General features: G+C 45.3%; 6 protein-coding genes, 1 long non-coding RNA gene and 1 other non-coding gene across 14 annotated transcripts; 2 read left to right on the forward strand and 6 right to left on the reverse strand.

The window, feature by feature from the left end:
* Window positions 1-4,175: 4,175 nt before the first annotated feature.
* cadm3 (cell adhesion molecule 3) lies at window positions 4,176-100,114 on the reverse strand. 2 transcript variants are annotated; one of them, XM_030114799.1, is made up of 13 exons: window positions 99,787-100,114; window positions 98,135-98,292; window positions 51,895-52,044; window positions 37,227-37,379; window positions 31,519-31,656; window positions 19,559-19,729; window positions 18,843-18,933; window positions 11,989-12,161; window positions 11,189-11,564; window positions 11,091-11,152; window positions 10,645-10,665; window positions 7,765-7,890; window positions 4,176-4,802 (listed from the first exon to the last, which is right to left on the reverse strand). In XM_030114799.1, exons 2-13 carry the CDS (start codon window positions 98,223-98,225, stop codon window positions 4,684-4,686), a joined length of 1,671 nt encoding a protein of 556 aa, XP_029970659.1. In that variant the 5' UTR covers window positions 98,226-98,292; window positions 99,787-100,114; the 3' UTR covers window positions 4,176-4,683. The 2 variants fall into 2 exon arrangements, with proteins under 2 accessions (XP_029970659.1, XP_029970660.1); XM_030114800.1 differs by lacking the exons at window positions 10,645-10,665; window positions 11,091-11,152; window positions 11,189-11,564 and having other exon boundaries at window positions 99,787-100,110.
* Window positions 82,657-83,992, forward strand: LOC115405276 (uncharacterized). Its single transcript, XR_003933427.1, has 3 exons — window positions 82,657-82,708; window positions 83,646-83,782; window positions 83,906-83,992. It is a non-coding gene; the product is annotated as an uncharacterized LOC115405276 (long non-coding RNA).
* Window positions 84,002-89,050, forward strand: LOC115405274 (uncharacterized). Its single transcript, XM_030114801.1, has 7 exons — window positions 84,002-84,319; window positions 84,416-84,611; window positions 86,309-86,374; window positions 86,478-86,716; window positions 86,833-86,980; window positions 87,276-87,385; window positions 88,082-89,050. Exons 1-7 carry the CDS (start codon window positions 84,008-84,010, stop codon window positions 88,391-88,393), a joined length of 1,383 nt encoding a protein of 460 aa, XP_029970661.1. The 5' UTR covers window positions 84,002-84,007; the 3' UTR covers window positions 88,394-89,050.
* A 1,905-nt stretch (window positions 100,115-102,019) lies between the features above and the next one.
* trnar-ucu (transfer RNA arginine (anticodon UCU)) lies at window positions 102,020-102,093 on the reverse strand. The gene has a single exon. It is a non-coding gene; the product is annotated as a tRNA-Arg (tRNA).
* A 1,600-nt stretch (window positions 102,094-103,693) lies between these two features.
* sdhc (succinate dehydrogenase complex, subunit C, integral membrane protein) lies at window positions 103,694-108,058 on the reverse strand. Its single transcript, XM_030114745.1, has 6 exons — window positions 108,018-108,058; window positions 106,831-106,890; window positions 106,422-106,523; window positions 105,263-105,324; window positions 104,142-104,305; window positions 103,694-103,955 (listed from the first exon to the last, which is right to left on the reverse strand). Exons 1-6 carry the CDS (start codon window positions 108,032-108,034, stop codon window positions 103,851-103,853), a joined length of 510 nt encoding a protein of 169 aa, XP_029970605.1. The 5' UTR covers window positions 108,035-108,058; the 3' UTR covers window positions 103,694-103,850.
* Window positions 108,059-111,953: 3,895 nt separating this feature from the next.
* On the reverse strand, window positions 111,954-151,162 carry atp1a2a (ATPase Na+/K+ transporting subunit alpha 2a). Its single transcript, XM_030115646.1, has 24 exons — window positions 151,047-151,162; window positions 150,074-150,148; window positions 147,624-147,683; window positions 146,586-146,789; window positions 143,881-143,994; window positions 143,141-143,275; window positions 141,141-141,258; window positions 139,326-139,594; window positions 137,309-137,507; window positions 136,134-136,243; window positions 133,329-133,463; window positions 130,381-130,460; window positions 129,176-129,285; window positions 127,565-127,740; window positions 123,561-123,697; window positions 121,965-122,115; window positions 121,126-121,294; window positions 119,529-119,683; window positions 116,499-116,622; window positions 114,849-114,994; window positions 114,634-114,764; window positions 114,452-114,553; window positions 114,114-114,205; window positions 111,954-112,319 (listed from the first exon to the last, which is right to left on the reverse strand). Exons 1-24 carry the CDS (start codon window positions 151,056-151,058, stop codon window positions 112,291-112,293), a joined length of 3,033 nt encoding a protein of 1,010 aa, XP_029971506.1. The 5' UTR covers window positions 151,059-151,162; the 3' UTR covers window positions 111,954-112,290.
* Window positions 151,163-161,683: 10,521 nt separating this feature from the next.
* Window positions 161,684-176,630, reverse strand: mpz (myelin protein zero). 4 transcript variants are annotated; one of them, XM_030115648.1, is made up of 7 exons: window positions 176,387-176,630; window positions 174,951-175,117; window positions 170,639-170,852; window positions 169,640-169,769; window positions 169,121-169,163; window positions 164,355-164,384; window positions 161,684-163,273 (listed from the first exon to the last, which is right to left on the reverse strand). In XM_030115648.1, exons 1-7 carry the CDS (start codon window positions 176,430-176,432, stop codon window positions 163,262-163,264), a joined length of 642 nt encoding a protein of 213 aa, XP_029971508.1. In that variant the 5' UTR covers window positions 176,433-176,630; the 3' UTR covers window positions 161,684-163,261. The 4 variants fall into 4 exon arrangements, with proteins under 4 accessions (XP_029971508.1, XP_029971510.1, XP_029971507.1 ...); XM_030115650.1 differs by lacking the exon at window positions 164,355-164,384; XM_030115647.1 differs by lacking the exon at window positions 161,684-163,273 and having other exon boundaries at window positions 163,997-164,384.
* Window positions 176,631-185,390: 8,760 nt separating this feature from the next.
* lig1 (ligase I, DNA, ATP-dependent) lies at window positions 185,391-238,548 on the reverse strand. Of its 3 annotated transcripts, none has more exons than XM_030115680.1 (27): window positions 238,392-238,548; window positions 237,959-238,021; window positions 236,070-236,274; window positions 233,429-233,597; window positions 231,881-232,006; window positions 230,471-230,764; window positions 230,130-230,262; window positions 227,833-227,919; window positions 224,978-225,034; window positions 224,194-224,252; window positions 221,983-222,096; window positions 221,713-221,879; window positions 221,211-221,287; window positions 220,905-220,996; window positions 218,431-218,530; window positions 218,127-218,212; window positions 217,242-217,357; window positions 213,943-214,038; window positions 210,355-210,465; window positions 206,921-206,992; window positions 205,002-205,146; window positions 204,484-204,566; window positions 204,151-204,303; window positions 199,711-199,764; window positions 192,109-192,252; window positions 190,274-190,366; window positions 185,391-185,578 (listed from the first exon to the last, which is right to left on the reverse strand). In XM_030115680.1, exons 1-27 carry the CDS (start codon window positions 238,406-238,408, stop codon window positions 185,504-185,506), a joined length of 2,988 nt encoding a protein of 995 aa, XP_029971540.1. In that variant the 5' UTR covers window positions 238,409-238,548; the 3' UTR covers window positions 185,391-185,503. The 3 variants fall into 3 exon arrangements, with proteins under 3 accessions (XP_029971540.1, XP_029971538.1, XP_029971541.1); XM_030115678.1 differs by having other exon boundaries at window positions 233,429-233,600; XM_030115681.1 differs by lacking the exon at window positions 231,881-232,006 and having other exon boundaries at window positions 233,429-233,600.
* Between the last annotated feature and the right edge of the window lie 14,013 nt (window positions 238,549-252,561).

A 252,561-nucleotide genomic window follows, 5' to 3' on the forward strand; every position in this document is an offset into this window, starting at 1 on the left:
GCCGGTTTTGGTCCACGGCCTTATGTTGGACACCCCTGCATTAGGGGTCAGGGTTAGGGTTAGGGTTAGAACGAAAACAGGAATTTCCCCAAGGAAATTAAATAAAGCATGTTTAGTCTGTCATTTACTGAAAAGTTATTGTCACCTATGCAGTCAGAATCAGAATAATATTTACTAAAAATAAATATATTTTGTGTTTTATTATAAATTGATAATAGCAAACAAAGTCCAATACACAGAATTTCACACAGCTCTAAATAAATAAATAAAAAAAAAGAAAGATTCAGATTCAGGCTGAGATGTTTCCGAACAGGAAGAACGAGCAACAAGCCGGGTGAAATTAACCCAAATGCATGTTTATTGAAGTCAACAGCTGAAGTGGCATTAATGCCCAAAGAAAACAAAACGGAAGGAAACAAAACGGAACAGAAGAAGCCCGAAACGAAACAGATACCTCATGAACGTAACAGCCAACAGACGCGAGACCGAGTCTCGCCTCGAAGACATCATCAGCCATGGTAGCCTACAAATGAACAAACATGACAACACTATTCCCATGTGATATGGAGATTTATTCCAAAGGAAGACTTTTCATCCGAAATCAGAACACTAAAAACAAAGACATCGTTTTAGTCACCCAAATCAGAACATTGAGAACGCAACACATGTAAAAGTGTCTCCGGAGTTTGTTTGGGTCAATCGATACACACCTCACACTCCTGCACAAACACACATACACACACACACACACACACACGCGCGCGCGCGCGCACACACACACACACGCGCGCGCATATGTACAGAAAGACCAGAGCCTCAGACATCACACCTGCTGTGCATATTCAACAATGTGTGTGAATGTGTGTGTTCTTGAAGTGTGTGTGCAAAGTGTGTTTGGATGCGGTTGTAAGAGTATCCAGTAAAGGCAACACTATATACACGACATTAAATAAAAATGGCCGTTTGGAAAAAAAAAAAAAAGAAAGAAAGTAAAAACTACATTTCTAACCTTCAAGTTTTGGAAAATCCTAAATTTAAGAAGAAGAAAAAAAAAACAACTGATCTGAAAGTAACAAAGTTAAAACTATGCACACCTTTTACAGAACATAACTTAAACAGATGAGCGGCAGCGAGTGTGCGACTGCCTGCAGACGAGTGGGTGAGTGGAGCGATGGGGCTCCGACTGACTGCAGAGGGGAGAAGAAACGCTGTTGTTTGCTGGCATCTGGTGACAGCGGCTCATTACTGCACTGATGCAATGAAATACAATTGGAGCGACTGAACGCCGCTACCTTCCCGGCGTGGTTTAAACGTAGCGGCGGTGGAGGGAGAGGAGCAGAATGAGTCCTGCTTGGCCTTGTTGCATCAGTGCCGAGGAGGTACAGATGGATTTAACTGGGACACGGAGCATGTCTGCAGATCAGAGAGCAGCGGGGAGGTCGGCCGGGCGGCCTCGTGTCTCAGGAGGGCTGTCTGCACTTCTTCTCATCTCCGGCACTATCTACAGTTTCCAACCATTCCTCATGCAAGCTACATGCTAGCACATTAACTAAGACGAAGGACAGGACGATAAGTTACAGGCAAATACAGGTCCATTAGTTTTTAAAAGACACTACACTTTGTTGAGTATGAGGCAGGTTTTTTTTTTTTTCCCCCTTTCTCCATTCACAGAGCAGAATTAGACGGGAGTTAAATACAAATTAATGGCGACATCTTCAAAGTGGACAGTTGGCTCGGCGAGACGGAGCCGGACCGGATCTCTGATCTGCAGACCTGATGGCCGTGAGAAGCGATGCACAGCGATCTCTCCACCCAAACAGTTCTGAATGTTTAGAAATAGTAATCCTGGTTTGTTTCAAATCATCCAGCACATACATCCAAACAGAGTTCAAGAGCTGCTTCGGCATCAGTTTTTCCACCCCAAAATTCCACCCAAGAACTCAAAAAAGAAAAGAAAGACGGAACAAACAAAACGACAGCTGACCTTGCTTCAGGTCACATTACCTTTGTAGTTTAGCTAGCTTATAGAGAGTCTAGCCGGGCTACTTGCTTTCAAAGTGTCCAGCTAGGTAGCAGTTAATGACAGCATGGGGGGAAAAAGCACAGTCCCTGAACATTCCCGAAAAAATAAAGGAAGGAAAAAGGTATACAAAAACTATCACAGACGTAACTGTCTACGGGTCGACTGACAACAGCAAATGGGTTCCTTTACAGAAACACTCCCAGAACCTGCTGCGGGGAGCCACCGGCGCACGTCGGCAAATCTAGAGGCGCTACGTCTACCACACGTCTACGCGGACTTCGCAATGAGAGACCTTCAAGGAGAATCGGACATCGATCGGAGATGGAGCGGGGGAGACAAGGGGGAAGGAGCGATGAGGAGAGGAGAGACGGGGTGAAGGTGGATCAGGACGCAGACGGGATGATTGATTAAAGAATGAAAAGAAATGGACGAGCGGAGCGGAGGGAGAAAAAAAAAAAAAGAAAAAAGAAGAGAGGACATTTCAGTCTCTAAATGACTTTCTTCAGCCTCAGTGCGGCCCGGACTGGAGCTCGGCATCCTGCCCACAGACCAAACCTTGGCACGTGTGCAGTCTGGAGCCCAGAACCTCTTAGTTAGATTGCAATCAATTCCCCTGACCGGGCCAAGTGGAGCTTCCCACTGCCAAGACCGAGTCCCAACCCCGACGAAACGCCGCCCGCTTATGGGAACCTTTCCGCTAAGCCGGACGACGATTCCTGCTCGCAAACAACGCTCATCGGGAGAAAGAAACAACAGCGTGACGCGTGTCGGCAGCCCTGTTCGGACCCGCCGCGCCGGAAAGCGCGCCGCTCTCTCAGAGGAAGTGGCGATCGCACTGCTCAATGACTTTCAGCGCCAGGCGGCCTCGCCGAGGCGAGCGGCTCGCCGTGGGGGAGGGAGAGTCGGTGGAGGTGAGCGGGAAGGTTCCGCGGGGCCAAGTGGGAAGTACACCACGTCGGTTCAACAGCGGCACTCCAGATTAACTCCTCCAAACACTCAGGACGCCTTCCCAAGCCGTGTTCCACCCAGGTTTTTTTTTTTTTTTTTTTGCTACAGATCAGTGTTTGGGAGCACAGGGGTCAAGACGAAACCAGGGCGGGGAGAAAACGGCGGCGCTGACAGCGGCACACAGAGAGAGAGAGAGATTGAAGGAGAAAAAAAAAAAAGGTAAAAATGAACAGCATTGAAACCCTACACCTCGATGCAAATTAGATCCATAGACACTGTAAACCGTTAACACTGACAGTAACACACCGAGACACTGAGGAGACACAACCTCTCATAAGTTCCCAAAAACCAAAGAAAAAAAAAAAAAACAGGAAGAAAAAAAAGAACAAAAGAACCTGAAGGAAAACATTCTTCATACAAATATTTGCAGATAAGGTTAGTTTTCATCGCAACATCATTGTTATTTTTCATCTTTTTTTTTCTTCCCCAGTTATTGATATTTTAGTCTCTGCATTTTCACGCATGTAATAAAAACAGGCAGGCGTTGTTTTTTTTTTTGTTTTTTTTAGTATTTTTTTTGAGTATATAAGTTACTGTAGTGCAGTAACGGACCGTATGGGATACAGGAGAGCTGTAGACTGAAAGAGGAGAGGCATAGAGGAAGGACAGACAGAAGGTAGAAACAGGACAGAGAGAGAGAGAGAGAGAGAGAGAGAGGAAGTGTGTATTTACAGCACACCAAACATGTTCTGTCAAGTAAAAAGAATGCTATATAATTCTATATATATATTTATATATATTTATATATGTATACTGGAGCCCCTCGGCTTGGTAGCGCGAGGCGGGAATGCTATTTTTGCATGAGCGTTGCATGTTTTATGGCGATGCTGAATTCGTGGAAACTTTGATGTCAGGGTTGTTCAAGGACGGGGGGGGGGGGGTAAAGAAAAAAGAGGGTTTGATGGCATAAAAAGATTAAACCGTGAGAGATGGAGATTACGTTGTTCGGTAATGATTTTCTTTCGACGGGTTTTCTCGCCGTGAGAAGTGTTTGGGGAGAGAATGAGCACGGGAAAGTGAAGAGACAGACCTGGTTCGGTTCGGATGTTGTTGGAGAGGTTTGAGAGGTGAAATGTCAGCTCTCCGTGTCAGAGCGTGACTTACAATTTTTGCAGTTTTCCCCCCCCCCCCTCCCTCCCTCCCCTCCCCTCCCGCGCTGACAGTTAGAAACAGAATACAGTGCTCGTCTAGAAAGGTGTTAATGTGTCAGGTGGGTTAGTAGGAGGCTCGCGCGTGTTAATCTGAGCATCTACGAGCGTTCGAGTCGTCGCGAGAAGAGGTTTCTGCAAGAGCTGACTCATGTACATATGCTTGTGTGGTGTGTGTGTGTGTGTGTGGGTGGGTGTGTGTGTGAGCGTTTGGGGAGTGTGTGACTTCAGTTCGTCCGTACGTCAGTGCAAATTCTCACTTCCCTGTATCAATGCAAAGAGGGTAGTACCAGTTGAAGCTTGCCCACAGTTCCTTCCCTCCCGTCCCCTCCCACCAATCCCGCCGGCCGAGTGAAGAACTGAAGCGTCGTGAAAACAAATGGAGGTTATTTCCTTCTCTCCTCCTCCCCACCCTTCCTCTCAACTCTACGTCCTCCGGGTTTCGCTCCTCCTCCTCCTCCTCCTCGTCAACGCTCCTTTCCTCCACCGCTCTGTCCTCTCTCTCTAAATGAAGTACTCCTTCTTGTCCTCTGCTCCGGAGTGGCCTCCCTCTGCGTTTATGATCGCCGTGTCGGCGTCCGGGGCGTCGTCTGAGCCCTTGGCCTCGTGGGTCAAATACGTTCCTGTGGCAGGAAGAGAGGAAACGACGCCGAGTCAGCGAGATACACAAAACAAAAACAGAGTTCAGGCAAGAAAAGTCAGACACTAAACTGAAGCGTTTTCACTTGAAATGTGGTGCAAACGGCTGTCTGTGTGATGTGTAGCCTCTGAGCGTTGGCCAGAGGATCTCCGAGGTCTAAGCCCCGACTGGAGTTTGCATGTTGTCCCTGCTTGGTTTTTACTCGCTGACGTGCGTCTGACCTCAATCAGTGACTCTGAGGAGTAAATCCAGGCGTGTGTGTGAGGCTGTGTGTCTCCGTGTTTGCCCTGTGATGGGCTGGCGGCGGCCGGTCGGCCGGACCCCGCCTCAGCCCGCAGTTTGCTCAAAGGATCGACTCCATTCCCTCTCGACCCTCAGCCGGGCGGCGTGGCGCAAAAGATAGATGGGCGGGAGAAACACGGCGCCGTAAAATGATCAGGGGCACAAAGGCTCGAGGACGCAAAGCCCTGAGAACAGTTTGTAAAAGGTGTTTTATGTGTACATTTTTTTGGACATAAAATGAAACTCAGGCATAACAACAGATTTCCTCCAGTTTGTTTGTGTCGTTTCAGCGCTTGCCGGTCAAACGACATCTCCCGGCGATACATCAACTTATTTTCTCAACAACGTTTCATTAGTTTCCTCATTAGTGACGATATTTCAATTTGACGCTAAAGGCAGCGTATCACAGTGAAAACAAACAGCCGCTGAAGGTGAGATGATATAAATATATTATACGGCTCCCCGCCATCATGTTGAGGGTCACAAAAACATCGTCTTCACTTCAAAACGGGCAGATTGTGACTGAGCACTTCCACCGCAAGCATAAATGAGTTATGACCGCAAATTTATTAGATAACACTATATAGCTAAAAAAAAATCAATATATTCTGCCTCTGCTTGTAGTTATACAATAATCATATAGTAATTACAATTGATGTCTAGTTCAAATGACCTTTCTCCTCTCGTCACCTGTGAGATCAATAATCTAATGATTTTCGGAAATTAGCTGTTTGAGAGGAATGGACTGGAGGACTTTAAACGACCCACCAGTGGACGGTGTCTGGGAGAAGGGACACATTAGATGTACGCTTATTACCGTGATTAATTTCAGACTAAAGTACAAGTTACACCATGTGATCTTTGCCACCATGATTAAAATCTAAAATAAACTGTTCGGAACCTGTTCTTTTTTTAACAATCAAGTTTATTTTCAACCTGAAATTTCAACTTCGTAACTTCATTTGTTTATTGTTATGTGATTTAATTGTTGGTCAAAGAAATCCCTGCATGATATGTGCAATACAGTGACTTTTATTTGGGATTTGGCAGCTTTGTCTTTTTGCAGTTGGGCTTGTGGAATTTTATATCTACGCATCTTTACTGTGCTGGCAAGCAGACCTGACCATCGTTATGCTGCAAAAAAAAAAACAAAAAACTCCTGTGGAAAAAGAAATATTTGAGCAGAATGTCTGTGGCCGTCAAAGTGCTTATTTACTGAAGCCAAAGATAAACTACGCTGTGCTGAGTTTGTTAATATCAGACACAACATGCAGAGAAATACAAGAAGATGCAGAGCAGGAACAACAGCACCATCTTGTTATTATTATTATTTTTTTACAAGGATAAATTAATGACCCAGTTTTCCTTGTTCCTCATGTGACCCCTGAGGAAAAATAACTCCCCAACCCTGGAGTTGAATATAATCTGCTTTTCAGACATCGTTATTTCAAGGGGCAAAGCCTTGATTGATATGCGTCTTGCCCCTCATCTGACCTGACGTTCATATATAAAATGGTAACCTGCAGTATTGTGGATAACAACAGCAGAGTGTCCCGATCATTAGATATTAGAGGAAAAACTGCCAACAGCACTAAATGCAAAGGAGGCAAAGATCACTGAGCCCAAGTCTGAGGACGACCATGAAAAAATCAGCATCTGATGCCGCAGACCGTCTCTGGGTTATCATCCTCCTCATGTATGACCACCAAATTATTCAGGGGTCGAGAATATATCTGCATAATTATGAAGCCCATGAGATCCGGCTGGAACCTCCAGGAAAGGAAAAAAAAAAAAAAAAAAAACTTGGCAAGCAGACCTTGACTTTCAGTTATTCCTGTGAATTACTTACAGAGTAATCATCATTTGAATAAATCTTTGATTATACGGCTTGGTGTCGACCATTAGGTCCAGCCACTGTCAGTTTAGCGAACGGCGGCGGCGCACAGGTGGACGAACGACACGAACCTGCAGCCGCGATGCAGCCATGCTCAGTATTTGACACCAGCTCGAAGCACCAAAGTGAGGAATTGAATCTGGCTCGGTGCGGCGATAGTGCCGGTCCCGGGCAGGCAGGCGCTTATCAGCCGCCCCGCCTGGGCGCTGAAACAGGCCCTGATTACCTTTTAAACGTCCCCTGCTGGAGCCGAGGTGTTTGAATTAGATTGGACCCTGTTTGTTCAGACACGCGAACTTTGAATGGAGGGAGAATCTGCGGTTTCACGCTGGCAAAAACACAAAACCGGCCGCGGCAGTTTATTTCCAGTCTTGGCAGGGAAGCAATCAAGTTTGACAACGTCCCCTTAAATTCATATTCAAATTTGGAAGAAAAATACGCTGTTGATACTTGGCTGACGTCAGGGAATCTAATCTCTCGGGAAGAGGCGAGAATCAAAATGTATTAAGAGGCAATGAATAAACATTCACTTATTGTCATTCATTCACTTTCTTATTATGCTTTGAGAAAGGAGGGAGTGAGACTTATGCTTAAAATTCGCATTTAAGTACGAGAGCATTTGCATTTCTGTGCGTCCCTCCATTTATATTCATGTGCATGTTTGGTAGGTGTGAGATCCGGTCTTGCTACCCATGTATACATATTTATGCTAGTGTATCTGCGTGTACGCTCATGCATGCATGCATGAGAGCGCGCATGAGCCGCTGACCTTTGTGTCTGATGAGGTATCTGCCGAGGACGATGAGGAGGCAGAGCAGGATGAAGACGATAACGGCCACCACCCCTCCGATCACGGCGTGGTCCACCCCCGAAGAGGTCGTCATGGCGGTGGGGTCTTTACGGCGGCGGGGGGAGGAGAGGAGAGAGGACACCGTGAAGGGACGGACAAAGAAGGCCGGGAGAGATCGTGTGAGGGGGACAAAGAGAGGGACGGACGAGACAAGAGTGACGCAAAAAAACAGCAGGGAAAAAATTAGGAGGTTGAAAAAGATTGAGCACGGTGAGGGAGAAAGGGGCGGATATTGGTAAAAAAAAAAAAAAAAAAAAAAAACGGGGGACGGATGATGAAAGGAAGCAGAAATAGAAAAAGAGAGAGAGAGAGCAAGAATAATGGGCAGAGTGACAGAGAGGAGACAGAAGCAGAGGGGCAGAGAGGACTTGTCAATATATAATACACAGTGGAAAACCTTCAGAAGACAAAGACAAGGATGTGGAGGAAAGAGAAAGAAAAAAAAAAAGCCAGGCGAAAGAAAGGAGGCCACTGAATGTCCCGCTATTAAAAACTGTTTGTGACTAACAGATAACAGGACGGTACAGTTTACAGAACAACTTCCAAACACTGCCCAACGCTTCGTGGAAACGCACACACACACACACACACACACACCCACACGAGCACACACACAGCGTCTCGATGCCAGGTGAAATCCCCGCTGCGCCCCTCTGCTGTGGCGAGTTCCATCTTTTCTCTATGACCGAGTGATTCTAAGTTCCTCTGTGAATTTAAATCTGGAAGCGATCCGCCTTGAAGAGCACAGCCATGGGTTACCAATAAGGGACCCTGCATAAAGCCGGCAGACCCTCAGAGGCCAAACAAAGCCTCTGAAGAATTCTTCTGACGACTTATTCTAACACTAATCTATCTGCTGAATTCAGCCGTGGTTTATTCGCTGTGTTTATTCAACATCAAGGAAACATATTTCTGAAAATATGTTGCCAATATTACAAACTTCTTCTCAGTATATCACAGCTTGTACGTGCCTAACAGATGTTCTTAACAGATTTTTTTTTGGCTGATTTAAGTAGAGGAAATATGTTTCAGTTTCTTAATGGTCAGATCCGATTCATAGCTCAGAACTGATTTTTTTTTTTTTCTACATTATAATTAAAAGATGTTTCCCATCAGACTCCAGGCGCAAAAACAAGTCTGGTATTGATCATATAAGGACAACAAAGGCAGTATGAACATCATCATCATCTTACACATCCGGATCTATTATCAAGCGTTGCACATTTGATGCAGAGTCTGTCTGGTTGCACTGTGATTTGGATGTTTTGGTGCTTTTCTTTGCCAGCACAGAGTTTTCCAGAGAAGTGGGTCCCAGAGTCGGTGTTATAAAACCGATACTCTCTGATTCACAGTTTTGATTAGCTGGAAGGAAAAAAAAAAAAAAAAAAAAAAAAAAGAAGCGTTGTGCTTGCAGGAGATTTTCGAATCTCAATCTGGCCCGGTGGTGGGGATAAAAAGTCTTTCCTATCCACTGACGTGAGACTCGCTCATTCTGGCCTTCCCATTTGCACTTTCTCCTCTTTCTCCATATTTTTCCATTTTTTTTTAGTTGCAATAGAGGTTGTTTTTTCACCCAACAGCAGAGACGTGATATTTTTATGCCCCTCTTTTTGCCTCACATCAGCTACTTGGGCCTCGGAGAAGAAACAATCTAAGCAGAAATAATGTGATACATCATTTATTTCGCCTGACTTTTCTGATGTGATCAAACGCCGGGTGTCAATTTGAGAGTCACTCAGGAAGGCACAACTCAAAACCAGCACTTCTCGTACTGGAAAAAGCTTCGAAACACTTAAAAGGAGATAATGAAGGCGTGGGGAGGAAGGAAAAAGGCGGCGAAAAGAGAGACTGGCTTCCACTTGAAGTGTTCGAGGGGGTCAAAACAATGAGGAGGGCAAGGACTCGACAAAACGGCATGTACAACCAATCAGATTACGGGAGAGAAACAGAGGCACAGCAACAGCCACCGACAACCAAAACTGAGGACAAAGCTGAAGGAGGAAGGGGTTAAACACATTACAGCCAGCTGGGACGTGTCAAAAGTCCAGTGTTGCAGGAAAAACATATCATTTGATTCAGTGACAGAAGGAAAGGACCCGATAATAGCCGGCTAGAGGCCGGCCGCATACAGGAGACAGTCGAACAGAAGAAAACACCAAGTGAGTGAGGGAGAGGGGGCTTGAAGCAAAAATCAGAGCAACCCGGGCAAAAAACACAACAGCACAAAAATCCAAATACACACACACACACACACTGGCTGGACAGTGTGGAGGTGAGAGGGACATGCTGACGAAGCGGGACTGAGAATGAGCCCATAAATCCTGCTGTCAGCATCAAAGGAAAGCAGACAAGACCCAAGAACACCTCCGAGCTTGACCCCACCCCAGTGCACTCACACACACACACACATAGACAAACACACACACACAGACACACATAAAAAAACACACAGAGGAAGCGGAACACTGTGTAAAATGACTTGTACCACTTAAGGGGTCGTGTGCGTGTCTCGGAGAGATAGATGTGAGTGCGTGGTCTGAATGTGCGCCGTGTTGTGTTTGGAGCCCGTCTGTCTGCGTATATATGGGCAACAACAAAGCATTACGTGGGCAGGAGCATAAAACATTCATCCCTCGGCTCAGGAGTTCAAAGGGGTCCCCAGACTAGTTTGAGCCCCGGCGTGACAGACAGACAAAAGACAGACGGAACTACAGGAAGCCAAGAGACGCACAGACAGGCGGACGAAACGCTGGAACGACAGCAAGTCAAAACAACAGGTGACTGGTGGAAAAGTTATACCTGGAATGCTGTCTGCCTCATCTTCTCAAGTGGATGAGTAGATGGATTGATGAATGTTTAGATGGATGGATGGATGGATGGATGGATGGCATGGATGGTGGGATGGAGGGATAGAGCGACGGTTGGTCGGCAAGATAAATGGGGCGGTGTGTTTTTGAGGTTGGGGGTTCAGGGTTGGAGGATATCAAGGAAGAAAGAGGGAAACAAGAAAAAAAACAAAACCATGAAAACAGCTGTGACACGGCCACACCAACGCCACGTCGTCCTTCATGGGCGCGTCTGTGTAAAACAAACCGGCATCTCTGACCGCTACACAATGCAACCACAGTTTGAGAATTGAAGGAAATTAAGTTTACAAAGTAGCAACTTTATTGACTTTTTCCAATCAATTGCAAAAACTTCTCGCAGTGTTGCAAGTGTGTGTGAAAGTGTACGACTGGTTTTACCTGGGAAAGTGTAAACTCCATTCAGCCGGACGGAAACTGGGGGTGTAAGGGAGGAGGCGAGGGGCGGGGAGGAGGAGGAGGAGGAGGAGGAGGAGGAGGAGGAGGGAGCAGCGGAGGAAGGGTGGATGCTTGAGGAGGATGGAGGGAGCGTTGGGGAGGAGGTGGAGGAGTCGGGAGAGACTGGCAGGTCGGGGAAGAGCGCGTTCGAGAGGGTGGTGGTGGAGGAGGTGGAGACGGCATGTGACTCGTCGGTGGTCGTAGGAGAGGAGTCAGAGGAGGAGGTGGAGATGAGATCAGGAGGGGAGGAGGTGGAGGAGGTGGAGGAGGAGGTGGAGAAGGGAGTGGAGTCAGTGCCAGAGCCAGTGACAACATCGGGGGAGGGCGATGGAGGGGTGGGAGAAGGAGCGAACGATGGAGAGGCGGTTGAATCAAGTGTCGGGGTGGTGGGGTCTGGGGAGTCGGGGTCTCTTGGATCTTAGTGGAGGGTGGAGAAAAATGAGGCATCGGAGGAGGTGGAGGGGCAACGGGCAGGCGAAGCGCGAAAAACGGCATGGATCGAACGACCGGGACACGTAAGAGCGAAGGGAAAGAAGCGCAAAAACCAGCGGAAGCGGTTTGGATAGCAAAGCGATGCCGGTGGTTATGACGGAGGTTGGATGAGAAAAAAAACAAAAAAACAAAACAAACACAAACAGGAGGAAAGAAACGAAAGAAAATCAGAAGAGAAAAAAGATGGAAGTACAAGCAAAGCCACAACAAACGACCGAGAGAAATAAAAAAAAAAACATGATGAAGAAAGTAAAAGAAGACGCCACCCCACCCCATCCCTACGTCTACATCGCTCCACCCCCTTCGTCACATGATCAAATCATTCCTCTCTTCTCGTTCCTGCCATTACCTTGCACCTGGAGAGTGTACTCCCCCTGGTTGTTTCCGATGCCGTTGTCGGCGTGGCAGATGTAGACACCATTATCTGATTTGTTGAGCATCGGGAAGTGCAGGACGGCACCGTCGGACTTGGCCAGCGAGGGGAGCTCTCCATCCTTCTTCTCCCAAATGTAGGTGATGGGGCTGGAAGAGAGAAGCAAGGCAAATGAGAATCCCAAGCTGAACTGTGCTTTTTTTTTTTTTTTTGCCACAAAAGACGAAAAAAAAAATATTGAAGAAATCAAAAGAGGAGTGAAGTGATGAGAGAAGCAGGGGAGCCGTGACAAGTGCTGCAGGACAAAGAGAAGGAGGTGAAGCTGAGGGAGAGAGGGAGAGAGAAGAAAGAGGAGACGAGGAGTAATGAATATAAAAAAGAAAAGATAAAAGAGGGAAAAGAGAACAAAGCAGTGAAAGATGTACATGAGGAAAACATTGAAAAAAAAAATACTCTGATTGAGGGGAGACAAACCGAACGATAGCAGAAAGTCAAAGTTGGTGCGGCGGACAGTAAAAGATAGAAGGATACATGAAGACTGTAAAAAAGATTAAGAGAAATTGAAGTAGGAGAAGACAACAGACGGATGATCAGCATTTCAAATCAGCCCATGTAAAAAAGAAAAAAAAAAAATCTATTCTGCATAACAGATTGTGTATGAGAGAGATAGCGAGACGCGCCTTGATAAAAGAATCAATTATGTAAATGTGCGAGTCCTTAAGCATTGTACAGTAATTACAATGACGGGGGAGTCTGAATCAGGGATGGACCGGAATGTGTTGGACTGATTAATCACTCTTGGAAATGTGGAAAAACTCCCAGCGACACCTAGACGTGCAAAACTCTCAGCCTGAGTCAGGTGGTCCTCTGTACAGAGAGTGTTAAACACGAGAAAGGTGCAGCCAAAAAAAAGAAAAAGAAAAAAAAGCTCCTTCTCCCCAATATTTTATAATGTATCCGCATGATTCTGGGATGTAAAACAACAACTTTATCTGTTGTTGCTTCTGGGCAAAAAATCTCAAACTGGCTAAAAAGCTAATGAAAAACATAATCTGCTCCCTTGACACTCTGTGGAGTAAACACTTGGAAAGACGGTGTCAAAGTTTTGAATACATTTCCATTTCAGGGATATAAATCCGAGCAAGGCTGGAGAGGAGTTTGTGTGAATAAATGGCGTGAAGTATTACAAGCAAGCATTTCCTGTCCATGTTTGGATGCATCATCTGGATACCAGCAATAAAACGTGATCCACTGTTGTTTTCCACCGCCTCCAAGTACTAGATAATGTGCAATTACCTGAACAATTAACTTCACATTTACAGGCTGTAACTTGCACCGCTGTTATTAAATGTGACACAAAAAAGTCGATTTCTGTTAAGGAGCCTCTGGTTTAAGCGCAGAGCGCGGCCTGCTCGGACAGCAGTGATATTCGCCGTGATTCACGTCTAAATCCTGTGTTTTATTCTCGCTCAGGTGGAAACCTCTCAATTAGAGCGCATGCATTAGTAAACACTATACAAAAGTCATGATGCGCTCGAAGACATTCTTTAATGCAATTATGGGTATTTTGGGGCTATCCAACTCTCTCCCAGTTGGAATCATTATCACGGCAAAGAATGAAGCTTTTGGGTGTTTCAGATAAATTATTAACACAAGATTTGCTAAAATATGCCTAACTTATAAAATCTTTTTTTAATTCCTCGCACAAATAAATATGTCAACTGACACTGGTGTTTTTCATATTAAGATCCTAAAGAACACACTAGGTGCTCTTTTATGTGACACATAACATTTTCCTGATTTATTCAACGAGTCCATAACGACTCCAACAATGCATCAGTTCAAATCTCATTAATTTCTCGACTTTAAAATCAATCCGTGGCGCTCAGACCCAAGGTCAAACAGGCTGAGAGCTGCTGTAATCACTGGCTTCATATGAACAATAGAGAAAAAAAAAAACTCTTTGTAGTTCACCTCAGTCAGTGCAAACTTTGTCAGGGTTTCTTCTTCTTTAATGCAGTGAATTTATAATTTCCAGCTTTAGATTCACCATAAAAGAGATAAACACCTGGCAATGTGATCGGCCTACTGTTACTCAACAGACATCAGACTGGTGAAGAATATGGAGCATTCCGAGGCTAAAGAGCAAGATATTTCCCTCTGGACTAAGTGGAAACCAAAACAAAGCTAAAAGGAGGAGGAATAATGCTTCCACTTCAAATGAATGATAATGCCGCTCTCTGTCAGCGGCCTGTCTTATTACGGGCTTGTCAATCATCTTTGAAGCACGCTGAACTTCACCAACCTGCATGAAAAGTTATAAACAGCAGGAATAAGTTTGATTGTTTGATGTGGAAATAAATCTGCCTCTGCCAGTTATTTCACCGCAGGTTTATGATTCGACTGCAAAAACATTCGGTCAGAGAGTGTTTAAAGAAGCACTTTAATCTACAATAAAATCTCAAAATAAAACAGCGGGGCACCGGCACAAGCCATTCAAACAAAATTAAAAGGGGAATTTTTCCATTCTGACTGATTGAGAAGACGTTTCCAGAGAGCGGAGATATGATCCTGATAGTCGGAGGACTGCGGTGAAGCTCTGTGTCACAGGCCGACAGGATCAATCAGGCTTTGGCTATAAACTCCGCGGCCTTTTCAAAGGAACTGCTGTCGTTAAGACACCAGCAGAACGTGGACCACCTTGCCTCGGAGGAATCTGCAGATTAGTGTAATCTCGTTACACATCACCAGCTATTTTCTAAACATGTCCAAGGCCTCGCACGCTTTGGGAAGCTTAGGGAAGCTTGCGTGGAAGTTATGCAAAGCGTTTTAGCTGTAAATGTGTTAAGTGAGCAGTCTTCCAGAGTTTAACCTGGTTAAAGGAGTTGAAGGGGGGGAAATGAGATGCGATTGCGAGCTCTCCCTGGCCACGCTGATCAGACAGATGAGAGCTCTAATAGAATGCGGAGCACAAATTCCTTTCTATTCTATTAGAAAGTTTTAGCCGCGAGGCGCCGAGGAAGCGCGGCGCAGAATTTGATGCACGGAGTTATTCTTTTCCAGCGCGAGGAGGATGCGACCGCAGAGGAAGGAAAAGTGTGTATCACGGAATGGAGTGTGACACTGATTGGGTTTGATTGGGGAGGGCAGGCGGAGAGGAGGGGAGGAGGCGCCGGAGTGGTGATTGGGATTTGACTGACAGCTGCAGGGGGGAGACCTGTATCTGATGTGATTGGACACTGGCTCATCCACAGGCGACGGTGCACATAGGCGAGCACGCTCCCGTCACGCACACACACACAAACACACACACACACGCCCCGGCTCTGGCTGGCTCTGGCTCTCTGTCTCTGTCTCCGTCATCCGGCGCTTGTCACCGCGTCTCTCTGTCTCCCCTCCGCCCACGCTGCTCTCCGCTTGCCTCTACCTCTCCTGTCAGTTTGTTTTCCTTCCCTCTCCTTTCCTCCCTTCTCCTTTGTGTTTATTTTTGTTTGTTTTGGCTGTGTGTGTGTGTTTCTTTCCTTTTCTTATGTACATTCTCTGACACTTAGAGGATGCATTCGTCCCCAGCAGCTTAACTCCGAGTTAAGTACATTTTTAGATCATGTGATCCAAGTGGGAGTCAAACCTTGAACTTTTGAACCGTCAAGGCCATTTCCAACTAGAACGGGCCATTTATTACCGGAGAACAAGTCTATTCCTGGAGGGGAACATACATAATTCAGCGCATGGTTTTGTCCACAGAGCCTAATTGTATCGCAAATACAAAGATTTCCGGCGTCGGCAGTCCCCAGACTTCTTTTTTATCGTGTATAATTCATCAGCTCTCATTCTATTAAGGTGCATACATACATTGACAGTCACCTCCTCCTCCTCCTCCGCCGTGCCCAAAGACTTCCACCTGCCAATCAAACTTACCAGCTCGTCCTCATCCAAGCCACTGCTGTGATGAGTTGACAGGTGGTAAGAACACAGAGAGAGAGGAGAGGCAGTGACAGAGGAGCCGAGCAGAGCAGGAGGGATGGGGGACTTTCAAGGGGAGAAGGTGTGGGGAGAGATAGGGGAGAGTTATGGGTAAGGACGGAGAGGAGAGGGAAGGAGAGAGGCGTCGTGACATGACGGAGGGGAGCAAACGAGCTGTGAGTGACACGGCGGCGGAGAGCCACTCGGTGATGGAGAGAGCCGGCGAGACGGCGGGAGAGGGCGGGGGAGAATAAGAGGAGGGGAGCGGATCGATGGAGGTTCATCTATAATGCAGAAAGGCCAGGGGAAAGAGTGTATTTGTGTGGGCAGGATTTAAGACGTGAGCTGCAGTCGGTTTCAGTGTGTATCAGAAAAAAAAAAATTGTGTACACACCGTATCTGTGAACACGCGAGAGCTTGTACAAGCAGGTGTCTTTGTTAACTGCACCCACGTGTGCTTGTACACAAGCCGTGTTCAAACAAGCCACTATTTGCAAATAAAGGTGTCAAAAACCAGTCGTTAGCGTGCGATCGCCGCGTTTTCCTCGCACGACTGTCCAGATTGGCACCGTTATTACCTGCGCAAACAGCCCGGAGGTGTGTGAGCGCGTACACATTTCCGTGGATTTGTTGTCTTCCGCGATGGCGAGCCGCGCATAAAATCTGACACCTCGATGTAGGGATGTGTTTGCTTCATTGTGAGCCAGACTAAAGTGGCTCTGAAATCTACTTAGAGCTGTCGCATTGCCAAAGTGAAAGCTTCAATTAAAGCAAGAATTGTAACACCCTCCCTGACCTGTTTAATGGAGCCCGGGCGTCCATCAATAGATGTTTACACAGCCGAGGTGTTACGTACGGGGGAGCATTTATCCAAACGTCGTCGCGGACTCTCATTCGCTCAATGTCCAGCGGTCACACCTGGTTTAAGTGCAGCTGTGCGACTGTACGCATACATGAAAACACTGCGACGCACAGTATGAACCCTACAGAGACTGCCTGTGCTCAGACGACATTTGGTCAGATTAAAAAAATGTAATATATGAAATTTATGATGTATGTTGCTTGTGGCTGTGGAATATTCTAAAGGTTCTTGTAACAAACATATAAACGAAGCAAAGCTGAAGGAGGAGTCGCGTCTGGCAGGTTTTTCAAACTTTCCCCTTTTGTGTTGTTACAAGCAGTGTGTCTCCTGCAAATATGATCTAACACAAGCCTTTTCAAAGAGCAGGAGCTAAAGGAGGAGGAGGAGGAGGAGGAGGCTCCTTAAAAGAGGTTGCACCACATTGCACCACCAAACCCTGTTTGGAGTCCTGGGGGTGTGGAGAAGGAGTGTGTGAGTGGAACGGAGGGGGTGCGCGGGCCGATCAAGTCCTTCAGGTAGCCGGGGGGCCGTGGCCCCCGGGAGGTAATAACAGATGGTCATGTTTTTCTGTTTTTCTTTTGTTTCACACATAATAAATAGAGTTCTTAAACTGTGTGTTTTAATGGAATAATTAATAGTTTTGCTTTTATCGGAGGAAGTAAAAGGAAAATATAACGCTGGGGAGACTCACAATTCATTGTGTAAACCACTAATCTACCTCATCCAAGCAGTGAACTTAAAAACAGCACTAAAAATTCAGCCTGAGTGTCTATCCATCCATTTTCTACAACATAAGGTGGCAGGAGGCTGGTGAACAGCAGGATAGAGACTGGACAGGTCGCCAGTCCATCACAGGGCAAACACCACATACGCACGCACACACACACACCTGCGGGTTATTTAGAGACAGTTTCACCGTGCCCCATCAGTGCAACGCTCTTTATCCTGTATTTATTGCTGCTGGACGGCTGAATTCATTGATTCGGATGGCTTCTCTTCAGATTTCAGTTCAGACCATCCAAACAGTCCCTGATGGCTGACCGAGCAGTTTGTGCTCGTCTTTGTGAAGCTAAGCGGCCGTAGCCCCTCTCCAAATGGACTGTGCAATATACGTCGGTCAGCAAACGTATCCGATGTTTTTAAAGGCACGACGATCAAATTAGCTCTGATTCAAATGGTCTTTACTGCCTTCGTTCTCTTGCCAGTTCAACCTTCCGCGCTGAGTTCAGGGTGTCATCAGCGTAAATAAAGTTCAGCAGCTTGATACTTTTAACTCCGTCATCAAACTGTTGGTCTGTGTCTTTTAATGCCTTGTAAAACGTATTCCCCGCACCAGCGTTAGACACTGCAAATCACAGCTGGGGTAACAAGGGCGGTGTCAGTCGCTGGAAAGAGGATCTCCACTGCTAAAAGCTATCGATTCAGTCGGCGACAATGGTGAATTACTACAGTGAGTTCCCTTCGAAAATTCGTACATGGAAGGTTGTTCGTTGGAGCATTTAACACCTCTAATTGGCAGAGAAAGCCTCGGTTCTGCTGCAAACTGTCTCCAAACGTTGGAACACATTGGTGTATTCATTTTTTTTATCACGACTTACATGCTGATGCAGTCACACCGTAACAAAAGAAATGCTTTATAGCAGCATTTCTTTGTTTAATCACTTTCTTTGTATTGTTGCTCTTGAGTCAATAAACTGGAAAGTAATATTTTAGCCTTTATAAATGCAAATGAAATCAGTGAGTGGGCATGCATAAAGCGTCTAGACCAGAGGTGGGCAGTCCTGGTCGCGGAGGGCTGCGATCACAGTCTCTGAACGCCTCCCTGCTCCGACACACCTGAATTTCCTGAATGTGTCATCATGGAGAGCTGATAATCAGCTACTCACTACAATCAGATTTGCGGGGGCGGAGATATGTCAGGACCATGACTGCGACCTCGTCTAGGCTGTGTTTAAAGAGTGTGTGTGTGTGTGTGTGTGTGTGTGTGTGTCTGTGTGAGTCTTACTCGGGATTGCCGGTGCCCAAACACCGAAGCGAAAACTTCTCCCCCTCTCGAGGCAGATCGCTCTCGGGTTGGATCTGCACATTCGGGGAGTCTGTAAGTGAAAGACACATGAGCACACACAGAGCATGGTTACATAATCCTGGATTCATAACCACACACACATGCACTCAGCGCAGACAGTCCCATTCATTCTTCTGCTCCATCTACTCCCACCTGCAGCCTGTAGGCGTCACCATTTATCTGCCTCCCACAATGACATAACCCCCCCCCCCTTACACAACGGCAGCGCTCTCCCTCCACCGTGCAGTGAGGGCCTGCCGCCCACAGGGTGGCAGCACCGACAAACACTCTGTGGCTCCATTTATAGTTTTTTTTTTTTTTTTTTTTTTTTTTTTTCATTTAAGATGATAACCTGCTCCTCTCATCCACTGTGACTCGACTCCTGGCTAAGAGCAGCAGCGGAGTCAGGTGAAAGTCCGGTGTGGTCCTTATTACAGGCCGCTAATGTGAAATTATTGGAGCAAAAGATCAAACCGAAAAGGGGGAAAATGTGCTTATACTTCCCAATAAAAGAGAAGGTCAGAGCAGAATAAAAAAAAAGGGCAGGTTGATGTTTTACTTTGCCTTTCCCTCTAACATTTGTCTGTCCTCTACCCTCCCTTTCTTATTCCCCCAGAAGCCTCGGTGATTCCCCCCTCGCTGCCTCGCTGACTCACACAACACCCGCAGAGTCTTCTCGCTCCTCTTGTCCCCCGGGGCGAGGGACGGGTGGTCCACGGCGCAGGTGATGAGGGCGTTGTCGTCGCTGCTGGTCACCTCCAGGGTGAGCTCGCTGCTCACGTTGTAAGTGAGGTTGTCTGGAACGGACTCGATGGCGTCCAGATCCCCTGAGGAGACGGAGAAGAGGAGGGCGTCTGCATTTTAACCAGGGACAAGTATTGCACAAATGAACACAAAAAGGAAACTGAAGAGAGACAAAACATGAGCTTTGACACTGCAAAACAAAAAAAAAAAACCTTTACAGTAATTACAATGCAGCGGTTTTATCTGGGAGAACTGCGCTGAACAGCAATGACCCCCATTTGTTCCCATTAAATGAAAAATGGCTTTTCTCTGCAGTTACCTTGTGCCCCTGGGTGTTTGGTCCTGTTATCTATCATTATATGCCACATGTACTGTATGTCCAACAATGCATTCCCAACCATGTTTACAGCAATTTCAAAAAGAATATCATCATTTTCCTCCCCATAAAAGGATCAACGTCTTTCTGCTGACTCACCCTGTGGTGTATATAAGAAGTGACGCACTTAACCGGTGGTGAATATAATCACTCTGCCCAGCAGAAAATTACAACACAGTTTATCTTGGTCTATCTTTAGAGGCCTGGGTTTATCTTGATCAGGTTGCTTAAGTTCAGTCATTAGCCAGCGAACAAAGAATCTCTCAAGCAGACATTTCTAAGCAATTGAGCATTTTCTTTTTGTGTATACAGAAAGAGGCTTTAAAAAAATAAGCATTCATCCATCTTTTATATCAAGCTTAGGCTCTGTATAGGAAAGGGTCCATGCTGGACATGGCACATTACCCTTTTTTTTAATTGCCCACCGGGACTGATAGACAACATACTCTACTAACTGAGCCACAGCCACCCCTCGCCGATCAAATATACCACAGAATCAAGGATTCTAGCTCCAAATGGAACGTCGAAGACACGTGACAACATTTTCATAACATCTTTTCTCTGATACTAATTGGCGTGTTCAGTCTCTTCATCGGAATTCATCTGGGAATAGTGAGTAGTTCTGCACCTCATGGACTTTCCCTGGTTGTGAGATGAGTGGACGTCCACCCTGCAGGATGCCAGGAAGAGTGACGTGAGCCTCTCAGCAGACTCGGGTTTGCTAACCAGGCCAGCTTGTGATGTTTCATGCTGAAGGACACCAAAGGAAGGAGGGAGGCTAAAGATCTAATGCTGCTAAGTCCAGATTTCTTTGGACTTGCTTGTTCGTTGTTGCTTAGGAGACGGGCTGCATTTTCTCATGATCTGATCCATTGCTGTGGACAAAGAGGCGACTATCCTCAAGAACATTTACTTTGGCTGAAATAGAAAAACTACAGCATCCTCACTGCAATCTGTTGGAGGCGCATTTTGTTATTTAGACTTATAAAACACTTGTGATTTTCGACTTGAGGCTCTATCCACAGATTTACATATAGACTCTTTTCCGTTCGCAGTTGGTCTCCGACTTCTCGTTCATTTTTTTTTTTTTTTTGTTTTGGGTAAACTGTGCAGAGGACGGGCTGAGCTGAGGGGTAACAACAGCAGCATTACAGTTATCCGGCGTACGAGAGCACAAACACAGCCGAGACTGTCATCCCCGGGATCGCACTCTTTTGTACGGAGAAATATCAAACAGGGTGGTCGGACCGTGAAAGTGGCTGGCGGATCTTGGAAGGTGGACCAGAACCTTATCACTTACTGCACGGGCTGACGGCGCACACTCTCACATGCACACACGAGCAATAAGCGCATGTAGGTCAGGCTCATGAATAACATATTCGCCGAGGAGACAGAGATAAAGCGGAGTGAAAAACACACTCTTGCGCACACACTTTCTCCGGCATTATTTTTTTTTTTTTTCATCATCTCACTATTTTTATTCAAACACACACAGATATTATAGGTGACTCTCTCTCTCTCTCTCTCTCTCTTCTCTCCCTCTCCGGAGGACTCTTCAAATACCACTGAATCTAATGACATCTCTCTCTTTATTACCATAACCAGTCCTCTGACCCTCAGAGAAAATTAGTTTACTTTCCAGGTGCATTTCAATATTCTTACGCCACTCAGAGGAGTCTTTTCGTCACTGTCGGTCTCATTCACCATCCTCTCTCCTTCTCCACATGCACAAACACAGACGGCTCACAGCCTTTATTAAAGACCACGGATCTCTCAAACCAGACTTGGGAATGAAGAAATCCGGTTTGTTTACTCACAGGCTCTTGTGTACAGTATTTTTGAAATCATGCCATTGAGTTTTAATAAGTTTTCCAGGCCCAAGGGGTCACGGAACCGACTCAACACATTCATTAAGGAAAAAATAAGAAGCATTCAGTTTAAGTGGTTCCTCCCCAGACGGCGGTGATGCACATTTGCTCATAATTCACATTTCCTCAGTTCATTATTAGATAATCAGGGCAGATTTGCATGTTAGCTGGTACAAGAGAAGCACCGAGCAAATCAGACTGGCAAGCCGTAATGGCTTGTGCTACAATGGTTTATGTACGAGCCAGTAGATAGCGCCGCTTAAATAAATTCACCCAAACCAGCAAAAAAAAACGCAGTAATATCTGCATATCAGAAGCATGAGGGTCGCCTTTTTTTTTTTTTTTTTTTAAATATTTTGAGCCGGTTGTGAGATGTTTGCTTTTGAAATTCCAAACCCACCAATATGTGGCTCGTTACTCATTCTCCAATTATAATGTTTCCTTGGGTGTTTTGAGTAATAACCAGCATGCTGTTTCTGCAAACACAAGTCACTGCTGAATTATGTTTTCGTATAATTATTTATTGCCGTGATCACCAAAAGCAATATCATATTCACTCCTATTATAGCGGGGGGGAAAAAAAAAGCGAAAATCTTTGAATTACATCACAACAAATGGACAAATAAAATCAACCTCTGTAAGAAAAAACAGCTATAATTTCACATATTCATGAATAATGACTGACATCACTCTGCAACTGGTAGTAAATATAATAATTGCCTCGCTGTTCATTCCGATAGCTGCGTGAGACTTTTTTATGAGTTGGAAGTTTTCTGGCTGTTTTGGTTCAGTGTCCCAGCTCTCAGTTCTTATTTCCAGTTGCAGCAGCCAGCTGTTTTCAGGCCTGATAAACCCATCACACGGTATCTGTCCAAAAACGAGGCATACACAAGGTTATCAGCTAACTGGCGAACATGGCAGAGCATTCACCACCTAAAAAAGCCAGATATTTCCCTCAGGACTTGGCAGGGGCAGAAAAAAAAAAAAAAAAAGAATAAAAATGAAAAGGAGAGTGAATATTGGATTTACATTCACCGAGACACAAACACAAGTGCAAATAAATGCAAATGCTGCCCCATAAACGCTAGCTGTGTACATAGGCAAATGTTTGCAAGTGTAATGCCTTCCACATATCACTTTTATAAGGTGATAATCTGTCAGTGTTGGTTGCATGATGGCTTTTTACAAATGCACACAACAAGCTGGCTGCAGAGGAGATGTCGAAGTGCTGCGCTGTATCTTTAAAAAGTGAGGCGCAAATTAATGTTGGACATAAAGCAAACAACATGCATCCTTCAGCACAAATGAAACCACAACTATATTCGCGGATTTTATGCTCTTCGTATTGCAGAGCTCACATTAAAGGAGGAAAAAGCTGATTTTTCTTGACAATATCGGTATTAAACAAACACGGTTGTTGAAAACAGACTCATATTTCACTCTTTTTCTTCAGGTTAGCATACACGGTGAAGTTTTGTAGCACTGAATGTGTTATTGCCTCAGCACTTCAGATACTATCATTAAAGACCATTCAGTCATTTATAACAGGTGTGAAAACGAACAAATAAATAAATAAATGTATCATATCATCAAACTTGTTTTCATGAAGACTGCTAAATAATAGAAATACATTTTAATATTATGATATGAATTTTCCAGCATTAGCAAAAGTGTGTTTTCTTCAATATTCCAGCTCAGCTGCACTGCAACACCCGATTAAAACTTTATGCGAGACATGTTTTTTTCCTTGAATAAAAAGGTGGGCATCCAGCACATCCTGGATGGGAAGCTACTTCACCCAAAGGTGGAGCTGATTAGGTGCAGGAGTTGCTCGAGTATTGACCCCGAGGCGTAAAATCCACCATGTGACAATCACATCAGGAGAATCAAACCTGCAGCCGCTGCGTCCGGCCAGAGACTGAACGTGTGTGCTTGTGTCTAAATTACAACTGAAACAATTAGTCAATTAATCCATAAGCTCATTGAACAAATGGGTCAAAACCATTGTTTTGGTAATCAAACAAATGATATTGCCAGTGGGATTAAATTGTTTTGTTTGTGTCCAATGGAGGCTCAACTGTGCGGTGTCATTCGGCTAATGCATCGAGAGATTGTGAAATTGTTTCAGCAAATTGATTCTCGTTTATTTATTTATTAGTGTAGATAAAGATGGAGAATTCTCAGCCTACAGGAAGAGGAGTCCACTTTATACTACAAATGACCTTGACTTAACAAAGAAGTGCACATGAGGGATGGGAATACAGACAGATGATACCAATGAAATGTGAATATAGCAGCTGTTTGGTCCAGTCTAACACCACTGGTAACAATCGGTTTTTGTCGTTTTAAAACATTCTTTAAGTTGAAATCTCGTGTTTTTCCCTGTTTCACAACCAATCTACAGGATTAACAAAAACACTGAAGCGAAGTTGTAGGTCTGAAAATAAGTATTAGCTTGTTGCTTTAACAAATATGGTTTAACCGACCAACCAATCAATCAATGGACCAACCAACCAACTACTTATCAATCAATCAACCAACCCTTAGGACAACCAGTCAATCAAAACTGAATCAATTAGCTTCCCGTCTGCCAATCCATCCATTCATCCATCTCACTATTACTACTACTACTACTACATGTTATTTCAAGTCATTTATTAATTTCATGTTTAATTCACTTCTTTAATTCAGTCAATTCATTGATCTGTGAACACCAGCACATAATTAGGCAGCTTTGCACATTAATATGCCTTCATCTGTGCTGATGTGTGCACGTGCGTGCGCACTCCTCACACTCACATGTCATTAATGTGTCTGTATGCATGTTCTTGTTTGCATTCTGTTTTTTCATCTGGATGTAATTTTTAATGAATTCTGAAGTCTTTCGAATCACTGTCGACGAGACGCAGTGCAGATAAAGCTTGATTAATAACAAAAAACCTGCTTTATTATTGATGAAAACTATGGTGACATCCTTGATGTGAAATAAGAAATGATAACAGTAAAAAAAAAAACAAGTGGTTGAATCACAGAGAAGACCGAAAGTGAACAAGTGTGCAGACTTTCGACTGATCGAGGTGCTTAACCTCAGGCGACTCCGGCTGAGCTGCTCTGTCGCCACAAGTAGAAAATTCCTGTTCTTCCAGGCATCCAAGAAGTGTCAAAATCTGTAACTGTAAGGGGGGTAAAATATCTTATGCTCAGGGGGAAAAAAAAAAAAAAAAAAAAAACCAGACTTGGTTAAAGCGAAGGTTTTAAAATGGTTTCATTTTTAATTAGATTATGAGTGGGCGAGAGAACCGGCGTCCGATTCTGGAGCTGAGAGGAGGTCATCTAATTTGGAAAGTAAGCTTATTAGTCCGGTTACTGGATTACTGAGTGCTGATATATTTTAGCTCTGCAGTGTGAGTCTCTCCTCTACAGTGGAGGACGTGACTGAGTACATTCACTCTGCTACTGTACTCTTCTGGATTATTGATTCCACAGTTTACATTCCGCAGTAATGTGCACTATATATTTCAGAGACCACGAATCACAAACAGACATAAAAATGGGTAACAAAAGCGCAGATAAAGAACAAAAGGGGGATGTATAGGCTGGTAACAGCAGCTACATTCACCATCAGCTACATTGTCTAAGTTTAAAATGAGACCAGTATATTAGACTTTATTAACAATGCTGATCTGTCATTGACATTGACAGTATTGTACTCAGTTTAAACCTAACACGGCTCGTTCATCCGCTGCAACATTAATGTATTTATTGTAGATATTTGAAATGCACATTTTTACACGCAGCTTCAGAGCTGTACCATACAGCCGCCTCGTACTCTGAGGAAACTGGTGATTCGCTACAGTCTCCTAAAATAGAAATAATTCAATTAATAGGGGAAAAAAAGTGATGAATCATCGTTATGTGCCGCCCCATTTTGTTCATTTTCACAGTGTGATTGCGGTTCAATTGATTGATTCGATTTTGATTTTCGCCTTCTTTTTTTTTTTTTTTTTCCATTAGACCGCACCCGAGTGGATCATCTTCTGCTAATGCCTTCTGTCTCCTGTCACCTCCTTCCTCGCACCAATCGCCCGCATGACCTCCTCGCCGGTCCTCGTCCCTCAGCATCCCTTTTTCCCTGCGCGGCTATCATCTCCCCGACCATCTCAATCTCAATCTCGTCTCCCCATCTCTCCCGTCAAAACTCTTTCAACGTGACGAACCGAGACACCGTGAAAATTGTTTCTTCTGATGAAGCCGATTTAAAAATCAAACCATTTTTTTCCAACCGGCGTCGGCATCCTTTACATCCTGGAGCCATATGCAGGTACGCTCAAAGCAGAAAACACAGGTGGCACATAATGCGCTAACAACAAGTCAGTCTCAGAACAGACACCCGGCAGAGTCGGTTCCTTCTTATTTCTTTTGATTCTTTCTGTACAAAGTCTCGTTGGCACGATTACATTTTTTTAATTCGAGACTTTTCCTCGCAGTGGTGTTTTGATCTGAATGCCCCCTTCGGTCCCCGTCTTCCTCCTCCATTATGTCGCTTCGTCCAGACACACGCCCATGTACCCCTCACCAACCGCTCCACTTTCTGCATTATGACAATTTGGGCCGGTTTTCAACCGGTATGGCCTTAAGTGCCACCATAAATCCCCATTATCCCCAATCCAATACATCGATGTCACTAAATGATCCATAGCCCTTTCACACAGTACAACTAATACAGTCTTCAAAGCTCTTAGCCTTTCATTCTTCTCAATTACCACTCCCTTTCCCGCACTCTCTCCTGCTCTCTGTCTTCCCTCCTCTCTCTGCTCTGTCTGTCTAAATCCTCTTTCCGGATTTCTCTCTCCATTTCGTCAGCCTTCCCTCCTTTCGCGCCCCTCTCTCCTGTTGCGCGCCTTGGTCCCCTCTTCTTTTCAAACCGGTCCCCCTCCGCTTCATCCTCTCGCCTCTCAATCTGCTCCAACTCAGCCACAAAGCCGCCTCGCTCCTTCTGCCGTGGTTTTCCTAATTCCCCCTCCTGCTCTCTTCTTCTCCTCCTGCCTCCTCCTCTCTGCATCTCCCTCTCCTCGCGGCTTCCATCACGTCTTTGCAGTCGCGCCGTCTATTTTTATGCACACACACACAGCCGTTCATTCACACACTCTCCTCTGTTCTCTGTTTTCTCAGCCCTTCACTGTCACTTTCTTGATACAAGGCAACTTTCTCCTCTCCATGCTATCTCTCTTTCCCTCAAGACACACACCACACACACACTCTCTCTCTCTCTCTCTCAGGTTTCTCAGTAGTGAGCAGAAGTCAACACACACACACACACACACACACACACACTGCTGCTGCCGCTGCATGAATGAGAGGCTGCAATAATAACACGCTGACCCGTGGTGATCTTCCACTATCCAGCCGGAGATGAGCTCTTCGTGACAGTGTGTATACGTGCATGATTATCATCTGTCCATTACCAGTGTTTGTGTGCTGAACCGAAGAGGTTTGTGCATGCCCGAGTGTGTGTGTGTGTGTGTGTGTGTGTGTGAGAGGGTGCGCCGCTCCGGCGATGAGTGATCGCTGTCGTGCAGTGTCAGGACGGCTGAGCGAGGCCTCAAACGCAACATCATTCACGCTGACTCCCACCTCTTTAAGATCGTTCCGCGGCTGTCTCCGCTTCCCTCCGCTCTCCCTCGAGTTCAACCAAAAACACAAATCGGGAACTCTGTTTCTGATGTACACGCAAAAACATCACCGATCCCGACACTTGACATATCTGTACAAACATTCGCGGTGTAGTGGTTAGCACTCTCGCCTCTGAGTACTATCTGAGTATCTCCATTTTCTCACAGTCCAAAAGTACGTGTTTGAAGTTAATTGCTGACTCATTTAACTGCCTGCGTCTGCGTGTGTGTTTGTTTCTGTGAGCTCTGTAATGGACAGTCGTCCTGCTGTGACAGGTTTCCCCAGAGAACGTTTGGGGGAAAAAAAGAAAAAGTTTAAAAAGTAAAGCTCTACTTCAAGGAAAGGCTGGGTTTCAGAGGTTTTTTTTTTTGTTTTTTTTTTTTTGGTGCTCATTCATGATTTACAGGCTTATAGTTTGGCATGCATGTGATTAATTGCAGTTTAGAAGTTAAATACTGTTCTCCAAACAAGTTAGAAAACAATACCTTTAAAGTAATAAATCCTCAAATCTTGCTGAATTGCAGTCAGAGGGGAGAAAAAAAAAAAACAAACAAGACAAATCATGGCTGAAAGCAGCACCAATCAAAGCTGCTGGTGTTAGTTGTCAAATGATCTAAAACTTTCTTTCACATTAAGCTTCAAATTGCAATAAAATCAACACATTTTACATTAAAAAAAAACCAGCCAGACTGAGTCTAGCTTTAAACATTCTCTCATCCATGGTGCAATCCAAGCTGCGAGTTTTGTGATCTGATCTATAACAGCAGATAACCTGTGACATTCACTTTCCATCACACTGTCTGGAATCTGTCATCCTTAAGTCCAATACCTTCATGGATTTGCAGTTCGCTGCGGTAGCCCTTTAAAATGTAGTTAAGCTTGGCCAACCCTAACGCAGTTATTGAAGAAAGGTGAAGACCATGAAGAAAAGCAATCATTAATTGCACGTCTGCGAGAGAATACAAACTCCGGTCCTGGAGGTGCTGCACATCCATCAACCACGCCAACACCTTTACTTTCCGACTTGCCACGTAAAGGGCACACTACTCTCTGCAGTGGCATTAAATGCGCTGCTGGCGTAAATCAAGCAGCGTGGATATTTTCATTTTCTACAGACATATATCTATATATATATATATATATATATATATATATATATATAATCCAGGGGATAAGTCTATTTCATTAGGCCAGGTAGTTCTTTGACAACTCCACAGTGTGGCTCTCCCAAAAAATCCAATCAGTGTTCAGTTCACTCCAGACAACTTTATTTCTCTCTTATGGGCAATTTCTCGCAGGTTCCAGTGCGTCAAAGCCATCTCCACAAACAGGCGTCAATCAACAGAGTTTAAAGATAAAAATATTAGAATGCTAACAGTTTGAGATGTGACAGCGTCAGGAAACATATATAATCATGCAAAGCTGTCATAAAGTAGACAATGAACGAGACACACTCAGCAGAGTCAAAGCACATCCACACACACCGAGTGGTGACGGGGTCAGACTGCATCGGGGTCGGTTTACATGACAAATGATGCTCAGATTCACTGAAAATGCAAAGCGGATCCTGAGGTGGAACTTTTGGAAAATGATCTGACTCCGTGGAAACGCAACTTTCTGGAAATGCTCCAGTTCGATGGCGAAAACATGACTACTGTGCAGGATGTAGTGGTAGTGGTCATAGTGAATAATTCCTCTGCACGTGTGTGTGTAGGAATAACAATCTGACTGTGGTCTGTCCATATGAATGTCCTCGTACTTTTCATTTTTAATGTTTATAGCATGCACTGGCACTCACTACTGCGCCAACATGAAAACTACATCCTTTTCAGTGTTTCTGTCATGTAAACATTATTTTACAAATGTTTGCTGTGTAAATGAAAAGCTTTTCTCGATGGAAAACACATAAATAAGGTGTTTTTTCTTGAAACGTCATCGTGTAAACGGGGCCTTCGTCGTATGGGCCGGGCAGCCGGGGGATCGACCTGCCAACCCAGTCCTCCAGCTGAGCCACAGTCACCCAGAAATAAGACAGAAAGAATTCAGTCACCAAAAAAAAACCCATTTAAAATGGATTTTTTTTTTTTTTTGCTCTGCTTTCAAATAGATGTTGCTTTTCTGCTTGCATTCATATGAAATCCCATACACTGTGGTGTGTGTGTGTGTGTGTGTGTGTGTGTGTGTGGGCATGTGAAGAAATTATGTCTCAAGCCATCTGTGGCTAAATATCATTGTCAGTAAGTGGAAGAGTGCAGCTTTTTGTGATTTGAGTGTAGTGACCCTTTAATGCAAAATCCAGTCCCTGTAAAAAAAAAAAAGAAAAAGAAAAGCAACAATCTCAGCACTTCTCTCCTTTCTCTCCGTCTCCTGTTTTTAGTTCAGCTGTAACAAAAGGACCAGATAATCTGTCCTCAGGCGGGCAGCTCTCCCATTCCTCCTTCTCTTTGTAGCTTTAGTCCATTCTTTTGATTCCTTTCAATCCATAATTATAGCAAACACGAACGCTGCCAAAGCGTCAGGACACAAGATGGGCATTTTTGCATTACAAAGCCCCAGTGTAGAATTTTCACATCAATAAATCCTTATCGCGTCATATCATCACATTATATTAGAATAATTACCGTAGAAAAGGCCACTCAAAAGAAGATTCGCCCGGCTAAACAATGCGGTTTATATAAAGTAGGATTTGGCGGGGCGTCAGCCGGAGAGCTCTCCTCGCAGACAGAGGGCGCTGTTCTTCAGGAGCGCCCGGATCTTCCGGCTCTCGTGGTTTTCTTGAGAGGGCAGATGGTGGAAGGAGCGAAAGGGCAACAAAAACAACACTTCCAACATGTTTGTTCTGCTCTGTAAAGCAAAACAGAAAAACCTCTGACTGATGAAGCAACAAGAAGCAGAGGGGTTTGTGGGAAACATGGTTGTAATTTGGAGAAACACTGCCACTGCCAATACCACTGGTGTGACTCAGACGCTGCCAATCGGCTCCTTGATTTTCAGTTTATCTGAAAGAAAAAAGCCAGCTAATTTGTCCTCTCATGACATCCTCTCTGTGCTCCCCTCTGGCTCTCCCTTTCTCTTCCCCGCTCATTTCTCTCGTTTATCTGTAACAAAAGACCGCTCGGCCCGACCTCATGCAAAGCTCTCTCTATCTCTGCTTCTGTGTTCGACCTCATCCCTTCATCCTCTCCTCCGCCCTGCCTTTTATTGCCGGATTCTGTCGTTATCCCCGGCTAGATCCGACCCACGCTATCGCTCGCGCTCTGTTGTGTCACTCCCAGTTACAGAGAAGTTGCAGCCCAACACACACACACACACACACACACACACGCACACACACCTACATACACACAAAGTTGTGAGAATAACCTCGCCAACAAGACGCACATGATATAGAATAAATGCAAACGCATCCACAGTTTCCAAACACATGCAGAGGCACAAATTTGCTGGATCAGGAGAGGAAGAAGTGATGAAGGAAGGAGGGCACAAGCACACTCACAGCGTGCGATCTCGCTAGCGCGTACACACACATATGCAGTCGCAGGTTTAGGTCACGCAGAGAGGCAGCAGGCAATATGGCAAGTACGCAATAGACGCAGCGTGATCTCACGCACAATCAAAACCACACAGAAACAGTCACGTGTGAGGCATATGTGCGCTCCGGTGCTGCGAGTGTAGATGCAGAAATCCCACACACCGGACAGCGAAGGATCAAACACACACACACACAAACAAACAACAAAGACGACACAGTAAAACCACATTTCTGAAGAGCATCCCTCCTTTTACATACCCACACACACACGCTCCTACACACACACACACACACACACACACACGACCACATATCAGCTTTCTTCCTCTTTTTGTGCGATGACTGCGCACACGGAGTTGTACGACCTTACAATCCAAACATCCCCCGACCCACAGACACACTCAGGACATCTGCATCTCTCACCTTCCAGCTTCTCCTCTCCTCTGTACCAGTGCAGCTTGGCGGGGGGTTTGCTGCCGGTGCTGGTGCAGGTCAGGGTGACTTTGTTCCCCTCCTGCACGGCGGTCTCAAAGCCCGAGATCTGAGGCTTCCCGGGCACACCTAGACCAGAGCCAGATATAAATATTGTGAGTGGGAGAGAAAGAGAAAGGTGGCAAAATATCTATGCTTCTGGGGCTGACCTTGTAGCTGGAAAAGGTATTTGACAAAAAAAAAAAAAAAAAAAAAAGAAGGCCATAAGGTGAGCTGGGTTGCATCAAATGCAAGGCGTGACGCGGATCACCGGCAAACCGCAATACGGCACCGTTCATTTCACAGACAGTTCAGAATTCATCTGGTCAGTTGTGAAAACTGTGACAGAAACCAGCCGGGAGAAAAAAAAAAAAAATAATGATGCAGACTGGCAATGATGTGCACCAAGGATTGTTCATAGTCGTGGTTTAAATGACCTTCCGGAAGCATCAGATCCACCGTCTCCATTATAAATGTTTGTCATGGCTGCTGCACTAGAATATCTCTCTGCTTTGCTGACATGCAAACCAATTAAGGCTGTGCGGATAATGACCGTTTGAATCTCAGAAGGAAAGGCCGAAGTGGCTCACAGTTTCTGCAATCGCGGCTGAACCTCTTGGAGATGAGGCTGCGCTGGACGGCGAGGCTCTGGTTCAGCGCTGGAGCGATGCATGCTCCCTGCTCCCTGCTTCCTGTGTTACTCTCAAATGCCAAACAATTCAGTGTGAAGATGGCACACTTTCTTTGTCTCATGCAACAATGAACCGAATATTTCTCAATAGTCGGGAATTAATTTTGATAGAACAAGGAGACTGAAAGCGCCGAGACTTACCTGCAGCCATTTTTAGATTTACTGGCATTTCACAGGTAAAATACTTGATAGAAATATTTGCAAATAATCTCAATAATGTTAATGCAATATAATGTGACAGTAAAACCTGTTGCATGGAGGTGTAGCGCTCTCATCTCAAGAACGTCTTCCAGTCAGGGCTCTTTGTATGTGTGTGTGTGTGTTTGCATGTTCTCCCCTTATGTGTGTGTGTTTTCTCCAGATTCCTCTCACACACCAGAAACGTTCATCTGATGGCCCGTTTACATGCTTTAAAGTGAAAACGCAGTTTCAATGATCTGCTTGCACAGAAGACGCTGAAAATGTAACTTTTAAGGTGGAATGTTAAAAAAACTATTCTGATGAAACGTCTCAATGGAAACGAGGAAAAATTCAACTTGTTTCCATGTTATTCCATTGGTAATGTTCATTTCGTATTGTTTGCTGCACACTTGTGTGATTTCGTTACAAAAACGACCAACAGCGCCCACTAGTGGCCCAACATTAAAAAAACCTGCATCTTAAAACATTGCTGTGTAAATGTGAAACTTTTCTGAAATGAAAACTCAAAAAAAAAACCAAGGCGTTTTCTCTTGAAAAGACGTGTAAATGGGGCCTCAGTACACTCTAAACCGCTCGGAGTGGGTGTCTTATCTGCTGGATGAACTAATGCTAAGGTTGCGTTTAATTATCATGTAAGTCATGACTAAGAAATTTCATAAGAAATTTGGACAATAACATAATAACAAACTCTCACTGTGTCTTTTTTTCCGTCTTTTTTTAATACGATTGAAAAGGTCAGACTTTTAGCAAGACTTCAGAAAATGACGGGAGCATGAAGAAATCCGAACGCAGAGACAAAAAAAAAAAAAAATATTCCCCAAAGAAAATGATAAAATCCTTCATTAACTTAACAGCAGTACTTGTGGCACACATATTAAGTGCTTCAACATTTCCAGTGAAGCCCCAAATGGCAGAACGGCTGTCTTCTGAGATGATCGTGAAATTGCAATTAATTGGACGAGCACAATAATAACGCCTTATCCCTTTAAAGTCAGGCAGCGTGAGTTCTGCATTACCTCTGACAGTCCTGGCATTTCTGCAGTTCACGCCGCTCTGGTAAATAGCATTGTGTGACTGTTCGTACTCAGCAGCTGCGGTCAGTTCAGAATGTCAAGTAAATTATACTTCACAAAAATTATTAAATACAAATCCCTGTATTCATTAAGCGAGAGCCGTGGCGGGGGGTTTTGAATAACCGGGCACGGCTGAGTTTTCAGGAGCGCTGCTTTGGGTGACGGGGAAAGGTGTGGCCTCCTCACACCAGGAACTCCTGACTCCGCTTCCTGCTGCTGAGGTGTTCCTCCACGTTCACACGCGCTCGCCTGAAATAAGACTAGTCTGCATAATTACGACACCCTCTTGGAGGGCGAGCTGAAGTGAAAATAAGACGTGGTGGGAAAAAAACGAATCCTCACGCTGCCAGATCTCTCCCGATCCGCTCTGCCTTCGCCATCATGGTTGAAGGCTCGAGGAGGACATTTTCTGAAGTTGCCGTATTCCATCTGGAGCCGCTGTGGGCGGCACTTTCTTCCGAATGTTGGCGGAGTTTACTGTCATTCTGCTTTTGAAAATAATGAACATTCGGCTTGCCATCCACCGCAAACTGCTGTCTGGTGCGCTACAGCAGGAGAACGCACAAATGACGGGGGTGCAGACGGGGAGAGGCTGAGGCAGGAATATGAAGATAGATGAATATGAATGATGAAAATCAAGGTTTGGCTCCAATTATTAAAATACTTGAAAAGTTTCGAGCATTTAGGTGGTGTGTGGGGAGATGGATAAAGAGATAAAGATGTGAAGTAACCAAGGTATACATCAAAAATATAAAAAGTTGTCAATTTTTAATGTGGCTGTATTTGATGTAGTGCACTGTGTGCGGAAGCTCTCTGGCAGTAAAATAGCATTGAATATTAATGAGGGAATAATACTGCTGGTAGTATAGGATGGGCTGAAGAAGCCCTGTCGAGACCCTTTTCTTTTTTTTTTTCTCTGCGAGAAGAATAAAAGAGAATAAAGCCGGTATAAATTATTCTCTCCTTAGCTCGGGACGGCGCTCCGGCACGCCTCACGTCTCACTCTCACTGACACACAGTCGTTTAAAACTGACCGCACTCAGCAGTTTTGCACTGATGTGCGGTGGCGTGTGCAGCGGTCAAACCCCGCCCCACAGCCCCTTCCCCACCACATGTCAAAACAAACACACACACACACACACACACACACACGGCGCCCGGCCAAAACTCCTCATCGCTGCCTGATTTTCCCATAGGGGTCCACGGGTTTTAGACATTTTACCATACATTTTTAATGGCCTGGCTCCCTCTCGGGGGTCATGAAATATTTATTGAACGCAGAATACAGTGTCACAGCCGTCAATTACAGCGAATACAAAATGCCGGAATCACAATTACTGCAAAACTGCTGGAAATGCTGAGGGATGGTTCTCAATGTTAATTTGAGTCTAAAGAAGTGAACTAGTCCTGCTTTCACCTCCTGCTCCAGCCCACGTGATCCTGCTTCCCCCGCTCATATTTTTATCACACCACTTAATGCTCTTCCATATACTTTCTAGCATTGCCAGAAAATCTGACTAAACATCGACAAAATGATTTATTCAGGGTGCTCCCCCTGCTGCTCGCTGACTAATCCGAAATTTTGAGGAGGAACGTGTTCGTCGGCCTTTTTTTTTTTTTTTAACGGCTGGAACAGCCGTGTAAACATAAGCCACCCTGCCCCACCCTGAATTATCTAAATTTTTACATCTCTTGTTTCCACTAAGTGCATTTTCCAAGAGAATTAGGCGGAAGCCCCCGTGCGGCTGCAGCTCGTCATCCAAGAATTTGTTGGCAAACTTCTACGTACCGAATGAGAAAAGCTGCGAGGAAGAGACGAGTTTTGATTAAACCTCCTCAAAAATCACAAGCTGACTTGCAGTTGTAATGTACTGCCTATCAGTGTTGGAGTGCGACACATATGAGTTTAAATTTCTCATGATCAACCCAAAGATCGGCTCAATTTCAGTGCAAATATGTTAAAAAAAAAAAAAAAGTGGAACTGGATGCTTTGAAGTGTTGGCTGCAAATCTGCCCACCATATTCACCCAGGAATATCAGACCAGCTGGCCTTTCCATGTATATATACAGCAGAGTGCATTGTGGTTATATGAATATTAGCTGGTGCAGCCCAACACATGGTTTTGTTCTCATCTTCAAGCAAAGCGGCGGAACGCTGCCAAAAGAAGCTGACGCCGAGTTACAGAAACAACTCCACTAACAAGAATCAATACTTGAAAGACTGTTGGTGGGGGCTCCGGAGCTGATTAGCCCAATATTGAATCAATAAAGGGGCCGTTTCTCCGCTGAGAGGGGAGGCCGCAATTTATTGCCTGCTGCAGGGAAGCGTCTCACATAGGTAATAACATCCATCTCGCAGAAGATGAGTGGAGCTGGTTTATCTCAACATGAGCGTTATATGAGGTCAGAGCCTTACACAAAGGTTAACGGTATGAGCAGGAATCTGGATCTAAGTGAATGAAGGCGTCACTGCAGGCTGCAGCAGCGCAGCATCACGGTCTGTTCAGTCTCACTCTCCCGCTCGTCTTTTGCATACACGTCGATGTTTGTCGGTTAATCTGTGGCCAATTTCAGATTGGAAAGAATGCAAAATCAAAATAGCATTTTCACTTTAAAGGGAAACCGGCAATTTTACACATGATGAATCAGATTATTCATCCCCAGGCGTAAAAGATCTGAAGACTAGATGCAATTGAGTTGCGTTACTGGCAATGGTTTTCAGTGCTTTAGCAGCTTTAACCATGCTACAATTTAAACCTCCGGATACGGCTGTGTTTACTGCGCTGATTGCGGGGATTCTTTCTAAATCAGCGCCTCACAAGTCTCTAAAGTTTGTGCAAGTTCGACACTAAATTGCCGGAGGAGCGGTGCTGCGCTTCAAGCTGACAGGCAACTTCCCCGAGTCAGAGTTACAATGGACATCTACAAGGTGAAACATAATTTAGCAAAGAGAGCGCTTAAACTCTGCTGGGTAGAGGACACAATACCACAGCGGCAGGCCAAAGTGGATTTCAGCTGCTTTTCCACCTAACTTTGACAATTCTGTAATTTGATGGGCATACATTTCCCGTGTTTCATCTCCAAGTGGCTGGTGGAGAAAGGCTATAATTTTTGTAAAATTGGTGTAAACAACAAGACAACAGGGCAGAAAATCAGAAAATATGCCACGGGCTTCGTATAATCCATTTAAATTTGTCACAATCCCACAGGTTCGGGAGAGAAATTAAGACAGACTGCAGCCAGGCTGATTTGTACAGACATCAATCAATCTGGAAGGAGACATGCCTGAGCCCGAGCACAAGGATCCTGCACCATTAGTCCTCAGCGAGAACAAAGCAATACTTTCAGACAAGCCTAGGTGAGACGGCAGAGTATGGGAAAAAAAAAGCCTTTGAATCGTTCTTACAGAAAGGAGTCCTCCTTCAAGGACAGACGGGAGACGGAAAGGTTAGAGCGAAGGGAGTTTTACTAAAAGTGAGAACTGAATTATTAAAATGGTGAAAGCGTTTTCCTCTGTGTGTTTGTTTACTTTTTTATTTTCACAAAAACGCAGGCACGGCAGGTTGAATCCACACTTCCTTAAGGTTTGGAAAAGTCGCGACATCTGTTCGCAGACATTCACATGCGCGTGTGTGTGAAGGCCGGCGTCGCGTGTGTGTGTGTGTGTGTGTGTGCGGCGCGTCTCTGCGGCCCACCTAGCACGGTGACGGTGGCCCGGGCGGTGCGGACCGGCATGGTGAAGATGGAGCAGGTGTACTCGCCCTCGTCGGACAGCTGCACGTCGGCGATGGTGATGGAGAGCTCGGTGGGAGTCGAGCGGTGCAGCTGGATGCGGTTGTCTCTCAGCGCTGAAGCAGAAGAAAACACACAAAACAAACATCGGCGGTCAGGAAAAAAAAAAGTGCTTTTAGGTTGCTTTCAAACTTTAATGAGTGGTTGCAAAATGAATTCCGATTTTTTTGGTTTAATGATTATGACATTAAAATGATGAATTGTCAGAAAGTTAATCATAAAGGACGAGAGAGGATGAGAAGAAAGCGTGAATGACTTGTCGGAGAGGGTGGGAAGGAAGAGGGAAGAGCCACAAAGGAAGTGAAGAAAGCTGCAGCGAGATAATAGAAGAAGAAAGGAGAGCAAAAGAAAAAAGGAAACCGGAGAAGATGCTATGATTCAGTCCTATTTTTGCTCACATGGCGTCAAATAGAACGCACTCGACTCAAAGCACTTCATTATCTGATCGAGAGAAGGAAAAAGGGAGCAAAACGAGTGACCAACGGGAGTGAAGAGAGGGAAAAGAAAGGAAGGTAAGCAATTTAACAAGGTTACACAGAAAAGAGAAAAAAGTAAAGCGAGAGAAAGGCGGGAAAAAAAAGGGAGAGTTGTGTAAAAGAAAAGTTGACATGTTGGAGAAAGCAGAAGAAGAGACAACAAAAAGAAAGGGTGGGAATACAGTGAGAAAAATAAAGGTGAGGAGAAGAGAGAAAGCAATCGTGTTAATGAGGCAACGCAAGGATGGAGAGGACAGAGTGAGAGGAAAAGAGGAGGATGATGATGATGATGATGATGATGCACAGAATCGAAATCACCAGAGAAAAGAAAGTTAAATAGAAAGAAGAAGTCGAGGAGGGAATTGAAGTGTTTAGAGGGGTGAAGAATGATGTAAGATGAGGAGGAGGAGGAGAGGTGATGAAGACGGGGTGAGAGAGAGAGAGAGAGAGAGAGATGGGTAGAAAATAGCAGAGAAGTGTGAACGAGGCGAAGCAAGACAAAGAGCAAAGAGAGGGGAGAGGAGACGCAAATTGAGAATGAGAGACGGAAGAAAGTGCATGAGAGAGAAAAAACAAAGAACAATAAAACAGAGGAAGCATAAATAGCAAAGAGAATAAGAGAGAGACCATGAGGGACGAGTGGGGGAGGAAGGAGAGGTGGGATGGGGGGGAGGAAACATAAGAGAGACCTAAATGGCTTTGTCATCAATGAGAAATCCAGCCATGAAAGAGGGAGAGAGCGCAAGCGACCGAGATAGATGATGATGATGAAATGCTACGAAATAACCACTCGTTTCCGTGATAGCATTGACCTCTGCAGTGTTTGTGCAGCGTGATTGCTGCCTGTCTTCCTGCCTCCCCGTCCGCCTGTCTATCCAGATGCCTATCTGTCTATCGCCGCGTCTCAATAAAGGATTTTCGGCTTTGTTCTCCGGCGCCATCACGCAGAGTCGGCTCTCCGCAAATAAAGGCCGAATGTATAACAACCAGGCTGCAAGAAAGCAGATACACGTAAGGGGGGGGAAAAAAAAAAACGGTGGAGCTCAAGGAGCCGTGGGATGGACCTGTTTTCATTTGCGCACTTGTTGCAAACACAAATATGCAAAATCAGTTGAGTGAAAACTTAAGTCACTCTAAACAAGCTTTGCACAGTTATAAAATATGTAGCTCGCCACGACAGAAACATTATCCGTGATGTGTTAGAAGAGCGATGAAAATGTTTCAACGCCAGTTAAAACCAACCTACTCAAAGTATGGAGGAACAAGCTCAACAGTTGGAGCTGTTTGTGAACAGGAACTGGCATTTTACACGCTTTTAAAGCAACTCCGCTCAGGAGGCGCAATGATGCTGACCTCCGCTGGTTCATGTTGATGTAGCAGGAAGGAACCACGTCTGCAGTAACGCCGTGTGCACTCCTACGTCGCTGCAGCTGCAGCATCCAATTTACACCGAGAAATCTTAAAAAAGGTGGAGTGTGTGGCATTGCCAAACAAGTGTGTGTGTGTGTAGTTTCGCGGTGTGTTACGGTCACTATCTGTTTTTCTTTCTTATTGTTTGTCTTTCTCGGTGTTGAGCCACATCTGTGTCTGTTTGTCTCATCATCTCTTTGTCGCTCTTTCTGTCTCAATATTATCTCGCGGTCTCTCCATCTGTCTGTTTTTGTGTCCGTGGTTAATGCACTTTTGCACGCACACGCACGCACGCAGACACACACACACACAGGCGCGCGCGTGCGTGCACGAACACTTCCGTTCCTCTCCGTATTTTTTTCCGTTATTTCATCCAACACTACTTTATCTTCATGCCTTATCACTACACAAGGTCACTACATTTGTCTTCATGAGGTATCCTCTGTGTGTGTGTGTGTGTGTGTGTGTGTGTGAATGCATGCTTGGATACACGCCTTTGTGTGTGTGTGTGTGTGTCACACGGTTGCGCATTCTCTCTCTCTCTCACACACACACGAACACACACCCCTTGTCCATACCCTCTGGACTTTGCGCTCAGCTATCAGTCTCCTTAATTCTCGCCCCCCCCCCCATCTCTCCTCAATCCCCCCTTCTTGTTCTCCCTCGCCTTTCTCTCTTACAACTCACCCATTTCTAATCTTTTTGGTCTCCAGGCTCTTTCCCCAACACCCTGTCCTTTACTTTCTTCTTTCTTTTTTCATTATAAACGATGTATATTGCGCGTGAGGACAGGTGTGATGGATTCTCAAAAACAGTATGATATCTAGTTACGGAGGCGCATCGATTGGGCGGCCGTGAAAATTGTACATGTGCCATGTGCTGTTTAGTCTGACGCGGGCAACATAAATAGTCTGCCAATAGGTCACTCTCTGCTGTTTGGCTTTCAGTCCTGTGGCGAAACAATGTAATGAATATGATAGCTTGGATTTAAAGTGGATAAATAGGCGAGATGTGAGTCTGTGCTTCACACGCTGGAGGAAAATATACTCCGGTAGGTAACGCTCCTGTTCGGTTTCCCATAGAACTGACATTTGACTGACATTTGGACCCCCTCCAAGTGTTGGAAAGACATGAAACTCTGGAGATCTAAGCTCAGAGCCCATAACTCTGAACATGTGCAGACATTTTTAAACTTTTCAAACCAGCGGAATGTGGTTGCACGGAAATAATACCTCCACAGCTTGTCTTAAAAAGCAAATAACAACTCGCCATATTAAAATTAAGTAATTTGTTTGCATGGCAGGACTGTGTGATAAAAGCCGAGACTGGCGTTGGTCCCACATTGGGGTAAAAATGTGGTCCAAATAATTTCCTGATAGAATTATCAGCACAAAGAATGACAGAGTCTGACAGGAATTTTATTCTCCTGCATATCTGGCCTCCTGTTTCCTTTCAAAATTCCTGCAAACACCGGTAATTAAAATTCCCTGTAATGACGCATGAAGAGGCATGTTGTTCAGAAACCTCTCGTCTTCATGATGCATGCTTGGCAGGAAAACCACAGAACAGGTACGTTGTAGAAACCTTGCAACGTATACAGCTCTTAATTCCTTTGACAGATTCTGGGTCAGTTCTGCATGAATTCACCAAATGTTGCATAATAAGGTGTGTTCCTGTTTCCAACAAAACGAGGCTTTTGCTTTAGCTCCAGATCTCTTTTTTATGCTTCTGTCTGCGTTCTTCTGCATGGCAGAGTTAACTGGGAGGTCAAGGGGCTTCGCAGCTCAAAGAGTCATCTCCTAAAAGCACACACACAAAAAAAAAAAAAAACACTCCCTGTGGTAAAGTTGAAATAATTAAGTGTTTCGGAAACAGAACGTGAGTCTGCGGAGCCTGTTCTGGCTGCGGCAGCCTCATTTTCAGTGTGAGTGGGAGCCGTTCATCTGATCATTTTCTGTTTAAAAGTCTTATTGAAAAGACTGACGAAGCTCGCCGTGACAGGCGCTCTGCTCGCTGCGCTTCACTCAGTTAGACGCAGGAGCCGAGCTTTTTCCATTTGAATTTCAACAGTCGACACGAGCAGGGGTGTTTGTATGCTGCGTGGGAAATTCGGAGGATCTGTTGAGGAAACATGACTCGATATGATGAGAAAAAATAAAAAAATGCGGTCAAATGAAAGTTGTTTGTTAAATAAAAGACAATTCTCTGAAGGTGTTGAATACATTATTTCTGTTATTGGACCGGTAAAACAGTGCCACAATAACCTTGGTGTTGCTAGATCTAAACGGCTGCACGGTGGTGAAAACCAAGGATATCCTTGGTTGGAGTTGGAGTTTGGAGCCCTTATGTGAGTAGTCAAGATGTTTTTCCCTGCATCTGACTGTAAAAGTGCCCATCAGTGTGATTGAGGGTGTCAGCCGGTACCGGTGCACACCAGCTTCACCCGTTTTCAGCACGGACTGACTGCAGCAGCTCGTAACTCTCAAAGCGCACGGCGCATGATAAGAGGCTGGTGAAACGGATGGTTTCAATCTAAAAAAACGCCATCAAAAATTAACTCCAGGAAGTGGCTCCAGCGGGGAGAGACATCGACGTGAGCCGGGGAGCAGTCGGATCTCTCCAGGAGAGCGGCGGGGAATGATCAAGGTGAGTCAAGTGGAGACAAAGGAACTTCCAGAGAGAGAAATGCTTCGGCTCACACATCCTCCTCCCTCTGCTCTGCAGCTCTGTGTGTTCAATGTGAAAACACGAGCGGTTTCCAAATACTTTCTGGACACTGTTGAGCTGTGAAGTTTGCAAAACAAGTACAAGATCTGCTTATCAACGTACAAGACTTTGTGTGTGTGTGTGTGTGTGTGTGTGTGTGTGTGTCCAGACAGCGGTTCTTGTCTGCAGCTCAAACTGGAGACTCGATACTCCCCAAAGGTTCAACTGCTGATCTGGTCACAGCAGCTATTTTCGCCCGCTCGTCTTCCTCCTCCACCTCCTCGTCTTCCTCCTCCCTCAATCTTTCTCATGCTCTTTCAACTTCAAACATTCAGGAAGAGGGGGATTCTCTCACTACACACATACACACACACACACACACACACACACTGAGTGCACATACATATATTCCTTTTTTCATCCGCCTCCTGCCTCCTCACGCCTCTCCAACCAAGTTTCCACTCTGCCAAGAACTCTCTCAAATTCAAATTTGCTTTATTGGCACGATGGGGGGAGAAATCTGTGTTGCCGAAGAGAAGTACATCAGTTACAGACCAATATATTTATATTTCTGTCTCTGTCTCCCTCCCAGACTCTCCATCTATTCATCTCTCTCTTTAGCTCAACCTGAATCTGCCTTTCAACTTTGCCTCCTGCTTCGCTCTGTCAATTTTTTTTTCTGCCATCGATTCCATCTTCGTCTGTTTACCCCTCCCACTTTCTCTCTCTTTCTCTCTCTCTCTCTCTCTCTCTCTCACACACACACACACACTCTAATTTTGTCTAACATTTTATCTATGCATTTAGCTGACACGCAGACTGCCTCTCTCATTCTCTCTCTCTGCCTCTCTTGCTCTCCCACACATGTCGCCTCCATTCTCCCATCTGCTTCTGAATATTCTCTCCAGTTCGCTAATTATCCGTCCTTTCCGACAGCTGATCTGGGTTCAGTGACCGTAGGCTTCCCTTGATCATGCCGTCCCCACTGATCTGAGAGCGTCAATTGATCCGGGATCACTCCGCCGACTATGAAACGCTTGATAAACACACACCCCTGTCTGTTTCATCCTTCTTCCTCCCTTTTCAGACTCACTTGTCTCTCTCCCTCCCCGTGCCTTACCTTCCGACGGAATTAAAAACTAAATCATTTAAGAGGCGGCGGGCGCAAATGCATGCACAAATCAATGGAAAGCGGCAAACGGGGCGAGATGAACCAAACTTTGCCCAAGGTGGTGCAAATTGAAGCAAGGAGGCAATTCGTTCCACTTGGAACTTGAGAGAGAAACCGAGAGGGATGCTTCCCAACGGTGCATCCGCTTCGAGCAACATGCCAATGAAATCCTGCCGTGTAGTATTTACAGCAGTGAGAAACGTCCATTGGGGATGTCTGGCAAATAACACTGACCGATGACACATCCGAGCAAGTCAGATTACCTGCCGGAGACACCGCGCCCGCCGCCCGCTCGGCGCGGCGCAAGAGGATTAGAAAAGAACATACCGACAGCCAAAATGCTAAAGCGCAGAGTATTTCCTCATCTTCCTTTCACCTTCAAAGAAAAATAGCGTTAAGTGTTCCATTATCATAATGGCTGTCACTATCGGGTTGCTGCTTCCAACCGCGTTTGCTTGTCTGTGAGCCGTTACTGCTCGTTTTAATTCACAGGATCTGATACACGCAATGTGAAGTGAGAACTGAGTCCCCTCACGTCTTTTTACACACTCCAGTGTTTTAACAAGATTGACTCAGAATGACGAGGGGAAGATATATGGTGGAGCTCTGGATAGGACAGGGAGTTGTTGTGTTTTGTTTTTTTTTTCTGTGTGGAGTCACCATGTTCTCCCCGTGCATCTGTCTTTTCCCTATAGCTGACTGGAATTGGCAATTAGTTGCAAAAAGATTGAATAAAATACAGTATAAAATGCAGTTTATCCTCACTTCTGCAGGAGCTCAGTATGAAGAAACGGCGGCCTTTTCGGGGAAATGCACTTTACTTGTTTTCTCGCTGAAAGTTCGAGTCGGAAGATCGATGCCGCCCTCATCTGAGTGTGGTATCAATCTTCTCATCTAATTCTGCGCGAATAAAATGAAAAGCATATTTCTCAAATGTCACAGAGTTCCTCTAAGGCTCGGACTTTGAGGTCTGCTTGTTTATGGTTGAAGTCGGGGAGCAAAAACTGCAGAAGCGAAGGTAAACCACGCGGCGCTCTAATGATGTGCCGGCAAAAACAACAGATGAAGGAGGAGAAGACCTTCGCAATCCTGACTCTGCCATTATTTATAGCGCCTCACTCCAGTGTTTCCGCACAGACTCATAAAGGTCGGAGGTGCTAAAAAGTCAATTCATTGAACTTCAAATGGAAAAAAAAAAAAGCAAAAGCTTTTCTTTGCCATATTAAAGGCAGGAGAACAATTAGACTACTAGAACACTGTAAGTGTTTTGTTTATCGATCGTCACCTTCATCTCTTTGAGGGAAAAGAAAAAAAAGGCCAATTTCAGATTTTCACTGTATTAACTTTAAAATAAGCTTGTTTTTTTTTTTTTTTTTTTTTTCTGACTGTGAATTGTACGTCTCTCCAGTCTCCACATGGTTAAATATGTGATTATTTTAAGGGCATACTGGAATCAAAGAGAGCTGATCTCTCGTGCGTTGGATTCCAATAGTCTCTCAGTCCTGTGATCATTTTCATCAACGCATTCTCCTAAGAGCCTTTCCAGACACTGGTAAAACTTCCACTGATATGTTTTGGATCAATAGCTTTTCAGAAAATGTTAAAAAATAACAATAAAAAAAGAAACGCATGTGGAGTGCCCCTCCTGAGCAGTCGCCGTCAGTTTACTTCTTTTGTGGGCCTTCATTTAGGACGGCTCGTCGCTGTAAATTTCAAAAGTGCTTTTTGTGTTTGAGATGAAATGATTCACTAGATGCAGTCGTTCCCAGTAAAGTTGAAGCCTTCCTTCTCCGTTCCCTCCCATGAGGAAGGCGCCCTCCCATCCGCCCTGGTTTGTAAATCACCAGAGAGCCATTACCTTGTTAAATTGCACTGAGGCAGACGAGAGCCTGTCTGATGTCTGCCGATACGGAAGGAAAGCACACAACAAATAAATAAAATTATAGATGAACTCAGAGCAAGTGCTTGTTTCTTTTTTTTTTTTTCGTAGTCAGAAAAATATGTTTTTGCAAAACTTCACTGTTTGAAGGGTATTTTCGATTGTCGCCGTTCATTTACTGAGAGCAGATGAGGACAACCGTCTCCCGACTTTCACAGTGTGTCATGATAACCTGTATGTCGCGCTATCAACATCTGGAAACAAGACTTCTCAAACGCTCAAGTTCTGGAGTTCATACTCAACATTTTGAACGGGTTCGCTTCAAAAGATTTTATTTCTTAATCACGAGCAACAGACCAAAACAAATATCCCTATTAATCCTCATTTTTCTGGCTGAGAGTTAATCGCTGGCTAACAAGTAAATATAGTATCCCATTTGTTCTACTTTCATATAATCCTTTGGAGATAGGGGGAAAGTAATTTTCATATTTATGCAGCCATGCCATGCAAAATACATTTTTTAAACTCGTTTTATGAAACGGTTTGACGATATTGATTTTACCTTCTGTCGGGGTGAGAAAGTGCTGCAATCCCCCGCCTCTGATTGTGTCTCAGGTTTGTCCAAACAATTGTAAATTACATTTCACACTTGTTTGCCATTGCAGAGAGACTCCAGTACAGAACATTCGAGAGGCGACACGTCTTCATATCGAGGGAACTCAGACGCCGCCAGAGCGAAACTCGCCCAACTCATCTTCACATTCCCATCAGCCGACGGCGGGGGCCGCGTCTCAGGGGTTCGGCCGGCACGGGGAAGATTGATTCACGTGTTTATGGTCGCCATGATGCGGTGATTACGCCGCCCATATGTTTGCATTACCCAGGTAGCGTTAATGTCATTTAGCCAGATACGGCATGCTCCAGCTAATAAGTCGAGCGAAGCATCAAATGTGGAAAAGTGGATTATCATTTTATTAACTGGCCAGTTAACTGAAGAGTGGACTCAAACAGGATCTATATTTGGACGTGATTACATTAACCACCGGCCTAATGAACAATCCGCTGGCAGCAGCCACACTTGTTTTGGATTTTTATCTTCTCAGCTGTACAGTAATCCTCAATTAAAACCTGAACTTCCTGATATAGCTTCACTTTTATACTATTCTCTTATATCTTCCACTCATAGTTTTGAACGATAGATTTAATTTGTGGATTTTTAATCACATTCACATGTAATGTTAGGAGTATTCATATCCGCGCTTCATTTACTGGTTTGAAATATATTTCTTTACAAAAAATACTTGATCTCTAACATCTAACCGTTAACCGTAGACCTGAAGTTGGTTCCAGTTCCCACAGTGAATGAAATATAGATAGATAGATAGATAGATAGATAGATAGATAGATAGATAGATAGATAGATAGATAGATAGATAGATAGATAGGACACTGTCGCCACCACTTTCTTTGCAGTTTGCATGTTCTCCCTGTCAACTAATCCAGCTTCATCCCTCAATCTCTTAATCAGTGACTCTATCTTGCACGGAGGTGTGTGTGTGTGTGTGTGTGTGTGTGTGTGTGTGTGTGTGTGTGTGTGCGCGCGCCCTTTACAGGCTTAACCTGGATGAAGCAGTTAGAGAAGACGGATGGATTGAAGTTATGACGAGCAGATCAAATATGTAACGTACGCCCCTGCCTGCTTGTCTTGACATCGGTGTTTTTGTTTCCTCCACTCGTCTCGACTCCCTCCCGTCTGCGTTTCTCTCGCCGTCTCCAGGTAGCGTTAATGCGGGAACCCATCTGTTTTCGTGCTTTCCTGGCTGTCTAATCTCTTCTATTAGCAGCTCCGGGTCCTTTTTTTTTTTTTTTTTTTTTCCTCCCCTCATGCATCCATCCACTCCCACACGCTGCCTCCAGGGTATCTGTGCGTCCTTTAAAGGGTCTTAAAATAAATTATCTAGAATTAAAGACTTAAAATGAATTAAAATATTCTGCATTGGCAACAGTTATCAGATCATTTATTTTTGCCATGGAGTGACAGGTTCTTTTGGTTTCGGTGTTCATGCTAGAGTATTATAGGATGGGATTAGCAGCAAAAAGCCTGCGTTTTGGTCATTGTATCTGCTTTAATAAACACAATTGGGCTTTATGTCCCTTAACAATTAATTTCCTGTTTTGTGCTCCTCTCATTAGCTCTGCTCCATTGGAACCAGACTGGTCCCCTCCGTTTTGTTCCTTTGTTTTTTCTTTTTTCTTTGTTTAAAAAAACATTATTTTATTCAGCTTGAGAAAGATTCTTCAAAAGTACATATTCCAAATTCCCATCTTAGTGTCTGTGTCTCTCTGTAGTATCGCTTATCTGAGGAAAGCAAGGTTAAATTTAACTCATATCAATGGTTTTGGCTGCCTAATTAATAATAAAAGTGAGTTTGAGCTTTCAGAGGAGCACAGAGAAATGGATGGAATTGAAGTAACCCTGTGATTATGCTGGAAACATCAGCTTTTCATATATCGCAGCATGAGCGCAGGCCTTTCACCGTTTTTCACATTGCTTGCAAAAGAGAACTTTTTCTAATAAATTAAATCCAAGGACTCTTTGCCTATTTACTTCCTTGTATTCCCTTGTATCAGTTTTACAGATTCATTACTCTTTTCACAACACAACACCTCTGTTTCAAACTCCAGACTCACAACATCAATCTTTTCTACTTTTTCCTGCATTGTTAAATGTACTGACGTTCCCCAGTGATTTTCGTTTTTCTGGTTTTTAATTTACTTTTAAAAGGCTTTACCTCTTTCGATTCACGTCCTGTTTAAAGTGACATTTCAAGTGGAAATGCGTCGTTTTTATTGCAGGAAAAATTTTGAAACCGAAACCATTTACAACAGAAGAGATGCTGAAAATGATGCAGTTTACATTACGGGCCACTAGTGGCCAGTATTTTCAAAAAGTTGCGTTTCCGAGTGGCTTTGTGAAAACCAGGCACCCAGAATGCAACAAAAGTTTAGCATCTTCACTTGAAATTGCGTAAATGGGAACTAATTTTAAAGCGATCAATCACAATCCGGCGTGCTTTCTGTCCTGTTGGCTTTTCCTCTGCCTTCGCCATCACACATCCTCCCCTCTGCAGTGTGGCTGCCGTCACCGCGAGGAGCTGTCGCTCATCATTTCCTTCCTTTTCTTCCCTCTCTCTCCAGGCTGTGGGTCCATTCCTCACTCCTCCGGCTCTGAAGCCCGGAGCCTGCTGTGTTCCGCCAGAACACCACGGCGAGAAGTTCTGATTTCTCTCAGTCCCCATCACCTTTTTGTTCTCCCACTCTCTTCAATCAACTCTTTTTTTTTTTCTTTTTTTCACTTCCACTTTTCATTCCCGCTCTAGTATATCCTTCTTTCCCTCCTTCCTCTCATCCCCCTCCGTCTTGCTGTCTCAGCTCTGAAGCACACCGTCGGTGCTTTGCTGTTCCGGCCAACTGCATCGATGACTTGCCGCTCCGTCTCGATCTATCACTTCCAAAGTGGAGCACGGAGGAATTTCTCACTAAGTCTTTTCCCACAATCATGCCTCGGTTTTTAGAGCCGGCCATCCTTTTATTGAACCTCCTTCATATGTCTGATCTTCCTTTGCCTTTCACTTCTTGGCTCAACAGTTACTGTAAATTACCAAGCAAGAATTTATCGATCTTCTCCTTGCCAACTTAAAGAAGTTGAAGACTTTTGTAAGAATTGGCAAACTTCTGAAACTTCCGAAACAATCGTTTTATCAGAGTTTATGTACCCATAAAAAGCAGATTCTCCTCTGACTCTGCAGTTCCCTCCTGTTCGGAGCGGTTTGAGAGAGTTGCCTTGCAAGTCCTTTGATTTGTCTTTACAGCTCACAGGTGTGGGGAGGATTCTCACTCAGTTTTTTTTTTTTTTTTTCCCTCTACATGAAGAAAATTCAAAATGCAGCCTTGAGCTGAAGGGACAGGACGGGATCTTCATGTTTCCTTCCTCCTCTTTCCATCGGGTGCGCTTTCAACAGCTGACACGGTCGAGGAGATTAATTCTGCGCTACCCTCAACATCTGCCGTGCACACTGGACCACTGCAACGGGGAGCTTCTCCTGCCTCTCGCCTCCACCTCCCGCCTCTCATATGTTCTTCCTGTTCCCCCACCTCCCGTTTCTCCTCTCTCTCTTCAGTACTCTTCTCAATTTCCTCTAAAGTAGAGGTCGGCCTTTAAGTGTTGCATCATTGCAGAGAGGAGCCTCGCTTTGTGTTTCCTTTCCCTCCGCTGTGGTTGAAGCTCCATGTGGAGTAAAGACTTGCTCGTCGCTCACTTCTTTCCCTGCCTCCCTCCCTCCCTCATCCCCTCTCGCCTTTTTGTGTTTTCCAAATTGTCTGTTGCAAAAAAAAAAAAAAGAAGCGTTGGCCCTCAGCGAAATGAGAACTTCTCAGCCCTGATCCATCTTCTCTCTCGCCATTCTCTCTGGATTGTTTGACTTCTGCTCTGAGAGTCGACAGCGTGTTGGTGCAGAAGGGAGTCTCACTCCTCTTTCTGTCTCCCTCCTCACCCCTTGTTCCTAATTGCCTCACTTTGCCCTCTCTCCCTCCCTCCATCTGCACCACTCTTTTCGCTCCCAAGTACCAAGTCTGTTGTGTCATGGTGGATCAGCGGCGAGTGAGACTACAGAAAGTTAGACATCAAGTTTACTTATCTGCTGCTAAAATAGAATAGAATAGAATAGAACAGGAGAAGTTGCTTTTTTTTTTATCTTTTTTTCTCCACTGAGCCGAAGAACCTGACTTCTGAAAGAGTACATTAAATTTTTTTGGGCCACATTATGTTTTGTGGCTTCAAATTACTCTTTGACGGCTACTTCGTTGCCACAAAATACTATAACGCGGTGACAAATTACTATTTGATTACTACTTCAAATTGACAAAATAATGTAATGTGGCCTCAAAATTGCTATTTCGAGGCCATAAAATAGAATTTTGGCTGCCATCTATCCATCTATCCATCTATCTATCTATCTATCTATCTATCTATCTATCTATCTGTCTGTCTCCAGTCCTCACGCTGGCTGCTGTGCACAGTCCTTTTTAGTGCTGACAGTGTTTTGAACCCTGGGTTTGAGCCAACACACTCATCCCTAATCATTAGAACTGAAAGTCTGTATTTATAATGCCAGTCCTTATTTACAAGTGTGTCTCTTTTCTGCCACTTGTGCCTCTCACCTCCTTTTTTTTTTTTTTTTTTGGCCCCCTCTTTTCAAATCCAGGGTGCATCACGGAGTGAGAAGTCACTCTTTTCAGAATATCATAAAAAGCCTGCCTGGCTCACCATCTAGTCAGGCCATCAAAAGACACACCCCGAGTTATGAAAACCTAAAAACAGATTCTCTCTCTCAAAAAAAAAAAAAAAAAGAAAAAAAGAAAAAGTGGATACAGTAAAGCTCATTAAGCTGGGCGGCTTGTTTATTTCCCCATTTATTTATTTTTTTTATTTTTTTTTTTTCCGTGCACTTCTGGAACACTTTTGGAGCTCTGCAATATAACACTAGCATGCTGAGTGCTATCTCGGTCTCCTGATGCCTTTTTTTTTCTGGCCTTCTTTTTCTCTTGAACAAAGCTTTTGACCCAAAGTGGTGCTCATTATCAAAGCCTTGTTCGACAGCACTGCACCAGCCAGCATCTCTATCTGCAAATAAAGCTCCTCAAAACAATACTCATATATTATGCTTCAGCAAAAGTACGCTGGCAGCATTACGCCTCTTAAGGCCGTTTACCTTGAGAGACGCGTTTTCAGGCAGATCAGATAGCTGGTGTAAATGCACCAGAGACACTAGAGGAATCCTGTTATTAAATTCACTTCCGCGAGTTGTTTGAGGACAATCCATCAGAATGCAGACAAAATCTGGACGCAGCTCAGAGACAAAGGCATCACTTCTTCGCTGCAGAGTGGCCTCACGGTGCCTGTTCATGATGATAACCGCGGCTAAAGTGAACATTAACATCACCGTCCACGACTTTTGACCCAGAACAGGGTGCAACAGTGATGTTGATCTGATCCCTGGAGAGATCGGCCTCCGAATCTCTCACCCATCTGTCTGAAACCCTGCTGACGTGACAACGTTTCCAAGTGAAAAGGCGAAACTTTCTGGGGCTCTACAAGCTGGACCTTTTAGAAAACGCCCTGACTGAGTCATCGTGTAAGCAGGGAAAAACACAACTTTCTGAAAAACGCTCGGGTTTCGTCTCTGTGCATCTATCTAAATGTGTTCACTGCAGGGTCTCCACATCCAACCCAAGACCCGTCAGTCTTTTCTGTAAGCGCTACATGATCTCAGTGAATGAATATGAATGAATGAAACTCTCTTGAGAAATGCATTCACATCTTTGCTGCTTAGCTAATTACTGTGACCAGTGTATGCCATTCTTATTTTGTTTCTTCTCCTTTTCAGTCTTGCCTACTTTTATAACTGCAGAAAGAAAAAAAACTGTGAAATACTCTCTCGAACACATCAAATCTTGAGCAGCCCAGGTTAATGGCTGGGTTTGTGTATTTTCTTTTACATTCTCACTGTGAACCCTTCACATCTCTTCTATGCTTCCTACTTAACGTCTTCTTTTATGACATAAATAAATCACTCTCATCCTTCCACTAATTATAAAGCAGTGTTTTTATTGCTTAAAGTTGAGGAAAAACTGTTTCATGGTTGCCGGAGAATTGTGTTTACAACAGCCAGCTCCCTCCTCTTTATGGTGCCTCTGTGGCGCAGGAATTGGCAGTATGTTTCCAGCGAAGTTCATTGAGAAAGCATTTATGCACTTTCCAAATCATATTTGGCAAAGACCACCGGCAGCTTCAGAACACAGCTTGTGGCAGATCTTCCTTTTCATGCTTTGAAAGTTTCTGTCATTTCCTGTTCCTGCCTCCCGCTTACCTCTCTTCTCTCCGAAGTACAGGGTCTGCTGCGCCGTGTTGGACCACTGCAGCGAGGAGTTGTCGCTCTCCCTCACCCGGCAGGTCAGCGTCACCGTGCCGCCCGCCGACACCACCTCATCCGAGGTTTCTGGCTGTAAGGGGTCATCGTCTGCGTAAAGGCAAAGAGATGAGAGAGGGGCGCAATTTAACAAGACGCACAGAGGCAGCCGAGACAAGTTCAAGAGAAGCCGCAGCCGTATGAAAACACGGGCAGAAACAGTCGCGCACACCAACACACAAATCAGATAAACCCACAAAATGCATTACTCGCCTCGGTCTCCTTCTTTCTCCCTATCTGCCCCCGCCCAGCTCTTTCTCTGCTTGTCAGATTATCTATATATCTCTATCTGTCTTTCTGAAAGCACAGACACACTGCGAGCGCGCGCGGACGTGCTGTCAGTGGGACAAAAAAAAAAAAAAAAAAAAAGCAGACAAATGGCTATCTGGCCGCATGTCTGCGAGGCCAATGTAAGAGCAATGAGTCAGTAGCAGGCTGGCATCCATAGACCTGAGGGACCAGCAGAGATGAAGAGACAGTGGCTTACGACGGGTCAAAGCAACAACAAGAGCACTGTCTCATACCTCTAATGGCGGCGCGGCCCTCTTTTGTCAATATCTGTGTCAGTTTTTAACGTCATGCATATGTATTGCCTGGTACAGAACAAGCTCAAACGGGACAGGCATTATGGAAATGAGCGGGTCAGAGGGAAAGAGAACGAGAATACAAATGACCCGGCATAATGAAGGGAATCGAAAAGGCTGTTGCTGGAACCGGAATACCACAAAAAATCACTGAAGAGTGAACTGTCTGGGTGTGTAACAGTATTCAAATTAGCTGAAATTATGGTATTTAACAGTGCTCCCTTGATAACGGGTGATGGTGCAGGCTAATTCGGCTCTGCATTCACTGAGGGTGTCAAACCAGTTTGTGATTCCGAACAAGAGATGTACACTAAAATATGCAGCCCCTCGTTATGATAAGTGGCAACGTGGACGCTGTGTTACTTTTTTTTTTTGCCGTGATGAGTTACCACGGCCTGGAGTGCACCCAACCGTGCGTTGTGCTCACTCTGCGCTCACTTCCAAACGTGTCAGTGCTCACTCAACCTAATCTCAAGAAAAACAAAAATATAGCATAATTGACGACAAGAGCGAGCCAAAAGAGGGAACATCTCTTAAGAAGATATGCCTCAAAGCAGTCCCCTCACCCCTGAAAATACGGCATGTATAAATAGTTTAATTGGAACCAAATTGTCAAGCGGGAGACAGGTTTATATTCGGTGTGGTGCGTTATCACATCCTTGCACCGGCGGTGGAATTGATAGGGGTTTTTTTTTTCTCTCTCTCTCTCTCTTCCTGCTGGAAGAACATCTGCTTAAGTGCGCTTCAGCGAAACTCCCATCAACACATGCGAGCAGGAGGGGGGGGGGGGGGGGGCGAGACGACGGGAGGATGCAGAGGAAGCGGCGAGCAAACTAACTGCGTGTAGCATCAAAAACTCACATTTGCAGTACATGAGCTGAGAGGATCGGGTGGGGAACTGTGGGCCTCGGATTTCTTTTTGCAATTTTAAAGCCGGACAGCCGGTTCAGAAACTAACTCAGAAAGCATCAGGAAAAAAATCTTTTCGGTTTGCCTTTGGGCTATGAGGATTCAGTGCGATAACAGCTCTTAAAGATACAGCCGGTGTTCGCCGGTCGGACTTGAAACACACGCTGAGGCTTCCACAGCCCGTCCTGTCAGGAGCTCGCTTCCCCTGATCTCTGCTGTTCTACTTCAGCTCTAACCTTGTGGTTAGTTCATCTAAGCACCGTGATGGCTCAGGGCAGAATGTGCGGTCAAGTTCACCGCGGATTAGCGTGTCCTTTAATAGCATCTTGCGCTAATTCTTGTGGCTGATCGCAAGAGCTCCTCCACTTGGCTTGAACGCGTTGGGAAAATTGGCTGTCCCAGTACATCACTCATCAAGAAAACCACAATGAGCCCCGACAAGTTAGCCAAACTTAGTCTGAGCCTTTGGCTGCCGCAGAGCGCTGGCATTTCTGACCTGGAACAATCTGTGTGAGACGCTCCGTGTCACATTTGTTCTGGTGGAACAATACCGGTGCTCAATTACAACCTCTTCAGGGAGACAAAAAATGTTTCAATAAAAGCAGCTGAAATGTAGGAAGTGCAGAGATTTATCCTTTTGTGACTAACTAAAATCCAAACACAGCTTTTATAAAACTGAATCAGAGTTGAAGAACATGCAGACTCCTCACAGGAAGGCCTCCCCACCTCTCGGGCTTGAAAAAAAAAAAGAAGCTATTTTTGCTATAACTGTTTTTCTTTTTCCACTATCATTTGGTCAGATTTGTTTAAACTTTACACTGCATGAAATATTCAAACCCACATTGATCTTTCTTTTTCATGACTTCAGGATCACATCCAGTGAGAATATTCCCCATGAATTCGCTATCGTCTCATGTATGTTTCTTCAAAATTCAGCATGAAACTCGAGGAGTCAGTCCTTGAAAACTCTTCAGTCTAAAATTGGAAACGGCTGAGATTAAATGTCTTGTGGGCTCAACTAACCTTGCTCTTGTAAGAAATAATGATCCGTCGTCGTTCCCCCGGAGACAAAGAGGATAAATTCCATAAACGTAGCAGTCCTTGTCATTTCACACATTTGTTTTTCTTTTGGTTATCTGGTCATTGCTGGGTCTTTTATTTTCATTTACGATTATTGATCTGGGACGCTGGTTTGTTAAATGTGAGCGAAGCGGGAGGGAATGGGGAAGATTGCCGATTCGATCCATGGAAGGACGGAGGGGATTTGGAGGCAGTGCTCGTAGAGTGTTCATTAACACTGCCGCGGTGTCCTCGAGCAAGGCAGCGAAGTTCCCGCTGGTCGGACTGAGGTTTGAGTTGGTAGCGCGAACTTTCCGCATCAATTACTGCGAGCTAATAAACAAAGGTTAATCTGCCTCTTATGGACCATAAGGCCTACAATGCTTTAATGATGATTAAATAGCTCTCTGCATTTTAAATGCAAAGCTCCACTAATGCATACAAATTATTCAATGTTGTACAGTATATGAGCGTGGCAACTTTGTTAGCACTATCGGTCAAATATTAATTACAGATAAGTTTGCCTTAATTAAGTTGGTGCACGGTGTGAGTAGAATTCAAGTGCACGAGGAAAATGCTGTTTACTGTTGAAGAAGTCGGGGTCACACACTGACGGTGTGGCTCACAGAGTGAGGGTTCGAGTCCGGGAGTGGAGGCCTTTCCGTGAAGAGTTTGCATGTTCTTAAAGGTTGCCTTCGGGGTAAATTAGTGGCTCTAAACTGTCAGTGTGTCTGTGTTCGCCCTGTCGTCGACTGGCGGCCTGCTCTCCCCCGACGGTCAGCCGGAATCAGTCCCAGCTGGAGAGGACGGAGGACGGATGGAGCCGGATATGAGTAGTAATTGTGGCGATGAACTTATTTGGTTGTGAAAACTACGATGGATTCTGCGGCGGACCCGACCCGCCTGCCGGTTGAAGCGGGTTCATAACAGTGTGTTGGAGTCCCGTACGACCCCATTAAGCCGCAGATACAGATGCAGCTGCTCTTCTTATCTTTGAAGCTCCTTCAGAGTTAACGGGTGAAAAAAAAAAAAAAAAAAAAAAGTTCATCCAGAGTTTAAACGGTTAAGTCGGGCTAAACACCCCAGCTGCAAAAAAAAAAAAGAAAAAAAAAAAAAAAAGAAAGACAAGGAGACCTATCTATCCTTAGCAGACGTTAAGTTAAACACTGAGGCTTGTTCTTCTTACTTCCCTCAGTGCATCCACCCCTTACTCCCCCTCCACCACCCAACCCCCTCGAGCTGTAAGCCCGAGGAAGACACGGGTATTTAAAGTAACACAATTTACACTTTCACCAGCCGGCAACAAGGTGAGAGAACACAGAGGTAGAAGGCTGACTTGGGTATCAAGTCGAGGGAGGGAAGAAGACGGAGGGGGAGAGAGAGAGAGAGAGAGAGAGGGAGTGGAAAGATGGATGGCTGGGAGCATGTGAAAAGGGTGGGTGACAAAACGAGTTGGGAGACTGCGTGTGCGAAAACCGGGAGGGAGGGAGGGAGAGAAGCCAGTGAGACAACAGAGGAAGTGTGATGATGAGCCTGAGGGGCTCTCCAATGATGAAAAAGAGAAGAGGACGGGTAGATGAAGGAATATTTACAGTTTTTTGTATTCTTATTTTGGGTAAAATACTCCAATTGTTTTGTTCAGATCCATAGATGAGTTATGAGAGCCAAACGCCAGATTCTACGAGCGCCCAATAATTTGGACAGAAATTCCGCGCGCATTGGCCAAGCCAAGCTTTCCTCCGTGTTCTGGTGGAGCAGCAATGACTAATCAATCAATCACTTGGTTATTAAACAGGAAATTATGCAGCAATTACTGCGATAAACAAACATTTGCTATGTTGAGCTTCGCAACGAAACTTATTATGTTCAAACTTTATGTACTGATGAACTTGTGCGTGTTTCGAACAGCTTCTCTGGCCTCTGGAGATAGTTTGCAAATATACAACTTTAATTTGTTTAAAAGTGGAACATAAGTACAACAAATAGCTGACCACGTTCGCATTGTGAGAGTTCTCTTTAATCAAGGTGACTTGTGGGAAAAGGGCTTTAGATGGAACTTTTGGCTTTAAGTGGGGCAGTTTTTCCACCGAGCGGACAACAAAGGTGATGTGTGGGGGCTTATCAAAGTCTCAATACATCCACTTAGTGACACTTAATCTTGTCTTTACAGTGCAGTGAGGGAGCCACAGTTTGTCCCTCTGTGGTCAAAACGGGTGAAATCAGGCATTTACTAGTGGGTGGTCATATCTGGAGAATCGGTGGAAAAGTTCTGGTTGGATAAATAAACTCCTCCTTTAAACAACAGTGTAGATAAGTGCAGTTCACACTGGGCACTCAGATATAATAGTAATCAGTGTTTTCATTCCACCCTCAATAAACGATCCCTTTATTAAAAAAACAAACGAAAAAGAAGAATCAGTTTCCTCTCCGTTCTCGCTGGTTCTCTCTCTAAGAAGAGCCGACAGTGAAGAATTCAACCCACCTTGGCTATGCTCGCCGCTCACCCTCTTTTTCCCGCTTCCTCCATCTGTCTCCCTCCATCTTTTCCCCCTCCTTCCCTCCATCTGCCCCGACGTCCTCCTTGGTTTCTTCTCGTCCTCCCTCACCTCTTCGCCCTTCTGTCGAGCCTCCTCCCCCTCCTCCTGTATTCCTGATCCAGTCGTTCACTCCTCGCCATCCCTAATTCCTTCTTTCCCTCCTTATTTTTTGTTCTCCCAGGGCGGATGCTGCTAATTAACTCAGGTTAATGAACTTTATTTACTGCTGTGCATGTGTGTGTGTGTGTGTGTGTGTGTGTCTTCATGTGCTGGGCTGACGCTGCACACGCCGCAAGTATTTGATAAGATTTGGATCCGCATACTTGTGCATGTGTGGTATGTATATATGTAGGCCAGTGGGAGTGTGTAGGTGTCGCCTTGTAAGAAGTAATTATCCACATGTCTCTGCATCCGTATGTGTGTGAGCCTCCGCAATCTTATTATCGGTGCTGGTGCGGAATTGTTTGCATGTAAGTGTACGTTCGTGCTCAAGTGTAGTTGCATTTGTTTTCTTTAAAGAAGGAATTTATCTGTTTGTGCGCAACTGTGTGGGTTGAAGTGTGTGTATCTGTGTGATTTATGGGATGGTTTTTATCTGCATGTTGTGGCGGCTGGGGAGGAGGGCGGCGGCGGCGGCGGCGGCGGCGTGCGCGTGTCCACGCTCCGCTGTAGCTAGGCAGGGCGCAGGGCCACGGTGTGTGACAGGCACGGTCATGTGTCACGGAGCTGCCGATGCCGTACGCGTCTGATGGGAAACTCAGCCAACGGTGTGCGGTTTGATATGGCTCGGTATGATACAGGCCATTAACCCAACACGGAGGCATCCGCCGGCAACGCGCTGCAAGAATGCCGACCCGCCCCGCCTCCACCCCCACCCCCCCCCCACCCTGACCCCACCCGCTGAATTGCACACAGGAGCATGCTCCAATAGCACATACACACCGCAGGACACACACATTTGTCCTGCACAAACAACACCTGCTCCAACAGCATCTCATAAATACATTGAAATGGGCTTAAAATATATATCTAATCCACTTGGACACAGAAGTCAAACATGCAAACATATGCATGCGCGCTTTCTCGCAAAGCACACAGAGGACACATTCAGCAAGATGTATACGTGCACACACACACACATGCACCGCACACACCCTGACACATACAGAGCAGCCTCCCCCACACCATCTATCTATGCCCAGCTGTCCCCCCTACTACCACCCATCCCCCTGGGTGTGTGCATGTGTGTGTGTGTGTGTATGTGTGCGTGGGAGTATGTGCTTGTGCCCTTCTGCCCACCTCTACATCTACAGGCTTCCCTCTCCCCCACTCTCTTGCTCGTTTTATCATTTTTTTTTTTTATCGTTTGTTATCCTCCCAGGATGAGAAAAGATTAACGTTCCAATCACACAAGACATTTCAAAAAATGTCCCCATTAACCAAGCAAAAACATGTGTGATGTTTCATGATTTGTTTTTGTTTGTTTGTTTGTTTTAAGTGGCAGAACCCTTCCTTTTCACTTTCAGACAAACATTTCTCCAGCTTGTCAAAGCGCGGCTGCAGCCAAAGGTTTTGTTTTCTGCTCGATTTTCCAGATTCGCGGCTCTTAATAAAGGACAGGTTGTTGCCATTCACATTCTGCTGTCCTGCCATTTGGGGCGCGCAGAACAAACCGCTTATAATCTACAGGGGTCAGCGGGTGGGCAGGGAAGTGCAGAGGTGGAGGGTGGGGTGCTGCTCGGGATTGGATTTGGGATTTACGCACCCCCCACCTGCCAACTTAGAGCAAACAAACTCTTTAGCCTGTAGTTTTTACTCCAGCCCGCCTTTTTTTTTTTTTTTTTTTTTTTTTTTTTATAAAGACGGAGGGTGTGCGAGGGATTATGGGAGCTCAAAACAAGCCCCCCCGCCCTCAATCCACACCCTCTCACGTCGAGTACCTCTCAAACGACCACCAGCACCCTGCCGCCCCGCCCCTCAACTGCTGCCTGTCAAACATAGTTAGCTCAGAGCTCAGACAATCCCCCTCCCAGTCGTCATCCTCCACAAACTGGACCCCCTCGACCCATACACACACGCACGCACGCACACACACACACACACACACACACACGCACACACAGACACCCACAGCTCAGCAGAGTGTCTGCAGCAGCAGTGAGGCGCCAAGCCGGCCGCCCCACCCTGCCACTAGAACTGCACTTTGAGAAAGAAAGCTGAGCTCGGAGGGAGAGAGAGAGAGAGAGAGAGAGAGCAAGAAGAGAGAGAGAGAGAGGGAGCGAGAGAGAGAGCTTGCAGAAAAGGCCAGCAGCATCACTGCTGACAAAAGAAAAAAGAATAATGATTTGCCAGGAAGAGGAAAAATAGAGAGAGTCAGGGAGATGCGTGAGGGAAAGATAGAAGGAAGGCACAGGCGGAAAGACAGAGGGAAAGAGAGCGAACGACGGAGAAGGGAGAGAGTGAGAGGTGAGCGAAGGACATGGCAGAAATAAGCATATATAGATAGATGGGAGCAATGAGGGGAGATGACAGGGTGACTTAGAAAAGGGGGCAAAAAAATGGAAATAGCGAAAAAAAAAAAAAGAAAGCAAGAAAAAACAATGAGAGTGGGATGGAGGGAAGTAGAGCAAAGCAGAAAGGCAGAAAGTGAGTGAAGAGACAGAGAGGGGGCAAGATGAAAAAAAAAAAAAGAAAAAGAAACCAGACAAGATGCTGACATAAGAGCTGAAGTGGAGAGAAGGAAAAACAATGAGAGCTGACTTAAGGACAGGTTCAGATGCTTTTCAATACATCCTAATAAAATGCATGGCTGTAGCCCCTTGTAATCATTCTCCCTCTTCATACTTCCCTGAAGTGGTGTTTTTCTAAGGTGTTCTAGTGTCTAAGTGATTGGAGGAACGGTCTTCCATCCCTATTTTTAAGTCGGGCTTGTTGCTGAAAAGCTTCAGGAGTCTGAGTTTGTCAGAGTTTACAGCCTCTTTATGGTGTGATGTTCTTTTTCCTGGACAGTGTTTGCTTGTTGAGCCACAACAGAAGGATACTTGTGGGTAGTCATCAAAGGGAGCAGCTGCTTCAGGGCCTGCGACACCCAAAAGCCTCACATTCACTGCATGTCCGATAGTTTGTGAAGGGCAAAGTTCTTGTCATAACTTTGCACCAGTGATGTGTGATATATGCTCAGGCAGGTGCTGCAGAGCCTTGTAACCTTGGTCCTACATGTCCGCTGCACAATCCCAACATGCTCAATATCACGGTTCAGACATTTCCTCCGTTTTGTAAAGCTGTCAGACCTTAAATGAGGAATGGACTCCTCCTTTATGCTTCTATTGACCGTACAGGCTCATTACTCAACACACTGCATGTGTGTCCAAAGAATTTCTGTAGAAACTTTATGAATTTCTTAAAAGTTTATCCACAAAATGTCAAGCTCCACTGATTTTGTGGTTCTGTCCATGACAGGATGTACTGATACGCTGGGACGATAATGATCTGCTCCATGTAGGAGCTGGATGTGTGGTTTAGTAAGCCGACCGTCACGGCGGTGCGGAGAGAGTGAGAAAATGATCGCGGTCTGTTGGTGATCGCATGACCGTGACATCGGTCATCCTGACTCACGGTGCCACAATGACAGACGTGATCTGTGAGTGAGTAGCTGCCTTTATGAAGCGCCGTTCTGCTGATTCAGCAGCCCTGATCGCAGTGATCAGAAACTAATGGTGATGGCCGCCATGTCAGGTGCGTGCATACCATCAGGAGCACCTTGAGCTCCGTGTCTCCACAAAGGAGGCTTGGTGAGGGTGAGATGGGGGACTAGATCGCCAGCCTCAGGACTGGAAAACAATCAACTCCACCAGCTGAGCAATAATCACCAGCCGACAGGTGTGCATGGAGGTGACTGGACCTGCAAAACATCTGAATTTAAGCGAGCCGCAGTTAATGTCCCCCCGTAGATCACATCTCTGCAAAATATGTAAAACGAGGTAAACAATAACCACTTTCTTCTTCTGAAGTTTCTAACACCTCGTATACATCACACCCACTCTCCTCGCCTCAATAAATATCATGCTTTCTGTGTGCAGACATTGTACAAGACATTTTAAAATGTTGCACTGGATGTCGACTGACACTGGTTTCTGTTGATGAAGTCGCTCTCTGTTTTTGCCCGCAGGCGTTGCGGCGGCATCATTCAGCAACAATAAACTGTCAGAAAGCAGACTCCATTTGAATTTGTTTGGCTCCAAATGAGAATGAATCATACAATCTTAATGAAGTTTTGAAAAGCTTTCGCGTATTGCGTGACGTCCAGATTTTGACCCTTATGTTTTCAGTAAAAGTTAAAATAAAATAATAATAAAAAAAACTTTTTCTTTGCTGCCAGAATGAAAACACAAAAGGAGGGCTTTCGTCTGAATTGATGTCAGATGGCTGATATGCTTTATTTTGCCACTGATCACATTGGAAATCGTTCCTCAGTTACTGTTGTTACATTGTAATTACGTCTATAATCATCACTGCAGTGCTCCAATACCTTCCCTGTGTCGTAATGCAGTGTAAAGTGCTTTGGTAATTCTCTTCGTTTCCGAGCAGCTGTGCCAGCTGAGCTTCTTTAAAAATGAATTGGACACAGGCTGACGGGGAGACAGGGGAGGAGAGATGTTTTTGTTTTTTGATTTTAAGGAGACATGCTTTCCCTGGCGAGGCTGTAGATACAGCTCAAATGAGCCTCGCCCCCAAGAAATCAACATTTGATATGAAAAAAGAAGGCAACTGAAGCTTTATCAGTCCACACACACACACACACACACACACACACACACACACACACACACACACACACAAGGAAGATAAAGAGGGTAAAATCTTTAATGCCTTGGCAAATGCACTGACTGCCCCTGCCAATAGGCCACTTAAAGAAATGAGGAGTCAATTACCAGAAGTCTGCCCTTTTGACTAAGATCACTGGACCTCAGAAGCAACTCCCGCTCCCTGATTTGTCCCCTCTGCGCAGACAACACCCATGTTTTTCAAAACAACAGTAACCACAAGGCCGGAAAAAAGTTTCTGATCCGTACTGGCAAACGAGTGTGCAGCACAGCCGAACAGAGTTACATCACTCCGAAATGGAAATTCACACCAAGTGATAATGTAATACACTTGTCAGCATTTCAGTCCAATTATAAATTATATTGTGATGGCATCGGTCTTCCAACGAATTCAATTCTAAAGAGACAGCAAGTAAAACCTGCCAAAAAAAGTTTCTGAAACTTTTCTTTTTCATGCCTGAAATGTCGTGTTTGCCAAAACAAATATGTTTGTGATTGGTTTAAACTAAAAAAAAAAAAAAGAATCCGTGCTTGCACAATAGACACAAGTGGCGCTCCGATGTGTGTGGGAACCCTCTGAGTAAGACCCCTTCCTGTTTCACCATGACAATTCCCCCGCGCACCAAGCATAAGGTCATGTTCTTGGACTTCACTTGTTTTCCCAGCATCATTTCTTGACCCCACTAAAGCTCTCGTGGCTGAATGGGTATAAATCCACGCTGCTGTGTTCCAAAGTCTTAGAGAAGGCCTTTCCGGAAGACCGTAGGCTCCGACAGCTGCAGATTAATGCCCCATTTTATTGGAATGATTAAACTCAGTGATTGCATAGCGATGCATACAGTGCTCATAGCATTAGCTCCTCTGCTGGTGGGACGTCGGTCTGCGGCGACGAGCCGCCTGCCAGTCCCAGAAACACTGAATGGTCTGACCGGCAGGAATCAGCCTATTTCATGTTGTGTTTTGGTACAGATACCCACTTGTTTCCTGCAACTTAGTGGCTCATCTGCTCAACAAAACCAATATCAGGCTTTGAGCTGCTTTTTCACACGTGTAAAAATATCACACACACACACACACACACACACACACACACACACACACCGAAGACAGATAATTACACAGCTCCTACCACAGCGTGAATAAATAGATATTTGATTCACACACTAGTTCTACATCATGCTTCAGAGCATTAAAATACACATGAACCTGCGCAGATAGGCGAGAAAAGTCGTGCAAAGTCACCTGCTTTAAACTGTACAGACACACAAAGGCATACTTACACTCTTATGCGCGCACACACACACGCACACCTATCCACTCGTAAAACCTTCTGATAACAGCAGGGACTTATAGGACAGGCAGAAGAAGGATAGAGCTCCTGCTGCAGGAGGAAGGGCCGAGATTAAAAAAGAGGAACAGTCCTAAAGCTTCGGCGAAAAAAGAGAGACGCTAAGGAGGATGAACGGAGAGAGGAGGGAGAGATAGAGGGGAAAGATGGAGGGAGAAAAAATGAGAGGCAGAGGGGGTGAAGCCACTGAGCCAGGGGTGACAAGGGAAGATATGCTTCAAATTAAATCATTTGGAACAAAAGAGGATTGTTGCCAAGCAACCCAGCCAGAACGGGGTTACCAGAGCAACAGAGGTGACCCGAATCTTGACCTAAGAAATGGAGTCGCCCTCGTCGTCGGTTGTGCACAAACACACACAGACACACACACACACACACACATATACACACCCACCTTCCACCTTGTCTGCTGCTTTCAAGGTCCGCCCGACAAACAGGCAGCAGGTTTCTACCGACAGACGCAGAAGACGACTGAAATGTCATCGAGTGGCGAAGCGAGGAGCTTTCAATCAGCAGCAATTTCACGAAAATGGTGAGGGACGGGGTTAGGCGGCTAATGGACGGCGTTGGCCAAAATCAACAGCTAGCGAGGCACAACACATCAACTGTCCAATGACCAAGATGAGCTTGTAGAATAAATAAATAGAGCTGTATTTTTCACAGGGTTTTGGCAGCGCTGTCAGTACACAAACAGCGTTTTCAGATGATGGATGCTTCCCAGACTCGGCTTCAGCGAGGGGAAGAGAGCGCAGAGCCTCATTTAAGGCCCAATTAGAAATACAGAACAGTTTTTCAGCCTGATACCAAAATTGGACAGATAGAAAAGTTTGACAAAGGTATCGTAATATATTTGTGTAGAAGCATTTTAAAAAAGTGTTTGGGTTGTTTAATTGTATCAGTGATGCTGCCAATTGATAGAACATTCCACACTTGTACTGAATGTCTGATAAACAGTGATTTATTGTGACATAGTTTCTACATCGCCTCGAACAGCATTGTATTTCTAAAACGCATTTTCTTGGCAGACTTGTATCTATAATATGGAAATGCTCTTTAACGATTTCAGGCATGCAGTTGAAGCTTTAAGGAATCAGCAAGCTTTAAAAATGAAAAGAGGAATATGCTAAACATCTTCATCTACACCTTGCGGTTGGGCTATTCTTCACGGTTCACACAAGTTTGTTTCAAATCGAAACCCTTCAAACACTCGACTTACAAGAACACTCCTGTCAGTACGGATAGGATCAAAAATCCATCGAAACAACTCGAGATAACAGCTACGTTACAACACTCCATGTTTTCTTCCCATCACAATTAAGAAATTATCAGAAAACCTGCGCCGATACAGTCGCACTGTACGAATCCTGATACTTCCTGATGCTACTGAAGTCAGTTTCTTTGGTATCGTGTCAACTCTCCTGTCGGGCGGCTTCCACTTGAAATGGCAAATAGACGCGCTCCCTCTACTCGTCATGTAATTGTTGCTGAGTTACATGAGACTGGATGTTCGACTGGATGTTTTTTTCTTTGTTTTGTTCCAGGCAGACCTTCCTCCTTTCTTCTTTCCTTTCCTCCCGTCTCTGACTGCTCAGCAACATGACATGAAAGGACAAAAGAATGTTTTTTGGAAGCCTGCGTGTGTGTGTGTGTGTGTGTGTGTGTGTGTGTGTGTGTGTGCGTCCTTGCTCAGAAAACACCGAAAGGCAAGGCACAAGGTACAGTTGAGAGGAGCAGAAATGTTAATGCAGTTCAAGTTAGCTCTGTGTGTGTGTGTATGTGTGTGTGTGTGTGTGTGTGTGTGTGTGTATACGGTGCAAGATCTGTATCCCCTTCACTGGTTGTGTGTGTTTCTAAGTGTACTGAAGCATTTTTTTTCTTCTAACCAGACTCTGTTTTCGCACTCCAGGGACCACTTTGGGAATGTGTTCTGTGTTGTGTATCCGTGCTGTGTGTGTCTGTGCGCGTGTGTGTGTGAGACAGTGTTTAAGTATGCAGCATGTCTACTCTTGCTCTTCCCCATCATGTCTGCAGGAATGTGTGTGTATGTCCAGTAATGACGAAGGTCCACTAACGAATGCAACCTTTCAGAAGGCCCCCACGGTTTGTCACTCCCAATCAAGACAATGGAGATCAATGTGACAACAAGGCGAGCTGAGAAAGATGAAGATGAGAAACAGGGGGAGGGGGCTCGCCGCTTCCCACAATAGCAGCCCAGAAGCAGACAGTGAAACAATGGAGGCTGGACAGTGGCGGTTTCATCTGCAAGCTTGCGAGTTGCGGGGTGCCTCAAGACATTGTTAGGGCACCTCTCACGGGCTAATTGACCAATTAAGGTCACTCCTCGTGTTCGTTACCGTCATGGCCGCCTAGGCCAGGAAATTGGCGCGGTATTGTGACCATCTGGTGACCCACTTGAAACAGTATATGAGGGCACGGCGCGGTAATATACGACACAGACGCTGTGTTGCAGAGGATGCACAGGTGGATGGAAACTGGACTCAAATCATCTTCCCCCCCCCCCCCCCCCCCCAGCTTCAAATAGCATCATAGCTAGATTTCAATTTGCTTTTCATTTTCGTATAATGAAATTATTGTGGCATTAAATGATGATTCAATTTTGCTTGAATTTCCATCAGTGACCCCTGGACTGTTATGGCTTTTTTTTGTTTTTTTTTTAAAAACGCAGCACCTTCGCATGCAGCACACACCTACACCAACTATAAATACGTGACCCACAGAGCACATTACAAGGCAGTGATATTACACTAAATATAGTAAACAGGAGGGTAAAAAAAAAAAATCATAAGACAAGGTAGCACTTATGTAACCTATAATCTTCCGTGCCTTCAAAAAAGGGCTGTTTTATTCCTTTAAAGACTCGGTGTAGCTGACATCCATTTGATACTACTTACTGTAATGTATTCCTGCAATGTATTCAAGCTGAACTCATCACTTCACAGTACTTCCATTTAAATTTTATTCTTGTCAGCGTAGAAAAGCCTCTGAAGCCTCCCTTCAAGCTTTACAGAGAACTAAAAATCATTTCCTAACCAAAAACCTCTTTTAGCGATGCCCGTATATCGGTTGACCTATTGCTCTTATTCAGTGTTAGGCTGAGGTTTGAGATATAATAGGCCATGAAATAAAAGAAAATAAATTAAAAAAAAACTCAACTGAATGGCTGAAGCAAATAATGCTGGAGAGTAAAATGACATTGTGGGAAATGCAGATTGTTTTTAGCAGCTATGGATGGGGAGTAACCGTCACTTTAGGCAGCAGCCTAACTATCCGATTTCCTGTCTGAAAAGGCAAATACAAGCTGATAAATCATCCGCTCCCTAATGCGTGCAATAAATTCATATCAAAAAGACATGCATCAAGCTAAAAAAAAAACCTGGGGGAACACCAAACATCCTCCATTATATCTTTTGTGCATGCAAGCACAGATGGCATGATGGATGTACAGTCTCCTCTGTGTGTGTGTGTGTGCGTGTGTGTGTGTATGCCCACTGTACTAATCATTGTCATTTGACAAACTCATGTTGACTAATCTGAAACCATCAAAAACTTTGAAAAACCAGCTAATATTGAAAATTTATCAAGCCTGGGTGTAATCATCTGTAAATTTCGCCATTATAAAGCTCTTAGGACCAACCTATTCATACGTCTCCTTCACCAGTTACCAAACTGATATCACCATTTGGCCTACTGGGACTCAAACCTGGCATTTTCTCCCTGTGAGGCAACAGAACTAACCACTATATCAGAATGCACCGGTTGCTCTTCTGATGAATCAGTGACTGATCCACTGGATTAGCTGTAACAGCTAATATTAGAATTTCAACAGCGTCTTAATGATTCACATTAGAATCGGTGTTCGTAATCAATTTTCCTCGAACTGCGCTGAAGGAATGGATTTCACTCTCTGAAAGGCTGGATTCAGCCGGAATCAGGTGAGTGAAAGACTGATTGATGGATGTTTAGAAAAGCTCTTCATTCATTTTAATAATGGCAGGCACTTCTCAGCAAGGCTGCATCTCTCGTCTGTGTCTCTGAAAACATCGGCTGGAGGAGAAACCATCAGGTCGCGCTGTTTAGTTTTGGCTAGCTGACGGCACTAGAATGATTCCCCTGGAAAAGTTTCCCCATTTGGGTAGAATTACTAGTTTTTTTAGCCGGGATCAGAGCAGCTTTGTCACTATGGTGAAATAACACATGGTTACAGGGTGTTTTGCAGCCATGGCTGAAAGAAGCCTGCGCTGACTGTCAAGAAACAAATGGCTGCCGCAGGGCTTTGTCCATGAATATACGAGTGCCATTTTAAGCCACTTGCTGAAACATCTGATTGTTATTTGGTTTGAAAGAAGAGACTTCAGTGCAGCTACAACAAATATACAATAAAAGCAGACTGTGTGCCAGCGCTCGCTTTATGCTATTATACTCATTTCTTTTTCTTGTATACAGGCTTGAAAAGATTGTGGGTTTTTTTTTTTTTTTTTTTTTTTACTCTGTCTCTTTTTGTGATAAAAGATATGGGAATTTTGAACCCCAAAAGAAAAGGATAGCATCCAAAAAATGCCACCACAGTGAAAGTGAAAGGAAGTGTTTCTGGCTTGGCTTTGATGGAGTATATCCATGGAGAGGGCTTGAATTTGTTTTGTTGTCCAAGTCAATTTACAAGCACTGAGATTTCTTTCACCACTCTGACACAAAAAGTAAAGGTGAAGAGGATTTTTATCACCGGGTGAAAACGTCTGCAATCGCAGGGCCCGTTCACGTGACCGCTTCGAGTGAAAATGCAAAACTTTCTTTGCGTGTTTGGGTGTGTGTTTACGCTGCAGCGGTGGACGGAAACACGGAAAACGCAGCTTTTCGAAAGCTTTGCAACTCAAACAGTACAAAAACACAACTATCTGAAAACCCTTGGGCTCTGTCTTTGCGTCGACGGCGCCTTATAAACGTGAAACTTTTCTGAAACAAAACAGCAAAAACCATGCGCTTTCATTTGAAGCGTTGTCGTGTGAGCGGGGCGTGAAACTGGTCCGCTAAAAACTGCTGACAGCGAGATTATGGATCAGCCCAGCTTCCCTTTAAAGAAGGTGTCTGTGCGAGGACAAACAAATGAAATGCCGTTCACTTCCACTGCACTGAGGACAAGAACATTTCGGTGATGGATAACCGTATAACCCCTCAGCACTGCGACTAAAACAATCTCCGTGCCTTGTGGGAGGGATTGTAATTTGGGTGAACTGACCCTTTCCTCTCACCGGGGACGATGCTCGGTAAACAGGCGGCGCTCGGGCCGGCTCGCTGTGAGTACTTCTCCAGGCTCGGCTTCTGCACGGCGGCACATTACTATGATATACTCGTGCTCTCCATTCATACACTTAGTCATGTAGCGGAGTCTTATTTAATGTCACGAGCCACATTTGCCTGAAGTAGAGCCCGACGCGCCGAGCTTCGAGAGCAGCGGACTGAAGTCATCTTTCTTTCGGCGCCGTCTCCCTGTGTTTCCGCTCTTTCTCTCTCTGCCTTATGTATCTCTCTATCTCCCCCTCTGCTGTGATCGCACCCCTCCTCCCCCATCCTCCCTCTCTCTCTCTCTCTCCCTCTATTGATGCCTCTCTACCTCTCTCTTCCCCTCTGCAGTCGGTGAATTCCCTCGGGTTCGACAGCGGGAGACTATTACACTCACAGACGGATTCGCTCTCCTCCAATTTCTCTCTGTCCTCTTCCTCCCAGCTCTCCCCCTCTTTCATCATCCCTCTCTTCCTCTCCTTCTCCTCCTTCTCCTCCCCAGCTTCTCTCCCCTGATTCATTCACACTGTCAGTGTGAATGTGTGTACTTGTGCGCGCACAGGTCTTCCAAACCTCCCTGCTCCTCCTCCCTTGTTCCTCCTCCTTCCCCTTTCCCTTTCTCTTTCTCCTTTTCTTCAGTCAATATAATTGGCATCGCAGGAGTGCTCCCTGCAGAGTATGCTAAAACTGCAAGCACAAAAACAGGGAGAGCCGAGAAGGAGGCAGGAAGGGAGAGAGCTGTGGATAAAGCCGAAAAGACATCGGGAAAGCAAGAGGGGAGGACAGGAAGGCACAGAGCCCGAAAGAGGGAAGAAGAAGATAAGAAGAAAGCAAAGAAGGGGACTTTAAAAGTGATGAGAGGGGAGGAGATATAAATATAGAGAATAGCAGGAAGTAAGATGTTTTTTTATTTTTTGAGAAAAGAGAAAGGGGGAAGAGGAAGGGATGTGGCAAAAAAAGAAAGAGACTGAGCAAAATAGGAAAGAAGAGGACAAGAGAACAGGAGGTGAGAAAGATGATACAAGAGGATGAGGAGGAAAGGAAGAGAGAGAGAAACAAGAGAGAAAGGTGACAGTAAAATGGGGAAACAACTTCATAGAAAGAACCCAAAAGCTAATCCGGAGGACAGGAGGAAGCAGAACACAACAAGAAGTCAATCTACAGGAGAAAAGACAAAGCAGGAAGCAGGGAGAGAAAATGAGGAAGAGGAACGGGTGAGAAAAGTCCTCACCACAGCAATCAGAAGCCAGAGAAGCCAGAGAAGCCAGGGCACATCTATTCAATTCCATTCAGAAACCAGCCAGCCACTCAAGGCAAATTCAGCCATATATCTCCTCCTGACTAGACACACAAGTGCCAAACCACATTACACTGCAAGACAACCATCCTGAAATAACCCAGACCTCAGTCGCAGCAGCGCTCTCTCTGGCTCGGTCTCCACAGGCCTGCTGCAGGTTTCACAAAGAATAATTCAACAGTTTTTCCTCAAGTTATATAGACAGTATTTGAAGTTAAAAGTCCGTGCCTTATCACCGTGATTCAGCCAAGGAGACCATCCACTAATGAAACCAACACTTGTTCCAGTTAATCAATGCAACGCTGATTGCAGGGGAAAGTGGCCATTCATCAAAACTCAACTGTAAGAACCGCCGCTGATGTTACTGCGGAGTGACCTGTCCACAAAGATGGAGCTGACTAAGCCGGCCTGCCACCTGCCTCCTAACCCGCAGGAATGCAGGTCAGAGGAGCGCAAAGATTACTGACAGCGCCGCATTTACGTTACCGAAGATTAAAACATCACATGACTTCAGACTAATGAGTCTCCCCCTAATGAGCTAATGAATCTCCCACTGACACTCGGGGTTGCCGAAATGAAATGTTGCCTTGTGCAGTGCAAAATGTGACACGTGTACAGCTGCAAACTAACCTTTGTTTTTGTTAATACTCGTGATTTATTTTGTTTTGCATTAATTGATCACCTGCGTGGAGAATAAACTGTCAAAAACAAAGACATCAGCGCGACGGGGCCTCACGGTCGCTGCGCTCAGTCTGAAGGAGCGGCAGAAACTCGCACAATGGGATTAAAAAAAAAAAAAAGTCATCAGCAATGCTTTTACTTCAGGCGTCCGCAGCCTTGAGGCACTTAGGCCATGCACAACAAGAAAGCGAGCATATCAGCGCTGATTCTTAAAGACTTTTTACTTCAACTGATCTATCTTCTGCTCAGAGGAGCTGCTGCAGATGAAGTATCCAGCCACCATTTATCCCACTTTATCCGATTCAAAGTCACGGGGGAAGGGGGGGGGGGCTGAAGGTGATCCCAGCTGATCGTACGAGTACGAGTCCGTGGCAGGGCAAACACAGAGAGGCAGTCACACACTCCATTAAGCAATCTGAAGTCACCAGGTAAGCAGGAAACTGGAGCCTTTGCTGAAAATCCACGCTCGAGAGAAAGACCCCCAGCCGGACTTGAACGGAGGATAATCTCCTGTGAGGTGAGAGTGCTAACCACTGCCCCACCGTGCAGCCTGAGACGGGTCAAACTCGCCACACAAGGACCGAGAAACCTCAAGTAAAGCCGTCATACTTGAGGAGTAGGCCGAGCACAGGGTACGACAACAGAGTGTCTGACGACCACGTAATGAACAATGCGACAGTGTGGTCACAGTCTCGCCTGCAGAGAATTATTACCAAAAGCTGCAGCTCACGTCGGCTTTGCAGAGCTTTACAGTGAGTTTCGGCTCTTGGTGAGCCGAGAACTTTACGATCTGCGTTACAGCGGGCGGCAGATTTCAGTTAAAAAAAAAAAAAAAAAAAGGAAAAAAAGAAAAGAAAAATGGATCCAGAAACCTTACATTACCTGCTCCCCCGAAAAAAGGGCAGACAGGTACAGAGGAGAACATTTAGCAGCTAAAGAGCCTGATATTTTCCTCATTTAGAGGCCAAACACAGAGGCAAAGGAGAGTAAACAGAGCTCACAAACTAAAATCCCTGGCTGGCGCTGATCTGTAACAGCTGGCTTTGTAAACAGAAAGAATGCCATATCAACTTAAAAGGTTGTTATAAGTTTACTCTGCCGGTGATCTCAAGTCTTAACTAACCATGTGTGCAGTTTACACAGAAACAGGCTCAGACGTTTCTCATTTCCTCCAGAAAAAGATCAACAAACAAAGAAAGGACGACAGTGAGCGTGGAAAGCTTAATCATAATGAGTAGAATAGAATAGGACAGAGGAGAATAGAGCTCTTAAGGAGATTTCTTCATGATTGGGACACAAAATGTGTTGCAACAGTGGTTCACCTCCATTCACAAAGGTCACGTCGATGTACAGTATGTGCCATTTACTGTACAAAGAAAAAAAAAAAGGCCATTAGAAAAAAAATAACACATGCACTTGAGTGTCTGTGTGACATTTACAAAGGTTATTTCTTAATATCAGCAAATATGTTGCAACCACTGGTACTTTTGTTCCAAACAATTTAAGCAATATGTCAGATATGCACTCAAATCTGACATTGTGAAATGAAGCAAGAAGCCCTCAGAGGCTGACACTCCTGTAGTAACAGTGTCATTTGTTAAAGGTAATTACTTTATTATCAAAATATGGCTCGGGGTTTACGGATCTCACAGCATAATAAATAAAACACCATAAAACCGCCAAAAGCAACTTATTTGCGATTCAAAGTGACTAATAAAAATTCTGGAATTATGAATGGTTGGGTGTAATAAAAAGGACAACATTAAATTGTTTGTTTAGGAACATGAAGTCCGGTTTTGTTTACTAAAGCAGAAACGATGAATAAAACATCGCGAAGCCTGTAGTAGAACCAACTCAGTTCACAAGCAGGACAAAGAAACTTATCACACAGTGGTGGGAAAATAAGACCTCTAATTCAGATATTTCACACATTTCCACACTTTTTAAAGCCTTAAATTTAGATTTAGTTTAAGGCTTTACAATTTTAAAGATCCGTGGATGCTCTGTATTCCAGTTTTTTTGCCCTTTGCCTCCTTCGACGATCCCCCTCTCCCTCTCTGTGTGCGTCTCTTTCTCTCCCTGCTTCCTCTATCTAATCTTGCTTTCTGAAACCACAGAGGATGGGGAAAGCAAAAAAAAAAAAAAAAAAAAAAAGAGAAAGAAGAAGACAGACTCTATTCTATTCAAATCCAAAGCCGGTAGAGAAGACTCAAATCCAACCCAATCGCATTTATAGCCGGGTTCCGCTCCAAATGGTAATTTGTCGACTGTCTATTGGCTCGGGCGCAGGGGCTCATGTGATTGACACTCTGACTACAACACAGCTGAGGGAAACATTGGGCAAAGAGGAGCCGCTGACATCTTGCTGTGATGATTTCAATTTTCCACAATTATGTTTTCTTCTCCTCGGCTGAAAATGTGAGTCATTCCAGTGAATTTTGCATGATTCTTTTTATTTCCTGAAAAACGTTGGACGACCATGAAATGACGGACAGACTTTTAAGAGATGGATTTAATCGGATTGTAACTGACTGTCACACTGTGATGAGAGTTTAAGGTTGGGACAAGCATTAAGACAGGAGGCAGGGTTGAACACCAGTTTACCAGCAGTGAAACAAGTGCAGAGTTTGGCATGGTTTTGGTTTCATGTCACTTTTTGACCTGAAGAGCTTTGAATCCCAGTATTTCTCTTCAACAAACTAAAAGTGTTCCTACATTTTCACCACGACCCAAAGACCGGAGACTATTATACCGATCACGCAATGCACGAAAACGCACAACACCAAAGCCATAAAAGTGATTGCTGGAATGTTAGTTTGATGGTCTGGAAACAAGGTCTTTTAGAAGGTTAAATCTAATCCCAAACCTGAATTTCTACCACGTGTCCAGTCTAAAGTTCCATTGATGGTTCCTTGTACTTAATGTGGTCAAAATGCCGCCTTTTGCTTTCCTCTCGCACCACAGGAGAAGTTCTACTTGAAGTTTTAGGTCGAGATTTGGTGTGGTTGGATACGATTTTGCATGGAGATTCATAATGCTTTTGATTTGAAATCCAGTCAAAATCAATTCTTGGCGATATTTTTTGGCTTCAGACCAAGGCCTGCAAAAATTAACCATTTTGTGTGTTTTAGGCTCCTTGGGGAAAATTAGCATACTAACCTGCCAGTCTTGTCAACACTCAACTTGCTGGCATTCTTTGCAAGTGCGTAATCGTGCTAATTTTAGCATTTAACTGCCCTTAATACCCCATAAGCAGAGCCTTTGGAAAGCTGCCAGCGTGGCTGCGAACTCTTTGTTTCACTCCGTCACTGAAATCAGATTTCTGTGCAAATTCACATCATGGGGTCAGCAGGTCAAAAGCCCCGGAGCTAACAACTCATTGTTAGGAAAAATTCCCTGACAAATCAAGTGAGTGATGTCCAACTTTAAAGTTAGCCCAAAAAAAAAAAAAAAGAAAAGAAAAAGATATTCTGAGATGTGACTGTGTGGGCACGCCAAACTTCAAATACCCACATCACAGCACTGTACATAAAAGACTGCTGGACTTCCTGTTGGGTTTGAGCCGCCGGCACTTACAGACGCGAGGTGGAACGTCTGAAATATCGCGGATAATCTATTTTTAGACATAAATTATTGTCATTCCGCTGAGCAACAAAGATCACGTCCCAAAAGACTGTCATCCTTGGATGGCCTTTACAACTTAAATCTTGCATAAAATCTGCTGCATTGCAAAATCTGTCTGAGGATAAATCTCTGCACTAACACTGCCATGGCTAGGGATTCCCCCTCGGGCCAACAGTGCTCAAAGATGTATTCAGTCCTGGCAGCACTTTGGGAGAAATCATCCGACAAATGGCAGGTGTTGCATCACCATTCTGTTTTGTGTTTTTAATGGATTTACTCCTCTGACAGTGAAGATGTTGGTGACTCTACTTTGAAACTGCTGTATAAATAGTCATTTTATCAGCCTGTCTAGCTGTCTGCTACTCTGAATTAATCATGTTTGTCTTAGTAGCATCCAAGTGGAGCTTTAAAGGCCCTTTTCGTCGGTGCCTTTTGGAAACAAAAAGAATATTATGCATGATGATGTTTGTCAAATAAATGAATGGGGGTTTTACTCCTCCCTACAGTGAGATGCTATTTAAACACATCAGCCTCTGTAGGTTTCTCAATCGAATATTTGTGCAATAATATTTGCATGTGCCCCCCATGTCTCCCTCTCTAAGAGGAGCTAATAAAACCATTTAATGATGGATTCATGAATACTTAATGGGTAATAAAAGGGCTATTTGTTTGGTTTGGCATGTCTATGTGTGATGAAAATCACACATATAAATGGCAGACAATAGCTCGCAGATGGATGTTCCTCCTGATTGAAACTCGTGATGCCAGACTCGATTCAGGTGAAGTTTTCGCTTTCCATTTCAAACGGCGAGACATCAGTTGATTGAAAGAAGTTCCAGTGATTCATCTCTGACAGTGAATTTCAGAGCGGGAGTTCAGGGAGGAGGAGGCAAATTGGAAGAGCGACAATCATGCAAAAAGCCCAACATCGCCATCCCCTCCCTTCTTTTGTCGCTTCCCCCTCACAATGGTAGCATGTCCCCTGTAACCGCCGCTCTGACAGAACGGCATTGTTCGGGGAATATGTGTCAGTCATTTCATGACACGCCGGCAGAGGCTAATCTGAAACTGCCAGTAAAGATGATTGGATTCTTGAAGCAGGAATTACGCCTCATCCTTAACATGTCTCCCATTTAGCTGATACCTTAAGCTCGATCCAAACACAGCGACAGAGGCGATGCCGATGACGTGACTCAGCCAGGACCACGTTTAACTCTCCCAAGAGCTGAAAAGTACCATCAGCCCCCGAGGTTTCACTGTGTAGAGCATGAAGACTCAAATAAAGACGCAACACATGATCGATTTCAACACTAATGAATTCAATGTCCTTAATTAAAAGTAATGATTTCTTTTTGGTGAGCCCGATTAATAATAATAATACATTATTCTGACATTTCCAATTAAAAGAATCAAATGTTTCATTTTCAAAAAAAAACATCTGAAAATCTGATTGACTAAAATTGATTGCTTCGGTCAAATAACACTCCAAAAACTTCAGGCTGTTTTGTTCATGATTGAAAAACACAGCAAAAAGTGAAGGTTCAACTAGATTCTCGATTGCTCCTAAAAAAAAAATAAAGTTTTAACAATTAGTTGAATCTGTGAATAGTTACAGGATAACTATCGGCAGCGCAGCTTCGTATGAGCGCCGTAATTAATAAGCCCGAGTCAGGCAGGCTGTGGACAACTGCACAGCATGAGGCTCTTATTAGGATTATATACAGCAGGACTGGATGTCAGCCGTGTCTCGGATACTACAATCAGAACTCTAACAAGAAAAACTTTGAGAGGTGTCAAAGGTCAGCCCTCAAACTTCAACACACTGTGTTTTCTCTCCCTTATTCCCCTGAGACTGTGTTAGCGATTCAGCCTGACAGCCTTTGACCTGCATGCTTCGAATTCAATCATATTCTTGTATATTAAAAAAAGAATGGTAAAGTATGTAATATTTCAAAACACTGTTAAGTAATAAACTGAAAAGTGAGCTGCTGCTGTTTTTATGTGCGTATTATTAACTAAAATGTACTGAATTATCAACATACGTGGAAGATTTTAGGTCCACGGTGAAGTCTACAGTTCTTAATGGCTGGATCCCCTTTGACATTCAGCGGCAAGGGATGGAAGGTCAGGCCAGGTTTCCATGGCGTCCACGTCCGTGCCACACAGCAGTGCGGAGAAATGTCAGCGTGTAGCCGTCTTCCCATGGGCAAGTGACCCTATGACGTCCTTTCAAACAGGATCTCGGCAAATTGTACCTGGAGGTTGATGAAACCAGGCCAGCTGTGACTGCTACAGCCCCCGAGGGGGAATAACCAGGAAATGTCAGAGAACTCTTCAAACAACAACAAAAAGATGCTCTCCCAGGCAGGCTGCCGAGCGCTGTCACAAAGTCAAGCATGACACCTCCCATGTACACGTCTCTATAGCTCCCCTCCCGCCCGCCCGCCTGTGAAGATATCAGCCCCAAAAATAGCTTCGGCGAGGCTGAACACCAAGACGTGATAAATAAATCACAATAATATTTTAATATTCATTGTAGAATGAGGAGGTGGGGGGGGGGGGGGGTGGGGGGGAAGAGAAGCGCAGAGGATAAACTCCTGCTTCTTTGGTTCACACATCAAAACAGTTTGCCTTGAGGAAGTGAATTCTCCCTTCAAGGGACTCATCAAACATACAGTCGCCCGTGTAAGAGTGTGATAGTCGTCACGCCTCGGGCTGCCCGTATGAATGAACAGCAGATAAGGGCGTGTAGCTCATTAGCTCAATTATATCATTCACTTCTGCAGTCTGTCAATGCCCGACGCAAAAAGGGATCAAATTTGTCAGTCGATATGAAGCCGTCGTCCTCATGGAGGAGGCAGAGCGAGGTGGGAGTGGTTGTACTGTAAATACACAGAGGGGGGTTTTCACTGGGGAGCAACACCGACGTGGGCCAGCCGATTGTCGCTGCAGGAGATCCGTCAATAAATCTCTTCTTTAAAAAAAAAAAAGAGAAAAAAAAAAAGCACATCCTTTAGACGAAAAAGAAGCGTCAACAACAACAAAAAAAAAACCCCACAAGGAACAATGAAAATAGCACTTGGACATGCTGCGACACTCACAGCGTGGAAAACGGGAGGTCTGGCTCGCACTCCTCAATCCTGCCCCGCTGTTTGCTTTTGATAGCAAAAGTCATAATGACATTCAAGTACTCGCCAGGCTGAGACGCTGAGAAATGAAGCGGCGACAGAAGGAGAGCGAGAGAGTCTAAAAAAAAAAAAAAAGTGTTTGCATAATAGTGTGTGAGCGGCACGTGTAAGCTCGTGTTAGTACGGATCGGCGCCGGGTCGGGGAAGACGGGAGTTGGTGGCGATCCAACTGGTGCAGCGAGTCAAAAAAAGCAAAACAATGAAACTTACACTGCAAAAACTCAAAAACTTGTCAAGTGTAATTGTCTTATTTTTAGTAAAAGTGTCTTAGGCCACTTGATTTAAGATAAAGTCACTTAAAAGTAAAATTTTAGTAAGATACAGGGACTTGTTTTAAGACAATGCATCTTAAATATCTTATTAAGTCAAACAATCTTGAAAATAGCTTGTATTGAGTTATATTTCAGAAGAAACAAGATTTATTTTACATTCCATAGATTTTTCAGGCTGCTGTATTATTTGTATAAGACAGATCATCTTGATTTAAGAAAGAAATGTTACTTGATTCAAGTGAATGCATTTTATTGTAAACTCAACAATAAAGAACATTGTCAGCATACACAAGTTTGTAACAGCTTAAAGACAGTTTCTGTTAAATCAAATAAAAATTGACATGATCATCCTGCACACAAACAATGAAGTGAAAACTTCTTTTAATGAGCAGTATTTACTGGTTTGCATTAAAGCAGTTATGTGCAATGATGTCAGTGAGATCATACTTAGTTGAGACATACTTGGTATTGTTGAAGGTCAAATCATAGTATGCCGTGTGATCAATAATTTTCTTAACATCTACAAAAACATTAGCTTGAGCAAGATGAGGAACTTCTACCTCATAAGCTAAATAATGCTCATTCCATTCAACAGTGGAAAGAGGCTGACATTCAAAACAATACAGTGATCCATTGACAACATAGATATTTTTCACAAGTCCAAACTCTGGTACATTATTGATGACATTAGAAATAACCAAAGTTTTTCCACTTATGTACTTATTTCCATGTTGCATAATCCAAGGTACAGAGACAATGTAATCTACTCCTTCAGCTCCAAAAAAGTCTTTTATCTTCCCCTCCACATAGTTAACATTTTTTACCTCAGACATAGGGCCCATTTCTAGTTCACTCGAAAATAATGGATGTTTCTCATGCACATTTAGACTACATTCATACAGCTGGTTATGCTTTACAAGGGATTTACAAATGTTCTTAAAACTGCTTTTCAAAGCCCACTGCTTGAAAAAGCAATGCTTGGACTCAAAACGCATGCACATCTGTCTCACTGTGGGGCCAAGTGCTTGGATCTGTGAGGGAAGATGCAAAAGGTAATGTTGTTTCGGTATAATAGTCATATCTGGAAAAAGTAATTTGAAATCTTTCAGATGTTGCTCTATTAGAAGCTTCAGTCTTGAGAGAGTTGAGAGGGCAATAATAGGTGAAAATAGAATTAGAACAATCTCCAGAAACTTGAGCAGCATTTTTGTGTATTCATTTTCTCCAATTGTGTTTAAAAGGAAGGGCAAGATCCTCAGTAAAACCAACATCTGCCCAGCAGACTGTTTCAGTTTATTGTCATTTGATGACAGTGTATTCATTGATATAGGGCAAGGCTTATCTCTTATGTCCAGAGGTGAATAAGGGAATCCAATAATTGCACTGTTGAGCTTATCTAAATCAACCGACCCTGAAGACACAAAATATTTTAAAACACACTTGATTTCATATGGGGCAACACCTTCGAGAATTACATGCATTATGTCTTGTGGGGTTTGATTAATGATATCAAAGTGGGGAAATTCAGTCAATTTGCTTTTTCTGTTTATTCCATATGTTGTTTTAAGACTTTCTTTGAGAAAGTCAGTGCTTGCCTTTTCAATATCTGTGCATTGCTTGATGTGAGATGCCATTGTTCTTTTAACAAAGAGTTCTTCATTAAATAGTTTCTGCATATCTTCAAAGTTGCACTCGCAATGCCGGCATTTACTGTAGGCAAACCCTACGCCTTCCTTAAATCCAGCCACTTCGTGTTGTGCAAGAGTATCACCACACACAGACATAAGTGCTCCGTAAATTTTTTTCTTTCCATTTGCACTCATAACATCAACACCATTATACAGTTCAGTCAGGTCATGATTAATCCTCTCAAGTATCTTATCAATACCACAGTGAGAAATATCTTTTGATTTTACCATTGCAAGCAGACGAATGGCAGAAAGTCTTGATCTATGTTTGGGATTGATGTTACCTAAGGTGTAATAAATCAATAGCAGCCTGTTTTTGGCTGCCCAAGACCCAAGAGGATTGCACAATTCAATTTCATCTGTATATAGAACTAATTGCAATGCCGTGGGAAATTTCAAAAACAGTGGGTGTGACTTAAAGATTTCTCCATCAATGAAATCGCCAAAAAATCCAGCCTCGCATGGTTGTGACCCTTGTTCAATTATTTGAAGAATTTGTGGATGCAGCAGGAGTTGCTCCAAACTTTTTAGCAATGGAATATAATAAAAGATTTTGTGTTTAATAGTAAGTGCTCTTTGGTCACCACTTTTAACATAGCATGCCACATTTTTGAGGGTGACTATCTCTGCTTCTACTGGTTTAAGGAGTTCTTTGATTGTCTTATTCTGCAAGTATGTTGTGGAAATTTGGTTGAAAGGGTCATCAAACTGGTCAAATATGCTCATTACTTCACTCTTCAGTTGATTCAGGTCCCCAGAATGTCTCTCGAACACACTACTCATTTGATGTTTCAGGTGCTCCAACAGTGAAGCCTGGTATTGCTGGACTCCATTCACCATCTGGTTAACAGCTCTCTGGAGGGACAAGAAAGGAAAAACAATTATGATCCGATTAATTTTTTTCAGTCTATTTGCTTCAAAATCACAGATTGGCAAAACTTTTGCTGTTAGAAATTGCTCTACTCAAAGTTCAGCAATGAGCTTTCAGAATCCAAAATCCATCAACTGATGTTGAATATCACATGCTCTCTGTGGTCAACATTCCAAAACTAAAGAAGCATCTAGAGATAAGGAGGTCGCTAATATATACAGAAATAAACAGAAACTTAATAAGATAAATGAATGAGCTAATAAGTGAAGAACACATGCCTACAAGGGATAAAAGAGCGATTTTCCCCTCCCGGTTGTTATATTTCAGTCTCTCTGTGTAAGTGTTGTATTAAATTCAACCCTCCACAAGCCAAAAGATTTATCTGCAAACGGACAAATAACTTTATTCATCTGTGTTTTCGTTACCATGAACAGTAATGTTTTTACTCAGTGAACATTTCAGAGATGTAGGCCGACTGTCTAACAATTGTAATATTCACTCATTCATTGACTGAAATATGTTATGGAGCTCTCTGCTTTCTGGAATTTTCTATAAAATTTATGCATTTTTAACTTTGGAAATTTTTCATCATAACAATGTTAGAAGAGTAGCATTTTCAATTACTGATGATATAAATAACTTCCTCAGAAATTTTTTCTGCAATCTGAGCTTGGCCTCCACTAACCAGCAAATACTACTGTTGTGTTTTTCCATCTACAGATGAATGAGCCAATTTACTGAGTATGTGATGTAAACATAATTGTTATCATCACAAACTGGGATCCAATTCAAGAAAACAGCTGAATAAAAAAGACATAATAAATAATAAAGAATAAGTTAAATTTTTTGTATTTTTTAGCCATGCTTTCTGAAAGAAACATCAGTTGGTCACCAAAGACATTGGTCAGTTGGGCATGATTGAGAACCACATTGCAGCTGAACATGGACCAGGACCAGAGATTCCTAACATGGACCAAGTACCTTGTGATTATAATGTATTAAATTTTCAAAGTAACCCTTCCAATCCAAAAAATTACAACCCAGACATTGGAGAAAAAAAAAAAAAAATTACTTGTGTTAGGCGCTGGGTTTCTCTGGCTTGAAGGAGAAATCCGGTTGCTTGTTTACACAGGTTGATGTGGTCTTGACCTTCTTGAAATCCACTCTGAAACAGATGAACATAAAGGATAATCACAATTGACAATGATGCTATAGCCTTAAGTCTTCATGCCCAGTGACATACAAAATATTTTTATTTAAGTTGGACAAGAAATTTACCGTTTGGTTGATGATGTGTGGACCTCTTTCAATCTCAGAAGAATGTTCTTGTGCTGAACTGGCCATTTCGGGGATGCTCACCCCTGTTTGGTTAATTGTTGCTGCCATTTCGGATGTTTCTGGTGAGTAATGTAGAGTCGATGCCTCTTCCTCCTCCTCCTCTCCTTCAGCTTGCAGAAGGTGGTGTGCATGGTTTCGCTTTATGTGATAATAATAGGAGTTATACACCCGGTACTCACTGGGACAGCCATCAATGCCACATACTACACGAAAGTCAGGACTGCGACTGTGCATAGTATTAATGTGGCCCAGTAGTTTTTTCAGAGTTAGTGCCACAAAAATGTAGCATATGACACAACGCCAAATCATCTCACTGCAGTAAGGTGGTCCAGAAGTGTAGATGGAAGTTGAAAAGATTCTGTTGAGGCAGAAAGAGTAAAAACAAGTAAAAATCTCAGCCATCACACTATTTCATAGCTTACTTCATTGAAACGGTTTCATGAAAAGACTACATAAAATGCACAAATTTCAACTGAATGTTATTCTTGTTACACCTAGCTGCTGATAATATTATAAATGTACAAAACACAGTAAATGCAATACTTACCAAGAATCAACTTATGCTGTCTCGGTCGGGTGGTAAAGCAGGTCTCCAAGCTGAATCCAGCACCAAATGGCCAAAGTTTTGAGAGGTTCTTTTTCTTTTCCCTCTTTTTTTTTTTTTTTTTTTTTTTGCGCCTTTCTCAGTGTATCCGCACTTTAGTGATGACGTAATTTTGTAGGCACCCTAGACTGCAGAAATAAATTTGTGGGCCAACGGATATTTATAACTGTTGAACATTTGTTTTTCATACATTCCTCACTATATGACAAAAATTTCAATATCTACGAGTCTGAATTTAATTTTCAAGATTAAATTGTGACGATCTACGAACTACAACTCCCGTCGACGGATTATGACATCATTGAGCTGAGACGCTCACCGTGTGGCTTGTCAGACCATGTGCGGACCTGGTGCGGACAGGCTGGCTAGCGCTTTGCGACATATTTTGAAGACTTGCACAATTGTAAGTACATTTATGCAATAGTCATGTGCTTGTATCAATATACCAGAGTTTTTAATACACGTTATCCTTATTAAAATTGTTTTATCATGTTTCTTGTGCAACCAGACCGACGAGGAGAGCTCAAAGCTACCTTGCTAGTTAGCTTACCAGCATGGACCAACTTGATGACATTGCGAAATCGACTTTGAAAGGTAAGTTTGCTCAAATGAACTCCAGCTATTATAAAACTTGCTTTTAATTGGTTTTTTTCAAAATGTGTGGTGTTATATAAAATGTCATGTGTATATTTTTATAGTTTATGCATATTTGAGTATGGAACTAAAATCAAAAATTCAACTAAAATATTGTGAAATTTCAGTGCATTTCATTTTTCAGTGCATAATGACAAATGCAGTACTTTTTCGTGATGATATAAACAGCAATTTCGTTGCTCAAGTTATTCGGAGTTAATTAATGACAGTGAGCATGCTTGGGCTTCAAAAAAAAAAGCCTCACCACCCCCAAAATTTACAGGACCCATTGCATCGACAAGCTGTTCAAGTTCACCCAAATTTTATATTGATATTTTTTTCACAGTGCAAGTATTTCTTACATGTGTTACATATACTGCACACATAGTAATGTTTACATTTGAACATTGGTAATATAGAAACCATCATGACCAACATGTACGCTTTAAAAAAAGAAGGGTAGGTTTTGTTGAAATGAAGGATTAAATAATATGATATGCTGGTTCTGGGGTAACGTGATAGCACAAACCTTGGGTCAGTGAAGTCAAGTTGTTTTCACACGTGTGCACACACACGCCAATATTTTTTCAGTTTATATACACTTAATATGAAAGTGCAAATATTGCTTACAGTTCAAAAAAAATATTTAAATGTGAACACTATAAAGAAAACACTGCCATCCTATGCAGATAAGGCACATATATTTTTACAAACGTTTAACTATTTTAAAAGCTAGAAATGCAGTGTCTTTGTATCTTTAAAGTGAGGTTTTTTTGCACTTCACATTACATTCTCTTACTTTCTTGTACAACTGTATCAAGTAGCTTCTTTAATTCGGGCCAGTTATGACTGCAGTACAGTAATGATTCAACTTTTATGCATTCCAAAATGTTCACAGCTGCAAACATAAGTGAGGAAGTCTTGGGCACCCTGTCTCGTGAGGACCTCCGGGATCTCTTCCCAGGCCCAGAAAATTTCTTTCGGAGAAAAGCGGTCTGGCATGCCTGTCATGCCTGTCGTGATGATTTCGATGAGGTCTGTTTGGAAATGAGACTACATAACAAATTGAACTTCTCATTGTACACAATTTTAAATTTAATTTCGTCATTTTATGCAATTATTATGCTTTGGGTTTTTTCTTTTTTCTTTTTTTAACAGGAAGTTGGCAGAGACAGTGGTACCTCTGTTACCGAATCACCTTTGCCACAAGCATCCATGCCACAAGCATCCACTCCAGTGAAAGAGTTCCCTGCAAAGTGTATGACTCCAGAAAAGACGGTCAAGTTGTCCTTTCCAGAGTATGTGTTGCACACAGACTCTGAACTTGAACAAGTCCGAAAACAATACTTTGAGTTAGCGAAAAAAGGCGAGGAGGGCAACTTTGAAATGTCCAAGGACCTGAGATGTCGACTCATCCGAAACACTATGACAAGCATGATTGCAATCCTGAGGGCAAAAGGTGATGGGGATTCAGACAGATACCCTTCGAAACCAGAAGTAACAGCGATGGCCAAGAGAATAGTCCAGTACTACCCCATGCTCCAGGACAAAGGCAGCAAGAAGACATCGTGGGTAAGTGTTGAAACGTATCCACACAATGGCCATGGTATTTACTGCTTGAAATTGTTGTAGCGGTTCAAAGGAATTAAATTAAACGTTCTGCCACAGATCACAGTGTACGCACAACTGTACAAAAGACTCCAAAATGTGAGATCCCCTCAAAAGGCGAGTCCAGGTGGAAGTCAGCCAAAGAAGCGTCGTGTTGGCCAACGAAGTGACACCGATGATTCAACTGACTCAACCATTATTTTGGATCGCTCCTCAGATGAAGGTGTCCTCCAGGATTTAGGACACAAAGAAAGAGGTGAAACCAAGATCACTCGATCTTTAGCAACGAAAGTCACTTAAAGTAACACTAAGGAACTTTCAGTTTCCGTTGATTTTGGTGGCGCCAGTGGACAAAAGCGGTAGTGTTTTGCCTAAAGGAATACTACAGTTCCCATGAGGACTAGTGCGTGACGTCGTAAAATGCTGCTCCCGGTGGCATGCTGTCAGACTGAACTCGCCTACATTTGTTTCCAGTGGCTGTGTGAAGGACGGATAGCGACGAGGTCATGAATCTAATGGTGGCTAAACAATATTATATCATAACGTGACGCATGCCGTGTGCTGGGTTCCTACCACCCTCCTCACAGTTTCTTAGTCCAAGTGAAAGCAATACTGACGCCCTCAGCCCGTGACAGAGGGGTCATTCAACCCGTTGTAAGTCGATGTATCATCACAAAAGATATTAAAATGTTTTATTAAGGTTGAAAAGTTCCTTAGTGTCGCTTTAAGTAGGTCTTAATGAGGGGTGGGCCTTCCTGGTCCTGGAAGGCTGCAGTCCTGCATGTTTTCAGTAATCATTGTCTTTAAAAAATGTTTGATGTCACAGCGATGTTCATAGGTTTTCATTGTCGTGAGTACCCAGGACCAACAGATGGTGATTTGAGTGGGTCTCTGGGAAAATCAGTGGGTCTGCAGTTTTTAAAAACTTTTTTTTTTTCTTATATTCTATTGTTGTTTGAATTGTAGTGTTAAACTCCTTTGATGGTGGTGTAGTAAGACGTGGTTATAATTGTGTATACATATTAAATTAATCACACGTTATTAATAAAACAGATGCATAGCTAAATAGTGACTGTATCGTCACAGTTCATAATTACAGAGATTTTAAACTGTGGATAAATTTTTCATGGCAAAAATGAGGTGCATCTCAGACTCGCTGGCAGTGAGTTTAATAAATCCTTTCAGATTTGAACGTGTTAGGGACGCAGGAAGCATACCTATGAACATCACTGTCATTACACTTAAAAACTTAAAGGATAAGTTCGGTTTAAACAGTTTTCACGTTGTTTATAGAAAGATGTATAACAATATACTCACCCAGAAGGGTTTTCTGATCCGAAAAGTGATCCGGGAGAAAGTTAGATCCATAGTCTGAAACTGAAAACTACAACAGTAAACTGAAGTACATTCACCAAGAGACACAGTAGGTGGCGCTGTGCACCAAAGTTGGTTCCCAAAGAAAAAGAAGCAGAACTCTGAACTGCAAACATCATCTTCTTCTTCTTTGGAGCGGGTGGCGATCAACAACTTAGGTGCACAGCGCCCCCTTCTGTGTCTCTCAGTGAATGTACTTCAGTTTAGTTCCTGATCACCGTATTCACTTCAGAGATCTGTAAAACCGCAACAGCATGTATTTTGCGACACCAGAATGTGGTGGAGGAGAGGCATGACCAGACCATGAGGAAATATTGGTGAAACTAATGAGTTTTTGGACGATTAAAGCCATTTTGGGAGCCGGCGCCACGGATGCCCCATTGGCTAACAGTATATGGAGGTCTGCAGCTCCACTATGGATCTAACTTTCTCCCAGACCACTTTTCAGATCAGAAAACCCTTCTGAATGGGTATATTGTAATGCATCTTTCTATAAACAATGTGAAAACTGTTTAAACCGAACTTATCCTTTAAAAGCCAAAGATTCATTGCTCGTGTTTCCTATTTTTGTTTGTGCAGAATTTCACAGTCCAGACACTGGAAGCCAAGCGACCACACCCACCAGGAGTTTGTCGCCGGCTGTCTGTGAGTATTGGAAATGTGTTCAAATCATCAATTGACTGTGTGGCCTTATAATTCAATCTGATTCTGTTTCAAAAAATCTTATATTTATTTTTGTGTTTTGCAGCTAATAAGCCTGCAGATGTCAGTCCTCCAAAAAGGGACAGTCCAGCAATCATGGCCAAGCACTACAAGACCCTCCAGGCTTTGTATAAGAAAAAGAAACCAAACCACGAGTCTGTCTCTCAGCTCCTGGACTTGGAATTTCCAGCCAGACGAGCATTCATTGATTCTGATGCAATTAGTGAGGAGAACAGACCTGGACAAATTCTGGAGGCATATCCTTGTTTTAAGGAAATTGGACATGTAAGTTGTATTAGCAAGGCATAAATAACATAGAAATACCAAGCAGAACTATATTTTATATTGCAATTTCAGTGGACTAATATATATTTCTGGCTGGTATATTCAATGTTTCATAGGTGATGGAAGAGCTTCGGCGCATCTTGGACAAGGACAACACCCAATACATCAACCAGGTGAAGGAAAGATGGCACGACTTCTCCCAGAACGTGCAGTTTTTTGGGATGTGGAAAAAGCTGCTGAAATCCCCAATGGGAATGGAGAAAAGTAAGCAATGCGAACTTAATGTTAAAGACCTGAGAACATGTTCATTACTGTATTTCTGTGGTATTGCCTTCTTTTATATATATACATACGTGTGTGTGTGTGTGTGTGTGTGTGTGTGTGTGTATATATATATATATATATATATATATATATATATATATATATATATATACACACACACACACACACACACACCTTCTGATGGCAATTAAGCATAGTCTTTGTTATAGCCATCACATGGAGTCTAACTCATATTTGATGTGATACCTTTTGTCTTGTCTATCTTCCCTAACAGCTGAACAGGCTGTTGGAATCCTTCGTTTGCTGCCATTGTTGTTCCCCTCTGGATCTGCTCCGGTTAAGAAACGTGGAGATCCAAGTGAAGCTCTTGTGCATGTTCTTGAGGTGAGCTGTTCTATGACTCTTGTTATTATGACTGACTAAAAGCAACGAAAAGTGCAGTAAAATGAAGGAAAGCACAGTGTGTGCGCATGTGTTTTCTCTCCACTTTCTGGTTCTTCTGGAAGACATTCTGGATGTATTGTTTATGCACCCTCACACCTGCACCTCACAAACCAGATTTTAGGCAATACATTATATATAAACTGCAGTTCTGACTCAATCAAATGTGATACCACTATTAATACAATCTAAGAACTTCAGACTAGTCCATGTTAAGTCATTCTATTTGTACATAAAACATATTTAAGCATATTTGCCTTTGTAAACCTGATTATTATGTTAAGAATTGTTATTGAAGGATATGTAATTTGTTAGCCTCGTAAACCAGCCCCGCCCACTTAGTAGCTGGATTTAGTAGATTTAGTAGCTGGGGTGGACCACCGAAAATTGGTCTGGCTTTGCAAATAACACTCAAAAAATACGTTATTTTTAAATTAAATGAAGATTGCAACTTGTGTACAAAATACAGAATCATTTTCATATTCCCACTGAATTGACATTTGGTTAGAAAATACTCCGTATTAAAGGAAGGCTTTGAACTGATGCGAGAAGAAATGCATCCTCGGTTCTGAATAACCAAGACTGTCTTGATTAAAAGTCCATAATTCTAATGAAAGGTTTATGTTTTATAACTTATAGGACAATGAAGACCCCGGCACCTACTTGACGAAGCGCCCTCTCTCCTGTCCAGTGCTGATTGTGAGTCCATGCAACTGCCTCCTGGCCGTGGGAGATGTGCCAGTGACGACGTTCCCAAAAGAGCAGGTCACCGAGGGTGCTTTACACCTCATGGCCTACTATTATGCTCTACACCTCACTTACCCCAAGTGCATAGCCACACTGCTTTCCATCATACAAACGGAGGTCCTTCATGACGCCATCCATGAGAAAGACCTCACACCAGGTTACAAAAAGAGCCTGGCTGAATGGAAAGATTTTATTGGCAAATAGAGCAGAGCACCACTGTGATGGCTAGTTATTTGTGTTTGTAAATAACGAGCCACATGTTCAGACCCTGTTTTTGTTTTTCCCATTGATCAGACAAATCACAATGTTATTTCATTCTCTGTTGTGCTGGGGGTTTTTCGTTGTTTTTTTATTACTGTGCAAAAAAAGCAAATTTTCAGTTTGATGTTCTATTCAAGTTATTAATAAAGTGTTGTTCTAAATGTGTTTTACATGGTGTTTATATGGTATAGTTATCTGAATGGGGAGTTAAGAATAATTTTTCAACTGCATTTTCAAACAACGGTATCTGAAGTATTTAAAATGAACACTTTTTAATCTTGCTTCAGGTATTATGGAAAATGCATTTTTTTCTCAACGTCAATTGGGGTAAAAGCAAATGTCTGTTTTTGAGTTAAAAACGCCTACTTTTAAGCATAGCTGGTTTATCCTAAAATACAACACTTCTGCCATAAAGTGACTAAATATAAGTATTTCCTGCTTAGTGTGATTAGACATTCAAGCTCAAAATGCTTAAATTAATCATTGTAATCTTATTTCAAAAACAAGGCAGTCTTAAATCTGGAGAAAGTGCCAGGTAATACAGCTCAAAATTAGTTTAATGTATCTCAAATGGAGAAGCTGAGACGAAAGTTATGAAATCAAAAATCTTATTCTGAGTGAAAAAATACCTCTTTTTAGCATTTGTGACTTATTCTAAGACTCCAACCTCAAAAATTCTGATAAAATATGGCTTAAAACAAGTTTTCACAGCTAATTTTAAGAGTTCATTATTCCAAATATCACATCTTATTCCAAGATATCTTACCAAGACAATTTTCACTTGTTCTATTGGCAGATTTTTTCACTTATTTCAAGGTAAAAGTGCCTTGATATAGGTTTTTTTTTCTTGTTTTGAGATGGGCATTTTTTCCAGTGTAAGTCTGTTAATAAAGTGTGTGATTAATTCGAGTCATGTCCTTTTCCCAGGGTCCCGCGCCCCCTGCGCCGCTCCTGAGGAGGGCTTTGAAGAGTCTTTTAATTACTCAGCAACTTCGCTCGCGAGGATGTGGAAAGATGCTGCTTGGACACTGTCTTCTGGGAACAACGTATACATCCATAGGCAATTTGGAAACTGCAACATATCAGATGCCGACGCTGTATACATTCAGAAGCGTTCCACCGAGTGGGGAGCGGAGATGTATGCAGCGGCCGGCCTGCTCAACGCAATTTTTCGCCTGACAGTCAACAGCTTGGCTCACTGGGGTATTTTTGTTTAAGTAAAGACTGGAGAGCCTTCAAAGCCTCATTTGAATGTATGAATGTGTATTCGTGTGTGTGTGTGTGCTCTTGTCCATAGCTGCATGCATAAATATGTACACATGCATGTTTTTCTGAAGGGGGTTCTCTCTGTGCTGAAGTGTGTGAGCAGCTGTTTCATTTATGTGTCAATACAGATGTGTGACGTGTGCATGGAAATGTATTTATTACTATTCAGGGGACCAAAACGTGCTCACTATCGGTCGTATTGTGAGGATTTGTCTTCCAGAGCAAGTCCCCATTGAGAAAATCGTGATTTATTCGATGAATCCTACTTGAAGGCTGCAGTCAGGTTAAGGCGGTTAAGCAAGCTGTACCAACAAAATGAATGCAAGTCGATGCACTGTCCCTGGAAGGCATGAAAGTGGAATGTGTGTGTGTGTGTGTGTGTGAGTCTGTGCGCGTCAGTCTGTGCGTGAGAGTCTCATCATGCAGTGAAGAGCTTACATGTTCACTGAACAAGGAGCATGTTTAAGTCTGAGTGTGAGTGAAGGCAGCTAAAAGACAGACGGACTCAACGAGGTTTGTGTGTGTGTGTGTGTGTGTGTGTGTGTAGGATTCTTAAGAGTCTGCCTAGCAGGGAGAGAGAAAACGAAGTGATAGAGAGTGAATCAAAACCAAGTGTGTGTATGAGTCCTCTGGCAAAGGTGTGCGTGTGTCAGTGTGTGTAGTAGATTCTCATGCAGGGATAAGCAGCTTAGGGAAGGAGCATATTCTTTTCTAAGTAAATCTCATTAATTTTAATTAGCTGTATATTTAGCCTGTACACCTGGATTGGATGTAATTCCGTTTGTATATATAGCAACTAGTGAGCAGAGCAGGTGAAATGACTCAGGTAGTGATTATATTGCCGTAGCCGCCCCGCATTTGCATAATGTCCTGTTTTTGATTGTGTCGCATGCCTAAGGAGGATATCAGAGGCAAATATGCATTCCCTTCATTTTCCCCATTGCATGCTCTATATAGCGTGCCGTGGTTCGTCTTTTTAAACGTTCAACCTTTTTTCTCTCCTGTGAGTTCTTTCTTCCTCCCTCGCTCCCTGTGCTGTTTCTTTTCATTTTCTCTCCGGTCTGTGCACCCCATCATTAGAGCGCGCTCGCTCTCTCCTTCTTCTTCTTCTTTTTTTTTTTCCCGATCCCCCTCCTTCGCCAACCCCCTCCTCCTCCATCTCCCTGCCCTCGTGCACTCTTACTGTATGGTTTTCTCTTGTTCACGTGCATGCCTGTGTCTCTCTCCCTCAGTCTCACTCACCCTCCCTCCTTTCCTGGGTAATCAGCTTATCCTATGTGTGTCCAAGCCTCTATGTCTGCGTTCCTCCTCTCTTTGTTTCGGATTCATTCAGCAGGGAGATTAGAGATGCCTATTTGGTGCCTTTGTCTTCGACCGGCGCGGCAGCACTGAGTTACACCGTGTGGCAATGGCCTCATCGTCAAAAGCCACATCCACTCATGAGATGCTCGTCATACCTTGATCTGAGTCAAGGGTCAGATCTGGAATAAAAGCCCCGCCTGCACCTTTCCGCTGGTCACTGTGCGACTTTGAAGCATCCACTTGTGTCGTGGTCACTGGCTGACCTTATTCAATGTTTAAACGAGGGAAATACATCCCGTGGTACCAGTGCTTAGAGGAAAAACATGGATATTTCTCCTCTGTAAGAATGCGAGGATTACAGAATGAAGCCAATCAGATTATTTCTGCCTTCATCATTAGACTGCGACTTTTTTTTTTTAGCCCCAACACAATGTGGCATCAAGTCCTCCACTTGAAGCATAAAGAGAAAAAAGCAGGAGGCATCATGAAATTACAATATTATTTGCATTGCAGATCACAATTACAGGGTGCAAGAGCAGAATTGCAAAAATAAAAGGTGAGAATCCATTTAGCATTCATTCATACAGAAACAATCAAGCAAACACACAGAAACACCGAGGAATAAAACTTTGAAATCCAGTGGAAATGAGATAACACACTATTTACTCTGCATCCTATTTAAAAAACTTAGAAGTGGGATATAACTTACACGGTGTATTAAGAAATAATTTCAGTGTGAATATATTGACTCAGTGCGAACGTGCACTGCAGTCCAAAAGTGATCAGGTCCTGTAGACCACCTATGGAGATGAGTAAACACGGTCCACGTAGCATGGATCCAGTTCCTGCAAGCAGTGCAGAAAAGTCAAAACTCACTGCAAAGTTTCCCCGCTCATCTTTCTCCGAAGACACCCACAGAAGTGTACCGCACTCCCTTCCCACCGGTTCTTCACTCCCATCCCTTTCTCCACAGCATTTACCGTAGCTGCTAACGCCAGTGAAAAAAGACACACGTCATCATTTTTTGTTGCCTTCCAGGAAAGACTCATAAAAGACGACCTTTTTCCACTTCAACGAAAAGTAAATCCAGGCTCTGTAGTATCAAGTCTAATGATCCAACACCTGTCATGGTTGTTCTTGTTGACTATGCTTCCTCCCTGACTTCCACCCCACTTTGCACTGGCTGCATGGACATTTTCATCCAATTATAATGCAGCCTCAAAGGACGATGAATATCCTAATGCCGAATGCCAGGTACTGTGTCAATGCAAAAGGCATTCTAATGATATTGACTGCATTTTAATAGCTGATGTATATGAGAGCAATGAGCATTCAGGCAGTGTAGTATAATGCGATTGTGAGGCAGAAGGAGTGCTGCCGAGTAGTGGAACCACAAATGAACTCCACCGAGCAGTGGCTGGGTTACAGTGCAAAAAAAAAAAAAACCCTTAACGATGGTTCCATCTAACAGCTTCAATCAGGAAACCACACCTCAGTATACCGTAAACCTGCAACCAGAACCATAAAAATGTATATAATGGATGGGGAACAATACTGGAGCCTGCTTAAGTGCAATAATGTACTTGCGGAATACATTTGTTTCAAACTTTAGTCTGCAACTGGGATGCCGAGTGATCGCTCTGACTGTTAATCAACCAGTCGGTGTTAAAACTAGCAAAAAGCGCCGCGGCGTGTGCCAAGAGAGGACGCAGCCTGCAGGACCCCGTCTGCCCGGCTGCTGATTCACGTTGACATTGTAATGGTGGTAAAGCGGAAGTGTCAGATGTCAGATTTATTCCCAGGGAATTATGCCCATGAGATTTTATACTACATTAAGTGCCAATTTGGAGAGCCGCTCCACAATACTTTCCCAACACTGGTTCCATATGTGACTGCTGCACTAAAGTCTCGCCATCCAGTGAATGGACAGCGATATCCTCAGCAGAAAGCGGACGAGAAAGACGTCCCCAGACAGCACACAGGTGAATTAAAATGGCTTTATGGCCGTGGGATCAGTGATAAGATCCCCCCACAGACACACTCCCCAGCATGAGCTGAAGTGATGGCATCATCAAAAAGAGGCAATAAACAAGCGCAACCTCTGCTCTTTTGTTGGTGGAGCTCCTGCGCTCTGGGGGAACCCTCAGCACTCAGACTCAATCAATAGGAGTGCTCGGCTTTACAGCCATCCTCTTGCATCTTCCAGCACCCCATTGTGGTTGGGCTTCCACACACATCACAGTGATTGGGTTCAACAAACAGATGCACCTTTCCAGGAAGGCTTTGGTCTGAGCAGCCATGCGTCAATGGCAGGACGGGTGATTTCCACCCCCGCAGCAATCAATTAAAACATCCCGTCGGAGAATTCCAGCAGAAATAAAGTGGGAAGGGTTTTGGAGGAACGGGAGTGAGGGGACTGTTCAAAGTAATAACTCGCTGAGGGCTGTGCGTAATAAAAGGTTCTCCTTTTGGTTGGAAATAAGGTGAATTAAAGCATTCCAAGGCAGGCACTGTTGCTGTTTTTGGGTTTGTCTAATCTGTGGCGTCTTTGTGGAATCATGGCTTAAAGCTCACCGCTCCTTTAATTTCTTGACCCTGAGTTGTTTTAGAGTGATAAGTTTGTTTAAGAGTACCTGAGGGGAACTTGAGTGTGTTACCACTTTGCAAAACCTCAAGAGCCCTTTCCTGTTCAATCTCTAAATGGCATTTGCTGTTATTATGACGGAAGCAGGCCAGATTGATCGCTTCTGATGTAATCTCACGCTGCCTGAGTGGGCCTGGGTGGAAGAGATCTGCCTCAGATTGATGAGGTCTAATGGAGTCTGGTTTGGGTTCCTCCAAGATCTGTTGATACTGCTGCGTCACGGCATTTCAAACCTGCCTAATTTACTCACAGATTACTTATCAACCCTTGAGAGTTTTTCCTTTTTTGGTTTAGGCATACGTAATGCTACAGCATGTCTGTACATATATGAAGATAACACGCAGACACCGAAATGTGCATAATGTATGACGCAAGTCGTCTCCGGGGCTTCTGGTGCTCATGGTTAGAGCTTTGTCGGGAGTTTAATCAATCAGCCACAGCGCCTTAATTAATCGGCATGATGAACAGGAGAAATAATTGGTTTTCTGCCAGATGTGAATCTGTTGCAAACTAATGCCAGCCAATCAAGATCCGATTTGTAATCACAAAACTGATCTGGACGACAAAACACTTTAAAGGATCAGAGAAGAATAAACACATAAGACAATGGAAGTAATATGGCTTTGGATTTAAAATTCTGATAGCAGATTCGTCTATGTATTGTACCGACTACATTTTGAGACGCTTAATTAGATCTATGGAGTGTCAGAATCATCGCCAGTCATGCTGACAGAAATCTTGGATATGAGTTCCAACGTGTCATTGTCTTGTATTAAAAGAAAAATGCACACACACACATATCACTAATTAATTGGGATGATCAGTATGAGACGAATTAATTGGTCTTCTCCCCAGATGTTTCAGGATGAATGTGTAGAAAACTAATGAGGGGTGTCTGGTTTTTCATTGAAGTGGGGAATGTCATTAGCTGTTGCCCCACATTGACAATAGTGATCAGCTCGCTCTGAAATCCGACCAGGTAACCAGAGCCTGACGCGAATGGAGGAGCCACAGAGCCGAGCAATATTCAGTGGTTGAGATTGGAAACCAGTGGTTTAGCCCTATGTCAGTGGAGCCAAATGGAAAAATAGCTTAGGCCTCTTATTAATGTCACAGTGGCTAGGCGGTAATTCCCCCAGGCTCTGTGTACCTCAGCTTGTTAATGAGTCACTACTTATCAGTCAGCCTTGTTAACAGGCAGAGGCCTCCCATCCAAACCGCCTACTGCTATTGTGAGCTAGCCGCACTGTGTATTAGCCAAATGTTCCCTCATCTTGGCACACAGGAAGTCAACAGTAAACAACAGCAGCACACACAGGAAGTGGGCTCCGAGCCAGTGAGAAAGAGCGGGTCCAGGGGGGAAGGAACCCATTTTGTGGCAGGATAAAGTGAACCGCTGGCAGAGGCACACATATACAGGGCCCTCCCGCCTGTAAATCTTACCACACTAACGATTGGTCCACTGTGCTCCCATCCTTTAATCCTTATTCATTACTGGCCTCAGCTGGATGCATCGAGATTCATTCAGCGCTTCTGACCAGCAGAAGTCGCCGAGATAAATAAACTATTAGGCATGTTTCTTGTCCCGAATGCAAACATTGGATGGGGTCTGAGATCAGGCTGCCGTGGAGTCGAGGGCCAGGTGGCTGATGGGAGGTCGCAGCACGCTGCTCTACTTGCTGTCAACCGATTACTCCAGCAGACAGACCCTCCACTCTCCACAACAGCCCTGAGGTAACTGGGTCAACAGTACAGAACCAGGGCACAGCCGGCCAATTGCATGCCTAATCTGTGCCCTTCTGAGAGGCACTTTCCATCCGCAGTGCATGGCTGCACATCCAGCTGTGGAAATGGATATGTCAAATGGCACGCAATTAGTGTCTCCCCGATTCGTTCACTTGCTCTGAGGAAGCCCGGTCACATATAAATCCAGGAAAAACAGAGTTAGTGCTGTCCTCGCCATGACTTTGACATATATTAAATGGAGATGAGAAACTTGGGAGTTCAGGTTTGGTGAGGAGTTTAAACGGTCATGACACGCCGCATGCTGATTGCCGTATAATAATCAACCCTGCACATCTTGAGGGAACCTTTTTTTATTTTTTTTCCCCCCTCTTTTTCTCTCCTTAGATGATGAAAAGTGACAAACAGCCTGGATATTTTTTTTTTTTTTTGCCTCATGGTGGACTCTGAGTGAAGCAGTAACAGGCAGCCCTGCTCTCTGATGGCTCATCTGCTCCCACATTGATTTGCTGAGCTGATCGTTTTTCCTCTCTGATACATAACATTGAATTATTTATGCTAAGTAGACACTTCTGTTCCAGGGCCTCTTAGCATGGAGATCTCCATTATGACGGCATTATCTGCGCCCACCCCACCCAGCTCCATCTTCTGCTTAACGGCTGTGCTGCTGTGTCACAACAACACCAATCAGACGGATCCGAGCAGATGCGAGCGATGGAGCGGTGCTCGGCAGATTACTCACAATTCTTTCTGGAAAGGCATGACCCTTCGCTGCATTTCTCAAATGTAAACAAGAGCCAGCAAACACAAACCATACATAAGACAGTATATCTATACAGTGTCATCCGTGGATGTTTGTGCCTGGGGGATGTTTTTGAGACCCCAGATAAGATATATTTCTTCTATTCCAGTAGAGGAAACTCCAAGTTGTTATTTGCTTTTCTATTAACTAGAACAAACAATTTCAGTGAGACTGAGAGGAAAACAATAACCATCTCTACTGAATCGGATCATGTATGTTATTAGATTTGCTAAGAAAACTGAATATACCTACATGACCAAAAGTATTGACAAAAGAATTTACGACTTAGTCCACAACATGCTCACTGAACTTTGTTAATTCAGCACTCCGTCCCCACCCCGCTTCTCTCAGTCACTCTTTGACATGTTTTCTCATCTCCTAAATGCTGTCAGACGTCCTCGGCTTAATTATTCTCCTTGACTGACATGATAATGTAAAACAACGCTTAGGTGAAACCAAAGCAAGAATTGGTCATGCATGGTCAGCCCTCCCTCCAGGAACACCTTAATCAAATGTGACGTGCGTCTGAATGCAAGCCAAAATCGTTTTTCGGACCCAAATAACGAACCACTGCCGGGGTTTACAATACAGCCGGGGTCAGCACGCTGATGAGAGATTGATATTGTGTCATCAGCGCTTCAAGCTGGTGATTGTTTGTGCTTTTCTCATCTTCAACAGCTTTCTGGCCCTTGACAAGCTCACATTTGCATTTGTTTAGCAGTGACCTCGTCCCAGCTCCTCACTGACCACTGAGGGCTCAGCTCACACACAAAAAAAAAATCTTTAAATTTCTCCAAGATAAGGAATCTCTCAAACAGCTGACGAGGATAAACAAATGCAAGGCGCAGAACGCCTGCGTGTGTTCGCATATCGGTGGACATATACATCTGCACCATGGCCATACATATGCATGCACCATGCATCCATGTGGATTCACATTTGTCAAATACTGTGGGTGTGCACAATTAAACGTGAGAGGCCTCAGAGAATATATATTGCAAATGCAAATGAGGAAACGTGCGTTAGAAGCCTTTTCGCCTGCGACTGTATGTCATCTTCTTCGCCAAACTCTCAGTGCAATTAAATCTTAAAAGTAATGAGAAATGCCAACAGGATCCTACCGATGCCAATCAATTTTCTATAGATTTAGAAGCAATCATGATGCACTATTCTGCCACTGGCAAAATTTGCCCTCTAAAGGTTACCAGCGGCAAGTCGCCTGAGTGCTATGTAATTGGAAAAGTAGGTTGGACAGTATATTCCCATGTTCACTTAGAGCTCGCAGCAGGGATGATATCATTACCAAGTGCTTCTCTCATCACATCCTTTCTCACCATCCACCTCCAGCCACGCCCAGCTCATCACACTCAGAGCTGCTGCAATAACCAGTGTCGTGTGTCTGTACTGTATGGAAGCTGATTTGTTGCAATTTGAGAAAGTACAATGCGGCCGCTTTATTTTTCCGGGCTGGGCGACCCGACGGGGGCAGGACAGGCGGATGACAAGCAGGTGGGTGTGAAAAGGTCTTGTTTCTGTGATTCTCGTCTCAGTTTGAGCAAGACGTGGAAGTGATGACGTCCGGAGGGAGGAAGGAGGACGAAAGCAGAAAAAGCTGCAAAACAAGCGTGCTACTCCAGCAAGGACCGATGTGTCGGGCCCCCGTGCCCACGTGCAAGTCACACACATTCCTGAAAAACAACAGCGCAAATTCCACTGGGGTCCGGGGAGGTGGGAGTGTCCCATGTGCTTATTCACGGCTCTCTGATTCTCTTGTCATAATACAGGAAACAACGGAAAACCCTCAAGTCAACAGATAAGGGGCACCGCTGGGGACAGAAAGAGTGTGGGGGGGGGGGGGGTCGCTGGGGGTCAGGGGCCCGGGGAGAGGCGGCGAGATAGAGAGATAAAGAGGGGGAGATGTGCTCACCATCGAAAATGTTGCTGTGAACCGCAGCTGTGAGGAGTACTGTCAATAAGCTGACGCTCCATAATGTGGAGAGGGCTGATGGGGAGGCCATGGTCGGGCACACAGATCCGCCTGTCTCACCGAATCCTCAGGAGGGCCGAGGAGCTCTGGAGCGTCACCTGCAGGGAGAGCAATGGAGAGATAAAGGAAACAGGCGGGGAAGGCCAACCGGCCACTAATTGCGTCCCCTGCCATTGGTTGTCTACCACTGAATAAACGCTTGGCCCACCCGTTACTCATGCGTTGCTCCACGGGTATTCATCGATCTGCTTGTGTCATACCACAGCGAGAGGCGATTGAGGGAGGCAGGGGTGAGGAGAGGTGGGCGGAGATGGAGCCGGGAGAAGATGGGGACGGTGTATACAGATGGTAATAGAGGAAGGAGGGGAAAGGGGGCTGGTATTACTGTGAATTTATTCATCCACTTTAACAAGCGGTGCGCGCAAGGAACTGGAGGAAAATGGGTGTTTTGGATTGGGCTCCAACTAACTCACGGCTAATTAAAAAAAAAAAAAAAAAAAGACAACGCAAAGGCGCGTTCACGCAGCTGGTCGCGAGAAACAGAGGGATAAAGGGGGCAAAAAAGCATGAAAGAGACAACAGCAGCGGAGAGATGCACCTGCCGCCCTCTGAGATTACACGGCGCGCTCCGCACAAGGCTGGATACAGACACACGTACACAACACACGCTCGATCCCTCTTCCTCTGTCACACACTCCTCTTCCTCTATTTCTTTTTTTTTTTCTTCCTCCCCTCTCTATCGGCTCAAAATAGCAGAAGCGTGCGCAGAGGTGAGTCGGTCCATCTGCGAAAGGCTCCCCCCCTTCATTGTCACCGCGGCTGTTGTGTTGCCTGCGGGACGGGCGTGCGGTTAGGGCGGGGACAGAGGGAGGGATGGAGGAGTGCTGGCGGAGGTGGAGGGCATGGCATGGGATGGGATGGGATGTGGAGACTGGGAGGGGTGTGTGTGTGCGTGTGTGTATTGTTGCTCCTGCCCTTCCTGTTGAGTGATGGCGAGAAATGAAAACAAAAACTAGAGCAAGTGCATCCATGGGAAATAACCCGGAGCGGGCCGGGCGCGATTCAACCCAAGTTCGGTGCGCTTTTTCTACTCCTCACGCGGAGAGTAATAATAGTAATGACGATGATGATGATATCGACAATTACTCCCCGAGACGCCGCGACGCACCGCGGCGATGCTCCCCCGTCACGGTGCGCTCTCGGAACAGACTCTCCCGCACTTGCGGAGCCGCTCGGAGCCGCTCGGGGCTGGCCGGACCAGGTTTGGACACTCCGCGGGGAGAGGAGGCGAGTTCCGGAGCGCGGAGCGCGGAGCGCGGGCAACCGCCGCCACAAAAAAAAAAAAAAAACGCAAATTCAGAGTCAAACACGCAGGGATTATACAGTCTCTCCCGGGCTGGCATAAGGGATTACACGCGCGCGCGCGCGCGCGGAGTGCGCACACAGACACATTCCTGGAGACGCAAAAAGCGTCAGCGGCACTGACAGGTGTCTCCAGTCCGCCCTGCACGGGCTGTAGAGCCTAACCCTGTGGAAAAGCACAAAGTGCAGCCGAGCATTGCGCACACGCACGCACGCACACACACACACACCGTTATATTCCGCCTCCGGAGTCGGGTTTGGTCTCCAGTAAGCTCTCCAGTGAGGTTCCCTCCTCTGATGCGCAGCAGCCTGCTGTCCGGATCCCTCTCCCAACGTGTTCCGATCGACTTTTTTCAAGAGGAGAAAAAAATATATATATATCCTTGTTCCTTTTGTTGACTCCTTGTTTTTCTTGCTTTTTTCCCCCTCCGCTCTCCCTCTTTCTCTCACTCTGTTTGTATCTCTATCTCTCCCCTTCTCTCTCTCTCTTTCTCTCTCTCTCTCTCTCTCTCCGAGGCTACCGTTCACTGCAGCAAAAACAGACTGTCTGAAAGACGAGAGGGAGGGGAGGGGACAGAGAGGGAGGGGTGGAGGGAGGGGGGGGGGGGGAGAGGGGGGGGGGGCATTTTAATACGATTTGGCCCGTACCACCGGGATAACAGGGCCAGAGCAGGGGCCTACTGGCTGAGAGCAACATGAAGAAGATGGAGCAGATAGAGAGAGGAGTGTGATCTTTCCACACCGAAAAATCACCATAATGGTCTTAAAATACTCCACAGTGAGCCGAGCCCATACTGACCTTATCTGGCTCTGAAGAATTCTATCAGACCATGTTTTCCTTTTTCTTTTTTCTTGCCATGATCGCTTTATCTGCTGAGGAGTCTCCTCACTGGCTTCGGTCAACACATCTCAGACAGTAGGAGGTCAGCGGGAGCTGATTGTCACGCTTCTCAGCCTCTTATCGTTGATGTTATGGAGCCATTACTCCTATCTCACAGATAGGCCCACTACTATTTCCCGTAGGCTTGATAATTTGCAGTAATGATGTTACTGAGTGCCTGGCCTCGTGGAGTTGTGGGACTTCTCTCTTTCAGTCATATTCTCGGAATACTGCTCGCCTGCACATTTAACGCTGACTTTATTGTCACTTTTTATCACTTCAAAATTTGTATAATACCCCATAATGTCTGAACATCGTAATGTTTATAGGGTATCCCGGAGGAATGGGCAGCTTTGCATATGTCTATAAACTCCATCAGAGGGGAGTCCTTGTAGTTCTGACGTTTCGTGCGTCAGGCGCTTTTGGAGATCTGAGCGAGAGAGGGGGAGAGGGAGAGAGAGAGAGAGAGAGAGAGAGAGAGAGAGAGAGGAGGGGGGGTGATCAACTTGCCAGAGAGGATTAAGGATTAGTTTTACTGGCGGATTAGGTCTGTGTGTGGGGAGGCATGATGGGGTTAAACATGGATGGCGGCGGTCGCACGACAATCCGTGGCGGTGGCGACAAAACTGGGAAAACCCCCAAGGTGGGCCTGGAGGGGCTGCAAAGCAGTAAAAGCCATGGGGAGCCAGGAGAGGTGGCGGGAGTCATGGTGTTGGAGAGATCTTCAAGCGAGCAGCTGCTTTCCACACTCACTGAATAAACACATCAACATGCGCGAGGATCCAGAGTTTGCATAATGTATGGCTTTGGAAACCACCTTGAGGGGTCCTTGAAAGGACTCCAGAAAGGCCCACACCCTGATTTCACTCAACCGGAAAGAGTACTGTCCTTACTCTCCACATTGTATTTACAGTTCATGACCGAGAATCCAAAAATCTTGAGACGGCAGTATTCCCTGGCACCATGACTCATTTATTTTCAAGGGAAACCTGAGTCTTTATCTCTCTCCGTCTCTAAAGCGAATGGGAGAGTGAAGACGCAGCATCTGGCATCATTAAACACTTGTTATGAGGAAGGAAAAGGCTTTAAATGTTTGTTTGCTGGCGCTGCGTTAGAAAAGCTTTTGCTCTGGTTCAAATGAGAGGACAGCCCCAGGTGCTGAAACCGTCCCCCTCTCCCTGTCTCCCCGGCGCCCTGATGTCCTGCGGTGTCGGTATACGAGGACTGTGCAGGACCGGAACCTAGGAGGGCACGGCCCGGGTCGTCTTAACCGAGCTTGCATTGCTGTAAAGTGCCACGCCAGAGTTTGGTTTCAGTGGTTTGAGGCTGTTTGCCCGTTTGCAATCTGCATATGAAAGCAGTGACCTTTGCACATCATCCCTGTGAAATTTCCATGCAGAAATACAGCGACTGGACCTTTGCAAAATCTCCACAACTCAGCTAGTATTCTGTCTTTCCACACCCATGGTGTACTGAACCGTCGTGCCTTTGCATAAAGCAGCCTTGCAGAACACAGAGGTTATAAAACACAATGCATGCTCGTATCTCTGATCATCCAAAAAGCCTTTTTAAACACACAGCATCATCTCTGCCGGGACTCGAACCCGGAGCCTCTGGATTAGAAGTCCAGCGCGCTATTCCATTGCGCCACAGAGACGTAGGCACATTTTTTTCCGATCAAAACCGGGTTTATGCTCCCCCCCTCCCTCCCAGTCTGCGCTGCATCCTCTCCATCCCTCAGCATCAGCACCGCAGCCCGCGGATGTTCCCGCGCCGGCCGGTAGGGGGTGCTGCCGCCGCGCACTCATTACCATCTTAATGCCTCATCCGGACGGCTGGAGCGCCTCTCTCCATCCCCGCTGCTTTCATGCTGGAGATCTCGTCAAAACGCCATAATGGCAGTGTTATTGGGAGTAAAAACTAAAAAAAATAAAAAATGAAACTTGGTACATTACAAATGCATCATCGGCGATGAGGGAAAGCGCTCCTTGGAGGGGAATAAACAACCCATGTTTTCATTAGGTTGCTTCACTTTGAGTTTTACTCAATAAAGGGGGGAAAAAACAACTCGGTGGGGTTTAGTCTGAAGAGGCTAAAGGCAAATTCTGTCTCAAAACCCCGCCGAGCTTGACCAATTTCCTTGTCTATCACAATTTAAAATTGCGGTGATTGATCTCAGGTGGAAATGTGCCTGCAGCACGGATTAGAGCGAGTGCAGGAAATCATCTACATACACAACCAGACCTGGACCCGCGCAGCCTGCACAGAGGGGCTCTGCTGACGCTACCGTAATAATTCTTTTTGAGCTGACAACCGTTAAATATATTTGTCCAGTAACAGGCTCTGAGGGGAATAATACAGGATCAAAACCATTAAATTACCTTTTGAGGTTTACCAACACTGACAGCGTAGAAACTGCGCTTTGTAACCTTCACAAGCAATGTTTGATACCGTGTGTGGGTCATAAATACATTTCCTCACCAGCAAGCCGTAATGACATCCGAGTTGACAGCCAGTTTTCCTTTGAGCCTCCTGTATAAATTGATAAAGCAGTTTTGTTCGAGGTAAACAGATTCCTCAACATCCAAGTTTAGTCAATCCGAACTGACGCGTTCAGAGAAGCAGTGTGTGACCATTCGCTGCTGCCGCTCCGATGTGTATCCTCCTCATGTGCGCGCTGATCTTACATTACATCGCTGCTTGCTTTTATTCACACTGCGGGACAGAAGCGAAGCTCCGGCGCAGGTTCAGTGGGAGGTAAGGCCCGAGGCAGCCTGCTGGTGAGGATCCTGTTCACATGCTTCATCCAGCCACCGCTGGCTCTGCTGCTGCCTCTCCACATGGCAGCCCAGCTCTTTCCCCACCCGTGTTAAAAATGCATCATGAGCACCAGCGGCCTGGAGAAGGTAAAATATGAATGACGGCCTTACGGCGGGGCTTTCTGGATCCAGAAGCGGGAACCAGCAGCGGCCCGTGCCGGTCTGACAATGGATGAACGCTTAAAGCAGGGGAAAGTGATTCATGTATCTGACGTCACGGCGTCATTAGACAAATTACATAAGGAGAGAACATGTAGGACGGGTCTAATTTTGGCTGCTGGTTGTTTGTTCACAGCAAGAACAAGTGTGTGATAATCTGGGTCACATTTGCATGCACTTTGCACTCTGCTGCATTTGATGACCCCAAAGCTTTCCAGAGTATAATTAATTCCAAGGGACCGAAAAAAAGAAAAAAAAAAAAAATCACAACATAATTTCTGGGTACAGCATAATATAATCCTTTATTTAATACTTTGATGAAATGAGGCCTGCAGTCAGCCAGAACAGAACATATACACAAAACTCCCACAGGGCATCCAGTCTCCATCCTCTCCTCTTCCTCTCCTCCTCCTCCTCGTCACTTCTCGTCCTGAGCTCAGAGCATTGCCACGGCGATGGAGGTGATGATGGAGAGGGTGATCACTAAGTAACCGGTGCGGTACACCTCTGGAATTTTGAAGCCTTTGCCGATATCCCACCACTGATGGAATAATAAAAAAACGAAACAAAAAAGGAGCAGAGAGAGTTTATGAACGTGAGCAAATGTTTCCCGTTTGAACTCAGGAAAAAGAGAAACTGCACGGGGGCAGGTTTTAACCCAGCTCAAAAAAAACAAAACTAAATAATGCTTCTTAATCTGGAGGAGAGCGACTCAAGTGATTCTCACCAAGTGGCGGACGCCGTTGTAGGTGTGGTAGGATACGGGGAAAGCGATGCCGAACTTGGCCAGCCCGATGAGATAGGGTCCGACGGACAGAGAGTGGATCAGGTCCAGGTAATGGGGGTAGCTTCCGGGCAAAACCAGCGCTGCCACAGCAAACGCCGAGATAGCTGCACATAGACAGATTTTAAGTTTTAAAGATGAAATCAGCGTGCGAGTGAATTCTGCAGAAGTTTTTCTTATAGGTTATAAATCTGAATGCATGTCTGCATGGACCGTGACGACGTTACACCCCCACCCCCAACGCCTCTCCCTGTTATGCAAGCAGCTTTTTTTTCCCCCTACTGAGTAAATTAAATGAAGGCTAAACAATGGCTCTCCATCAAACGAACTGCTCATTGGCTGCATATTACAATGCACTGGACACAATGACTAACTCCGAGCGTCTATTTTTATATAGCCTCAATGATCAAAAAGAAGAGAGGAATTCCCTGGGATCTCCATCGGGACGAACTTTTATGCACCAACATATAAACAGAAGATGTGAGATAACGTACACAGAGGAGAAACAAACAATGAATCTCATCTGAGGAAGGAAAAGAAACAACTTGGGAGTTGATTTTAGTGAACTGCCTACAAAGAAGCGAGGAATGTGGAAGATTCATCCATCAAACGCTGAATAAAACCTGCAGGTTGGTCCAGCCGCTGAACCCACCGAAGCCATTAACATGTAAACACAACCGGACTCGGCTCTCACGGCATGTTTCACCAAGGTCGGCAGCGCTGACATGCAATATCACAGCGACACGGGTTCAACCCTTTATAACACCACACCGATGACTAAAAGCCATTAGCCCTCCAGTATTACACTTCATTTTCACATGCAAGGCTTGAACTGTATTGAACAACCTCTGTTTTGTAATTCCAGTAAACGCTCTCAGCACAAATCAATAGTGATGGACTAAAATGCCCTGAGGAGATTTTCAGGCTCAATCAAAAGCTGACAGAGGCTTCCTTTTGTTGATGGAATAATGAGAGAGGGTACACACGTTTTTTGTTTTTTTTTTTGGAGAGCCACTTCTTTTTTTAAGTAATTTCAAAGTAGAGGAACCAAACAAAAGTAATACCTCCGCTGAGCCCCACTCCTGTTCCTCTGTGTGTGATGGACATCATCATGGGAACAGACCACCTGGAATTACAAAAAGGACGCATTATATTTACAGTCAGTGCAGATGAACCCGGCTGTAAAAACATTACAACAGAGATCAAACAATGAGCAGAGAATATGTGACGGAAACATCCGTATTTTCACAAAAAGCAAAGACTTGCAACACAAAGACGCTACAGTCTGCCAATAACAATGACGCCTTCTGCTACAAAACACAGTGAAATGTCAATGAAAATTCTCCCAAAGCTGCTGTGCAATGCGTGTTTTTACAAATTCTCAATGACAGCTTAGCTTTGAGGCTAATGCTAGGCAGATGAGAGTCATATCGCCATCTATTGTTGGGGAGGTCACATCATTTTCACAATACATCAAATGCACTCCAGTGAGGAATACTTCAAATATGTTTAAGATGTAAATGTAATAAGGATTTGAGTGTAACTACAACGAGCTTCATGTGGATGAGGCTGTGACTGACCAGTCGTCTCACAGCCACACTCTGCTTTTTAAATTCGAGCTGCACTGCAAACAGACCTGCAAGGCAACACTGCAAGCTGTGGGATGAATTTATTGCATTTCTGTAATAAATTAGGCTAATGCTCTCGTACAGAGTTCGTTAAAAATGGCAAATGAGTGATATTTAATTCACTAGACCACAGATGGTAGAAACAACAAATGGCTTGGAATGTCAGTGTCAGAGAATAAGTGCGAACAGAGCGGTCCCAGATGACAGAGAAATGATGCATAAAATCTAAGCCAGGCAGGCATCTCGGCGTGAATCTACAAGACACTTTTTTTTTTTTTTTACAGCAGGTTTTAGGATTCTAATAGCTGCCTGACATATCAAGGTGCTTATTGCAGTAAATCTCTGGTAATGGTGGCTTGCCCTGCTGTTTTATTAGCATGAAAACTGAAAACCCTGCAAAATCTGAGAGCTGACTAAAACAGCAATATTTTTTCAGCAGGGAAGATGTGCTGCAGTAGATTTGTGGTTTCTTGCAAACATAATGCAGAAAGTGTGAATCTCATAACATATTACATCTGTATCGAGTCGTTTCTGTTGCTCACGTTGTCCGATAAAAAAGATAAAAACTCCACACTGCTTGACCTACAATACTTACTGGTAGATGGTGATATGGGGAGACATAGGCCGGTTTAGTCTGGCATTTTTGGCCCAAAATTTGTTCATTTCATCCTTCGCTGTGGTTCCCATTGGTGCAGCACTGCAGAGGACAGAAAGGAAGATTTACACAGAATATTACACAGACCTCAGCTGAAATATGAGTAAATTCTCTCTGAGGGGAGGGCAGTGGTGAAGTCAACCCTTTAAATCTCACAGCTACCTCAAGGAAAACCTTTGATCCCCCACCTGCCGACCGCCCACCAGCCAATTGCCCCTAGTATGTGTAGCTAAGATTAACTTTGGTTACATGCACACAGAATTTCTACATGTGGATTAATAAAGCATCTTACAAAGAACAGTAGTGAACCTATACACACACACACACACACTCCGAAAACAAAACTCACTGTCTGAAGAGGCCACTGAACTGTGGTCTGGAGAGACAGACACCCTGACGGGCCAACGTTCTGAAGAGAAACGAGAGAAAGGTCTTGTTAGTTTCACACCTCAGTTTGTTATGAGGACCTTGTGTCTGCAATCAAATAGTGTTGAGGACAGTTGGAGTTATATTTAATGACAGTATAGAGCTGTATTAAAAGAAAAGTAACAATGCAAATGAAGAAAAGACATTCAATATTCCACTACAGCAACACATCCTAATTCAAAAAGGAGACATCAGATTGCAGCTGTAATGGCTGGATCATTACCTGAACATTCGAGAAAAACATACAGTGAAATATAGGAGAATGACCCATCCGATTCCTTATTAAGTGATACTTGTAAAATCTAACTTGATAACGAAGGGAAAATCTTTAATGTGGATACGTTGCACTAGAAGAAAGTTTAATCATTTCACTTATAAAAACTCAATAATCACTAATAACAGCCGATGTTATGATAATCTTAGATCACAACATTTTATTGATTTAACAAAAGAAAATCTCAGTACACACCCAGATTGCTTCCTAAATCCAACTGTGAATTATAGCATCACATTAAAATAATGGTTTGTAAGGAAAAAAATACTGCAGTAATCCGCTCAATACAGTATTTCGAGATCCTAAATTAGCCTAATTGAAGACAAAAACGTCAAATGGCAACGATCTGATTAATGAGATCTAAAGAGAAGTAACCTTTCATACAGCAAAAAAGATATGAAGCGACTGATCTTGATTCAATTTGTTCGCAAAACACATTACATGTCAATAAAAAGACAAAAGCTCGACAACCTAGGTAGATAAACAACAATTCAGAGCACTAAAACGCGCACATTAACAACCAGTAGAAACTAATCACACATGCATACATAGAGTATAACTGTAAATTCAACAGTAGATGTCGGTTACTCGTGTCGGAAAGTCTCAAAGTCCATCTTTTATCAGCTTTAAAATGCACATAGGCGCACCTAGCGTTAGCCCGCTAGCTAAGAGCGGTGTCGTAACCTATTCAAACAAAACAAAACCGAACAAAGGCTGAACTCAGGCAGCAAGTCTCCTGCTATAACTTAATCCCAAACACTCCCACATGACTTCATGAGTCCATAAAACGACATAAAACTGCATTTCCAGTGTTTACGTAGTCGTGATATACTGACCTTAAGAGCAGCGCCATGTTGGATTGGCAGTGAGCGGAAGTGACGTCAGCGGATGTTATTCCTCAGAGGCGCTTTAAGGTCACGTCGAGGTGAAAATAACTGAAGGCTGTTTTTTTGAGCTCATCTTTTACATCTTAGTTAGTGTTTTGTAGTTTAAGTTACGTTTTACATCAATAAATAAATAACATCTGAATGCAATGAAGTCAGCAAAAACTGTTGTTCCCATCAACTTTGATAAAAAAGTAACTCATTGTAATATTAGAATTGATATTCATAAAATAAGCAGTCAATATGATATTATTTAATGGATGGTGAGACCAGAGTGTATTTTTAGCCTTCAAAATACTCTGTTGTCAATCACACCATCACATGTCCTGTATCAAAACGAGTGATTGTCAGCTTTGGGAACCCCAGAACTGAGATTTTCTGTATTGTAGCCCAGACTATTGAAACCATTTTAACAAATAATTGAGGTAAATGCAGGCAGTCTTTGTGGACAAAAAGGTTACAGCACTGGTTCTTATATCCATCCATCCATGAAGCCATCTTTTTTTTTCTTTTCAATTGCTAACAAGCATTGGTCAAAACTGAAGTCACATGTTCAAACTCTCAAGGTACCTTGTCTGCATTTCCATCATGCATCTCAGCTAAACAGTGAAACTCACTAGCAAAATCCTTCATACATGTCTCAAAATAAACTCATTCAACCACAACACCAGTGAATAGTCTCACTTTGGAAGCAAACTCTGTCACTCTGAGCACACTGAACTACAAAATACCAACAAGAGAGAGAGCATTACATAAAATACATTTTAATCTTTCAAATATGAATGATTTCTTTTTAGATAAGTTGGTAGTTATTATAAAATAAGAACATTGCACATTGACATTTCTAAATATTCCAACAAGAAGGGATGAGGACTGCAGCAATTTACTTCAAGAACATTTATTTCCTCTGTGCCTTTGCATAGGTGCTTTGGAACTGACAAAAAATAAAAAGTTTACTGTAAACAAAAGAAATTGTGAGTCTCAGAATTCAGGGGGCAGAATAGAAATCAAAAACTCAAAAACAAACAACACATGTATAATGTATCATTTACACCCTGTTGTGTGCATCTAGACATGTATCCATCCACATCACATCTTACTAAGTCTTCTCTGGAGATGCTATATATGGGTGGAGCCTTTGAGTGTGTGATCCACTGATCCACCTCTGCGCCAGGAGAAACATCTCTACTCCCAGCGTTCACTGCATCCAGTCAGGAGAGCTGGTTGTGTGGAGAGTGATCATAAACCTTCCGCAGCCATACTGAAAAAACATCTTCACTGGGGTTTAAGAAGGACGAGTTATGGAGGTAAAAACAGCACAGACATCCTGAGATGCTCAATGAACCATGTAGTCACTGCAGCAGAGTGGTGGAATGACACATTCTCCCACACAACAATTGTTGTATTTCTTGCATAATTTCTTAAAATATTTTTTGGTTGTCAATATTTTCTACAGAATGTTCTATAGATTCCAATGTGGCTGAAGCAGAAATTCATCATGTTTTCATTTCCCCATCATTCTGTTTTGATTATGTTTTTTTTAACAATTTTGAACAAAGTGTTGAAAAATATGCTGTAAAAGCCTCGTGTTTTGCAGGTGGCGAACTGGTAACTGAGAAAAGCGATGGAAAGTGAGTCACAGTTTGGTCCACATGGACTTGTGTTTTGCAGGCTGTGTTAAGAGTTTTGAACATGTGACTTCAGTTTTGACCCATGCACGTTAACAATCGTTATTAGACTGACCAACCTATCTATGACTGACGGTGTGGTTGTGTGTGTTCTGCTGTACCATGTGGACTACTGGTGGGAGGGACGGGCTTTCTTTTTCATCTTGTTTCATGTTTTAAATGCTGTTAAGCACTTTGCGTCGTTTGTTTTTATAATCTGAAAATTGCAATACAAATAAAGTTTGACTGAATGATTGATTATATTTTAGGGTGTCACTGTACTGCTGTCAACTGTCAAAATGAGTCAGTTTTGAAGCAGACCACTAATTAAAATAGATCAGTGCGTAAACTGCAGTAGTTTTCATTATAGATGGTTCAGACTGGGCAGTTCAGTTCAGAAGATGTTGGAGTGGTTTGTTTTTTTTCCTTACCCAGAAGATGGTTTAATAATTAAATTTTTACAAAGATTACTTCATTTACTCTGCCAGAATGGTTAAAATCCTTTTTTTTTTAACTAAAAAAAATCCTAATAACATTTTGAGTTCGTGAAGTGTATTGAGTTCAGTTTGTGACACGGTGGCACAGGTAGCCTTCACTAAATAAAAAAAAAAATCCATCCATCCATCATGAACAATGTTTGTCAGCATAGAAACAGTTCACAAATACAATTCCCTCATATTTTAGGTTCCAGTGTAAATTATTTTGTGAATGAGAAAACATGTAAAAACCTGGTTCGAGCAAATGCAAAATGCAATACATGCAAATTACTGGTGGAGGGACATCTATTTTTAACACAGAAACAGGATGTCTCGACATTCTCCTAATACTGATTTCACAGATCCCTTTGAAATTCTTCGTCTTGTGTCGTCAGGACTGCTTCAAGTTTTCATTGTTACTGTTAACGGTCATCTGCCGTACCAAGAAATGAGCTCTTTTGAAGTACAGATATCTGTTACCACACACACACACACACACACACACACACACACACACACACACACACACACACAGAATGAATCCACACGGAGGTAAATGCAGACAGAAACCTGGTAGTAAGGTTAATGATGCCCAGGAGCAGCCCTCGGCTCGGCTCCCAATCGCCCGGTCTGGTATTAAAGTACAGAACTCACAGGGCTCAAAGTTACCAAGGCTTAGGTTGGTCGAATGAGAGCTGAAATTTCTTTCTAATTAATTTTAAGGACAGTTTTGACATTGCCTTTGACTTTAGATCTGAAGATGTTGAGGAACAAATTGCTTTCACGAAGATATTTGAGCAACAGCAAGTCAATTACATCGTGACACTTATTCGAAAAGAGGACATATAAAATGAGTAATGAGGTTTGGTCACCTTAATAACATACAAGAGAGAGGCAAAGTATGGGGAAAACATTGTAAAACTGTATGAATGTATTTTAGTTCAGAAAAAAAATCCACTGTGAACTATCCAATTACTTTCTGCAGATTTTTCTAAATTAGGGAAACAGAAGGTTCTCACATCTGAATGAGCAAAGAAAGGTCATCAAATCAATAGATCTATATTCTACAAAAACAGTATAGCTAAATGACAACCGAATAATCTCCATCAAAAACCAGTAGTTAAATCTGCATTGTCTGGATTACAGTGCTGCGTCGTGGTGAAATGGTTAATATTCATCCCTGGATTATTGAGTATATCCTTGGTTTGAGGCTCCAGTTCAGGGGTCTTTTGGTGGAGTTTACATGTTTTCAATCTGTGTACATGGGTTTTCTCGGGGTACTGAGTTCCACTCATAGTCCCAAAATAAAAAAAGAAGGTACAGAAGATGAATGCGTCTCAAATGACAGTTTATAATTTCATCGTCCGTATTGTGTATATGGCCAATATTAGTATTTAAATGGAGCTTTAACATGTGATAAACAGTCAGTGTTTTCTTTTGCTGGTTTCTTGTTCACAAAGCCAGATCAGCGTTCAGGTTGAAGCCAGTCAAAGAAACTAAATCGAAGTTAATACAACTCAAAATGCCTGGAAACTTGGAATAATTTCCAAATGATGCACAGCCTCGAATTCGCTGCATGTGGTCATAGATCTGGTTATTTCACATTGGAACTGACACAAAGTTTTTGTATTCTTTCTAGGTTTTAGCTGAAACTCTCAACAAGCACGACTAATAAGCTACAATAGCCACAAGCAATGATACTGAGCACACAATCAAAGACTGGAAATGAAATCAATAGCCAGCAGGACTTTGGGACATATTTTATTTGGTAATTTTGCACAATATGAACAACATTTTGGTATTATAGCTGGAACACACCGCAGTACGCGGCTGTGGTGTGAGTTTATGCGAGGCACAAAAGGTGTACGTTCTGCTGGAAATGTTTTCTGACGAAATGAAAAGGAGAAAAACTCAAAGCACAATCAGAAGCCTATTTTCAGCAGGACTTCTTATGATAATCAGATTTGTGAACTGATCCATGCAATATTACAGCAGACAGACACACACAGTCTTACCCTCACAAACACACAAGTCGGCTGGCACGCGGAAGGACACACAACTCAAATTGACATTCTCTGAATGTTAATAATACGTCTCCCGCTCCACCCAACCTGGAAGAGATGAGAAGAGAGGCAGAAAGAGAAAGGAGGAAAGGTGTCAGAGACCAAAGTGACAGGCGAGCACTTTTCATAATATCCTTTTGTACCTCTCTATTTGTATTCATGCCGTTGCCTTTGTCTCTGTACATTTCCAAATGAATCCCCCTTATAACTCCGAGACTCCGATCAGCAGCCCGTGACACACAGATTAACAGAAATGATTAACTGTCACGATAAATTGTATTTGCCTCCCAATGTCTTGCCCCTCATCAGCTGAAACGCTGTGGCAGCGAGCAGATTTTGAGCCGTTGTCGAGTGTCCGTATCGCGTGTTTGATCTTCAGGGCGGATCTCGAGAGTCTTCATCAGCCTGCTTTAATTTCCTTTTTAATCATTTGCAACGGGCTTCTCTTCTTGTTGGACAGGTATCTCCTGTTTCCTGCACTCAATGTTAGGATGCAAGGACCAGCCACAACATTAAAACCAATGACGGGTAAAGCGAGTTGAGCTGATTAAACCGATCAGATGAAGGAAGCTGAAAAAGTGGCTCGAGGAAAGACGAAGGATGAACCGGCACGACGAGCTTCCGTCGTGGAAGTGACGGCAGGTCCGTCTGGACGTAGATACATGACAAGCAGACTAATGTAGCATGTAGCGTGTGATTATTACTGCGACTGATTGGTGTGTGTTTAATAGTTGGAAAGAAATTTAAAAAAAAAGAAATCTGATTCCTGCATTTTAATTACTTCACTCTGAACACGGATCCATTGGATATTGGATACATTTACCATTCTGTTCTAAATGATCAGTATTTTTTCCTTCCTCCATCTCCTAAAAACATATTTTGTAAAATTGGATGTACTATATTTGAAAAGAAATGACAAAGAACTGTGATTGAAATCTGGACCACATGCAGACTAATTATCAGCCTGAATTGGATTTCAGTGGAGGTTTGATTTTCGCCATCGGATGTTTTCATGTTTATAAACTGCCCCATTTATTAAAAAGCAATTCTTCAGCAACATGCCAGGCAGAACTGCGCTTGCACGGTAGCCTGTCAAAAATCAAACCTGGACGACAAACAGTAATCAGCCAAGTGTTGTGGAGGCTGGAGGATTGTTCAGCAATTTAAGTGCCGTGCGTTTTGTTTCCTGGCTGATCGTTTTTTCCGCTGCAGAGCAGCAAGAAAAGGCCTGAAATCTCTTCTTTTGTTAAATCTCAGGTTAACAGTGATTCTGAAACGGAAAATTATTACAATTCTTCTTCCACAATGCATGTCAGAATATCAATGACGATATTAAAATGTGCCAGAACAACAAGGTGGTTGGAAAAAAAAAAAAAAAAAAAGCTTTGTGTCGTTTATGCCTGCTACAAAATGGAGCGATTTTAATGAGACAGCTGCCAAACGTGTCGAAAACGCTGCTTTGAAAGCAATGTTTTAAACATTACACAAGAATTAAAGGTTTGCAATAATTATCCGTAATTGCGACCTACGCTGTTGTGTAAAAGTGGTACCTAGTCTTTACTTCTTGATCGCAGTTCACAACATTTCAGGTTTTGTTTTGTTATTTTCGAACTCATAAAGTTGTGCGATTGGAGTTGAGGCCGAACTCTGGCACGTCGGCATCTGTCAGCCGCCCGCTGGGACGCTTCAGGTCCGATCGTCAGACCAGGCTGACAGAGGCACACAATTCCGGGGTGCCAAATCCTGCAATGCACCATCGTTTGGCAACATTTCCTCTGGCTTAATAACACTTGAACACCCTGGAAACCTTTTTAATCTGGGTTGCTCCTAATAAGCACCTACCTCCCGGGGTCCTGCGCAGAATGAATTTCCGGACCTCATCATAGACGAAGATGAGCAGACTGTACGGGAAGGCACAGAACCACCACCAGATCCTGCGAGGAAGAGGAGGAGAGAAAGAGTAAGACAAGGAGGGGATGGACTGAGCCGCAGCGAGTCGCAGGCAGAGTGCAAATTGTTAAATTCATTGCAGTCATTTTTGAATATTAAGGATAACAATGCGCTGTTTAAAGAGATCACAGACTTCATTTACAGGCAGGAGTGACAGGCTAATGGCAGTCTATTAGGTCTTTAAGAGGTTATTTTTCGGTTGAGTGGAGATATGCTTATACGGCGCGTACTTCAGGGGGTACATGCGCAATGCGACGTCCATTCCAGGGCAGTAGGAGAGGAAGGCGGCCAAGGCGGTCTCAACAAACAGGCCGAAGATCAGGATCCGGTTCCTGGCGAGCAGAAACACAAGATATTGAAGTTGTGCGTTCAGCGGCAATGCCTCCTTCATCGTGTTTAAGCTTTCACTCACTTCATGCCCTGCTGGAAGAGCGAGTTCCTCCTGGTCTTACAGATGATGAGATCGGCCCACTGGACGACCACGATGCTGGCGAAGAAGGCCGTGTGGCAGGTGAATTCGACAATCTTCCTCTGTTCGTAGGTCTGCCGGGTTCAAACACACATTGTCTGCTTTTTAGACGAGCAGAAAAAAAAACACCCCAGCATGCATCTGTCCCGGCTCCTTACCCACTGCTGCCCGTAGCTGTCCAGCACGTCGTTGACTTCACGGTCGTCCCAGCTGACGCGGATTCCCACCAGGTCTCTGGGTAGGAAGCCGTTCTCGGCCAAAATGACAAAGTAGGTGAAAAAGCCTCCCAGAGCCTGGATCATACCTGGTTTAGACAAAACACAGAGCCTTTAATAGCTTAGTTTTCATGAATTCCATTATTTTCTATGTCAAGGCTCTACTTTTCGAGCAATTTATATCTGTAATTTATCTTCAGATGTGCCTGAAAGTGCTCTGCAATTTAGAATGAATTGAGGAAATAAAGACCAAACTAATATGATTTATTTTACCCACAAACTCTAATTCTATTCTATTTTAATGTCTTCACACAATTTTGTATAACTTCAACTGCTGTGAGGTCTTTTTGCATTCAGTTAACAAACGACACACCTGTAGTTCTTCAAAATCACTTCTCCTCCAACAGATGTGTGAAGATATCTCAGAAACATAAAACCAAGTCTCGTGTTCGCTTGAGATCTCCAATCCCAAGGCTGCTTGTTAACGTTGAGATCTTAATCGTGTCTCGCAGTTCTGTAAACTGGATGCTGTTTCTAAACAATTTCACACATTAGTATGGAGAATTTGGATAAACAGCAGGGATTACACCTAAACCTCACAGACAGATGGGCTTATATATGAAGAAAGTGCATATTCTGACTGAAAATGCGTCAGTTTTCTACTCCATATTCTTGGAGCACAGCGGCGCTGATTATATCCTCTCAGTGCGGTATGTAAATAACTTTAGGCAGCCGATGGGGAATTTTAAAGTCATCTGGGATCGGCCGTGACACTGAGTTGGATAAAAGATGGATGGACGGATACACTAAACCTCTTTACTCACATAACAAGGATTGAGAAAATGGTTATAAATCACTGCTTTACGATGCTGCGGAATGGAAACTGGTTAAGGTTGATGCCGGAGCTGGTTGCGTCTGTTTTGTCTTTCTCTTCTTCTACATGTGTAGCTGTTGATTTCAGTGTCACCATGGATCACATCATCAGGTAAACATTCACTGTGCTTCAGGACTCGAGGCTGTAACGTCACCGCGGTGGTTTGCGAATGTGATTTGTGGTGTAGCGCCGGTCTCCGTGGACTTATGGGGGCTGGTGTGTGTCGCCTGCTGTTTTCAGCGTGCTCGGTTTAAATTGTGTGTCATCCAATGACACCCTGTCACATTTTGGCCTATTTTACAGCCTATCTGAATTTGGGCCAGCCGTTGCTTTTTCACTCTTCCCACATCATATGAAACCATAGATAAAGAAGCATGCATTCAAAGTGAAGCTCCAGCCACTGCAGCATGACCGGGATTAGGCGGAAAACAGATGCACACTTCACTTTCAGCCCATAGCGGGAAAAAAATAAATAAATAAAATAAAAAAATCAACTAACCTTAACAAACTTCGTGTCTGGCTGTATTGTCCTTCATTGTATGCACTTAAACATTTACAAAGGCAGTAAGAGACGCCAGATATCGTGATGGATGTCATGATTTGATGTTTTTATGTGTGGGATGTTTATTATCACTATATCTTGACTAGAGGAGGCCTGTCACAGTGATTCAGGTTTAAGAGCCGTGCTGCAGAGGGTTTATGTGGCTCGAGAGGCGAACCTATCTGTCCGTATGCCATGCTGATGAGGCGCTCATTGACCAGCTTGTCGGTTTTGGGGTTTCTCGGCTGCCGCTTCATGATGTCGCTCTCCGCCGTCTCGTACGCCAGGGAGATGGCCGGGACCTGGAGGGATGGGGAGGGAGGCACAGGACAGGAAGAGCTCGGTTTAAGTGCCCCGCAACAATAAATGTGCGGGAATTTGTCTTTGTGGCGTCGTTACAAAGCCAGGGAGACGGCGCCAGACAACGGGGGTAGACGAGACAGATCACGATTAACATAATCATTCAATCACCACGAGGAGGGAGAAAAAAGGCAGAAAAAAGGGCAAAGGAGACAAGGGGGGGAAAAAAGAAGCGATGACAGTGACAGAGGAGGAGGCGGAGAGAGGAGACAAGAGAAGAGAGAGCTGCAGTGGATTTCAAGACATTCATAAAAGAGGAGGCTAGAAAAGGTCCCTGTAATAAAGATCGTATATTGGCTGGTTTTAGCAGGTAAGCAATAGAGCAATATGTGTGACTTAGGGAAGGGAATCTGTGAGACTTAGGTGGGATTGGAGGTGGGGACTCGGCTCAGTGTGAATCTCAGCCCAGACTGTGGCGTACAAATCCAGTTTGTTTTGGTGTTATACTCCCCTGACCCACAGCAAAGGAAATGATGAGGAGGAAGAGAAGGAGCAGGGTTGTGAAAAGCAGTATGTGTGGAACAGATTTTCTTCCTTTTTTTTTTTTTTTTTTTTTTTTTCAAACACTCCTGAATGTATGTGCAGCGGCGTGCGCCGTCCAGATCTCTGTCTCGGAGCATTGGTAAGTGTGCCACATCCAGCTTTGATAAACATCTTTTGCAGCCATCTTTTTCCACATGGCAGGGCCTGCTAAAAATAATCATAGCACACTCCAAGTGCCGGTTGTCACTGCTAAATCTCAGCAGAGCCCTCAAGCCTGCAGCCTGGAGTTGAACTAAGCTGTTAACAAGCTGTTAACAGCTCCACCAGCAGACACGGGAGTTTGGTAATTTTACTTGTGTACAGTACTTATAAACACTTTTTTTTTTCAGGTACTTTTCTTTGTTAATGAATATTCAAATTTCTCTTTCATTTTAGGGTCCCTTCTCTTCAAAGATAACATGCAGCTGTTCACTCCAGCAGACATGCAGACATGTTGCTTTGAAGAGGAGGGTTTTTATATGCAAAACAAGCACTGGAATTAGGCGCTTTTAACATTCAATCAGGGTGTCTTTAAAAAGAATTCTGACCAGTAAAGTTTGCACTGCGCCTGTGATCTCAGACAGATGAGTAAATATTTGTCAGCATGAACAAATCTGGAAAACCAAAGAGGTTCGTTTTTTTGTTGTTGTTGCTGTTGTCGGATGTCGTCTGGGTATAATAAGTGGAAGTGCTTTATTAATGTGTGCAAGCAGCTTCTCTTTATCTGTAACCTGTGGGGACTAAAACTGCTCTCTGGCAGCCGCATGCGAAGCAATAGAAAACCTCTACCTTTCTGGCTGGATGTATAAGAACCGGTTTGAGATGCACACTAATGTTTGGCAGCCGGGAGGAGGGAAAATTAAAGTTAAAGTAATGAACACAATTGAAGCAGTCCTGAATATTTTCATTCTGTGATTCCTTTCTTTTGTGATGATGGATTACGCCCCTCAGGCGAGCGGCGTGCCAGCAACTCTTTTTTGTTGCTGCTAGGAAATACAAAGGCGAGACTGGCATCAGGAAATGGCAGAGCTGTGAAATGTAAATCTGTATGTGAGTGTCACCCGGTCTTTGTTCTGCTTGAATAAATGGACGTCGGCGGTGAGCCAAAAGCAAATTTCTCCCGCCGACAGAAAGAACAAATTAAACCAAACATTTGTTCCTTTTACCTTAAGGCACTCATTTCTGACACCAGCATTAACATCATTTGCGATTAATGTCACCCTTAGCTCGCTTGTAGCTGTGAACCATGCTAATGATTAGCAACCCTTCACTGAGAAGATCTGCTAAAATTAGCCTCACTAACAGCATATTTGCACAAGATGAAAACTCCACCGTGAAACTTTCTGACAGGTATGAAACATTTTGTTCTGCTTTTGAGCTGTAAGAAAATGAGAGAGATCTAAAGATGCAAATGAAAAACACAGCAGCATATGACGAATAATCTAAATTTGATTGGAACACAGTGTCAGATCGATCATTTGAAAAACCTGTCCAGCTTTTTCTGAATTTCTCTCTATTTATTGTAAAAACGTTTTGCCTAGAGGAGGCCTGTTCCGGGTATGATTGACATATTTAGTGGTCAATGCTGAGTGTGTGTTACACACGCCTGCCTGTCAAAGATTGGAGCTACTGGGTGTCAAACACATTTCAATTCAGAGGCCACACGCGGCCCCATTTCATCTTGAGTGGGTCTGACTGCGAAAAAAGAGCCACAATAACCTTTAATGTTAAAATTTGAAGTCTTTCTTTCTTGTGGCGCAGAGCGTACGTGATGAAAATCCAAACAATTACTACTGAAAATGACTACAATCCTAACAATGAAGCCCATTTAAATTATACTTTCCAGTGCAAAAGACGCTGAAATGTCCAAAAAAAACTTGCATTATGCAAGCTTAGGTCTCAGTGTCTGCCACTTTGTTTAAAATCAATGATCTCCTTGAAATTTTGTATCATTTGCTTGGTAGTTTAGCAGGCCAGACTGGAACCTCTCGAGGGCTGATTTTGGCCCGTGGGCCTTATGTTTGACACCCCTGCGCTCAAGCCTCAGCTGGGTTTGCTGTGGGGTGAGCATGTCTCCTGACAGCGGAGCTGGGAAACAGGGCGAGTCATCAGACTTCTGGCACCACGTCACTGGATTAAAGACGGAGGGAATTCGATGTGAAAGTACACCATTAGCTAAAATTGTGACAATCATTTGACACATATCAAGAACTAAACGAGCCCGCAGACATGTGATAAAAGCTGGTGGTAGTGGAACAACATTTCATGGGTTTTGAAAGCTGCTGATGAGATTTTCCACATGTCCCCCCCCCCCCCCACTGCTCACCATGTCGGTGCCCAGGTCGATGCAGAGGATGGTGACCGTTCCCAGAGGAAGAGGCACATTGCCGATGATGAAGAAGAGGAAGGGCGAGATCTCTGGGATGTTGCTGGTCAACGTGTACGCGATGGACTTCTTCAGGTTGTCGAAGATGAGGCGACCTATAATGAAAAATAAAACATGTGTGTGAATTACACATGTTGATATTTACTTATTAATAAAATGAATGTCGGTGAACCTCATTAGACGGATCATTTTCTCGGTGTATTATATAGCTTAAATCTTGTCTCAGTCTGCTTTTATATGGGCTGTCAAGGTTGAATGAATTTTACAGACTCACTGAGCTCAGGAGTGATTAAAAGTGACTGCTTCATCAGCATATCTACATTACAAATGCTTTTTTTTTTTTTTTTTTTTTTTCCGGGCCCACATTAGCCACCCTAGTTAAATTAAAGAAGAGTCTCCTGAGGCGAGTCTCAAATCTGTCACAGCGGCTCTTGAAGTCAAGTCCTTGAGGGCAAAGCTTTTTGAAATCACCAGCCTTGTGTAAGATTCTTAGACAAGACAGCATTCTTACCGATTCTTCTCAAAGCTCAAATGGAGTTTGTCGGCGTTTTGTCTGTCTACTGCCTGCCGAGAGCTTTACTTGTGCTGTTTTCTTTACAGTTTCAACAAAAATTACAACAATCTCAACATGAAGTCAATTTTTATGAAACCTTCTGGTGAAAAAATACCCTTTATAGGACAGTCACTGAGCATCCTTTACTGAATCATGGAGATTTTTACAGTATTTCAAGAGAATCTTTACAAGAAAGCCTGTGAAAGTACAAAATGAAAATATTCTGCCATTTGATCATGTAAAAATGACTAAAATTGCACTTTTTCACTCTTCATAGATGTAAAATGTGTCTAAACAGGTTCTGTTTCTCACTAGAGCATCTTAAATAGCATCACTCATTCAGCATTGCGGTCCCATCGTGCAGTGTTATTGAACAAGTCCTGAATGGATTGTCACTTGTGTAACAGAGTCAAAAAGCATCCGTTTTATATCCATAAAAGAAAAGTCTGAAGCAGAAGTGTCATGTTTCGTCACCGTTCACACAAATTCTAAAATTCCTACGCAGGTAGCATCGATTTCAACTCCTTGCACAAGCATTTCTTCATGTCTTCTGTTATTTTCATTAAGTCACCACTGTGTGAAGAAATGGGGAGAAATCACGAACTTATCAAACACCGCGTCCGATAAAGAGTTAAGATATCGGCAAGCCGGATCACGAAGGACTCAAATCATGATTAGTTGATGTCAGAAGAACTGAGATCTGATTTTTGATCCATGTCTACAAATCCTGCATGAAATCGTGCAGAGAGCTCTGCTCATGAAAAAGTAAATGTTTAAGGTATTCATACAAAAATAATCTCCCGTCTCTGGTGCTGCATGATAGAGGAGCTGTCTGGGAGAGACTTTAAATTTTTAACTTCATTGTCCCTTCGTTTCTTGGCTTCACGTTTCTTTTCTCTTTTTTTTTTTTTTTTATTGCTCCGTTCTGTCACTGTCAGCTCCCGCCACACACACACACACACACACACACACACACATTCTCACCCTCCTCCACTCCGGTGACGATGGAGGCGAAGTTGTCGTCCAGCAGGATCATGTCGGCAGCCTGCTTGGACACGTCGGACCCGGCGATCCCCATCGCCACGCCGATGTCGGCCTTCTTCAGCGCCGGGGAGTCGTTCACGCCGTCACCCGTCACGGCCACGATCGCCCCCTACGCCCACCGGAACCCCGCGCACAAAAAAAGTGTCAAGAGGAGAGAGATAAGTATCGTGATTTAAGCCGCTCTCCCTCCGCCGCCCCGCTCCTTCCCTTTCTGTCTTAATAATGTCTTTTCAAAGCAGCTCTGGGGAGATTAAATGAAAAATGGAATTGAGTTGCAATCACTCAGTCACACGGAGGGAGAGTAAAGTGAGTCGGGGTGAATTGTAGCATGACCTCAATATATAGGGACGTGTGCAAGTACACACACACGTCTAATTCCGGCATTTCGCACATAAACGCGTTTTCTTCAAGGCACATATGTGGGATTTACTACATGACTTTAACAGGAAGTTACAGGCGTTGCATTAAATTCATGTCCGCTTTTGTAAAACTGGCCCCTGAAGTGGGTGAATGCTCACATAAATGCACGTTCACACACACAAAACCCTGTATTCATCCACTGAAGCACACACACACACACACACACACACACAGAAAACTGCATTCATCCAGAAATGGCACACACTCTTTCTCATGAACACACCTGTATTCAACCACTGCAGTTCAGCTGTGCGCTCTTGAAAAAGGCCCAATCATACAAAAAATGCACACTCTGACACTGACACACACACACACACACACACACACACACACACACACACACACTTGTGACCATTGACCTGTCTCTGGCAGCCCTCCACTATGATGAGCTTCTGCTGAGGGGAAGTGCGAGCGAACACGATTTCCGTGTGGTTTCTCAGCAGGTCGTCCAGATACTCCGAGCTCATGTCTTTTAGGTCTGAACCGTGCACGACGCAAGCTTTGGCATCCCTGAAAACAACACAAAAACACAAACACACACACACACACACACACACACACACAGAAACACAGTAAGAAGTCAGCGACGGCAGCAACAATTATGCAAAGAGAGGCAATGACATTTTGTTGTTTTTCTGCAAAAGTTTGTCTTTCTGGAGCACGCACACACACACACACACACACAGAGACACACACACAATGCTATGGCGAGAACACACCTTTTCATGCTTCGTGTCTTAAAGGGACAGTTTGACATTTGGGGGGGGAAATATGTGGGAAAATAACAGAATCAGCCGAGCAGCGACTCTAAAACTGACTCATTAACTCAGTATTTTTCACAGATTCTACAATCCACTGGCTGGCCACTTCATCAGGAGTGCCTGCCCATTTTAAAGTGATCTAATTCGACAGATCCTCCTGGATTTTCGGCATTTAAGGCATGTGAAAATGTTCATTTGAGACGACCAGGAGAATAATATTCACAACATGAATAAATCAGTCGATAAATATCGACTGGAGTGGAATTAAAATGGTCAATTATGTGTCCAAATATTGCGATTACAGCGTGTTTCTAAGATTTTGGTCCTTAACATATTCGAGAGGTGCGGAATAACGAAAGAAATGAAACATCACAATCCAAGAAAGCCTGGAGAATTAATGTTAGAGGGATTACTGCCTCTGAATGTGTCTGGTGGTGTAATGAATAGGAATTGATTATTAGACTGTATAAGTGCTCCATACAAAACGATGCTCAAATTATTAAAAATTAGAACCTGATGAGAGTTTCTACTTCAGTTGAAATGTGATAGATTTTACTCAGCTGCTCTTGTTGGCCTGTCTGTAGACAGAGTTCACGACTGACAAAAGTGGGATGTAAAACTTCACTAATTCTATCAGTATGCTGAATTTCATAACAGCAATGGCTTCCAGGATGAAGTAATGAGATTACAGTGACACTTCTTCTCTGCTAATGAGTTCATGTCTGAAATCCTGATCGCTCACAAGCAAATATTAAGTTTTACTAACATTCTGAGTTCAACTCTTCTAGCCTGTGAAGTTTCTTCATTAAAGCAGCTTTCCTCCTTCGCTTGTGATTTTCAGGTGAACCGTTGCCTCCGTCCACAGGTGCTTCACTTGTTTCTCGTGACTTCAAGTCTCCACACACAACTCGGCGCTACATTTATAGAGCGGGCGTCCTCGATTGCACTTAACTCCCGGTTAAACATGTCAACTCCTCCTTCGAACACACACATACGACCTTGCACGCGTACGCACACACACACACACACACACACACACACACACACACACACACACACACATCCCGCTGACACATCGCTGCCCACACGCTCAACTGCTCACGCAATCACACAGAAGGTTATTACAGGACGCTTCAGCACACAGCTGAGGCCTTCCTCCTTGACACACACACACACACAGACACACACACACACCTGGGGTTAACTTGGCTCAGAGGGATGTTCAGTCTTTCTGCGATGTCCTCAACCGTCTCGGTGCCCTCAGAGATGATGCCCACACCTTTAGCGATGGCCTTGGCGGTGATTGGGTGGTCCCCGGTTACCATGATAACCTGACGGCACACAGAAGGCCTCATAAATAAGAAAGCTTTACAGCGGTAAACCCCCGCTGTATTTTATCCGCGTGTCATGTGTCACAACATGCTTGAGCTACAGTACGGAACAGGCTTTCATGGCCCATAAGTCATCTGAATGTGTTGTGTAGTTACAGTGGCCCAGAATGGCGCGAGAGGGGGTGAAAGGTTCAAAACCGACAGCGGGGCTGAAAAATCTCTCCTGTTGTATTTCCCATCAGCGGAATTGTGCGGGACTCAAAAAAAAAAAAAAAGGAGAGGCGAAAAGAAAGCAACATTTTTCCACTCGCCGCCTTTACTCCGGGCTCAGATGACCGATAAAGTATTTGTTATATCTGCCCGTCGGAATAGTTAGTCAGGAAAAATTCTAAAAACACTGTATTTGAAACATTTCTCATGAAGATGCAACAGTAAATAAACACCATTAGACGGAATTTCTATATGAGAAAAATCCGTTTCAGAGTGGGAAACCTAACAGAAATAAATCTTAGCGTGATTTGCAGTAGTTGTGTGTGTAATGTGTGAGCGAGTACTGACGAGTTTAACATGCTGAGTAAACTGAAACAAAAGGAGAAAAACACAACTGTGTTTGTGCAATTATGAACAGATCTTGTCATGCATTTTCATAACTTCGCAATTCTCAGAAATACTGCGCAAGCAAAACGATCTCAAACTGTTAGACGATGGGAACTAATCAAACTGATCAGTAATGTTGTCATTTCACCAGCAGTTTAGGAGAAGCGGGAGAATTTCACTTGACTAACGGAAGGTTAGAAACGAACCACGCAGCCAGCTGCAGGTCGGATTTGCTGAACTCCTTCCATAAATCCCCAATAGGCACGGTTGTTAGTTATAGAGCGGTTTGACATGTAGAGAACAAATCTTTTTAAAATCGTGGAAAAAAAAAAAAGAAAGAAGTAAGTGACAGAATTGGACTTTACTCAAAGGCTCATTTTTCATATTACAACAGACGTGACAAAAGAACATACTGCGTAATGGATATTAATACCTTTTTTCTTCAAAGTCACGGGGTAGAAACAATCTGTTCGGGGCTGGGGAACAACTGAGGCTGCGTTTGATTTTCCCGAGCGAGGAGGAATAAAGTGAAATATAGCATTAACGTCTGAGCGGTGACTTTATGAAAACATGTTTATGCACGACGACATCGAGTCCTGAATTTGATCCACCACACATACGCGACATAATAAGTTATTTTTAATATCTGGTTGTAAAACTTCATAATAAGTATAGAAACAATATGAAGCACCTTGTTGAAAATCCTCATCACTGTTATAATCCTCAGGACTGCGTCTGCCGGCTGCATGAGGGGATATTAAAGATCAAGCAGCATATGACAGCACACCGCACTGGAACTTTAACATCCAGTAAAGATAATTAAAGAAGCAGAGCTGTGTGCATTAGTTCCCCCACCCCCCCCGACCGCCTGAGCTCAGCGAGGAGAAGATACACCACATCTCCATATAGCCGATTCCCACAATGCACCTGCTCGGGACTCAATTCCTCCACATCTCACAGCTATGAGCTGAATCCACGCATCTTTACCGAGCTAATAAAATTCATGTCGTCCACTTTAGCTTCCGTTTAGATCTGACTTGAGTTTGAATATCTATGAGAAATAATGCAGGAGGCTGCTTTTTTTTCTTCTTTTTTTTTCTCCGTGTTCTCCATAAAACCGCGGGAGCCCATCTGATGTTAAATATTTTACGCTGCTCACATCATCACTATCTAATACGGAGCCCAGTTTAATTTCTCTCAAAACCCCCATAAGGAATACATCTGTGCAAACATTAGCTGTAGGTCTGTGTATCTACTCAGCAACGTGAATAAGAAGCAACACGCTCACAGATATTCCAGCGTATCATTTCATTGGAATTAGCAATGTTTCACTCTCATCCACAGAAGATAGGAAAAGCCGATAGGATTTAGTTAAAGCTTGGAAAAGAGCTTTTTTTTTTTTTATGTATTATTTTTTATTAAATTCTGCAACCATTTCTTTACTTCCAGTGGACTCAGATTTTGTTTCTAAGCCAATTGCGCCGTGTCTCTCGACGCTGCACGATCAAGGCAAGTGTGATGACTTTTGCATGTGGAATTAAATGTGCAGAATTGCTTCCTGTATTTGTCGTCGCCCTCCTGAATGAGGACGCCTCCTTCTGCTCATTATCCATTTTTATCTCTGTTGGAAGTTGCTTAACCTTCCTGCGGCCTCGCTTATTACCTTCCCGGCAAAACATTTGCTCTGTGTGCGTTTGCAATTGATTAACGCGTAATGACAATTTGCGATAAGTCTGTTGAGTTTGCGTTGCGTAACATGGGATTCTTTTACAAATTGCATTCGGAATGTAATGAGTTCTTCTATGTCTGATCAGTCAATTTAGCGTCAGTAAATTACGCCTCAAATGCATGTTTTTGGACTGTGGGAGGAAATCAGAGCACCTGCACGAGAAGCAAACACACATAAGACGTGGAATCAAACCACAGTGCAAACACTACTTTGTGGAATGCCTGAGGACACATTTAATTGTGAAGCGTTCGATGTTACTTCAGCTTCTCTGTGGCGGCTCTGAAACTACATTTGAATGACAGTTATCTTTATTTTTACTTTTTTGCTGAGCAGACATTTCTTTAAAGGAACTCTTTAAGTTGCTGTTTGACACATAAAAGAAAGGAAATTTTTGAGTATTTTTTTTAATAATAATAATAAAAAAAACAGCTTGAAACATCCTACTGTGTCACCTACTCGGCACTTTGTCTCTGCAGGTTATTAATGCTGCGTTTCTGCAGCCATCGTGGATAAATCCCAAAATAACAAGAGTCTCTCAGAGGAAAATAGTTTATTACATTTTGCTTTTCCCGCGCTGCCCGACCTGTCGGTTCTTCTGGTATTAAACTGGACTATTTAATTCACTGACCACTTTTTATTTTCATTACCATCATTTCAACACCGATAGCTCTACTTTTCTCCTCATTTCTTTATTTCAACTGACTTTTTTTTGGACTCCTCTACCATTTATAGTGACAGTAGCCGGCAGTAATAATCCTCCATACAAATATATAGAACAAGTCAAAGCTGCTCTTATTACAGCAGTCATAGTTGTATTACAATGAACTTCGATCTGTCACTGCTGATGATTAAATTGTTGAATCCATGCCGACAGAAAACAGTATAAACAACGTCTCATGCCTTAAAAAAGTGTTGTGCATCAGCTAAATTTCCTTTTAAGTTAGCTAAATTTGTATTTAAGCACACTTTGGAACTTGTACTAAAAGTCTGTATATGTATTTTTTTCCCACAAGTATGTGTTCATCAATATCACATCGCCTCCAGACATTGAAACGCTGACCAAAGCCAGGCTGAGCCGCTGCTGCTGAGTGTCTAACGGCTCTGCGAAGCCGCTGAAGCAGTGAAAACGCGCCATATAAGTCAAGTACATTCGCCACTGGAAGTCCATTTACTTCTCCTTATGTAAAGAAGCGGAGTCCCTCTGCCGCCTCTGATAGGCAGCGAGACCGAACGCAGGAGGAACACTGTACATCGCCACCATCACCATCACGTTCTGCCTCCTCAGCCGTCCTTGTTTCAGGAGTGCTCGGATTAAATATGCTCTCAGCAGCTTCCCACGTGAAAATAAACATCACTTATCGATGGGGAACCGTCTAGCGTTCGCTGGAGAAGGCTTCAGCCGCCATTTGGACTTCATTCTGTGATTTGAAAAGACATTTCACATGCAAATCTCTTCCCTTAAAAGCTCAATAAAACGAAGCCCCGGGAAGAGGGCTTTTTTCAGCAACTACAACGAATGTTGAATCTGTGGAACCAATTACCTTGATGCCAGCTGAGCGGCATTTACCCACTGCGTCAGGCACAGCGGCACGTGGCGGATCAATCATGGAGATGAGACCCAGGAAGCAGAGCTGCTCGGTGGGGAAGTTCATGTCGTCGCAGTCGAAGGTGAATCCTCGGGGGAACTGGGATGAAGACATGTTCAAGTGGCAGAAACCTGCAACAGGCCGGGGATCAGTCAGGCGATCTGTCATAACTGATTGAAATTACAGCTTGAAGTGTGGCGCTGATGCAGGAAGTGGCTCAAAAACCTGTCGCTGAAATCTTTCACTGTCCTCAAATTTCCTCGTTCCAGGAATTAAGTCAAAAGTAATCGATGAAGTATCAGCGTCAAATGTTACTATTTATCATGAAATACGACATATTGAAAAGACATATGAGAGCTCTATAGAGACATTTTGATCCAAGTTGTCATTAACCTCAAACATGTAAAAGATTTTGCCTATTTCAAATAAATATAAAACCAATACGTGGGTAATTACTACAAGAATGGCTCAAATATTCTATTACACCATTAATCATTACATTATTGGCTTCATTACATTAGAGATGGTAAAATCATTACAGTGTTGGTTTTGTTTTCTGACTATACACAGTGGCAGGCCAGGCAGGCGCAGGAAGAACATGCAAACTCCACTCAGACAGGCCCGCAGGTCTAACCTGGACTCGAACCGGGGGACATTCCCAGAGTGCAGTGAGAGTCTCACCCACTGCAGCACCCCATGCAGTCGCATCACGATCGAAAAAAAAAACCTGAATCCCCGCGGAGCGAAGCAAAACAAAACGGCTCAGTATGAATCTTTCTCTTTTTTTCCTTTCAGTTTCCTGTCACGACGCAGCCTACATATCATCATCATTACCCAAGGCATAAATGAGGCTTGATAATTTACATGATTTCAGGAGTTTCACTCCAAAACTGGCACGATTCCACAGTCTACTGTTGTGACACCTTCCTGAACAAAAATGATGATAGCTCATAATTATTACCGATGGCACTTTTTAGAAGACGGCAGGTAGGGCTGGTTTTTTTTCTTTCTTTCTTTTTCTTCCTTGGTTGTCAAATTGATGACATTTACAGCGCCGGGATGCAGAACACTTTAGAGACACTGAAAGCTGAACTTCTTGTAATGATTTTTTTTTTTTTTTTTTTTTAACCCAAAAAAGTGAGAGTGACGTTTTGCGAGCGGAAATGCTATTATGTCGCATTTTGTTACTTTTTGAAGCTGAATTTGACCCGATTTGAACTACGCATCCAGCCGCATCTGATAGTCCTTATTAGACTACGTAGCGAATCCACATTAAAACATAATGCCTTTTTTTTTTTTTCCCTCCTCCTCCTGTCTGATGGGTAATTTTAGCGTTGGCTGCTATCAGCTGCCTTTCTGAGCAAGACTATCATGCCAAAACCTTCCTTTTTTTTTTTTTTCTTTTTTAGGGACAGAGCTGCAATGAAAGCAGTTTTACGGGGACATTTGGGTAAAGCGCTGTGTTTACCAAAGAGATTGTAAAAAGTAAGAGCTGTGTCCAACTGCTCCTGCTTTTCCCCACATTCCCCCCAGTAGACTGATATCGGTTTGTTCAGCCAAACACACCCAGCACTCGCTCTCCCAGGCCGCCCAGGTCCATGTAGGCATTTTGGAAAGCTTCGCGCCAGTTTTCATCCAGCGGCTGCTCCTGGCCGTGGATCATAATGGTGCTGCACCTGCAAGGCATTTAATAATACATTAAGCTTTACTACGGCGTGCATTCGTGAAGCGCTTGTGTCACACGAGGAGGATAAAATATGAACTGAACAAGCAGGGATCTGTTGGGACACACCCATCCAAACCTGCACTCTGCCACAAAAAAAAAAACATCAGTTTGTGTTTGTTTACATTATTTCTACTACTTTAATAACACCCTCCATTAAGTTTCCGCTTCATTATTTCTGTACTCAACAGCGTGTCTGAAGAAACACTAATGAAGGGCTGTATAGGGGATTTGGATTAATAATTGGAACACGGGTGGTCAGCCGTACAAAGGCTGGATCAAGATTAAGAGCTTATCCTAAACTCTCCTTCTGTTAATCTGCACACAGATAAATATTTCCTACCTTTTCAAAACCCAAACCGTCTCTCAGTAATTCCCCTCGCTGTCAGACACATTAGCAGCAGCTATTTTTCAGGACCACAAAATTACATTTCTACACGAATAAATTGCTGCGAGAAATACTCTTTCAGGGAAAACAACAATCGGAGACAAATTTTGACCAAATAATCTAATTTGCTGAGAAAAATCCACTTGTAGCGATCGCAGTGTGATTAAATTTTATTATTTACCACATTTCACGATTATGTTGGTTATGCTTGCTTTAAAAAAAAAAAAAAAATGTAATCATGATTCAGCAAACTGTGTTTAAGTGGAGAAACAATCCCAGAATAGTTTGACAGCAGAATGACAAAGTGAATTCGTTGGGGTTTATTATCGCAAGCAGATGAATACAGTGATAATTTCCTGCAGCTGGTCGGTGAATGTGAGATTGTTGAGGCGTCACGTGGTCCAGCGGCGCGGCTCCCTGATGTGTTTTTAATAGTTCTCCACAACAAAGTTCATGCATTAAGCTTCACTCTGCTCTTTTTTTACTGTCACATTGATTTTGGTCTTTTTCGCCCACAATAGGAGAGAAATACACAGAGAATCGTCAACGTTTAATAAGAGGTCTTCTCTCTATGCAACGCAACAGTAAATGGAAAAATAAGTCAGATTTCTTGTATTTTCCTTCAGAGACACAAAATCAATCTGATATTGATTAACCAACCTGTCTAAGATTCTTTCTGGCGCTCCCTTCATGACCAGAATATGACCAGAGGGATTGTCCTCCACTTCATGGACGGACAGCTTGAACAAAGAAGAAGCGGCAGAGTTAGACTGGTGAGGACAGAAAACAACTCGCATGCAGCTTTGTTGACTGTTTCTTTCCTTTTTTTTTTTTTTTTTTTTTTTTCCTTTCAGTTTCAAAAACGGTTGAAGATAGAAATCCTCCTCATCAACACTCAACAATGTCCATGCTGGTGCCAGCTATCGTTTTTGAGAGTCGCTGTCATATTTCTCCGAGTGCTTCAAAATAAAACTCTTATCGAAGCCCGAGCTTGACTGAGCGCACAACAAAAAGTCGCATGTATCCCCGGCGCTGAATGAGCATCCATCCACGCGCTCGCATGTATTCCTGCGGCGCGACGCCTTACATCGCCCCTTCCCCCCCACACCTAAACATACACACACACACACACTCCCCCAGGTAATTTGTATCTGAGTCACAGCATATCTAATCTCAGAAAACCAGAGCAAAATTGCTTTTCTCCCCACCCTCCAACACCAGACGGGCCTATTTTAAGTCGGGGAACAGGTGCACAAAATGCATGCAGGAAGTCCTTTGTTTGCTTCAACATCACTGTTGTGTTATTCATGCGCCGGTTTGATTCTCCTGACGGATTGGGACAGATCGGGTGTGGAAAGTGGAGGAGCCACGCGTCAGCGTGCCTTAATTATTGCTGTGCCCTTGAGCAAGGTGTGAAAGCTCTGTGTGATCAGCTACTTTAGTTACTTTTATGCCCAGATGTTGTTGTTGATTTTGTGAACGTGAACTCGGGTTCATCACTTATTCATTTTGTTGGCTTGCCTAATGTTGGTTTTAAAAAAATTATAGGCCTTTGGTGTGTGAAGGGTTGAAGTTGTATGTGTTCTTATTGGTCAAATGTTTTTAAATGCGAACAGCGAACAGCTTCTGAGACTGTGGTATAGCTTTACTTTACCTAATCTGATGTTAATTTGGCAGCAGCTATGTTTTGTGCAGCTTGTCTTAACACCTTTTTTGTAAGTATTTGGTCTAATCTTTACTGCAAATGCACATACACCACTAGATAATGTACTTTATTATTTATCACCCAAAAAAATTTACTGTGTTTTTTTAACTGGATGTGATAAAATCAATGTATGATCATAGAATCAGTTTATGATTCTTTGCAAAACATGATGCTGTGTAGGATGGTAGTAAAGTAGTAACAACCTCTGGTAGAAAAAATATATATACTGTGAGCAAGAAAGCAATCAGGAGAAATTGAGGTGAGAAAACACCACCGACAAAGGATCAACGGCTGAGATAACACATCTTCCTAGTGGGAGATACTCTGGAAAAACTGAAAAAAAAAATGTAAGAAAGTGACAGTATAGAAGACTGAAAAGGACATACTGGATTATAAACAATCAGGAATACATAAACCTTAGTTTTTAGTTGGAAGTATTTCTAAAGTGGCGTCGGTTCTTTGGTTTGTATTTATATTTGTGTAAACATGTTTTCTAATAAAGATTGAAATGGGACAAAAGTAGCAACTGATTCACAGGCAAACACATTTGCACATCCCATCTTTCATGGCTCATGGGGTGTGTGTGTGTGTGTGTGTGTGTGTCTGCAAAAAGGACTGAAGAAAGGTAAAGACTGCTATAAAGTCAAGTTTTTTTCTGCAATATCATATCTGCAAATATGGTAAAGCTGTGTGGTTACAGCGATTCATTCTATCAAATATTGAAGATATGAGGCGTTGTGAGGAGATACTGGGTCACAGCGAACCAGATGGTTCATCATGGAGTCCACATAAAGGGATGAGGCGAATATCAGGACATTCCTTTGAGATTTTCTTGATTTATTGCATCGACAAAAATGGGACACACATGAAGTCACGGTGACCTTAGGCTCCCTGAATCTACATCTCTGACTCAGGAGTGAATGTGTGTGCCACACTGGAAGAAAACTCCCTCCAGATATTTCAGGGCCATCACATTAGCGAGGAGCGAAGCGGGCAGATGGGTGGGCAACCTGAAAAACCGAACGTCTGCAGCCTACGGCTGACACCTGAGCCCGGGCATAAAAATGGACTTCAATTCAGGGATGTCAAAGGATTTACAACCGGCGCATCAGACAGCAGGTCTTCTCACCGAACTCCACCTAAATCTCCTTTCACTGGAGCCACTTCTGTCATATAAACAGGAAGTCATTTCATTCAACCGCTGTTTATTAGAAACTGACACAGTTCCCAATTATTGCTTTCAACAGGGTTTGTATTTCGTATTTTTATTTTTTTGGCTGCACCTATTCAAACAAATGAGATTTGTTTGCACTAAAAAGAAGCAACGGCAACAGGACCACTTCATAATCCAGGTGTGAGCATGAATAAAACACACTGAATAGCGCTTTAATGTGTCAACTGTTTGTCTGTGACCGACTACGATGTGGGTTTGCAGCTTTCTGGGCGGTTTCCAAGGAGAAGTGTGAATAGGAGTATAAATGTAGAGCAGGTTGTCACTGTAAAAGAGCGTGCGTGTTCTGGCACTGCCTTCGCCGGATGGAGAAAGGTTAGAAAATGAATATGCAATGACTCGTTTCTCACACATTTTCATGCAAAGTCTTGAAAAATGAAAGTGTAAAACTGTATTTTCACCGGATTGACAGATCCGTGAAGAGTAAACTTGTAAATTTCTTAACTGAAGGCCTGTAAAATGCAAACAATCCCAACGTGGATACAGGCTGTAGATGAAGATAAAACTAAATGAAAGCAAAATGTTCAGAACGAAACATTGATAACATTAATTAGCAGGGTAATTTTCCAAATGGGACCATTCATTCAAAACACCCTTAAATTACAAAGATAAGTAGAAAACAATGAGAAAAGGCTTGCGTGCAGCCTTTCCTGCGCCACATGCATTCAATACCTGGTACTTGTTGGTGGAGTTGAAAGGGACTTCTGCGACTTTGGGGTTTCTGCTCCTCATGTCGCGAACGCTGCCGCAGCACAGCTCGATGCATTTCAGCAGGGCTGATTCCGACGCGTCCCCCGCTGTCTCCCTCTGGGTGAAGACACACACAGGCCCACATTAGTACAGTCACTCACACACGCATATTAAGAAATGAGTGTCGTCTGTCTCGCTGCCCGTGTTTATCGCACTGCGGCGGAGGGAAGCTTTCGGATTACGTGGCATTTAATTGATTATAGCCGTGCCAGAGACACTTGAGAGAACTTTCCTTCCTTCCATTACGGTTCTCATTAACGATGTTGGAAGTGCAGAGTCATCGACGTCAATGATGCTTGTAATATGAAGGCAACTTCTTTCAGTTTAGAGTGACAAACTATGGTTCTTAAGGCCCACTGTCCTTTTTTTTTTTCTAACTGTAATAAGAATATTGTAACCAGAGTTAGGTGATTTATCAGAGTCAAACATGTTGGAGCAGAAACATGTGCAGGACAGGCTTCCTCCAAGGTCACAATTTAACACCATTGATTTAGACCTGTTGCTTGCTGCCTGTCGGCTATAATCAATACGTGCTGTATGCGGTTATGAAGCAGTTCCCCAGGAGCTTCAAACTTCATCAGTTTGTTTTGTGAGGTAAATTAAATCCTGAGAGATCCGTGCAGGAGTCATTTGCCGAGAGTGGATGTTATTGTAGAACGTCTCAGCTAAATTTGGTGTTTAAATTGTTTCATCTGCACATTTACTGTAACCAGACAGCAAACCTGCAGACTAGCAAACATTCAGACCTCACCGAAAGCATTCCTCCTTGAGAGAAGATCCCTAACTGAGCGAGCGGAGCCCGTTGGCAAAGATAAGAGCCCACACACTAAGTCACACAAAGATCTACAAAGTCCTACTTTACATGGCTCTGAATGTTATTATCTCCTCTGTGGATGCGCAGCGTTTGATATTTGTTTTCGTGGTTTTTGGAGGTTTATCGGCTTCAGATTGTGTGACAAAGTTGCTCGTGTGGTACTTGCATCATTTAGGGTGGGAAGTCTCTTTTGATAACCTGTAAAAAAAAAACAAAAAAAAATCCACCGGCATGAAAATTCCACGGTGATCGCTCCGATTCAGCCTGCTTCAGCAGCCAATTCATTAAAACCGATGCTGAACTGATTGACCTGACGCCCAGTACACCAGCAGGAACCAAGCCAAGACATGAAATTTCTCTTTGTTTCTGTTTATTCATTCATGAACAGCCACAAAACAAGGGCGCGCGCTCGGCAAGATTTGTCCTTGTTTGTGCCTTTTCATGAATTAATAAACAGATCAAGGAAATTCCATTCCTGTGTTTTTGCGGGTGCAGATGGGGGACCTGCTCCTGGAGTGGTACCGACGCCTCGACTGCTGTGTTGGAGTGCTGTCGCCAGACGTGGTTTTTACTCAGAGCGGGGAGGAAGCACGGGCGCCTCCGGGGGCGTGGAGACAGCGGCGGCCCGGGTCTGTTCCCACCCGAGCCGGGACGCTGTAATCCCTGTCACTGAGAGGCAGACTGAGAGCTTCTCCAGGTCAGTGTAGCTCTGGCTGGAGGATGGCGGCTGGTAAAACACTGAGATATTATTGACTTTACCCACTCGGCTGCATGTGTTTGTATATCTGTGTGGGAGAGTTACAGTGTTTCCACGGATGGATCCTCTGTGTGTGTGTGTGTGTGTCCGGTGATTTGCTGACCAATAAAAAAAAAAAAAAAAAAAAGCCAAACCTTTGTTTATCTATATACACTATAAACCACATGTACCTGTGGGCCGTTACATTATGACTCCTGTCTCCTGTGAGTGGGTGGGCTGGGAACACTTTTGAAGCAGCAACAAAATGGACAATCTTCAGAATTTAACAGTCGTTTGGTCGGAGCTTTTTAAAGTTTCCAATCTGCATTGGTCAGTGTTCGTCGAAAGTCCTGTAATGTTGTGGCTGTCGTGTGTAAAAACCTTACACCACTAACCTGTGGTGATTTGTGACCTTTCAGGATTCATAAAATAGACTTTATTCATTGCTCAGCAATAAGTGAAGACTCTCACATTAGTCCCAGCTTGACTGACCGCATCTTCCAAATGTTGCTGTTAATGAATAAATGATCATCTACAACCTATTGGAGTCAATGCGCTGCCTGCACGTTGCTTTAATAATTCATTTACATGCATTTCAAACACATTCTGTAAATTTTATGAAGCTAGATCAACATTTAAATGATTGTTTTGACTGTGGTATTGCTATTTTTAAATTAGTACAAGAGATGTATACTAATGAAAGTTTAAACAACTTAGGTTTGACTTATGGGTGTTTAATATATTATATCTAGATCTAATAGCTCTGAGCTTTAACTGTTTTATACATATATTGAGAGAAATCACAACACATTGTTGTCTTGATTTAGGTGTGATTTCATATCCTGCCTTGATAGCTGGGACTGCACACTTTCACATTACTGTAATATGGCTTTAATGAACAATAAGAGAAGGCATGAATAATTCTTCCACTACAGTCTATTTTTGAGTGACAGCCCACCTGACACTGCTCTAATGTTGTTAACTTCACCCTACTGGCAAACCATGCAGATAAAATCATGTCTTATGAATAATGTGCATGTATTATTTGATCAGACTCTAATAAGCGCGCCGGTGACGCCTTCGGATCAAACTAAACGTGTTGCACCCCCACTGCTTTCGAGAGCGGAGATGAAATGCACAGGTTTGGGAGGCTGTTGTTGCAGTGTGAAGTCGATACCATCAGGATGGGATAGTCCTCCTGTCCGGCTTTGAAATCAGCTCTGTTGCACAGGCCGGCCACGCGAGACAGGGCAGCCCACGTACCGGAGCTCTTGTCAAAACCCGAACCTGAGAGAATAACACAGGGAGTCGGTGTTAGACTTTTTTTTTTATTTTTTTTTTTTTTAGCGTGGCTCATGCAGTATTTATGCTACTGTCTTAACTCTTGGTTCACAGACTAGCACTGGATATTATAACTAAATAACAGGAACCGGGTCACTTAAGTTGAGCAATCACTTTTTCCTTGACAAAAGTGGCTTTTCAATTCCCTGGTCAGGAAAATGGCATTCATTTTTAACAAGGACATCTTAAAAAAAAAAATAAAATAAAATAATGCTGTGTGGAAATGGACTGGATCAAAATTTCATCCATCCTACACAATCAAACTGAAAATGACCTTCAGTCTGCTGCTGGCACCTGCATTCATTTTTCATATGTGCCCGAACTCTCCAGAGTGGCCACTGTCACTGCTATTGTGAAAACAGAATGTAATCGTGTCAGGCAACAAGTGGAACACAGGGGCAAACTGTGGCTGGAGCTTTGACACCGCAAGGTGCAAAAAGCTGCGAAAGCAGCAACAGCTGCAGAAATATTCTGCACTCCTGAAGAAGAAAAACACTCTGCCTTCCCTCAGTGTTACGGCCTCTGTCAGCACCACTGGCTGTTCAGCGTGTGACTGCACAACCGTCTGACTCACAAGTCATTAGTATGCGCAGAGCACCTGCTCCTTTTTATGCCAGACCTTTTGGTTATTGCTAAAAGCCTTCCGGAAATTTGGCTTGATGTCTCGCTGTTTGGTGGGAGAAAAGGAATCCGATCGGTTCTGCAGCGGCAGTCTTGCCCGGGAATACTGGGAAAAGACATGTTTGTAGCTGAGATTTGTGCCGCCCACTGCACTCCGCCGCTCAATTAATCCAAAGCAGTAGAGTGAACAGCCACACTGGCTGGCGGTGTAAACATAGGACAGATGAATTTCAGCAGGTGGTCACTCCCCCCCCCCACCCCCCCCCCCCCCCACCCCCCCCTCCGCTACATTCCCACACAATCTCTCTCTCTCGCTCGCCCCATCTATCCTCCAAGCTCTTTGCTTCCACCTTTTCTCCTTCCCGCCTCCTCATTTCATCTCTGTCTTACCAGACTGGTCCTCGGTGGTGTCTGCCTCGTGGATCTGGTTGTCGAACCACATGTGGGCCACGGTCATGCGGTTCTGGGTCAGCGTGCCCGTCTTGTCGGAGCAGATGGTGGAGGTGGAGCCCAGCGTCTCTACGGCCTCCAGGTTCTTCACCAGACAGTTCTTCTTGGCCATTCGCTTGGCAGTGAGAGTCAGACACACCTGGGAGGACGGTGGGAGGTGAGGTGGGGGGGTGGGGGCGGGGGAGAAAGAGTTGGAGGAAGTGGAGGGAAGTGGAGGGCCAGGATGGATGATTGTTAGTCGGCGCTGGTGGAGAGCATGTGTACGCAGTGGTGCATTCAAGTGTTTGTGCATGTGTAACCATGCGTAGTCCAGGTGCCTGTCGAACGGCTGCCTGTGTGTGTGCGTGTCTGTGTGTGTGTGCATGTTTGCACGGCTGGTTAAAAGCAGGTGAGCAGGAACACAAAAGTGCAACATACAGACTTATTCCATATGTTTATAGAGCTGCATCGTTATGCATTGATTCAAGCTGGAATGAATCACAGAAACGCCAGCATTTCCACACACGGCTCATGGTGTGTTTAAAGTGAAAGCACCTAAAGAAACCAGCCACTGGAAGTTAATTTATTTTCTGTGACCAGTGAAATGTCGACTGATGGCATTTCAAATGCCAGCTGGCACCCACCTCGGCTCGCACTCGGTTTATTGTTGCAGAAAAACTTCACTTCACTTCAACATTTGACCAAGTCGGAGTGATAAATCACCTTGGTGCTTTTCTTAGCATCATTAGAGCTCCACCTATCATTCACTCAGGCTTTAACAGCGTCAGGAAAAACACAGGTGTAACTAATAACACCGACGATGGACCGGTTCCACGCCGCGGTGCCAGTAGCCCATCACGGTAGCCAGCCGGCACATTATCAGCACTCTGGAACTGGCACGCCGAACGCTGCTCTAATCAATATTTTTATGTCAACAATGGATCAAATGGCGTAATGCGAAAATCGCTGCTCAAGATGAAATGCCCATCGAGAATGAATCACCCGTCTCGCAACTCCAATCACTTTTACAGTTGTTAAGCCTCTTTTAGTTGATTATTCTGGGGTTTTAATCTTGAAAGTGAATGCTCATCAACATTGTTTCACAACAGCCTGAACTGATAACACAACTACAGCGAACAAAAACACAAAAGGGATCCCTTCTAAACAAAAACCGTCGACACTGATTGTGTAGCCATCTATTTATCTTCCGCTCAGCTTTGCTCAGTTTGGGCGCTGAAGCGGATCCCAGCTGACTGTGTTTAATGGAAGGGCACTGACTGGACAGGTTGTTAGTCCGTCACAGGACAAACACAGAGTGGCAGACGACCCCCACTGGAAACCCAGCAGGACTGGCTTCACTTCCAGCTCTCCATAAAGCTGAATAAAGCAGGTATAAGGTAAGCATGGCTGGATAATACTGCGATAGCTAACATGTGTTGTTTGCTCTTTTGTACGCCTGACATGAAAGCAATTACAATTAATCAAAACCATTTAACACAAAGTCAATCGAGATGTTTGCGGAGCGCTGTAGCTACAGTACAACTCCCTAATCATCTCTGTCTTCACACGGCTCACAATCTGCTGTGGTCTTTTATTTTAAATATATCATTGCCAAAGTGAAAATATACTTTGGAAAACCATACAGACCACAAAAGAAAATAATGATTAATTTTTTTTCTGACTCTTTAAATCTTTTCAATGTTTGTGTTGAACAGCCAATTTATAGCTTCTCCCCAAGGTTTTGTTCACGTTATGTCCTCAGATGCTTTAATGGCATGTCTTTCCTCCATGGGGATACAGTTTGTTCCACCAAGTCTTTGTGCAGCGGTAGCATGATAAATGCTGTGCAGGGACACAAAACCCCATTAAACAGTTTAAACTTTAAAATATAAAGGGATGAAAAATCATCCTGCGGATATATTTTAGGCACAAAATGATAAAAAAATGTAAGTCTTTTAATACACAACACAGCACTCACAGTGACAGTCGCCAACAGCCCCTCAGGCACATTGGCCACGATGATGCCGATGAGGAAGATGACGGCCTCCAGCCAGGTGTAGCCCAGGATGAGAGACAGAATGAAGAAGGTCACGCCCAGGAAGACGGCCACGCCGGTGATGATGTGGATGAAGTGCTCGATCTCGATGTTGATCGGCGTCCGGCGCACCTCCAGCTCGGACGCCAGCGTGGCGATGCGGCCCATCACCGTCCGGTCACCTGTGGCGATCACGATGCCGTGGGCCGTACCTGGAGGGGTCCACTGTTAGTCTCCGTAAACTCAACCCTCCAAAGTAATAAAGTGCAGCGATAGAATGTCAACAAACGCAGGCTGGGCGATATCGTTTCATCCTCAGACTCTTGGGATGATCGATCAATCCGGTTGTTACACCGTGCATCGATTTGTCACCACCGACAGACACGGAGGCGTCACTTTCTTTCTCTTATAGCACACAATTCCTTTTGAAAAAAATATCTCTTTGTATGCGCGGCTATGAGTTCTCCACTCACTGCCTGTTCGTTGCAGCTTTTAGCCGCACGACCTGATGCTCCCGCTGCTTTTGCTGAATTGTTTGCCTCCAAGAGCGATATGTAAAGGCAAAAACGGCAGTTAACAGAGTGGAGGACACTGCCCAAGTTTATTGCTGCATTTTGTAAACAGAAAGGAGGCTCGATGGGGAGATGATGGCTGGATTTAGAGACGTGATGAATGGAGGTGAATTATAGGTGTTGGCTTGAGATTGATGGCTGGGCGGACAGAGCAGATGTCAGCTTGAGTGAGTGAGTAACCAAAGAACTCCGCTGAATCACTTTAACCACGACTAATATAGTCCACTGACATCACTATCAGCAAGGTGTCATTTCTAATTTTATCTTCTGTTTGTATTTGGGAACATTGATGGATTTATCTGTTGAATTTTGATGGAAACTGTAGAGTATTGTGTACTATATCTCTGTCACACACACACACACACACACAAAAGAAAAGATATTGCCTTTAACCCGTTAAACCCTTTTTAACCTCTAAATTTAGTCCATCAAAGCTTCACAGCTGCGCTCTGCGGACAAAAGGTGCTCGGGGAAACAACGGGCCGCTGTGATGTTAGAAAAGCCTCGGCCAAAACTGGCACCTTAACATGAGCCCGATCAAAACTGTAAATTGGAGAGCAAATAGGAGCCGTACGACAATGACTCGGCGACACCGGTGCCGAACCTGCTCTGGAAATTTCCATGATGGGAAAATGAAAGCTGAACAATGCTCCCTTCATTTTAATCAAGAGGAGTACCAGGTGGCCCATTCAGTGCATGTCTCCCGCGCTACAACCCTCAAAAATGGCACAATTTCACCAACAACCTGGTCGAGGTTCAGGACCCTCCGGGGGAAATCAGGCTCCGATAAATAAATCATGAACCTCAACTTTGTGGTCGACACAGACAAACATCCTCATACTTTAAGCAGAGATATTTGCAGTTTCTATGTATGAGATGGAGCTGTAGGAAAATGCTCTTTTACATTCCTAGTGCTTCATTATTTGTTGACTGACAGCCACTGATCAACTATTATTCCCCGTAGCTTAATTTTGAACAAGAGCGCTCATTAATAATCCTGGTGCGTTCGGCGCTCGGTGACTTTGAACCGTGATGCAGGACCGAGAAGGGAAGGAGTGATAAGCTGTGCAGCGAAACGCATTAGCAACAGTGTGGTAAAACATGGCAGCGTTGATCTCCAGATGGCTTACAAAAAAGACGTTTAGAGGCGATAAGAGACAATCTTGGCCAGATGTGGCCTACTGACCCTCGACACAGTTGGTGGAGAAGAAACAGATGTTGCGGGTCTCCAGAGGATTGTCGTGCGTGAACTCCGGGGAGCGAGTCTGAGGCTCCGACTCTCCCGTCAGCGAGGAGTTGTCCACCTTCACAGAGGGAGAGAGATGGGAAAGGAGGACTGTTTCAGAGCACTGACAATGTCAAACCTATCTTCCAGTCCAGTGCATTTTTCCCATGTTTCCTTGCAGCAGCAGTCTTATTTCACAGTTTTAAAAAATCCACCCGGTTGATTAGAAAAATGAGGGCTGGTCAAGCTTAAAATAAAAAGAAAGGAAATGATGACAACTGGGAGAAACAGTCACCCAATTGTGACTCTAAGTGGAAAGAAAGATTAAATCAGAGGTAGATTGAAATTTCAGGGGAAGGCGGGTACAAAATGCTTGTAACAAAATGTCCTTCCCTGAGCTCATCAGTATGAAAAGAATCCCGCACGAACAACCTGCCCCCGTTGTTGCATTAAACTGCAAATCAGAGTGCAGAGCAGAAAAAAAAGAAATTTGAGTTTGAATGTGAAGGGAAACCATATCCATCTTAAACAAAACTCATGCATTTTTGCGGTCGAATGGTCTACAGTAATAATACTGGGCCAAAACAACAACTCTGTGGCTCTGAGTGCTGCTTGGGAGGATGGAGAGGGAATAGAGAAACTGGTAAAGTGGACTCTCACGTGTGTTGAGATGGCAAAGAAGCAGCCACATCGTTTAAATATTCAATGTGTGGAATGGTTGATTAGCTCAGGGTTGTCAAACACAATTTAGTTCATAAGCCACATTCTGCCATACTGAGTGGGACGAACTGGCAACACAGAGCCATGACAACCTTTAAATGTAAACTTTAAAGGGTTTTTTTTGTCATTCAGAGGATGCGCGACGAAAATTTCCATATTTCCACAAAACCAAAAGCAATACTAGTGAAAATCACTGCAATATCAACATAAAGCCGATTCTAATGATACCTTCTGATGCACAAAAAAAAACTGTCAAATGTCTAAAAAAAAAAACCTTGCCCTTCAGCTGTTGCATTATGCATGTTTTTTACAAATACAAATGTTTCTACGCTGACTTCATGGGTGTGAGGCTAATGCTAGTTTGCTCACAGTGAGGCGGCTCACTCTCATGCTGATATCTCAGCTTGGGTCTCAATTTAATGATCATGGCACCTGTTAGTTGGTGGGATATGTGAGTCAGCGAGCGAACGCCGACGTGTTAAAAGCAGCCAAAACGACTCTAGTGAGTGACAAGGGCCCATTGTGACGGCCATATGGCCGGGTCAGAGCCTGTCCAGAACTGCAGCTCCTGGTCCAGCTTGTTTCCAGTCTGCTGTGTCTATCAAACAAAAGCACTCTAAGGAAGTAAAAGTGGTGAACCGGTAACAAGCCTCATTTACTCATGTGGAAAGTGAAGACTGGTTCATGTGGTCTGATCAAGCAACTGTAGCTTTAGCGGCGCTGGAATACACTGCAACACAGCAGAGGGTCTACTGACACAAGGCAAATGGTCATAATGATATGGCTGACTGATGGCTGGCTCTGTGTGTGGCACTGCGAGTCCACTGCCACGCCGTGTGCCACTCTGATCAGAACTGAAGCATCTCGATCAATGCAACAGCAACTAACAGGAAATGTTATTTTCCAAATGAAATGTCTGTTTGACCGATCGTCTTGACATTTGGTACAAACGTTTGTGTCATGTCACCCAGTATTGAAATAACATCTGGTGCTTGCTTTGCTCTTCGTCATGCCGTGTTTGGAGCCAATAATTGGAAAGAAAGAAAGAAATGGTTGCCTTTTTCCTCTGCAAAAGTGAGTTGTAGAGTTATATATGGTGCTATATTAATGTAACTGAATTAGAAAGAAAGAAAGAAGAAAGACAGAAAGGTAAAATATGGAGGTCAAAGTCAGCCGAGCTCCAGTAATCCCGCCGAGACCCCCGGGCTCCCAGAGGCCAGGTCCAGCCCCCCCTCCTCTACCTTGCATCCGCTGGAAGAGATCACTCGAAGGTCAGCTGGGATGCGGTCTCCCCCTTTGATCTCCACCAGATCTCCCTGCACCACAAGCTCAGCATTGATATGCATCTTCTCCCCCTCCCGGATCACCATCGCTTGCTGGCATGGAGAGAAAGGAAGAGGGGTGTGTGAGAAGGGGGTGTGAGGAAGCGATGGAGGGATCAGGAACAGAGACGGGATTTCAGCGTGATGAGGAGAGAGCGTACAGTATTCAGAAGTACACACAGTGGAGTTGAAAAAAAAACCAAGATGTGCTTTGCGTGCGAGACTTCCTGCCTCAGTTTGAGGGCATTTACATCCAGAGCAGGTGTTTTGTGTGGGATTTTTATTTTTCTCCACCTTTTAATGGAACCAGAAGCTCCTTAGAGGGGGTTGATGTTGTGTGAAAGGCCGAAAAAGATTCAAAGAGAGGAAGCACGATGATAAGTACAATGAAGACAGGTAGGGGAAAGAAGCACAAGCAGGGAGTGGAAAGAGCCTAAATAGATTAAAGAATTAGGCAATCGAAGTGCTAGAGGTGGATAACGTGGGGGGAGTTTTTATGCAAACACACTCGCAATCCGTAGTTGGCTCAAACATTTATTCTTCCTTTGTGCAAGCTTATTAGGTTTCCACTCAAGTGAGTGTGTAAGCCCTACTTGAGGGATGGCTTATTGATTCAGAAAGCTCACAGAGTACACCAAACACCGAATGCATCTACTTACCTGTGGCACCATTTTCTTGAAGGAGTCCATGATTCGAGAGCTCTTGGCTTCTTGGAAGTAAGAGAAACAGCCGGTGATGATCACCACGGCCGCCAGCACCACGCCCAGATACAGCTGAAAGACAGGAGCCGAGACGCCTCTTTACCGACTCACTTCGGTTCATGTGAGGCACGTTTGAGCACCGCAAACCGGGATTTACCAACTTCAGAGTGACTTTAAAAAAAAAAAAAAGAAGTGAGGAAACAGTTAAGAGCAATAAAAATCTGTGGAAACTCTCTGCCTTACTGGAAGACATATAAAAAATAAGCTTTTTTTAAGCCTCCTAAGAACTGAATGTCTGTGTACTATTCTTGTCATCTTGGATTGGTTTGTTCAGTGTTAGTCCAAGTGAGCATCTGTCTCACAGACCCAGAAAACCAAAAAGCTGAGGCTGTGATCTCTGAGGCCACCACCAGACTCTTTAGAAACTGAAGCCCCTCTCTCTCTCTCTCTCTCTCTCTCTTTTTTTTTCCGTGCATATGGTTATGTGAGAGCAAGACGTTTTCATTCTGGTGTCTTTTCACTTTATTTTCAGCAACTGTGTTCAGCTCTGCAGAGAAAAGGCTGTTATGGCTTCAGCTGTCACAGATACAAACAAGACAGAAAACACTTTGGATAAAAAGCATCTGCCAGCTGGTGTACCGTATATCTTGGACTCCTAGAAAAGAAGATTCCTAAATCCTGAAAAGTTTGCTTTTGGAAGGTGCTGCTTTCATTTGACAGCAAAAACACAATGTGTTGCTCTTTCACACTTGAATGATTTTTTTTTGTGCTATTTTACGGCATCCGTGCAAAATCATGTGAACCAAGAAATACATTTGTATCCTCAGAAAAGCAGTTGAGAGTGTTTACAACATTTTCCTGTGTGGAGATGCGGGATTTGTCTCCACATGGTTTTTGCAGATTTAGGCTCAAGTCTTTCTCCTCTTATTCGGGGGAGGACGCTTGTCCTTGTTTAGCAGCTGCACAGAATTATGGCGGCGACATCCGTCCAGGCAGGTGACACAGTTAAACCTACCAAACAAAAACTTGTAACAAAAAAGAAAGAAGAAATACCTCAGGTCCAGATTGCGTGAAATAACTTCAAATCTGGGCACTGAAACGTCATTTTAGCGTCACGTTGAAAAATCTTCTCTTTTTTTTTTTCAGCCAATTGAAACATCTGTCATGTATGAAGTACTGTAAGCATTGGTTTTCATCCTCATCACTGCCTGTACATTTTTGCAAAGGATCCAAGTCCCCAAAGCTGCAGGCGGCCCGGGCTTTGAAGTAGCTCACCAGAGCATCCAGCTGCACACACTCAGTACAGAATGTAGAGATTAAATCACAAGGAGATTAAAGCTATCACGTGTGCGCACGTGTGTGCCGATCTACTGTACGTTACCGTATATTATTATTATGCAAGGGGGTTTAATCCTGACTGGAGTTTGAAGCCTGCTGGACGGTTATTGCATAACGCGCGGGATGGGCGGCGCTTGGCTCCATATGCTCGGCGGTGGGTCTCAGTATTTATCTGTGCTAATGCCAGAACTGCTGCTGCTGTCAGCAGGTTGCTTTTTTTTTTAATGTCACACTCGCTGATGGCAGGGAGGACTGTGTGCGTGAACTTCAAGCCGTAGATTTGTGAGGATCAAAATCAAAATCTTCCGCATCCGTAAAGTTTGCCGTACTTTGCATTTCAGCATTTTCTGCTACTCTGTGCTTCTTTTTTCCTTCATTTTATATCCCTTCAGTGGATGCCGCCGCTTTGTTGGTTTATGTGGCCAGCTGTGATGCCATTTTGGCCGGAGCTGTCTGGGAGGAGATTAAGATCTCTGGAGGGCATTCTTGTTAAGTAAAGGTCATATAACAAAGCACCTACAAAATATCCACTCACAACGACAAGAGGGCAGAAAGGAACACCCAAGTTTAAACTAGACATATTATGGAGAATCTCACTGTTGATGGTATTTGAGAATGCATTACAAAAAAAAAACAGTAATTTCTAAAGTGCCTCGAAGAAATTCATGTGGTTTATTCTGTTTAAATAGAAAAATGTTGTTCAGGATAGAGTTATATTTAACTCACACCCCGTTGCTGAATGTCTCCCCCTGCAGGGCAGGAGGCAAAAGCCTGTATGTTCTGTACGCCGACCGCTTCTCTGACTGACGTTTCATCAATTTTAGACTTTTAAGACTTCACTTCAGTCAGACAGTGTCTGTTCAAAGGCTCTTCATATAAAGTAAAAATCAGTTTATGTATGACAGTGTTTCATAGCCTCTTCCAGTTGTGTGTCTGGGTCTGACTCTGGGTCACACATGTTGACGAGCTCCATTTTCTGTTGTCCTGCAGCTGTATATTCTCCTCAGGAAACATGCTGGTTGCCACGGGGACCGCAGTGTTTCCTTGAATTGGTACGCTCAGCCAAGTAAGGAAGGCGAGCTGCTGGTAATTTGCAGCCTTAACAAACTGAAATTAGTCCAGCTGTTTTCAGGATGCTGGCGTTCTGACACAAAACATGTTATTTACATTTAAAGAGAGCATTTCATCAGACATGATGTGCACATTTATTTCTCTCTGTTTATTATGCTCTGCGTTGGAATATATCTGCTATGACTGCTCGAGTGATTAATATGCAAAGTGCGTGCTTCCACCAACACGTGTGCGCTTCCCGGGCAGTTTCTCACGTTGTCATTGGGAGGCTCGTCCTCTGTGGCCACCTGGATGCTGTAGGCCAGGAAGCAGAGGACGGCGCCGATCCAGAGCAGGATGGAGAAGCCGCCGAACAGCTGACGGCAGAACTTGACCCACTCCGGGGTGGTGGGGGGAGGAGTCAGAGCGTTGGGGCCGTCCCTGGCCAGAATCTCCACTGCTCTGGCATTGGTCAGGCCCTGGAGGGGGGCGAGAGCAATTTTTAGGAGTGAATGTTTTTCTGTCTGCACTGGAAATCTTATTACCACACAACGGCCCAATTTTCTTGGCTTAAAAAGCAATTTTGCTGCTACAGTCGCAGAACATCACGTATTCCTGCCTGGCCTATTTAGCACCACGAGTATAATAAACTGGGTGACTCGTCTCATCGGAGGTGCTCGGCTGTAAAACTGTCGGATGTTACGTTATTAAACATTTTTCCTGATTTTACGCCGAGGAGTGTCATGGTCTAATTTACAAAAAAATCCATGTAAATACCTAAAATATTATAATTTTATTACGCCGAATACAAACACAAATTGACTTTCTGTTGAGCCTCGGCCAGCGTCTGACATTTTTACAGTCTGTACTATGTCTTCTGCTCCCCAGCCTCCACTTTTCCCCTCATGTTAATCTTATAGAGATAAAAATCTGTTTTGCTTCACCTGTAATCTTGCAATGTCAAATTTAAGGGAAGCAGCAAAACGCACTTAAAGAAATTAGATATTTGAGTATTCGTGAGAAGTGATTGTAAGATTTTTTTTTTCCTTTTTTCATGAAGGTGTGGCGGCTTTGCGTGTGTGTGTGTGTGTGTGTGTGTGTGTGTGCAGGGGATTAGAGATGAAGCAGACTCGAGGTGAGCGGCGGACGCCGCTGTGGGCCAGACTTGACCAAAGTAACGCTTGGTCTCAGTCTGGGTGTCGCTTACCAGCAAAGGCAAGAAAAGAGATTACATCTCTATATGGGATAATGCAGCAAGGCTTTGTTGTGTGTTTGCGTGCATGTGCACATGCACGTGTGTGTCTCTGCCTCACCCGCATGAGGTCCACTCCGTAGCGTTTTCCCAAATCCTCCACGGCTATTTTGTGGTCATCCTGCAAGGACAAAAGGATATTTTTATGAGGAACCGAAACAGTGCATCATACGAACAGCAATAAGTATTTTATATGAAACTGCACAGATTATTCCATTGCCTTGCATTTAATAGTGCTGTGTAGCCCGCCGGTGTAATGGTTGAGCAGATCACAAGGGCAGGCCATCGGAGCCCGACAGCCGTCTATCTGACTGATAAATACTTCATTGTCTGTATCAAACATGGATTGAGGGGATTCATATGAATGATTCACCTGTTACGACAGATCAAAGAGGTCAGAGAGTGATGTCCGGCCCCACTGGAGAGGAGGAAACCGTTTTCTCCTGTAGTCAAAATAAGACTCAACAGAAACCGTCGGCTTTTGCGCCTGGAAAACACAGTGACACTCTCTACTGCGTGTTGTGGTTGTGGGAACATTTGCCATGTATCGTCAGCTTGTTTGTCTGCATCTGTCCTATTCTCTTCTCTATTACGATCCCCTGATAGGAGAAAGCCACCACCCCTGAGTCCGGATCGGCTGGAGGTTTGTTCCAGCTAAAATTGACTTTTTCATTTCCACAGATGCCAATGATTGTCCGTGTGGAATTGTTGTTGGTTTTTTTTTTTTTTTCAAATGTAAAAGCAGAGCTGACAACCTCTGGGCGGGCAGCAGCTCAGATGTAAATACATGCACAGGTAAAGAAACATTCATTTAAAGCTAGGGTTGGCGACCTTGGAAAACTAGCATGTATTCAAATGTAGCATCTCCCGGAGGCTCCGCCTAGCTCCGCCTAGCTCCGCCCAGCTCCCGCCCCATTGGAGGAGCTCCCGCTGTTACGGGGGGAACGCACTGGACGCGGAAGCGCCGCGCACGGAGTTTCTGATCGCATCCTATCTGACTGCCCGCACACAACGCGCAGGGCCGCGGCTCGCGCTCTGCAGTGCGCCCGCTCCGCTTCGTTCTATTTTTCACGCTAGCCGCGAGCGCGCTTGGCAACGCGCGCACTGAACCAGCGTCAGTGCACGCCATTGACATGTACGCGCAGGGGGCAGGTCGAACAGCGAAGGGATTTGATTGGTTTAAAAAAAGGTGTCCCGGCAAGACTATCGGTTGCTGTTTTTCCCGTTTTACTCCTGCTGTAGATAGCGGATATTTTCCAAACTACTTTAAGAACACGCTATGAATTGTTTCCCATCGGGTCATAAAGATCATTTTAACCAGTATTTAAAAAAATGTATCTCATTTAAGGTAATTTACTTGAAGGTAATTGCAATTTCCTCTGGAAAAAAAGAAGATTGAGTGCAAAGTGAAAAGCAGAATTTACTTGTGGAAACAGAAGAGTAACTGTATGTCATTTCTGGGAGGAAATCACAATGAATACATGAATTAGAAAACCGAATATCGTTTTTCTGTGGAAAGAAGGAAGGGAAAATGAAAAAAAAAACTTTAATGTATTAAAAAAACAGATTAAATCAGGAAGTTCAGCAGAGTCTCACATGACAGTTGTCTGCCCTCTTAAAACTGCATTTGAACTGAATTGAATTAAACCGAGCTGAAATGGTTAAAGCCAAGTTTGGCGCCGTTGCAGCAGAAACTCCTGGCTGTCACCCATCCCGGTGTTTGTTGTCAGTTTCTCAGGGAGAAGGGCTCCTCGTGTCATTCAGCGCTGAGGCGCGGAGGAGAAATCCATCGTTTTCCCTCCCCAACAGCAGCCTCAGATGACTTCGAGTAATTTGGCCACAATCAACGCCATGCTCCAGTGTTCACGAAAACAGTTCAGCAGTTAGCTTTTATTTATATGCCGCGACACACCGTATTGATCAGCCATTGTCTGATGGTGGTTAAATGGATTTCTGTGGAAAATCACAAATTGAAGAAGTGTATGAGGGAGGCAGATAAAAGCCTGTTTTAACACTTAATCACAAAACTTCTCCACAGCGGTGACAGTATCAAAGAGACGCTCTGCTTTAATCAGTCACGGGCCAGCTTGATAATTGACAGGAGCTTCTTCATCAGAGGTAGTTCGAGCAGGAGAACTTAGCCCGGTTTCCACGGACATCGCTTGGCTGCGTTCTGACAGCACCTCAAACAACTACAAGACAAAAAAAAAGTCTGCGCTACACTGCTGGTGGCCCACAAATTATTCAGTATGCTTCTGAGTACAAAGGAGAGCAGCCGGCTGAACAGATAAGAGAGGACAGGCTGACTTAGGACTCATCTGCAACTGACGACGCTAAAGAGGCCGGGTTGCCATTTTGTTTACGGGCCACTGTTTTCATTTACAGCCTTGTTAAATAACCTGGTGTCTTTGGCGTAACGCTGTTCAGGGATCATTTGGGAGCCGCGGCGATGGAATCAATCACTGTGCGGAGTGAGAGTGAGATGGAGCGCTGACAGCTTGTTTTTCTTACCAAGGCCACCTCCTTCTTCAGCTCATCCAAATTCCTGTCCTTCTTCTTCCTCTTCCCTCCATTCTCGGCGCCACACTAGGGGGACAAGGGAGAGATTACCCATTCATCAGGCTGTTACACTAAACCTGAAATAAGCGGGAAAAAGTCTCATGCTCGGTGGCCGCATTGTGCTCAGCCATTTACATTTATAGCTGCATATTACAAGCATCGGCGTGAGCACAATGGACTTTGTGTACACTGGTTCATTCCAGACTCCTGGCACCGTTAGCGAACCGTCGACTGAATATGGAGGAGAAAATATTTCTCCTCGTAGTGCGAGTTCCTCATTTGCGAGAGCGAGAGCGAGCGTGTGTGTCAGGAATGGTTGGAAGAATGGTGCATCATGGAAATCATCTGCCGCTGTCACTCCGCTCCTCGCTGCACGTGTGCATGTCAGTGAGGGGGGAATAGGCAGCGGGAATGAGGGGAGCGTGTGAGCCAGTGACACAGTGAAAAAGTAATCAAAAAGAGCCAAAGAGGGAGCACAGAGCCGGTAGAGTGCCTGAAATGTGTCTGGCATAGCAATTTCCCCCCACTGCGAGTGGGGAAGATTACCAGGCTGTCCTCCCATAAAGCTAAATGGAATAGGCCTGATGGAAAGAATAAAAACAAAATGACGTAATTACCCAAATAAACCGCGAGCCGGGAACAAAACTTATTGAGGAGGAAAACTATCATTGTGAGATGTAACTGTTTGAAAAAAAAAAAAGGCAGCAGCGTGACGCTGTGAGATATGTGGAATCACCGGATTCTTCCACGAGGCATGACCACGCCACATGCTCCTACTGTACTACTCCATGGCATGAATACAGAACCTCAGGCACGCTCATTCATTCCGGTGTCAAAAAAGAAAGGCTATTTACTGAATATTGACATTTATAGAGGGGTGAGATTATTAATGTCAGTGTTGGTTAGAAAGTATGAGGAAGCCTACCCCTTTTCCCATGATGGACGTCCAGACGTCGGCAGGTTACAATATGAAGGACGGCGCCGAGGGGCCCGAGCAGCACTGAGACCTCCCGCCCCCACGTGCAGGAGCCACTGGGAGCTTTTTTTGGGCCTGGCTGCCCCCACGCTCAAACATCCCATCCCCTCGCGTCTTGCTTGTTCGTAACCTGAGCCATATAACCCCCCCAACCTTCACCAGCCTTCCTCAGTCCCATGGCCAGGGCCTCTTTACCACACACTCCAACAGAGGGGTGGTGGGGGGGATTCTGTACCTGCACCTGCTTAACACCCCCTCCTGCCCCCCCAAAGCCTGCCAGCCCCTCACAACAACAGGCACAACTCCCTGGAGAACAACAGCTCATCAATCACTGCTGTCAGCACCACAAATGAAACCTTGCTCTCTACACAACGTACAGTATTTATAATCAACATGATAATGAGGAACCGATATTCGGCCCCCAAGATTTGTAATGAAAAGGCAGCAGAGTGTTGAGGCGTTCAGGGTCTGACCGAGTCACCAGCCTGAGAAAAAATATCTGCGTGCGTATTGAGATAAACTGCCGTGCTGCAGCGCTGCAATCGTTTTTCTTGTTTGTTTGTGTGAAATTAAAGTAACTTGCGGTGGCCGATACAATGCTGCAATTAGAGTCCACCATACACAGAACATAAGGCGGGTCATGACCGCCGCGCACGCCCACACAACAGATGCAGCCAGTGATTCCGTGTCAAATAAGCACCGAATGTCTTCGTACCAGTTGCCAATTTCTTGAGAGCTGATTTTATGCTTGGGCTCTTCCTACATTGCAGTGCTTTTAATCCTATATGAGCTGCACACTCCGGTGTAGGTGTAAGCTCTGCTAGTGCGCTCTTTCCAAGGTGTCTTCTCAGTGAAGGGCATCTTTTCCCCCTGAGGATATGTTCATTTTGCTCGTTGGGAGTTGCAGATACGAATAGAGAAAGTAAATTCTGGATAAGAAAAGGCTTCCTGTGAGAGAGTTTTATTCCACAAATGTCGAGATGAATGTTAATAATTGATCTGAGTTGATGTTTCTATTAACTATCCTGTCTCTAAGGGACAGAGAAAATTAAATTCTGGAATTACCGTGACTAACGCAGGACTGTCAAACATAAGGCCTGTGGGCCAGAAGACCGCCCACTGAGAGAAAACTTTCTAAGAAAACATTAATTTTATGGCAAATTCCTCAAGAGTAGAAGACAAAACTCAACACAGAGACCAGAGCTGAGAGATCGCAATAAAATTAGCTTTATGTTGAGATTCTACTTGTTTTTGATAGTAAGTGTTTGACTTTCCCAAAAAGGTTTTTGGAGAAGGAAAATTAGTAGTAACTTAACGTAACTCCAGTTGTACAAGTGTATGCATGCCTGCCTACGGGTTTCGCTATCGGTACTCCTCTTTGGTGCAGCCAATCCACTGAGACAACAGAAAACTCGACGCACCAATCCCCGCCGCGTGATGGCACAGCACCACGCCCCTCGCCGAGGGTATATCCCGAGCCAGCGGCGCTCGCATCTTCCTTCTTCTGAATAAACCAATTTAGGGAAGGAGACAGCTGGGCCAGCAGGTAGGCGGGCACGCATACACTCGTAGAACGTGGAACTACTAATTCTACTTCGTGATATGCCTAGCCCGCCTACGGGCTTCGCTATTGGTACTCACCAAGGCGGAGGCCGTAGGGATGAATGTACTCCCAGCTGGCATGCTGACAGGATTGATGCGAAAAGACGGAAGTAAACAAACCGTACATCCAGAACGGCCGCAGAACTCCCGAAGAACGAGGCAGGCATCCACGCGCTGAAGCGCCGCCCGCGATGTGCACAAGTATCGCCACAGCAACACACACACGCCGGCTGGGGCAAGCCACAGTGGCAGGCGGGGGAAAACCCCTGGTCCGCGACCCACACACAGGAAGCGGCAGCTGGGCCAGAAGGACCAACACGGTAAGCGTCAGAACTCCTGTTCCCGCTAAGCACCGCCATGGTCACAACATCCGCAAGCCGCGTTAGAGCCAGAACGGCAGGTGGGGAAAGCCCTGGTCCACGACCCCAAGCGGGACGCGGCAGCCGGGCCACAGGGACCAACACGATCAAGCGACAGAACTCGTGTTCTCGCTGAGAACCGACATGGCCACAGAGTCTGTGCATATATCCATCAGATATGAACGCACAAAAGTGGACGCAGAGGCCCAGGAGGCAGCTTGGCAGATGTCACTCACTGTGACCCCTCTGCACAGGGACGCAGAGGCAGCCTTACTCTGTGTGGAATGAGCACGAATCACTGCTGGCGGCGAGAGATTCTGTGCCTTGTAGGCAGCTGCAATAGCGCCCCCACCTAGTGGGCGAGACGCTGAGAGGTCAGCGGGGCTCCATGCCCCCTGGCTCCAAACCTCACAAACAGCTGGTCCGTAGTGCGAAAGCCAGCTGTGCGCTGCACATAGCAATGCAAAGCCCTGACTGGGCACAGCAACCGCAGCCGTGGGTCGTCCCCAGACAAGCCAGCCAGGGAGCCAAGCGTTCTGATCTGGATCACTCGCGACCGGAAGTCCGAAGTGATCACCTTGGGATGAAAGGCCGAGCGGCCAAGCGGGTGGCTGCGTGCAGAGAAGCAGCCAAAGCCGCCATGACCCGCTGTAATGGCCGATGCAAACACAGCCAGCGTGGATGCAGCGCGGCCGCTGTCCAGCAGGGCCTGGAGGAACTCCAAAACTCCACCGATCACGCAGGAGACCGGGTCCAGACTCCTCTCCGAGCACCATGCCATGAAGAGCTGCCACCGAGACCTGTAGGCCATGACAGTAGAGGGAGCCCTGGCACTCTGGATGGTGGAAACCACCGCTGGAGGGAGATCTAGTTCCACTAGTCTCATCCTTTCAGCCTCCAAGCCAGGAGCCTCCCGCCCAGGAAGAGGCAGGATCAGAGCGGCCCCTGCCTGCAGCAACACGTCGGGCCCGTCGGGGATGGGCCATGGGTCTCCGACCGCCAACTGAATCAGTTCCAGGAACCACCGGGCGTTCGGGATGTCTAGAGCCACCACAATCATGTGGAGGGTCTGCATCCTCACCCTGCGCAGCAACGGGATCAAGAGGTGGGCTGGAGGGAACGCGTACAGGATGCCCGGAGGCCAACTCCTGTGTGCGAAGGCGTCTACCCCTAGAGGGGGTCCATCTGACGACCTGAGCGAGAACCAGAGTGGGCACTGTGTGTTCTCTGCATTGGCGAAAAGGTCTGCCACTGAAAGGCCGAACCTGGACCAGAATTGGGCTGCCACCCAAGGGGACAGGCCCCACTCGCCACGGAGTGGGCCTCCCTTGGACATTCTGTCCGTGCCGACGTTGAGAACCCCGGGCACGTTTCGCGCTCTGAGAGAGGCGAGGTGCCAGTCCGCCCACTGTAGGATCTCCGCCGCTTTGCGATGAAGAGGGGAAGACCAAGTCCCCCCCCCTGCCTGTTCAGGTACGCGACCACTGTGGTGTTGTCCGTCCTGATGAGCACATGGCTGTCCTTCAGCCTGGCTTGGAAATGGAGCAGGGCCTGCTGCACCGCCGTCATTTCCAGCACATTGATATGAATGGGAGCGGAATCCCAGGCACCGCCCACCGCATGGTGGTCCAGGGTGCCTCCCCATCCTGCGAGAGACACATCCGTGAACACCTTGATGTGATGCGATATGCAGCCCAGGGGGACTCCTTGCATAAGGAGAGCAGGATCCATCCAGAAGAGGAGATCCTGGCAAGCCTGGGGTGGGATTGAGACCTTTCTGCATCCGTCCCGCTTCCCCAAGCAGCGGAGGCGTGCAAACCACCGTTGCAGCCTGTGCATGTGTAGAAGGCCCAACCGTACCACTGGGTGGGCCGCGGCCATTAAACCCAGGATGGTCCTGACCAAACAGAGCCTGACCAGAGGTGTAGTCATCGCAGACCTCAGGGCCGAGAGGAGGGAGGTTCGTCTGTCCGCGGAGAGGCGGGTCGTCATAGAGAGCGTGTTCAGCTCCAAACCCAGGGAGCCATGTGCTGAGCTGGGGTGAGCGCGCTCTTGTCCCGGTTCACCAAGAACCCCAGGAGCTTGATGTGGTGCAGGACCTAGGTCGTGTGCTCCACAGCCTTCTGATAAGAGGATGCCAGTATGAGCCAGTCCTCGATGTAGGTGAGGATCCGTAGACCACGACGACGGAGGGGCTCCAGTGCTGCCTCGACACACTTGGTGAAGGTGCGAGGGGCGAGAGAGTAGCCGAAGGGGAGCCGGTTGTATTAAAAATACCTGGTCCCCACGGCGAACCAGAGGAAGGCTCTGTGCCTTCTCAGAATGGGGATGTGAAAGTAGGGGTCCGTGAGGTCGACCAACGTCATCCAGTCCCCAGGGTGGACGCTCTCCAGGAGGTGTGTGACCGTCAGCATGCGGAACCTTCTGGTGGCTATGTGAGCGTTTAGGACCCGCAGGTCCAGAAGGGGTCTCATGTCGCCACTCTTCTTGGGAACCAAAAAGTTGGGGGAATAAAATCCCGAGTGCGCCTCTGCCGCGCTCAGCTCCCTGGCGGAGGAGCGAGGACACTTCTGCTTCGAGAGCGGCCGCCCCTGCAGGGTGGGAGGTGGCCGACAGGCGAACTGCAGGGCATAGCCACTTCTCAGCGTCCTGGACAACCAAGGAGAAATGTCCGGAAATGGAGTGTGAGCGGCTGTGCCACGGCCTGAGGGGAACGGCCCACCCGTCCTCCCGGCCTCGGGAGACGGGGGGCCCCTGGCGAAAGGGCTGTGGAGGGGGCGTCCTATGAAAAAAACGCGAGCGGCCGCTTCGGGTCCGCGGACCAGCGCTTTGTTGGGAACAAACCCAGCGGAGGCAGCACGCTCCCGCGGGCTGTCGGGCTGCTGACCTTGGTGATGATGCCGGGGCCGTGGTGCTCATCAGCAGGCCGGCACAGCTCCGCCGCTCTGACGCTTCGCTGTGCTGGCACATGCGGAAGCCGGTGGAAAATGCAGCTTGGAGCGTTTGCAAGGTACCAGCAGGACCTCGACGGCGCTCCGCTTGTGCAACACGCTCGGCGGGAGAGCCAGCGGCCCAAGCTCGCTGCTGTGTCCCACTTACACGGCCGCAGCGCGGTGAGAGCGTGGAGGGAGTGCGATGGTGCAATGCGTCCGGATGGCTCCATGCGCGCTCCGCTCCCCATATCACACAGCCAGAGAAGGGAGGGAAAGAGCCCTGCCGAGCTTGACATGCTTCAGTCATGGAAGCACGGGAAGAGGGGAGGATTGCTGCTCTTTGAGAGATGTAACAGGCCTGATGGCCTTTATTTACATGTTTGACAGCAGGTGCAGGACGAGCGGACAGGGCGCTCCGCGGCTCGGGAGCGTGAGACCGTTTTGGCTGGTCGGCAAACCGGGAGGAAGGTCGGAGGGAAGATGGCCGGGTCTGGCCAGTCGCCGGGAAACTCCAGGGGGCTGGTCGTCCCTGCGGGAGGGACTCGCGGCGGGGCTGCAGGTGCGGGGCGAGCTGCTGGGAGTCTCGTGTCCTCTTCCTCGATGTCCTCAGGGAAGAGCTGGGATTTCTCATGGTAGACCTTGTCGACAGAGGCCAGCAGGAAGATCATGTTGTTAGCTAGGGAGAACATCTGGTTGCCGCTAGCGTAACCTCGATCCAAAAAGCCCGCCATGCGCCTGTCCCTCTCTGACGGCAGCATGGGCTTTCCACCAGGCCAGGCGGAGGATCTGGGAAGAAGGCACAGCCTGATGGAGTCCTCTATGGCAGGTACTCCAGAGACCGGCAGCCAGCTGTCCACACAGCAATATTCGCGGTAGCCTTTCACCGTGCCCTTGGCGTTGAGTGGCGTACCCCAGCCCCGCTGCACGTGTGCTTGAAAAGATGGCATGGCGGGACATATCACCGCAGTCCGGGACCGAGTCTGTGACTGGGTCGGTAGCCTGAGTGCAAAGTCGAACTGGCTCTGGAGGCTGCGGCAGTAGCGCGAGGCCAGTGCACTCGGCGGCGGACGTGAAAAGCCCCGCAAGGTGCTCCACAGGCTCGCGGGGGGGCGTCTTGGCGGCTGGCTCAAGAGAAGGTGGAGACGGAGTCGTCATGCTGAGTCAACCTCCATGACGCCGAGGCGCTGCTGCTGCTGCCACTGACCTCGGCCCGGTCATACTTGGCGGGGGCGGAGGTGTCTTCGGCGGTGTCCTCACGGCCGGGAACCGGGGAGGCGGAGCCCATGAAGGCCGCTTGCTGCTGACTTTCTTCAAGCGGCAGAGTGAGGCAGGCCGGGCAGGAGGACCGCTGGCGGTGATGCTGCCAGCCGAGGCAGATGAAGTAGCGCTCGTGGTGATCCTGCTCGATGAGCGGAGCGCCGCAGGAGCGGCAGGTGAAGGGCATGACGCCCGTTGGCAAGTCTTCTTGGGCCGGCGAACCCATCCAGTCTTGATCCGAAGAATCTTGAGTGGCTTCTTGATGTCTCAAGGGCTGGGGAAGAAGAAGGGAGAGCGACCGGCGCTGACTCGGGATATACCCTTGGCGAGGGCCGTGGTGCTATGCCATCGGGCGGCATCGAGTTTTCTGTTGTCTCAGTGGATTGGCTGCGCCAAGGAGGAGTACCAATAGCGAAGCCCGTAGGCAGGCTAAGCATATCACGAAGTAGAACTTTTTTTTGGACATTTCATCGTATTTTGCACTGGAAAGTGAAAATGAGATTGTTCTGTATGTAGACCCTAAACTAAAATGTTTTTTAAACGCCTGGACTCTCATGTACTTTAAGACTCTCACTTCTATATTCATCCGCATGCTGTTAGCTCTTACCTGTCGCTGTCACCGTCGCAGACTTTCCTCAAGATGCGGTGAAATCCAAAGACACCATATCCGTAGACACCTCGCTGAGGGTGGAGAGGCATGTCTAAAGCGCCACCATCTTACCGAAGTGGAGGAGCCGCAGCAGTGCATCTACAGAGGTAAGAGGCTGTCTTTCATCTTAAAGTAGAATTATTCAATGAATTTTCCACAGATTTCCAAAAGGTTTGATTGGTTAAAAACGTCACACGCGTGGCTATGACACAGGATGCTTGGATGTTTTAAAAACAAAATCCAACACAATAGAACTGGAAAAGATGCTGCATTTTTTGTCTCTCTTATGGATGTTCTAATTAAACCAGATTGTGTAGAATCACTTTTCACTGGCAAAGTGTATATAAAGGATAACATGGAGAGAGCTGGTTGTTAATTAGTGAAATAAACCCAGACAGGACTGATTGAATCCCTCTGCTCTGCCTCCAGGTTCTTCGCAGAAAATATAGCTCACTTCACATTACTCCACATGTTACTGGTGCTTACAGCTGCTTACTGGTGAAACAACTAACTTGAGACTCTCTTTCGGCCGAAACAGATTAAATACACAAATTGCTTAGTCCTGCTGATCATGTTTTGTAACAAACCATGAAAATTTTCGATCTCAAAGCTGACATGAAATCATCACATTATTCATTCCGACACATTTTCAGCTTTCAGACATTTTATTTTCTCTGTTTTAGGTTTTTTTGTTTGAATTAAAATTGCAGCTTTTATTTTTCCCAAAGGTAGCTGATGCTGGGAAGAAGATTGGAGGAAGATCAGACTACATCTGGATGAAAGACACTGATGCTGGATGTCATGGCCAGAAAAAAATATCATCAATAAACGGGTATTTTATAGTAGTATAGTAGCAGCCAGCATAGCCAGCCAGGTGCAAGGACGCCTGATTGACATTGACGATTGGTCGACATGATGGTGAGCCAATAGATGAGATGATCCACCCGGAAAGCCACAGAAGGAAAAAATCGTCCATACCACTTTTAAGTTGCATTCTGGGAGTCTGTTTTCATGACAGACTCTGATTGCTCAAGCTCTCCTCTTTCTTTTTAACAGCGGTATTTATTTCCAGTTAGAATGACACTTAATATGCTAACTAACAGAGAGAAAATAAGTAAAGTGAAGTGAGACAACGTTGTGGGCTGTCATGCTTCTGCGGATTTATACATATTTTACAAGAGATATCTTAAGAAGTTTAGTTTCATATTCGAGAGGGGGAATTGTACGATAGTGACAGCTCACTAAAGCGTTCACAGCAGTTTGTAACAGCAGCCAGTGGATTTCTGACGCAATTGTTCAGGCAGATGAGACCAAAATATCTGAGATGCCAAAAGTCCAGTGAGTCATCTGAAAGCAGTGATCAGTCATGCAAATAATCAAGCGCAAGGATGATATTGAAATAGGATGTGACACATTCAAGGCATATTTCCTATGGAGTTCCAAATGTAGAAAATCTACACCTTTAAATGGTCCAGAGATCAGTTTAATACTAGGAGGGTTGAGGCTTTTGAAGGGGAAAAAAGACAAAAAATAAAAAAAAAATAAAAACACAAGTGTAATTTAAAAGGTTAAAAAGGGAAAATTAAGATGGATTGAAAAACTAGAAGGGCAACAAGTGCAACAAAAGGAAGACTCACTGTTGCACATGATGAAACACTTGTTACTTACCAAATGTCAACTCCACATATCATCCAGGGGATGAAATTCAGAAATTCGTAGGAATGTCCTGTTTTCTTTGCTTTCCAGACAACTAATATCATGTAGCACTATTGTAGGGGTGTCAGACACACATTAGTTGAGGGACCACAAACAGCCCAGTTTCATCATTAAAAACAATGTTATTTTGATATTTTTCCTCTGTTGTGGCACAGAGTATATGCAAAGAAAATGTTTATATTTTTATAAAACCAAAGAATTACCACAAAGATTACTAAACCAATATTTATTCAAGTTTAATGGGACCTTCTAGTGCAAAATACAATGAAATGTCAGAAGATGATTTACATTTAATAAACTAGATGATTTATTACTGAATGGTCTCGAACAAGGTGTATGATTAATTATTGAGGCAGTTTTACACCCCCAACTTTAACTTCAGTCGGAAATGAAATCTAGAAAACCCCGAGACTAGAAAAATTTAATTAGCATCAACCAATCAGAGGCGCTGCAGCTCAGCAGGTCACCACAAGCACGTGCATCAGTGAAAGTCTGAAAAGGTTTCTGAAAAGGTTATGTGTGCTCACTGATCCCCACCTGCACATTTCATTCACAACCCCCCCCAAAAAAATGAATCCTTTATAAAATTACACTTCGTTTTGTGTAAAATGTGAAAAGGTTGTAAATGGCTGCTGAGCGTTTCTTGCTCGTTCATCATCATTGCTTTTAAATCGATGGGTGGCAAAGGGCACAAAGAGGAGAAACCGTTTCAGTCTCCTCCTGCCACTGCGAAGCAGAAAAACTTCCTATTTTAATTCCAAAAACCCAAATCCTTTCTGTTTAAAAAAAAAAAAAGAAAAACGAAAGAAAGAAAAAGAAAAAACCACCGGGTGGTCATTGTGCTGCATTTAAAACCAGCAGATTACATCCACCAGAATGTTCATAATGTGTGTGTGCGCGTGTGTGTGTGTGCAAATGCCTTCAGGTAGCTAATAGGTTGGTGCTGCTCTATAATGAGTTTTATTTTATTCGGCTGCCATCAGAGTATTGAAATATTTCAAATGTGGGCTATCTCATTCTGGAAGGCCCGTCTTCTTTTGAAACGTTCATGAAAGTCTTGGCAGGCAGAGACATTCGTGACAGATTTACACAATGCTGCGGACTCGGATGTGAAAGAAAGACACTTTAGGCATTCTCAGCTGGGTTTACTTTGTCTTGTGTTGACAACAGCGGCGCTTTGGGCTTTTATTTCTTTTATTTACGTTCTCTTTACAACATATTATACACTGTCATCAAAAGTCGTTAGTGCGTTTGAATCATCTCAAGCGTTAAAACAAATGTAAAAAATAAAAATAAAAATTAAGAAGCTCCAGTCATTTCAAATTGAAGGAAGGTTACTGTGCAACTATGACTAATACAGTGCATAATACATACAAACAAAGGCGATTTCACACAGTTTTGTCTTATGTCGGGTGTCTGTGTGGCTTTGCTGCAAAAGAAGAAAACATTCTTACTAATCCAGTCGACTGGATCGTTAAACAGCGTCTAGTGAAAAAGATCTCCAGTTATAAAGACGTAGGTTTTAGCACCTCTATTCCTGTTATAAATTTTAAAGGAACATTCAAGTCTACACTATCTACCCTGCATATCAAGCTCGCAGATCGCCATCCATCTTCAGCTCAGGGTTGGAGAAGGAGCACCTTTAACAGAAAGCTCTGGGGGAAGAGTGCGCTCTATCTGTAGTGATGCATATGGATTTTTGGCTGGGCTTAACATGCCAGATAAGTCTCTTCCTCTGAAGCTTTCTCCCACAGCAAGCACCTTCCACCCTTGTGTTTTTTGTTTTTTTTTCACTCCCCGGCCACATGGAGCTGAATCTGAAACTGACCAAGCCGTTATCCAACCCCTCCGACATCGCGCGACAACTTCAGTTTTCCTTCGTCGGGAGTTAAATGCACCACAGAGAGCCACACAGCACCGTCCACAACACACAAGGTCAGAAATATAATATTCCATAGAATACAATTACATTTCTTTCCTGCCTTGATCAACATGTTGTCTGTACACGTGTAAAAAGTACATTATTGGCTTTACTTAGGGTGACATACTGCAGTTTGCTCTTCTTTTTCTGCTCTGTATGAAATCTGTTTTTTCTTTTTTTAACTAGACACACATATACAAAACAAACAGGCTTTGGATTTGCGACCAGAAGAGAGCGAGCTAGATTATAAGTTTCCGTTTGGCGTCTTCAGTGAGGACGAAAGGCGCATTTCTTCCCGTGTTTCTCATTCCTCAGCCAGCAGGCGGTAGAGGAGAGCGTTTTTTTTGCTTTCAAACCAGCAGAAATAAGACAGTAAATGGCCAGAGGAGGAGGGAAGGTGTTCTGGCAAAGGGGGACGAGGCATTTGAAGGACAAAACGAGAGGGCGTTCATCGATCACTGGCGAAGACGGACAGAGGGGAGGGAGGTGTCTGTCACCGAGTTTAAGAAAAAGGAGGAGGAAACAGAGGAAGAGGAAGGACAGAAAAGAGAGGAGCAGAGCATTGAGCTTTAGGCCTGGCAGTCAGATAAGGAGAAGCTTAAAGAGAGGAGTGGATTGTGTAGAGGCCTTTTCTGTGGGGGAATAATGCAGCGCAGAGTCACTAAACGGCAGGAAGAGGGGGAGATAAAGGAAGCCAAACACGTCAGGACAGACAGAACGAAGTGGGGGGGAGAGAAGACGCTTCCCAGGATGGGAGTCCAGACGAAGAGTGAATAACAGAGGAGCGGAGATGCAGAGACAGATATCTCCTTACCAGCACACGCTAAAATAATTAGCCCTGGGTTGGCGAGGAGAAACGTGCAAGCGGATTAAAACCGAACCGAAAATAACTCTGCGAGCACAGAAGCAGCACCTCTTCCTGGTAAGCCCCTTTTGTCAGGCTCCTGAGAGCGTCCGCCAGCCTTCGGGGGCCTTGACGTCATTCGGGGTTGTCAGTCGCTGGCCGACAAGTCAAGAGCGGACATCCTCACGACGCACTCAGGCACAACGGCGTAGTAGGCGCTGCCGCCACCGCCGCCGCCGCCACCCACTTCTTTCTCTTCCACCCCGCCTCCCCCCCCACACACTGCTGTCGGCTGAAAAATGTGCAGCTGTTACTGTAAGCCCGTGCGCTCTTATAGGGGCCAGAAATAGCCCCCTTTAGCCAGGGCAGGGACACAGCGACAACCTCCATTAGCTCAAATGTGAGAGGATTGAATCACCCCGAGCTGGAGGGCTTGAACCTCTATCTGCGCCGGCTGAGAGCAGGAATCATATTTCTCTCTCACTATCACTCTCCTCTCCCTCTCGTTCTCTCCTTTTTTTCCTCGATCTGAAGTCCAGAGTGCTCTCACAGCTCCGCTCAGTGTGTGATTGAGTCGTAAACATTAAGAGAGAAGATTCAGGGGACTCTAAACACAGAGGGATGGCTTTGGGCTTCCTCTTAAGGAAGTTATGTACGTAGTTAGGCCTTAAACAGTTTTACAGTTTGCCCAATGAGTGCATACAGGGTCCCGGATGAGGCGTTGTAAAAATTATTTGACACTTTTGCCACTGATATAGTGGGACTATTCTTACAGCCAGTGCTGTCTTGAAAGAGTGGAGATAATAGGAAATAATGGGGGCTGCATCAGGCTGGGCAGAAAAGGAGGGAGCAGACTAGAGGAGTGGAGGCAGTCATGGAGAAGTCAGACCTTTATCTACAGAAGGAAGAAAAGAGGGAAGGGAGAGGAGAGAGAGAGAGAGAGAGAGAGAGAAACAGGATAGAGCGGTTAGCATATAAATCACTTCTGTAATTTGAATGAACAAGAAAGTCAGGAAATTCACAGTGAAAGCAGGAAGAAATGGCAAAAGCAGGGGAAAGAGAAAAGGGATCAGCGTGAGAGGAGAAAGTTGACATGAAGTCTCTGGGAAAAAAAAAAAAAAACAGAAGAAAAGAAAGGAAGAGAAGTAAATTGGCTTGTCCCCACAGCTGGGGACCGGCGATGCGTATCGGACGCACTTGGAGGGAAGCTTTTGGGCGGATAGGATCACAATGAAAGGAACTCGAAAGGCAAAAAGCAGGAAGCGGCTTTTTAGATTTTGTTATCAAACTCGGTCGTCTTAGGGTCTCGCTTCAAATGGCATATCTTATGACCTGACAAAAGTACTGGGGGTGCCGGCTGGTTGTAAGAGATTATCAGCACATCTCAGATGTGAGCCCGGGGAAGCTGTGTGTACAGTCATCAGCCTGTGACAGCAGCAGATATGATTTGACTCATTTAATCACGCGCAGGTCGGCGCTGTGGTGGGCGGAGAGTCTGTTTGTGCTGTCAAGTCTCCTCAGGAGTGTTACTGCCCTCCGCTTCCCGGTAGCCCCGCCTCCACCCCCCCCCCCCTCTCTCTCTGGCCTCCTACGCCTCTCTGTTGGGTCTGTTATTTCAGGGCGAGCTGATTTGCGAGGCGGGAGAAGAGGCCGGGCGGTTTGGACTTGGCCGCCCCGCCCTCGCCGCCGGGCCCCTCCTCGCCGTCCCTGCGCGTCAGCTCCAAGTCGATGGTCATCAGCACCCGGCCCGAGCCCTCCTCCCCGCCGCCGCCGCCGCCGCCGCCCCCCGCCCTCTCTGCCTTCCTGACTACTGCTCGCTGCGGCTTCTGCTGCTCGGACGGGGCTCTGGCCACCGCCTGGAGCTGGAGCACGGGCTGGAGCAGCCGGCCGGCGAGCCCGCCCCAGCCCCGCCCCGTATCCTATTTTTTATCCTTGCGGGACTCCTGCTTCTTCTTTTCCGAGGCGGCCGCCTTCACCTTGGAGGGGTCGGCGGCAGGCACGGGGCCCTGTGGGCGAGCAGGGAGAGGGGGACGGGGGGGGAGAACAGGGGAGGAGAGTCACTTCAGGAGGAAAGGAGCGTCAGGGAGAGAGAAATGGCGAGAGCGGAGGAGGAGGAGGAGGAAGGGGAGGGGGAGGGGGAGGTGAGACAGGTGTGTTAATGAGAAGATGAGATGGGGTTAGCAGGATGGGCGGAGCCATGTGTGAAGAGGAGAGAAAAAACACATTTAGGAGGAGGAGAGGCGGAGACGGGCGAGGAGGTAGATACGAAGTACTTTTATGGGAGAGGGTAGCAAGTGAGGGGGGGCGGTGTCCAGAGCTGTAAGGGGGGGACAAAACAGGCAACCGTGCGTTAGGATGGGACACAGTGGCTCCTTACACCTGTGACAACCGAGTGACAATTCATCAGTTACACACACACACGCACGCACGCACGCACACACACTTTCCACTGACACGTCACCAAATTATGGCGCTAAATCCAAAAGATATGAATATCATATCCAGTTTCACTATGTTTGGCTCCATTTCAAGACAAATTGGTTCTCAGTGTGAAAAAAAAAAACCTCTTCCGTTTGGATACTTAGCCAGTCGTTCACAAATGTTTAATATTTTATTAGAAGCGACTGTTTTTCATTTCATTATTTAGTTTGGCACAGTCGCGGTGTTGTTACTACTTGCAGCTCGGTGAAATGATTCAATTTAAATACGACTAAAACAACGGCAATGTGTATCCAGAACAACTTAACACCACATACAAAAATCCATTTGAATTATTCATAAAGCGCATTTTTCACATTTGAAATAGAGTTGTTTTGCTGCCAAATATATTTTTTTTAACCTCCGATGTAGTGTCATACCAATAATTGTACTATTGTTATTCAAATCCATTTTTTATTCTCTGCTTTGTTTGTACTCTGTATTTTTTATGCATGTTTTAGCATGACCCTGGAAAAAAATAGAAAAAAAAATTAATAAATAAATAAAGCTGCACCTTTTGGGGATTAGTTTTCTGACTGTAGAATATCTAATTTAATGCCCGTTTTAACCATCATTTCACCTGCAAATCAACAAATCCATGCATCCTGACTTTAGGGTGACACTCAGAACAGAGGCAGCATTACATTTAAAGCAAATCCGGGCAAAGAGAGCCAACTTGAAATCCGCGAGGTAGATAACTGAGCCCTCGAATAAATATTTGAAGTGAAGGTTAAGAAAAAAAAAAATAAAATTTGTTTACAAGCTACGGGATTGTTTGACTGCGGCTGCGGTCAGGGATGTTCAGCTGAATTTGCTTTTGTACGCTGGTTAACATCAGCTTCAATAATTAATTTAACTCCGACTTATATAATCCGGCCATTCATTCCCAGTCATCCTTTACATCGTCTGTGCAACGCCGCAAAAACATCTCCGCGAAGAAATCTATAAAAAGGAAGAAGAGGAGGGAGGTAAAAAGGAAGTAAAGTGTGAGGCTTCACTTGAGCACAACAAATCCATCAGAAAGGACTGGACCAAGTGGAGATAAGGTCGAGGCAACACTTAACTTTACAACAGCTGTACTCCAGTGCATTAACCTGTGAGTTAACCTATTGAAAAGTATCACGAGTGCACGATAATGCTCTGATGGAGCCTAATGAAACTTCCCTGGTATGTAATGGTTTCCACATTGCTGTGCATGTTTAATACTCTGTTAAACCACGGGCCAGCACGTTGTTGTTGTTGTTGTTGTCGTCGCAGTCTTACAGAGAGCAGAGTGCCACATGCGAGGCTCGGAGGCTGAAATACTTCCCCGTCCTAATACATCAGGATACTCAACAGTGGAAAACCCACTGGAGGCTGCTTCTACCCGCTGAAGCTTCCACTAATAATACCCCTCTGATTGCGTTTGAAAATTTATCATCTTTAATTATGCGCCATGCAAAGGAAGCACGCGCTGCAGCCGGCACCCGGCAGAGCGGTGCAGGCCGGCCGCCATCCGTCAGCACATCCGATCATACTTACATACGATCATACATCACTGTATTGTTTCCCATCATGCATCCCATGGCAGCTTCAGGTTTGCGCAGCAAACAGGCCCCACGCTAACGAGGCGCGTGCACGGTGGAAACACAGAGCCGCCCGACTTACAGGGGCTGCTCACACTTCAAAGGAAATGTAGGTACAGTGGCAAAATAGGACGAGTTGGCGGGGAGGCAGATAGCTGGGTAAGTGGCTGCGTCCCCCGCTGCATACTAAAAAGAGGAGGTGACAGGTGAGGAGGGAGATTGAGAGGTAGATGAAGAGCGAGAGGTAGTGATTTTCTGTCCGTAACCAAAGCAGATCAGAACCCAGAATACCTGAGGAGGGAGAGAAACTGGAGAGAGAGTGAGGTGGTGAAGACGGGGGGAGGGGGGGAGGGGGGGGGGGGGGGGGGGGGTGACAGCATGAGAGAGGTGGAAAGGAAAGGAAAGGGGGAATAACAGAGGATGGATGCTTCACATGGTCAGCAAGGGAGTGAAAGGCAGGAGGGTCAGGAGCAGAAAAGGAAGTGGTGGATTGTGTGATTGAAGCAAGGAGGGGGGTGGATAAAAAGAATCTGAATGATAGAGGGAGGGAAGGAGGGAGGGAGAGAAGTGGAGTGAAGTCGAAGGTGGAGGCAATTGGGGGATGGAAAGAAGAATAGGTGGTTTGTGTGTATGAGTGTGTGCGTGTGTGTGTGTGTGTGTGTGTGTGAGTGCAGATCGATACCGAGTGCACTCAATTATCATTCCGGTACAGTGTGTCTATGCGCTCTCGTTCCTGGGAGCTTTCTTATGTGTGTGGCTGCCGGGTAAAGTCCTCTTCCACAACTCCACCTAATGGGGAGTAGCACACACCACAGGGTTCCTTTGTCTCTCTGTCTCGCTCACTCCCTCGTTCGCTTCCTCACCCGCAGCCTTCTGGAGATTTGTAGTGCAAGCCCAGCAAACAGAAAGTAACGAAGATGGTGAGGCTGATACAAAATTGTGTTGTGTCAGCAGAGCCTCCTAATAAGGGCTATTTGATCAAACAACCACTTATGAGCGCGCTATAAAATCCCCAGGGTCCTCTGTGTGCGGCGTAGCTACAAGAAAGAAATCAGCTCAGAAGGAGAATAAAAAAATAAAAAAAAAATAAAAATAAAAAATGAAGGAGTGTGAGCTCAGATGGAATAGCTGTTTTCGCCGTATATTTTTCATCCGAGCAGAGACTTGCAGGAGAGTAACTGTAAATGACAACGTTGTCAAATATTTCAGTGTCCTATTGGCGGCGAGTTATTTATTCATATATGCACTGTCACCCGCCGCAGGCACTTGAGAGCAACTGACTGCAGCTCAAGAATAACCTGACAATCATACAACAGTAGAAAGGAAAGAAGAAGACAGAAGGAGGAAGCGCGGCTCCGGGGAGATGAAAAAGAATGCGCTTCTCGGCGATAGGAGGAAGCGTCGGCCCTCGCTGCCGTCGGACCCCTAGGTCGACGCCACGGGGGCAAGGTGGCGCGCCTCGGAACTCGCCGCCCTCGTCGCCTCGTCTTGGCGCTCGCTTCCACCTGCGGCTAAACGAATCACTGTCACAACAACACCTTTGATGAGCTGCCGCGGATATTTTACCTGCGATTCGTTTCAAAGCTGCGGTTTGATTGTGGAAAACGCCTTGAACTCAAATCCCTTGACTTTCCCCTCTTTCTTTTTCTTTTCTTTTTTTCCTATTATCGGCATGCAAGGCGTACAGTCGATTACAATACACCCCCGCAACCATCCAGCCCCCACGTTACCACGGCGTAATCAAACAGAACTTGCCCCGGTGGCTTGTATTCACAAAAGAATACAAGCCACCAAAATGTCTGATTAATCCACCACTTGAGGCTATCACACTCCCATGAGGAGGAGAAGGGGGGGAAATATACCCTAAATCCTCAGCGTGCAGCAGAGTAAAACCACTGATAACAGCTCAAACCATAATAGGCCCAGTGATTTTCATTTGACTCCCAGTGAGCGAAATCAGCAGCTCCTTTCCATTTCCCCACTGCGGGGAAATCACAGTCCCATTCAGTCCAGCAATAGCATTAGCGCCGTAACCTGGCCTCCGCCATTTCACAGTCGCTGGTTTGATTTCTGCCCGGTGGCTGTTTGCTGGCACCGTACTATTTGCCCCCCCCCCACACCCCATCCCCCACCTGGAGGGAGCTGAAGGGGTGACGACCACGCCGAAGAGAGAGGGAGAGAGAGAGAGAGAGAGAGAGAGGGTTTTAAAGCACCTCGGATGCTGAGACGGCACGAGAATTTTAAGAGCTTGAACACTGTTATTAGTGTTTTCGCCGGGCTGAGTCTGAGTGACGTGTTATTTTGCTGTTGATATGTTGCTGCGAGGAGGAGTCGGCTGAGTGCGAGGGCACGCCGGAGCGGCTTGGACTGCCATTGTGGGAATGCGATTATGAAACTGTGCCGTTCTGCGCTGTCATGTTGGACGTGTGCTTTTGTGCGGCTGCTTCCGCAACCCAAAAGATGAATATTCCTTCTGACAACACGTTTTCCGAGCCCAAACACTCAAACGCTGAATGCCATTGTAATCCCTCCAAAAGGACATCGTTTTACTAATAGCGCCGGAACGTGACAGCAAGCCAATCTGTTGCATTTGGTGTTGTTGACTGGATGTGTGAGAAGGCGTACGAGGAAAGAAGGAGGAAGAAGAAGAAGAAGAGGAGGATCAAGGAGAGGGGGAGCGTAAGAAGGGGTACACTTGCCTGTCTCTGCTGTGATCCCTCTTTCTTTTTCTTGCCATGTTTGCTGGAGGGGACAAAAGAAAGACAATGTCAGGATATCGAATCCATCTCTCCCTCCAGTGGTCGCAGGGCAGCACTGCCCGGCAGCTATCATGAAGAGAACATCAAGCTAATCTACTGGCTCTGTCTCAAACACAACCCCCAGGACCGACGCGTGTCTCATAAGATTCGACAGGTATAAGCCCGATGATGGAGCCATCACGGTCATGACGGAGGGGATTATCCGCCCAGAATCCTGCTTTTTCTTGGACCTATAGTGTTTATCAATTAAATGCGAATGAGAGATCATTATCCGTCTTTTTCCAGCTGGCTCCCTTCAAATCTAAACCTCACACACCTGACCAAATCAAACCGTGGCGGCGCTGTTATGCCAGCTTGGCCACACAGGTGTCGGTGCCAGGGATGGGCTCCGGCCTCAGCTCCAGTCCCTGGCAGAGACAAGACTGGCAGAGAGCCGCCGGCCACGCGCCGGGCACTGACCTGACACTGAGGCTGAAGACCCGGCGCGCCACCAGGAACCTCATCAGGTAGTAGATGACCACAATGAGCACCAGCAGGCCCAGCACCACACCGATGATGGCTCCGGTGATCACGCCGGCCTGGATGGGCACTGCGGGCGGGGGAGGGGAAGAAGGGTCGGAAGACAGAGCAAGAAGGATAACAATTCAGAGATATTTCAGGATGAAAAGAAGTAAGAGGTTCTAAAATAGTGACAGGTGGAGGTTGGCAGCGCACGGAGGAAAAAGGAAGGAACAAAAAAGAAAGAGAGAGAGCAAAGGGGAGAGCTGTGAAAACACACTGTCAATAGGAGGGAGGAACTTGGTGGGAGAGAAAGGCGAAAACAAAGCTACAGCAAAAGAAAATAACAGACGAAAGTTAAAAAAAAAAAAAAAAAAAAAGGAAGAGGTGGAAAAGGTAAAATAAAGGTTGGAAGAAAGATGAAGGATGCACACCCAGTGGCTTTAGAGGAGGAGATGAAAAGACGGAGCGATAAGGCAGAGTAAAGGTGAGATTGGGGATGGAGTCACGGAGGGAGAAGGTTGGGGACAAAGAGGAAGACGATGGGAAAGAGGGAAGAGAAACGGGAGGGGAATACGGAGGGGAGTGAAAAGGAGTCAGAGATAGCAATCTCAAATAGAGAAAGAGATAAAATTGTAATTGATTTCATTTAACGGGAGGTGGGAGGAATTCCAAATGAGGCTGTGCGGCTGTTTTTTTTGGGGGTTTTTTTTGGTTTTTTGAGCAGAGTACTTGCTTCAGCTTGATGCAGAAAAGAAAATTAAGATTAATTTCAGACTTTGGGATGAGTATCACAACAATTCAGAACAGTTGGCGCCTGATAAGAAAGAACAATCACCAAAAGTCTGCCATATGGGCTCAGTGGAAAGCTAATGACTGCACACACATACACACACACACATACCCACACACACACTAAGACGAAGCAGGGGTTTTAATTTACGCCGGCCGCCCTCTCACCTTTCTCAAACACCAGCAGACGGACGCTGGAGGGCCGGCCCACTATGTCAGGGGGGTTCTTGGCGTCGCAGGTGAAGGTGCCGTTGTCGCTGAACTCCAGGTTCTTGAGCAGGATGGAGCCGTCACGGCGGCCCGGGTTTCCCACGAACTCCAGCCGGTCCCTGAAGGGGCCCTTGTTGTCTACGTAGGCCGCTCCGCCGGTGTAGTGGAAGATCTGCAGAGCAGACAGAGAAGAGATTGTGCCCTTAATGATCTCATTATAACAAGGACTTCAACTCTCTCTCTCTCTCAAAGAGTTGTTCTTGTTAAGTATCCGATGTCAGTACAATCTGAGCAAGAAAAATGATCACTTTTGCTCTAGATAAAAAAAAAATATGAATCTTAAATTCTGTTTTTCTTTTAATGAAGTTTCCTTAAAGTCAGAAAAAAAGCTGAGCCCAAGGAGAAATAGTTTTACTCTTTCAATTTTTATTACATTTAAGAAGTCACCTGATCAGTGTTGACTTCCCGATGTGTGAGCTGATCTGAGCAGCTTTGGGCTCAACTCCAAACAACTTTTTATTTATTTTTTTAATTATGTACATCTGGTCCTTTGGATCAGTTTTAGATCTATGCTGATGACAATGTCATGAATAAATTAAATTGTAAATTACGTATCACAGTTACACCACCTTTCCTTTGGCAACCTTGCTTTAAAGAAACAATCGCTCCAGCTGGCTTCATTAATGTTTATATGTGAAAATATTTGTCCACTTTTTCTTTTGTGTGAAATTTAAAGATCAAACTGTATTTCATTTTCATTGTTCGATTACAATAATTTGAACTGGTCCATAAACCTTCCTCAAATCTCATTTTTGGGGAAAAAATACAACATTCTCAGGCAATGAAAATGCCAAATGGCAAAATGAGATTGTATTTGTATTCTTGACAAAAAAAAAAAAAAATTTAAAAGACGCATGGCAAGAGCGGGGAACAGTGTGAGCAACTCTCTTCCCACCACAGAAACAAATATTAAGTTGCGTTTGTCACAATCTCAGCACTGGGAACATTATTTCTTGTGCAATAATGCAGCTACCTCCAGTGAAAAGAATGTATTAAACACGTTGAATTGTACTTCTTGTTTATCCAGTCTGCATGTTTGTGCAGACTTCCAGAGTCACACAGCGCTACAAAAGCCGACAATACGCCGAGAAGGAATGTCAATCCCCCTCAAGGCCAGAGGTGGAACTGGGCGTAAAAAGCGGGGCTTAGCTAGTACCGTCAAGGAGAGTCCTTCTCCCTCTGTGGCTCCGGTAAATGTTATCTTAAAAAGAACGGCAGTGCATTTGCTGGCTCCAAACTGTAGAAATGCCTCAGAAAAACAAGAATGGCTGGGTGTCGTCCAAACAGAAAATATCATTCACTCATTTTCTGAAAGTTTCAATACATCTTAAAGTGAGCCACAAGAGGAAGTGGTTGCATTTTTCTTTAGCAATCAGGCTGAGACTGTGAAAGCTTTTACTTGGTTCAGACCTGAAGGCTCCGTTTAAACAATATTAAAAGTGAAAATGAATCATTTTTTTTGTTTTCATGAGAAAAAATTCACTTTTACAAGGCAACATTTTAAAGACAATGCTCGCAGTTTGCATGCCAGACCACAAGTTGGTGCTGTTAGCTGCTGCCGTAATGAAACCATGTACATGTGCACAGAGAATAATACGCTGTTAACATTAACAATGGCGAGTATGCAGGCGATCGTATGGACGGACCGCAAAGCTGGATCGTTATCAGAAGTGGCTGTCAACTCTAAAACGACGAAATCCAGGAGAATCTGTAGTGTTGCTATTGTCCGTCTACTGAGCATGTGCAGGGCGGACGTAGTGCGTGTGCAGCAGCACGTTTCCATGGAGATGGAGCTAAAGCGTTTACAGAAAAGCTCCACCATAGGAACCATTTTCAGAAAGTTTTAGTATCTCGTTGAAATGAATCCCCAGAACCCAATGAAAGTTTTGTACTTAAACTTCAAGCTTTTAACAATTTAACGGTAATTTTGAGACTGCGTCGCGGCGTCGTGGGTAAAACTCACAGAAACAATACCATGGAGCTGCTACAGTGCCAGATCTTATCACCGTTCAAGGTAAGAACAGATAAAATTTAATTTATTAACCATTTAAGAGAGAACAACAGAGGACTTTTTGAATTATTCGCAAACTTTGAGTTTGCTGAAACGGGCAAAAAGTTTTATGGACTAACGAAACACGGCTTGTTGTTTCCCCAAGTTTTTGATTTAAACCCGCAATAACATTTCTTTCTGGGGCCATTTGGGACTTTGGAAGCAAACACTAAATGCTCAATAATGTTGACAAAAATGGGAAGCACACAGTGATACAGAGCAGCATTAGCATTCATCTGGGGTTGGGTTGTTTTTTAAAGACAGCTTCTCGTTTTAAACTGTTCCACACACTCTGCTGAGGGAGAAGTCCTGGCGCTCCATCCAAGTTTCTCAAATGCGAGATATCTATAAAACTTTAAATATCTTTCCAAAACACCAAGTGTTGTTGTTCTTCATAAATATCAGAATGGTATCAAAATAATACCCAGACCACCTGACGTGACTTCCAGAAAGATGACAGCTAATAAAAGTTCCATCAGCAGCAATCGATTTTTAAAAACATGAATGGCTTATTGAATTTTGGGAGAAGCTTCGGCGTTAATAGGAGCATCATTCACCACTCTGCAAGGTCAAGGTCAGACCTGACTTTATCCCTCCGAGAATAAAAGCTCTGTAATTGCGAGACAGCGAGTCGTTTGTGAGTCACAGAAAAAGCTTTCATATGCGACGAGCATGTGAGGAATCAGAAAAGACGTGTGAAAAGGACAAGTGCAGCGTGAAAACAGATAGATGTATAGAACTGTAAATCTGCCCAGGCAGAGAATGAAATGAGCGACAGGAGATAAGTGAAGGGAAAAAAGAGAAGCGAAATCTCGTTTCAAAGCGAGGCCGCGGCGGGAGACAGATGAAGGCGAAGGAGGTGAGCGGAGGACATAATGAGAGAGGAGGGGAACCACAAAGGAGGCCGGGCTTGAGAGGAGGAGATTAAGGGAGGTGGACAGAGGGAGGCACAGTCGGGACGGCCAGATAGAGAGATTAGAGCGATGGCAGGACGATAAGGCCAGAAGGAATGAAATTAAAGAGCAGGAGGCCGGCCAGGCAGCCGCAAGATTAGGGGAGAAAGTTTCTTTTTTGTTGATACACATGTTGGAATAAAGTATTATGAGTGTGTGAGGATATTTGAAACGTTGAAGCAGTATTGTATTTTCAGCATTTGCAGTTTTTTTTTTTTTTGTTCGTTTTTCAAGGTATCATAAGTGATAATCTTAACGTCTCAGGTTCACTCAACACAGGAGCTGGCTCATCCTCCCACATCATGACAGCTCTGTTTGAGGTTAATTGGAGCCTCTGAATCGCCCGGAGGACTGATTTAGGCTTATCTGAGGTATCTCTGTGATGCACTTATGATTTTTCTAGGATGTAACCTGATTTTTTTTTTTTTTTTTTCCCCCCAAATCATCAGCTGTGATCAGCACCGAGTTCGAGGAAGTAGCAGAGAAGGACGGCCGGACAAGCACAGCGAAACCAAATCTACTGAACTCAGAGCTGTTTGCTCGTATTTCTATCAAAAGAGCATCTGTCTTCTGATCGCATTGCTTCTGAAACCCACATCCTCCTCTTCTGACTAAAGTTTTGTTCGTCCTCGTGCCTGGTAGCTGTGGAGCTTTAGAAACCAAACACACACACACACAGGGAAAAAAAAAAGGTTTTTTTGGCAGAAGACGCAGTCATTGTTGGCAAGTCTCGATGTTTTGTTGGAGCGAAGAAAGCCTGTTTGTTTGTTTTTTTTTTCCTTCAATATTTATAAGTGAATGCAAAAAAGGTGAGCTTCAAGTAGGACCAGGCGGCAGAAGATTAACACCAAAGATACGGTCTCTTCAGCAGCGAACGGCAACAACTAGCTGCTATCTTTATCTGTCTGCTGCTTCGATCCTGACAGGTATTGTACAGAGGGGTTAACCGAGTTTTTCTTATTAAATTGAACCAGCTGCCAGCTGCAGCTGAAAACCACACTGATGAAGGGGGAGACGAAGGAGTCTGAACAGCGACGCCGTGGGCTGTCAGCGCTTTGTGGAGCTTTCAATATAATCAACAATAGCCTCATCAGGCACTGTTTGGCAGTCACTGAATTGAAATGCTTGGTTTATTTACTAGCTGTAAACCTATCGGTGTGTAGTTGTGCTTAGTGTGTGTGTGTGCTTGTGTCAGTTTGTGCATTACAGAAATGCTGTCCCGCGAGCCGTCGGGCCTGTACGTCCAGGAGAAGGTGACGTCCTCCGAGGTCCAACGCCAGGAGAAGAAAGAGCAGGACAGCCGGATGTCAGAGCCCACCAAGGCGTGACGCTCCCAGCCAGTGTAAATGACGATGGCCTGGGACGGCTCGGGCACTGGGAGGCACAAAGCAGACAGACGAGGCTCAACACACATGACAGGGCTCGAAAAAAGAAGATATGGATGACATCAACACTGACTTTCAAGTCCTTTCAATGCTTACTTAAAGAAAAAGTGTTTTAATATTTCAGATTTAGAAGACTTGTTTTGTAAATGAGCTTTCCACTTCTGAAAAAAATTAGTTCTCTGCAATCCTGAGTATATCTGAGTCCTCCTGACATTTATTCACACATGCAGACCCTCATCAATAAACTGCACATTCAGCGGTGTCAAGTCTGCTCTCCACTCCAACACGCACTCCGTAAATATTTGTGTTATCACCGCAATAATTTTGTAAGTCTCTAAAAGTCAAAAGGGAAACTCATTTTCCCCATTAATATGGATCATGTTGGCCTAATCATGTGCACTGTTTATGCTTGAATAATATTTAATGATCAATGTTAATTTGATTCTGCCTGCAAAAATCAATATTTTACTTCCCTCCAAAATGCACTCAGCATCTCAAACAAGCCCCCCCCCCCCCCCGGGAGCCGCTCCACTCCCGCTACTCAGCAGTGTCACTGCCGCATTGTTCCCGTCCGCTTGCGAACGAGCCGCCGCGAGTCACAGCTATATCAACACTGACGGCCCCGAAGCGCTCCCCGTCTGCCTCGGCGCCCGGAGAGTAAAGTTCACAGCTTCCACCGCGAGCATCCTTGAGCCATCGCCAGCCCCCACACGACTTGTCAATGAAATCGCACTCGACAGTTTTAATTAAAATTCCGAGGAAAGAATCTGAAAGTATCGGAGAGGGAAGGATGAGAGGAAGCTGTCTGCTCTGAGAGCCAAATCTCCACCGAACCCCGGTCCAGAAGTCATAATCCGAGTGCTCTTTAACGGCGAAAGCTTGGAGACACCTGCTTCCTGAGAGCAGCCCAGATGGACGTTTACAACACGCCATAAACACTGGAAATTACAGTCGACCATTTTGACTTTTAAGGTGTGATCAAGAGGGTAAATATCAAAAAATCAAATAAAATGTCCATGTCATTGTGCAGAACCAAGGTGGTGACCTTTTTTTTTTTTCTTAAATCAAATTCATTACTTTTAAGGTGAGCAATTAGGAAGAAATACAAAAACTGACATATCTTCACCTAACCTTTAACCCTACAAGAGGTACAGGATCATCTGTACATCGTTTAACACATGAAACCTTTTCTAAGCTAATCAGCAAGAAACTAAAAATGTAAAAAGTTATTTCCTCTCTCTCTTTTTTATTTTTTTACCTATTCCCAGGAGGGCGACCGACGTCAGCGCCAGGAACGTCAGCATGGTTTCTGGCTTCTTGCGGAGCTCCCAAAAGACCGATGCCAAAGACGTGACAGGAGCCTGTGGAGTGAGAGTCCCTCTCTGGAGGGAGCGCTGGATGTGGAGGGATGAGAGAGAAAGAAAGCGAGTGCAGAGGGGCGCAGGGTGCCAGGACAGAGGGCTTCAAAACGGGACAACAACAGAAAACCCACTGTCCCCTGGTTTATACCCAACCACACCCCTCGGCCCGGGCCCGGCCCGGCCCATTCCTCCCCTCCTCCACCCTCCTCTTCCAAATCAACACACATTGTCTTCCCAAGGTGGAGACAAAAATCCAGGAGTACCGACCGCCCAACTAACTGGGTAAACAATGGCTGACTGAGGGCGAACGTACGGCATCATGAAAACCGCCTGTCAGGCGAAGAAGGCGTGATCGATTGGAGACCGAGCTTTAATTAACGCGTGGCGTTGAGGCGTCGGTGAGGCGGTATGACATGACAGGGCGCCGTGACCACCTGCGGCCGCTCATATGTGAACGTCGCATGAGAAGCCCCGGCAGTCGGGGTTGTGTTTACAGTGAGACGAGCGGCGACGGGGGATTCTCCGCCGGGGTCAGCTCAGTGCTTTCCCCTCCGTCTCCACGGCTAACCTCTATCCTCTCCGTGCACTTTCACCGGCTCTGAGGCCAACGGGCCAAAACAAAGCCTCAACTCTTTGCCCTCTCTTTTTCTCTCTGTCCTCCCTCTCTCCAGATTCCTGTCTTCTGCTGACGTCTAGCGCTGGCACACAATGGGGAGAGAGGGGGACAGGGGCCGACTGGTGTTTGCCTGTCTGTCAATGGCGCTTTCTTCCTCTCCCTTTCTTTCTCCAGGCCTCCTTTTCTTCCCCCCCCCCCCCCCGACCCGCCCAGACAAAGCCGTGCATTCAAAGCGCGGCGCCCACTCCTCAGTTTTCCAGTAACGCAGACGGCGAGAGAGTGGGGAGAGACCTGCTATATATAGATGGGTTGATGCGAGGACAGGAGAAGACGCAGACGTCGGAGAGCAAGACATTGGCAGCAGACACAGACGCAAAGGGGGGAGAAAATGAGACGAGAACCAGCGGTGTGAATGTGGAATTCCAGCAAAAAGCCCTAATTTCTGGAGGCCTCATTCCATCATTTTGTCACGCGTCATAAATATGCATTCATTTAGCCGCTGGCATAGTAATAGTGAATACATGCACAAATTAATGGTCCGCGGTTCTTCTAGTGTTCCTGCAAAACACACAAGAAGCTGGATGTGCTCATTCTCGACGCGTAAACCAGATCAATCATGAGTCGACACCCGTGCCTCTCTCGGGGATGCATACGTGCAGACGATGGGTGTGAGAAGAGGAGCCACTCGACGAGGATATCCACTTCACTTTGTTTTTCCACTGAGCCCACTCATCCAACTTTTCTGGGCTAAAAGATTCAAGCGTCTTCCGCACAAGGTAGCTCTTGGCCGCGGCGGCGGCAAAACATTAAGCAACAGATCGACTTTTACTTATGTTTCAGACCAGGGCATTAATTTTTGCCACTTGCCACTCATTCATCCGAAGGCCTTCAAATACCCGACTGACGGATCAGCTGAGCAAAATGGACCATCTGCCAACTTGTTGGCGCCGTCAACTGTCTAAGCTTTGGCTTGAATGTCTAAATCGCGACATCCTTAACAATTATGGCAGATCCTGCCTCCAGGCCCCGGAGAAACAGGGGGATTCTTTATGAGTCTGGCAGGTGCAGAATGTGGCATCCGCCCAAACTCGTCAGCACCAAGTGATGGTGGCAGCGGCGGCGGCTGTGCTTGGCAGGCAGAAACTGTATCACATATAGAGCGAAGGCCCCCATTCCTTCAGCTGGCAGTGATATAGCACACTAATGTAGGAGAGGGAAAGCTTATCTGCTGCTAAATTATACAGAAAGGCGAGGTGGAGGAGAGGGGAAAGAGCTACCAGCGAGGAACAGAGAGAGGAAACTCCACGTGCGGAGCCATTTAGAAACTTCAGCGAAATTATACATGAGTCCTTGGCTGCACTTTAGCGATATTGAGGTGGACAAGGCTTCATATCAATTGGCGTTCGGAGAGATGACTGAACACTCAAAGCAGAGCTAGCTTTAGCCGCGGCGCGAATGAAACCTCCTCGACTGTCTTCCCGTGTAACTCATCAAGCCTGCCTTCACGGGTCGAGACAGTGGCCTCGGTGGCGTTCGGTGCGGGCATGTCATCCGACACCCGTACAAATTTACAAAGCATGTTTCCCTGGGATTTTATAATTTTCTTTGACGTGAGAATTATTTCCAATGGGTTGGAAAAAAAAAAAAAAAAGGAAAAAAGAAACATAGCGAGCGCACTTTCTAGAGCAGGGAAATCTGTGTCTGGAAAGCGTCCCATGCCGGAGATGTTCGGGGATCTTGTCAACTCAATCCATGTCTAATTTTTCTGCAATGTTGAGTCTGTTTGTCACAGCTGACTGCCGCCCTGATCGCAGGGCTCGCTGGCAGATGTGCAGAAGGCGAATGTCTCTTTCCGAATGCGGAGGGCTTCTAAGAACGGAGCGCGGCTTTCAGATTGGACCGCTGGAGGGTTTCTGCCCAGTCGAGGTGGGAAAAGACAAGGAGAGGAACGCCACAGAGGGTGGTTCGCAAGAAGGTCATAAGACTAATGACCGTCGACAACGATCCGATGGAGTGCACTGCAATCGGGCCCCCTTAAGCACAAGGCTCTCTGTGTGGGCCACGGCGAAGCACGTCTGGAGTGGGTGGGGGGTGGGGCAACAGCCGCCGCCGCCGCCGTCACAAACCCATCACAAAGTGGTCTCGAGATCGGCTCACTTTTTGCTGCAGGGGATGAATAATCAAGCGAAACATTTCCATAACCAAATAAGGCAAATGAGGCATGCCAAGCAATTGGCCAGAAAACTGTCAAAAGTTAAGGCCAGAAGGCAGGATTAAATATAAACACAGCACTGTTTTGCTATTGAGGATTCCTAATAGATGCAGGTTAACAGCCCACTGACTTTAAAAAAAAAAAGGTCAAGAGGAGGAAACGCCGGATGACAGAAAGTATAATTATAAAGTTTCCTTCATCAGCTCGCACATTTTAGATGTGATTTGCAACCAGGTGGAAACGTATCACAGGGGCCCACATCCGTTTCTAGGATGCTGGTGAAATCAATCAAAATGTACGATTTTCTGCACGGTGGAATAAATTCCTGGGAAAAATTAACCCAATAAAAACCTGAAGTGACAGACAGAGGATTGTCAGGTTTGTAATTGAATGTCTCTGGGTGTTATAAAGCACTTTTTGTGACAATTTTCATTTGCACGAAAGGTTTGAAGTCAAGTGAAGCTAATTTACAACCTGTTCTCATAAAGAATTGGTAAACTGTTTGGATGTAATTTAAAATATAATAGTACGTAGCTGTGGCACGGACAAACCGTGGTTAGTGCCGTTTCCTCACAGGAAGAAGGGAAAGGAAAAAAATATGTGGAATTATCTTTTTTTTTGATGGCAGGAGCAGCTTGAATAGTGAGCATATTCACCCGTTTTCTGAATTACCTCTTCTTTCAACAACGCTCTATAAGCATGTGAAAGCTGGAGACCATTTGCTGAGGGTTGAAAGGTGAAACGTCCCGCCTTTGTTTCGAGCTCTCTCCTTGTTGCAGCGCAGGTTACAGGTGTTGTCAGAGTCTGACAACATCTGGAAAACAATCATTCAGAAGATGAACACCTGCTCACCATCCACTGACACACAGAGAAGGCAGCTGAAAAAAAAAAAAAGGTTTTCATGAACAGTAAATACACACACTGTGTTTAATTTTGCATTACAGACTCGGCAGATGTGGAAAATTGTGACGTCCGCTGAGATGTTTGGATGTTACATTTCCTGCCAGAACCGCTCTGATCTGCCAGGACATGGGCTCCACGAGACCACCGGACTCAATCACACCCAGATATGGGGCATTTAGAGGTCAACTCATCGTTTCTTCCTTTGTAGGAGGGGCTGTGATCGTGCTGAAAAATGCCGTCAGGAGTTATTGTTCAACAACGCTTTGGTGTAAACTAGATATTGGGAGGTTTCCTAGCAGAAGACACCCCAAAGGATCAGTGGATCCGTCACCATAAAAGAAAACATCACCTTCTGATTCCTTCATACTGAATCCTTCAGCGGACAAGTGTCAACATGGGAGCCCTGCCCGCTCTGCTAATTCAACAAAACTGCAAAGAAATGTATATTCTGGCGCCTTCCTATCAGAACAAGCATCGACTCGCGCAGCAGTCTGATCTGCGGCAGCCTGTCGGTTTCAGCTGTCTGCATGCATCAGTGAGACTTGGATGCCCATGATCCCGTCACCGGTTCAGTGCTTTTCGTTCTTTGATATACAGTATATTGACTTCTGCAACACTGGAAACACCCCACAAGAGCTGCAGTTTGGGAGATACTCCGGCCCAGCCATCGAGCAATCACAATCTCGCCCTTGTTGAATGCTCTTTTTTTTTTTTTTTAACGTCGTCTGTTTTTGTGACCAGATTTAACTACAGCTCAGCTCTTCAGCCGCGTTTCTCTCGTCCAATGTCAGATGAGATAAAGCATTTCGCTGCGCTGGAGCACCATCACAAGTAGCATGATCCGCCGCTTAATTTGGAGCACCGGCTGGAACAATCAAACGCATCTTGTATTCGCTAATCTGAGCTAATGAAGTGCCCTGATGAGTCACGCCGCCGACACAGTCCGGCTCTGTCTCTTGTGCTGGAGACCTAATCGCATGTCAGAGTGGAGCCTGGAGGCCGAGGGGAGGGAAATCATATAAAGGGGCCCAAAAAAAGACGGGGGCCTGAGATCATCAAATCCCAAAGGTTACTGGCCAACGCTGGCCGCGCCCGCTCAAGAAAAACACTATTGATATTCCGTGGGTTTTCGGCGGGGGGACAATGGCTCCCTCTCTCCCTCTCCCTCATGGCCTGGCATGGCCGAGATGTCACAGAGAGCGCCGAACAAATGGATGGAGGGATAGAAAGGGAAGGAGGGATGGAGGAGGAGGTGGAGGAGAACAAACGCATTGTTCTTGGGGTGGAGAAAGGGGTATTGTGAGGAAGACAGATAGCTTATGTGGGAGAACGAGGTGGGGGAGAGAGAGAGAGAGAGACACACACACAGAGAGACAGAGAGAGAGAGAGAGAGAGAGAGAGAGAGAGAGAGAGAGAGAGAGAGAGAGAGAGAGAGAGAGAGAGAGAGAGAGAGAGAGAGAGAGAGAGGCACACAAAAGGACAGAGGAAGGTGAAACCTGGCATTTTTTTTCCAGATGCCCCCTCTTTTCTTTGCAGCTGGATCTCGTCCATAACCCCAGTTTTGGGGACAATTCCTCAAACTGAGGAACTGATGAGTCTTTCTCGGGGCGGAGGCGTTTTCTGCAGCTTGTCTTTCATCTGCATCAACGCCTCCAGATCACGTTTGGGGCCAGTGCTGCTTTCCTTTTTTTTTTTTTTTTCCTTTCAATCACATTCCACACTTAACTTGTGGAAAGAGCCTCCAGACTCCTCTTAACATGCAGAAAAACACTCACACAGGCGGCGAGCAGGTAGCTCTGCAGCAACCTTCCCCGCCCTCGGGCCCCGCGGGGCCCCGGCCTGAACGGGTGACTTAATGTGAACTAACAGCGCAGCTGTTTGAACACGGCCGAGGACCCCGGTAAAGATGGACGCCGCTGTGCCGCAATGCCCCGCAGGCGCCCCCGCCGTGCCAGCTGCCCCCCCCCCCTCCGTAAACATCACTGACACATATACACAGGCAGTTAACCAGACACACACACACACGCTTCTCACACAGAGATGATGGAGTTCTATTCACACACGCACCGAACGGAAAACAAACAGAGAGACGTCTCAGTGTGCAGGCACTTAAGCCAAACAGCGAGATTCAAGGAGAATCTGAGGCTTCCTCTCCACTCGCACAATGAGAGAAATTAGGCAGACGCTCGCCGCAGTCGCACATCAGAGTCGCTCGCAACAAAAGGCGGGCATCATGCGGCAAAAGCACACAATAGCCAAATTCAATTAATTACAAATTTTCTTTCCCCAATATCTCATGCTCCGCTGGCTGCTTGATTTCCATTAGGCTCCTCTCCGTTCCCGCTCGCCGTGCGAAGCAAGAGTACAGCTGACTATATATATTTGAAATTCAAATGTTAGTAACACCAGCAGGCACCTTGCTTCCATTTAAAAATAAATAACACACACACACAGACACACACACATGCAGCTGAGATGTGATGATGATATTGAGCATGAGTGGCAGATGTACCCATAGTAGTGAGCAGGAGAGGAAACGCATTTCAAACTGCAAACAGGAGGAGAAACACACCATTTGAGGGTTTTTTTTCTTTTTTTTTTTTTTTTTACGAGAAGCGAGCAAATTTAAAAAAACAAAAACTGTCAAAAATAGGAAAACGGTGCAGATAAACAGCGGACGAAACAGGCGGGCCAATCTGGATTTGGAAATTCCATGAGTGTTCAAACACAATGGTGTCCTTCTCAAACTCCCCTTCAGCAGACTCAGCCCACACACACACACACACACACACACACACACACACACACACACACACAAACCAAATAACGGGCACACCACCAGCCGTGCAGCCTGCATACTTGCATACAAAGATAGCAGAACAAACAGCCGTGCCCGCCAGCATTTAAGTACAGGAAACACAAACCGCTCTGCATGTGAGGCCGCTGACAACAGTCCGCCACATACCATGAGAGCCAGTGCAGAATTCTGCATGCGAAATATCAGGGAGGCAAGCCGGCGCTGTGAAAACTCAGAGTTTGATGTACGCCTCCCCGCAGCCTGGGGAGGAACGCCAGACGACCAACGCCTGTAATTTATTTCCTTCATCTCATTGTGTTCAGCAGCAGTTTCTGCTGATGCGACGGAGCGATGCATTAGCGATCACCTGCTCCGGCATCCCACCGCAGATTGGAAACAAGAGCCCGAGTGTCGAGTCACGCCGGCAGCTGCCGGCCGGGCCACGCGGGGGCACAGGGGTGCTTTCAGTTCAATCCCCACATCTGCAGACTGAAAGTGTCGACGCGAAGGCAGGCAGGACGGTTTCTGTGTTGTAGATTGGAGCTAAAGTGAAGGTGGAGCAGAGGATGATGGGGTTTATTTTTTTTTTAGACATTTCACGGCAGACTCGGCTGGTTTAAACGGCAGATTGCCGTCCTGCTGCAGCCGGGATTCGAGCCCGGGTTCCCCACGCTGAAGGTCGAGACTTCACCCGGGCAGGAGGGACGTTTAGTCAAAAAACAAACAAAACAAAACAGGATAAATTCCAGTTTGGACTCAGTTGTTGAGGTGAGAGAAACAGTCAGAGGATCAACAGCTTGATGAAAGTTCATCCTGTGGAGAACATGAGAGGAAGATCGAGATGTGAGGACTCGTCCTCTGAGCACCGTCAGTCCTGCCGAACTGCTACAACACAAGTTAAAGTCTTTCTTTTCCCAACAAGTCAGACTGCGGGTCTTCCATTTATCTTAGATTCATTAACACAAATTGTGTAGTGGTTACTCTGGCCTCACAACGGCAGGGTTGTCCAGGTTGCGTGCGTGTGTGTGTGTGATTCTTCAAACTGATTTCACCTGAAGTGAATCTGCGACTCCAAATTGCACCATAGGACTGACTTAATGTGTGATTATGGTATTCTGGTACCAACCACATGCAGACGAATTAGGCACCATGAGTGTCTTTCCAACAACCAAACTGAGGTTTGACGTCTTTCAAAACACTATTTCATAGTTGTTATATATGATGTTGTGAATAAATGTCATCATGTGCAACTGAACTAAAACCTGTTTGACATCCCTGGTGTAATTACTCTGTAATTAGTGTTTCCAGAGCCAGAGGTGAGAAAAAACTCTTGTAAATCATAAAGGCAGTAAAGTCAGAACTTCTTTCCTCATCTTATTTATAAGAAAACCTCTTAATAAATTGATTGAATTAGAGTCGCAGTTGTATATATTTGTGCCACTGATGCCAGATTGCTGCAGAAATCTCCAGCATGTTCTGCATCAAAGGCTTTTCAGGACCGGTGCCAGTGCCACAGCATCCCGGGACTCCACACTGATTTATGCTGCAGAGAAGCAGCAGCAGCTACTTTCTGTTGTTCAGCGCAGCTCTGTTGCCCTTGCTTGATGACGCTGCCGCGTACCTGTAGGCAGAGCGAGACGCTTAAGCAGTGAGTGTCTGTCAATGTCAACAAAATATTTTCCGCCTATTCACTTCCTCTTGGCACTAAATGAGATTCGGAGGTGCTTACAGCTCGTAGGGAGAAAAGCAGAGATGCATCATAGACACTAAGTGGCTCAATCTGTCGCGAGCAACACTCACTTCCTCTCTATTGGAACGGCGGCGTGCAGGAGCCACACAATCCTCCTTGACCGCGTCATAATCGCTCATCCTTGGCTCTAAACTGCAATCACCCCCCCCCCCCCATATCATCATCCTCCCCCCCACTTCCACACATCTGATTGATTCAGGCTGGACAGTTACTGGATTCCCATCATCTGTAAACCCTGAGTGCTTCTTTTCTGAGCCGACGTCAGCCGTTGCATTTTTGTTTTGTTTTTTTCTTTAAATGTCTAATAACATTTCGGGCGGTCTGCAATCTCCTTGGCTCGTCCTCTTATTACCGCACAGGCTGAATGCACTCGACCGCCTTCCGAGAGCCCGAGCAGAAATCAGGCCAGCCTGCAGTATCAGTATGCCGCCCGTACGCCTCGTGTTTTGCACAGTGAATCTCTGATAGGGATCTATTACCAGCAGGTAAGCTGTGAGTGCTGAGTCAATGCGGGGCGGAGGAGCCGGCGTGCGCCCGGCGCCGCCGCATGTTTACGCGGTTTCGCCTCTGAAAGGGAAATCATAGCCCGTAAAGGACCGGCGTCGATAAATCAATAACGCAAATTACAGGATGCTTAAAAATGGGGCCGGAGCCTTTATTTTCATTCACCAGAGCACAAAGAAAAAGAAGCTATTTACAATTACATTGAAATTCTCTGCAGACGACCGCGGCCGGATCAGTAGTAGTCCTCGGGGTCGGCTTTATCCCCCTGATTCTGGATCTGCTGCTGCTTCTTGTAGAGATCGGCAATCTGCAGGGGTAGATAGGAGGAGCGGGGCGGGGGGAGATCATGTGGTCAGGTCAGTAACGTCAGGAGGGGGAAAAAAAAAAGCTAAAAATAACAGTCTGATTATTCATATCTGGCGCTTTGAAGTGGGCGACTCCCAGCTGCGGGGCGGGAGGCGGAGGTCGAGCTCGTTTGAGCTCATCGGGTGAAGAGGGAGGGAGGGAGGATGGAGGAGGCGGGACAATGAGCGCTGTGTGAACGGCGGGCCCACCCAGCATCGGCGGCGTCAGTGTCAGTGCAGCAGGGCGGCGCAAACAATGAGATGTTCAAGAAAAACTCTGATGTTCTGCCTGAGAGCGACTGCGTCCAACATGTTTCTGGCTCGCGCTCGTGTTTTCTTAATTCGCTCCGACTCGGAACGGGGTTAAGCCTCATTTAAATGGCGCAGGACGTCGGGAAACGCCGACGCCGAGCCATGTGTTGCGCTAATGAGCGAGCGCGCATCCCCGGCAGACCGCCGCGGAGAGCGCCCGTCGTTTCGATGCGGCTGATGTTCCAACTGGATATCCCGCCGTAACGAGCGAGCGTCTGACTCTGACTAACAGATGGCTGCTAATTCAAGTCGGCGAGCGTTTCGCGTTGCGATGCGGTTCAGGCCTCGCCGACGCGCTGGGTTGGGCTCGAGTTTAAAAAGAAAAAAATAAGACTAAAGGAAGCACGGAAGCGGGCTCGGGCTGAAGCTCTGGGCTTCATTAAAACCGGAACGCCGTTCCGGAGACGTCTCGTGCGCCGTCGCACCGCTGCAGCCGTCCCGGCCCGGGCTCCACAGGAAGGCGTTGTTGGATGGCGGTCCAGGTTTGCGGGCCGCAGCAGTAAACAGTGAACACATTTTTTTTTTTTTTTTTTTTTTGGAAGCAGTGAGCCAAACCTGATCAGATTTGTGTCTGGCCGCCGCCGCTGTTGTTTCGCTGATAGACCGACTCTATATTCCAGTTAACGGGAAGAGAAACGCGTCCTGAGGGGCGGAGGACGGCCGGCCCTGCCAATCGCAGGCGGCTCTATGCATTGGCGAGGCGGCCGGCGGCGCTTCGCTGTGTTTAATTGCTGGTATTTATGTGAAGGTTTCAGTTCGTCGGGCAACCGCTTTTCTTGCATTTGTTGAGAGCAACTGAAAATGTCTAATTCTTCCAATTAAAATAAGCACCAAAGCACCACCCAACATACCGATTCCGTAGGAACCATTAATCCAAGCACCAGACCTGCAGGTCTTCAAGAACCAAACGGTTTTCTGTCAACTGGAAGACTGTTCTATAAATGAAGATCTCCAGGTTTTCTGGGGCTGTTGCACGTAAAAGCAATTCAATTTTTCAGCTCCGACTTTTATTGGAACATATTAAAGCCCCAAAAAAATGATGAATGGCTGATTGAGGAGAAAGTGCCGCTGATGAAGGTGCAGCCCCCGCCGTACGTCGGGACCAGGAAATGTGGCGGCCGTTTAATTATTGCAATGTGGAAAAAAAATCGGCGGCCGCTCCGCTGCAGGCGGCCGCCTTGTGTTGAATAAGTTTCGCCTCAATTTGTGGAGAGGCAGGTTTCGGTTTGTTCCTGGATTAAACTCTCGGGTGAAACTGTGGCAAATGGAAATGATGGAATCAGCAAAGCACAGACGAAGGGCCTGGTGACGACGGACCTTGATCTGGAGCGGATCGAGGACGAGTTCAGCTGATTTTATTCATGAAACTAAACATTTCTACCTGACTGAAGAGGAGAAAACAGCTCCGACGGCTTTCAATGCTTTAGGCATTTCCTCGATATCGAAATGTTTGTGTCAATATGAAACTTGTCTAAAAGAAAAATGTTAAAACTGTGCGGACAATTAAATCCTTTCTTCACCTGTTCCTGACTCGACTCGCTGGGTTTCGTAGTCAAAGCACTAAAACCTGAAAAACTCACACAGGAAACTTCAAATTGAACCGATTTTACTGCTAATAAAATTCAAGTGTTTATAACCGAGGAGCGGGTTCTAATTTAAAAGAAGTCCTCTCAGATTGTGATGTTGTGGCAGGAAAACGCGCCTTCATTCCGACTGCGAAGGCTCCCACACACACACACACGCCGAGATCCACGCTCCATTCATTCCGGCGTCTCACTGCACTAAAGATGTCTGAATGATCCCAAAGAAGGATGCGACGGGCGTCCAAATCGTTATCGCCTTGTGCCAGATCGTTGTCGGCGAGCACGGGGAAGAGATTCCTCCTGCTCCTCAGACTGCTTCACGCAGGTTTATGGGCGCTTCGTGAGCTCCGGGCCGGTAAAAATACCAACACGACACTCCCACGGGCGCATTTAGTCCGCCGCGCCGCCGCCGCCGCCGTGTGGAAGTTATGAAAGTTCTGTCGTGTTATTTTCGCATCACAGAGGCGTCCGACCTGCTGCCGTTTACATCTTTTGGTCGAGTCTTAAAGTGTGGAGGCAGAGGGGTGAAATACAGCTCCTGTGAATCAGCAGTAAAGCCGCAGTTACTGCTGCTGCTTGATGTATTTACAGTGTTAAAGCCAATACATGTCTAATTTAATATCTTTAACTTGCCGTTTTGCTGCTGGATGTTATCTCCTGTCCTGCTGTCCTCTCGAGGCTCTGCACACTTTGAGATTTCACCGGTTTAACGGCTGCTACGCCGCGCTACACGCATTTCAGGAGATTGGGTCCGACAGTGAGTCTGACGGCAGTGCGGCTCTTCGCTGAATCGGATGTGACAACCGCCGCGACGTTCTTTAATACGCAACAATAAAAAAAAAAAAAAAAAAACATTGGCCGGTAATTCATCTGCCGACTCCACCGGCGTCTTTTAGGAAACAAATGGACCTGTTGGTCCTCCTCCTCTACCTGCTGCAGCTTTTATGAAATTATGTCTAAATGAGCACTTCATTTTAGTTTTGAAGCACAACTGAATATCACAACGTACAAAACATCCCATCTGAAAAATGGACTTTATATTAGAAACAGACACTGTTTTGAGTGGAGACTCAGTTCATAACACACAGAGTTGTTTTCAGTGTTTCTGCCGTTGCTGTGTAAATGCACATGGTTTTCAAAATGTTGCGTGAATGTGAAACTTCTCTGAAATGAAAACAAAAAACAAACGTTCTGATTGGACATGGGGCGACTGTGACGTACCTACGTCTCCCAGAAGTGTTTTGGCAGCGATTTTTCTCTCTTTCTCCATTAACTTCGATGCTCCAGCTTTGAAAACATCCCTATTGTTATGCGCCAGTCCATCTGCTCTTTTCATCATACCCATTTCTTCCAAAGCTCCTGTTAAATACATCCTTTGCGTCGAGCCGCGGGGCCGCCATCTTGGACTATTGCGTCATCACGACGGCGCATGAGCAGAACGAATGAAATAAAGTTGCGCCTAGTTTACATATAACTGTGCTTCCAAGAGAGAATAAACCAGCTGGTTTATTTGGATTTAAACCTAACTCCGAACAGAGCTCTCAGGAATGTACATGATATTTATCCTGGTTATTAGGAGCAGAATTAAGCTTTATTGGGATTTAAACAGGAATAAAAAAGTCCCACGTAAACACACTGAACGTCTTGGTCAAGTTTTTCTCTTTCCAAACTGAGACGTGGAGCGGAACGACTTTGTTGTACAGTGCAGCCCGACGCTACTTCCTGGTCCCTGAGCCAGGAACGTAGTTCCTGTTATTTGGAGCGCAGTTCTGACCTGAAACAGTAGGGGTCACTGTTACTTATTACACTTGCTGAAGTGATGAATCTCTTTGGGAGTCTGAACACTTTCGGGTTTTCCACTGAACATTAATCTATTGTAAGGCCTCGACAACAATAAACGATAAATTCAGATCAAGCACTCTGTTTACGTCACAATTTCTTCTGTCGTCACATGTTGTGTGAATCACTGTAAAACAAAGTTTTCCCTGGTAGAGCGACCTGCAGGAGGCGGTTCTCAACAGCCTCGTGAAAAATGTCTCAACACCCGACAGCGATTCACCTGCGAGCGCTGATTACGACTCAGGTCAGCCTGGATCAGCCGTAAACAACGGCGTGCCGGCGGGTGAGCGCCCGGGTCAGACGGAGCCAAGCAAACATCAGTTCAGAATAAATGAATACCTGCAAACAGATCCGGGGCGTGCGCGCTGTCGAGGTCTGGGATGCATAAGAGCATTAATGCCTCTGGATCCCGGCTGGGTGAGCGCGCTGCGCTGCGTATTCAAATGCTGTGGCTGTTTGGGTGACGGCACGGCCGCCCTGCTCATCTCTACTGTACATTATCATTCAGGGCCTGCTGTCTGACGACCCCTCGGCCAAACCCCCGGAGGAGCCGCGGTTTTATAGCTCTGCCTCGACGTGCGACGGACACGGCTGCATAAAGCGGTGACTGCGCTTTACAAAAAAAAGAAAAGAAAAAAAAGGTTGTCCTTGCTATGCTGTTCACCCTTGAAATTTTACAGGACGCCGCTGTGAAGTGACCCTGATTATGATGATGCACCGGCTGGATGACAACCCATGTGAGATGGCTGAATAAACATATGATTGGATTTTTACTGGGTCACAGCCCATACTGCTTCACTGTAAGCTTGACCTGTGTGACCTGCGGGTTGTTCGGGACTCGCAGGCCGCGGCGAACACGGCTCCGGCTGCACACCGCTCGCTGCCCGCCTCACATCCTCGGGCCTCTGTGGATTTAATGCGTACCTGCGCTCCAGTCGTGGCGTCCTCGGGCTTCTTGTCGTCTCTAATTCGAAGGAAGCGTGGGAACCTCAGAGAAATGCCCTTCACCGGGTCCACCTGGAAGGGAGGCAGATAACCACGGTCACAATAAACTACAGCCCGTGGCTCGTGTGTGCATTTGCACTCGGTTATTATTTGCACCGCAGGAGAGAGGCAAATCCTTCCCGGGTCGTTCTGTCACCACTAATCTTTAGACGATAACAAAACCGCACAAGGTAAAGGTTTTACAATATTAATCCATTTCAATTCCTGCTTCAGTAACTGCAGGTTTTTCAGTAATAGTAACGTACATTCAAAAAGCGTGAGGGATGATCTTACTGTTTTATTCCTGGATTTGATAAATCTAAATCTTCTGGTGAAAAACAAAAACAAAATGTCTATGATGAACCGGTGGAGGGAAACTGCTGGCGAAGTTAGTCTGTGACGACGAACTCGTGCTAAACGGCTGAAGGACGAAGCGCCACGTGAACAAGGACACGGACTCATTCTGCTCCAGGACCGCAGAGATTCAGATGTTGACTGACAGCAGAGGAAACCAATCAATTCACCTGTGATCAGGCTTTTTTTTTCTCTCTTTTTTTTTTTACACGGAGGGGAAAATATGATCATTAGCAGGAATGTGAGTGGCAGATGTTATTTTATTGGTATATTCTTAGAAACACCATGAGAAAACAGGGAAGAGATAAAAAAAAAAACTGACATCTGACATGAGTACAGTCTGCTTTTGATCTGTACAGTATCATTACGGCATAGAGTAGCGAAAGCACAGTATTATTATCATTAGTATTATCCTATAATCTCTAAAAGCCTGCCCGATCTTCCCATAAAATAATTAATCTCTGAAGGCGTCACTTTATTCTGACGAAACACTCCATTCAAACCCATTGTTATGCAGATGATACACACATCTATTTACGTGAGAAAGCAAAAAGATACTGATCAACTTGTCAAACTCGAAGCTTTTCTTAAAGACTTAAAAGCCCGGCTGAGCTGCAATTCTCTGCTTGTGAATTCAGATAAGACGGAAGTTAAAACATTTGGCCCGAAACATCTGAGAGAAGTGATCTGAACATACAGTGACTCTGGATGGCGTTACTCTGGATCAGGACTTATCCTTCAAATTAAACATTAAACAAGCCCACAGGACAAAGAAATGCTCGACACATTATTAAAACTTTTTTTTTTTTTTTTACTATTATTTAATTTTTCATGATAACATCCAGGAGAAAAACAGGAAAAAAAGCTATTCCTAATACAAACTGGCAAATATTTCAAGCCTTTCATGTTTTTTGCTTTTTTTAAGAACATAAATAGAGAATAAACCCCTGATGAATCAAAGTGTTAAAAATACTTCCAGATTTTTATAGTGTTTGTGTTGTGAGAGGATAAAAACCTGAGGAACTATTTACCTTTTAGATGATACTCTCAGTTTTTTGAAAAGACACCTGTGTGTAACATTTAAAGGCTTCATAAATAGTAGAAGGTAGAGAGTTCAAACCGTGGCCTGCATTTCTCTCTTTGCAGAGTGTGTGTGTGTGTGTGTGTATTTTAAAATGAGCTGCGCACACTGCTGATGTCGGGCAGACTGTTTTTATTTGCACCGTGGGCCTCCGAGTCCGACAGACAGCCAAACCGCGGCTAATGAGCGAGTATCTGTCCTATTAAATCCGGCATCTTTTACAACATTTTTAATAACTCAATTAAAAGGCTCTAATTACGACTTTTCATTGAAGGCAGTGGACCGTGGCGGGCAGGATCTATCAGTGGAAACACGCCCGGGTTGAGCAGACTGAACTCACCATCCCCATGGCGGCCTTGTAGACGGGCGACAGCGAGAGGTCGGCGCACTTCACCTCCCACACCTGCACGGCGTCCAGCCACACGTCCGGCTCCGCCGACTGATCGAAGCGGTAGTACGCCCGCGGTTTGGGCAGGGTGTGCTCCTGCGGAACCAGAAAATAAATTAATTACTGCCCGAGCTCATTATTCATGAACCTTTCCAAAAAGTTGGGAGAGTCGGTCGGAGTATCAAGTGCTGATAATAACATAATTAACATTTCCAGTTGGAAAGTTTTTAGGGTTAGGATAAACTGATAACGGCATTGGCTCCATTTTGTGCTTGAATACTGGTATAACTCTCTAATAAAATCACAGGCAAAATGTCTGTCCTTTGGCAATCCAGGGGTAAATACACCTTTAGGTGAAACCTTTAATACCAGACTCTGACATTTTTCACTTTTGAGTAACATAAGACATTTCATTGATTGACCTGCACTCAATTCAACCGCCACAGAACAAGTAATCTAAGCTGATTTAATTTCTAATTAAAACAATTCCACACTGGAATAATTAACGTCAAATGATATATGCAGAGATTCTAGATAGGAATTTTGCTCCCTTGCTAAACTGTGTATTTGCCTTAACTGTTGTTGTGGAAAATATGCAGCTAATTGCTAATTTTCAGCACTTTGCGGTGCAGAGAAAATCCAAGAAATAATCCTTGGAGAAAACAGATTCGATGTGACCCCTGCTGGAAAAAAAAATAACATTCTCAAGAGTGTAGTCCTCATGCTGGTCCACGAGTTGGTACATCTGGTTGCTTTCGTAATGAAACGACACACAAGTTTCCAGAGAGACGGAGCTGACGCATTTTCAAAAAGTTGTGTTTTCAGTGGCTCTGAGCACCGCTGTCGAGTAAACAGACACCAAAACCATACAAAAGTTTCCCGCCTTCAGTTTAACATTGTTGTGTCCTGAACTCTTGATGAAAAAAAATAAATAAATAAAAAAATCCTGCCACACTCAGCAAATACACAGAAGGAGCTAGTTGTAAATTCTCCTACAATTAGTAACTGCATTTCTGAGAACTCGGCAGGGGCACGTATCCAAATGTAAATACTCATCCTGTCTTTCAAAAACGAAGCACTTTCGTAATTAAAGGCAGGGGGTTGGTAAGAAGGCGGGTATGAAAAGAACATTTCAGAATTATTCAATCAGTATGTCGGGGGGAAAAACACCTCCTGAAGTTAAAACTGAAAAGACCTTCGAGATTCCAGAGAATCGCTACCTCGATGGAAACGGGCGAGATGCCAGAAGTCGAGATCAGACGCTCTGCGGTCCCTAAAGCAGCTTTACAGTACGGAAAAGGACGGATCTGCACTGGATCCCTCTTGTTCAGGAAACCGGTACGAGGAGCCATGTGAGACCGGCCGTGTTTTCTGGGTCAAAGCTCATTTCTTCCGTGTCATCTGGACCAGAAGAGGGACCATGTGGCATGACGTCCCAGGCCCAGCATCCGACGGTACGGAGCTGCATCCAGCTCGCCGTGCTGGCAGCTCACATGTCTGGAAAGACACGGCGGCTGCTGTAAAAGCCGATGTAGACATCAGAAGACCATATGCTCCCATCCAGACAATGTCTCTCTCGGGGAATCCAGCGCATATTTAAGCGAAGAACACCACATCTTACATCCAGAACGACGGCGCGGCTTTACAAAAGACTCCACGTTAGGAATTGGACGTACAGCCCCGGAACCAAATTTCTGTGAGATGCCATCCCGAATATATTGTTCAAAGACATTTTCCCTTTGATTAGCACATCAAGAGCAGATCAGATTAATTTAGCTTCAGAACCCGAACGCGCACGACAGGCCTTTAAGATTGCCGTTACGAAACCTCTTCTTAAAAAGGCCACCCTTGATCCCGGTGTGTTGCATTACTGATATCCAACCTCCTCTTTGTTTCTGAAATCCTGGAAAAACTATAATCACAAGAGTACAATTAAAACCTGATTCCTCCCTAATTAAATGCTCCCCAACACCACGTTTTTTTCCTAATGTGTCTGTAGCTTCATGTATTTTTTATTTTTTTTCAAATCAATATTATTCACTTGATTTATTTCCTCTCTGGACTTTTTGTCTTCCAATAACGTTGCCATTATTCATTTTTAAGATTTACAGGAGACGCTGGAGAGCGCCAAGTGGCCTGCATGTGCTGGTTTTTCAATGCTGAAAGGTAAATAAAAGTCGGCTTCATGCACAAACGATCTTGTTGAGTGTTTTCAGGTTTTGGAGCTCATCAGAGCAGAGACGGCTCCAGTCGAAGTTACTAATGATCTTCTAACCGCCTCAGACAAAAGATTCGTTTCTGTTCTTGTGCCGTTGGATCTCAGTGCTGCATTTTATACTGTTAATCATAACAGACTGGAACAGATCATCGGGATCAACGGTACAGCACTCAACTGCTTTCAATCACATTTAGCCGACAGGTTCCACTTCCTTCTCTTCAGCTCAGGCTGAACATGGGAGTTCCACAGGGTTCTGTCTCCGGACCTATATTCTTCACAATATATATGCTTTTTGGGTTTTGTTTTTGTTTTTCCTCTAAAAGTACAATGGGAGGCAGAGCTTTCAGCTATCATGCTCTTCACAGGTCGAACCAGTTCCCAAATTCAGTCAGGGAGGCCGACAGTCTACTTCCAAGGTCAGGTTGAAGACCTTTCTATTTAGTAAAGCTTACAGTTCGGGCTGGTTCAGAACTCTTCAGCATTTTCAAGTGACGCTGCTATAGATTTACTCTACTGCACTGGGGATGTTACCATTACTTGAGATTTTACAGTCGCTCTCTCTCTTTCTCTCCACCTACCTGCAATATTTATAACAGTGGAAGCTTCTGGTTTGAGTCCCCATCATGTCTGCAGCAAGTGGATTTATTTCTGTTTTTTTGCTTTTCACTCTGTCTCGCCTATACTCTAACCATCTGGAACAGCAGAAAGTCTGTTTCTGCAGGATTCTTCCATTTAAACGGTAGTTTTCCCCCTTTCCGCCGTCTCCCCTGCTTGCTCAGGTAGAGTCGTTGGGTTTCTCCTGTGTAAAAGCGCCTTGAAATGACTGCTGTTATTGTCGCCATATAAATAAAATCGAACTGAATTTGGGGCATCATCAACCAAAAATGCAGTAAGAATGACTCAGGAGTGTCGAGCAGCTGAAATCCTTCAGACAAGAGGGGAAAAAAAACTCCAGTAAACGGTCTCCTCGCCTCCCAGATTTACAGACGATTACAATAAGAAAGGATGGTGTTTCCAGTCGTAAACAACCGCGTCCCAATTTCTTCCAAGACGTGTTGCTGTCAACGAAATCTAAATGAGCAATTGTTTTTTTTTTTTTTTCATACCTGAAAATGGGAAGGCGATGCTTTCTCTGGGTAAAATGAGTTTAGGGTCTTTATTTTACATTTTAAACATTGTTAATTTGGAGTAGCATTTATCAATAAAGCAGTGAAACGTGACGGAGAGGGTGAGGCAAGGTCTGAAGCTCCAGGGTGTTGAAATTCACTGAAAATAGAAGCATTTGAGAATATAAACAGAGTGTGTGTATACATGGAGGCATTAGGAGTGTGGAAGTGGGGCGATGCGTTCACGGAGAACCCGATAAAGAGACAGTGACAGAGTGTCTTTGCTCGACCTGCAGGATCCCGCCGCCGCCTTACGATCACGTCCCAACAGGCAAGCGCACAGCTTCGCCGGTCCTACACTGAAATACTTCCCTTTTTTCTGCAGCCTGTTCAAAAGCCGCATTATCATACACCTACGCGACGAAGCCAGGCACACACGGCTTTATTATCTGGAATTCACCTCTAATTGAAAAAAAATAAATAAATTCATGAATACCGGGGTTTCTGTTCAGCATGCGGAGCGAGGAAAAACTGTCGTCCCATCAGTGTGGGTGTCGCTCTTCTCTTCCCAAAATTTAGAAAAAAAAAAAAAAAAGATTGGTATCATTTGGTGGGACGATTATAGCGAACGGGCCTCTGGAACGGCGAGATGTTCACTCAGTCCGCAGAAGAGGGCCACAGTTAAGTAACGCAGGGGAAAGGAAGCGCGCCGCTGTTTTCCCCGCACACATTATCGATACTGTAGGCATTCGAGAGACACTCGAACACCGAGCGAATTACAATGAGTGGGCAGGTAGGCGTGGAGAGTCTTATGAAATGTAGCTGCCGATAGCCCTGAATTCAGTCAGGGCTCAAACTTGCGGCCTCTCTGTTTCACTTAAGAACTCACACACAACTATCGGCGGAATAAGCTGCTCATTACAAAGATCAAGTGTTGGGAGGAAAATCTAACAGTGCAGTTTTCTACGCCTCCCGGAGCATTATAATTACACTACGGCTATACCGGCCGCATATGAATGTGTGTGATTTTTCATCTATATGCAGGTCTAGGAGTTGATTCGGCTGCATTTATTCCTCCAAGATTTCCCCCTTAAAGACGCCGTTCGAAGAAACGGCAATTATAATCAGCACAGTGGAGGCTGGGAGACGTACACAGTTCGTGTCCACTGCTCAGCATTAAACGGCGATGAAAGGTGCTGAAATCTAGTGATTTACGGCTTATTTTTCGAAGTACTATGATTTTTAAAAAAAGACTAACATTAAGAATCTTTTTGCATGAATTAAATTGTTTCTGAAGGACAAAGAAATATTCTCATCCTTTAGGAATACAGGCTCATAATAATGCTCCTCCAGTTTCTTGGGAGTTAGATCAGGATTGATAAGAAAGCTCTTCCGAAACGGTTTCTGAAACCAAAACGCAAAAACGTGCTTGAAACGTTTCACAAACCGAGAGTCAGTCCAAGTTCGGTGACAAATCGACGTGGTTGGAAGACGTTTCCATCTGCTCAGTAGCAACAGGGACGCCAGAGGGGCTTTTCACAGGAAGAAACCACATCCCTGGTGCACTGAAGTGTCCTTGAGTAAGTTGCTTGTTGAGCGATGTGAATGGGTTGAGTCTGGCAGGTCATGCTCAGAGACCCGAGCAGGAAATCTTTATCAACAGTCACTGTGTTTCGATTAGACAGCAAGAAGAGCAGAAACGGAAATGACATCGAACTAACAGGAAAACTGTTATGAAAGAAAAAAACTACGATCAATTGCTCGGATCTACTGTTCTAATGAATTTATCAAGATAAACATGTCAGCAATCAACATTTTTCTCTTCTTTTGAATATTATGGAGGTTGAAAGTTTGAATGTGATGAACTGAACCTGAAAGTCACTGGCGTAAAGAAAAAAAAAGGGGTAAAAAGAAAGAAAGAAAAGAAGAAAGCAGAAATCTTCATGTTGCACTCTGGTGAAATGTGAAAGGCCAGCATCAACAATAAAAAAAAAAAAAAAAAAGAAGTTCTGCTAAATGTCTTTGTTACCCTGCTAATTGGCAGAATTGAGGTGTCGTTTCATATTTACTCAATTGGCACTCCACAAAAATCATTATCGCTGTCAACATTGCCGTCACCAGAGAAAACAGAACTCCAGCTTTCCGTTTCACCGGCTCACTTCAAAGCGCCTGAAGGACCGGAACGAACCCGCCTTTGACCCGCGGAGCACGAACCGACGCCACAAATTAGCCTGCACAGCCGCGTGTCGCCGTTTATTTTTCACACATGAAACAACGGCTGGAAGAGCAAGGTGCGTTCACACTCGTCACGTTAAAACGAGCCTCAGAGGCGAATCTGCTGCTTATCCACACCTTCATAGACACAGAGCAGGTCTCTGCGCGGCAGCGTCGTCTGGAGAAGTTTGATCAAAGTTTAGGAATCTGAAAAGTGCCGCAATCAGACCGAAACACAGGAGGCGCAGAACCTCAGCTCGGTCTGACGTGATTTATGTGGAATGGGGATGAGTTTCCTATTAGAATATCTGGACTTGCATTGTTTTTTTTAATGTGTACTTTTACATATTCCGAGCTTATGCTTTTCATGTGTGTATTTTTAGACTCGTGCTTGCAGTTTTTCATATCTAATTTTTCATGTTCATGTTTCTGTGTACAGCTGTACAACACTGAATTTCTCCACTGCGAGATAAAAACAGGTATATTTTATCTTATCTTCGGCGGCTCCGAGCGCCGTTGTCGTGTAAATGTACGCCCACAACGCCCGTGTTTTCCTTTGACAACCAGCGCCTTGGACCGCAGCACAAATGGAGCGCGGGTCGAGCGCGGCGGCGTAACCTCATTTATTTCTCCGTGCTCGTTTGTTGGAGACGCGGAGTTTGAAGCGTGGCAACCGGAGACAGACGATACCGGTCGGATCACACCTCCGGACTCCCAGCTGAATAGGTCTGAAATCCTACTCGGCTAATTATCTGATGACATTTGTCCAGCTGCTCGGGGTTTACTCCATACGTTGTTTGTCTCACGCCTTTGTCCTGCAGCTCTGGTGAAGACACAGTTGAAATGTTAGCCTTTTTCCCTCCAATTAAAGGCTGCGAATTATTCGCTGTGCTCGGATTTCCCTTTTGTTCTTTGAATGGAGGTTTGGAGAAAAAAAAAAAAAAAAAAAAAAATGGAGCGAGCGAAGGCGAGCGGGGGATCAGAGCTCCCCTCGTTACGGCGCCGCGCCGCAGCAGCTCGCCACCCAGAGGAGTGTGAACACAGCCAATCGTCTCCCTGTCGAGATTCCCATCGGCCTGCAGCAGCGCTGCCGCCACACCACTGGCTCGCCTTAATTCTCCATCCATCACTTTCATTACAAAGCACTACACTACAGACTGTACTGGTGTGTGTGTGTGTGTGTGTGAGGGGGTGAGGAAAAAAAAAAAAAAAGAAGAGAAAAGGTTACACCACCTTCTCCATCGCTGAGGTGATTCTGCAGCATGCAGCAGTTTTTATCAGCGGCTGTGTAACTTTGACGACATGAACCACTGATAAGGATATTAAGAATAGCAGTGCCGTGTTTTTTTTTCTTCTATAAAGCCTCTGTGTTTTTATTCCTTGTTAAAAAAAAACAAAAAAAAAACACAGGTCTAAATTTAGCCGATAATGTCAACAGAGTCCAGGAATGAATTCTCGCTCTCACAGCAGCGATCACTTTCAGAGAGCAGTTGTCATTTTCTTCAAACGCCGCCGCCGCTCTGGAAACAAACCTCTTCAAATGGAAATTGAAAAAGCAATTCATTACCCGGCGTCGGGACAAAACGGACAAGTCACACACGTTTAATGGCTTCCGCCCGGTGGACTCACACGTCTGAAGGCAAACAGGCGTCATTTAAAGGTTTATGTATTGAACTTCAGACTGGCTCTTTAAGACGGCATTTCAGATCTTCGCCGCACGAAGAAATGAATGCAGATGAGCTCATTTTGCTTTTCACATGCTTCCATAGCATTCGGATAGCAAAACTTCAATCTGCGCCGAACGGAAAGAATAAATAAAGGAAAGTCGCAGAAAAGCCTTCACCACGCTCATTCAGACCTCTTCAGCCTTGCAGATTGGGTAAAAATGAAATACCTCTCTCTGCGGAGCGCCGAGGTAAGGAGGGAAAAACGAGGCCATGAATGTTAAGGAACAAGTTGAAGCTGTGTTTTCTTTAACGAGCGAGCGAGAGTGACAGCAGCACGGCGCCGCTTTACCTTTAGGAACTTGTGATGCTGCTCCAGATCTTCATCCTTGAAGCCCGTCCCAATCTGGAGGAGACAAGAGGAGGTGAGGGAGACACGCGACTCAGACACACACATTCCCTGATGGTGAGACAGCAGACGTTTGGCAAGTACGGCGCAGAGCAGCCAGGTATTCGCCCCCCCCCCCCCCCTCTCCCTTTTGCACCCCCAGAGCCTTGTCTGCCTGCTTCGCCTGAAGCGTCATGTCACCTCTCAAAAGACCGAAACCCGCCGAGACGCAGCCGTCACCTAACGGGCCGACGTGCGCAGGAAGGGGGATGAGAGGGAGACTGGCGCGTCGTGCAAATACAGCGTTTTCCAGCCCACAGATGTGTTCTGCAGGCGTCCGCGGGACGCTTTGGAGAAACGCCTCAGAGGTGGCATTCGTGGAGGTTCGGCGGCGTTTCGTTTGTCATCCGTCAAAGCCGACTGCCGATTCTGAGGCCCTGTTTAACGTCGACTTGAACGTGATCGTCCGTTCCTGGAAGGACGATTCCCTGTCTGTCTGGGATCCACGTGCGCCGCACTGGGTCCAGGTAGGAAGCCGCCTTCGGCTGGGATTCGCTCCAGCGCACCCAGTCCGAGTCGGACGAAGCGGTATCGAAGATGGATGGAAGAACCGAACAAGCAACCCGCCCTGAATACTAAACGCCGGCTGATAAATCTGACCTCCGGGCGTTTTATTCTGAGTTAATGTCACCAAGCAGCGCGGCGGCCGAAATCTCTCAGCTCCGTTTATTCATCTTACTTTACAACTTTCTAACTTTGAGATTTCAAACAGAAACAGGTGAAGATCAGAGTGGATTAATCAAAATTAAAACCCCGTGTTTCTAAAGTATATTAGCGCTTGTGATTAATGTCATCTTAAAACCGGAGCGAGGAAGTACAGGGAAGGTCAACAGTCCCTCTGTTCTCCTCGCCGGTTGTTTCCACTCCACGTCGGCGATGTGCTTGCATTTTCCAGCAGGTTATTTGTGCGGGCCATTCTCTTTCCATTTCTCCAAGGTGGAGGGAAGGTCGTGCGGCTCAAGTCCTGTTTGTTTGGCGGCTCTCACTTCAGCACTTTCCTTGAATAGGATCTTTGATTTTCTCTCCTTTCTTTCCTAAACTACCCAAACAAGCTCGCCGCCGCCGCCGCTGCCGCTGCTGTGAGTCATTCCTGCTGTATCGAGCAGCAACCCCTCTAATTTCAGAGGTTTATTTGGGAGGAAAACTGTATGAACCATTCAGGGGGAAAAGAAACGGTGCAAAAAAAAGCTCACCTCAGGAGAGGCGGGAAAGGAAAATGCAAAGCAATAGTTGAGAAGTGGGTATAAACCTTCTCAAAAGTGGCAAAGAGTGTGTCATTTATAAATCAAAAGCATTTATTCTCAATAACGAGGGGTTTTTTTGAGGCCAAAATCCTGAAAGCAGGATCAAGGCAGAGGAAACGAGGCAGATTTTCCCAAAGGAAGAGAATCCTCTTCTGAAGCCTCATTTCCATGAGGCTCGCTGGGCCGGATTGGAGCCTGTTGTGGGCCGGTTTTAGACCGGGGGCCTCATGTTTAGATACAAATAAAAAACACGATAATCATGAGGACTGCTGCAGAGACGCCGTTTTCCTTTGGGTTTTCATCCTGTATGTCCAGCAGCAGCCTTGCTCCTCAATCAGCCAGACTGTTATTTTTTTTTTTTTCTCACTCAAGGACATTTCAGCGAGTTGCAGCGTTTAAACTACATGTGGGAGACGGAAATGTGGGTTAAATTCTGCTTTAATCTCCTGCAGAGACTCTCAAACCGAGGTTTCCTCAACTTTAGCATGTCAAGGACAACAAGATTATTATTTTATGGGGTTTTTTTTTCTTTCCTTTGTTTCGCCGCTGACATTGAGGAGCGGAGGGAAGATCAAACGCGGCGCGCAGGAGGGGAGACGCGGGTTCTGCGGCGACACGGCGTACATCCTTAACGGCGAGGAAGGTGTGAAGCGCTGCGGGAGTCCCAGTGTGTGTGTGTTTTTCTTTCTTTTTTTTTTTTTGGTGTCTGATGCAACATGTGCGCCATAACTTACATCAATACAAACGAAGACACGAGGATTTAGTGAACACGGCTGGAACCGTGTTTTGAAGTGCGTCGTTTAGAAAAGTGCACAGCGCTGCGGCGAGCGTGCACGGATGAGCTACGGTCCATATTGCTCTCGACTGGCTGAGGACTGAAGACGCTGCTGGTGTGTGTGTGATGGATGCTGTTTATCAGCTGGCAGACGGCAAAATAAATCTGACCGTCACAGATGTCAATATTTATTGAGAATTTGAGCCTCCTGTAAAAAATGTGTGTCGACTCAGACCTTCATTTACCCAGAAATCTGCCAACAGAGACGCGTTCTGGTCTTATTTGTCCAGAGTTATTTTCTGTGATAAAGATCACAATAATAACATCTTGGTTCTGTTAAGTATCACAATATTGTGATTCTTGTTTCTTTCCGAGTACAGTTTGTGAATATTAAAAAGACAGGATGGCTGCAGTAACCATATTTAGTGCATTTAGACTTAACTGTCATCATAATAAACAAACTTGGCCGTCTGTCCGTGCTGTCCCACTGTTAAAGTTTATAGATTATTGTTCTGTGTGTGTGTTGCTATGTTGGCGTTAATGGAAATCGTTTCAAAAATGTTGTCAAGTAAACACGTACGTCTTCTGAAACTAAAACGTAACAGTGATGCGTTTCAACCTGAAATGCTTTCGTTTGAACGCCTCCGAACGCCGAGCTGAACGAGCGAGCTGGAGCCGATAGAAGCAGGTGTGATTGGTGGAGGCGGGGCCAGGCCGAGGGGGCGGCGGCGGCGGCGGCCGAGCGGTTCAATCAGCCGCCGCCGCTTTATAGGTGATGAAAGTTCGGAAAATGCTGACGGGGGTAAAATGAAACTCGTGCGAGAAACTGAAAGGAAAAAGTGTTAAAAAGCGAAGCAAGATTGAAGCAGAGCAGGAACAGTGTGAACATATAATGTCTGTCAGGGGTTTTTTTTTTTTGTCGGATCCAGACAGACGTCTATTGAGGGAAAATATCTTTGTATTTACAAAAAAGGGAAAAGTGTGAAGAGAAAGAAGAGTCACTGCCGTTATCCAGTGGGGGGGGGGGGGGGGGGGGGGGGGGGGGGTTTCACCTTTAGTGGCTCCGCTGGAGCAGCTCGGCGGCCAGAACCCGTGACTGAACCGATGAGCTCTCAGGTGTGAGAGTGTGTGTGTGTGTGTGTGTGTAAGCGTGTGAAAAGCCAAGACGGCAGGCTCTGCAAGAAAGTGTGTTAACTCCCTGCTCGCTAAATCCTTTTTCCATGGATTAAGACATAAAAGTTGTAAAGGGTGGTGGTGGGGGGGGGGGGGGGGGGGGGGGTTGTCTAAATGGAGACGGAAGCCTTCTGCATTGTACATGGTGGTGAAGACTCACACTCATTATCTCGGAGAGACTCGCCCGTGTTCTCGTGTTTGTGGACACGCTTGACACGGATCCGGCTTCGAGTGGGAATGAGACGATTTGAAGGCGAGCGCACGAACGCGGCATCCGCACAAACACGCAAGAGGGACAACTGGAAACCCTTTGCACCCAATTAATCCTCGAGAGCACCGTAACGCAGCGATGTGAAAGACAGACTGCACCGGCGAGAAACGAAGAGCGCGCACGCACGCACACACACACAGAAACCCCTCAGGGTCTTCTAATGCATAAATATGACACACTACATCTTGTTTGCGCTGAAATCAGGCTCCATGCTTCACTTTTCAGCCTCCTCTCTACATCAAATACAAGAGGACAAAATGAAATTGAAAAAAATTAACATTTTGAGGCTGTAGGATTCAATTTTAACGTCATATCTCCTGGACGTTTTGAAGAAATTCCATTTTTTTGTTGAGCTGTTGGTGTTGTGAGTTCTACCTGATCGACAGTGAATCAAACAATGATCACACCAGGAGGACGGAAAGCAAGTTACAGGCGCTGATGATGATGGATCAAAGTTTCTGATAAGAATTAAACTGTGTGAAAACGCTGTAGAAAAAACTGTGCGTGACCACGAAACGAGTGCTATTCACTGCAGTGTCTTAAAAAAAGAAGATTCAGCATGCAATACCTTCTCAATTATATGATATTCAGACTAATTCAGGGAATACAGGATGAACAGAAAATTGGCTGGATACTTTTTGTTTTAAATCTTTATAAATATGAAAAACTCAAATTTAGCACTTCCTACCTGCAATAACTGCTTATTTGCATAAAGACGAACCTGTTAATTGGCTGGTTGGTTGGTTATTTATTCAGCGTTTACGTTGTGTCAATCTCTTTCAAAAGAACACCTTTTTCCTGATTGGATGCTTGAAGCGGGATCAAACGTGTCACACAAGCTGCGAAATCGCACCTTTTCCCCGACAGATGCGGGCACAAACCTTGCAGACGGACTGGAATTCCTCGTTGTCCTCGTCGTAGCAGGCCAGCAGGAAGCCCCCGTACGTCCCCGTCCGTTTGCCTTTCCCCAGGTAGGCGCCGATGACGCACAGGTCCACCGTGTCCCCGACCCCCTCCAGGTAGTCCTTCTTCAGCTGGGGAGCAGAAAATTAATGGACTCTGCATCGTCGTGTAAATGAACGGCCAAAACGCAACGCCGAGCTTTGCGTTTTCACTTGAAAACGTTGCTTCGCTGTGCAAACAAACGGTTTTCGGTTTCCGGTTCTCAAACGGAAACGTTGACGAGCCAAAAGTCTGAAATCACAGCGACACACCTTGAGCCAGTTATGGGAGCGCTTGGCAATTTCATAGGTGGCATCCTTCTCCAGAGTCTTCACCATGAGGCCTTCGCAGGAGTCTACACACACACACACACACACACACACACACACACACACACACACACACACATTAATACGCCACAACAGCTTCAGCTGTGCAGAAAGGAAATGAAGAGATTATCTTGTTCGATACATGGAAGGATTTTTGTTTCTCTCAGACACACAAATACTTCCAGGACACAAAGGGAGACGACGGACAAGGACACGGCAGGAAAAAAAAAAAAAATACGCACGGTGCTCACACACACACACACACATCATCCCCATAAACAGACACACACGTATGGAGGCAGCAGACAAAGGCACGATCGGAGTGGAACACGCAGCACACCCACACGAGCAAGAGGTTCAAGGCGCACAGGGAGGAAAGCAAGCATCCACACAAAAAGTTACACGCAGACAGAGACGGCAGGGAGGGAAAACAAGTGTGTGTATGTCTCCAACACACACACCTCGGACAGACTGCTCCAAGAACTCGGCGATGGCGTCTGTGTTGTTGGAGTCGATGTATCGGGCGAACACGAACTCCCCCTCCACCTCGGAGAAGCTCTCTCTCAGCAGAGCCCGACGCCGACACAACGGCTGTCGCACCAGGGACTGTGCACGTGCACACACACACACACACACACACACACACACACGCATCATTACAAATGGCAAAACTGCATCATTACAACCATTTCCCCCTCATAGCTTGGAGCCCTGCAATGACAAGGATGAAATGTCATCTCAACTCACAACCCACACACGTACAAACACACACACACACACACACACACACACACGGCTTTGGACACACATACAAACACCCACAGACACACACAAAGTCAAACCTGCGAAGCACATGCAGTCGTTCCTGCTCACAATCTTAATGAACACATTTTTTACCCACCTACTGTAGTTTTGGAGGCATTTTGAATTTGTGCATCAAGAGGAAAAAAAAAAAAAAAAAAAACTCAGTCAAACTGTGTTAAATTATTCCAAATGCCAAAAGTCTGGGGTAGAAAAGCCGCTGATGAAAGGACAAGGCATGACAGGCCAACAGAGGACAGTTTTATCGTGGTTTTCTGCATTTTAAGCTTCCATAAAACCAAATCTGCAAAACAAAGATGGCGGCCTCATTTGAGCGCCAATTATTAAAAAAAATCCTGAAGTTTGGTGGGAGAAATTCCCCGAGCGCGAGCCGCCGACTGGAGACAGACTTCAGCTGGAATTTCATTTCCACGCTACTGGACTTTCATGTCAGTTTTCCTCTGCCGCCACACGTGGGAAGTGCGGCCCCGCTGTCAGAGCCGTGATGTGACACATGTCAGCCGCCGCCTGCAGCGGCAGCCAAATAAATACGAGCGCGCTGACAGTAGCCGGCCGGATCCGAGGAAGTCGGCGCGGCGCAACTGCACCTTTTCCCGGGGAGTTTGTGCGTGTCACGGGTGTTCTGACACGGAGGCGCCGCCGCCGGTGTGCCGCTCTGCATAAAGGGCGTCGGGTACATGTGTGGAGCAGATGTACCGCCGTCAGCGGATCAAAGGCCTCGAGACACAGCTGTGAAACCCTTTTTTTTTTTTTTTTTTCCCAATTCCTTCAACAAATGTTATCTGCAGACACTTCTGTAAAAAGCGAGGATGACAAACACAGAAAGTGCTGCGTCTGCATCGCATCGGGTCATTTGACGAGTAAAAAAAAAAAAAAAAACCTACAATGAAAACCGACCAAGGACGTAACCTTGGAGTCCTCTGAGCAGCTCCTGCTGGCCGCTCGGCCTCGGCGGAGAGGCATCTGGTGGGAATAGAAGGTGAACCGACCCGCTGAGGGCGAGACGAGGACGGCGGGGCGGAGGGGCCTTCACCTTCGCCGTTCATCACGGCATTTCCATAAACGGCGTATTAGGCGGGCGGCGGCAGTGAAATGGTTCAGCTTTAAGAGTCACTGATGCTCTTTTAATTATGCAATTTTGTTTCCGGCCACTTGGGACGACTTGCTTCGCCGAGGCTGATTTACAAAAAAAAAAAAAAAAAAAAATCACTAATTAGCATTTTGTTTAGTAGACTTTAAAACCACTTGCTTTAAAAACGGTGAGAAACATACACTCCTAATCCTGCATTCAGTCATAGTTACAAAAACACACAACAAAAAGTCTTGTAAAGGCTCAGACACACACACGCACACGCACCAACACACTCGGCTGGAATTCCAATGAGCGTTACAATCATTATCTAGTTACGGCCTTCCGCTGCACATCATTGGCATTCAGGGACGGCGCCGACATCTCAGCGGGACGACGAGCGCGCGCATACGCTCGCAGACGACGAGCGGCACGTTCCGAGAGAGAGCGAGCGATCCCCGGGACGCTCCACCCGTCACGCAGTCTTACCTCGCCGTTGAGGTAGAGCAGGTCGAAGGCGTAGACGCACACTTGGACTTTGATCTCCGAGGCATCCACGTCCTGTTGAGAAGCATCAACACGCACACGGAGGTATTTTAATATTTCTCCCTTGACAAAAATATGCAAATACGTGCATCTTATTCACAAATCGGCTCCACTCAACCTTGGGACTTGTTACAAAGAAGCTCTTTGATTTCGCCTCCCATTCATCTTGAAAGTTAACCACCCGTCCTCCCCGAACCTTTTAACAGCGGCGCACCTCCTCGTGCGCTCGGCCGGCTCTCCCAGCGTCGCTTCCCGTTGCTCAGCCTCCTCGACTTCCTCTTTATTCCGCAGTCCCTCCTATTTATTCCGCTCTTGTTTGCCTCCCGTTGGGCCTCAACTCTCTCGACTCTTGACTTGTGCCGCTGTGTCGAAATTTCGCGACTTCTTCTGGAGCGCTCAAGTGATATTGAATTCCTGGAATCGAGCTGCAACAACTCTTTCGAAATCCATTATTTTGTTTGTGAGATCCTTTCTCCTCTGGCTTGGGGCTGGTTTCAGAGTAGCACTTCACTAAATCAGGCTGCGTTGCCGAGACTGAACAGGCCCCTGCAGAGTGTGCGGCCACGGGAACCCCCGCTCGGAGAGCCGGCTGGCGGTGTTGGGGTGTGTGTTGATCGTGCTGATCGACAGGCCGCCGCGACGAGCAGCCCTGACAGTAACTGACAGAAGCAAAGCTCGAGGCTGACGAGCAGTTCTTGCAGGAGTTTTGAAGCGCTCAACGCGTTTTTGAAGGCTTGAGGATGCAGACGTTAAAAAAAAAAAAAAAAAAAAAACCTCGTCATGGGGTATCTTTGGAGAACTGTCTCGCCGGTAAAATCTTTACTAATTTGTAATTCAATTCGCGGTAAACATTTGCAGAGCTTTTCAACTCAAAAGCAATCACTGTAGCAGTAATTAGCCGTGGTGCGGATAAATGATCGGGCCAATTCACTCCGAAGTCACCGAGACAGGAGGAGCGGCCAGAACATTACAACCACTGACACTTCAGAATGAGGGCCGGGACGCAATATATAACAGGAGAACACTTTGTGCTCAAAGTCTGACGTGTAAAAGAAAAAAAACAAAAAACAAAAACCACACACAAAAAAAAAAGAGCGAGGATAAAGATTGGGAAAGTTTGACGAGACAGTGATATGCATCACGTTCTCGGACGGTATAAATTAAATGTGCTCAAAGTCTTGGACGTGAGCAGCCGAGGCTCGGAAGCTGCTGCAGGGAGCGGCGCCGACGGGCAGGAAGCCATGAGAACAATAACAGCGATGGGATGAAGATGGTCCGTTCTGATGAATCATGTTTCTCCTGGCGTCACGTGACTTGCCGGCTGTGTGTGACTCACTTATCTGGGAAGCACTCGAGGGGCGGCAGGTGGGCCGGCAGAGGCGGCGGGAGGCTTTTTCCTGGGAAACGTTACACTTTACCACCCATGTGAGTAACATTAAGACACGAACCATCTCCCTGAGAGCTGCTGCAGACTTTAACAGAGACGAGACTCGAACTGAGTTTAGGGGCCGTAAAGTCTCTTCGTCAAATCCCTTGGCTGGTGAAGAGATTTTCGGGGAGTGGAAGTTCTGCCGCCGTCGCCGAGAGCCGCACCCTGGCACAAAGTAAATTCCCCGTCTCCTGAGCTGGACAAACGAGTCTGATCCACGCAGGTCCCACATCGCTACTTACAGGACTTAAAGGATCTGCTGCTGACATCTTACTGCCAGATGCCGCAGAGAAGCTCTGGAAGCTCCGGCGGAGCCCGCTCCTCCTCCGGCATGCCGCCCGATTCCATCCGGAGTGGGCCGGATCGGCAAAACGCAGCCACGATAACTTTAAATTTAAACTGGATGGCTCAGGTCTGGTCAGTTTGAGCGCATTTTGAATTTGTTCAGCCTTCAATCACAGAAAGTTTCAGAGACAACATGTGTTTCTCCACATCCAGAGCGAAATCAAACCCCGATGGAGCCCCGAGGTGGAAACCATGGTGAAGAGCCAGAAGACACTGAACCAGCAGAGAAGTCGAAAAAGAAAAAAACAAAGTGAAGCAAGTTCTCCTGAAGTGCTTCAAACAGCCTACCTGCCAAGTAACTGTGTGTAGGTGTGCTGCTGAGAACTGACGCTGCCTTCCAGCCAAGACGGTCACACCAAATGCTGATTAGATTTCAGCCTTCTTCCCTTTTTTATTTTTATTTTTTTTTTTTAGCACTTTTTCAATTTCCTAAGTTTATTAAAACTTATTTCCAGGATCACTTGAAACTTAGAAACTCCCATAAAAAGGCTGAAAATGTTCCATCGCGGAGTGACTTGATGTGGACCTGGGTTCCAGCGTCTCCTGGAAACTTCATGTTTAGTCCGGTTTTGTTAAAACAACTTGCTGTAAACGGGAAACAAAAGCTTCCGAGGTTTAACCATCTCTCTCTCCAAACTCCTGACATTTCCTGTTTGCTTAGTAATTTCTAATGATAAGATTTCTATCGAGCTTAAGAACCGGATCGCATCGGTTTTAATTCAGTAAAACTTTCATTTCGCTCCTGTGAAGCTGGAGGAAGCATGGAGGTAATTAGCACAGGGCAGGAAATTTAAATAGCAACATCTCCAGTGACCCCTCTGCCGTCCTCACACAAGTAGAAAACAAAACGCTCGTCTCCCGCTCCTTCTCTCCTCTTCACTCCCCTTCTCTGCTCATTAATGACGTTTAATTAGCGCGTATCGGGCCTCATCTCCTCATCTGAAATCTTTCATTTCGGCAGGCCTGCTTGTGGTGGAGATGTGTCTAAATGCCGGAGGGGCCGCACAATCAGCTCCTGCATCAAAGCATCGTTACGAATAATCATGATTTTATAGTGGCAGAAACAATATCAGGTCCACCCCCCCTAAAAAAAAAAAAAAAAAAAAAAAAAAAAAATCAAAAAAACATCATCAAGATAATCATTTTCAGTCATTTTCATCATCGTGTTCTTCATACTTGCTCTCTGGTTTCTCCTTCCCTAATTTAAAAGGGTGTCATCATGCATGCGAGCAGGCGCGGCGGCGTCCCACTGATGTGACTGGTGTAGCGGAAAGAGGCCGTTATTCTGATCAAAACTGAATAAACACCTTGCTGACATTTGCAATCTCTCCTTCTCCTCCTCTCTCCTCGATCCATTTGACTCGTCCGTCTCCCACTTATCAGTCCCCCCCCCCCCCCCCCCCCCCCCCCCCCCCCCCCCCCGTCTGCTGCTCCTCCGTCCATCTCCCTCAGTCTGCCGGATCATTTCACTCTATTATCTCGCTCTCCTCCACCTCCCCGGTCTTTATCTCCGTCTTGTTTTCACTCGTCAACCTTTTCACTCCTTATTATCTTCCACTCTCTAACTTCAGGACACTATGGGCATTTTCTTTCCTCTTCGTACCTTTCTCTTTCGAGTGGTGAGGACTTGGAAGGGCTGGATCTGTTTCTTCTCGTGATCCCAGGCCACCGCCTCCGAGTCCAGGACGCAGGACACCACCGAGTCCTTCTTCACCTGGAGAGAGAGACAGAGAGAGAAAAAGAAAAGATGTGGCAGTGCAGGGATAAATGAAAATAAAGAGATAAGAGATTATGCTCAGGAGGGGAGATGAGAGAGTCGAGGAGGGCTTTTATGGATGAAAAAGCCTGTCGTAGTATCGGCAACATCTGCTGTGGCAAACACAAGACTGTCAGGGAAAAAAGCTCACTCAAGTAAATCCAACAAACTTTTAACTTGACTTAACTTGGAAGCTTTAAAAAAAAAAAAAATAATGAAAAAAGGAAGCATGACGACAGGCAGCCGACTTCAAGACGTGTTTATGCCGTTTCAGGACCTGCAGATGCCCCCAATTTGTTGCCAAATGCTTTGGAAGTCAACACATCAACCGGTTTTATTTATTTATTTTTAATCTCCTCTGCGTTTATTGCTGCCGTCGGGTCGTCATTCCTGCCGCCGGATTCTCGTCTATTCAGCCCGCTTGCTAAACTGTTTTTGCACGCCCACTCTTCTGGGCCGGTGCCCACGCGGCGCCGTACGCCAGCAGCTTCACGGGCAACCCGTTCGGCGGTGCGTTTGTTGCTTATCTTTCCCGTTTGAACTGAAAGACTTTGGCAGCTCGCAGTTATTCCCCACAGCAGGTTTCCAACCCCTGGGATGATCACACTGACCAGCATCAAGGAGGAAATAAATAAAAAAAAAAGAAGAAAAAACACTGTTTGGAAATGGAGCCATTGTGCCAAAACACAAGCAGTTACCCTTATAAGGCAATTAGGCTAAATTATTCATGACTCACCTATTAATGAATGTGTCTTAATGTGCATGTATTAATACGAATTCAAGATTTAGAGCAATAAAGCACCGAGGCTAAGCTGGGAAAATAGTTTCACTTATTACTATGTAAAATAATGCAGCAAGGTGCTGTGAAACCCCGTCGACTCGTCTCCTCCGTGCAGGCGACCTGCGGCTTTCCACCAGGTGCGTCCGCGCAAAATTAAAACTTCGACGATTAACGATCGGCAATCGATTTTTGAGATAGGGCCGTCGGTTACAAGAACTGACGAGGGCCGCCTTTGCAGCGCCGGTCAAATTAACCACCCTTAATTATAAGCGAGGAATAAACGCATGGAAATGATGTAAATTGCGCATTTAAAAAAAAAGAGCGAATGGTGCCATCACTCAGGCTGAGGAAGAAAGTGAAAGGAGAACGCTTCGAGTGTAAAGAGGGCGCGAGAGGCGGGGCTTAGCATGGAAAAAGTACGCAGGAAAAGGTGAGCAGACGAGAAAACAGAGAATGTGCAAAGAGGAGAAAAGAGGGATGGGGGCGGAGGGGGGCAGGTATCATGAAGAAGTAATGAATCAGATGAACGGACAGCGAGGCGAGAGACAAAGAGCAGTGTAGCTTTTCAAGTTACGGTGGGGGGAGAAGTCAGAGTATAAACACAGAAAGATGAGAGAGAGGGAGAGATGTGAGGAGGGGGAAGTTGGCAGAAATGATGAAACGGGGGTTTCGGAGAGGACCCGTCGCTGGACGGCGAGGTGAGGGTTCTTTTTTTTTTTAACCTCCTGTTGGAGGTGTGCAGCTAAAGCAACTCCAACCTCTTAAAAACTAATCTGCTCTCCAAAGAGCCTCAAATAAATTCAATATGTTGTTGTGTGGAACAGCACTTTCTTTCTCTTGCTTTTTTTTTTTATTTTTTTTTTTTAAGTCCGAACAATGGGAACCGCTTCAAAAACCTTTGAAACAATTTCCAAGAGCCTCCTGCTGGCTTTTCTTCAGAAAATGTATTTAGGGGTTGTTTTTTTGTTTTACCGAGACCTTTTTTCCACGGCTGACATTTTGACATGTGAAAGCACGGAAAGCTGCGGTATAATTAATAACAGTGGCGCTGGCGGCTTTTGACTTGGCCGATCGGCGGCGGCCCGGGCTACGCTTCCTGGAGCCCGACCATTGTTCCGGAAGCTTCTCTTCGCGATCAGGTGTCGAGATGCCAGCTGTGAAAAGGTCTGATAAAGTCCCACCTTTCAACATAAAGCCGGAAATAAACAGGTCTGAGATTCTCCGACAGAGGAGATTGGAAGCAAGAAGAAACCCCGATCACCATGAAACTCCTAAATTATTCTGAACACGTCTGGACCTTTTTTTCTTTTTTTCTTTTAAAGCCACACATAGAGTTGAGCCAATCAGTTTAAGGCGAGGTGCTGATTAGTCTGAGAGGACCGGACACCTGCAGGAGAGTCGGTGGGGTTTCTCCCCTGATGAGAGCAGGAAAATAATGTGAACCCTGCTCCGCTCCGCCTCACCCCAGAGGGACCGGGGAAAATGGAGTTTAATAAGGGACAACGTGACAAAGTGCATCACAAAGCGCGACCACCTCTAAAAGTCCCACATTATAGAGTTTTTCCACAATTTCACAGAGGTGTCAGAGGTCCGACAACATTTTATTCGAAGTGTATTTCTCCAAATCCAGCGTCAGTCCTGAATTTCAGACGGTATAAAGTCCCTCAAGTGAGTTTAACATGTTTCTGCAGGCTCACGCCTATAAACAGGATAAATGAATCCACCGGTGACATTACGGCTTGTAGAAATGCCGTTGAAGTTTCAAACACAAGTCGAGACTACGTTTGGTTGGATGTGTTGTTGAAGTTAGCATCAAGTAGCTGATGCTGTGGTTTTTCATATAATACTGAATTTATCCAGTGCATCAGTCAGGCGGCGCTCCACCAGCAGAGGGAGGGGTTATTTCCCCGCATGGCATCGTGACGGGAAAATCGGAATCTAATCAGAATTAACTGTTTATAGCAGCTGAAAAGATGGACGAATAACACGAGTTGATCCATTTATTAACCATCGTCCAAAACCTGAAGCACCTGTGTCCCCCGACAAGCTCCAGCTCCGAATCATGTCCTCATGAAGTCTCACCAAGGAACCCATTAGCGATATTCTGGGAATTTATCTGATCCAATAATCTGGGCCGATTAGAGCGGACCAGATGGGAGTTTATTTTAACGTTATTGATGTCTCGGCGAGGCTTGTGTACCCGAAACGTCTCGCAAGCCGGAGCGGAGCGAAGCGAGACGGATGCAGATTTATCCGCCGCTCCGACTCGGGCAGAAAAACACACTCGGCGGGGCTCACGGCGCTCCGGCGATGACCTCCGGCCAAATGCCCGAGCCGCAGGTAAGCGGCGGTCTCCCCCCGACTCGCCGCGCCGGCCCATCCCGGCTCATCTGGCACGGGCCGCGCACAGCTGCAAAGGAAAAAGTTCAACCGCAGCGAGTTTACAGATCGCTCAGGTGGAGGAAGTAGCTCTGAATGAAGGCGGCGGAGGTGAGGAGGAGGTATGACACTCAGACAGATGGAAGAAAGACAAGATGGAGGAGAAATTAATATGTTCAGCTGTTCTGACACGCAGGTGTAAAAAAAAAAAAAAGATAGGAAGAAAAAAAAAAAAAAAACCCAGTAGACACTGGGCTCCCTCCCGGGGGTTTCACCTTGGGGATGCGAGCGATGATATCGGGGTATTTGCTGGTGTTGTCTTCCTGGTTGCGGCTGAATATCCGGACTTCGCCGCTCTCCAGAATGTGAATCTGTGGGAGAAAACAAAAAATGAAAGTTGGTTCATTCAACTCAAAGGCAGGGGTGTCAAACATAACACCCGTGGGCCAAAACTGGCCCGCAGGAGGCTTCAATCCGGCCCCACAAACCACTTTTTTTTTTTTTTTTTTAAATCATCACAACAAATCCAAATTCAAGTTCAACTTTAATTGTCACTATTTCACCCACTCCAGATGAAACCGGGTCCCTGAACTAAAACACGTCTGACACCGCTGCTCTTCACAGTCAGACCTCTCTGACCTCGGGCATTTAAATCAGCGGGTTGGAGGTTTGGCGGACAGATTCATTATTTGCTTTAAAAGAGTCATGACTGATGGATATTCTCACGCCGCCGCTGCAGACACTTGTTCATTTAAAGGAGTCAGAAGTCAAAAGGCTCCGGGGAGGCTTGATGTGCATTAAGCCCCAGAAACAATCAGGATAAAAACCCTCAGAATGGGAAAGGGTCCAGCTGGAGACGCAAATGTGATTAAATACCCACATTTTTGCTGCGGATCGCACTGAATTAGGAAGAAGGGCCGGAAAAAGCTTGTCTTATAGTCAGAGTCGAATATTCAGCGCTGAGATAAACCATTCTTGTCCATATCAAATTAGGATTTTTAATATTCCCACTAATTTAATACATTTTCAAGTGAAAATAGGAAACTTTAGTTACACTTTGGGGTTTGTTGACACAACAGAACTCGGAGCCACTGGATTCATGACTTTTTGAAAACGTTCCGACTCCGTCGCCATAGCAACGGTGGGAAATGCTGCTGCTGCACATTCACCACTAGATGGACAATCATTAAAACGTGAATTTTTTTCTGAAACGAAATGACGGTTCCTCACTTGAAACTGTGAGTAAACAGGCTCTTATATGATCGTGATTAAATCCTACATGAGACGGAAACTATGCAAACAGCTGACACGACAAGACACGCGCGCGCGCGTGTGGGTGGGATATATTCCCAGTGCACATGAAGATCAGACCGTCTCTCAAACTATCGCCGTTTCCCGTGGAACGGGCGTAATGACCGCCGCCGCTCGCTTTCAGGACGGCGCAGGAAGAACAAGCTCGGCCCGGGCGGCACGGCGGACGCCGAGTCCGTCTGTGATCAACCGGGATGAAATACTTTGAGCGACTTGGCGGCGAGGGAGAGAGATAGCGGGCTGGACTCAAGCCAGCGGCGGCTCGCCTCCTTTCATGACTTTGTGTGATGTGTATTGGTAATCGCTAAGTCGCACGCTGACGGTTTCTGGCCGTAAACGCCGTTCCCTGGAAGAATAAAGCATTCGCGGCCACTCGGCGGTGCGACGTCTGAGGCTGCAACTAAAAATTAATCTTGCGGTTGATTTCTAGATGGGTTGATGGGTCAACGAAATGTCGAGATGAGCAGGTAAAGACTCCCCCCTCGATGCCGACCTCTGGTCCTCGATTCCCACACAAAGCGGTTCAGTCTGACGGAACAGACTCGCTCACTTCTAATCAATGCGGCCGTCCGCACAGGCGGCGCAACGCCTCGCAATTTACCAGCGCGCATCGCCGCGCACCCGCCGGCTCCATTTTTCTGTTTTATGCACATAATTAGTTGCAGCGATTGTGTATTGGGCTCCGGGCGCTTTCCAGACCCTCGCCGACCCCCGGTTCGATACCACGGCGGAGACGCTGCATCTCGTGGAGATGCGGCGTCAGAGCGCCGCTTCTTTCGCCAGCCGACTTTAATATTTAGTTTGTTTGATGTTCCAAGAAAAGAAAAAGAAAAAACAACCTCATATTTCTCAAGGTGAAACTATAAAATCTGTGCATTTCTCATGGAGGAATCACAGTTAGGAGCTTCTCCTTCATCAGATAATCAATGGCTGTGAATTATTTCAGAGGGAATCGGCGTGGGTGAGAGCAGCAGACAATCCTGTCATCCTTTCTGGTTTTTTTTTCTTTCCCTGAGATCTTCTGAGGCGTCCCAGATTCTGTCTCGGCTCCTGTTATGACATAACTCGGCGCAAAAACACGTTGGGTCAGCCCATTATCAGGCAGATAACCCCCCTCCCCCCGCATGGATCCTCCTCGATACATCACTGGAATGCAGACGTTAATATTCTCCATGCTGCTGCCACATGGCTGCTGCTGTGTACGGCGAGTGAGGAGAACAAACCCGTCTGAGGCTGCTTTGTGAGTCACGGTTACAGAGGAGCGTGCGTTCGGATTTTGGGAGCTCCATAAACAATCTCGCACCGAGCAGCTGGAGCTCATTAATAACCAAACATGCAAACGTTACGATTGGAGCTGGTCCTGTTCCAGCAGCTCGTCCGGCCGGCCGGCCGGCCGCTCGTGTCATGAATCCAAGACGTGTTTGACTCCACGATGATGGAATGTTTTCAACTTCCAGCCCGGCTGCGATGAACCGATTGCTCATTTACAGTTTCTTTGTCTTTCTTCATCACTTATCGCACGTATAGAAACTTGCAAAAAAATCAAACTTTTTTCTTTTTTTTTTTAAAAGCAGAGTATTTTGATTCATGGGCTGTCATGCAGGCAGATTCTGGCTCTCCTGTGACTGCTCACAACACACACACATACACACACACACACCCAGAGAGAGGTGGGGGTGGCGGTTAATTGAGTGGTGTGTCGCGAGTCCCTCTGCTGGCCGTTTGGGGTAAAGTCCACTGCAGTGAGGCCACAGGGAGAGAAGACAGACGAGACGGAGGAGGAGGAGGAGGAGGACGTCACAGGGGCTCGCTCGCTCTGAATCCATCCCGTCCTCTCTGTTTCTGCGACTCCCTCCCCGGCTCCGCTCTCTCTCTCTCCCTCTCTCTCTCTCTCTCTTCTCAATTCAACTCAGTTCAAAGGCACTTTATTGGCATGACTGTCCAAAATTAACAATACAGCTGGAGGGGTTTACATTACAATCTCTGGCTTCATGTCTCTCTCTCAGAATTTCCTCATTCCCACCGACGTCTCCTGTTGTGTGTTTCTCTCCCTCTCTCTCTCTCTCTCTCTCCTCCCACCACCCCCTCCTTGCCGTGCCCACAGGCCCAGGTTCGAAGCAGCGCCGCTGTTTATCTTGAAAGAAAAGGCAGGAGCGTGCACGCAAACAGCAAAAATACCTCGAACTCAAAGAACACAGCGGAAAGGCGTTCGCTTGCTGAAATCCAGCAGCGGGCGAGTGAGACGCAACGGGGACGGACGCACCTGCGCGCGCTCGCCGTCGTACTTGTACTCGCAGGTGAACGCCGCCTCGTCGAACCTCTTCATCACCTCGCCGACGCCCTTGGTGGGATGAGCCAGCATGGGCCTGAGCGGGACGCCTGCAGGGGGGAAAACACGGAAGATACACTCGTGTGTGTTTGGCAGCCGACGAGGCAGATCTCAGGTCAGTTAGCAAGGAGGAATTTAAATAAACGAACGGAGTGAAATTGGGGCCGACGACGCATTCCCACATGACGCATCGGCGTTTCACACCCACGAGTGTTTTGAGCGACAAAAGCCCGAGTTGAAATGTGTTTGTTGCTGCTCCGATTTGGCCTTAATATTAAAAGTTGTGTGACTCACACCCCCTCGAGCTGCGCGGCTAAGTTAAGCTTCAAAAGCAGCGGAGGGGAGATATAACGAAATATACCAAACAAATTCCTTTAATTAAAGCTCACGGAGTCCAGACGACTAATACATTTTGTCCAAATTGGCCACGACTATCACAAAAAAAAAAAAAAAAAAAAAAAAAAAAATTCGCCTTGCTGTTTAACTTCCTCCACTCTGAGTAACGATTGTTTACCTGCCAAAAGAGCGGCGAGATTCGTCGAACTGACCAGCTACGGCCAATTTAGCTTCCCAATTTAGCCCGTTCAGATGGCGGCGGGTATTAGTCGGCTACCTTAGTGCCAACGCTCCTGATCACAAATGGCCCCACAGCAGCGTAATTGGAGCTAATCCTGAGTTTATCCACATCTTTTATCTCTCTGTGATAAATGAGTCAACTAAAATAACTGAATCGCCTCTTCTGGCGGATCGATGAGAGCGCCGTTTGGGGGTGGGGGTGGGGCTTTCTCTCACCTTCCGGAGTCTTGATTGGGTGCTTACCTGGAGTGAGCTTGCAGTGATTGGGCAGCTGGTCTATGCCCTCTTTCAGCAGGACCGGGATGAGGATGTCGTAATTGGGCATCTCGCTTGAAAGGGGGGCGGGCGGGGGGGGGGGGGGGGCAGACGGGGCGGTTTGGGAAGAAAAACAACAAATAAATCAATATCTGCCAAAAAAAAAGAAAGCCAGGGGGGAACGCGGGACGGGGCTTAAGGGGGATGAGGCAGTGTCGCGGAGCCGAGGAGAGACTCCAGGAGGAACCCCGGGGGGGGGGGGGGGGGGGGGGTCTGCTCAGTCTTCAGTTACCAGTAAGTCTGTTTGAGAATTAGGCTCTTCTCTTCGATCCAGGCCCGCCTGCTCTCGGCGCTCATCCCCTTCCCGGCGTCAATCTCAGCGGGGGGGAAACCTATAAAGAGGGAGGGGGGGAAAAAAAATACATTTCAAACAGATCTGTGTAAGTGTTTGAACATTTGTATGACTTGAATATTGGCCGGACGGAAGTTCACAGACACTTCAAAAGGCTGAGAAACACACAAGACTTACAGGAATTACTGGTGTCGAGCGCCGCTCGGCTGTTTTTCTCATTTCTACAATGAGCGCTTTAGCCCATGATGTAATTTCGGCGTCTCGGTGCTCGAAATTGGCAAATAAAAAAAACAGTTTTCACATCCGACATTAATAATTGCGGCGCATTTAAAATATAACTTAATTATAAATGATTACAATTAATTATTCATGATGATAAACCCACTTAAGTATTAAAAAATAAACTCCAAGCTGACCCGCCTGATTAAATAATGGCTAAAAAAAAATATATATATATATATATATATATATATATATATATATATATATATATATGAAAAATGCGAAGAAAAACATTTCCTGACCACACCACAGATCAATGCAAATGTTCCCACAGAGCCTCTGGTCTAATTGACTCTTATTAAAGCTCACCTCCAGCCGTGACTAAGCAACGCATCTTAATAAGTTTCGGATTTCCATCATTTTAATTCGGCAGCTGTGCCACTGGTGATTCAGGTCAGATCAGAGCCGAGAGGAAGCGTCGAGACGCGAGCTGTCAGAACCTCCTCCTCTAAAACGCCCGTTCGTAGCTTTGAAGGAGAGCGCGGCCATAAATCGGTCAGCGTATTAAATGATCCGAGTCTCATTATAACTGTTTTAACACCGATTCAACAAGTGATTTATAAATAAATCAAACTATCACCTGCTTCAGCACGTTCTCTTCCTGCCACTTCCACATGTGGATGTTTACTTCACATCTGTGTGAATGAATTTATCATGCCACTGAGAAACTTTTGACGTGTGAAAAATATGCATCGCGCCTTTTTTAGACCAGTGTTAAAAGTTTGACTGCAATCAGCATGATTAAAATCAGGTATGTGATCGGAGAGGCAGAGATAATTAATTCGCTGCAATTTTAGCCGAGTTTCAGTGCAAAAAATACAATGTTTCAAGTGACAACGTGTCGGTTTTCGCATTTTCGCTTCAGTGAAGAATCTCATTCCCACTCAAAGTTTTGAAAATGACGTCTGTTTACACAGTAAAGCTGATAAAGATCGAGCTAGCACGCCCCGAGTGGGTTCTGTTTGTTTAATCACTAATTACCCCAGCAGTGTTGCGCATGACTGTCACAGGATAGCGGAATAGAATGGAGTTGAAGCAGGAGCTGTTGTTGATGTGGTGGTTTCCACGGCAACTGACGATCCGTGGAGTTGCAGCTTCTTGCGGAAGATGCTAAAAAGTGCCGTACTTGTTGCAGGAGTCATCCTGTTTGCAGCTTGGCGAGTTCATCAAGATGCCAGCAGTCGGCGGTTCGGGAAGTTCTGTTTGAATATTTAATCTCCTGAAAACCGCGCGGCTACAGAGTCTGATTCAAACGAGCGGCGAGCAAATAGCTAAACACTCTGTAAATCTTTTTTTAATTAGCTAATAGACCTGCCGGGTTTGAGCTTGCAATGCTTACAAATGAACAGAAGTCCCAAAATCTCCATCTCGGCTTGAGGAAGCAGGAATATGACTGCTTATATGACTTTATTATTATTTTTGAAGTAGCTTGCAAACACACACAAAAAAAAAAGTGTGGGCACCCCTGCTGTAAGTCATCTAAATGCGCTGCTGCTTCAGGAAAGAAATAAATAAAACGAAAAAAGAAAATGAGATGCTCTTGTAGCGTTAATGTGCAGGAAGTCGGCATGGAAGTGAATTTCACCTCCTCAGGAATGTTTTATACTGTACCATATAATAACACAATCAAGGACGTCTTTTCTTCCATCTGAGCCAAAACAAAATCTCTCCGAGTGCAGAAGCTTGTTGGATCTCAGAGACTTAAACAAATAATTCCAAATGACTGAATGACGCCGTGTCGCTCAAATCACGTTCCGGAATTCAAACTCCATGCATCACGTCCAATTTAGGAAGAATGTTGATGAGAAATACACGTTTTTCCCTCTTTTCATCTTGTGCTTAAGGTTGTTTGTCCTTTGCTGCAGTTTCAGAACATAAGAAAGCTGCAGGCGGACGACGCACCGGAATTCTGAGTATTCAGGAGACGGTCACTGCTCCGACCCATTTCACACGATCTGATACGGAAACCAGATTTTATCAGAGGCAGCGCTGCGTGGTCGCACTCAAAACCCGTGTGGCAATCCACACGTTTAGCCTCCTTGTTGTAAATTTGTCAAAGACCGTGTTACTATCGCTCGCACTGAAAGGGTGGGGTTTAACGGCCAGTGTGAACACCCGTCCTCTGACATTACCTTGTCCGGGCGGAGTCAAGCAGACGGCCTGGCTCAGCGCCGACAGGACGCTCTGCTCGGCCAGACCGATCCGCAGCTTTCCGGCCAGAGACCTGTCAATCAAAACCACCCGGATCAACTGCCGCCGTTGTTGCCGCCGCCCCCTGGCGAGCGCTACACACTTCAAGCACACACGTGTGAGGAGGTTTGAAGTTGCAGGAAATTGTGTGTGTGTGTTTCTATAAACGTTCAGATGCCTGTGGTCACACAAACAGCAGAGCCTGTGTGTATGTGTGTGTGTGTGTGTGTGTGAGAGCCTTATTTTACCTGACTATGTAGCGGGCCTCTGAAAAGCGGCATGCCACAAAGAGGCCTTTGATGATGTCGATTTTCTTATTCATGGCCTGAGGCAGGCAGGAGGAAATTGAGATTCACAGAAGAAGAGCGAGAAGAGACAGAATGCATAAAGACCGGGGTCACCAGCGAGTACAAACTCCATGTTCAATCCAGAATGTATGAAGATAGGGGGAAAAAAAAAAAGAAAGAAACAGGAAAAAAAAAAAAAAAAATGCTCTGCAGCAGTGGGAAGGAAAGGGAAACTAATTGCACGGAGATTCAAGGTGGGTTACAACTCATTCAAAGGCTGAAAAAATTAACCTCTTCCCACTGAAGCCCGCAAATAAACTAATAAGTTCTTGTTCGATACACAATTACATTAACATTTCCTTTCTTTTCCCTCGCTGACCCCAATCCTGCCAGCCAAATGGAGGGAAACAATATTTTCCCCGGACTGCGCTGCCCCTAATGGAAATGTTGTTCTGCGGCTCACCGAGTTCCCGCTCATGCTGGCAATCTCCTTCAATTTCCTGAACACGCCCCCTGCCGTCAGGCTGGCGGGCTGAAACATCGTGCGCTGGTTGCTACGGGAGCTCTCGGCCACCAGGCCCAGGTCCCCCTTCTCCTGCGCCTCCGCTTTGATTTTGTCCAATTGTCGCCCTGGAAACAAGAGCGAGACGGTAAACAGCGGCCTGATGAGCGGAGATGGGCGGCGGCGGTGGCGGCGGCGGTCGGGCGCGGCGTGCGTGCGCGTGTCCATTACCGGTTGCTTGAGCGACGGCTTTCATCAGCACCGTCTCGCCGACGCCGAGCTCCATCCCGAGGTAGGCCGGGCCCAGCTGGTTCAGACACAGGTACACACAGCACAGCAGGTCGTCTGGGGAGAGGAGCAAGGCAGCAAGGCCTTTTATTACCCACGACACACACACACGCACACATAGAGATCCGAACAGACAGGCCCGGCTACGAAAAGCACAGGCGCGAAAATAAAAACAGACACGACACACACACACACACACACACCGAGACGGCTGCAGTCACGCTTCAAACACACGGAAAACAGCTCACACACGCACACACGCAGTCAAAAGAGATGATACATACGAGCTGAGAGACGCACAGATGGAGACACACACACACTACGGAGCAAAGTGACACCGACACAAAGAAACAATCGCACACATAAAAAGAAAAAAAAAAAAACGTGGAGTGGAACACAGAAGTGCAGGTTTAGACACGTCCAATGAAAATAACATCACAGGCTGGAGGACGTGGATTCCAACACACACACACACACAAATGGAAATACACACCGACTCAAACACACAGCCAAACAACCACGAGAGCAAACGCACACATGGGAACAGTCACGGAAATGCACAGGATACACACACACACAGACACAGAAAGACACAAATCCACACAGCAACTGAAACACACTCAGACATCAGTGTATAAATAGAGACACAGCCAAACACACACCGATACGCACTCAAACACAGATTTTCAGGTAACTAAAACCACACACACGGAATGGGAATAGACAAAAACATGGGCTCGCATTCTCAGCCAGCTACACACACACGTACACACACACCACAACAGTGGGCAGACACGATCAAACACACACAATCATGAAATAACACACTCAGACATGGACACACCAATCGATCTACACAAGCAAGGACGAAAATACAAGGACTAGATATGTGTGTACAAGTGGAAACACACAATCTCACTCACACGTACACACAATCACTCAGATAAATGGAAACACACAACCGAATGCACACTAACTGAAAAACACACCCAACACATGAAAAAGCGCAAAGTTAAAAAAAAGAAAGCTCAGATCAACACACTTAAAAAAAAAAAAAACACACACATTCAGGGATTCAAAAAGGAAATACACAACCAAACACACACACGGGCATGGAACTCCAACATGGGCACACACATGAAGAAACACAAAAAAACAGCGAATAAAGACACACAATCGTGAATGGAAACACCGAGATGCGAATAGAAGTACACAACAATCGACGAGTCAGTCATGAAAGCATTAAAACAGACTCACACATGGAGATACACACACACACACACACACACACACACACACACACACACACACACACAGTCTTGTATTTCTATCCTTGTGGGGACCGTCCATTGACTCCCATTCATGTCTAGCCCCTAACCCTGACCCTTACCCTAACCCTAACCCACACCACAACAAAGCCTAACCCTAAAGAAATGTTTTTGCACTTTTACTTTTTTCAGTAACAACAACATGGTCAAGAAAACACTGTTTCTCCTACTTAGGACCGGAAAAAGGTCCCCACAAGGCACGTCGTTCCACGTTTTGCTATCCTTGTGGGGACATTTGGCCCCAACAAGGATAGAAATACGAGAACACACACACACACACACACACACACACACACACACACACACACACACACACACACACACACACACACACACACACACACACACACACACACACACACACACACACACACACACACACACACACACACACACACACACACACACACACACCACACACACACACACACACACACACACACACACACACACACACACACACACACACACACACACACACACACACACACACGCTTATAGACAAGAAAACATTCTCATACACAGAAACTCAAGCACACATATGGAAATACACAACCAAACCTACAAAATCTGGCACGTAAACATTCAAACACATAAAAACTACCAAGACTACAAGACAGACACACACACACACACACACACACACACACACTCAGAGCCAAGGTCCCACAGGTGAACAGACGTGAGCACATCAATGAAGCGACTCGTCCTCCCACTTTTATGTGCAACCTGGCTTCATCAGCGTCTGCGTGATGGAGCGGCTGGCAGCCGGCCGCCGCCGCCGCCGTATCAGCATGCATTATGGGAGAGATAAAACAGCATTTACCTGGAGAGAGCAGCAGCACGGAGCGGAACAGGTTCGCCAGCGTCTCGATGTTCCTCAGCCTGGGAAATAACAGCGGGATTGCTTTGAGACGAGGAGGACGACTTAAACGAGTTTTAAGGCCGTCCTATAAACACTGCGGCGGGGCCAAACGAGATCTGCCTGGAGGTTTTAATCGGAAACGGGGAGCTGGAGAGGCTCGGAGATACAACGGGCCAGGATAATGATGGGTAATTGAAGGATCATTTCCCTTAAAGATTAAAAACGGAGCATGTTGGCAGACTTCGGTTCCAAGTCGTGATTTAAAACGTGTGATTTAGATTCCCCCAAAGCCGAAACTCAACATGCATTTTCTTACAAAAAAACTACATTTCTCTCTGGCTTCCAGTCAGTTTTTTTTTTTTTCCTCCATCATCAAGGCTTCCAAAATTGTTGGAAAAGAATTAAAAAACTCAAGTATGGAGGAAATGGTGGAAAAACGCACACGAGTGTTCCTAGAAGGTTTCCTGTTTATAAAATTTCTTCTTGTTTCCAGCACTACTGAAAAAAAAAAAAAAAAAACTAATCCAATTGTCTCACTTTGCCTGCCTGGAACGCTCTCCTCTAATATTATTCCAGAAACTCCCAGCAGGTAGCCTGCCTGGGTTGTAATCTTTTGTAAAAATGCCTCGCTGTGTAGAAACCCTTTGAAAGTGTTGCGATCGCTTCCTCCCAGACAGCGCGGCGCTTCCTGTGGGATTCAGAGGCGTCCCCACCAACCTCCCCCACCCCCAGATGGCACTCTTACCTGCCTGAGTCCTCTTCGATCTTCTCAAAGGTGCGGGCCACCGCCAAGTACGGCACTCTGGAGGGGCGGGGAGATGAGTTAGCAGTTAGACGGGCCAATCGGCACCAACAACACATTTTCGCGCCGTCGGCGACCCGGCCGGTCGGAGCAACCCGGCAATTAGCGCGACAAGTGGGAGCGGCTTTGATTCGGGGTCACCGGCGCCGCGTGGAAGGACGCGGGTTACAGATGCCATGTTGACAAACTAAAAAAAAAAATCGACTCCGCTCCATATGGCGAGACGGGAACGACCAGGGGAATAGCGAGCGAAGAACAAAGGCGTCCTGAAGGGAGCCGAGCGGCGTCGGGATTTTTAAGGCCTTTAAAGGCTCCACGGCTCACACTTGGAAATAAATCAACTCGGCGTTTGATTTTTGTTTGCGCCGTATATTCAAAATGACAGGAAAAATGTCTGAAAACCAACGCGGCGATGGGGGAGTGAAGCGGTTAGGCAGCCTCGCCTCACAGTGAGACGATCCCCTGATTGGTTCCGGGTACAGAATAAGTAAAAACGCATGAAATCCCACTCATTTACACATTTCTACCTGAAAACGCAAAAGTTTAATCATGTTTTGGGTGTCGGTTCACACGACAACGGAGCTCGGAAACACTGAAAACACAACTTTCTGAAAACGGCTCCAGAGGCGGAACTTTTCAAAAACACTCCGACTGAGTTTCTGTGGAAATGCACAGAGATTTTAGCTACTTGACTCTTAAACATTATGGATAATTGTCCTTTTCCAAGACATTTTATGAAACCTTTTCCCATTTTCCAAAGCCGTTTTATCTCTTTTACCTTTTTGGGACATTATGAGTCATTTCCACTCAGTCATTTTGAAAATGTGTTCAGAGAGAATAAAAATGAGATAAAAGCCTTTATTTCCATATGTCGTTCAGGCGGGTTGCAGACGGAATGGATTTCCTCTGACTTTCTCCCACAGCCTGAAAACCCGAGTTCAGGGTTAATAGACGACTGAGGTGTGAATGGGAGTCCGTTTGCCCCGTCATGAACTGCCCTGTCCGAAGTTTACCCCGCCTTTAGCCTGGCGGCTGAATAATCAGCCAAAGATGGAAAATCGATCGCACTTGCTGATCAGGGTGATGGAATGATCAATATTTGCTGTGCACTTTCACACGGTGCTTGACCTCAGCTGACCTTTAAAAAAGCAGGAAGCAGGAATTTAAGGACCCACGTACACAATCACAACTGTCATCTCTGCTGGTTTAAGCACAACGTCTCCAATCTACTGTAAATAAAGTTAAAGAAAAAAAAAGAAACAGCCTGACATTCGATTGCACTTCCTGTCCACACAGGAATCTCAAGCTTTGCAATTACCCGGGCAAGAATAATCCATCATGATCAATCACCAGGCATCCTGATGAAGCCTGTCAGCGCTGCCTGGGCAGCAGAAAGTGATTTCTAGATTTATTTTGGGATTATATTCTACTCGACAGCTTGACGTGGGGGAAAAGAAAGAAAAAAAAAAAAGAAAGAAAAAGAAACGCACTAAAGCCTGGCTGAAGCAGCGGCTTGATTCCCATAATCCAAAAACTTCACTGATCTTTTCATCCAATGATACATTATTGAAAAATGAGAATTGTATCAGGGCTGAGAAAATCTCACACTCTTCTGAGGGCTTCTTTTTTTTCTGTTTAAAAAAAAAAAAAAAAAAACTTAATATATCCCGGTAATCCCCCGGATCACAATTTCACCCAGATGCTGAGAATCGCTCATCACCATATGAACTTTCTCCCTCGCCGCTTCCTCTCCCTCCCATGTCAGTAGAAGAGGTGGGCAGGAGCGGGTTATGTGGGCATAAATCATTTTAAGAAGACATTTAGGAGTTCGGGAGCAATATGCCGTCCATCCATCTTCCTGCCTCTGATGTCCAGTTTGGGCTAAATGGGGGCTGCGGCTCGTCTCGGCCGCCGCGCCGCCGTTGGTCGACTTCCCACATTTACGCATTCACTTATGCACAGACATGCTTAGACACACAATTATGGGCGATTTAGAATCGGCGAATGACCGAGCGAGCAGCTTTTCTGGTTGTGGAAAGGAAATCTGAGCGCCTGAAAGATCCCAACGGGCAGAAACACCGGCGACGGTTTAAAGAGGAAACTATGAAAACATGATGGATTACGAGACGATCTGAACATTTACCAGTCAAACCGACACTTCTAGCTCCTCTTTCAGGCTTTAATGAGACGCGATTTGTTAGATTTGACTTTAAAGTGGCCGAATGTCACCTGCTGTCGGGACAAAGACGATCCGACGTTGTGCTGCTGGTAAATAAAGATAACTGAAGCACCGTTTCCACCAAACCGTGTGTCAAACCCTCTTTTCTCCATTTCCCCTGTGTGTGTGACCATTTTCAAAAAGTTGCACCTTCAGTGGCTCAAAGCATCGTTTGTGTAGGCGAAGGGCCTAACTTTCACCAAAGTGGTTTATTGAGGCGTTCGACGGAGCAAAGAGCCGCGATAATAAACAGAGAGATGAATGAAATTCTTCCTCCGCTCCTCCCTGGTTGCACATCACACATTCTGCTGATAATACGAATAAATTGTGAGGATATTACGTCTTTATGATGTAAAGTGCTGGATAAATGAAGTCTGAGAGCCCGTTTTCTACATTGCCCCCTCAAGACATTTAATTGCCCCCCGCCGTGCCGGAGCAACAGTCAACAGGAAAATGACTGGAGCTCCACGGAGGGCTTCATCTGCAGGATTAAGAGCTCCGCTCCTTCTCCCATCAATAAGCTCCTCATTAGGTTGTCGGTGCAAACGCGATCGAGCTGAAGAGTTTTCGTGTGACGTACTTCTGGCCGTGCTTCCAGCAGGCGTGGTCCACAGGATGGTAGACGCTCCTGGACGGATCGTAGTCGGTTGGTACCGAGGCGGATTCACTGAGAGAGAGAGAGAAAGACAGAAATGAAACCGATGTGTTATTAAACGGCGGTGACAGCTGTTGGGAGGCGCCGGCGCCAGCTCCGGTTTCTTTGTAGACACAGAGTCATCCGCGTTTTATCATAACAATGAGGCGCTTTGAAATATAATCAGCGTTTGGGGAGATTTTGTGGTTTTCCTCCTGGTTTCTTACACAACAAGCTGCAAAGTTCACTGCTGAGGAGACGCAGAGAAGAGGGGGAAGGAAAAGCTCGGCACTTTTAATTAGCGAGTCTCTCCCACATCAGTTATATTGGAATTATTTATGCTTGGGAGGAAAAAGTCAGATCGGGACGGTTTACAGCTTTTGTTTTGAGGCAAGACGTGAGAAATGGCCTGAACGGCGGGGAGAAGCAGCTCAGCTGGGAACTTTCCTTTGTCACTCCTTCACTTCACCGTCGCGCACGAGGCGGCGATGAAATAATAAATACGGGGATGAAAAATGCATCCTGCTCCCTCCTCCAGTTCGGAGGCTAAAAATAGTCGGTGGCTGGAATCGTTAACGTGACCTCAAAGTGACAAACTGGTTTATTTATACGTAATGAAGGCGCCGCGTTACGTAAGAAGGCGGTAACGTGAATTTAATGACGGCATTAATGAGCGGAGACACTGATTGGCTGAAAGCCCCGGCGTTCAAACCCTTGCTGAATTATGCATGTTCTCATTGTTTTCGCCTATTTCGCAGCAGATTCTTTCTGTAAATCAGATCAATAAATCCTGCATCAGACAGAAACCTCGCGTCGGTTCGGGGGAACAGCTGACCAGCCGGCGCGCTTCACTCCAGAAACGTCAATCACATCCCAGCAACAGCCCGGCGCACTTTGAAGTGGGTTTTTTTTTTTTTTTTTATAGGAAATCCATGAATGAACAGAAATAAAGAGGCACTCTGACACCTCTCAGCGGGTCTTTAAAGAGGAGAGCTGAGGTTTTTGTAGAGCTGGAACCAAACATAAAGAGGTGAACAGTGCTGATACCACGGATTGAAGTGTGTGTCTATTCTCTGAATGTGCAACAAAACCTGCCCATGAGCCACTATCTGCATTTTAAATGAACATCACACACACAGCATTCACTTTGGTGGGTGAAAAGAACCCCGACTGCACAATGAGGCCCTTCTGACGCCATGTTTTCAGTGAAAATGCAATGTTTTTTGGCATTTTCCTTTCAGAAAAGTTTAGCGTTTACTGTGCAACACATGCCTGCACTCTCCCTGCTTCAGCACACCTCAGTTTGATGTTGACGTCTTCATCAAGCTTGTGAAGAAGCCCAGTAATGAGTCCTCAGTGACGTTCGAGTCGCCTCCCCCGGCGCTATATCAGCATCTGTAACCTATCACTATCTCTTAGCTAAAAGGCGATTTGGAAAAAAAGAGAATCGATACCATTAAAACAAAGTGTTTTTTTTTTACAGCAGGACAACAGAGCAGGATGTTCAGTTCAATGCTCAGGCCTGCAACCTTCCTCATAACCAGAAAACATCTGAGGATGCAGAAAACTTGTTCTGAAGTTGCAAACTAGGTTCTTGACATAAATAAAATCGGCCCTGGCCTTGTTTTCACTCAGATTCAGGATCTTCTTTTTCCCTTCTTTCTTCTATCGGCCTCAGCCAGTAGATGGTTCCAGAAACTGTCACCACCGCCGGCCTTGAAAATCCATAGAAATCTCTAAATCAGTGCTGCAAGTCTGACATGAGCTCATTTAGACTTTCTTTCTTTTTTTTTTTCCACCTGTTCTGGCTCCAACTGGAGTCTTGGCTGAGCGTGTGCTTCGAGATAATTAAAACTGAAGTTCGCTCCAAAACACAGATGATGAAGATTCTGTCTGCTCGCTCGGCTGCAGCTGCAGAACAGCTTCCTCTCCTGCGCTCTAGAGGAGAGCTTTGAACTGCGACCTGTAGATTTCTTTTTTTTTTTTAGCTTTAAACTTAAGATTTCCCTCTGCATTCGCCGCCGAGCGTCCCGGTGTGCTCAACGCATTCAATCAGCGGAAACCCCAGCGATCGGACAGCTTTGGAGATGTGAGGTGAGAATATTGATCGTCCCGGTTCCTCCTCCGCCTACCAAACCACCCGGCGGTTCTTTCGCAGCCTCATCGATCGCGGCGTCAATAATAATTAAAATATCGGCGATGGCGAGCGCCGGGTCGGACGTGGCGTCTTCCACTCGTCTCACCCTTTGGTGTCTTTGCTCTCCTCCTCCGACTTCCTCCTCACGGCGCTCTTCTTCTCGTCGTCGCTCTTCTTCTCGTCGTCGCTCTTCTTTTCGCCTTCGCTCTTCTCCGTCTTCGCCGCCGCTTTCCTGGGAGCTGTTAAAGGCAATAAGGGAATTAATTGCAGACTAAAGGTGAGGGTGGGACAGAGGCTGGGATGCAGAATTTTTTTTATTTTTTTTGGCCATCTTGGTGAACTGATAAAAGCACAGCACAATTTAAGAGAACCTGCTTTTTCTTTCTTTTTTTTTTTTCCCCCCCTTTCCTTTTATGCAAGCACAGAGCTATGCAAATTCCTCCTCACCAAAGAAACTGCTGATGGGGGCTTTCTTGGCCGGCTCCTTATCTTTCTGCTCTTTTGCTTCTTGCTGCTTTTTCGCCGTTTGACTTTTCGGGCTGCCTCGGCCGTCCGGCCTGTCCTTTTCAGCCGCTTCCCTCTTGGCAGGGCCGGGCTCCGTCTCGTCGCCGGCCTTCTCCGCGGCTCCGTCTCTCTTTTCCGCCCCCTCAGCGCTCCTCTCTGCCTCCCCTTTGTTGGGGCTCTCGGCCTTTTCAACCTCCTCGCCCTTCGCTTCCTCCTCCATGGGCTCCTCGCTGTTCCCTGCACAAGGTGAGAAAGAAAAGGAGGAGATAAAAAGCGGCGGCGTTACTGTTTTTGTTTGTTGTTTTTTTGTTTTTTTTTTTGTGAGAGCTCATGTTTGAAGATAGTTTTCAGCGTAACGGCCTCCTTCAGTAAATGCCGCAGGTTATATTTCTGAGGGTTTCCTTTTCACCGCGGCGAGCCGAGTGGGAGAGAGATGACTATTGACGAACTGGCAGCGCCGGGGCGGCGGTACCTGCCAGGTGAAGAGCCGGACGTGAGGCTTTAATTTTCACATCCAAAAAAAAGGTGCTGGAGTGGCGAATCCAACCCGCACGAGTGATGCTTAGCTGGATAATTTGAGAGAAGAGGAGACGAGACGGGGTCGTTTCCCCGGCTGAGAGGGGAAAACAGCGAGAAAACTCAAGCTAGCACCTATTTTCACACTCCTAGCGAGACGCCGAGAGGGAGAGCGACAGGTGGCGGGTGTTAACCCCCCCCCCCCCGCCCCGCTCGCTGTTTGTCAGAGTCGCTCTGACTAAAGTTTCCAAACAAAATGAACAGGAGTCAAAGTGAAGCCGTATCGCGGAGCGGCGCTGCTCGCAGGCCCGGAACCGAAGGCGGGGGAGGCATATTAACGCAACACTCTGGATCATAATCACAAACGACGACTGGGAAGTGGAGCTGATGTGAGCTGCTTAGCAAGAAGCTGGTTTAAAAAGAAAAAAAAAAAAAAAAAAAACCATGACAAAAACTCAGGGACTTCCTCACCAATCAATCCATTCAGCTCTGCTCTGCTGAACGCTTCAGAAGGATTCTCTCAGATGCATCCAAAAAATGTTGTCTAGAATAAAGATGAGTATTGTGATGAAAATATATCATGACTAATTGATACCGAGAGCCTTGAGGGAGATGATTGGTGGAAACATGGCACGCTCCTTCAGGAGTAGACTCCTGCTGTGAGGGAGTAATTTCCTCTCTCCGTCTCAAAACGTGTTTTTTTTTTTTGGTTGACTGGTGACTTCAAACCAGCATAAAGTGTGAATTTATGTTCGCCTTTCCGATGACGGCCTCTAAAGGACGACCAGCGGGAAGCTGCCGTCCTGAACCGGAGTGTTTTCTCCGTCCTCCAACTACCTGCGCCGCTCGCCTCCACACGGGGACGCTTGTTTTGCTGACCCCGCTCCTCTCCGGCCTCTTCTGCCGCCGCCTCCTTGGGGCTGTCGCCATCGCTCAGCTTCCTCTTTGGGAACATCTTCCTCGCTGTGCACACACACATGCACACATGAGGAAAGCGAATGAGTCAGAGGAAGAGAGGAAGGAAGGAAGAATTAAAAAAAAAAAAAAAAAAGACATCCCAAATGAAATCACGCCGTGATCAAACAGAAAGAGAATATTGAGCTGAAAAGTCTGCTGCCTCTCCGCCGATGTGGGGCAACGGGGAGAGAAAAGAGCCACAGATACACACTCTGCTGATGAAAACATTAATTCCATCCTGAAAGACATTATGCAGCAGCGCAGCTTTACAGTTCTGGGGTAATTTCCTCTCTAATTTTATGCAGGAGCGTTGCTGAGGGCAAGTTTTGTTTCGGGCGGCACATCCGCCGCCGTCCTGCTCCTCGCTGGGGCTCTGCAGCGCAGGTAGCTGGTTTTCTTCTGCATATTATAATGGGAGCATTAACCCGGGACATTAGGAATGCAATTTCTGGTCAAATTAGAGAGTTACTTTAATGTGCCGTTGTCTCCGGCAGCGGCGGCGGCGGCGGCGGGGCTTTTTATTGTGGCGACGCACCACTGCTGAAAGCAAACACTGCAGTCATCAAACACAAAGAGAATGAGATGATGAGAAGAGGAAGGAGCCGCTGAAGGAGGATGAAGGAAACAAAGTGGGAGAGGAGGGGCCTCCCAAATGAAAACAAAAAACTGGAGCTCTGAGTCGCTTAAATTCTGCTTTTCAAGCCCCACTTTCCTGACGTGAACCAGCGCAAACGCACAGAAACGTGCACATGACAGGCCACCTGTCTGTTCTTCTTCATGCACAGACACACGTAAAACAGGGAACGTGTGTTTGTACCGACGGTCATGAGACGATCCCAGCTACGAATGTTTATGCTTCTTTCCAAGAAAGTTACCAGAAACCAAAAAAAAAAAAAAAGAAAAACCAAACAGAGAGAATGGGCTGTAATAATAGGACAAGACGCTCGGCTGCTTTCATTAGAGCCCAGTCAGCAGAACCGGCGCCTTGCAAGACAATGCAGCAGTAATAATATTATTATCGCCATGCAAATACATGCAGGAAAATAATGCCGCCGCAGACTCGAGGGGAGTGCACTTGTGCTTCGGGAAGATGAGATTAATGACGAGCGGAGCGGCGCGCCGCAGTCTTGAGGTTGTCAATCTGGAGAAACCTCAGAGATGAATGGAGCGGAAAAGGTGGGGAGCGCGCTCAGCTGCTGCCGGAGAACAAACTTCTCACGTTCGGTTTGTGATAAATGTCTCGTTTGCCACCCCCCCCCCCAACACTGAAAAATAATGTGTTTGGAGCCATTAGGCTCCTGCTAACAAGTAATCAAGTAAAATACCTGGCGGCGACAAACCCATCAATCACGCGCTGGTGTCAAAGTTCAAGGCGAATCCAGTGGGATTAGTCTTGAGAACAAGGAACGCGGCGGATCGGGAACTGACCGGTCTTGCGCTTGACGATCGCGGAGGGGGAGATGGAGCTGCCGGGAGTGACGGGGGTCTCCGGTGAGGCCGAGGACGCCGCCGGGGTGGCGGGGGTCCCCGGTGTGGCCGGGGCCGGCGGCGCCGGCGGCGGGGACAGGGGTGTGGGGACGGCCTTGAACACGTCGTCCTTCTGGAAGACAGCGGCAACAGGAAGTGGAAAACAACGAATTAGAATGAGACCAGGATGTTTCAGACCGCAGATTCAAACCCCGAATATCTTTTGATCCCTCCGTTTGAAACTCCAAAGGCTCAAATCAGATTGATTTTAACTGCATGACAGAAGGCATCAAACGAGCCAACGGCGCGACAGGACGACGGATCGTTATGTTGATGTGAAAATGGCATGATCTGATAATTACAGAGCTTTATTGTCGTCGTAAATTTCACAATGAAATCAAATGTGCCATTTTAGATGGGAGGGGGGTGGGGGGATTCAGTCACAACTTTAAACAGAAAATAAAAAGAAAGACAAATATTCAAACACAGTTCACTGCTGCTGATCGGCCGCCTTGCACTCAGGGAAAGAATGAAATAAATTTAAATGATATAAATGAGACGTCAGGAGCTTAAAAAGCACTGCGTTCCTTATAATAATCAATTAAACTATTAAAAATGACAGATCTCTGCGATCAATATAATAAGACACAAAAAGCTTAATGGGAGAAATAACTGCTTTTGTTTTGGAGGAACATACACCGACTGGTTCAACCCGCAGACGATACTGAAAATGCAGGACGAGACGGCAACAATTTAGCAGCTGTCCAGAGCAATAATCTCATCCGGACGCCTGTGGACTGATTCTCTCAGCGAGTCTGGAGGAAACGGGAGTCATTACTTTCCTTAATTTGTCGTAAAAGAGGAAACTAATTTGTTTATTGAACGTGGAATAAAGTCGCCGGGTGACCTGTCGACACGGGACAGAAGGAGGATGCAGACATCCGCGGCGTTCGGATCAAAAACACGCGCACACAAATGAGACTTGTTTTAAAGGTTTCTGCACATTCCTGCACTTTCAGACTTTAATCAATAGAGCTGGCAGGAAGCTGGAGTACAGGAGTTTTAAATTCTCCACAAATTACGCAGATAATGGAAGCAGGGCGATTTTCAGGACCGTGGTAAAAGGTTGTGAGCTGCTTTATAATCAATTCCCGTCGATAACTTAATGATCGGATCCGGATTTATTCTGCAGGAGCAGGAAAACGCCTCAGACATGCAGTCGGGCTTCACTGAAGTCTGTTTCCACGACAACGGTGCTCAACAGGAAACGCAACTTTCTGAAAACACTCCGTTTCCATGGAAACGAGGAATCGTCAGGTCCGAGTATGAGCGGATCGCTCCAAAACCCAGGTGACTAGTTCAGCGGTGGTTAAGCTAGCGGTTTCATTTCAACAACAAACGACAGCGCCGACTTGTGGCCAAACATGAAAACTACAGCGTTTTCAGCATTTCTGCCTTTTTCTTGAAAACTCACGTCTTTTTTCCCCAAAACATCGCCGTGTAAATGCAAAACCACTAAGTTTTCACTTGAAATACCACGAGTCACCTCAAAATGTATGTTTCAGAAACCAGAGTAAGAAAAGCTACGTGTGCACGGAGAGAACATGCAAACTCCACACAGAAAGGACCCAAACCTGAGATTCTAACGGGGTGATTGAAGCAAGGTGCGATCACCCTGACAAAACGCTACTCGTCCATCATCATCACCATCATCATCTCATCCCTCAATGAAGAAATAATGAATGACTGCTGACACATTGCGAGCCGGGCGGTTAAGAGAAGTGTTTATCACACAACAGGTGGTTGAACGACAGCCAAGGCCGATAATCAGGTCTTTTCATTATGTGGCTTATTGACAAACGCATTCAACACCGTGATTCACCCAACAATTACTGTGCCTTTGTGCGTCGGCGCTTCTCCCGTCACCAAACAAACAATCGGCCCTGATACGCCTACAGGAGCTCTAATAGACTTAATGAGCCTTAATTAGAGGTTACTGTGCAAATTTGGAACATTTGATGGCTTTCACACTTTCATTGTAACTTTGTGGATTCATGTGTGCGTGTGTGTGGTACTTACAATTCATATTTAATGATTATTACAGCCGATATATCTCACACAGAGCCCTGAATGCTTGGTTTGATGTTGACAACAGGAAACTCACAATCTGTTTTGAGCTCTGAGTTCAACAGCTTAAAGTTCAAACTGTCATTTTTATTCGATTCACTTGTTTTGTTTTTGTGGTAAATACGTGCAGAAGCAGGACTGCAGAGTGAATTACTGGTTATTAGATGAATATGAGACAGCCAATAAAGTGGAGAATTGTGATAATAGGATAAATAAACATATCATCTTAACGTCTTTGTGCCTTGAGATTAATTCTATAAAAGTGCTTGCTCCTCTTTTGAAATTTAATCATCACTTATTTGTGAATCTACTGCAATTTTCTTACATATTTTTAATTGAAGTTAAAAGCACGAAAGCATGGAAACACAATTTATCATGACTCAAACACTGTTTTATGCTGATCAAACTAAAGTGTTGGATTTAGTTTGATCACTTCCAACGAGACACCATTTGAAGAAGTGAAACTGGGTCTTACCTTGGCTGTTTTAGTGGCGGCTTCCTTGTCCGTTTTAGCGGCGGCTTCCTTCTCGGCCGGCCTTTTCGGGGCCACTGGTTCCTTCACAGCCGGCGCTTCGTCCTCGTCGCTGTCCAGGATCTGGCGGCTGCGCTTGGCGACCTTCTTGATGGGCGAGTCGACCTCCTGGACGCCGTTCTGCACCTTCAGAGGACTCTTGGCGGGCCTGCGACAAACAAAGCGGCGGGTTTAATTTACACCACGCCGCTCCAAAGTGCTAAATTAGGCGTTTAGGGAAAAGGACACAGACAACAGAGGAAGCTATAAAATAATGAAAACCTATAAAAGTGAAGTGAGCGCCGTTAAAAGAAGAGGTCAAAGCAATAATGGGAGAGTCGTTACATGAAGGCAAGTCAATTATAGAGAGTTTTAAGATACACTTTAAAGCTTATGGAGTCCGGAGATAATGAACACTTCTCATCAAAGCAGGGCAGAGATGAGAAACGCCAGCATCTCTTGATTCTAACGACGGGACACAAAAAGTTTCACTTTGCAACGGAGACCCGCCAACGAACGAAGTGAAGACCCACACTTGAAGAATGAGCTTCACCGCTTTGTTTGGCTGCTTTTTGATTTCATCTACATGCCAGAGGCATTTTCAATTTCACTATGAGAGTACAATGCCTAATAGGGGGAAAAAGCATGTAAAAAAAAAAAAAAAGAAGAAGAAGAAAAACCGTTCAGAAATTAGGAAAATATGATTAACATGGCAAAATTGTCCTTCCTTCCAGTGGCCACATCACTTTCTAGCTTCTCCCTGTAAATAGCGTTTGCTGTTTTGATTAATTTAATCCTTTCTCTGCTCGTATTAGCCACCGTTAAGCCTTGTACATATCAATGTTTAATAATACATTTTAATTATTATCCTGTCATATTTGATAGTCAGCTCTCTATTGTGCTGAGCAACGTTGAAACTAATTTCCCTCTGAGATTGATCAAGGATTTGTACTCTAATCAAAAATTATCTGAAAAATGCAGGAAAAGAAGGATGAATCTGCCAAAAAACAAAAACAGCACAAACGGTACAAAAACAGCTTAAAATGTTATTAAATGTTTACCATCGTTCATAAATTCAACATAAGACACAGTTTGTGTACATGTTTCAAAACTACTGATTATATGAAACGTCTGAGGCTGAGTTTGACTCATTTTAAAGTTTCAACATGTTTGATTTGGTGGAAAAATCACAAAAATGTGCTCTTTTGGTTGTAAAAGCTCTAGAAGTTGATGGAAACGTTTTCAAGTCCCACTGGAACGATTTTGTTGAGCTTTGGGGGTCTGATCACACTGAAAACGTAAATTTCCTGAAACGATGCGACTTCGTAAGCACAGCACACCCCCCCTCACACTATTAATCTCAACAAATGACCTGCAGAATGCACAAAGCGTTATCAATTCAGCTCTCTTCATACGGGATCTCAGTAGACCAGGTTGGTCATCTCTTCTGGAACATTTCTCTTGTGTTTCAGCTTCAGGAGAAACACACGTTCAAGCAGTCGAGGTAACAAGTCCATCATCGACACCCGAGGGCTTCTGGGTAAACCTGAATGTGCGATCATGTCTATATGTTCGAGTACAGAGCATTATGGGTCAATAAGAAGACATTCATGGTGAACATGAACCCACAATCAATCAATCTGAACGTTTAGTGAAGTGTTCGTGGAAATAAGATTTAATCGAACGGTGTAAACAGTTTAAAATCTAAAAACCACAGGGAAATTCAAGAGTTCACCCACTGAAAGGGTTTTTTTTTAAAGGCTTGATAACAAATTAACTGAAATTGGATAGGATTCGCTCCAGTGGATTCTCTAAAAAAAAAAAAAAAAACTGCATAGTGCAGAAAATCTTACTTTTTCACTGGTTCATCTGACGTCTTCTTCTGGCTCTCCTTGCTCTTCGGCTGGAAAAAGGATCTGGAGGAAAAAGACACAATTACCATCATTTCATGGACCGATGCTCGCTGCGTAGGAGAACTTTTATTAGCTTATCAAAACCACTAAATATATGATCATATAGTGCAGCCATGTGTTTCTGTAAGGGTGTAATGATTTTATCAAGCCATGAAAAACCTTGTTTCACATTAATATGAGCAACATTAACAACCTTCCGAATAGTCCGGGACGGCTGCAGAGAATCACAGAAATGTTCCGAGTGACGTTTTATGTCGGTAAAGACGTATTTATTCAGTCAAACCCGAGCAGAAGCTAGCAAACACAAACACTGTCAAGCTAGCTCGAACCAGGAAGATAAACACAAACTTTCTCCGAGCTTGTTTTTACTCACGCGATACTCCGCTGCATGTTGTCTCCTAAAGGTCTTCTTTCTCCGCTTCTTGCTGAGTTGATAAGAATTGTGAATAAAGCGCTACTGAAGTTCCTCGTTCACAAACACACGCACAAAAAACAGCAACTCCCGCGCTGCGAGACGGAGAAATCACTTGGAATATTCGGCGCCAAAGTGACAAGCGCGCAAAGATCGTTTAATGTGATGATGAATCACTCTGCTCTGTGTGAGGAAATCCAACCGTTACTTTCGATTACATTGTATTTATCCTAAACCGGCGTGTAAATCTAATAAAGCATTATTTCAGTCATATGAACACATTAATGTGTGATCTGGACCTTGAAATTTGACTCGATTCCGGAAGAGCAAGCAACGCGAAAATTAAGTGTAGGTGTTTGAAATTGGTACTCGGAATTCTTGTTAGAGCGGTGCATCCTATTTGGATCTCTGTGCTCTGAGTCTCCCGGGAAAAGACCGGTGACTGTGGAGTCGCTGCTGCGCCCTGTCGGCTCGGAGGAGGAAATGCACGTGGTGATGCTGGTCCTGGTGGTCCTGATGCTGCAGAAACATGATGAGGGCCTCCGTCATGAAACTTTTAGCTCCAATGCATCATTTATGCAACTCCTATTATCCCCATGAAGGACGAGAGCAATGCAAGACGAAGAGCTGAATAATGGAAGCTGAGTGCACCGCTTTATTTACTCAAGTGACGTGTCTTTAATTGTTTACCAGAGCAAATCCCTACTGTGCAATGAAGTGCTGAAAAAAGAAAGGACCAACAATAAATACAAAGTTTATGTATTTTTAAATTACAGGAAGTAAATATTGAAACGCTGTACAGGAAAGAAAAACAGCCAAAGCAGTGTGAGTTGGAGAACTTCGAGGAGGGAAAGCAGCTCACTCTCTCCCTCCGATCTGTGCGTCTCTCCCCACTCTCCTCTCCTCTTCGTGTATTTCCGTCTGTTTGGCTCCTCCGAACAGACTCCGGCCGATGTGATGGGTCAGATCCCACGCCGCGGGGCCCTTGAGAGGCCAGCGGCCGGCGTACAGGCCCGGCTCCCTGCTGGGCTCCCTGAGGCCGACCCCGGGACGTGGCGGGGCGGGGATGAACGGGAAAGTGCAGTGGAGAGCCCGAGGCGCCGGGAGCGGCTTGGGGAGGCAGCAGGGGAGGAGGAAGGGGTGAGGCGGAGGCTGGGAGGCTGTCAGGGAGCAGAGGGAGAGTCGCATCAATCACAAATTACAAGCCAGCCTGCAGAGGACATGTGAGGAGCCGCGGTGCATATTAATGTGTCAATACCCCGACATGTGCAGCAAGATGAAAACTGATTTCAACTAACATTGCGTCATGTTGCACGAAAATGATTAAACTTTTATAGGATCAGAAAATCCAGAATGTTAAAGTTCACTTTTTTCAGTTTAGAAATAGCAGCTTGATGAAATCTGAACCCTTTCATTGTGTATTTTTCTATTTATTTAGTAACTAAAAGGAATTAAGGGTGAGAAAAAAACACGCTCAGTAATGCATAGGACGTCTTTAAGGCAGACTAAAGCCCAGTTCTATGATTTTTTTTTTCTCCACTTTAAATGACCAAATATGTGCAATTTTGCTGAGGTTGTAGCAGTGAATCTCTATTTCTTCTCATTCTGAACTACATAAATATTCATCCACATCACCTACAGATTAATATGTATGATTAAGACATTCTTTAATGAATGCCCTGTAAAAAGTTAAACCACGATCCAATTATTCACTTTCCTCTGAAGCTTTAATCTGATCCTCATCTCCGCTCTGCACCCCGAATGAACCTGTGGCGTAATACTCTTTAAAGTGCCTATAGAGGAGTATTTTTAGCATTTTCTCTCTTTTTTTTCCCCCTCCTAACACTCAAACACACTCGAGCTGCTTGAAGTGGTTCAGTCGAAGAAATGTCTTGAAGGTCAAGATCGAGTGCCATCGCCGTCACCTTGTTTTCACCCTCAAACACATTAAAGTGTAGAATCAAAATGTATTTTCCCTGTATGAGCTGTTTATAAATGTGTAATGCATACGCAAAGTGAGTGCATAATATATTTAGTCATTACTCCAAAGACATCTCTCAAAAGTTAACGGTGAAGGGGACTTTTAAATGTGCGTCTGAAGCTGATCACACCGTGCAGCGCCTCGTTTCTCCGCAACATTAAGCTCAGCGTTCACCAAAACGTGAAGTCGCAAGAGATTCACGTGTTGCGTGATCACCAAGGCGTGACGCTCGCTGTCCCGCTGTCGTAGATTCACTGTCAGGACACAAATGTGTTTTCCTCTGCAGCTGGAAGATGGATAAGAAACTAGACTGGTAAATAATACAATGTTGCCTCAGTTTGAACCTTTTTCACTCAGATTAATGTGTGTTCTTGGTCTGAACTGAACTGAGCTGAATCTTTTGTCTCCTCTGCACACATCCTGAACATCACCCTGGCCTCTTTAGGTTCACTTTTTTTTTTTTTTGTTCAGACACAAACAGGAATAAAAACGGCTTATAGAGCCTTGAAAACTGGCCGACGTCTCCTTCAGCTTCAGACGGAACAAAGAGAATTTCCTGTGAACGTGAAGGGCGGGAGAAGAGTGTGAGATGAATGAGAGTTCCAGGGACTGATCTCACCTCTGTCCAGCAGCGAGCCGGTCCCTCCACACAGAGGGAGCCCACTGTCAGCGGGGAGGAGGGGGAGGGGAAGACGGACACTCTCAACCAGCTGGAGGACGGATGGATGGATGGATGGATGGATGAGATGAGATGAGATGAAAACATGAATTTCTCAGCACATCTCAGTACAGAAAACATCATGAACACCGGTGGGAATCTCTCCCTTTGACTCCAGTTTGTTGGATCACAGCTGGCTCCAGAAAAACGCAGGTGTTTTTGATATTTTCCACACGTATTGAAAATCTAATTAGTATATATACGATGCTGAGAGTTTCATTCCAAGCGGGGATTTCCCTTCTGCCAAAAGTAGCAGTACGTTTTTAAACATCCTCCAATTATACAGCGCTTTCCCGAGTTAACGGACAAAGCAGCCATTGCTAATCCCTCCTCTTACTGAATTTATCGTATAATTAAAGAGAGCCGGGCTCCTTGTGAAGGATGGGAGGTAACCTCAGCCCTCACTCCTCCTGCCGACGTGATTCAGCTGAAACGCTGATTTTACATTAAATGATAAAGTGTTAGTGGTGATTTTTTTTTTATTAGGCGAAGTCAGCCGAATTCATTTTAAACGATAAAGCCGTGGTAATTGTTTCTGTGAGAACTGCTCAACACGGAATAATGCATTGAAGGTAATTCTATTTTTTTTTTCTCCTCCAGAGTTTGTGGAATTAAAGTTGTTTTAAAGAAGCACACTTCAGTTTTGGGAAACTGGACAGTTTGATTCTTTACATTGTAACTGGACTAAATTCCCTCTAAGTGTGTGTGCTGCATCTTCAACGTGTGTTTGCTGATCCCTGTAAAGCGGAGGGGTGGCGGTGACCTGATGGCCGGGTGGGCCGGGGTATCCCGGGTAGTTGACCAGGATGAGTTTGCTGAAGTTGAACTTGTAGGTGAACCTTTTCCCTTTGGTCTTGTGCAGGATGCGCTTGTTGTAGTAGTATCTGCAAGTATACAGACATGTTTCCCGTGTCACGCTATCGGGCCTCCCAGGTGGCGTCTGCCGCCTCTGTGGCCGTTTCGCCTCTAAAAATTTCATCGGACAACACGTGTTGTGGAGAGGTGAGGTTTATTTACAGCAGCGGCCCGAGGCGGCGGCCGCACAGAGAGGGGAGATTACTCACAGTCACGGTTAAAGTGCTGATGTATGGCGGCGCCGAGCGCCGTATTCCAGCGCTCCTGCATTTTGCATTACCTGAGCGCCCGGCTGAGCTTGTCGTAGTTCATGTGCGGTTTTCCTTTCCGCTCCCCCCACAGCCGGGCCAGCCTCTCGGGGTCCCTGATGACGAACTCGCCCCACTCGCCCCCCCAGCCCACGGCGCCGCCCTCGCCGCGGCCCAGCAGCTCCAGCAGGAAGTGCCACAGCTGCACCTGCCGGGACCCGGGAGACCAGGCCGGCTTGTAGGCCCAGTCCGGGAAGAGCAGCGCTGCAGGGGGGGGGGGTGAGGGGGGTGGGAGGAGAGACGGGGAGTGACGCTGCAGGCCCAAACTGGTTTATTAACACACCCAGAAGATTGAAGTCTGCTCCCAGTCTGTCTGTTTGCATGTTCCCCCTGAGCCTTTCTGAAATTGAGTGTCGTTTACTGTTATTTCTGAGCCACTGAAGAACACACTTTATATTTATGTATTGTCCAACTCCGTTTAACTCACATTAACTCACATTCTAACTCTATTTAGTGCTGACTCTAACTCCGCCTAACTCAAACTGACTTAAACTTTAACTTTACCGAACTCGCATGAACTCAAACAAACTCTAAATCTAACATTGAGTGTAATTTGGACTCTATGTGATTGGGCAGTTTGGATGTTATACTTTCCAGGAAAAAAAAATTGGATAATTTGGGAACTTTGTTGCTGGAATCATGACGGTAGTGTTGAAACTGGAATCATCAGAACTATCATTATGATAATTCTGCGAAGTCTAAATATTCACAATGATCATTTTTTAACGATTAGTTGATTTAATTCAGGTAGGGTCTTATTGCAAATATGAGTGAAACCTAACAGAAGTCAGAAGTTTTCCAGATCAAGCTCACAGTTCTGCCGTCACACATTTTGTTTCAGTTGTCGTGACCTTGTCAGATAAACTGTGATTACTGCGCTCATCAAAACCCGTCACGAACAGATCCCTTAAAGCGTGTGTAAAGTTTGCTGGGAGGAGGATGTCGGCTGTCTGCCGAAACAATAGTTACTGCACCTTATAAAAAAAAAAAAAGAAAAGTTCCCATATAACTGTGTTTGCTCCAGTTCTAATTATATCAGATCAAACAGGCTGATGCGGAGGGATTTCTCCCTCTTTATTCTACACTGATTGTTTGTATGGGCGCAAGCTAATCTCTCCGCCCTCACGAGAAAACAATTTCCAGCTTATTCAACCTCGGCTCATTATGCTGAATTCACTACATGATTATTTGTTACAATGACTTCTCGCAGCACAACAGCTATCTGTAAACTCTTCTTTAAAAGTGGGGCCTTGTGGTGTGTCACACCATCTTAGATACAGCCGCTTTAGTGCCGCTCATGAAACAAACGACGTTACATTCTGATTGCGTTTTGTCAATTCTTGGAAACAGTTTCTGTCTTTAGTGTGTATTTTAACTGTCTCAATCAGGGGTGTCAAACATAAGGCGTGTGGGCCAAAACCGGGACACAAGAGGCACCAATCCAGTCAGATGCAACGAAACATGGAGGCGCAAGCTGAGAAATCAGTCATGATGCAAAGAAAGCTGGCTGAAGTCATGCTGTCCTGGGAAGCTTGCATGAATACCCATAATGCAACAGCTGAAGAAGAAGTTTTTTTTTGATATTTCATTGTATTTTGCACCAGAAAATATCATTAAAATTGGCGTTATGTTGAGATTGGAGTCATTTCTGTAATAATCGTTTGGTTTTGTGAGGATGTTGAGAGTTTCATCTTGTATACTCTGCGCCACAACAACAACACAATACTTTAAAGTCTGAATCTAAAGGTTATTATGGCTCTATTCTACCAGTCCGGTCCAGCCTCTGTTTGACATACCAGATCTAAATCTGCACTTAGTGTAGGAAAAGAAAAGAAAAGAAATCAAAACAAGGCTGCATCAACTGCACTAGAAGACGGGATTAAGGTCATAATCCATCCTGTGTTCATGTCCCCTGGAAAACAAAAATGTAAACTTGTTTTTTTTTTTTTTAATTTGGTCTCTCCTTCCATTCATATATTTTCTGAAAGGCCTTCAAGGTCTGCTACTAAACACACAAATATGATTTTTTTTTTCTCTTGTAAACCTGATCAACATCAAATCTTTGATGTAATGATCACACAAAACAGTAATAAAATAAAAAACAAAAGCAACATGAGTGCCTCATTGCCTATTGCCTATTGCGTATTGCCTCATTGGATCATATTTTCTTGAACCTGAACCAAGGTCCAGTTTTCCTCAAACTCTTTAACATTGATCACTGCTCCTATAGCTGATCGATGGAAGCATGCTAAGCTGACTTGATAATGTGACTGATTAAATCTGCCATTTCAGGGCTAAACAGGCGACTAAAAAAAAATATAAATATATATTAAAGTTGTTTTCGCTCCATCGAAGGCCTCGTTGACGCAACGTTTTCAAGGGAAAACTCAAAACTTTTGTTACCCTTTGGTTGTCTGTTTACATGACAACGGTGCCACTGAAAACGCAACTTTTTGAGAACTAGCTTCATGACAGAAAGCAACAGCAGCACTCAATATAAAAACTGCATTTCCTCCATTTATGCGTAAACTAACATCGTTTTCAAACATTGCCATGTAAAGGCAAAAATTTTCTGAAACGAAAATGCAAAAACGAAGCGTTTTCACTCAAACTGCTGTGTAAACAGGGCCTAATATAGTGTTTTGTCCAATGTGAGGTAACAGTGTGCTGGAGCCAATCCCAGGCAGTCTACATCCTGGACAGGCTGCCAGATTATCACAGGATGATCACACACACAAACACACACACACTTAGAACAACACTTGGAGGTAAGTCATGAATTATTGCATGTTTTGGGCCTGCAGGGACCAGACTACATGCAAACAGCACAGAACGGAGTCATAACCTGGACTCGAATCCGTGACCTTCTCACCGGGAGGGCTGTAAAACCACCGTGTTGCCCTGAAGTTAGTAAATCTGCTCATTATTGGTGTGGGACGTGCTCATTGTTCCAGCGTTTCACAGTTATGTCTATTTATACACCGCAACTCTGCAGAGGATGAATACATAATAAGTCTTACATAAATAGCCAATGAATGTTGTCCTACACAATTTGCAACCCACACTCGTGTGAATAGCTGAGATGAACTTCCACATTGCACACACACACACACACACACACACACACAGAGTCTTACTTCTGCTCCAGTAAGGCGACGAAAGGTGTCCGACCGGGGGGCTGCAGCTGCACTGCATCTGCCACAGAACACAAAGAGGAGCACCTCCATCAGCCTCCGCATCACTGCCATCATCACCTTCATCATCATCATCACAGGGAGGCAGGAGGAGGAACGAGAGGAGAGAAGCAGCTCAAAATAAGTATTAATCATCCGTCACGCGGTGTTAAATTAGCCGTTCGCAACACGGCGCAGATGTAACTGATTACAACAACTTCTGCTTTCAGTATCACTTTAAAAAAAAAAAATGTAATCAGCTTCACCCGTTTTAATTTGATGAGGGGGAGCTGAACCAGAACTAAGCCAGTCTTTTTCTGTATCTATTATATCAATATCAAAACAATTACAAATGAATTAAATCTCTTTTTTTTTTTTTTTTAACACATATTGCTCACTAATCACAATCATGTTTGAAATGGCTTGAACCCAGTTGCTGTTTAGTGATCAAACCAAATCAGGCTTGAGCTGAGACTGCACTGTGTTTGCTTGCGGAGGCTGCTTCACGGTGCCTGTATTTCCCTATAATTTCATCCAGTAAACACACATTGTCCACCCACAAACGCGATGACCTTCCCAGGCGACTCGCAGCAGCAGAAAACACCCACCATCCTCCCTGGAAGGCTCCAAACTCATCTCTTCAAGAAGTGCTTCACATCACCCTTTCCCCCCCCCTCCTGAATGATGTCTCCTCTCCTATAAGTCCTCCGCAAGATATAATATCCTCTTATCTTGGAGCCAAAAAAAAAAAAAAGAAAGAAAGAAAAGGAGAAAGAAACTACATCCGCCTTCAGCTCCTGTTTTATTCTCTTTTCCCTTCTCACATGATCACCGCAGGGTCACAGGGAAATTATCAGCAAACTGTTCGGGGCTCAGACGGAGACACTTTGCTCCAAAATGGAGATAAAGAGGCAAATTAAAATAATTAAAGAGGTCTGCAGACAAATAGGAGTTAATACAATTTATTGTCCTCTGCAATTTTATGCAAAGTTTGGACTCTGGAGTTTTTGCCTCTTCTTGTATTTGTTAACCACAAATTGAAGCTTGTTTTACCGGATAAGTGCTGAAATGAGCAGATCTAACTGGAACACACATCAAATGAAGAATACATTAAAATAATCATGTTATTCAGATGCAGAATGTCAACACAGAAATCCTTTTTTTTTTTTGTTTAATAGATGACTTCCAGGTATAATTCAACTAATCACTGATGTAAAATCATGTTATTTCCAAAGTGCAATAAGAAGAATCCAGTGGGTGGTGTTACCTTGACGAGAGCAGGAGAGGAAAACTTTGTCCGCCGGCAGACTTCAGATCTGAGAGGACTGAGGGACGGATGGATGGATGGGCCGAATCTTAAACCCCTCTATCTCATCTCACCCCTCTCACCACGCTCCCACCTCCTCCCCCTCCGTCTCCCCCTCCCGCCCCAGAATTAGGAAGATCGAGTCAAAGCCACAAGGCGAAAACACTCACACTGACACACACACACACACACACACAACAAAGGCATCTCGGCTAAAACTGGACGATTTGCAAGAGATTAGATTTTTAATTGATAACGTGTTTCTCTTAAGTGGATCCAACGCTTATTTTCAACTAGAAATCAGTCAGTACCGTGGCGAAAAAAAGCACGCTTGAGTCTCCAAGTGAGTTGTTTTGACATGGCTAAAAGCAAAAATTACTCTATTTACTTGTTTGCACGACAAGAAAGAGAAGCAAATCTTCACATTTGGAACAGAATCGTTGTTGAAAGGCTCTGGAAAATGAAAATGTCAGACCTTGGGCTTTATGGAAGCATAATCAACTTTTAATTCACTTTTCGTGGCTCTTTAACACTAAAAGAATTTATGTCTCAGGGCCTTCATATTCAGAGTCAGTGAGTAAAATTGAACAGGACAATACGATTTCACACCAAGGGTCACTGTGGGCGCCACATGCCCGACAGAGACTGAAACCGATAAATACGAGTATTGCTACAACTGTTGATCAATTTATTGCCATCAATAAAGCAAAATCCAACCAAGAATGTGACCTGGAATGTGATTCAATCAATAAATGTATAAATAAACTGACGAGCACACAAGTTAACCCATTAATCAGTTAGGTTCTACATGCCTTCTGAAAATCACAGAAAATATGGTTAAATATTGGGGAAGGGGGGCTTGGGCATGAGAAACTAGTGCAAATGTGTTTTTCTCATGCAGAAATGTTACATTTCAGGTATGTGTGTTTTTTTTTTTTGCTAAATATACATCATTTATATTATCTGACAGTCTTGACAGCCAACTTAAGGATTTCTAACACTATAAATAGTGAATTATGCTTTTTAGACAAACCCGATTTGATATAAATGGCAGAAGAAAGCTCATATTTAAAGTAGCCTGAATTGAAAGTATACTGACAAGTGCCCAATAAAGGTTTAAATTGTGGTTTTATTCTCTGGTTTCTGGCCAGGTCAAACATTAATTGACAGAAACGACAAAAGGATATTTAGCTGTAACTCCAGTGTGCAGCGCTCAAGAGGTGAGTGTGAGTCAAAAGCTGCTGTTTCTCCCAGTGATAAAGGTCAATGGGAAAATAAGCTTAAATGACAATCATTACCAGCGAGAATGTAAAGGGTCAGAGCTTTAAGAGGAGTGCGGGGGAGGAGGAAATAAGCTGAAGGTTCCCCTCTCCCACGCCAGGACCGAGGCGCATTAGAGGAAGAGATATGATTGAGCCGTGTGAAGGTGACTGCAGGTTTTCTCCTGGCTGAATCAAATAGGTGATGAACTCAATACCGGAGCCACGCGTTGCTCCGGCGCGCGGCTGCTTTTCACCTGACGGGAGCGACTTTGGCCAAGGTCAACAGGCCGTTCGATACGCCGATTCCTCCGGCTGATGTCCCTCCGACGCCACACGCCTCACCCTGCTGTCTCGTTTCAATCCAAACAGTCGCTTTACTCAATTTCCTGAACGATTGTAATTATTAGTTTGTCTCTCTTTGTCGTGGTCATTCCCTAAACACCCTCACCTGCACTTCATTAGGGACGCTTCAGCTCAGTACAAAAGAAGAATTAATGGAACCACTGCGGGCTCATTAGTGGGATTGTAGCTTGCAATTATTTGGAAATAGACGGCATCACATTAACAGCATTTTCTTATATTTCCAGCTTCCTCATCAACGCGGTCGATGTGCTACACCAGGATTCAAACCTCCACACAGATCAACACTTCACCACATGGCCACAATGTCAGTGATAAAGTAGAATTATCACCTTTTAAGGGTATTATTTCACTGATTTATTTCTTTAGTCATCACTCAGGTGCAATCTCATATTGAAATATGAACATTCATCCAGTAATATTTTACATTAGTATTGTCTGGAAGTTACATTTTTTTTCAAATGACTACAAGCACAAACATAAAAATAACAAGTTGTGGCTTCACAGAAAATGATGTGCTGGATTATAGGTCTGGGCCAGCGGGATGTGACTTCTCCAGCCTGTTGCCTGGCAACAACTCACTGATATATAGATAAAACCAAGCATGATAAAAGGGTAATTATCTTCATTTATATGTACGTGTGCTGTTTGTCAAGGAAAAAAAAAAAAAAACCCGAAAATACAAAAACGTATACTTGTATGTATAAATAAAACTTTGACAGAGTGGAGAAGTGGGCTGCCAGTTAATCTCGCAGCGTTTAACCCAAACAAAGTGTGCTGCTGCTGTGTTTGGAGGTGGATTAGCTGTGATTTAGTTCTCCCTGCAGCAGAAAGGAGACATTAGACGAAGCTCCCTGCAGCAATTCACTTTGGCTTATGATATACTGTACGTGCATCCCTATACATTTCCCCATAGAAACATGGGGACACACACACACTCACACTCGCACACTTTTCGTCCCTCAGAAGTGATAGCTGACACCGGAGGCTTTTAATTCCAGTGTAAATACAAATACTCTCCCAGACAGCTATCAATTATGCATGCCACTAATTGAGTTGAATGTTGTGCTTTTAGCAGCCCGGGGACTATGGGTCACATGCAAAGAGCCTGAAACCAAACACACACACACACACACACACACACACACACACACACACACACACACACACACAAACAGCACATGCATATTTGTGAGGACCTTCACTGATGTCATGTCTTCTGATGTTAAGGCTTTTCCAACTCCTTAAAGGAACAGAACAGAACTTCAGGCCTGCAAAACAAACTTTGTTTTCATGCCGCCTGGGTCACTCTTGAAATAGAAATTTTCTCCTGCGTTAGATCAACGACATCCATTGATTGGGTGATTTATACATTACGTGCTGATATTAAGAAGTTACTTACAATAAATATAACCTAAAATGAGGTTTACGGCACTATTTCCACTCCAGGTTTATAACCTGCCAGGAGCTCAGGGCGGCTTTCTTCACTGGGTAATTTCTTCTAACTGATCCATGTGAGAAGATGAGGCCGGTGTCAAATTACAGGTCCTCCGCGCTGCATGGATACAGGCTCTATTGCTGAAAAAGAGACTTCTAATTAGAAGAAAACAAACCAAGGACGGCGTCCTTAAAGCAAATCCTGCTGCTCATAAAGGGAGAATTTAATTTTTTTTTCATCGAAATTAAAAACTAACTTGGCTAATTTGCTGAAATTTCTCTTCGACACAGGAGACATTAAAGCTAAAAACACAACCAAGGTAGACGCTCCCTGCTGGAGCTAGTTCCTGTAGAAACAAAAGATATATTTTTTTTCCTCTTGAAAGAGGAGTGTATATAAAACACCACTTATAATGTGACAGACAAGAAGCTAATCCAGCTTTCTGCAAAGTTCATCAACACTTCCACCGACACCTCGAAAACCTCACTAATTAACACCGACTCCGATGTAAGAAAAAGACAATTTGGTTATGGGCTGTAATTGTTTCTTAGCAACCAGCCGTCTGGTGTACCAAGCTCCCAAATGTTGGCAGAGGTGTTGCCGGGCAACCGCGGGTTTTTGCACACATATATATGAACTGTGGGGTAATAATTAAGGCACAACAAATGGTTATTCGGCTTTTCCTGCAAAAAATGTTAATCAGTGAGCTGCTGTTGTTCTTGTTTCTGAATGATCAGAAAGAACCTGTCTCGTCTTGCGAGTCCAGTCGACAGCTTCGAGCAGGACTCATCAATGAGTCTATCGTCGCCATGATCTGCAGAAAAGAAAAAAAAGAAACAGCATTATGAGCTCTAATTAGTAACTCTAGTTGGAATGAAGTCATGATTTTCAGTCTTAGTGAAGTAACTCCACTTGTGACGTCTGAGCAGTGCGTCTATTGGGGATTTGGTTTCCAGCAACCATTCCAAGCAGTATTTCCAATTCTGGTGGCAACCGTAAACTTCTTCCGTCTTCTGGTCACTCGGCTTCATAATTATTCACAAAGTTGTGAACCAACTTTCTCTCCAAGCGCCACTTTTTTGGCCAGACTGGGGAAAAAAATGAGCGAATTCTGCAGTTCCGTGGCAAACTTCCCGTGGCGATAAAGATGGTGTAACACAGCCGACAGGCCCCGAACACAGAAATGGAGATTGTTTTTTTTCCAACTTTATTTTTTAAAGAGTTTAAAGCCTAAACAACCCATTGAAGCCATCCCGAGAATAAAATAATAATAAAAAAGAAAAAGAAGGCTCGCTTTTTGAAACATTATCCCCGCTCTCAGCCACCAGAGAACTCAGATGGGCCCCAACAAAGATGGAAGAACAAAGAGAGAAAACACTGTTGCTGCTGCCGCTTGTGGATTTAAACGGATATATATTTGTACACACAGACACACACATACACACACGCGCGCACACAACAAAAGAAGAGGCCTCACAGTGAGTATAAAAGCTGACAGTTTGGAAATTGAGCCTTCGGACTGATGGAGCCGCCCAGGCAGCGTCCCGAACCGGATGACAGGAAGAGAGATTTAAACAAACGGGCTGAATATTGAGGCGAGCCGTGTTGTCGGGGGAATATTACAGTAAAGATGTAATATAAACACCGAACGGCGAGAGGAAAACCATCTCCTTTTGCTTTACTTACTTTCCAGTGCGACTGTGCAGGATATTAGCCCAGTTTATCACCAAAAGAAGCTGTGCAGGGGAGGCGGACGAAGGAAAAAAAAAAAAAAAAAAAGAACAAATATAATGAAGGACTGGTGCCTGAGTGTAATAGGACTTCACGTTCCCCGAGGGGCAATTTAGGGAGCATCACACAAAAACGGGCCCTGAGACGGGAATTTGCTTTCCACCAAGATTGTCATCCTCTTTATTTTTTTCCCCTCTACTTCACCGAGTGTCATTATCTCCTCTGTGTGTGTGTGTGTGTGTGTGTGTGGACAGAGGATGAGGAGGATGAGGGAGTTGTCGAGATGGCTGTGTGGAGGGGTGGTGGTGGTGGTGGTGGTGGGGGGGGGGGGGGGGGGGGGGGGGCGGCTGGGGTTAAGTCTGGATTTGATCCCCCGCTAAAAGGACTGTTTGTTTTACAGCTGACGACCCCAGAGTTTAATCTGGCGCTTAGCCGCCTGCTCAATCTCTCCTCTCCTTCATCTCCCAGCATCCTCTCATCCTCCCTGCCTCCCTCTCTTCCACTCATTCAATCGTATCATCCCCTCACAGCGAGTTAACCCCCGCCGCCGCCGCCGCCGCCGCCGCTCCGCCATCATCTCCTCATTCCTCTCCTCCTTTCTCTCTGCCTCGCCAGGAGCAGTTGTTCGCGATTTCCATTTAAGTGGATTCATCAGGTTGCGCGTTATGTGTAAAATGAAGCGGCGTTGCGTCATGCAGCAACAGAGGGCGCGCGCGCGCGCGTGTGTGTGTGTGTGTGTGAGTGGGAAGACGGGGAAGGAGGTGGCTCGGTGGGGCCCTGAAATGCGTCCGTGTGTGTATGCGAAGTTTGTATTGGCCCTCGCAAATGCGTGTGTGTGTGTGATCTGACAGGAGGACAATAGCGAGAGTGTATGTTAAACAGGATGATGGTATTGCAGCAGATGAGGGTCATGCTCCGAGTCTTAAGGGTCAAATCCTGTTAGAAGTAAGAGGGATCAAGGCTTTAGCAAGTCACTGCTGCTTTTTTTTTTTTTTTTCC

The sequence above is a fragment of the Salarias fasciatus genome, chromosome 18, assembly GCF_902148845.1.
Source record: "Salarias fasciatus chromosome 18, fSalaFa1.1, whole genome shotgun sequence".
Taxonomy (NCBI): Eukaryota; Metazoa; Chordata; class Actinopteri; order Blenniiformes; family Blenniidae; genus Salarias; species Salarias fasciatus.

Excerpts from the sequence above, each read along its gene's own strand:
- lig1 (XM_030115678.1), bottom strand. Across the intron at positions 233,601-236,069 it reads CCGCCACTAAAACAGCCAAG|AAGGACGACGTGTTCAAGGC; the intron begins GTAAGACCCAGT and ends GCTGTCTTCCAG. Across the intron at positions 221,288-221,712 it reads CCAGCATGAGCGGGAACTCG|GCCATGAATAAGAAAATCGA; the intron begins GTGAGCCGCAGA and ends TGCCTGCCTCAG.
- mpz (XM_030115647.1), bottom strand. The coding sequence starts at position 176,432 with ATGCTGACGTTCCTGGCGCTGACGTCGGTCGCCCTCCTGGGAATAG. Across the intron at positions 175,118-176,386 it reads GGTCGCCCTCCTGGGAATAG|TGCCCGAGCCGTCCCAGGCC; the intron begins GTAAAAAAATAA and ends TGTGCCTCCCAG. Across the intron at positions 169,164-169,639 it reads GTCTTCAGCCTCAGTGTCAG|CAAACATGGCAAGAAAAAGA; the intron begins GTCAGTGCCCGG and ends TGTCCCCTCCAG.
- atp1a2a (XM_030115646.1), bottom strand. Across the intron at positions 147,684-150,073 it reads TGAAGAAGGAGGTGGCCTTG|GATGACCACAAAATAGCCGT; the intron begins GTAAGAAAAACA and ends TTGTCCTTGCAG. Across the intron at positions 121,295-121,964 it reads TGGAGGGCTGCCAGAGACAG|GGGGCGATCGTGGCCGTGAC; the intron begins GTCAATGGTCAC and ends CGGTGGGCGTAG.
- sdhc (XM_030114745.1), bottom strand. Across the intron at positions 106,524-106,830 it reads TTCAGTGGCCTCTTCAGACA|TGCTGCACCAATGGGAACCA; the intron begins GTGAGTTTTGTT and ends TGTCCTCTGCAG. Across the intron at positions 105,325-106,421 it reads CCCCATATCACCATCTACCA|GTGGTCTGTTCCCATGATGA; the intron begins GTAAGTATTGTA and ends TTGTAATTCCAG.
- cadm3 (XM_030114799.1), bottom strand. The coding sequence starts at position 98,225 with ATGGCCTCCCCATCAGCCCTCTCCACATTATGGAGCGTCAGCTTATTG. Across the intron at positions 37,380-51,894 it reads GTACTTCGGAGAGAAGAGAG|CGCTGAGAGACAACCGCATC; the intron begins GTAAGCGGGAGG and ends CTTCTGCTTCAG. Across the intron at positions 11,153-11,188 it reads TCCTCCGCTGCTCCCTCCTC|CCTCGCCTCCTCCCTTACAC; the intron begins CTCCTCCTCCTC and ends CTCCTCCCCGCC.
- LOC115405274 (XM_030114801.1), top strand. The coding sequence starts at position 84,008 with ATGACTCCAGAAAAGACGGTCAAGTTGTCCTTTCCAGAGTATGTGTTG. Across the intron at positions 84,320-84,415 it reads GCAGCAAGAAGACATCGTGG|ATCACAGTGTACGCACAACT; the intron begins GTAAGTGTTGAA and ends GTTCTGCCACAG. Across the intron at positions 84,612-86,308 it reads TTTAGGACACAAAGAAAGAG|AATTTCACAGTCCAGACACT; the intron begins GTGAAACCAAGA and ends TTGTTTGTGCAG.